At 38.4% G+C, this 271180-nt stretch overlaps 46 protein-coding genes, 1 long non-coding RNA gene, 1 other non-coding gene and 2 pseudogenes across 72 annotated transcripts in view; 24 read left to right on the top strand and 26 right to left on the bottom strand.

The window, feature by feature from the left end:
* Positions 1-2642: 2642 nt before the first annotated feature.
* Positions 2643-4115, bottom strand: LOC110765476 (E3 ubiquitin-protein ligase RHA2A-like). Its single transcript, XM_021968613.2, has one exon. It carries the CDS (start codon positions 3571-3573, stop codon positions 3019-3021), a length of 555 nt encoding a protein of 184 aa, XP_021824305.1. The 5' UTR covers positions 3574-4115; the 3' UTR covers positions 2643-3018.
* A 6378-nt stretch (positions 4116-10493) lies between these two features.
* On the bottom strand, positions 10494-11353 carry LOC148297883 (uncharacterized). The gene is made up of 2 exons (XM_088248783.1): positions 11220-11353; positions 10494-11150 (listed from the first exon to the last, which is right to left on the bottom strand). The coding sequence occupies exons 1-2, from the start codon at positions 11316-11318 to the stop codon at positions 10494-10496; spliced, it is 756 nt and encodes a 251-aa protein (XP_088104909.1). The 5' UTR covers positions 11319-11353.
* Positions 11354-21082: 9729 nt separating this feature from the next.
* Positions 21083-24601, bottom strand: LOC110765391 (2-oxoglutarate and iron-dependent oxygenase domain-containing protein CP2). 2 transcript variants are annotated; one of them, XM_088252261.1, is made up of 9 exons: positions 24124-24600; positions 23612-23659; positions 23213-23389; positions 22987-23137; positions 22791-22877; positions 22239-22363; positions 21892-22010; positions 21385-21496; positions 21083-21292 (listed from the first exon to the last, which is right to left on the bottom strand). In XM_088252261.1, exons 1-9 carry the CDS (start codon positions 24424-24426, stop codon positions 21257-21259), a joined length of 1158 nt encoding a protein of 385 aa, XP_088108387.1. In that variant the 5' UTR covers positions 24427-24600; the 3' UTR covers positions 21083-21256. The 2 variants fall into 2 exon arrangements, with proteins under 2 accessions (XP_088108387.1, XP_088108411.1); XM_088252285.1 differs by lacking the exon at positions 22791-22877 and having other exon boundaries at positions 24124-24601.
* A 997-nt stretch (positions 24602-25598) lies between these two features.
* On the bottom strand, positions 25599-32403 carry LOC110765377 (protein PHYTOCHROME-DEPENDENT LATE-FLOWERING-like). 2 transcript variants are annotated; one of them, XM_021968492.2, is made up of 12 exons: positions 31967-32403; positions 31221-31302; positions 31074-31138; positions 30901-30963; positions 30512-30592; positions 30077-30235; positions 29900-29998; positions 28389-29545; positions 28067-28293; positions 27761-27915; positions 27113-27151; positions 25599-26998 (listed from the first exon to the last, which is right to left on the bottom strand). In XM_021968492.2, the coding sequence occupies exons 1-12, from the start codon at positions 32087-32089 to the stop codon at positions 25925-25927; spliced, it is 3324 nt and encodes a 1107-aa protein (XP_021824184.2). In that variant the 5' UTR covers positions 32090-32403; the 3' UTR covers positions 25599-25924. The 2 variants fall into 2 exon arrangements, with proteins under 2 accessions (XP_021824184.2, XP_088103614.1); XM_088247488.1 differs by lacking the exon at positions 31967-32403 and adding an exon at positions 31622-31956 and having other exon boundaries at positions 31221-31511.
* Positions 32404-35667: 3264 nt separating this feature from the next.
* On the top strand, positions 35668-38630 carry PDE345 (Aldolase superfamily protein). Its single transcript, XM_021968539.2, has 6 exons — positions 35668-36014; positions 36599-36868; positions 36977-37086; positions 37205-37295; positions 37515-37784; positions 38115-38630. Exons 1-6 carry the CDS (start codon positions 35853-35855, stop codon positions 38391-38393), a joined length of 1182 nt encoding a protein of 393 aa, XP_021824231.1. The 5' UTR covers positions 35668-35852; the 3' UTR covers positions 38394-38630.
* Positions 38631-40506: 1876 nt separating this feature from the next.
* LOC110765437 (DEA(D/H)-box RNA helicase family protein) lies at positions 40507-48968 on the top strand. Its single transcript, XM_021968562.2, has 19 exons — positions 40507-41204; positions 41652-41812; positions 41887-41974; positions 42245-42490; positions 42605-42700; positions 43020-43208; positions 43305-43464; positions 43540-43670; positions 43896-44063; positions 44146-44418; positions 44698-44892; positions 45460-45663; positions 45861-45930; positions 46057-46205; positions 46420-46725; positions 46992-47051; positions 47141-47293; positions 47488-47598; positions 47799-48968. Exons 1-19 carry the CDS (start codon positions 40788-40790, stop codon positions 48264-48266), a joined length of 3645 nt encoding a protein of 1214 aa, XP_021824254.2. The 5' UTR covers positions 40507-40787; the 3' UTR covers positions 48267-48968.
* Positions 48969-52332: 3364 nt separating this feature from the next.
* PSS1 (phosphatidyl serine synthase family protein) lies at positions 52333-59911 on the top strand. 3 transcript variants are annotated; one of them, XM_021968593.2, is made up of 13 exons: positions 52333-52870; positions 55058-55252; positions 55910-55975; positions 56073-56132; positions 56541-56631; positions 56931-56985; positions 57250-57329; positions 57456-57572; positions 57658-57742; positions 58375-58466; positions 58852-59105; positions 59225-59313; positions 59397-59911. In XM_021968593.2, exons 2-13 carry the CDS (start codon positions 55089-55091, stop codon positions 59522-59524), a joined length of 1281 nt encoding a protein of 426 aa, XP_021824285.1. In that variant the 5' UTR covers positions 52333-52870; positions 55058-55088; the 3' UTR covers positions 59525-59911. The 3 variants fall into 3 exon arrangements, with proteins under 3 accessions (XP_021824285.1, XP_088102931.1, XP_021824283.1); XM_021968591.2 differs by lacking the exon at positions 52333-52870 and adding an exon at positions 53114-54260; XM_088246805.1 differs by lacking the exons at positions 52333-52870; positions 56073-56132 and adding an exon at positions 53112-54260.
* Positions 59771-62065, bottom strand: LOC110765381 (palmitoyl-acyl carrier protein thioesterase, chloroplastic-like). The gene is made up of 6 exons (XM_021968498.2): positions 61643-62065; positions 61430-61563; positions 61201-61314; positions 60923-61091; positions 60769-60837; positions 59771-60688 (listed from the first exon to the last, which is right to left on the bottom strand). Exons 1-6 carry the CDS (start codon positions 62009-62011, stop codon positions 60341-60343), a joined length of 1203 nt encoding a protein of 400 aa, XP_021824190.1. The 5' UTR covers positions 62012-62065; the 3' UTR covers positions 59771-60340.
* A 3893-nt stretch (positions 62066-65958) lies between these two features.
* ORC4 (origin recognition complex subunit 4) lies at positions 65959-70067 on the bottom strand. 2 transcript variants are annotated; one of them, XM_021968541.2, is made up of 16 exons: positions 69738-70067; positions 69527-69617; positions 69375-69431; positions 69217-69264; positions 69003-69053; positions 68870-68913; positions 68728-68791; positions 68017-68061; positions 67761-67852; positions 67572-67653; positions 67356-67441; positions 67142-67251; positions 66856-66948; positions 66719-66783; positions 66482-66625; positions 65959-66145 (listed from the first exon to the last, which is right to left on the bottom strand). In XM_021968541.2, the coding sequence occupies exons 1-16, from the start codon at positions 69845-69847 to the stop codon at positions 66110-66112; spliced, it is 1218 nt and encodes a 405-aa protein (XP_021824233.1). In that variant the 5' UTR covers positions 69848-70067; the 3' UTR covers positions 65959-66109. The 2 variants fall into 2 exon arrangements, with proteins under 2 accessions (XP_021824233.1, XP_021824232.1); XM_021968540.2 differs by having other exon boundaries at positions 68017-68103.
* An 18-nt stretch (positions 70068-70085) lies between these two features.
* Positions 70086-72527, top strand: APG2 (Sec-independent periplasmic protein translocase). The gene is made up of 4 exons (XM_021968544.2): positions 70086-70491; positions 71057-71337; positions 71635-71925; positions 72123-72527. Exons 1-4 carry the CDS (start codon positions 70212-70214, stop codon positions 72330-72332), a joined length of 1062 nt encoding a protein of 353 aa, XP_021824236.1. The 5' UTR covers positions 70086-70211; the 3' UTR covers positions 72333-72527.
* A 9-nt stretch (positions 72528-72536) lies between these two features.
* On the bottom strand, positions 72537-74697 carry LOC110765419 (uncharacterized). Its single transcript, XM_021968543.2, has 4 exons — positions 74487-74697; positions 74257-74350; positions 73672-73881; positions 72537-73353 (listed from the first exon to the last, which is right to left on the bottom strand). The coding sequence occupies exons 1-4, from the start codon at positions 74559-74561 to the stop codon at positions 72638-72640; spliced, it is 1095 nt and encodes a 364-aa protein (XP_021824235.2). The 5' UTR covers positions 74562-74697; the 3' UTR covers positions 72537-72637.
* Positions 74698-75635: 938 nt separating this feature from the next.
* On the bottom strand, positions 75636-78529 carry LOC110765452 (protein DETOXIFICATION 14-like). The gene is made up of 7 exons (XM_021968586.2): positions 78152-78529; positions 77263-77807; positions 77081-77167; positions 76940-76996; positions 76598-76836; positions 76294-76499; positions 75636-75995 (listed from the first exon to the last, which is right to left on the bottom strand). Exons 1-7 carry the CDS (start codon positions 78389-78391, stop codon positions 75945-75947), a joined length of 1425 nt encoding a protein of 474 aa, XP_021824278.1. The 5' UTR covers positions 78392-78529; the 3' UTR covers positions 75636-75944.
* A 2841-nt stretch (positions 78530-81370) lies between these two features.
* On the bottom strand, positions 81371-89334 carry LOC110765408 (protein DETOXIFICATION 12-like). Its single transcript, XM_088248793.1, has 9 exons — positions 89099-89334; positions 88666-88949; positions 82788-83048; positions 82612-82698; positions 82427-82483; positions 82053-82291; positions 81750-81955; positions 81549-81617; positions 81371-81400 (listed from the first exon to the last, which is right to left on the bottom strand). The coding sequence occupies exons 1-9, from the start codon at positions 89312-89314 to the stop codon at positions 81371-81373; spliced, it is 1449 nt and encodes a 482-aa protein (XP_088104919.1). The 5' UTR covers positions 89315-89334.
* Positions 89335-90465: 1131 nt separating this feature from the next.
* Positions 90466-94779, bottom strand: LOC110765460 (protein DETOXIFICATION 12-like). Its single transcript, XM_021968595.2, has 7 exons — positions 94367-94779; positions 92678-93222; positions 92468-92554; positions 92248-92304; positions 91453-91691; positions 91159-91364; positions 90466-90844 (listed from the first exon to the last, which is right to left on the bottom strand). The coding sequence occupies exons 1-7, from the start codon at positions 94754-94756 to the stop codon at positions 90758-90760; spliced, it is 1611 nt and encodes a 536-aa protein (XP_021824287.2). The 5' UTR covers positions 94757-94779; the 3' UTR covers positions 90466-90757.
* An 88-nt stretch (positions 94780-94867) lies between these two features.
* LOC110765428 (protein DETOXIFICATION 16-like) lies at positions 94868-98246 on the top strand. Of its 7 annotated transcripts, none has more exons than XR_015826369.1 (9): positions 94870-95684; positions 95843-96387; positions 96484-96570; positions 96744-96800; positions 96887-97125; positions 97249-97362; positions 97447-97533; positions 97652-97711; positions 98017-98246. XR_015826369.1 is itself a non-coding variant. In XM_021968550.2 (9 exons), the coding sequence occupies exons 1-8, from the start codon at positions 95400-95402 to the stop codon at positions 97709-97711; spliced, it is 1479 nt and encodes a 492-aa protein (XP_021824242.2). In that variant the 5' UTR covers positions 94872-95399; the 3' UTR covers positions 97712-97728; positions 98017-98246. The 7 variants fall into 7 exon arrangements, 4 of the variants coding, with proteins under 4 accessions (XP_088102017.1, XP_021824242.2, XP_021824241.2 ...); XM_021968550.2 differs by having other exon boundaries at positions 94872-95684; positions 97249-97367; positions 97652-97728; XM_021968549.2 differs by having other exon boundaries at positions 94872-95684; positions 97249-97367.
* A 95-nt stretch (positions 98247-98341) lies between these two features.
* On the bottom strand, positions 98342-100298 carry LOC110765429 (putative histone chaperone ASF1A). Its single transcript, XM_021968551.2, has 3 exons — positions 100029-100298; positions 99169-99284; positions 98342-99025 (listed from the first exon to the last, which is right to left on the bottom strand). The coding sequence occupies exons 1-3, from the start codon at positions 100135-100137 to the stop codon at positions 98633-98635; spliced, it is 618 nt and encodes a 205-aa protein (XP_021824243.1). The 5' UTR covers positions 100138-100298; the 3' UTR covers positions 98342-98632.
* Positions 100299-104912: 4614 nt separating this feature from the next.
* On the top strand, positions 104913-108733 carry LOC110765430 (ATP synthase subunit beta, mitochondrial). The gene is made up of 9 exons (XM_021968552.2): positions 104913-105463; positions 105996-106071; positions 106197-106285; positions 106418-106535; positions 106621-106724; positions 106834-106992; positions 107088-107312; positions 107396-107707; positions 108273-108733. Exons 1-9 carry the CDS (start codon positions 104978-104980, stop codon positions 108384-108386), a joined length of 1683 nt encoding a protein of 560 aa, XP_021824244.1. The 5' UTR covers positions 104913-104977; the 3' UTR covers positions 108387-108733.
* Positions 108734-108903: 170 nt separating this feature from the next.
* On the top strand, positions 108904-111637 carry LOC110765431 (FAD/NAD(P)-binding oxidoreductase). The gene is made up of 5 exons (XM_021968553.2): positions 108904-109879; positions 109978-110077; positions 110177-110272; positions 110371-110451; positions 111446-111637. Exons 1-5 carry the CDS (start codon positions 109323-109325, stop codon positions 111506-111508), a joined length of 897 nt encoding a protein of 298 aa, XP_021824245.1. The 5' UTR covers positions 108904-109322; the 3' UTR covers positions 111509-111637.
* A 359-nt stretch (positions 111638-111996) lies between these two features.
* Positions 111997-114368, bottom strand: LOC110765463 (FAM133-like protein). Of its 2 annotated transcripts, none has more exons than XM_021968601.2 (3): positions 114209-114368; positions 113760-113840; positions 111997-113159 (listed from the first exon to the last, which is right to left on the bottom strand). In XM_021968601.2, exon 3 carries the CDS (start codon positions 113132-113134, stop codon positions 112151-112153), a length of 984 nt encoding a protein of 327 aa, XP_021824293.1. In that variant the 5' UTR covers positions 113135-113159; positions 113760-113840; positions 114209-114368; the 3' UTR covers positions 111997-112150. The 2 variants fall into 2 exon arrangements, with proteins under 2 accessions (XP_021824293.1, XP_021824291.1); XM_021968599.2 differs by having other exon boundaries at positions 111997-113190.
* Positions 114369-114578: 210 nt separating this feature from the next.
* Positions 114579-121285, top strand: LOC110765385 (Endosomal targeting BRO1-like domain-containing protein). The gene is made up of 8 exons (XM_021968501.2): positions 114579-115438; positions 116008-116958; positions 117110-117199; positions 117738-117806; positions 118135-118275; positions 118719-118767; positions 120042-120145; positions 120382-121285. Exons 1-8 carry the CDS (start codon positions 114758-114760, stop codon positions 120955-120957), a joined length of 2661 nt encoding a protein of 886 aa, XP_021824193.1. The 5' UTR covers positions 114579-114757; the 3' UTR covers positions 120958-121285.
* A 16-nt stretch (positions 121286-121301) lies between these two features.
* On the bottom strand, positions 121302-122939 carry LOC110765410 (beta-amyrin 28-monooxygenase-like; annotated as a pseudogene).
* A 3326-nt stretch (positions 122940-126265) lies between these two features.
* LOC110765475 (S-adenosyl-L-methionine-dependent methyltransferases superfamily protein) lies at positions 126266-128128 on the bottom strand. Its single transcript, XM_021968612.2, has 3 exons — positions 127712-128128; positions 126897-127568; positions 126266-126679 (listed from the first exon to the last, which is right to left on the bottom strand). The coding sequence occupies exons 1-3, from the start codon at positions 127778-127780 to the stop codon at positions 126320-126322; spliced, it is 1101 nt and encodes a 366-aa protein (XP_021824304.1). The 5' UTR covers positions 127781-128128; the 3' UTR covers positions 126266-126319.
* A 375-nt stretch (positions 128129-128503) lies between these two features.
* LOC110765379 (uncharacterized) lies at positions 128504-132250 on the bottom strand. Its single transcript, XM_088252511.1, has 13 exons — positions 131934-132250; positions 131471-131580; positions 131265-131375; positions 131109-131166; positions 130930-131019; positions 130501-130595; positions 130269-130322; positions 130041-130178; positions 129847-129904; positions 129609-129723; positions 129317-129386; positions 129080-129151; positions 128504-128891 (listed from the first exon to the last, which is right to left on the bottom strand). The coding sequence occupies exons 1-13, from the start codon at positions 132100-132102 to the stop codon at positions 128775-128777; spliced, it is 1257 nt and encodes a 418-aa protein (XP_088108637.1). The 5' UTR covers positions 132103-132250; the 3' UTR covers positions 128504-128774.
* A 4659-nt stretch (positions 132251-136909) lies between these two features.
* Positions 136910-137839, top strand: LOC110765411 (uncharacterized; annotated as a pseudogene).
* Positions 137840-138720: 881 nt separating this feature from the next.
* On the top strand, positions 138721-140411 carry GLIP6 (GDSL-motif lipase/hydrolase 6). Its single transcript, XM_021968618.2, has 4 exons — positions 138721-139182; positions 139305-139450; positions 139560-140025; positions 140121-140411. Exons 1-4 carry the CDS (start codon positions 138909-138911, stop codon positions 140357-140359), a joined length of 1125 nt encoding a protein of 374 aa, XP_021824310.1. The 5' UTR covers positions 138721-138908; the 3' UTR covers positions 140360-140411.
* Positions 140412-141879: 1468 nt separating this feature from the next.
* LOC110765388 (uncharacterized) lies at positions 141880-142821 on the top strand. Its single transcript, XM_021968505.2, has one exon. It carries the CDS (start codon positions 141948-141950, stop codon positions 142518-142520), a length of 573 nt encoding a protein of 190 aa, XP_021824197.2. The 5' UTR covers positions 141880-141947; the 3' UTR covers positions 142521-142821.
* A 767-nt stretch (positions 142822-143588) lies between these two features.
* On the bottom strand, positions 143589-146506 carry LOC110765375 (transcription regulator). 6 transcript variants are annotated; one of them, XM_021968489.2, is made up of 11 exons: positions 146372-146506; positions 146065-146119; positions 145902-145972; positions 145753-145802; positions 145409-145482; positions 145260-145322; positions 144804-144891; positions 144345-144407; positions 144192-144271; positions 143986-144057; positions 143589-143895 (listed from the first exon to the last, which is right to left on the bottom strand). In XM_021968489.2, the coding sequence occupies exons 2-11, from the start codon at positions 146094-146096 to the stop codon at positions 143829-143831; spliced, it is 660 nt and encodes a 219-aa protein (XP_021824181.1). In that variant the 5' UTR covers positions 146097-146119; positions 146372-146506; the 3' UTR covers positions 143589-143828. The 6 variants fall into 6 exon arrangements, with proteins under 6 accessions (XP_021824181.1, XP_021824180.1, XP_088108497.1 ...); XM_021968488.2 differs by having other exon boundaries at positions 146065-146144; XM_088252371.1 differs by having other exon boundaries at positions 146065-146144; positions 146357-146481.
* A 970-nt stretch (positions 146507-147476) lies between these two features.
* On the top strand, positions 147477-151716 carry QSOX2 (quiescin-sulfhydryl oxidase 2). 3 transcript variants are annotated; one of them, XR_002528040.2, is made up of 12 exons: positions 147477-148035; positions 148244-148268; positions 148352-148444; positions 148938-149119; positions 149317-149386; positions 149488-149556; positions 149678-149751; positions 149837-149987; positions 150179-150219; positions 150531-150677; positions 150753-151275; positions 151366-151716. XR_002528040.2 is itself a non-coding variant. In XM_021968583.2 (12 exons), the coding sequence occupies exons 1-12, from the start codon at positions 147815-147817 to the stop codon at positions 151385-151387; spliced, it is 1530 nt and encodes a 509-aa protein (XP_021824275.1). In that variant the 5' UTR covers positions 147477-147814; the 3' UTR covers positions 151388-151716. The 3 variants fall into 3 exon arrangements, 2 of the variants coding, with proteins under 2 accessions (XP_021824275.1, XP_021824274.1); XM_021968583.2 differs by having other exon boundaries at positions 150753-151187; XM_021968582.2 differs by having other exon boundaries at positions 150753-151716.
* A 459-nt stretch (positions 151717-152175) lies between these two features.
* LOC110765402 (RING/FYVE/PHD zinc finger superfamily protein) lies at positions 152176-154958 on the bottom strand. Of its 4 annotated transcripts, none has more exons than XM_021968521.2 (8): positions 154590-154958; positions 153681-154006; positions 153458-153529; positions 153263-153330; positions 153009-153159; positions 152833-152913; positions 152640-152729; positions 152176-152508 (listed from the first exon to the last, which is right to left on the bottom strand). In XM_021968521.2, exons 2-8 carry the CDS (start codon positions 153939-153941, stop codon positions 152419-152421), a joined length of 813 nt encoding a protein of 270 aa, XP_021824213.1. In that variant the 5' UTR covers positions 153942-154006; positions 154590-154958; the 3' UTR covers positions 152176-152418. The 4 variants fall into 4 exon arrangements, with proteins under 4 accessions (XP_021824213.1, XP_021824211.1, XP_021824214.1 ...); XM_021968519.2 differs by having other exon boundaries at positions 153681-153991; positions 154590-154954; XM_021968522.2 differs by lacking the exon at positions 154590-154958 and adding an exon at positions 154493-154556 and having other exon boundaries at positions 153681-153991.
* A 1514-nt stretch (positions 154959-156472) lies between these two features.
* LOC110765390 (putative fasciclin-like arabinogalactan protein 20) lies at positions 156473-157813 on the top strand. Its single transcript, XM_021968506.2, has one exon. It carries the CDS (start codon positions 156645-156647, stop codon positions 157671-157673), a length of 1029 nt encoding a protein of 342 aa, XP_021824198.1. The 5' UTR covers positions 156473-156644; the 3' UTR covers positions 157674-157813.
* A 686-nt stretch (positions 157814-158499) lies between these two features.
* On the bottom strand, positions 158500-162916 carry LOC110765442 (uncharacterized). The gene is made up of 10 exons (XM_021968571.2): positions 162787-162916; positions 162286-162735; positions 161721-161908; positions 160986-161164; positions 160339-160623; positions 160185-160243; positions 160044-160080; positions 159861-159932; positions 159355-159676; positions 158500-159164 (listed from the first exon to the last, which is right to left on the bottom strand). Exons 2-10 carry the CDS (start codon positions 162416-162418, stop codon positions 158733-158735), a joined length of 1707 nt encoding a protein of 568 aa, XP_021824263.1. The 5' UTR covers positions 162419-162735; positions 162787-162916; the 3' UTR covers positions 158500-158732.
* Positions 162917-166660: 3744 nt separating this feature from the next.
* LOC110765440 (uncharacterized) lies at positions 166661-167524 on the bottom strand. Its single transcript, XR_015832890.1, has 2 exons — positions 167286-167524; positions 166661-167188 (listed from the first exon to the last, which is right to left on the bottom strand). It is a non-coding gene; the product is annotated as an uncharacterized LOC110765440 (long non-coding RNA).
* Positions 167525-167981: 457 nt separating this feature from the next.
* Positions 167982-169686, bottom strand: LOC148297884 (putative ribose-5-phosphate isomerase 2). The gene has a single exon (XM_088246942.1). The coding sequence runs from the start codon at positions 169268-169270 to the stop codon at positions 168491-168493; it is 780 nt and encodes a 259-aa protein (XP_088103068.1). The 5' UTR covers positions 169271-169686; the 3' UTR covers positions 167982-168490.
* A 2097-nt stretch (positions 169687-171783) lies between these two features.
* Positions 171784-174092, bottom strand: LOC110765464 (Auxin efflux carrier family protein). The gene is made up of 2 exons (XM_021968602.2): positions 173902-174092; positions 171784-173592 (listed from the first exon to the last, which is right to left on the bottom strand). The coding sequence occupies exon 2, from the start codon at positions 173557-173559 to the stop codon at positions 172210-172212; it is 1350 nt and encodes a 449-aa protein (XP_021824294.1). The 5' UTR covers positions 173560-173592; positions 173902-174092; the 3' UTR covers positions 171784-172209.
* A 267-nt stretch (positions 174093-174359) lies between these two features.
* TRNAL-UAA (transfer RNA leucine (anticodon UAA)) lies at positions 174360-174442 on the bottom strand. Its single transcript has one exon. It is a non-coding gene; the product is annotated as a tRNA-Leu (tRNA).
* Positions 174443-177512: 3070 nt separating this feature from the next.
* On the bottom strand, positions 177513-178186 carry LOC110765396 (mediator of RNA polymerase II transcription subunit). The gene has a single exon (XM_021968511.2). It carries the CDS (start codon positions 178092-178094, stop codon positions 177624-177626), a length of 471 nt encoding a protein of 156 aa, XP_021824203.1. The 5' UTR covers positions 178095-178186; the 3' UTR covers positions 177513-177623.
* A 1393-nt stretch (positions 178187-179579) lies between these two features.
* LOC110765412 (uncharacterized) lies at positions 179580-180213 on the bottom strand. Its single transcript, XM_021968534.2, has one exon. The coding sequence runs from the start codon at positions 180139-180141 to the stop codon at positions 179665-179667; it is 477 nt and encodes a 158-aa protein (XP_021824226.2). The 5' UTR covers positions 180142-180213; the 3' UTR covers positions 179580-179664.
* Positions 180214-180997: 784 nt separating this feature from the next.
* On the bottom strand, positions 180998-185976 carry ABCG7 (ABC-2 type transporter family protein). 2 transcript variants are annotated; one of them, XM_021968499.2, is made up of 12 exons: positions 185608-185975; positions 185307-185497; positions 185052-185202; positions 184747-184879; positions 184434-184635; positions 184058-184334; positions 183537-183668; positions 182998-183218; positions 182228-182440; positions 182034-182118; positions 181327-181633; positions 180998-181255 (listed from the first exon to the last, which is right to left on the bottom strand). In XM_021968499.2, the coding sequence occupies exons 1-12, from the start codon at positions 185878-185880 to the stop codon at positions 181245-181247; spliced, it is 2196 nt and encodes a 731-aa protein (XP_021824191.1). In that variant the 5' UTR covers positions 185881-185975; the 3' UTR covers positions 180998-181244. The 2 variants fall into 2 exon arrangements, with proteins under 2 accessions (XP_021824191.1, XP_088102508.1); XM_088246382.1 differs by having other exon boundaries at positions 180998-181633; positions 185608-185976.
* A 203-nt stretch (positions 185977-186179) lies between these two features.
* Positions 186180-188926, top strand: LOC110765383 (RNA polymerase II transcription elongation factor). The gene is made up of 4 exons (XM_021968500.2): positions 186180-186523; positions 186604-186959; positions 187141-187183; positions 188246-188926. Exons 1-4 carry the CDS (start codon positions 186406-186408, stop codon positions 188686-188688), a joined length of 960 nt encoding a protein of 319 aa, XP_021824192.1. The 5' UTR covers positions 186180-186405; the 3' UTR covers positions 188689-188926.
* A 700-nt stretch (positions 188927-189626) lies between these two features.
* LOC110765453 (Core-2/I-branching beta-1,6-N-acetylglucosaminyltransferase family protein) lies at positions 189627-193373 on the top strand. The gene is made up of 4 exons (XM_021968587.2): positions 189627-190580; positions 192075-192150; positions 192264-192379; positions 192478-193373. The coding sequence occupies exons 1-4, from the start codon at positions 190097-190099 to the stop codon at positions 192990-192992; spliced, it is 1191 nt and encodes a 396-aa protein (XP_021824279.1). The 5' UTR covers positions 189627-190096; the 3' UTR covers positions 192993-193373.
* Positions 193374-193503: 130 nt separating this feature from the next.
* LOC110765456 (Tetratricopeptide repeat (TPR)-like superfamily protein) lies at positions 193504-195523 on the top strand. The gene has a single exon (XM_021968589.2). The coding sequence runs from the start codon at positions 193683-193685 to the stop codon at positions 195360-195362; it is 1680 nt and encodes a 559-aa protein (XP_021824281.1). The 5' UTR covers positions 193504-193682; the 3' UTR covers positions 195363-195523.
* Positions 195524-195633: 110 nt separating this feature from the next.
* LOC110765462 (putative fasciclin-like arabinogalactan protein 20) lies at positions 195634-197074 on the bottom strand. Its single transcript, XM_021968598.2, has one exon. The coding sequence runs from the start codon at positions 196976-196978 to the stop codon at positions 195902-195904; it is 1077 nt and encodes a 358-aa protein (XP_021824290.1). The 5' UTR covers positions 196979-197074; the 3' UTR covers positions 195634-195901.
* Positions 197075-200893: 3819 nt separating this feature from the next.
* HIPP20 (Heavy metal transport/detoxification superfamily protein) lies at positions 200894-202650 on the top strand. The gene is made up of 3 exons (XM_021968509.2): positions 200894-201110; positions 201284-201359; positions 202147-202650. Exons 1-3 carry the CDS (start codon positions 201039-201041, stop codon positions 202437-202439), a joined length of 441 nt encoding a protein of 146 aa, XP_021824201.1. The 5' UTR covers positions 200894-201038; the 3' UTR covers positions 202440-202650.
* Positions 202651-210920: 8270 nt separating this feature from the next.
* LOC110765386 (Heavy metal transport/detoxification superfamily protein) lies at positions 210921-213094 on the top strand. Its single transcript, XM_021968502.2, has 3 exons — positions 210921-211178; positions 211305-211380; positions 211803-213094. The coding sequence occupies exons 1-3, from the start codon at positions 211140-211142 to the stop codon at positions 212858-212860; spliced, it is 1173 nt and encodes a 390-aa protein (XP_021824194.2). The 5' UTR covers positions 210921-211139; the 3' UTR covers positions 212861-213094.
* Positions 213095-216379: 3285 nt separating this feature from the next.
* LOC110765433 (multicopper oxidase LPR1) lies at positions 216380-220961 on the top strand. Its single transcript, XM_021968554.2, has 3 exons — positions 216380-216817; positions 217361-218815; positions 220374-220961. The coding sequence occupies exons 1-3, from the start codon at positions 216587-216589 to the stop codon at positions 220425-220427; spliced, it is 1740 nt and encodes a 579-aa protein (XP_021824246.1). The 5' UTR covers positions 216380-216586; the 3' UTR covers positions 220428-220961.
* A 1206-nt stretch (positions 220962-222167) lies between these two features.
* On the top strand, positions 222168-228553 carry LOC110765465 (uncharacterized). Of its 2 annotated transcripts, XM_088246900.1 has the most exons (10): positions 222168-222393; positions 222512-222640; positions 222731-222847; positions 222914-223042; positions 223496-223675; positions 223982-224122; positions 224397-224579; positions 224690-224761; positions 225124-225289; positions 226088-228553. In XM_088246900.1, the coding sequence occupies exons 1-9, from the start codon at positions 222274-222276 to the stop codon at positions 225286-225288; spliced, it is 1236 nt and encodes a 411-aa protein (XP_088103026.1). In that variant the 5' UTR covers positions 222168-222273; the 3' UTR covers position 225289; positions 226088-228553. The 2 variants fall into 2 exon arrangements, with proteins under 2 accessions (XP_088103026.1, XP_021824295.1); XM_021968603.2 differs by lacking the exon at positions 226088-228553 and having other exon boundaries at positions 225124-225316.
* A 14098-nt stretch (positions 228554-242651) lies between these two features.
* Positions 242652-243236, top strand: LOC148297885 (uncharacterized). The gene has a single exon (XM_088248803.1). It carries the CDS (start codon positions 242652-242654, stop codon positions 243234-243236), a length of 585 nt encoding a protein of 194 aa, XP_088104929.1.
* A 2743-nt stretch (positions 243237-245979) lies between these two features.
* LOC148297886 (uncharacterized) lies at positions 245980-250350 on the top strand. Its single transcript, XM_088254478.1, has 3 exons — positions 245980-246398; positions 248677-249530; positions 249626-250350. The coding sequence occupies exons 2-3, from the start codon at positions 248687-248689 to the stop codon at positions 249640-249642; spliced, it is 861 nt and encodes a 286-aa protein (XP_088110604.1). The 5' UTR covers positions 245980-246398; positions 248677-248686; the 3' UTR covers positions 249643-250350.
* Positions 250351-262378: 12028 nt separating this feature from the next.
* On the top strand, positions 262379-264253 carry LOC110765485 (transcription repressor MYB4-like). The gene is made up of 3 exons (XM_021968620.2): positions 262379-262704; positions 263014-263143; positions 263349-264253. The coding sequence occupies exons 1-3, from the start codon at positions 262575-262577 to the stop codon at positions 263731-263733; spliced, it is 645 nt and encodes a 214-aa protein (XP_021824312.1). The 5' UTR covers positions 262379-262574; the 3' UTR covers positions 263734-264253.
* Positions 264254-271106: 6853 nt separating this feature from the next.
* LOC110765457 (ARM repeat superfamily protein) overlaps positions 271107-271180 on the top strand; it is a 2877-nt gene continuing 2803 nt past the window's right edge. Inside the window, exon 1 of the mRNA XM_021968590.2 lies at positions 271107-271180. This exon is cut by the window's right edge and continues 586 nt beyond it. The gene's annotated coding sequence lies outside the window, so the exon portion shown is untranslated.

Below are 271180 nucleotides of genomic sequence, written 5' to 3' on the forward strand. Positions count from 1 at the left end.
TTATAATTACATGATTTTAATGTAATGGATTTCAGCCGAATTTGTAATTATATGATTTTACTAGATTGCAATTACATGATTTTACTTATGATTTTAATTCACTTAGGATTTTACTTATGATTTTAATAGATTGCAATTATATGATTTTACTTATATTTCTATACAAGCTTGAACACATGGTCAGAACGAATACGTTAAAAATACTGAGAGCCTAGACATAACATGCAAGAACACCACTCATCACCTGAGCACTCAACTACAAATGCAAAACTACCATTAACTCTCACAAGCAAAATAATACAACAAAAAACTGCAACTACAATGAAAAAAAAATCCGCATAGCTAGCTTGTCGACTCCAAGAACCACAAAAGTTCCAGCAAGACCACCCAAGTCGACCAAACCAATTGACTGTCCCGGGAAATGTATGGATTCAGGATAGAACTAAGGAACACCCAAATATGCAAAATCAAAGAAGAAAAAAACAAACCAAATCCAAGCCAAAGTACCCACCACACAGCTTCAGCCACCACTCAAGTCGAACACTTGGTGGGCATGATACCTCACTCTCTCAGATACCCAAATCACCCTCTTCGTCTTCTTCCATAGGAGGTTCACTTTTTTCTCTATGCTCCACAAAGTAATTCAATAATTATTCTTATTTCTTATTGTTGTTTTCATTCAAGTAATGTAATCAAGGTTCTCACAGGGTTTGGTAGTGGATTGCTGGGGGGTGGCAGCCACGCAAAGGTTGCAAGGTCTCACATAAAAGAAAAACAGAGAAGAGATAGGAAAATAGAAAAATAGAAAGAAGTGAGAATCAGGCATAGAATGATGAGATTTTTTATGGGGCTTGGTATTTATATCACCTACTTAAAAGTCTCATAGAATACACCATTTAATGAAATACTTCAAAATCAATAAGCTTTTCAATACCACCAGACTTGTATTTAGTACTTAAAAATCCTAATTGAATACCACTAGATTTTTAAGCTTCAAAACAATCCATTTTAAAATCTTAATTGAATACCACCAGACTTTTATTCATTACTTAAAAATCTGAATTGAATACACCCTCCTTATTCTCTCAGGCTGGATTCTAAGGTTCAGTGGAGATCCAAACCAAATGGCAGCGGTCCAAGGGCATAGGAGAAACAATTGCTCAACAGATTCATTTTCCAACTCACAAATAGGACATAGGGGGTATACACAGATTTTACGCATAATGATTATTATAAATAAACCCAATCCTAGACATGTATTTATAAAAAAACCCAAGCACTATTTAAACATAGAAACACACCCAAAATCAACAATTGTATATTTTTTGGGTGTGTTTATAAATGGGTTTTAAGTGTGTGTAATGATGGGTTTTGGGTGTGTTTATAAAGTGTTTTTGGGTGTTGGGTTTTTTTATAATTTCAGCCCCCATTTTGGGTGTTTTAGTGAAACTCCCTAAAAAGATTTACCTTTGTCGCCAAAGCATTTGAGAGGGTGCGCCAGCAAAAGAGTTTGATTTTTGGGAGAGTTTTGAACTGCCACATACTTGTCCAAATCTGCTTTGAGATGGTGTGAGAAGGTTGTGGCAAAACATTGTTTCCCCTTCTATTAGCGGAATGAATTACACGATAGCCAGACTTCACACTACAGTTTCCATCAGAACTCCATGGCCAAACCCAATGGTCCAACTCAGTGGTGGCCCCAATAGGAATAGATTGTATGCATCTGATAGTGTCCCGATCTAAATAGTCTCTCAGCACATCAAGCTTCCAGGAATGAGTGACAGGGTCCATAATCTCAGCCACAGTGGAAGGGGCATCTCTTGGAACTAAACTCCTAGGAACAATGTGGCCAGGATGAGGAGGATGGGGCCATTTATCCTTCCAAATATCAGTTGCAGCCCCATTAAAGATTTGCACACGGGCATGATTAAAGTGAACACAGAGAAACACTTTCCCATTATTTTCTTATGGGAAAAGTTTTGGGCTTTGCAATATATTGTGAGCGGCTTTGGGGATGTTTTGGGCTTTACATGATTTGTTCATCAATCACAGAGAAACGTTTCTTCACTTTGAGTATGTCCCACGTATCTTTTCACCAATGTTCTTAGTTAATGCTTTTTTTTTTTGCCCTTTTTAAACCTTTTCCTTCGTCTTCCCTCTGCTCCGTTGAGTTCTTTTTACTGCATCAAACCAAAAGAAAAGGAAGGGCTCGTTTGGGATTGTTTTTTTAGGAAGCACTTCTCCTCATAAGCATTTCTAATAAAAACGTTTTTATTATAAAATTGTTGAAAATTTCATGAAAAATCGAAGTGCTTCTTGAAAAAGTAATTGGGAGAGCTTCTTGAAGAAGCACATGATAGGTGCTTCTCCAAAAAGCGCTTCTATAACTCAGAAGCACTTCTAAACTTTTCTGCCAAACGCCATTATAAGCTTTTTCGGTTGTCAGAAAGTGTTTTTAGCCATTCCAAAAGCACTCCCAAACGAGCCCGAAATATATTTCATTTCATTTTATTTTTTATATATTAAACATTGGAAAGTAATTAAATCCTTTAAAACAGACATTTGGTTCCATAACATAAATACTTGAATCCTTCATTTCTCGAAATAATCTAGTAGCCATTGTAATCTCAACATTAATAGACTTGTACACAACTAAAAATTGGAGATCCCTCTTTCCTTATTTAAGATTAGAAACACCAAGAATTTACATCAGTAAATTAAAAAAAAAAACTCAGAGAGTTTTTTTCAAAAAATAAAATAAAAAAGATTGAAGAGGGAGATAGTTATGGAAGGAAAATAAAGAAAGGAGAAATTTGAAGGACCAAACAATAAAAAGGAAAGTCTCTGGTCAAAAACTGCCAACAACTCTCTAGAATATCAAAAATGAAAAGGCGAAGAAGAACGAGAAAGGAACCACCAGCAATCGATGGATTCGCCGTTATCATCATCATCATCATGGGTAGGTGGATATAGCAGATAGCGGATGAGACCCATTTGATCATATTGTAACATGCATCATCATCTTCGTCCAATCGATTCAGCGGAGAGAAAACCCGTGGAGGAGGGAGGCGGCAAGGCGGCAAGGCGGCGGCGCGTGTGGCCGATGAGGTCACGGTGGACGAGGGGAGAGCGGCAAATAGGGCAATTGAAGTTGAGGTGGTCGAGCCATCCGTCGAAGCAGCTCTTGTGGAACACGTGGCGGCAGTTGAGCATACGGACATGGTCCCCATCCCCTAAGGTGGACAAGCACACCACGCAATCGCAATCCCGTGACCTCGCGACGGCGTCGTTCTGTTGGTCATGGCGGTTGCGGTCGTAGCGGTAGGACAAGTGACGGTTGAGGGCGAGCTGGTCGGCGAGGAGGGCGAGGCCGGCGAGGCCCGAGCCCACGGAGGAGCCCGCGAGAAGGCCATCGTCGTAGTCTGGGCCTGGGCCGGGGTTGCTGAGGCCCAGGAAATGGAGGAGGTGGAAGAGGGAGGAGCGGAGGTGGTTGATGAAGCTGGCGATGAGTGCGATGAGTAAGAGTGGGATTGAGTCCGACGACACGTCGTTCAGCTGGTTCTGTAACCCCATGATTTCCTCTCTCTACTTTAAAAAACAGCACTTTTTATACATACATATAATTTATAAGTTTAATTATATGATCTCAACTCTAAAGATCATAAATTTTCTGTTTTTGTTTTGTTGGGTCTCTTTAAAACAAATGGTGGATGAAAGAGAGATGTGAGGTAGAACTGAGAGGAGAAGTGGGTTCTGAATTAGCTAGAGAGATGTGTATATATATATAGATATATACACAGAGAGAGAGAGAGAGAGAGAGAGAGAGAATATATTCGATGTTAGGGAGGAAGAGAGGGGAAAAAGACCAGATGACGAGAGTGTGTGATTTGGTAAATAAATAAAGGGGGAGGGAAGGCTAGGAGCGCTCGTCGGCGGGCAATATTATACGTGGGCTAGAGAGAGGAAGGACAGGGAGGCAGACGCACAGGGGTTGGGTGTCTGCCAAAGGCTGATGTTACGACTTCACTTGCCTCTCAACCTCTCAATTCTCAACCTTCTTTTCTCTCTCTATTTTTCATTCCTTTTGCTTTTGGGGGATTGGTTAGTGTTGTGGAGGGGGGACTACTTAGAGCATTTCCAAGCGAGTATGTAAAAAAAAGTATGCAAAACTATCACAATTATTTATCTCATAAAAAAAGTTGGTCATTCTGATGAACTAAATAATGTAATTATATTTTCTCCTTCATAAATGACTCACTAATATAGTGATTTGAAGCAATTGCTCTCTAGAAAGGTATTGAGTTGGAGTTATAGTATTCATGTAGTGTGTGAGTTTAATATATTATCGTTCCTTTTAATAAGAAAAATCTTAAAAAATAATAATGAAATTATACAAACCATTATTATAATTCTCTGTAAAAGAAAAAAAAATTATAATATTTACTTTTATCGTGTACATTTATTTTTATCTTTTATAAAAAGTAAGTGAGATATATGAAATGAGATGATATTTTATTATAAAAATGTAAGTGGAGTTCAATATACCTATTCATTTGAAAGTAAAAAATAATAATCATATTAAAGAGAGTGTATATTTTGCATATTGGGATGCCTACTTCCTTGGAAATGCTCTCAACGGAGAAAACACTTCAGTAGTAAGCTCGTGTTTCTCATAACGTGGTTAAGACACTCAGATGTATATATATACGTTGTGAGATGTTATTGGAACACAAAGTTATGCTCTGGACTGGAACAGCTGAATTTTTCTTCTTTCACATGAAAATGAGACCCACATATCTTTGTATATATGTGATTCTCGCTATCCTGTGAAAAATCACTCAGGAAATGGCAAAGAGAGTAGGAAATTTCGGGTGCCGTCGTCACTAGACTCTACCATGTGAGGATGGGTCCCCCCTCATATTTGTTTTTCTTCTTTATTCCTCACATAAGCACTTTTCAGTTTTTTAAGTGCTCTTTTTCTCTCATTTTCTTCTTGGATTTTTCCATTTTTAAAATACTCTTAAAAATAAAAAAATTAAAATAACCTTTAAAATGGATGGAAAATTGGATGATGTTAAAGTTAGATGACAAATCATGAATTTTGAAAAATTAAGATGATATTTCTCTTTAAAAAAATTTAAGGTGACAAATTGAGACGAAGGTATAAGTTTATGTGACATTTCTACAAAAATCCATATAGTATATTATATTGCGTTAAATGGCATTTTAGATACGTTTTATGTGTTTAATTTAGGGAGTTGATTTTCATACTTCCTTTTGGAGAAAGTGAAGTAAAAAGAAATTAATGTAGGGTAAAAGTAGAATAGAAAATAGATAGAAAATAAACAAAATTGATTAAAAAGTATTATAAAGCAAAAGGAGTGTAAGTGGAAAAAATGGAAGTGGGAAAATCAACTCCCTTAATTTATTGTTCTTTCCTTTGCTTCGTTATGTTGCGTTGCTTGCTATTTAAACAAACGACATCGGCATAAAGATAAACTGCATATACATTTTAAAAGTTAGCTTGATTAACTAATTATGATTTTCATAATTTCATCCAAGCGATCCCATTTTAATTAGCAAATTTTAAAATAAAAAAAAGTAATGAGGGAATTCTTTACTATCTTAAGAGCATCCACAGTGGGAGGGTGTATAAGGGGGTGTATGTTAAATATACACCCGTTGTGATCGGAATCACCCGCAATTGGGGGGGGGGGGGTGTATATGAATGTATAATTAAATCACCACCTTGAGATGTATATTTAGATGCAATTGTACATCTTTTTTTACATCTCTTGCAAGTGGGACCCAGCTGCAAAAAGGAGAGGAAAATGGAGAAAAGTGGCTTTACACCCTCGAAAATACACCCTCACATTGGAGCAAAAAGCGTATTTACACCCCCCGGAGGTGTAAGAGCAAGTCCACCCATAAAGGCTAAGGCAAGGGCTAGCACTATTCATGTTGTTTGTACCATATCTGAGCCTCCACTCGTACAACGACACATGGATCTTATAAACTCGCCCAAGTACCCAAGGCCTCGGACAATCGGCATCGGCCATCGATGGCATTGTCTCAAAGCTGCGAACAGCCATTACAGGCCAAGCTCGTCTACAATCGGCATCCCTTACCGATTGTAGAGAATCAACCTAGAAGTATCCGCCCAAAATATCTAAGGACTCGTGTCGACCTCAGAAGGCCCTCCCACGAGTCCCACATCGAAAATGAGTACTAAGAGCATACAAAATGCCCTATATAAATAGGCCCCTCCACTACAATACAGGGGTAAGACTTTTAAGCTTGACTTCTATACTTTTATATGGTCAACAACAAGAGCTCTTAAAAAACAATCTTACTTGAGCATCGGATGGTCTTAGGCTGGTTCCACACCGGTTCCACAGACCTCACGAGCTTTGCTTATCTTCTATTCAGGATCTGCATCCAAGGACAAGAAGAATCTGCATCTATCATTCAATCGATCTGCTTGATCGTCCTCATCGCTTGTAAGTTGCACTCATCTCTATTTGTTCAGATTTAGCACCAACAGATTGGCTTCCGTTTGCGGTTGGCACCATTCCCAGACGAACGATCATCTACACTCACTTTTTGGTGGTCGATTGCCCAATAGCATATAATGCCATCATTGGCAGGACGACGCTCACCAAAATGAAGGCCATGCTGTCACCACACATGCTCCTCCTCAAGTTCCCCACCCACGCTGGCGTAGGCCAAGTGCGAGGGGATCAGTTGAGTGCACGGACATGTAACGTTTCAGCAACCAAGGGTTCGGCACGAGCCACGCCTCGCGCAGAATACTCGGTAGCTGCCAACGCTACTGTGCCGAACGGCAGAGGGGCGGACAAACCGGATGACCCCAGGGATGAAGCTGTCACCCCACAAGCACAACCCGTTGAAGATTTGGAATCGGTCGTCCTCTCCGAAACAGAGCCCGATCGACAGGTTTGAATCGGTACCACCTTGAGTCCGGCACTGCGTACCGACTTCATTGCCTTCTTGCGCGCTAATGCAGAAGTCTTCGCTTGGTCGTACAATGACATGCCCGGCATCGCCCCGAGCGTCATCAGTCACAAGCTCAGCATCTGCCCCACTTTCAAACCCATCAGACAGAAATGACGGGCGTATGATACCGAACGGTATGAAGCAATGAGAACCGAGGTGGAGAAACTGCGAACAATCGGCTTCATCCAGGAAGTCACTTACCCAATTTGGCTGGCCAATTCGGTGCTGGTCAAGAAGTCGAGCGGTGCCTGGCGAATGTGTCAGGACTATACCGATTTGAACAAGGCTTGCCCCAAGGACAGCTTTCCTCTGCCACGGATCGATTAGATGGTAGACGCAACGGCAGGCCATGAACTTCTTAGTTTTATGGACGCATACTCTGGCTACAACCAGATATTCATGCACTCTGCCGATCGCGAACATACGGCATTCATCATCGACAAAGGACTTTACTGCTACAAAGTCATGCCATTCGGCTTGAAGAACGCTGGGGTAACCTACCAACGCTTGGTCAACAAAATATTCTCTGAACTAATCGGCACCTCGATGGAGGTTTATGTGGATGACATGCTGGTCAAAAGCAAAACAGCCGATTCTCACCTCCACAACCTCTCCCTCATGTTCAGCGTCCTAAAAAAGTACAACATGCGGCTCAACCCAAGTAAATGTGCCTTCGGCGTCTCTTCGGGCAAATTCCTTGGCTTCATGATCAGCCAACGAGGCATCGAAGCCAATCCAGAAAAAATTCAGGCCCTGCTCGACATGCAGATTCCGAAGACTCAGAAGGACATCCAGAGCCTCACGGGGCGTGTCGCCGCTCTTGCTCGATTTATATCCAAGGCTACCGATCGGTGTGCCCCTTTCTTTAAAGCCCTCAAAGGAAGCAAACGGCAGATTGTCTGGACCGCCGAATGCGATCGCGCTTTCCAGGACCTCAAGGCCTATATGAGCAGGGCGCCCCTGTTGTCCACCCCTCTTCCTGGCGAAGAGTTAATTCTCTACTTATCAGTATCAGCAACGGCACTAAGCTCCGTGCTCATTCGCAAGCCGAATGGCATCGAGCTTCCAATTTTCTATACCAGTCACGCCTTGCAAGATGCCGAGATTCGGTACCCTGAGCTGGAAAAGCTTGCCTATGCTCTTGTTCTCTCAGCACGCAAGCTTCGACCGTACTTCCAGGCTCACAGCATTACCGTTCTTACCAATCAGCCACTACGCCAGATACTACAAAGACCGGAGACATCAGGTCGGCTAGTGAAGTGGGCAATTGAACTCAGCGAATTCGACATCCAATATCACCCTCGGCCTGCCGAGAAGGGACAAGCCGTGGCTGATTTCATCTCCGAAATGACTACCTCTACAGGATCCAATCCAGACCATACCGTTTCGGAATCAGCAGCATCATTCGCCCATCCAACCGAGGGAACATTCATTTCATCACTCCCTCTATGGACTCTCTACGTAGACGGGTCATCCAACCGACAAGGCAGCGGGGCCGGCTTAGTTCTCAAAGCCCCTGACCAAACTACCATCGAATACGCCATTCGATTCCAATTCCAAGCTTCCAACAACGAAGCTGAATATGAAGCTCTCTTAGCAGGCCTTCGGCTCGCCAAGGGAATGGGCGCTCGACAGCTGAAAATATGCAGCGACTCGCAACTTGTCGTGAATCAGGTGTTGACTGAATTCGAAGCCAAAGACCCTTCGATGGCTGCCTACTTGACACATGCCCGCCGATTGCTGCATCACTTTGACGCGTTCCAGGTTCAACAGATCCCAAGATCTGAGAACAGCCACGCTGATGCCCTATCACGCCTAGCATGAGCAATTGACGACAACGTCGGTCGCCACGTACCGATCGAAATCCTCGCTCGGCGCAGCACCACGGAAAGCGAAGTACATGCCGTTCGGCATGACCCAAGCTGGATGGATCCAATATATGCTTATCTTTCAATCGGAACTTTGCCAGACGACAAAACGGAGGCCAAAACTATCCGCCCCTGATCGGCACGTTACTTAATCTTGAATCAGACTCTCTATCGGCATGGCCTTTCCTTACCATTGCTTCGGTGCCTGACCCCGCAGCAAGGAGACTACGTCTTACGAGAGATTCACGAAGGAGCCTGCGGAGACCATTCTGGGGCCCGATCTCTGGCATTCAAGACCATTCGGCAGGGGTATTACTGGCCGACCCTTCATACCGATGCCACCACACTCGTCCAGAAGTGCGATCAATGCCAGCGTTTCGGCTCAGTTTCGAAACTGCCTTCCGAACCGCTCACCCCGATTGTTAGCCCGTGGCCCTTCGCTCAATGGGGTTTAGACCTCATCGGCCCCATGCCCCAAGGGAAGGGACAGCTCAAGTACGCCATCGTCGCTGTCGACTACTTTACGAAGTGGACCAAGGCCGAAGCTTTGGCAACAATCACCGCAGCCAGAGTCGAACATTTCGTATGGAAGAATATTATTTGTCGATTCGGCCTCCCGAACGCGATCATCACCGACAACGGAAAACAATTCGACTCCTCTCAGTTCTGGCACCTATGCCACCGGTTCGGCATCAACTTGTTCTTCGCTTCTCCGGCACACCCACAATCGAACGGCCAGGTAGAAGCCATCAACAAGATCATCAAGCGGACACTAAAGAGGAAGCTTGGGGCAGCTAAAGGAGCCTGGCCCGATCTCCTTCCGGAGGCACTATGGGCCATCAACACCTCCTACCGACGATCGACTAGAGAAACACCATTTTCCCTTGCTTTCGGTACCGAAGCTGTTGTCCCAGTCAAGATCAACGCACCCTCGTGCCGAACGGCATCTTACAAATCAGAGCAAAACGAAGCCTTGCTCACTCTCAACCTGGACCTCATTGATGAACACTGTTCCCAGGCTCAGCTTCGGAACGTTGCTTACAAACAGCGGACCTCTCGCTACTACGACTCGCGCGTCAGACGCCGATCGTTCAAAGTGGGAGACTGAGTTTTACGCAAAGTTTCTCTCGCCACCAAAGACTCGAACGACGGCACCCTTGGTCCATCCTGGTAAGGTCCTTATGAGGTCGTCACTGTCTGCCGACCAGGAACTTACCGACTGCGTGATACCGATGGTCAGACCCTCGGCCATCCTTGGAATATCGAGCACCTCAAATATTACTACAAGTAACGTGACCTTCGGTCCTCACCCCATGTACAGGTGCTCACACCTTGTGTTGTCACCTTCGGTCGTTACCTTTGTAATCGGTTTATTTCAACATAATCCATATTCTATACATATGGCATTACCAAACAGCAATATTATATCAACAATATTCTACATTCGGCATGCACACATACAGGATTACGGATATCAGCAAATTCAACCAAAACAAAGTTAACATAGATATAAAAGGCCACAGAAGGGCCATCTGTCTTTACAACATGCCATTCGGCATATTCAAAACTGTTATACATTTCCAAAAATGATACTTGAATTAACGAAGTCTAAGAGGAGGGTGGATCGGCTTCGGTCGTTACAATATCGGCATCAGCTGACGCAGGCACAGGACCAGTCGACGGCTTGGCAGTAGACACATTGGCGGTAGGCACAGGACTGGGATGACTTTCTTCCTCCCCACTGCTTGAATCGGTGTCATCGGTTTCCTCGGGCTCGGCATCCTCACTCTTGTACGCCTCCACCATCTCTTCGGTCACCCCTTCCGGTAGTGGCTGCGGATCCCGAAGAAAGTTCAGATTCAGCTTCTTCTCCGCATTGTACCGTTTGAATCGGTAGACAAAGTCATCACATTGCTCCATGACTTCTCTGTCTACCAGAAGAGTGAACTCCTCCGACGCTCGGTAGTCAGCAACGGCTTTCGCCTTCGCCTCTTCGACCTCATTGGCATGTGACCGTTCGGCCGCATCCATAGCCACCTCCACCACGGCCTTCGCCTCCTGCGCCGTCACCAAATCCAGCTCCGTTGCCGCCAATTTCGACGTTAGCTCCGCTATCTTCGCAGCATTTTCCTCGGCACGCCGGTCGGCCTCCTGAATGAGCTTTCCGGCATCAGCGATCTTCGAACGGCCCTCTTCAAACTTCTTTTGGTACCGTTCGGCAGCATTGATGGCTCGCTTCACGCAGAGCCACATCTCCATATCAGCCTGTAACACATACAAACTCAGTATGCCGACCGCATAACCACTTTGAAAAGCAACAAATTAAACACTTACTGCAGCCTGAAGCCGGAAGGCTCGCCCGGTCTGCTCGCGCAACGTCTTCATTGACAGTTGCTCGATCTCTGACAGCTCCATTTGAGCGCCATCGATCATACTGTTGATAAACGGCACAGCCTTCCGAGGGCAAGCAATGTTCCCCGGCCCCTCCTCTCCCTCTCCTTCATCATCGGGAATCACCACCGATGTCCCTTCATTCGGCCCCCTTGGCTGCTTCGGCAACGGCGTTGCGTCGAGGGCACCCTCAATCATCCTTTTTCCTGTTACTTGGAGGTGCACCTCCCGAACAGCCTCAGCCTCGGCCGCCTGCTTCTCCCGGCGGCGATCCGCCACCGTCTGCTCATCCCCAGAGGCTCCTGCCGCCTTCTTCTTCGGCCTGGGGGACTGCCCTTTTTTCGGCTTCGGCGCCCCACGCCCCTCCAGTCGCCTCCTGGTCGCCTCGTGTTGCGTAGATTCAGCTGCACCAAAATGGGTTCAACTGCATCCTCAACTTGTGATACTCGCAAGTGCACGAACCGTTGATAGTTTAGCGTATGTAAGTGCGAGGTCGATTCCACAGGGATTGGTGATTGAATGATCCAATTCAGTTTTCCTACACAAAACATAAATAAAAACAAAAGAAACAAAACAAGAAGAAAGAATGTACATTACAAGAAAAATAAATTACAACTACGAAAACATTAAGGAAATTAAGAGAACTTTGAGGAAGAGAAGAAAGTGTTGAGAACTTTGAGAGGGAGAAGAAAGTATTGAGAACTTGGAGGATTTTGGAAGAACATGTGTTTGAGAGCTTTGAGGATTTTGGAAAGGTTGAGACATGTGTTTGAGAGATTTGGAGACTTTTGGAAGAGAGGAGAGATGTGTTTGAGAAAGAGAAGGGAGGAGTGTTTGGGAACATTGAGAATTTGATGAAGGAATGGGAGAAGTGTTTGGAGAGTGTTTGAGAATATGTAGGCTTTTTGGAGAAGAAAGGAAAGTGGTGTTTGGGAACTTTGTGGATTTTGGAAACTTGGAAAATTTGAGAACGTAGAGACGGGAGGAGAAAGTGTTTGAGAAGTTTGGAGAATGTTTATGAACTTGGAGAATTTGAGAACTTAGGGAAGGGAGAGAAGGGTGTTTGAGAAGTTTAGAGAATTTGATGAAGGAATGGGAGAAGTGTTTGAGAACATGGGGAATTTGGAAGAGAATGGGAATTGTGTTTGGGAACTTTGTGGATTTTGGAAGAGAGAGTGTTTGGAAAATTGGAGAACTTTGAGAACTTTGGAAGGGAAGAGACATGTGTTTGAGGAATTGGAGAATGCTTGGAAGAGAATAGAGAAGTGTTTGGGAAGTTGGAAAACTTTGAGAACTTTGGAAGGGAAGAGACATGTGTTTGAGGAATTGGAGAATGCTTGGAAGAGAATAGAGAAGTGTTTGGGAAGTGTTTGAAGATTTAGTAAAAGGATCATATTACAACAATTGAGAACTACAAAGGGAAATTAAGAGAATTTGAGGGAGATAAGGGAAGGGAGCTCTAGAGAAGTGCTTGAGAGCTCCCCCCCTTGGGGTGTTATTACAAGCTTAGAGAACTTCCCTATTTATAGGCCTAGGGGAAGTGAAAATCAGAATTCAATAAGACTAATGCATACAACACTTGAATTATAAAATCTGAAATGGTTGATGCACTTGTATTAGAAAATCTGAAATGGGTGATGCACTTGTATTAGAAAATCTTGAATTGGTTGATGCACTTCACCACTAAATCCCACCAGCAGCCCTAGATCATCTTCATGTCACCATGACCAAGCTTCCAACCAGAAATGATAGCTCATACCTAGCTCACCATGACCAAGCATCCAACCAGCACATGCTGAGGTCAGCATGACCAGCAACTTCAAGGGCTTACAACTTGGGCTTCTCTTAATCAAATTAGGACTTTAAGCACTCTAAATTGAAGTTCAGAATGTCTTCTTTCCAGCCATATGTTATTTGGGCCAATCCAAGGTCGGAGGAAGAAGTTAAGGCCGAAACAAATTGCTAACTCATTTTCCGCGCTGATAAGATCCATCCTGAGCATGGTTCTGTGTTTGCTAGGTAACGGACTCCAGATTTATCCAATGGGGCTGAATTTTGGATATGTTATAGTACACACCAATTGGAGCAACTTTCATGAAGAATGTGGCCTCATCCGAGCTATGTAGGTTGCTGAAACAAAGCTTGCAATATGACCTACGGAACTGGACTGGCAGGGGGCTGTAGCCATAATGAATTTGTCTTTAAGCTCTTCATCAATTCATCCAAATTAGGTCTTAACATGCTTGAATTGCATGAATTATGTTCTCCAAAGCCATCATTGTTACCTAAAGCTCAATTAACTGAAAGATAAACACAAAAAAGGATTAAAAGCACAAGTTTAACTCAAAAACATAACCAAATCATAAGCTAGAATGGTAAGAAATAATATACAATTATGAACCGATCACCTCGCTCATTGGACGCCCACCTGCCACTGCAAAAACACAAGCTATATCGGAAACGGTAGATATGGAAAGGAAGAAGCTCACGACACCTGCCGAACGGCATCACTCACTCTGTCTTTTCTCCTCTTCCTCTTCCTCCTTTATCCTTCGGTCGTGTTCTGCTTTGCCGATCAAGCCTGCCTTGTAAAGGTTCCGGAAGTATAGCAACTCATTGAAGAAGCGATCTTCTTCGGCAATCTTCGTCCTCACCCTCTCGATTGCTTCCACCTCTCTGATCGGTGCAGATGGCCGTTTCAAGGACACTGAAACACAAACACCCAACGGTCAACCAAAAAAAAAAAAAAAAAAAAAAAAAAAAAAAAAAAAAACCCTAAACCAACTGCCGAACGACAGGCTCTACCTTACCGACTGTCTGGAAAGACGTAGGAATCCTCCTCTCCACGATCACTCCCGGTGCCGATTCCCAATCACCGGACACAATTACTCGACGCTTACGCCACGTCTTCTGGGAGCTCGGCACCCCAACCACAAAGTGTCCACGCTGCCCTGCCGATAGACAGTTGGACTGCACCCACCCCCCATTATCAGCACTCTTTGCCCTCGTCACACTATACAGTTGGGCAAACTGTTCGTAGCTCGGCTCCCCATCGCCAGCCAAGCTGAACGCTGTGATCATCCCGAGCAACGTAATCCAAAAGTTTGGATTGTACTGCCCTGGTGCATACCCGATCGCAGCCAAGATCTTCTGCACCGAATGTCTCAACGATAGCCGAAGCCCATGCTTAAACACGTCGGTGAAGAAGACTACACCCTTGTCATTATCACTGAGCGACTCTAAGGGCCCCGGAATTCGCATCCCTACCGATTCCGGAATATTGAACTCCGCCCGAATCTTCGCCAACTTAGCCTCAGTCAGCGTGTTCGGCTCTAAATCATCTACTCCGAACAAAGGTTCCGTGGGCTTCGCCATCGGAATCCGTTGCCTCCCCCTAACAACCCTCAACACCCATTCCCCTGGGACGGCAACAGACACGCCACCCCCATCGGCCTCACGACCCGAAGTCGAAGGCTCACCATCTTCAGGCACTCTCGTCGAAGTGCCCCCAGCCTCGGCACGCACTCTTGCCCCCTCCACTATCTCACAGCTTGAAGAGCTCCCAGAATCGGTACTCTCACCCCCCTCGGACGAACTCCCCGAGGACGATTCGTCCTCATAGGCCCTCGGACTACGCCTACCCTCGGATTCGGTATCTGACATCTACAAACACAAACGAAGGGAAACTAAGTGCTATGCTAGAATCAAAATCTTGTTATACCTCCTAAACACTCATGTTCATACTTGTTCATGCATGTTCATACTTGTTCATGCTTGTTCATGCTTGTTCATACCTTGTTCAAACAAACAATCAACGAATTCAACACTTTGATTCATACAAATGCCAAAACACGGCAACATACCTTGTTTGCACGGTGGTTCAAGTTCGCCGGAAATCGCCTCCGCCTTGTTCACGCTCGCCGGAAATCGCCTGCTCAGCCTTCGCACGGTTGCCGGAAATCGCCTCTCACAAGCTCTCTTCGCTCTCAAAAATTCCAAGTATTTGAACTCTCGTCCCCTCCTCACATTTATAAAGCCGATCTAGCATCGGGACGCGAAGCGACGCATCGGGATACGAAACGACGCGGCTCTTCACAGCCATGCCGACACGTGTCACGCATGCATGGGGGAGACCAAACGTTGTCAGTTGCAACGCTTCCAATCCTCAGAGACGCTTCAACTTCCCGAACGTGGCAGATCTAGCCACCTTTGAGCACAACTCCACTTGCAAACGGCAGGCGCACATTGATGAGTTTTCACTCACCTCTCGTGCCCAACGGCAGGCGCACATCGATGAGTTTTCACTCACCTATCGTGCCGAACGGCAGGCGCACATCGATGAGTTTTCACTCAACTCTCGTGCCAAACGGCAGGCACACATTGATGAGTTTTCACTCACCTTTCGTGCCGAACGGCAGCCGCATAGTGATGAGTTTTCACTCACCCCTTGCAACAATCGGCACATCATGCCGTCTCTTATCCAAGCTTACTCGCTTGGGCACTTGGGGGACTACATACCACCATCGGCAACTATGAGACCATTGCGTCCGGGTCAGAATGCCGAATACATATTCAAGTCCCCAACCGAGAAGCTTCTCAATCGGCAACTTGGGGGACTACTGTTTGTACCATATCTGACCCTCCACTCGTACAACGACACGTGGATCTTATAGACTCGCCCAAGTACCCAAGGCCTCGGACAATCGGCATCGGCCACCGATGGCATTGTCTCAAAGCTGCGAACAGCCATTACAGGCCAAGCTCGTCTACAATCGGCATCCCTTACCGATTGTAGAGAATCAATCTCGAAGTATCCGCCCAAAATATCTAAGGACTCGTGTCGACCTCAAAAGGCCCTCCCACGAGTCCCACATCGAAAATGAGTACTAAGAGCATACAAAATGCCCTCTATAAATAGGCCCCTCCACTACAATACAGGGGTAAGACTTTTAAGCTTGAATTCTATACTTTTATATGGTCAACAACAAGAGCTCTTAAAAAACAATCTTACTTGAGCATCGGAGGGTCTTAGGCTGGTTCCACACCGGTTCCACAGACCTCACGAGCTTCGCTTATCTTCTATTCAGGATCTGCATCCAAGGACAAGAAGAATCTGCATCTATGATTCAATCGATCTGCTTGATCGTCCTCACCGCTTGTAAGTTGCACTCATCTCTATCTGTTCAAATTTAGCGCCAACACATGTGAATAGTGGCAGCCTTGCCTTTTTTGGTTCCACCCCAAAAGGCTAGGGCAAGGGCAAATATTATTCACATGAGATATAAGAAGATGAATTTGTATAGAGTTTTTGGTATGGGAAGTAAAGAATATGCCTAGGTATTTATTTTTTAAAAATTTGGAATTTTTTTTTCAAATTTTTTTGGTTGCTGACGTCATTATGACGTCAGCATTGCATCATTCTGCCCAGGCAGCAGCTCAGGTTGAATTTGCCCATTGGCTTACCTAGGCTTGTGGGACCCAGCTCTTGCCAAGGCAGGACCTTGCGCGTTGGAGGCATTTTGGGCTAGCCTGAGGGGCCTTTAGCCCGGTTTGGTAGTAAGGCTGGACTTGTTCTAAAGGGGATGTAAAAGTGATTTTACACCCCCAAAAATACACCCCCCCACTGTTGATGCTCTAATAAGTAATACTACATACCGAGCCCCCCATATTCATATGCATTGTGGAGCTAGCTACGTACCAATATATCCAAAACCCCAAGTACAAGTATATGGATACGTAATCTTTTGGAGCAAATTTTAGTGGAGGATTGAGTCATGTGCTCAAACAATTTCTCTGGTCTCTAGATATACATATGCATGCATCAACATCCATCGCCCTATTGTGTACACGACAATGCATATGGGTTATTAAGCAAAGAGAGAAAAGGGCTACAAACCCTCTGCATAATTTGCTCACGGTTTAGATCGATATACAGATGCAGCATTATGCATGCGTTCTTTCAACATAAAAACCAATCAAACTCGTAATAATTCTTGCACGCATTCTCTACCAGCTTACTACTTACCATTAACATCATCAATTATCCATCTCCGTCGTGTTTGGTCGTCGTTGCTACCATAATTATATATAGTTAGTTGTAAATTAAACACAAATCAACAAGACCTAGTCGTCAATTGATGTCATCCCAAGCAAGCAAGCAAACATGCATGTTCTTCCATGTATTTCTCATTGTCATAAATATATACTCAATATTTGGTTTTCTTTTTTACTTCTTAGCTTTCCTTTTTTTTTTTTTTCCTCAGTATTTTATTTCAAAAAGTTAACCTGACAATTACGTTTGGTTTCTTATTATAAGTAGTTCGGCAAAGGGTCCAAAACTAATACATCTAAGCTTGTACGAAATTGCAAATGGCCGTCCATATTCCAAAATTTAAAGTCCTAATTGAATACCAGTTTTTCTTTGAACTTTCCAAAGCTTCGAAGGAGTACTTAAGTTAACTACTGGCAGCTAACCTGTCTTAATCTGAATATGGCCCGTCCCATCTCCACTAGCTAAGCTGGGTTTGCATTATTTAATTGGTTTAAGAAACACTATTTCCGGTGGCGGTTTATTAGATGATTAAATATCTTTTTCCTTTTTTTTTTTCTTTTTTAAGAAAAAAAGTGCTCCTTTTTTTGGGGGGGGGGGGGTGGTCAAAACCATTGGCTTGGTTGGTTTCATTAAAAGGAGTTGCTTTGCTGATAAAGCATGCTGCATTATGGGTGGTAATCAATATAATAATATTATTAAACAGGTGTATGTCACATTCCATATGCCATATATCTATATATATATATATATATATATATATGGGGGTATTACTACTAGTGTGGTGATCACATTATACTAATTCGGCCTACTAATTCTGATAAAAAGATGATAAAACAAAGTCAAATCTTTTTCTTTCGTTGTTGAAATAAGCCACATTATAGTTAGTGACCAAAACTCTGAATTAATTAATTAAAATGATAGGACCTTATTCATTAATACACCACTAAAAGGCATCCACATTCAAACATGAGTACTTACATAATAATATTAGCTTTTTTTAAAATAAAAAATATATAAAAAAATTCATCGTCAACCACAAGAAAAAAAATGTTTTTGAATAGGTAGCTAGACAATGAGAATAGGAGAGAGAGAAATTAAAGAGGTATCGTGTGGTGGGAAAATGCAAATTGTTGTGAGCAGGATACTTCCAACATAAATACAGACATGTTTGATTAATAATGATGGACTAATAACAAGCATTCGGCGGTGGGATTGGACAATTATCAAAGACAGAGAGAGAGAGAGATTTTCCGTGATCTCCGCTGACTAACTTAATCTATATATATATCTCCAAATTAAGGGAGTAAAATTTATATAAATAGAGTTAATAGGAGACTCAAAAGATAAATTATTAATAATTAAGAGATGGATAAATATATAATTAAGAGATGCATGATGCAATATCCACCGTCCACAAAGATCCGCGTATCCGCCGACAGTCGACCTTTGTTTAATTTTTGGTCCTAGATACAAACCACAAACAAAGCAAGCTGTTGTGTTGTTGATAAAGGAATTATAAAGCAAATGAGGACTTGAACAAATTTCATGATGATTTTTGGGTTTGTCAGCTTCCCTCTTTTGATATCTAACCCTATATGGAATGTGGTCTCAACTCGGTCGCCTTTGCCATTTGCCTTGTCATAGGACCACAAGATTGATCACCATCCGTTCTTTTTTAACAAAATTTTGTCCTTTCAACGTAATATCTTCGCAAGCAAGGTGATTAAGAACAGTTACTCCTCTATCACGTGTATTAAAAACAAAATCTTTATATGAAAACGTTATCATGAACATAAGGTGCTTGGAGCTGCCGAGTCTATCGTCTAATTGGTGAAAAAAATGCAAATAATACACGTATTAAGTTGAGTCAAAAGCGTTCTTAGAGGGAAGGATCGAGATGATATGTTGATTGATCGATGATAATGATATTGAGGGAGGGTGGTGGTGACAATGACAACGATGGTTAGGAGTCGGTTGGACCACACACAACAAAAGCAATGAATTACAAAATAATCACTGATGTGAAGTTCAAGAGAGGATTTGAGATAATATTATATATATGTCTTATAGTCGCGACGATATTTAAATTATTAAAAGAAATCCCATTCGGATGCATTTTAGGTCTTGCAGAGTCCAGAAGATCCCCAAAGAAATTTAGTGGGTAAGGAAACTTGGAAAATGATGCCCATTCATTGTACTTGAGAGGTCACTAAAAGGGGAAAGTTTGTTTATTAATTAAAAAGAAAAAGACGAAGACGAAGAAGAAGAAGAAATGAAGGAATGCGTCACTAGTTTTGCTAAGAGCATCCGCAATGATGCTCTCTATTTCTTAGCTAAAATTTAGTTAAAAATATAAGAAAGCTATTTTAGGAGCTCTCTAAAAAATTTCAACTCCAACCATACTCCCTAATTTGGAGAGTCATAAATGCTATAACTCTTTTTTGATTGGTCAATCTCTATTAAAAAATAAAAATAAAAATAATTAGCATTAAATAAAGGTTTGAAATACTCATTAAATTATAAGGAGCCACTAGGAGTCCTTTCTCTCTCCTCAGATTTAGGAGCTCCTAGAGGACTCCCTATTTTAAGAGGTAGATAGAGAGCATGGTTGGAGTTGCATTTTTACAATGCCTCCCTAAAATTTGTCTAAGGAGGTGGTTTAGGGAGCCCATTGCGGATGCTCTAAGTAAAGAAATCATCCTAATCTGTCACCTCAAAAGTGTAGGCAGACAACCTTGCCGATCGATCAACATTTAGGACTAAAAAACGTGTGCCCGCTACCCACCATCAGAACAATACAACAATAGGGTTTTATTCAACCTATAAATAACACCATTGACACGTATATGTTCATACAATTCATTATGAAAAGGGCACTTTTACCTTTACCCATCAAGGTGTGACTCAAGTTTATGTCCTTCCAAGAGTTTGAACACCAATTTTACCTATTACTAGGCTACGAGGAATCCTATCCTAGCATTTTACGCGTTCAAGGATTATTGTGAGTCGTTAATGTATGTGAGTTTGTTTTTAAAATTTTGTGAAGAATCTAAACGGCTAATCGATAGGTTCATGCACTCACTCTCATCCTCTGGGATGTGGCTTTAGCCTTAGGCAAAAATATACATATAGTGTTTATTCTCCAGTAAATATTTAAATTAAGGATTTGTTATATATTTCTAATCTCAATTGTTAAATTGCATTCATTAGATGTGTTAGTAGATTTAATATGTAATACACATGAAATCCAACAATTGAAAATCTCGAGATTAGAAATATGAAATCAATCTTTAACATAAAATACTTATTGGAGAATTTTCCCACTACCAATGTGTTGTGTGGTAGTGTTGTGGGGATCTCATCTGAGTAGACCTACTGAGAAGTCTGAGGTGAGTTGTCTGGGATACTTTGATTAAGGTGGGTGGGCAGAGACCGGGTCAAACTGACGAATTAAGATCCAAAGGCTGGTCATATTGTCGTCCATTTCCTAAATTTTGAATTTGGTGAGATTTGTATGTCGATGGTGGTGGGCGCATAATGAAGAGGCAAAGACAAGCAAGCAAACTACATGGATTCCACTGGCAAAATGATTTAACGAAAAAGGACAAACCTCGCTCTTTATAGTTCTATCAACAACTTAAAAGCACACTGTATGCAACTACCAAAAAAGAAAAAAGAAAAAAAAAGGAACAGCATAACATCAAAGTCAACTTGCAGAAGCACTAAAACATTGTAAAGAACACCACGTTGGGTATGACAGTGAATCTCCCTTCATATTACTAGCCTAACTGTAGTTTGTAGTCTATATTAATGAAATAAATAAGGATGAGATTTTTGTAAATTTACAACTTCACAAGCAAAAGTTACATGATGAACTGCTCGAGAAGAGTATTGGCAGAAAAGATAAAAAACCATTACAAAGAACATCTCAAGAAGTGGGTTTTCCATCTCTCTTGAGCAATTCCTGAAAAGAAAAAAAATCAGATGCAGTAAGCGAGCCAAGCATAAAAACACTGATTTTTTTTCTTTCTCTTTTTCATATCAAATTTTCACTACCAGTTTGGTGGCAGTAATTGATTGACGTTGCCTTTCTTTCTTCTCACGCTGGCACTCTCCACACCAGTTAGAAGAATCTTTCTGATACTTCTTCAGCTCTCTAAAGACCGAACTACAAAAAGATTGGGGATACACACTGAGAAAATTGATAAACAGAAATGCATAATTAAAGATAATCCTTGCAGTCAAGCCCCATGATTGACATTTACTGTAAGAAATGCTTAGAAAGCTTCTACAAAACTGATTGTCATTTACTCAAACAGCCGGCAAGCAGAAAATTCCTAGAGTCCTAATGACAACCAATATCCTTGACCCCAAAAAGAAAAACTCAGTATGACCTGATACCAAACCATGAACAAATTGGTACGTTGCATTAATTGGATACCTATTCCACATAGAGCAGATACATGAAGTACTAAAAGTCAGGGAGATTGTGAAATCCTTAAAAATGCTTCAGTTAGGTTTCTTGAATTTCTTTTAAGGGGGCCTCAAAGAGGAGAAAGGTACCTTCTGCACCACAGTAGTAAGTTGACTCGACACCCCGATGTTGTGGCTCTAGCACCATGCCGATGGCGACCACGATGAAGAACCGCATGCCCCGGAACATGAGAATAATCAAAGATTTCCTATGAGTACAATTACAAAAATTCCAAGAAAAAAGTTCAATAATTACACAGTAAACTGTAAAAAAAATATTAAATATAAAAATAAACATGCAACTTGCTAGTTACCATTTATCATGAACTAAAATGATATCAAATACGAGACTCTAAAGAATTTGTATTACTGCAGGCTGAAAAGTGTGACCCAGCATAAAAAACTGTACTAAAAAATATCTTAAAAGACTAGCGTACCTCCGATTGTGTCTCTGAATTTACATGTTTATCACATCGAATACCTCGAAAGAACAATTCTCCGCCAGAAAATTGCTTGCCCAAGCAAACATTCAAGGTGACTTCTGAGTCATCCACATGAAAACCTACAATATAAAGCTACCGTGGGTTCATAAAAACTTAAAAAGCCGTAAATTTAGAGCCCAGGGCTTCAAGATGAAGACAGACAGAGGAAGTAACAGACATACATTACTGAACAAATTGAACGCAATTATGAAATATAAATAAGGAGAAATCATATCAGCTAAACCAAGATTCAAAACTGTTGTAAGAAAAAAAAATGATAGTAAGTAGAAATAACTCAAGATGCAACATAGTACATTATTGTGTCTTTAGATATTAAAGCCTCAGTGTTATGCTGCAGTCTAGAGCATAACTCCCTGGAGTAAGAAAATAGAAAGAGTGGAAATGGTATAAAGAAAGAGAGAGAGAGAGAGAGAGAGAGAGAGAGGGGCTTCAAATACAAATTTCATTTTAAAAAACTAAATCCAAAACTTTCAGATGGATATATACCAAGCTCTGCATCCTTATCAGTTCCATATTCAACAACAAAACCATGATGAGAATCCAGCGTGGATCCACCAACTTCGGGGAAGAAAACTACATAAATACCAACCAAAAAAATGAGGTGTAACATTAGTCCTAATGTTTCATATGTAGTGTTTTTTCGTTTTCTAATTATGATTTTACAATATTAGAGATGAAATACCTCTAGACATAGGGCGTATAAAGTCCTCCATCAACTTGTCAAGCATGGTTTCTAGGCCAAAGTCATCAAGAACACAACCGTATCTATTCATTGTGTTTGGTCGCATGATTCTGAAATTTGTCTCAATGACCCACCTTTCAAAAGTTTCCACCTAAGCAATCAGAATATGATAAGAAAACAGAAAAGATAGTATACAGGAAAAATTCATTTACATAAAAAATGATACCTCGGATAATAACAATTCACAGAAGTACGGCTGAAGCATTTCAAATGTATAAATTCCAGGAGCGGGTTCAGCCATTATACTTCTAAAGCTATCCTCTGTATTCTCATTGATTGCTTTGAGAAATGAGGGGACAAAGAACTGTGCAGCTTGCATAGTGTATAACTCCTTGTGTACAGGCTACAAAGAGGAAGGAACAATAAAGAAGGAAATTTATGTATGTATGCATGGAAGTCAATGCATGCAATATTATGTCTTATGCAGAAAACTCAAGCTCACATTTCCAGAAGTACAAAGAGAAGAGACTGAACTTTAATCACTGCAACACTCAAACATAAAGGTGTTGTTTACATATTATAGCATGTTTCAAAAAGTCAACAGCATGTTAGCCATTAAACGCACCTGATAGTGTGAGATGATCTTCTGCCTGTATTCTCTATGTCGTTGAACCTGTTTATTCGAACAGAGAAAAAGTATGAGCCTCTCAGGAACATAATGACGTTACTTTGATCAATTAGCCAGAGCACATTGCCCCTGGTGTTCAGAACTATATATTATTTATAGAGCTTATCTCCTTCAGCTACACACAGAAATAAAATCCCCATCAAAAACCAAAATTTAAGACAAGAATGGAGCTTCATATACTCACAAATCCCCAAAATCCCATGTCTATCAAAATCTTCATTTCGTATTCTTATCTTTTCTCCCAATTTCTCATCGTTTCTGAAGAATTAAAAAAGAGGGCACATTCTGTCGTGATTGCAAGTGCAGCCCGCTCATTTCACACACTAAACATATCCACACAATTAAAAATGAAAGAACACGGAATCCGAAACTTCCACAATTCACGTTCAATTTCAGTTTCCAGCATTTACCAAACAGAGAGAGAGAGAAGAGAATTGCCATTTTCTTACACGAGTGCGCTCACTCTCGGACGAGTAGCGTAGGAGAATGTCTCTCATGTACTGGAGCTTGAGGTCACGTGACCCATTGAGCATGGTGGGAGGCAAGTAGCGCTCCAGCGAGCTGAAGAGCAAGGGACTAAACTCCAATTGATGAAGGTCGTCGTAGCTGTCAGGCTTGTGCTCCTTATTAGGGTTCAGTCTCAGCCTGTTCGTCAAGCTCATCGAAGAAATGCCGCAGTTCCCGTTGCCTGTGCTCGGCGTCTGAGTCTGAGGCGGTTGCTTTCTTCGCTCGGCTGAGCCGTCTATAGACATGGTCTTGGACACTTAGAGAGAGATTGTGGATTTCCAAAGAGGTAGGGCGAGTGAATTGGTGGAATTTGTTAGGGTTTTGAAGAATTGAAAATGAAGAAGAAGAAGTTTGAGCAGCAGGTTAGGGTTTGGGTTCCTGTGGTTCTTTTTTTTTTTTTTTTTTGGGCCTGATTCCTGTGGTTCGTTGGTTAACACTTAACAGTGGACGTGTGAGCTGGATCTGGATGTAGGGTCCACCCAGCTCCGAGGGCTATGACGTGGACGGATTTTATTAGAGTGTGGGGACGCTTTATCCACATATTTTCCACATATTTTCAAGTAGTCGGATTAATTCATTCTACAATTTTCTAAAGATATAAAGATATATAATTCTGCGCAACTGTGAGTTATGTTAGTTGACTAAGAGTATTTCCAAAGGAGATGTCAAATACCAAACATCAAATTTAAATTTGATGGCTGATGTGGCAATTTGACATCTTACATAGCTTTACACTCCACCCGATATGTCAAATTAAATTATTATTTTATTATATTTTAGTGTTAATTTATTTTTAATTAAAAAGAATAGAAAAGAAAAAATAATAAAATATTCATTTGACATCTTGCTTTTGGAATGTCAAAAATAACATCTCAATCTTCAGCCTTCATTCCACATCAGTTTTGACACATCGGTTAGAGTGTGTGAGATGTTATTTCTAGCTGTTAAATGTCTATGTGGCACTTTTGACAAATCGATTGGAGATGCTCTAAAGTATTGAGCAGTCCCTTTATTTGAAATTTGAACCTGACCCTGCGCGTTAGAATGATTTAAAATATTGCTCTTGTTAATAAACAAAAAAAGATATATAAGTTTACAAGGAGTTTGTAGCTTTAACTATATTAAGATAAGACTGGTTACTGCTGCATTGATGCCACTTATTCGATTTTTCTCCCCCTCAATATCATTTTATATATTAAGAAGTACAATATTCTTTTATCAACTTGAAATATATGTAATTACAATGTTTTGATTCAATTTTTAGATTAATGCAATACAAAATGGGTGCTCCGACAAAAAAAAAAGTGTAGCATGGATCATGCATCAAATTCATTTTGTGTTAAGGGTTATTAGGAAACTTTACAGATAAAGCCAACTCGTTAAAAAAAATCATTGGCTAAAACCTTAAAGCGAACAGTTAATTAATGGACGGTTAATTTTGTTTTGGCAAACAACACACTTTCATTATATAAGAAAACAATGAAGACTGGAACATGAGGCTGATTTTCTTTTCTTCCCATTTCTTTCTCCTAAAAGGTAAAAGGGAAACAAAAACGACGACAAAATGGTATACCTTCTATGTTGGTAATTACACGATTGCACAAGCCCGGCCTATGTACATCGCCTTGTTCTCCCTGAATCTCACCTGCTCTGTTGACTCATGACTGAACTACTGACCAAAAGAAAAAGACTCATGACTGAACTACACCACTACACTACCCTCCCTAGCTAGAAAAACAACACTCATGGAGCTTCAGTTTTGATACTTTCCACAGACCCATGAGTCTGAGAGCTCATCTCTGGACTTCCATGACCCACAGTTCCATTCACCTGATGTGGTGCTGGCGCTGGGCTCAGTTGCTGGCTCACCTGAGACTCTTGGTCAAATTGTTGAGGAAGGCTAACCTGACTCTGAGATGAACTTACATGCTGGAGCAATGGCTGCACCATATCTTTTTGTAGTTGCTGGATTGGTTGATGCACCTGTGGTTGTAGCTGCTGCTCCTTGCTTAATTTACTAGCCAGGTTTGGAATATTTGATATGTCCATTGGAACCCCATGACCTGTCTTTTTTTGAACTGGAGCCCCACTCATCAAGGCTTTCGTCCCTTGGCCTTCTGCCGCCCTCAACTTACTCAAAAGCCCCGTTGAACGATCAGACATCAGACTGGGAAGCGGCTTGCTGTCATTTAAACCAGATGTTCCACAACCAAGATTGTTAAACTGGCCTAAATTTCCAGCCCGGGGCATCCGTCCTCCCAATGCCCTAGGGGGAGTGGAGGACCTCATGCCTGTGACATTACCAAATGAACCAAGACCAGCATTTCCAAGCCCCTGGACTCTACCACCCTGCTCAGTCATACCACCACCTGCACTTGTACCCAATCCTCCAAGTTCCAATCTGCTCTGTCTGATTTCATTTTGTTGTAGTTTTCTTTGTCGCATCTGATACACTAAATAGGCACGCCTATTCAGAAGCTCCTGGACTTGCGGCATCATGCAATTGGTTTGTGCGGCAATGGTGAGCGGTAGTTTGGATACACAACTATTTGCAAATTGTGGAGCTGCCCATATGTTTTCAGAATGGAGCGATTGGCCCCCAGAGAAAATGTTCAGTGATGGGAGTTGCATGGATATGGGACTGAGTCTTGAAGGTGATATCCCTGGGGTTAGAGTTGAAGAAGGTAGCTCGAATGTTTGAGCTGATGGAGTGCCAATTCTAATACTAGCACTACGCTGATTGCTCAAGCCACCATCAGCCTTGAGAGTTGTAGGCTCTACGTGATCACTAGATATGTAGTATCCCTCACGCTTCATCTGTACAAAAGAAAGAAAGAAAGAAAAAAAAAAGGGAGTAAATAGCTAAGTATCACTTAATGCTGTGAGAACCAAACCTAATTCATAAAAATTCCCCAACAGTTACAAACCTACCAATGTAGTGAACTCAGTAGCCAAAAGGTCTGCAGAATTCTGAAAAGCACATATACACAAAGGTCAGAACAATATATTTAACTCAGATACACGATAATGTAAATTGAGTTCCTTTTGCTTTTCTTATTATTTATAGTTCTCTGACGGAGGCTGGATATATTTATTGTTTGTTTCACAATATACAAAAGTTTGTATAAACTATTAGGCCCCTGTGATTCCCCTTTTCCTAGTTATTAAGTTTTGAAATTACAAGAGTAATAGCAGAATAAACTAAGAGTTGAAAGCCACTTTGCCGCATGAAAAATTTGGAATAAGGAAAGTGTGACATTAATGTGAGCAATCCAAGGGACGAAAGCCAGTGGTAAGAATGTCGAAAAGTAGAGAACAAATAAAGACAAGGGACACCACAATTCAGAAGTTGTCCATAAAATATATGAGAAACAGCTCAGTAGTTACTTGCAATAAAGAAATGATCAGTAAATCACTGGCTTTACAATATAAAATAGACCACAGTGTAATTTAATTTTTATAAGCACAAAATAGATGTGAAGGGAATGAAAGAGATTTATTGCATTCCAGAATCCAAAAGGAATATCACAATCATATATCAGAAGAAGAAACTCTCAATAATCGCAAATGGCAACTCACAGTGCTAGTAAAGGCTGGTAGGAGAGGATAATCGATTGAAAACATCTCTTTTTTGATTCCATAAAACACGCTTGCTTCGACACTTCCCTCATTAAGCTTCTCTGATATGACCAGTCTGACCTGAGCCTTTCTATCAACGATGGGAATCCCATTTTCTAGGATGGCATAGAATTACTCAGAAAGAGCAGAAAGGTAGCAATGAGGAGTGAAAAATTACATACGATGTCTGTGCATATATATGCACATATATGTGTATAAAACACACACACACTAACACATAGGATACAAAAATTAGCAGTTCCTCACCTTGACAGATGTGAGACTGACGTAGAAAAGTCAATACCCTCCTATTCATACTGAGTCCCCAGTCCATGGAGCATTCTGTGAGAGAATTTTTATCTGTGGAAGTATTATCCCAGTTCTGATTATCTTTTGAAGATAAGAGTTGGAAAGCAACCAATTTAGTAATGGGAAAAGAGGGTCTCCTTTGCATAGTTGTGTCCAATTTACACTTCCTGTTATGTAGTCCATACCTGAATGCATTAAAAGCATTACACATCATAACAAGCAAGACTGTAGAAATAGAAGCATTGCAGTATAACTCACATGACTTTAACTATGATATTACCTCTCAGTTACCGCTTGAATCTTCAAAAACCTCTCAAGGACAGATTCAACTTTAAGTTCTGATGGTTGTGAGATATTGCTCGTGCTAGCACTAGAATCAACAGCCTTTTTTCTAGAGCGTTTAGGACCAGGGTTTGTTTTTTGCTTTGCAGGAATAGATACCTCTTTGGGCAGAGAAATGTTTGGTGAACTTGCAGATCCACATCTTCCATGAGTCGTAACCTGACATTTCTCCAAATCCTTCCTCATGTGAGTGACACTTCTGTTTTGTATATTTTTGTCAACAGGTTGAACCATGTACTTCCATGATGTATCAGCAGGTATATTGTCTCCAAATTGAGTTGGTGACTGTTGATTCTGTGATTGCGCGAGACTAGAATGAACAAGCATCCTGTCCATCACAAAGTGTTCATCTTTAATCTTTCCAAAATATGAACTGAGGAAATTATTTTTGTCAGGCTCTAACTTAACATTAGAAGTAGCCATTCCAGCCTGCAGCTCTGAGATTCCTTGAAACCTTCTTGTCTGGTCATTATTTATCACCCGCGAGGGACGCACTTTCTCCTGAGATCTTTCATGTGGAACTTTTCCATCCCCTATCCGCTGAGGCAACAGCTTGCTCTTCCACTGTAGATAAGGTAGAAGACTGTTTCCAGTTTGGCTTCCAGTAAGCTGTTCATAAGATGAGTCGATAGGCTCTTGCTTGGGTTTCTTAAGAAGCGGTCCTTGAACTGCTTGTGAATCACATCTAACTATCTCACCAAGAACCGATGCACTGGGTTTATTCAAATCATTACTAGAGTCATTAAGGCTGCGTTTGGGTAAAGAGACAAAATTAGATGTGGTCATCACTGTTAAAGAAGACTGGTTGCAACTGTCTGCTACTTTAGATATAGGCTTCGATGTCAAAGGATTGGATACTGAGTTCTCCAGTAGAACGTTGTTTTCTTGTGGATTGACAGCAGAGGTTGATACATTGTGCTCCGAAAATGTAACTCCTTTTTCTTGATACGATAGACCAAATAGAGAGCTGCAACTCTGAGTTGCACAATTAACAGGAATGCCTGTTAAATGAGATGAGTTGCTGAAATCTAGGTCAGTGTTTGATGCGTTACTCAGCTTTCGCTTTTTCCAGCTCCACATAATTCCAAGATCAACCTACCACAAAATGTTAAGAATTAGCTAACCTGCAAGTCAACTACAATCATGCATGCTCAACAAAAGATAGATATATTTCCCAATTGGAATCATAACTTGAAATTTAGATGGAGTTTATCAAATGCACAAAAAGATCCAAAGGTTAACTAAACATGTGCTTGGGGCATGAAAAAACACACAAACGATCTAAAACTGGCACGCTACTAAAGCCTAAAAAGTCAAATACAAATTTAACTAGTATAGAAAATAAAATAAGCATTATAACAAATAAGCAGAACCCAATCTGTCAATTTGGAACCATCTTTAATCCTTATGATTTGGCAGAAGTTACACGAATTCTATCACTTCTAGTACCTTCTTGCTTAAGGGTTGTCCAGAGTGTATGCCTTGCAATGGCTGTGGATTTAGATGAAGATCAGGTTGCAGAGCCTTGAGAATGTGAGATTCAACTTCCTGAACAAGAACAAGGAATTGAATATGAGAATGAAGCAATATGCTTGAGTTGAAAGCTGAGGATTAAAATTTACCAACCAAAAAATCACTGTAGGTCCAAGAAGCATCCGAGATCGACAAGATGTCCTTGACAACATTTTCCATGCGCATATGTAGAAGAACCTTGTGAACAGTTGGAATCTTTTTTGTAGAATTGGCAGCTCTTCCTTGGATAAAACAACCGCGATAGTCTTGAATCTGCAAGGAAAACATCTCTATCAGTTCATGTAAATTTTATAGTCCAAGTAAGAACACTCCAATCATTCAAAATTGCATAAATTTTTTTGTAGGCATTTGAATAACCTATGGAAGAGTAGTAGTAAATGTATCTTCTGATGGAAACCTCATGGTTCCTTTAAAGAAGACAAACTTATATACCTACTGCCAATGAACAAACAAACATTGTAACAAGGATCACTAAATCAATGATAGTTAAAATACAAATATAAACACAGACTTATAGCTTTTCCTCACCTCACAAAGGATGGCTCCATTGACATATTTGCAGGGTAAACCATCAAACATATCTCCAGGTAACCAACCACACTCAATCGCCTGATGCAAAAAAAAAACGCAGAAAAGAAATTATGACTGTTAAATAGACAGTTAAGAACATGAAGCCACGCAAGTGGAATATCCAATCAACCACGGGAATCCAAAAAAGCCACTGGACATGACATAACCCTCCAAGATCTAAGTAGAACAACAAGATAGCATGGCTTGGTACAATTTTTTCTGCTTTTTTACTAGTCAAATATGAGCAGGAAGGAGAATGACTGAGCCATATCCTAGTTAACATCATATGGTTCACAAAAACTAAAGTCACTACTTCGACATTTCGGCAAATAATGTATCATACTTACAGAAAAAAGTGTCTCTGATACTCTATCATATGGATGCAAGTGCTCTGGTATATCATTGAGAAACTGCCAAAGCATTAAGGTTTGTGTTAACAGCCAGTGGAAGGATTACATGTGATACAATAGTTTAATAAATGCCAAGTAATTTCTGTAAGCGTCTATTAATGATTGCTAACCTCGGCAGCTTTTCCCACATAAAAACCATTCTGAAACAACTTCAGTGAAAAGGATACCTCAAAGTCTGCACAAAAATCGACTATCAACAAAAAGAAGATTTCTCAGTCAGCACATGATACGATTGCAAGATCAAAGTGGTACATTACCGTCTAAAACTGAATGCTGTCGAAAATTGACTAATACAGTTGAAGGATCAGCAACCTTAGCTTCCATTCCAGTAGATTGAACCTTCACCACAATTACATGCTAAGACTTCATGCAGACTAGTTTCTGGAATAATAAAATGATAAAAGGGTGGGGAGAGAAGAGGAGGGAGTGAACGTGGTATAGTTGAATAGCTCAACTTTTGATGAGAGCCACCGGATTCATCCTGCCTTAACATGTTAAAAATTTAAAATGTTCAGGTCTACTAGAGAAATTGTTGACTTAATAAGCACCTGAAAGACCAACCTTACCCATCACCAACCATTAGAAGATTTAATAATTTAAAAACCTTACAAGCAATTGATAATGTATTTCAGGGGCACCAAGTTATCAAACCACTTACAGACTTATCTATTGCCCTCCAAAATCCCAGAGATAGTTCCCAAACGCAAAATTAAGTGGAAAATAAGTAGACTGACTCAAGAGACAGGGGACCAAAAAACCCAAAAAAGAAGAAGACGAAAGTCCACACTTTTCAGCTTCATCCATGCAGTGCAGACAACGAATATCAATTACAGAAAAACATAAACCCATTGTAAATAAAAACCTGAAATCACCAAAATCAGAAAACCCAAAATCCAACTGAGACACTCACTGAGAGAACAATGAAGAAAAACAAATCAATCAGAGAAAATGAAACAGACTGAATAAGGGGTTGGCTGTTGAAAAAATCATATCATCCACAAACCTCATCATCTCTCTCTCGAGAGTCAGAAACGGAGTCATCTTCATCGTTGCCTTTGTCCTCCTCCGGAAGCACCTTTGGTTTGTACCTCGTACCCGTCTTTGCAACCTGGAAAGACACGCCCATGTCTGACAAGTCACTTTCACTGAGCAATTTCCTCAAACACCTTTTGGTTACAGAGCTAGAGGGTGAAATCTAGTGCATATATATATAAGTATGAGATGAGAGAAATGGGGGCAATGCCCTAGAGTTGACGCGAGAACTTCCCAGTACGTTCTGGTTTTTGGAAGGTCTCGACTTATAGGTTGCCAGCTTAGCCATGAACACCAACACGTAGTAAATATACAGGTCGTAATTGATATAAAGGAAACTTAGTTTTGGCCCCCGTCCATTGATTAATTTACAGCTTATGATATGCTGCCGTAATCCAATTTTGTTTTTATCTTATGTTTATTGTTCGGTGGATGTGGGGCTGTTTTAATTTATTTCACTTTTGGGGCTTTTTAAGACTTTGGTGTAAAGGCAACGGCCACTTTGGCCCGTTATGGTTGCATGAATGCAATGTGTTGGTCAAGTGGGATATTTGCTGGAAAATATATTTGGTATTATCTTATTTGCATCTTAATCTTAAATGTGCTTACTAATACACCTGAGGAATGGTGTGGTGTAGTTGGGCCGCATTATTGTCTGTGGATGCTAGTTGTGTGGCAATAGCTGATTGTGACACATATACCAAATTAAGAGAACAAGGAAGTTGAGAGTTGAATTTACTAGACATATAAATCCTCGCAATGGTACTAACATGTAATAATGCTCTGTTTGCTTATATTACTATAACTTAATAAACTACATGTTTGTAGACTCGTAGTAATAAGGACCACAAGATGAACAATAATTGGGGGCGTTTTGGATCCTTGGGAATGGATGAGATGAGAGTTAAAGAATCATTTAAACTCCAAAGAGGGAACTATTTCTCCAAGGAATAACATTTCATGTGTAAAAAGAAAAACACAGACCAACTTATGATATGCAATTAAATAGGTAGTAATGTTATGGTTACGAGACATGAGAGGAAAAAATCATGTATAAATAAAAAAACATATGGCAACGTATGATGCAACCAAATAGATAGAAACATTACGATTGCGATATATAAAAGGAAAAAACAATGTGTAAATAGGAAAACACTATGGTGCAACCAAATTGGTAGCAACATTACCGTCATCAGACATGAAAGGAAAAAACAATAACGTGTAAACAAAAAACAACGTGGCAACGTAGGATGTAACCAAATAGGTAGCAACATTATGGTCGCAAGACACGAAAGAAAAATACAACTACGTGTAAATCATATGGCAATGTATGATGCAACCAAATAAGTAGCAACATTACGGTTGCATTACATGAAAGGAAAGAAAAACGTGTAAACGAAAACCACCTACCAACGTTACTGTTGTGATACATTAAAGGAAAAAATAATAAGGTGTACAGGCGAACCACCTACCAACGTTACAGTTGCGAATATAAAAGGAAATAATTACAAGGTGTAAACGAAAACCATCTACCAACGTTATAGTTGCGATACATTAAAGGGAAAACTAACAATGTGTAAACGAAAACCACCTAACAACGTTACAGTTGCGAACATGAAAGGAAAGAATAACAACGTGTAAACAGAAGTCACCTACCAATGTTACAGTTGTGAACATGAAAGGAAAGAATAATGGGTTCTTAGATCTAGGTCCAAAACGATTAGTTGTCATTGGGTATAGTCCTCGTGTTTTTGGTTTTAGATGTAGGTCCTTTGACATTTATTACTTTTTTGTTGTGTCGATTTTATCCTTTAAGGTAAATAAGGAAAACACATTGAAAATCTAAATTTAATGCATTATTTCCTTGAAATTGAATTCCAAATTTTGAATTTTGAATTTTGAATTTTTTTTCCTTTATAATATTCCTAATATATAGATAAAATACAATTTAATCAATAAAAAGTAAAGACTCACATATCATACCAATTGATCAAACAAGCACTCACATTAAATTATGTACATAACACACAGGTAAATAATGTTAATACATACAAGTATATATATGTACCTGTCTTACAGGTAAGTGTTTTTTTCTTGAGTTGTCTTAAGCATTTTTTTCTGGAGGTTCATATTTATATACATATGTACATGTCTTCCATGTAATAGTGTTTTTTTTTTTCCAATAAATTTTGTATGGATTTTTATCTCAGTTAAGTTTAAGGATCCATACCAAGATATTATATGAGTTCAATTAGCTGGACTAGAGGGTATAACTACCTAGACTAGAGGTAATTTATGGATTTAATTACCTGGACCAGAGGTAATTTATGGGTTTAATTACCTGCATACTGCATACGAGGTGTATGCATAGGTACCTTACCTATTGTTAAGGTATGAAGTTTTTATGAACTCTTATTACAAATTTTGATGTCGGTATACCTTGGGAAAATTTCAGAATTCAATAAATAGATTTGAATTAAATTCAAATCAAATATGATAATTAATATCCTACAAATCAATAACTTACCAGTTTTAGGATTTCATAATTTACCTTATTTATGTTTTAGGTGCATAACTGGAACAAAAAATAAAAAATAAAAAAAAGTAAATATCAATAAATTGAAATAGGCATGTAATCTTATGTGGCGCAAAAGTCAAAGGACTTGGATCAACAACAATTTCTGCATGGATTGCACCCAAAATCTCTCCTCATAATTGGACTTATGCCAAATTTTCTAAAAGAATAACAACGTGTAAACAAAAGCCACCTACCAACGTTATGGTTGCAAACATGAAAGGAAATAATAACAAGGTGTAAACGAAAACCATCTACCAAAGTTACGGTTGCGATACATTAAAGGAAAAAATAACAACGTGTAAACGAAAATCACCTAATAACGTTATAATTGCGAACATGAAAGGAAAGAATAACAATGTGTAAACGAAAGTCACCTACCAACGTTATGGTTGCGAATAAAAGAAAAGAATAACAACATGTAAATGAAAATCACCTACCAATGTTACTATAGCGAACACGAAAGGAAAAAAAACAAAAACATGTAAGCAGAAAAAATAAGAAAAAAAACATGTCAACATGTTATGCAACTAAATAGGTAGCGACGTTAAGGTTGAATAACATGAAAGGAATATACAACATTTTCCAACAAGTTACCGAAAAATATTGTGTTATGATAAAAAAAAAATATCACATCATTTTTTGTTTTTAATCTTCTGATAAATGCTAATTCATTATATTTTACAAGAAAATTCTCCTTGGCCTTTACCAAAAAGGAAATAAATCCTCCTTGGCCTAAGTTGTATTTTTCCATGCAAGCGTCCAATCGTGAATCACGAAGGAGATGGTCTTTGTTGTTCTATTTCAATTTTTGGTGTTACAATCGGAGTTATTTTTTTCCTTTTTTTTCCCTCCTCCACCTAATCAAGAAGCATTGCAAGTTGTCAATTGTTAGGTGAGGCCCGTGATGGCCCAACCCAAAATATATCCCAAATTCATTTTCCTTGGCGTTTGCAAACTTGTAAGGGTACCACTCCCGATTTCAACGAAGAAGGATTTGTAGTGCGTCCGAAAAAATACCAAGGATAATACAGTCACTCGGCAGAGGGCAATCTGGTAAATCAAAAATTGATACAATAAGGACCGTTTGCTAGTGTCGCATGATACTTGTCCCATTACAACTCCTAAAGGCAGCTGCGGACTCTCCAAGAATAACGTCGTCTTATTATATCACTCTCTCTCCCGCAGCCACCAACCCAAGAGTCAGACTTAACCAAACCACCAAACACTTTCTCCGGAAAAATAATCAGTCGACGCCTCCAAGTAAACTCTCGAAGAAGCCATGGCCTGTTCGAGCCTCGTGAAGCTTAATGCGGCGTCGTCTCAGTGGATCGGTCAGCAGTCCTTCACTCAGCGCCACGGATCGTCCACCAGCCTCTCTACTCGCCGAGTCGCCGTCCCGATCCGAGCTAAGGCCTACACCGACGAACTCATCTTAACCGCTGTGCGTCCTCTCTTACCAATATTTCTATTTTGTTGTTGATTTCATTGCTGGCTGAAAGTTTGAATCTGATCATCACTTTTTATTAATATGTTTCTTTTTGATGTTTTGATTTGATGTTTTGATTTGATTTTGCGTGTGGATATGCATGTGTTTTTCAAGTTTATAAGTTTGAGATTTCACTGCTTGATCGAATTAAACTGTTTCTAACTCTAAGGTTGGATTAAAGTGTTTCTCTCCACTATGATTTGCTCAATTCAATTGATTAATATGGTGGTTTGATCTTCAGACAACTTGTATTTTATTTTTATTGTTTTCTCCGTCACAGCTTTAAAAGTTCTTAGCTCTAAGCCCATGTGACAGCATACTAAAACTGCAATTTTGTATAAATAACAACGGATATTTCTATGATAAAAAAAAAGGAACTGTGTGTTTCCATAGGAGGTTCTAGGTTCAAGTCATCAGTGGCAAATTGTACTTTGTTTTAGTAAGCAATATATGTACACATACAATATGTATTTATGTCCGTGAAAAGCTTTAATATCTTATTTTATTTTCTTTAACTGGTTTGTTTTTGGATGTTATAGAAAACTATTGCATCTCCTGGTCGTGGTATACTTGCCATCGATGAATCAAATGCAACTTGTGGAAAGAGGTTAGACTCTATTGGCTTGGACAATACCGAGGTTAACCGACAGGCTTACAGGCAACTTCTGTTGACCACTCCTGGCCTAGGCGAATACATTTCAGGTGCCATTCTTTTTGAGGAAACACTTTACCAGTCAACAACAGATGGGAAGAAATTTGTGGACGTGTTGCGCGAGCAGAAAATTGTACCCGGAATCAAAGTTGATAAGGTATGGTGCCGCTAGACCATATGTGTTCTATAGCTTGAGAAATTTCTGTAAGTACTTTGGGTGAGATCCCTAATTGTCATTGACGTGCTTCTTTGGTTGACCTTGCAGGGTTTGGTTCCCCTACCAGGATCCAACAATGAATCTTGGTGCCAAGGCTTAGATGGATTGGCTTCACGATCTGCTGAGTACTACAAGCAAGGTGCTCGTTTTGCTAAATGGTAAGTCAATTAATATTTCTTGTGGACTACTGCTGTATAGAGTTTGTATTTCTGTCCAGTTGATCTATTCTATTTGACAGATAAATTTATCTGAGTGTCCTCTCCTTGAAACGTGCAGGCGCACAGTTGTTAGCATTCCTTGTGGTCCTTCTGCTCTGGCTGTTAAGGAAGCTGCATGGGGACTTGCACGTTATGCTGCCATTTCTCAGGTATGTTCAACATTAGACAGCTATGTTAATTGGATTTCCAATCACTGCCTACGGAGTACGAGTGTGATAATTATATCGCTATCCTGAAAATAAAAGTAGTATTTTGCCTTTTTGTTTTGCAAGTAGTTTAACAATGAATTTGTAGGTATTTTTAAATTCTTTACCCGTTGGTCATTGTTATAAAACATACATGATTCATTGCTATTGCATTATGTGCAGGACAATGGTCTTGTGCCCATTGTAGAGCCTGAGATTCTTCTTGACGGGGACCACCCAATAGAAAGGACACTTGAAGTGGCAGAGAAGGTCTGGGCAGAAGTCTTCTATTACTTGGCTGAAAACAATGTGGTGTTCGAAGGAATCCTTCTTAAGCCTAGCATGGTAACCCCAGGGGCTGAACACAAGGAAAAGGCTTCTCCAGAGACCATTGCCAAACATACACTCACAGTGCTTAAAAGGAGAGTTCCTCCTGCAGTACCAGGAATCATGGTAAGATTACCTATCACTTTGTAGTAATTTTAAATATACTATTCTTCTCTTATTATATAGAAGACTAATAGACACTTCTATAAAACCGACTGAGATTTGTGGGAAAAATACTTTTAAGTAGCTATTTGTTCAGTCTCTACAGAAAGCCTGTGCTCAGGTTGTTTTATAGAATACAAATATTTGTGGTCATTTATAGTTGCGAACAATACAACAATGTACTACTATTTATTCACTTTCTCTCCCCCATTAAAATATATCATAAGAACGTAGTACTCAAGATATTTGTTCCCCTCCATGGGCTGATTTATATTTGCTCTCTTTGCTTCTCAGTTCTTGTCAGGAGGACAATCCGAAGCAGAAGCAACCCTGAACCTCAATGCAATGAACCAAAGCCCCAACCCATGGCATGTTTCCTTCTCGTATGCACGTGCTCTGCAGAACTCTGTGCTTAAGGCATGGCAAGGACATCCTGAGAACGTGGAAGCTGCACAAAGGGCACTATTGGTCCGAGCAAAGGCGAACTCCTTGGCTCAGCTAGGAAGGTACTCTGCTGAGGGTGAGGATGAGGAAGCCAAGAAAGGAATGTTCGTCAAGGGCTATACATACTAAGCCAGAGTCTGAGGCAGTTCATTCCTTCGGGAACTTGAAAAGGATGTAATTTACAGCATTTTTTTTGGTGTTAGCTATGTATGCTGAGTAAAAGCTTTTTCATTTCTTTTCCTCCACTAGAAAGACTTGAGAGCTTGAATAAGACCGGTGAGAAAGGATATGTTTTTCAAACTGTAACTTATGAAGGTGGGAGTAGTGGTAAAATTATTCCTATTTATCAAAGTTAATTTTCATAAAGCACCTTGTGATTCTTGAGATTGTTTCTTGCTTACCGTCTGTGTTTTTTTTCGAGACATGCTTCCTACTTCCTTTATTTTGTGTTTACCGAAGTTATGTTTAATTCATTGCTAGATTTCAGTTTTCAAGGCCGTAACTTATTTGAAGTCATCTCATAATTCTCTCCTTTTTTTTTTCTTTTCATTTTTGGTCAAATATCAGTCTAGTTTGAGACAGTTCCACAACCATATCCATTTCTTAAGCGCCCGCTCTCTCTCTCTCTCTCTCTCTCTCTCTCTCTCTCTCTCTCTCTCTCTCTCTCTCTCTGGCTTAGTTTGGTATTGCTTAACTTAAAAAATAAGCAGCTTAAAAAAAAAGTTTTGGAGATTTGGGTGTTTGGTAAAACAAAAATAAGCTGCTTATTTAATAAGTTGCTGTCATTCAAAGCTGAAAAACAGAAGCAGGTGGGGAGCTGCTTCTGAAAACTGCTGCGAGGAGAAGCATGCGGAGGTTTAAATGAAAATTTCAAATTGCCCATATTGCCCTTATTTGTTTCACACAATTACATGTTATATCCTCATCATCCCGAGTTCGAACCTCCCAAGTGTCGTTCCTTTTTTATTTTCTGGATTGCTCGCCTCATCCTCTCCTCTCTCTGCAACTTGCTCCCCTTCCTCAATCCGTCAAAGCTACCATCTCAACCCAAAACCTCACCAACCCACCTCCCTATTTTACAGACCCAGAATATCATCCTCTCTCTGCAACTTTTTCCCTTCCTCAATCCCTCAAAGCTACCAACTCAACCCAAAACCCCACCAACCCAGCTTCCTATTTTACAAACCTAGAAGATCTCCTTCAGCACCCAGATTACCAACCAATTATCTCTACGGCAACAAAAAATTCAACACCCAGATTACCAACCAATTATCTCATTCAGCAAAAGAAAATCAAATCCCCAAGAGGTGGGCATGTAGAAGAAAAGACGAAGAAATTTATAAAATTAAAAAAAAAGAGGGCGGGGGTTGCTGGGAAGGTAGAAGTAAAGAGGAAGAAATAAAAAAAAAACATGGGAAGGGAAGAAGTCTTGGAAGGAAGAAGAAAAGAGAAAGGAGGAGAAGAGGAAAGGTAAAAAGGTTGAGAGATGGGGGGCCTGGGAAGGAAGAGGAAAAGAGGAAGAAAAGAAAAAAACTGGGACGGGTGTCTTTATAACAAGAATTTGTATGAAATCACAACAAAAACAAGTTTTGTCTTGAAGATTTTGGATGAGGAAGATGACGAAAGAAAAAAACAGAGGAAGAAGAAAGGAGGAAGGAGAGAAGAGGGAGAGGAAAAAAAAAATTGGGGCCCCTGAAGGAAGAAGAAAAGAGAAAGCAGACGAGGGAGAAAGAAAAAAAAAGGGAATGGGGCCTGGAAAGGAAGAAGAAAGGAGGAAACAAAAGGGAGAAAAAAGTATACATTTTTTATTTCTTATGATAATTTTAGGTTTTTAAAAAAAATTCATCATGGTGCTCTTTATTGTCATTATACACTCTCACAGCACTTCTATAAAAAAGTTTACCAAACATTATAAGACTGCTTTTTATACTCACAGCACTTTTACAAATATAGATTACCAAACACTTTGCTGCTTCACTTCATAGCTGTTTATTTTCACAGCACAGCAGAAGCAGTTTTTTTTAAAAGCACAACAATACCAAACTAAGCCTCTGTCTGCCGAAGGTTAACCTAGAACCATCCTTCAAGTTGATATACTTTTTCTATTTTACATTTGTTTGAACTTTGAAAATAAATGAAAAGATAATATAATATAGAGCTTACAGTATTTTGCTTTTTAGGGAGAGTGGAGATATATAGGTACTTTTTAAAAACTAAATCTAAAATAAAAATTTCTCCCACTTCACCAAAATAAAATTCAAATTCGCTCAATCTAAAATTATTTAAAAATGTCGGAAAGCTGGAAAAGCAATGGCATCAGTTCAGTTCGTATATGCCAGAGGCCCAGAGCATAAGATCCAGTTCGTAGCCCAAACGGAAGCGCTGGCGTGCGCACTCAAAGTAAAATACTAAACAAGCTCTCTTTTTGTCTTCTCTTCCGGAGTTCATCATTTCTTCCGGGAAACAAACACAAAGCTCATATTCCTCTGATCTCCAGACGACGCCATTCTGCTCTCACTTTGCATGCCCTCACCATCTCTAGCTTTTCTCTTTCTTCCATCTCCTTCTCTCCAATTCGCCGCCGCACCTTCACATCCCAAACCCATTGCCTTCAAAACCTCACCCTCACCCTCTCCCTCACTCCTCGCGATGAAGGACCGGCCTCCTTCTTCGTACGGCGCCGTTTACGTTCCTCCGCACCATCGCCTCCGGTCAGTCATCACTAGCCCTAATTACACCTCTGCTGCTTCAATTGGCTCCAAACTCCGCGAGAACCAGAGTGCTGCTCTGAACCGTAGGAGCACCAATGGTACTCTGACTTACTACCAGACTCAGCAGCAGGAGCAGCTGCAGAAGCCCAAGTTGCAGCACAATTCTGCTTACGACGACGGCGTTTCCGAGGAAGGGTCCGATCGCGAAGTTGAGTTGCCATCGCGTCCGGTGAGGTTTTATACGTATATGTGCATGCGGAGGGTTTTTAATCGGGGAATTCGTGGTGTGTTTACTCAGTGTGAAATGCTGATTAGGTTTTAGTTAGGGCTCAGCTTCTGAAGTTTGAAGTGCAAGTTGGGCGTTTCACTTTAAGCTCTTAACTTGTTTGTTAATTGAGTCGGGCTCAGTTTACTAAGTATTATGTGAAATGCTATGTCGATTTTTGATATGCGTTGCTTGTAATTGTTCGAAGTGGGTTTTATAATCGTTGAGGAATTAACCCGCTTACCTGGGACGTTTTAGGTGTTTGACTTGTGTGGTGTTTAACTTCTCTTTGCGAGCTTAGTAGAGAATCTTCATTTACTTTCTTCTGTGTTGCTGTGAATTCATGCCTATCCATTTTGAGAGTCTTGCATATGTAAATGTTAATGGTATTTGTTTTTCTTAATAATGCAGACTCAGGGTGCTTCCCCGTCTGATAACATTGATGATTGGAAACGGAAACTAACAATGCTGTTACGCGATAAGGAGAAGCAAGAGTTGGTTTCAAGGGAGAAAAGAGATAGACGTGATTTTGAGAAAATAGCTGCTTTGGCAAGCAGAATGGGGCTTTATAGGTATCTTTTGTTTTTGTGAGCATGTAAGTGTTTCAATAACTTCTCAAAAGTCTGATTGTGAGAATTTTTGACAGCCATCTATATGCAAAGGTTGCTGTATTTAGTAAGGTCCCACTGCCAAACTACAGATTTGACCTCGATGACAGGCGCCCTCAGAGAGAGGTAATTCCTTATTGATTTGTTTCCTTGCATATGATGTTTCTGTTTAACATAATCTTAATTCATGCAAGACATACTGCCTTTGTTTCACTTTGAGTTCTAGTGCTAACAGTGCTTTTGTTGACAACACTCATTTCTTGCCTCCATGTGCTTTACCATCTCACTTGCTGTTTCTTAGAACTGATGATTTTTTTCAAATGCCCAAGTTCTTTTTAATTCATACTTGACGGTTCTTAAGTGATATGTATATATATTTTTTTAATAAATTGAAAGGTGACCTTGCCTCTTGGGTTGCTGAGGAGAGTTGAGGGCTATCTTGGAGAATTCCTTTCTCAGAAGTCTAGGACGAAGGAAGGGCTTCCAGATGCTTCCTTTTCTAGATCAAACAGTAGTGGCAGCATTGCTACTGATGAAGGGCTTTTTGAGCAACCAGAATCATTGGCGTCTAGTAAGGTTGTAATGGAAAAAATTCTTTGGCGGAGAAGCTTGCAGCTGCGTGATAAGCAACAAGCTTGGCAGGTTTGTCTTACCTTGGCAGATTCGGCAGCATGATTGGCATTCAGTTATCACTTATAAGATGAATCATGTTCTTTATTCTACGTATATGTAATATTTTTCTAATTCATTCTATAGGAATCTCCTGAAGGTAGAAAAATGCTGGAACTTCGGAGAAGTCTCCCTGCCTATAAAGAGAAGGATGCATTGTTAACTGCAATTTCACGGAATCAGGTTAGTCATTATTTATCATGAGAATTCATTTCCCCAAGTTATGCAAGATGTTATATCTGACTTTGGTCCTTGTTTTACAATTTGGTTTGGTGTGTGTTGAGGAGGGTCAGCTCTTTTTCTCATGAGTGGCATAATCATTTTTGTTTTGTTTTCCACATTGTCGTTTTCAAAGTTAAGGTAGTAGATGTTGATACATGCTAATCATGCAATTATTTTTAATTCAAATATGCTAGCATGCCACTCGACAATAATTATTTTGGCACGTAGTGTTGAAAGCATGAGATGATAGCATTTGATGAGCATAATTTTGTATGTGTAGGTTGTTATCATATCAGGTGAAACTGGCTGTGGCAAGACCACTCAAATTCCACAATTCATTCTAGAATCTGAGATAGAAGCTGTTCGTGGAGCTGTTTGTAGTATTATATGTACACAGCCTAGACGAATATCTGCTATGTCTGTTTCTGAAAGAGTTGCTTCAGAGAGAGGGGAGAAATTGGGTGAATCAGTGAGTTTTCCTCAATTTTCTTGGGATACTTGATCAAATTATTACCTTCTAAGGTTATTTAAAAAAGACCTTTTCCTTGCATTTCTTTGTTCTTAGGTTGGGTATAAGGTTCGGTTAGAGGGTATGAAAGGGAGGGACACCCGCCTTCTCTTTTGCACCACTGGCATTTTGTTGAGAAGATTACTGGTTGATAGAAATTTGAAAGGTGTAACTCATGTGATTGTGGATGAAATTCATGAACGTGGAATGAATGAAGGTAATTTAGCACTAGATTGAGGCTTTAATTTTGGATGATAGAGTGTGATATCTCACTGTAATCATGTGATGCCAGATTTTCTGCTTATTGTTCTCAAGGATCTCCTACCTCGTCGACCAGAACTGAGGCTGATTCTGATGAGCGCAACCCTAGATTCTGAGCTTTTCTCATCCTACTTTGGTAGGGCTCAGATAATTCATGTTCCAGTAAGTTAAAAAAAATGTCATAAGTAGCAATTTCTCCATCCAGAGATGTGTATTTCTGTTAAGAATTTGTGTGTTTTCTCTTGTATTGGAGGGATGTTATGTATTGATGTGTATTTCCTTCTGTTTCCTGAGGGAATTATGTATAACTTATTAATGCAAGTTGCAGAGGATAGGTAATAATGGTCTGAGATGGTTTTCTACTTTTGTTTTTCCCCTCCAATTTAGGGTTTTACATATCCAGTTCGAACTCATTTTCTGGAGGATGTTCTGGAAATTACGGGCTGCAGATTAACTCCATACAATCAGATTGATGATTATGGTCAAGAAAAGATGTGGAAAATGAGCAAACAGGCACCGAGAAAGAGGAAAAGCCAAATTGCATCTGTTGTTGAGGTATACAAGCTATTGCATAAACGCTTTTGTCCTTTTCCATTTCCTGGATCTTATCATTTTTGCCCTCTTGGAATGTATTCAGGATGCACTTAAAGCAGCCGATTTTAATGGGTATGGTCCCCAGACTCAGGAATCTCTAGCATGTTGGAATCCTGATTGTATCGGTTTTAATCTCATAGAGTATCTTTTGTGCAATATCTGTGAGAGTGAAAGGCCTGGTGCTATTCTAGTTTTTATGACTGGATGGGATGACATCAACTCTCTGAAGGAAAAGTTATATGCCAATCCTCTCTTAGGTGATTCAAGCCGAGTCTTGTTGCTAGCATGCCATGGTTCTATGGCAAGTTCTGAGCAGGTAAGTTTTTAATGCCCTGATTATTGTACAATGGATAGCATAATTTGTTTGCATACGAGTATAGGATGCTGTTCTGCATATAATTGTGGTTAATGGTCAATCCATTGTTTGATGCTGCCATAATTTGTCTTCACCCGAAGTCATCCATCCTTCATAGATGCTGCCATAGTTCTTTGTTATCTATGGTGAATGAAGGAGTTACTACTGAACCTACTTTCTAGCCAATTTTTATATCGTGGTTTCTCCTATTTTAATTGTTTCCATGTTGACTACATGCAGAGGTTAATATTTGATGAGCCTGAGGATGGAGTGAGGAAAATAGTGCTGGCTACTAATATTGCTGAGACAAGCATCACAATTAATGACGTTGTTTTTGTTCTTGATTGTGGAAAGGCAAAAGAGACTTCATATGACGCACTGAATAATACTCCTTGTTTGCTTCCTTCCTGGATTTCCAAGGTGTCTGCTCAACAAGTAAGAATGTGTTCTGGCTGAAGATTTTGGTCTCTTAGATGAAAACTATCATGAACTGGCAGTATATAAGTTATCTTTGTTCAACTCAAGTTGTAGACCTACATTGTTGGGTGCATGCATGTGTGGTAGAATGAGTAGCAGAAAAAAAGTTCCTGAGGGCAACCCCATTTTTCTGGTATAAGAATATATCCATTAGAATTAGCATTTAGCCTTTTCAATTCTTTTCAGAACTTTAGGGTTTGCTGTATAAACACCCAACAGAGATTTTCCCTTTGTTTCCCTTTAAGAGACTAAGGAACGTGGGCTTTGACACTAGTCGTACTATGCCTGCAGCTGATACTGCTCCCAATTGCTCATTCCATGCCTTCTTTTCAGAACATACCAAGATGATGTGCCTGCTTAGTGTTCTCTAATTAGTGAAATAAAAACATGAATATAGAGAGGATTTACTAACATTTGTGTATGTTTTTGAGTTTTGATATTGCTGGTGCTTAATGTTCAGCTCATGTTAAGTTTCAGTCTGTTATGCTAATTGATTACATTTCTTTGTGCTTATCTATATTGTAGAGAAGAGGAAGAGCTGGACGTGTCCAGCCTGGGGAATGTTATCATCTCTATCCTAGATGTGTATATGATGCATTTGCAGAGTATCAATTGCCAGAAATTTTGAGAACGCCTCTGCAGTCTCTCTGTCTGCAAATAAAAAGTTTAAACCTAGGAAGCATTTCTGAGTTCTTATCTAGGGCTCTGCAGTCACCAGAGTTACTCGCGGTAACAGTCATTTTCACATTTCTCAGCCCAATGTTATTAACTTAAATCTTCAATTGGACATTTTTTTATTGCTGAAAGGAACTGAGATTTCCATCAGGCTGATTTCGCCCCATATTGTTCCTGAAACTGTTGTGATTTATAAGCAAATTTTGCTTTTTGGCTGCAATTCATGCTTTGTTTCCTAATATCTTTCATAGGTGCAAAATGCCATAGAGTATTTAAAGATCATTGGGGCCTTAGATGAGAACGAGAATCTGACTGTTTTAGGTGGGAAGAGATATATTATTCTTTTAATATTTCAATTATGCATTGTGATGCTTGCAACTCTTTGTAATGGCTGAGATGTTATCTTCTTAGAGCAATAAGCCTCATGCAATCTAAGTCGCTTGGCAGGACGCTATCTAACTATGCTTCCTGTGGAGCCAAAACTTGGAAAGATGCTCTTGGTGGGCGCCATCTTCAACTGCCTGGATCCAGTTTTAACTATTGTTTCTGGCCTTAGTGTCAGAGATCCTTTCCTAACACCATTTGACAAGAAAGACGTAAGTCAGCTCTCCGATTCTATTACATATTGGACTTATCATGCTCCTTGTTTCTTGGTTAGAACTTGAGGCAAAGAGTTGGACTGTTATTATTCCCGCAGATTTTGTGAGGGAGGAGCGAGTTTTGGAATTAAGATATTTGTACTGTGGCCTTGTTGTATCATTATTGTTAAATGCAATTTATGGTTATTATTTTATTTGTTTATCTTTGTAGCTTGCTGAGGCTGCAAAGTCACAGTTTTCACGAGATTATAGTGATCACCTTGCTCTTGTGCGGGCCTATGAGGGCTGGAAGGTTGCTGAAAGAGACTTTGCTGGATATGACTACTGCTGGAAGAACTTTCTTTCAGCACAATCGATGAAAGCCATTGATTCTCTTAGGAAGGAATTCTTCTCTTTGCTCAGAGATACTGATCTTGTTGATGCCAACACCACCACCCATAATGCATGGAGTTATGATGAGCATCTCATCCGTGCAGTTATTTGCTATGGCCTGTATCCTGGGATTTGCTCTGTTGTGGTAAGCATTAATTTGCTCTGGTGTTAATTAAGCTAAATATTTTCTGATTGCTTTTCTAAATTCTTGATGCCGTCAATCTCCTCCATCTGTTGGATTCATGATTGTTATCTCATGATGAATACATGCCTTTTTAATCAAATTGGGAAGTAAAGTTAGCCATAAGGATGTAATTAAAAATGCTTTTGGCTAAAAATTGTGTCAGTGTTTGTTAGTGAGTTTGTTGTATATATATGCAGAACATGATTCATTTCTCTTTTATAATGCAGCACAATGAGAAGTCATTTCTGCTGAAAACTATGGAGGACGGTCAGGTGCTGCTATACTCGGTAAGCATTCTTGTTCATCACATTGAAGAAAAGATGTCCTTGCTTCTGTTTTAGTTTAATCTCATCTCATGTTCTTTTCATTTGTCTAGAACTCTGTCAATGCTCGGGAACCTAAAATTCCATATCCATGGCTGGTTTTCAATGAGAAGATAAAAGTGAACTCTGTTTTCCTACGGGATTCAACAGCTGTGTCTGACTCAGTGCTCCTCCTATTTGGTGGAAGTTTTTCAAAAGGGGCTATAGTAAGTATTTCATTTCTGGTATTTGCTGACTGTGCCGTGTTTTTTATTTGGGATTGCGGGAGTGGGCATACTGCTCTCTTATGTTGTTAGTGTTGTTTTTGTTTTCTGTTATTGCTGCTGTTCCTTATTTTTTTTCTTCTTATTTATTTGTTATGTACGAGTGATATAATGGGATTGAATTCCTGTTCTGGCAGGATGGACACTTGAAAATGCTGGGAGGATATCTGGAGTTCTTCATGAAACCTCCTATAGCAGAAATGTATCAATGTTTAAAAGGGGAACTTGATGAGTTAATTCAAACCAAAGTAAGTTAAACTACCAATGAACTTAGTTTCTTTTAAGACTTAACCTGTTGGAACCCTGTAGTTTTTGTTCTTATAGTTTCTTTTTTATTTCTGGGCTCCTTTCTACTTTACTTTCCCAGTTGCCTCTTTAAGTGAGTTTTGAATATATGTTCTCCTCTTGTTACCTCTAGCTAATGTCAATTCTGGTGAACACTGAACAGCTACTGAACCCCAGGATGGACACACACGCATTTCATGAACTCCTTTCTGCAGTGCGGTTGCTGCTCTCAGAGGATCAAGGAGAGGGTAGATTTGTATTTGGCCGCCAGGTCCTTACATCCTCAAAGCCATCTGTGTTGGCAGCACAGCCAGCCTCAGCCTTGGTTTCAAGAACTGACAGTGGACCTGGGGGTGATAATTCTAAGAGTCAGCTCCAGACATTGCTCACAAGAGCAGGATATGCTGCACCCACCTACAAAACTAAGCAACTGAAGAACAGCCAGTTCCGAGCTACAGTAGAGTTCAACGGAATGGAAATTATGGGCCAGCCTTGTAATAACAAGAAGAGTGCAGAAAAAGATGCAGCAGCTGAGGCCATCCAGTGGCTGGTGAGTGGAACACAAATGGGCCATGGTTACATCAATCACATGTCAATGATGTTGAAGAAAAGCAAAAGGGACCATAATTAAATCCCTATTTGCCAATCCTCCCTCCCAAAAAGGACTTGATGAGAGGGCAGTGAACACAACTGGTGGTGCTTGGGAGAGTTCCTTTGAGAATCAATGTGGTCACAATGTCCAACTTTATTACCTGCCTCAGGAAACAGTGAAAGGTCGGGCAGCATTATCGCCTAAAAAGCCAGCATATGTGGCCTGATTTCTACATAATTTTACACCCATAATTGATCAGACATCACCAGCAAATAGTATTCAAGATGCCAAAGTTGTGGTTGATTTTGGCATATTGGATCGTCTGCTTCGGGACACAGGGTACATCCGAGCTAAAGTTGAGGGGACTGGAATTGACATATTTTGGCCATTTCAGTAGTCGCATTTGGATCACAGCACTGAATGATGGTGACCAAGAGAGTTTGTTAAGGACAGGTGAAATTCTAGTTATCAGCACTTAGAAAGAGTGGAGGAGAAATATACACGAACACATTTGCAAATGCAAAACGGGTGATTTCTTAAGCAATTGTGAGCTTGGATTTTCACTTTGATGTAACATATTATTCTTTGGGATAGTTCGTAGGCCAGTGTAGTGAAAACATGTTACCCTTTTCACTTTTTGTTAATAACTAGCTCCTTGTAAATTCCAGAATGACGCTGATTATTTTGGTAATATAGTCGCGGTGAAATGGTCGTATCCCAGGAAGAATTGTTCCTGGAATCTGAGTCCTTGTATTTTCGATTTTGACGAGAAGATGCAAAACTCTCAAGGTACAACTTTAAAACAAACGCCAAATGACAGAGTCTGATGTAAAGTAAAAATAATATTGTAAAAAGAAAAATAGAAAAACCCACTCGCGGAAGCAGTACATATTTGCATTGCATGTGGTGGCAGTGGCAATTCGATTGCCCATGACGAGACGACGACACGAGTAGACTTGTTGCATGTGACTCAAACTTTAAAAATATGGGAGATAAAACCGCTGATGGGTCTTTGATTTTCTCTTATTAAAACAAAATTTATTTTCTTTTCCAAGGGAAAAGGGACCACAATCCGTTTCATGTTTCAATTAAATAACGCCTCTGCATCTCACAGGCACAGCAATCTTGACCCGACAAAAACAAGACCGCCTTTCCTTTTCTTCCTTGAGTTTTATAATTGGGTTAAATCGGAGCCACAAGCAAATGAAGCCATCATTTGCTATTTGTGATGTTAAGATTAATTCCATTTTCTTTTTCTTTTTCTTTTTTTTTTTAAAGAAAAAGAAAAAGAAAAAGAAAAACAAATTTGGAACCCACTTCCTCGAAAGGCGACGTCGATATGGCTGTCGGGGGTAGGCTTATTGATTAGGTAAATAATGTGGAAAATTATGGAATCTGAAGCATATGATACGAGTATGGGACAGGCTGGGAAGGTCTTGCCCCTTTCATGTCCAATTGTCCATGATGCTGCTCCTCCTCCTTCTCCTAAGCAAAATGAAAACTTTGTGGGCACATTAACAAAACAAGAGCAAATATTAATTAATAAAATGCGCTGAAAATGACGGCTTCTTAATGAAAGCTCCCCCAGCGTCCAAACCATGTGAGGATGCGCATTCGTCGTCACGCTGTGTGCTTGTTGGAGCTTCTAGTGAACTGAAATTGACCAAAGTAAGTAAGGTCGGCGGACCCCCTTTGAGCCTTTAGCCTTTTGGTCTGGTTTGGCCCTCTCGTCTCCCTGTTTTTCTAAGTGCTTTTTTTTTTTTTATAATGTTTCTAAAATTAGAAATCAAAATTCAAAAAGTAAGTGCAAGTGTGTGTGTGGATAATGGATTATGTGCGAGGGGAGCACAACTTTGGGCCACTTTTAGTCCGATCGCGCACATCGCAGGTTTGTGAATCCCGTGACATTAATTAACAAAGAAAGAAACCCAAAACTCTGGAAATACAAAACAAACAAACTGGGGTCTCTCTCTCAACTCTTGTCTACTTACACACTTTTTATTTTATCCCATGGGGCATGTGGGGGGAAGCTTGTCAGTCCAATACACCACACATTTACAATTCAATATCCTTCTATCAATCTCATTAAACATATTGGGTTCCTTGTCACATAGATCTATCTGTAATTTACTTGTGGGTTAAAATAAGTGCTAGCATCAATTGTTCATGCGGCGCGTTCTAAATTAAAGCAAGTATTAGCATCAGTTGTTCAAACGCACGCACGTACGCGAGTGACTATAATGATAACCCTTCCTCTTTTTTCCTTTTTGATCAAAATATATGTACGATGATGGAGGCGTGTACAACAAAGGAAGGAATGGGCTGGGTTCAAGTGACAAGTGGAGCCCTCTATTGAAAATGATTGGTGAAGAGTGGAGTGGAGAGTAGTATTTTTCATATTTGATGTGGAACAACTCAAAACAATATTCCCAAACCCAGTAGAGTAGCCCAGCTGGATTATTCTAGCCTGCCTGCCTGCCTGCCTGCGTTTGATCAATTTTTGTTTCTCATTCAAAATATTTATTTTATTCTCCCCCAACCCCCCATCATCCCCAATCCACCCAATTCATTTATTCTGTAAGGTAGGGAAAAAGTCCCAAACCCTACACGCACGGATCATCATCATCATCATTAAACCAACGGACACGGACCACTGCCCCTCACTCTCACTCTCACTCTACACTGTTCCAACCCGCACTCAGCTGTACCTTATTGTTAACATCATCATGTCCTTTACTACTTTATTTAATTAATTTTCTGTTGTCTCTCATTGATTTCAATTTAATTAACTAATTGATTGATTAACATTAACATTAATTAGTCAATCAATTAATTGAAACCTGCATCAGGTGACACCAGTTGAGTTGACGAATTATTTCAGCACCTCAGAAAAAATAAAAAAGAAAAAAGAAAAGCAGTCAGCTTGCTCTTCCTCTCAGCTGGTACTGTACCAACGAAAGTACCAAACTTTAAAGTCTTAATAATGCAGCTTTCTGCATAACACATTATGGATTTGGAAATTACATGCGCCAAACGCTGTTTTCATCTTGGAATTGTTGCGCATAGCCTTGTCTCTTGTTTTTTCTTTTCTTCCCCCCAACTCTTCCTTTTGGGTTGAGTTGGGTTGGATTTGATATTTCATCATCAAATTTCTGTCCCTTTCTTCTTCTTCTTTTTCGTCATTGTAAATCTGAATTGTTAGCTCATGAGTCATAACTGTTGTGTCTGCTTGCCATCGATGACCCTCTTGTAAAAGTCATCATGGCCGGCCCTTTTGATCACATGAGCGATTAATAAACAAATCCAAAAGGCAACCCGTGTGTGCTGTGTGCTCTGGTTCAACGGCAATGAGTGCAAATTGAGTGCACTTCGTCTTATCATTTGTTTTGGTCAAATCTGCAATCCAACTTTCTTTCTTTTCTTTTTTCTTTTTAATATGTAGCAATCAAATACTGAGATTATACACAACCACCAATGTCATAAATCTCTCCATTCACAATATACGAATCCCCCTGCCACCCTGTTTCACAAATCATTAGTTGAATTCACATGTCAAAATAAATGTTCTCATTTTGCAAGTCATGATTTTCATATCTATTTATTTATTAGAAAAGCATTCGTACCATATAGCCCAAAAAGATGGGAAAAAAGACAATCAAGTGCTCTAATTCCAAGTGGTGAGAGTAGGTAGGAAAATGAATTCGGGATTAAAATTGGTCCAACAAATTGAAGAAATTTGAACATTTAGACTGTAAAATTAGAAAATCTTAACCGTTACCGTTACAAGCCCCTGATAAAGTGACAGATAATATGAAACCGACTCATATGCATTTTCTCATTTTTAATATATTAGTTGACAACAGTTTCTCCAATGTCAAATTATAAAAACATAAAATATCATGAAATAAAGTCACATTAAAAAAAGAAGCATTATGAAAGAAAAGAAGGGAGAAAGGGAATCAATGAATCATCAATGATAATATACCGCAATTAAAGAAGATCCCCAGGGCCAATTCCGGTATAAAAGTCCCATCCTTTTTCATTTAATTTTCCTATTTATTTGTACCTCTGGAGCTCTCCAGTCTCTCAACCCAACCGCATCTGAGAAAACCAAAAAATAAAAACATCTTCAAATCTCATCCTTTTTCTGCTGACACATCTTCAAATCTCTCTTTGACCGTCGTACTACTATACACACACGTCTCTCTCTCTCTCCTCTCTGTAAAATGGAAATATTATAAATAAATAAAAAATATGTTTATAAGGCGTCTAAGTTGGTTTTTGTGAGTTTCTTTTGGGTTTTCTCCCATCATCATCCCTCGCCTTTTCGCCGCTGCTGCAGAGAAAAAACTATCTGTGTGAGAAAAGAGAGAGAGAGACTGAGATAGAGTCATCCTTTTCTCTCTCACTTTTTTCTCTGCCACTGCAAAAGCCTATTCATTTCATTTCGTGGATTGATTAATACAAAACCTTTTTCTATCTAAGTGTCTCATTTATCTTCTTCTTCTTCTTCTTGTTATAATTAAACACTCTCTCTCTCTCTCGCACGCACTACCTGTTTGTGCAAATTTCCAAAAGCTCTGATCCGACGGCCACGATCTTCTCGTCCTCCATTCGTACGGCTATCTCTCCTTTATTTCTACGTAAGTATCTCTCCCTCAAATACATGCCTTTTTATTTTTATCAACCTTTCTCTCTCTTTTCAGTCTTTCGGTCCTACGGTACCCATTTATCTTTGTATACTCTATATACACACACACTAACACTCATATACGTATACTGAGATACGTACTTGGGTATTTATATATATCACTGTATATATACTGTTTCTGTGTTGTTTTCATTTATGTATATATATAAATCTTGTCCCGCTCGGCATATTGGTTTTTGTTTGTGATTCGTTTCATTTCATTTCATTCATTCAAAATTACGAATTTTTGTTTCTTTTAGAAAACAAAATTTAAAAATACGCCAATTTTCAGATTTTTGCTTTTGTTTCAAAATCTGACACAATCTTTGATTATTTCCAACATGCAATGATTTTAACTTCGAATTATATGACTTCTTGCACTGGTATGGGGGCGCTCGATTTCAAGCACTGATATCCGATTTACTTTTACTATAGAAATGTATTCATGGTATTTGTTTTTTACATTTGGCTTACTGAGTGTGTTTACTGCTTGGTAAGCACATGATCAGCGTGTGTTTTTATAGATGTTAAAGCCTTAACTTCGAAATTTCTTGATGGGAACTTTTGGCTACTGTTGTCCGCAGCTAAATTTGATTTTGTATACATGTGTGCTGGTATATACCTGATTAGATTTTATGTTTGGTCTTGGTGGTATGGGTTTTGGTTAAGTATTGAGTTTTGTCTTTTCATTGGGTATAGTATACTGTTAATTCCTTTCACAGTGTGCATAATTATGAATGCGTTTCTGTTCTATGATATGTAGAAGCTTCTTTTGTTTACTGGGGGTACAAAACTAGGTTAAGAATTTTGAGTATAGGGATTAGGTTTAAGAGTCTTGGACCCTAAGCACATACAGGTTAAGTGTGGGAAATAATTTTTAATGGGCTTGTTTTAGTTTGAATTATTAGAGCAAAACAGATGCTTGCTTACTTAACTCACATACCCTTTGACTATGGGCAAATCAGGCTACGGATGGTTGGTCATTAGGGATTATTGTATATTTTGATTTTTCAAGGTTTCCACTGTGTACATTACTTTCTGAATTTCCAATAAGATAGTAAAAATTTTATGTGGAAGGAGATAGTTACTTTATACAGGATGATGGTGTTGGATGTTTATAACCTGTAAGACAACCTATAGGACAACCTGTAGGGACTGTACCTTTATGTAGGGCGAGATGCATCAAATTGTGGCTGACTAGATTTTCCATTTCTTTATGAAATCTATGTCTCAAACATGTAGGACTCAGTGGTTTTGTTTTGTGGGAATCGAATATGTGCTTTGTAACATTGACAGCGTTGCAAGGAATAAAATTATCTGGAATGGGGCCGTTATGAAATGGGGTATTAAAACTTTCTGTATTGGTCTTTACTTTTCAGATTTTCATTAACCACCGCTAAATTTTTCTCTCTTGTAAACTTATGTTACATCAATGGCGGTCATCTTATGTGAGGACCATATTTTTGAGGATGCAGATTCCACATGATACTACCTTTTTAAAGATAACTTGTTAACTTGATGATCATGGAACTAGTTCATGCATACATGTTATGAGTTGGTCATGAATGATATACTTTTTGGTAACATTATGAAAAGCTTATGTTGGTGTTCTTATCATGTTAGTTGGCTTTTAGTAGTTTGCTGATTGTCTTTCATTTTATGATGCAAATCATTTCCTGTTAACAATATATTTGAACTTTTGCAATTTGTATCACTTAGTTTTTCTGATTTGATTATGTATTTTCAGCATCATTATTGGGTTCTTTCTTATAAGAACGATATTTTAGGGACGTGGTAGGAAAATGAGGTTTTGTTAAATTAACTGCATGCAATGGACTTCTTTTCCATGCTTTAACCTTATGCTAAGTTTTCTCCATCCTGGTCTTAGATTTTTCTGGCAGGCTTAAGAAAACTGACTCATTATTTGGTATTTATAATCATGAGAATTATATGCCGCACTATTGGATATATTTGTGTCTACCTTTGACACGCTTTTGACACACTGTTATTTTCCCTATTACATTTCAGTGGTCTCATTTTCTTTTTGTTTCTTTAATTTGTAATTAATATAAGGTGGAAAATCAGGGATGATCTTGCCAAAACAATAACCTTACCTTATCTTTTGTTTTATTATCTGTAGCGAGCAAATATCGTCCTTGTACTGGAGGCCGATGGAAACTAATGGTCATAGGAGAGTGAGGAGAAAGGATAATTGTGTTCAAGAAAATGGGGACACAAGTCAGTCAAATGCCGCTGATGAACTAGATCCATGGACTGCATGGGCATACAGGCCTCGGACCATTTCAATGTTACTTATTGGCGCATGTTTTCTTATGTGAGTGCTCCTTCCACTAAGTAGATCCTCCCTATCAATAGTTGGCTTACCATTGATTTTAGGCTCCCTGCCAAGCCATTGGCATCAGATGGTTTTTGTGAATGTCACACCATATTCCCATGGCTTTCGATTCTCGACTTCTTTCAGTTGTTGTATAAACTACAAAGGCGGTTGAATTGTTAGATATCATGTTTGTGTGGTTGCATTAACATACCAAAGTGTCAGTTCAATGACTTAGGTGATGCAATTATGCTGTTAGTTCCTTCTATTAGGCCTTACAGGATTTATTTTTCAAAGCAAATGGGATATTTTATGATTTTGTAATCTCATTTTCAGGTTTAACAACAAATTTTTCTAGTTATTTGGTGAATTTTCTGTTATGCACAACAGATGACTGTAGCAACTGTTCAAAATGAACATGCCTTACCCCTATGTGGAGGCTTGTAGCCTCCAGTGGTAGAGCATTTACCCTCACCTCTCAGACCTTAGGTCTCCTTTGAACCCGAAAAAGGGGTAGCATGCCTTAGATGAGCTTATACTCTACTGCTGCAGTGTTGACACAATGATGATCTATGTTTGTATTTTTTTAAAATCTTGAAGTATTAAGAGATAACCAATTACTGCCATGTCTTGTTGTTTGTTTGAATTTCCTTCCAGTTGGGTAAGTGGAGCCCTAGATCCAGAAAGCAGTGCATCTGGAGATCTTGTTACATCTGTAAAAAGGTTTGCTCTTCGTTTCTAAATTTGTTGATTAGTTTGACAGTATACTCTTATTGGTTTTTCGGAATTCGTTAATCACCATGCCTACCCTTTCCCGCAGGGGTGTATGGGCAATGATTGCAGTTTTTCTTGCTTATTGCTTGCTGCAAGCCCCATCTACGTAAGTGAGGATTGAGTTAGTTGTGAATTTTGTTTTCATCTCTTTTTTGGACTCTTGTCAGTAGGCTGTAATCTTTATATTAGTGGTTCAACACTTTAATAATCGGAATGGGATATTGACATTTTTCTCTAGTCAGTGAATATAACTGTTACTATTAGTTTTAGTTCCTTTTGTCACTTCAACTTGGGAGTCCACTGACTGATACATGGTAGATTGGAACATCTTTAGGGGAAAGATTTTGGGGGATTGTGGGAAACCCAGATGTCTTGTTTTTCTTGGTGACTAGATATCTTTACCTTTTCTTCTTCGTTTTTCTTATATGCAAGTACTTCTTTTGCTACTAGCATTTACACTACAGTAATACTGGTGTGAGATTGTTAGCTTTATGCTCTATTATATTTCATGCAGGGTTCTTATCAGACCTCATCCGGCAATTTGGCGCTTGGTTCATGGGATGGCTGTTGTTTACCTTGTTGCTCTCACATTTTTGCTTTTCCAGGTCGGTTTTTTTTCTCTTCTTTTCTCTTCTTTTAGTATTATTTTTGTGAATTTTCTGCGTGTCTGTGTATGCATATATTTATGTTTGTTCTGTTTGTTGGAAGTTCATTTGCTCTGCCTATATGTTTTGTTATTTTGTTCCCTTAACAAATTCAAGTTTCTCCACTGCTGCTAGTTTTTTTCTTTCCTCTAAAAGACTAATTTTATTCTCTAGGAAACTTTTCTTTTGAACTCTACGTTATGAATTGTTCTAATGTCTAAATTCTTGTGATAGCTAATGTTTAGTTTCTCACTTAACAGAAGCGTGATGATGCTCGGCAGTTTATGAAGTTTCTCCATCCTGATCTTGGTGTTGGTAATGCAATTCATTTTTTCTTTCAAATTTTTTCTTTCAAATTTTTTTTTGAAATTTTTTAATATTAAAATATAGCTGATAAGTGTCCTTTCTGAAGTGGGTGTGGGTAATGCAATTCCTTTTTCCAAATGTTTAATTTGGAATTTAGCTGATTAGGGAAATTTTATCATGAAGTTTGTTAAGCTTAGATTTGCGAAACTTTTTATACTCAAATAGCATAATCAAGGTATTCATTTTTTGTTTGTATTTCTTGATTTCATACAGAACTTCCAGAAAGATCTTATGGTGCTGATTGTCGCATATATTTGCCTGAAAATCCTAAAAGCAGGTTTAAGAATGTTTATGTATGATTTCTTCTTTCACACTATCTATTTTAATTGTTTCTGATATACTGTATTGTTCTAAATCTACATCAGTAGAGTATCACGGGTTACACAGTCTTCTGATATTTCTTTCTCCTCTCTCCCTAGGAAACACTTTTTGATGAATTTGTTGTAGCTCATATAGTTGGGTGGTGGGGAAAGGCTATACTGATCCGTAATCAGCCCCTTCTGTGGGTGCTTTCCATTGGATTTGAGTTGATGGAGGTTAGTTGCTTGACTTTATACCTAATTTTATGTATGCTTAAGTGGTTGCCTTGAGTGTAATATAAAGCTTATTTGGCATGTTCAGCTTACCTTCCGCCACATGTTACCAAATTTCAATGAATGCTGGTGGGACAGTATTATTCTTGACATTTTGATCTGCAACTGGTTTGGTGAGAGCTCTCTTTACATTATCAATATTGGCCTTCTCTTGCTAAGTTATAGCATAATATCTTGGCATAGGAGTTCTTTTGTCTCTCCCATTTTATTTGTCATTTATTTTTATTTATCTTTTTGGTATCATTATTGTCCTTCCAAAAACTTTTGCTGACAACTCAGACTGTCCTTGGGATTCAACAAGTTGAATTGCTTTATCTTTTTGGTATCATTAATTACCTTCCAAAAACTTTTGCTGGCAATTCAGACTGTTCTTGGGATTCAACAAGTTGAATTGCTGGGCTGGAACTCTTTTGGATTTTATTTCTATAACTTGATCGCGTATTCCAATCAGAGACAGAGGTTGTTGTATTCTCTGTTTCTTATTGAATTTGTTAAGAACTTTGAGAGCACAAGTTGCTTATTACGCAAACATTTGCATGATGGGATCTTGTGTTTGTATTCATGATTTGCCACCATGAGTTTTGCATGATGGGATCTTGTGTTTGTATTCATGATTTGCCACCATGAGTGTAACAATATAGTCTGTGGTTACTGTTATTAGTTCTAACAGTTTTGTGTGCAAGTTAATATCTACAAATAATTGTTGTGGCCTCCTGTGATTAGTTCTGTTTGGTGTTCTCGGCAGGTATCTGGGCAGGAATGCATACAGTTAGATACTTTGATGGAAAAACATACAAGTGGGTTGGTCTAAGCCGACAGCCTAATATTATTGGAAAAGTAAGTTTTGAAATTGAATTACACATTTTGGTTGACCAAGGATGCACTCTTTTTGCCAATTGGCTTAAGGAAAAATTTCACTTTTTAACTTGTAATAAATTGAAAGTAATAGTAAGTGTCTCTGTTGCAATTTATGCAGTCGGTAACATGTTCCCTCTTTTTTAGATACTGCAATCATAATAAATAGTTACCATGGTCTTTAATAAAATAGTGGGAATTGTTTACTGTAATATTGTGGAGTAACAACCACTTAATTGTCTTTATGAGGTAAGCAGGAACTCATATGATTCCTGTCCTTTCTGTAGAAGGATATTATCCTTGTTGGTGTTCTGGACGTTTTTATTCACAAGTTGTGATTTGGGAGATGCGATCTTTATGGTTTCAGGTCAAACGAACACTGGGACAATTTACACCAGCTCAGTGGGACAAAGATGAATGGCATCCCTTGCTTGGTCCATGGCGTTTCATTCAAGTCCTCACTCTTTGCATTGTATTCATGACTGTAGAGCTCAATACTTTCTTTCTTAAGTTCTGTCTATGGATTCCGCCGCGGAACCCCTTGATTGTGTATAGGTTGATCTTGTGGTGGCTAATTGCAATTCCAACAATTCGCGAGTACAATTCATACCTTCAAGATCGGTACTCTCTCTCTCTCTCTCTCTCTCTCACACACACGCACGCCTGTATTTCAATGGAAATTTATTTGCGGTGACATGTAGTTGACTGCTTACCCTTTGGTTTGATTACTGTATTTGCAGAACACCAGTGAAGAAGGTTGGGGCATTTTGTTGGCTTTCCGTAGCTATTTGCATTATTGAACTTCTGATTTGCATAAAGTTTGGACATGGTATGTTGTCTTTTTTCTTGGTACATACTTGGTTTTAGTCACAATAAGTACCTCATCTTTTTCTTCTTATTAATTTTGCTCAGGATTGTATCCTAAACCAATGCCACTATGGATGGTAACGTTTTGGATGTCTGCTGGAGTGGCCCTTGTATTATTTTTGATTGTTTGGTCGTGGCAACTGCATCGAAGTTTAGGGAGAAAGAGGCGATGATTTTACTATAGTGGTACATCATTCTTTGATTGCTTCCTTGCCCTGGTCTCAAGGTTATCGATCCATGTTGTAAATATTTATCACCCTTTATTAATTGTACATCCTGATTCTCTTTTAGATTAGCGGATCACAGTTCCTTGAGTAGAGAATATTTATTCTTTCTTGCTAGCCAGGCTGTTGCAAATACTTTTAAGGCTCGGAAATTACTGGTTTGCCACTATTACTGGCAGGTTTTTTCCGAGTCTGAGGATGAGCCATTTTGAACTACAAATTCCTTTATGTTGTAATGTTTAGATTTTTTATTTTATGGGTTATAACTTATAAAATTGTCAGTAAAAGATTTCATATATGTAATAATGTACCAAATGACAATGGAAGCTTTCATTCTACACTTTTAAATGATGGAATTACTATTAACTTTTACCAAATAATATGACAACAATGGCTATACAGTTCCATACCAAACGACTAATTTTAATAATTCCCTGTTTGGTCCCTTTACCTATGAAGCTAAGCTAATGTTCATTTTTCACATTCATCATCTCCGCACATTACACTTATTTCACTCTGTAGAATACACGATGCTTCTTGTGTTCTTCTGTTACCCTTTTCTGGGAACTTGCCATTTACACCTCTGGCTCGTTTATTAGGATCTTCAGTCAGCTTCCCAACAATGAAAGATCCTTGGGGGTTTAGAGCGTGCCCACAGCATGCCTTTTTACCATTCAAACCCTAAATCCTTTTAGGCAGAGGACGAGTCAATGATGTTCACAGATTGGACAAGCTTCTAAACCCCTTTGTATTATACAATATTTGCTACATAGAAGAAAATGGGGTGGTTGGTGATTTTTTCTTCCATGTAGTTCGTCCTCTAACTATCTCTTCATTTTTAGTCTCCCCATTGATTTGGAGGAGATGTGTATACCTCAATGGCTGCTTCTCAAACCCTAGGAACCCACCACCCTCGAGAATTCCAGCTGCCAAAGAAAACCCATTCATTAAATTCATGTCACGGTTCTCTTGTTGTTTCAGTCCCTCTATAAGCATTCCTTCTTCATCTGGATCACAAAGTGATTGAACTATATCTGAATTCCCACATTCCCTTCTGTATTCTAGTATGATGCCAGACAGTTGGTGGGACTCCAAAATATGGTCCGGAACGGTCTGTCCAAAACAGAGATGAACCTAAATTAATTAATAATGAAAAAAAAGAACTTGATCAGGCTGATATTGGTTATATGTACCTCAAGCATCCATCTAACATACTTCACATTGTTGACATGCTGGTTCATGTCCAAATCACTTCTCTTGGGCTACACAAATTAATAAGAAAAATAGCATATTCAGCATATGCTTAAATTCTTTTAACTGTACATATGGATGTGCTTGATATGTTACCTTCAAGTCTCTGTTCACATACTTAGCCTTGTTGTCCAACTTGACAATTTTCTCAGGGACATCATCTGCGATGGCCTGTTTCCCTATAAACCAAGGTGCAATCTCAGCCCTCACCTCTTCTGGCATTTTCGAGAGGCGCCTTGTTTTCCGGTTCATCATCACCCAAGTGCTGTTCCATGTTTTGGACAAGCATAATATCAATGATGAGACTGAGATATAATCATTCATAAGGTAAAGGAGATGGAAGTGATGTCAAGTTTGAAGAAATTATTTGATACCTGGTTGCCCGAGCAAAAACTTGGCCTGTGGCTTGGCTTCGGATTAACCAGTCACGCTTCATACCATTCTTCCCTGATGCTCTTACCCAAGTGTCAATTTCCAGTACCTCTCCCCTGCATATTTTACTTCAAATTAGTTTCATGCTATAAAGTTGGTAGCAAATTAATAGAGATCAACTTCAGTATTGCTTCAGTTTTTTTCATAAATTTGATGGTTAGTTGGAGTTACCAGATTCCATACTGATCAATTTGAACTTGCATTCTGGAGACAACCCAAATAAGATCATTCTTCATCATTCCATGGGTTGCTCCAAATCCATCACTGAGGAGTCCAGACATCCACACATGATTCAAAGCTGTTTCCTGCGTACCCAAAGTTATGTAATTCTAGCTAATTCTGAGAAATATGAAACCGGACTTGAAAGTTGGTTTAATTTATCACCTGAAGAAGATTGAGGATGCTCTCCAATGTTGCAGTTTTATCAGGACCGACCTCATAGGACCGAACAACAACCCTCTGTCTGTACCCTATGCCCCCTTCAATGGTGATCCCTTGTCGAAAATGATCGACAGACTGCTTCGTTGTCGGGATGTTTTGTCGAACTTTCTGTTCAGTCATGTAGCCATTTGCAGTAACAGAAGCAACAGAAGTGAAAGTGGTTGTCACTCCAGCCTCAACCTGCTTGGTTGTGGACTTGGTAGAAGTTCCATTAATCTTGATGTTATTCAGCTTTTGCTTATTCGGGTCGTAGCTATCCCTATTGGAAGAGCACCTTACAGGAAAGTAGGCCAGATATGAGAAGGTGGCCATTTCTATTTTCCTTTTAGTTGGGTAGAAAGGTTGAAACTGAGAAATGGGGAATGAGATGTTTAAATAGTTTCCAAACGACGGAGCTGTCGAAAGATAAGTTAAAAAAGTTAAGGGGACAAAAAGAGGGAACCTTGTTATAGGAGTTGTATATCTCGAAGATTGCCTTGTGTCCATTGAAAGAGAGTGAGTTTTGGAGCTCTAAATTTGAGTTGTGATAACATAGTTATGATCGATTGACAAAGCAGACAAAAGGGTAAGTATTATTTTGTCACATATTATATATGTTTTTTTTTTCTGTCATATGTTGGTAGAGTGAAATGAAATTACAAAGTAAAGCTGGATGTGGTGGTTTTATGGCATGACAGCGGCGTGTTCTTGCAGTATGATCAATAAAAACAAATGTTTCATTCCAAACTTTCTCTAAAAAGACATTAGGCAACCAATAGGCTGGGACTTTGACTGCATGCGTGCTAGAGAACCCAAGTCTTCCTTCCTTCTCAGGAGAGAGAGTGGTTTGGTTTGATTCTTATTTTTGAAAGTTACCTTTGTTTTTTGTCAATGAAAATAGATAACTATTAAAAAGTAAGATGCTGTTGCTGTAATGCGGTAATACAGTAAACTACCACAAGACAAGCAGTAGTTTTCTTCGCCTCCAGAAGTTGATTCTTGGGTCTATTTATGCAGTCATGAAATTGGTTTGTTTCTTTATGCCCAAGCAAACAAAACCCATAAAATATATTGGTTCAGTTTGACTTGTAACGATGACATCATTGTTATTAGTTACCCTAGCAAGAGAGATATACATATAGAAATTCTCCTAAGCGGTGATCCAGACGTTATTATAGTGCGGATGCAATGTATTTTCTACTATCCCTTCATGTTTTCCTCATTGTTTACAATGACTCTCGCACGATAATAACGTACAGACATTCGGATGAGAGAATAACTGATATAACTACATATATACATATATATATAAGGTTGGGAATGCTTGTCTATGGAAGAGAACAAGAAAGCAAAGCTAAGGGAGGATTATGTTTGTCCATGAAAATGAAAGGGTATCAGAATAAACATATATAATGAGACATAATGAGACATACATCATTTCTCTACCTTCGATTTTCTGCTCAACCAATTAGCAAATCTAAGCCCCACCGGTGATTTCCATGTTGATAATGCAAGCATTTTCCTCTGGTCTCATTACACATGCATTGGAGTGAACGATTTCAAATTGGAATTTTTGCACTTTACTTTTCAACATTACGTGGTTAGTTAATTACTAATCACCATTGCTGCAAATGTTTGTACTTTCCATTTACTTTTGGAATAGAGAACGACTGTCTGTCATAATTCCTACTAAACAACAACAAAACTTACACTGCTTTTAAAGTATCGTCTCCCGTACAAAATAATAAAAGACGAAGTGTTAATAAGGTGTAGCTTAGTGGAAAACGACCTTAACTTGCAGGCTAGTGAAAAAGACCTTGATTTGCAAATTAATGATCTCAGGTTTGAACTCATAACACCTTAGTGACAGTGTGAGAAACCACCTCCCTTTATAGTTTAAACTATCACTTCTACTATAAAAGAAAAAAATAAAGAAGGAAGAAGTTTGGGGTTTTGGGGGTAATCTTTCAAAACCCTATGCCCATTTGTTGAAAGAGAGTTGTTGTGAAGATTTCATTTAACAATGGTAAAAAGAAAAATAGAAAAGTTGATATAGATCCAAATTCCCATTGAGAAGTTGGGTTTAATCCTCGGATTTCGTGACTTTGATACAAGTCCTTTGACTTTTGTGCCACATAGGATTACATTCATTTTTAAATATTTTCTGATGTAATTTAAAAAAAAAATCATTTTTTGTTCCGATGTTGCCCCTTATGCCTTGAATTGGGTAATCATAATTTACGTGATAATCTGAAGCCATTTAACACGGTTGTCATTGAATAGAAAAGGAAAATATCGCAAACATATCCCAAAAGTCACGTTGTTACAAACAGTCATTCTCCTTTGAACCCAATCTCTGTAGATTCTTTGCTTCTTCAATGCAGAATTGTTGGGGTTTCAAATTAGGGTTGAATATTACAAATATTATGATAGTTCAATAGTTCACAATTTAACACCAGTTGCAGAACCTGTCTTCCAGGTATTTTTATTGTTTGTAGTTATGGTTGTTATTTTCAATTGGTTTCTGTTATCGTACAAGGTGCGATGTATACCTGATATATAGGTAAAGGGTGGGGGAAGGATGCATGTGGTGAAGGTAGTCGCCATTTTACTTATACGGGCAATGTTTCTGTGAAACTGTTGTTTGAAGGATCTTCATGGCTGGGAAAGAGTTTGCAGAAATCATGTCTAATTTTGCTCCATTTTCAAAATCAAGGATGGCAAAAGCAAGTGGAAAAGAACCTGTCAAATTTAAATGCAAATGTAATTGCTACAAATATATTACATAAACCATTACTGAACAAATACATTTACTACAAACACATAAACGTTTGGTATGTATACTTATTCTACAGGTAATGTTTGTGATACAAAACTGTTGTATAGGTATAGTTGGACATTCTACCTGTTCTATAGACTTAGTTTGGTTCATAATCTTTTTCACTGCAACAGCAAGTAATCTTGAAAAATAAACCTTATAAGCCTAAGGTACAGGTACATCAACCAATACTAATAAACAGGAAGAAAAAAACACAATCAAATTTTACGTACAAACAACAAACATAAAAAATAAACCTTTCCTTGCAAACCTTCACTGTAGGTATGTGCCAAGTCAACTATTTTCCACCCCATATTGAACACTCAAACTACCTCCATTATAGACACATGAATCTAACCGAAAAAAAAAAAGTTGAATACTTCATAGCAAACCTAACGGAAAAAAAGAGACTGTAACACAAGTAATTCAATCCTAATTTGGAATTTGTGAAAATCTTCATTAAGGAAGTAAAAAATCAGCAGAGATTGGGATGGAATGACCATGATTATAGGAGACAAGCAGATCTTTGGAAGGGGTCGGTTTAATTTGCCTTTTCTATTTAATGGCACTAGAAGTAAATATCATAAAAAGGGATGGACAAAGGCATTCCTTACGTGTCCATTGGATTGTTTGGTGGACTGCTATTGAGGAGCCAAAATTGATGTCCTTCATCCATTGTATCTGAATGAAAATGGACCTATATCAAATAACCCCAAAGAAAAAAGGACAATAATGGTGAAGTTCAATTACCGGGCACGCACATGCGCAAGCCAAGGAGATGCAGACCAACAAACCGGAGTAAATGTTGTACCAGCACAGACTGACACAGACAGCTGTTGGGTCTGCATCAAATCCTGTAATCATTTTCTCCCTGGAAGTGAAAGGTAATGAAAATGGTGCTTGTTGCACTTCCCCTTCCTTACCCATGGGAAAAACCTTAAAGCAATTCTGGGTCTGGTCCTAATCTCAACAAGGACTCGTACAAACAACCCAGGGTCAATAAATAACAGCTTGGAAATGATCAGAGGAGTGCTTGATGTTACAAAAAGCTCAGGATTTTTCTTCAATGGTGTAAAAAATAAGGAATGGATTTCAGAGAGAGTTTTGGTGGCTAGTGAAGTAGTTGAAGGGAAGTTGTGGAAAGAACCAGAGAGGGGAAAAAGAAGGCGTACCTTGAGAGAGCAAGAGGATGGCAGCTAAAGCTTTTGAAGCTGTGGCGCAGAGTGCCATTGCATTTGAGTGGAGAGGGGTTTGGTAAATAGTGGAAGCTCAGAGATGGGTTGTGGGTTGTGGGTTTTAGGTTTTGGGTTTTGAGAGACAGAGAGTGGAAGCAGCCGTTTCTGTTGCCTCTCTATATTCCAGACCCAAGCCCAAACTCAAACTCAAACGCAAACCCAAACCCAAACCCAAACCCCTTAAATCTATACCCACCAAAACATGGTGGATTTTTGTGAGACATGTGTGGACTGTATTAATTTATTTATCGGCCAGAAAAGTGTAAAAATTTGTTTTTACATCATTAAAAATTGATAACAATAATGAATCACTAATGAAACAAATTCTAGAAATCACACGAAGCAGCTAACCAGCCATCAATCCCGTCTCTTCAGCCACTATTTTTGACGATCCATTAATTGTTGAAGAATGGCCTGTCAACACAAACAAAATGATGCCCCCCAATCACTCGACTAGTATAAGATTAATTCAAAGATAATGAAAGAACGAAAAGAAAAAAGAAAAAAAAGACTTTAGGTTCGTTAAGTATTTCAAGAACTTCAGTTCGTTTACAGAATTTTTTTTTTCATCATTAAGATCAAAGGATGATGACATATCATCTAACATGCATATGTCCGAGTTTTGAAGCTACGAACCAAAAAAAAAGCGTTGATAAGTTGAATTATGACCGGATAGTTTTTCTTATTAAATTACTAAGTTGCAAGCACATCCAGACAAGAACTCAAAATTTTCTAGTACTAGTAACTTACGGGACAGGAACCATATGATTTCAGGCCCTGGTGCAGTTCGTGGAATGAGACTAAAAGCTTCACAGGAGTAAACTCAACAGAGTGGTTTTGTCCTCTATTGTCTGTAAAGCCAATCAGTTCACGTTGTAGAAGGTGTTCAAATGCCTGCAGAAGTGAGAAATGAAGTATTGTACAAAAACTGAAACAGCACACTAAGATTTTTTATAAAAACAAATTTTAGCAAGGAGCTATGCATACCCGTAAGCAAACATTTCTTGCAAAATAGTCAGATGTCTTGACCGAATCATGTATGCTTTTGTACTCTGCGACGTATGCCAAACATGTAAGCGAAAACTTAACGACAGCACTTAGAAAAATAAGAATCAGACATTCACCTTTCATTACAGAATTGAAATTGTACGAGTTCTGCTCTTTAATTTCCAACCTCTTCATGCATACCAGAATGTAAAGTTCCAATATGGAGCAATCTGCTTGAAATCATTGATTTTCATAAGAAGAAGAAAAAGAAAAAGAGAGAAGAAGAAGAAGAAGACAGGAACCAGAGATCATTGCTTTGCTTTGCGTCATTTTTAGATACACAAGTTTTCGGCAGGCAGAAACTATGGGTGGAAAAGAAAGCAGATAATGAAGTCCAACAAAGCAAGATATAAATTCTCCGACCTTTTATGCATTCCAACTTTGGATGCCTCTGGATATTTGAAAGTGCAGCTTTAAAGTTTTCTAGTGACAACATTCCAGACTCCAAATCCATATAAGAAACTGCACGGAATCTAGTGTCATGGTCCATGACCAGTATGTTTAGTATATGATGAATGATCGATAGTAAAAGCAAGACCTTCATTCAATTCTTTCAGATTCAAGAAGTGAAACTTACAGATATCTCAACAAATGTTTGACAGTTGAATCAAAATTCAGATATGTACTAATAATCTCTTTAAATCTTTCATCTGCCAATATATTCTGCAAAAAAGTCAGGGACTTTACAATCTCAACGTTCTTATCTGCTAGAATACTTTAAAATGAAATACATATTTCTAAATGACAATATTTCCATGTTATGTCATCAAAAAACATAGTCAGGAAAGGATACTTGAAGTTTTGTGTTGAAAGCAACAGCATAGTCTGGAGGAAAGCTTGAGTCTGTTGGCAATGATAAAATGTGCTCCAACAATCTTCCTCATTTGGAAATTAAGAAAATTAAAAGCAATTACTACACTGGAAGTGCCAATGTTTGGGGCAGAAACAATAATAACACCTGAGCAGTAGTTAGCAATTTTACCGCTGTATGTCTTCGTTAGCAGGAGGAAGAAACAAAAGCTTTCTATGTGAAAAACGAGATCTTACTCTTTTGTCCAAAAGCATGTCAGCATCCTGCATGACAAAGTCCATATTCCTGCTAACATTAGCATTTTCATCACTACTTGGTCTGAGTTGAAGTTTATTAACAATTAATCGGACTAAGGCTATCATTCCACATCTCATTTAGAATTTTATCATTTACAGCTTAAGATCACAGAAATTAAAAAGCAACATACCAGTCGGCAGCTCACACCAATGACGACAGCTTGAGATGTTACTGACTGCATTGCATCAAGCAAACTATAAAGTAACTTCTGTTTTCCCTATAAAGAACCATAAATGAAGAACAACATTACAGTCAGTGTGTTTTACTTTTTATTCTATAATGACAGCCAGAATTCAATTCTTTTGCATGGTCTAGACTTAAAAAATGCATTTGTACGTCATGAATATATGCATTGATGCAAAGTGGGTCAAAATTTATATCAGGCCAGAATCATAACATATTTTGGTAGGTGTCCCAGAAGATCCTCATTAAGTCATACACTTATTACGCCTTAGATGTATATGTTTAGCTTGTAAGTCAGACACGTCTTAACCTGCAATTTCTAGTGTAACTTTCCAACCCCAAATGAGATTTACAAGTTATCTAAAATTTCCATCTCTTCGTAATGCTGTTTCTGCAGTGCCAGACTTTTCTTACTGTTAACTACACAATGTTCTCAACAAGACTACCAGAATCTTCAAAACTTGTTCATTAATAGCTTTTCACACATCTTCACTTTTAGGCATAAAAGTTCTGAGAAACTAGCCCTGTAAAGGAAAGCTTTTAAATGGCCCACTGTCGCTTTTAAACAAATGAAGCGGCCAAAAATACAAAAATGAATGTCAAACTGCAAGACTTCAGCAATGAAAAAACAAGTGGGCACAGGATGATGAGGTCTTACCAGAGCAAACAGGTCAAACTCATCCAAAATAAAAATAATTGTTTTATGTGCTAATCCACACTCCCTAATTATCAGAGAAACAAATCTGTCAGAACTTCTAAACCATTCGACAAGAATCACATCAAGAAAATTTTATACACACCTTAACATGGCTATCATAAACTGGGAGTTATCATCAAATGATGCCTACAAAAGTCAACACAAAATTAAGAAACCATAAATTGTTGGAAGTAAAATCCTTCAAAAGTGGTTTCCGATAAAATTATGCACGTTACCATTCTGGAGAAAACCAACTGATGCTCCATGCATAGCTGTCTAGCAATTTCCTGAATAACCAACAACCATCTTAAACAAAGAAAATAACATTACTGTCTAGAATATCCCGAATGATTTCACAGTTTAAAATCACCATTTATAGTACGATCACTAATATAAAACCGCCACTCCCAGAACATTATTACTTTGGAAAAAGAAGGCTAGATCATCAACCTTAAATGCGCAGTTGTCACTGCTATGCAACAGGCCACTCAACCTAATCTGTAGAACAATGTACATAGAAAATCAAATTACATGTACATTAAACAGAAAAAAAAAACTGAAAAATTCAAAGAAATTATAGAGAAGAAAAGTGAAAAATATAAGCATACCACTGAAATCATATCAGGATATTCCTGTAATAAATCACTGAGCACAAGCTCCAACACCTAGAAGTCGATAAAATAAAATAAAAAGATTAACAGAATGTTACGATTATAATAGGAATTGAAAATAAAAGCCGCAGTTGAAAATTTGGGCATACGGCGATTTTTCCAGAACCACGGGGACCGAGAAGCAGAATGGAGTTGTTACATGCTTCGGTAATGGAACTTGAGACTAAGAATTTCAACTTGCTGCAACAAGAATAAAAACCCTTTATCTTAATTCTTCTATAAAAATAAAAAATAAAAAGTAGAAGAAAATGAAATTAGGGTCACAGAGTATGCTACGAAAGAAAGAGAGGGATCGGAGACCTGTAGTTTGAATCGTCGGAGTGAGAGAGAGCTTTGAAGGCGAAATTAGGGTCACATAGTCTGCTTCGGAGCAGACCTAGGGCTTTCTCTGCCGGAATTTCTCGCGCCATTTCTCAAAGCAAACTCACAGTGAGAAGAAATGAGATGGGAGAAAGGGCGGGAAGGAAAAGCGTTGCCGACATATATGGTAACAAAGGCCGAAGGCCCAAAAAAAGCAGGAGGCCCAAGTCACCATGGGCCCATTCTATAGCCCATTCTACTTCATAGACTACGTCATCGGCTCATAATAGAAATCTAGTTAAGATCCTGCTACAATGCGCCACGGGCTGCAAATCCAAAAATATCGTCCGCCGAGCTGAAGAAAGAAGCACCAGTCATTCATATTGGCTGAGATTTTGATATAAAACGAAAGCTAATACAAACAAGAGGTAGAAGAAGAAGAAGAAGCGAACTTGGAGTGGTATTCTAGGAGAGATGGGAAGCACGAGCTGTGCTTCCATTTCGAACTTGAACTTCATTCGGAGTCGCAGCCACAATTGCTTCCAGCGGATTGGGCCAATCAGAAACCAGCTGGGTTCTGTTCGAGTCCACCATTCGAGGAGACCAAGACTAGAGGTCAATGGTTTGCGGAGCCGGAAGAGCTTACGAAACGACGTAGTCTGCTTCGCTGTTGATGACGATTTGAGAGAGAAGCAGCAAGAGTTTGGCGCTGGGTCTGGGATTGGCTCCGCCGTCGAGGATAGGCCTGCTACTGGTAACAACCAAAATTTCTTAAATTTTCACTAAAAATTATGGTTGAGTTGCTTTATATTCCACAAATTATATAAAGAAATCAAAAAAACATGGTCACTAACTTGCTACTTTGAGAACCCAATATATGTGAAAAAAGGTAAAAACTTAACATGGCTTTTCTTACTAGTTTAGAATAATTTAGTGCTTTCTTTAGGTTTTTTTTTTTCTACTCTCAGAATTTGTGTATATTTAGAAGCAAAACATGCCTTAAATCAGGCTCAGGAGCTTTGTAATACCAGTTAATTTAGCATTATTGGCTGTTTCATGATTCAAGAAGTAATTGGAAATTGAGTGGAAGAAAGTGCTTTCGTAACTACTATAGTGAAGTTTGAGTGGTGATGTTGTCGAATAAATATGAAGTCAATCATAAGGGAACAAAAAAAGTAAATACAGCAAAGAAGCTGATTTTCTCATAGCTTCTTATAGAGTATAATTTGGCCCGTTTTCTAAAACAGTTTGTTTGTACAGGAAGTAGATGTTAATGTCTTTAGTTTGAAGTTGACTTCACCTTTTGCTGTACAATATAGATGTGGTTGATGGCTCGAAAGAAGAGAATGGAAGTGCTATTTACAATTTTCTATATCCTAGTCAAGAGCTCCTCCCGGACGATAAAGAGATGAGTATATTTGATCATCTGGAAGAGCTGCGTCAGAGAATTTTTATATCAGTTCTAGCAGTTGGAGTTTCTATGTTGGGATGCTTTGCATATTCAAAGGAACTTATAATATTTCTCGAAGCTCCTGTTAAAGACCAAGGTGTAAAATTCTTGCAGCTAGCTCCTGGCGAGTTTTTCTTTACTACCTTAAAGGTTAGATTGAGTGAATATCTTTCCTGTCCATGATATATTTAACATGATTGCCGCATGTAAGGTTTTGTTTTTGGAAAGTTAGCCACTGTTGGTTGGGTGCAAATTTGTCTGGCTAACTAGCGCGGAAGTGCAATGGAGTGTTGTAGGAACTTTATGATTTATACTTCCCATCATAATCTCAATGGGAAATGAGAATAACATTTTCTGTATTGCTCCTCTTTTGTTTCCGCTGTTTTCATTTCATTATTTCGGGAGTAAATCAATTAACAAGACAATTCTTTTGACTGTCCACTGCAGGTATCAGGATATTGTGGCCTTCTCTTGGGGAGCCCCATCATTCTGTATGAGCTTATAGCCTTTGTTCTTCCAGGATTAACGAGAGAAGAGAGAAAATTTCTGGGGCCAATTGTTTTGGGCTCATCAGTACTTTTCTACGCTGGTATCAGCTTCTCCTATTTTGTTTTGACACCAGCAGCCTTGAACTTTTTTGTTACATATGCGGAAGGTGTTGTGGAATCGTTGTGGTCAATTGATCAATACTTTGAGTTTGTACTGGTGCTCATGTTCAGCACAGGCTTGTCTTTCCAGGTAATTAGTCAATGACTCTCTCCTCTTAAGTTCATACTGTCTTTAGGGATGACATTTCTTCATTCTAATCAGCACTTATATTCGTGAGCAATTTATCTTTCAGCCAGAAACATGCCTCTCTCATAAAACTGTGCATAGGTCGACGTGGATATCTCAGAAAACTTTTTTTACAAATGACCTTTCATCTTATTCTACAGGTTCCGGTTATACAATTTCTCCTGGGACAAGTTGGTCTAGTATCAGGAGATCAAATGCTGTCAATTTGGAGGTATGTTGTGGTTGGTGCTGTTGTGGCAGCTGCTGTGGTTACACCATCAACCGATCCACTCACTCAAGTTCTTCTAGCAGCGCCCCTCCTTGCTCTTTACTTTGGGGGTGCCTGGGTTGTTAAGCTTACCAGCCGATGAACCCAGCTTCTTCGATGCATGAAATTTGTTCGCAGTATGGCGCATACTCAAGAGTTTGCAAGGATCTTGTACATTTGCAACATTATGTAACATAAATGTGTTGTCATATGGAACAAGGGTGAATAACCCCGTATTATTGTACAAGAGGTTTATACTGCAAGCGTATAACAGAAACTACCTTTTATCAGTTCACAACTAGGTTGATTTAAATTTTAAAATTCTATAAAGCAAAATAATATTATACTGACAAGAAAATCATTCCGACTTACGAAGCTCTGCAAAATGGATTTCACTCTCTCACTCTACTAATTGTTCAAATCAATTTTCTGCACTCTAGTTTCTAAATCGACAGTACTGGGACAGCCCACTGCAGATTCAAGCTGTCCCAAAGAACTCTTTAAACAATTGCACGCCTGACAAAAAGATTCCAAATTTCCTTTAAGATTCTGTAATTCAGCTTGCATATCATCCACAAAGCTGTAGATTTTCTCTAATGCTGCCTTCATGGTGGGAACCTCTTGAGGGGGATAAAGAGAAGCTCCAAGCTCGTCTATTTGTATTCCGATTCCTTGACACATTCTCAACAATTTCTCCAAGGAATCCACAAGATTACTGCTGTCATTTGGATTTTCACGTTTAAGAAAACTTGTGATCGTGCGAATTAGTTCCTTTATCACTACAAGAGTCTCAGACACAACTGCAATTGCAAACTGAGCAACTCTCATCTCTTCAGGTGACAAATCATTGCCCAGATCACCATCACTTGAAATTTCATCATCCTGGGGTTCAATCTCTGCTTCGATAGAAGACTCATTAGAGGCTTCATCTGTCGGGTCAGAGGAACCTGGCTTAAGCTCCTTCATCTCACGAAGAACATCTTTCATGGAAACTGCAACCTGCGTCATTGCTCGCCCAATTGCTGTGACATTGGTGGCAGGTGTCTTTTTAAGAGCAGAACACGCTTCCCATACTGCACCAGCCAACTGTGGCATTGAGAGTTTCCCATCTTTATTCCGTGCACCTGCAGGTGTGTATTCAAAGTGAAGATAAAACAAGAAGACAAGATTGCCATATTTGTTAAATATTTTAGTGAAGACAACTACACTACCAACTACTATAACATCTAGTCGAGTAGAGCTTAAGACCCTAAAAGTTACAAATTTCGGTCTCATACACAAAACCAAACTCTAGGACCTCAGGTTCATGTACATGAGTGCAGGTGAAAAAGAAAATAGAGATCTGAAGGGATCAAGAAGAAGAAATGCTGCAGAAATATGTCTGGTGGTGAATACAAATCAAATTGCTTCTATCTTCAACCAGAGAGAGAGAGAGAGATTACCATACAACGAGACAGATTCCTTCAACAACTTAAAACTGGAGTCAACAACTTGCTTTACAGATGCATGGACACAGGAAGACAGGGTAGGCCCTGCACCCACTATACTCCCATGTGAAAGCAGAAGAAAACCTTGTAGAATATTGACGTATGAAGCCATGTTTTCTTCAAGGGCTCTAACTTCTGGTGTTTCTCCGCTCCAAAGCATTCCAGCTGCATTATGAAGTCGCAGTTAGTCACTTGAGCATGAGGCACTATGCCACACGGGAGAACTATGCAACTAAATCGCAAATTGAAGCATAGATAGACAAAAACCATAAAAATCAGATCTCCAACAAGGCACTAGATAGTTCCATTGCTCCACTTTTATCATTTTCTTTTATTAATATGGAAAATTTGTTAAGTTGAAGAAACGTATTTCCAAAGTCCAGAAACCTGCCACTGATTGTGTTTATCACTACAACCAGATAAGTCAAAAAGCTCAAATCAAAATTCCTTCAATAATTTTCCTAGATTTAGCCATTCCAAGCTCAAGTTTCCAAATTAACATACTAAGATCATACCAAGCAAAAAAAGATAAAGAAATACCAATGGTAGCTTGTTTGGAGACTTGGTCACCAATCTGCATGACCTTCTCCCAGCTCACCTTCTCGAGTGTAGAAGGTGGAGTTTGATCTAACAACTGTTTTCATTGATTTCAACAAACAAAAGCCACATCACCATCATCACCATCACCAAAATCAAAAAGCAAAAGACTATATTTTCAAACAAAAAACAAAAAAGAATTCCAGGGAGTTGTAAACAGAGAGATCTTAAACCTGAAAGGTCTCGTGGATGGTGTTCAGGTGCTGGTTCAGAGTTCGAGTCAATTGCTCTCTCTCGGCTCTTCCCATCTCTCTGTGTTCGAAGGAATGAATTGCAGAGCTGAACGGCGAGTTCTCACTTCTCAGAGGTTTTTGAGGGCTTTTTTTGGGTTTGGGGTTTTGTAAAGGGGAAAATCTTTGTCACTCGCCGCCGCCAAGTGCCATCGAAATTTGTTTTTTTCTTTTGCTAACTTATCAAAAAAAAATACCCGGAACCCGATTAACGGGCCGCGGCCCGTTTCCGTAAACTGATGCAGATGACGTCACCATTTAACTGGGCTAAATGACTTCTGGCCCGTTATTGGTAAATGGGCCGCTTGGTACACCATGTCTCTCTCTCTCTTTTCTTTTTGGACAAGACAACATTCTAAATTACTCTAATAGTGTGTTTACTAATCAAAAATTGGAATTCGAATCAGGAATTAAATTCTAATTATGGAGGATTCATGTGTTTACTTCACATAAAGAAATTAAAAAGTAAGTAGGGTCTACACAAAATTAGGAATTGAATTCCTCCAAAATCATGAATTCAATTCTTGAGTGAGATGTGGTATTCTAATTCTTGGAGAACTAACCCATTAGGAATTTATCTTTTTTACCCATTATATCCTCACACAATTTTGAAATTTCCAATTTTTCCATATACTCTAACCCAACAACAAGGACATTTTAGTAATTAGCATCATTCATACCCCAATTCCATATAGTTTAGTAAACAACTTCAATAAGAATCTGGAATCTAATTATCTTCAATCCAACTTCTCCTCAATTCAATTCCTCCTAATCCGATTATAGATTAGTAAACATGCCAACCTAATCCATCAATAATGAGGAATTTGGGCGTAAGGAAGCAAATACACTACCCTAGTCAACTAGCCTAATCCATATTTACATATCATAATCAATATTTACATATCATAATCAGTTTTTAACATGTAAGATATCAACATGTGATCGACACAAATGGAAGTTATTTGCCAGACGGGTAATTGATTCCAACTCAAGAGGATTTGTAAGGTAACAAAAGTCATTTACATGCCAATGCAAGTTATACCTTGAGAGGATTTTACTCTGCAAAACTTGGTCATTTGATTGATGTTGAAATTTATTCTAAAGTCCTTGAGAGGTTTTTACTCATCGAGAAATCCCGTGTTTGAAGCATTTTTCATAGTGTCATCAAATCATCAAAAGTAAAAGTTCCAGAGTTGGTAAATGTCTATAGAGGTGCCAAGAAAATATATTTCATGCTTCAATCATACCTACATGTAAACTGGTAACATTTAGCATGCTTCTCTCACAAACCCTAGAGGTATAATAAGCCTATAAAAATCACCTAAAGCATCATTTCAAATGATCCATCTGAATGATTGCATTGCACCAGAGAACCTTGCTTCAAAAAGAATGGAACGGCTGCTATCTTACTAGAGATTTTTCCACAAATATCCTCTCCCTTGTCTTTCTTGCCTGCAACATCAAGACACCCAAGAGAAAGAGAAGTCTCATTAGAAAAAGTATGACATAAATTGCTGCCTAATCTCAAAGAGGTTTCACAGTTCATGCTGTTAAAGGAATGACTCTTTCTAAAGATAGCATTTCTGGTTAGCTGCTAAAGAAATGATTGACTAACAGGCTTGTGAATTCTGAACTGAAATATTCGATATCAATACTGTCTTTTTAAGTTCCTTTCTCTTTTAGCTTCTCCACAACTGAGCAGCACAGATTCAAATTTTCATCTTGAAAGATTAAAAGATGGAGAGTTTACCTTTTCTTCCCAATTTGTACAACTTGTTATCACAGAGTAAAGAAATGCTTGCAGAAAAGAACCGACTTGTATCCCAATCCAAAGCCCCCTTCCTCTAAAGTCTAACCAGAAACACAATGTGGCAGCAACCGGAATCCCAACTAGATAATATGCTCCGAGGTTGACATACACTCCCAAGTCCTGCCATCCACATCCCCTAGCAATTCCTGTTTTGAATTATATATAAAATAAAAGGCTTTGAGTTTCACAGAATTACTGCATTGAAAATGCATTAACAGAAATGTGGAAGGAATAGAATCATAACCAGAAAGAACCCCGTGTAAGTTGTCAGATATAACTGATAGACAAATCAGAGGGGCCATGGAAGTGACATAATCCACAACTTCCTTGTCATTGCTGAAAATGTAACCAAAAACAGATCGGCTGGCGAAAACGGTTGAGCTTATAATAACTACCCCTGAGACTGTAAGAAACATAACAGCACCAACAGCTAATCGAGCTGCTTGGGGATTTCCAGCACCTAATTCATTTGAAACCCTAGTGCTAAAACCCAATAAAAAAACAAATCATTAGTACACAAAGCTAAGAAGATTCGTCATATAAGAAATCAATTTTATGTTACATTCATATGTGCCTTGATACAAACCTTCCTGCTGCACCAAGTCCTTCTGGTATTGTATACAGTGATGAGATGGTTGACAAGCTGTTCAGAAAAGTAAAACATTTTATTGATTTGAAGAATATAACTCGCTAGTTATCAGGGACGTCACTTAAAATTGCAGCATACCATATAGATAAAACTGAAGTTTCAAGCTCCGGATTTGGTAGAAAACCAGCCAGCAAGATAAGGAGCTCAAATGACCACCATTCAAGGCTATAAGCATCACATCAGATGGGAAATCACAATATTAGTACTAATGCTAGAAAAGAAAACTAGGAGATTTTAAAAGCTAGCAAGAAGAAGGTTACCAAATCATTACGGCAGAAGGAATTGCAAAACGCAAGAATTCTTTAATTCCTTGAAACAGCTCCAAAGAAATTGGAACCCGGGTACGTGCACAGGCAGTGGAGTACGTCACGTATAGTATGAGTAGAATCACATTTAACCAATACGACATACCAATGGCTAATGCTGCTCCAAGGTGTCCTAGTCCAGACTTGAATACCATAGCCCAACAAAAAGGTATGTGGAAGCACAGAGAAGCACAACCGCATACGAGCAAGGGAATGATCAAGCTTTGTGTCTGAAGATATTTACAAAGTGGCTGAAGAGTTGCATAAGCAAAGAGTGCAGGTAAGAGCATCCTTGCAAACTTACCAGCTTCAAGTGAAATTAGAGGGTCTTGGCCCATGAAAATTAGTATTTCTCCCATGTAGATCCACACGAGAGACAGAGGGAGACAAACTAGGAGTAAAGAGAAAATAGCAGTGTTGATTTGGAGTCCTAGTTGTTTATATTGCTGAGCTCCATAAGCTTGCCCTGACAGAGTTTCCAGTGCACAAGCCATTCCAAACTGTTTGACATGTACAAATTAGAAAACCCATTAAGTTCTTAAGGACTGGTACCCAAGATCCTTTTCTGCTTGAAGGCAAAACTCCAAATGATGAAATTTATCCTTTTCAATAGTTACAACATTTGGTTCACTCATCTTAATCCTACATTGCCTGTTCTCTCTTATGGTAAGAACAACAAGTAACAACTAACACAAACAAAAAGGAAAATGAAAAAAGCAAACAGTAACACGAGGGGTTGGGATTTTAAACCAGATTTATCTATATTATTTATCATAAACCTCGGTTGCCCAAAATTTATTACAAAAATAAAATAAACTGATACAGAAACAGGGAAAGCACTTACAAGAAGACTGAAGCCGGAGACAGCACAGAAAGAGATGGCAATAGCAGTGCTGGATAGAGAGAGCTGACCCAGATGACCCACCATCATGATCGAAATGATTTGCAAGAAGTACTGAGACAAATTCACAGCCACCATAGGCCCTGCTATGTATCCCAACCTCTTCACTTCTGCAACAAACAAACCGCATCTTTCAACACCTCCCCTGTCCTCTCCCTCTTCTATTAACAAACTCTTGTCCATTCTCTCTCTATCTATCTACTATCTACCATCTCAGACTGTTATCAACCTCTTCTCACTCGTATATACACATCTCCTTTGTGACAATGGAATGCGTGGATTAAGAAAGAGACGTAAAAGTTTTGGCCTTTCATATGATTGCATTATTTTGTTGTTGTTATTATTGGTGATTATTATTACCTTAATGAATTTCCTTTATAGATTTGGAAGTTTTCAAGAGGCACGTGGAAATTTTGGCAACATGGTCAGAACCCACGCGCCCTCTTCGGCCATGACCTCTCTCTAGGATGTTGAACTTGTACATACATAGTATGCAACAGATTCTACGTTATTTGTGGTATTTTAGTAAATACGCTTGCAAAAGGTTGATTATCTTGCTCTGTTTTGCACAGGTACAGGGCAGGGCCGCAAAAAACATGTGAGAGAGAGACAGCAAACTTTTTTTGAGAATGATTTGTTAATTCCATCAGAATCTCATTCTTCTCATCGCGTTGGCATGTATCAGTTCATATGTATAATTTATGATGTTTGGGTTTGTGCCTGTTTGAGCCTAAATAAATCCACCCAACGGAGCAAGAGCTCTTGGTGGGCTTGTAACTGGTGCAAGTGCGTGAAGCTCCAAAGCCGGGTTGATAAGCCCAAGTGTTCAGCTGAAGGGTGGTGTCCAAAGTGAAATTCAAAGGTGGGATAGTGTAGTAGCAAGGATGAGGCCTCATAGTCTCGTAGGGGTTTGGTTTTTTTTTTTTTTGGGGTATGAATGGTCTCATAGTCAATGGCGGATTCAGGAATTATGAAAGGCTAAAAACTTTTTGTGAATTGAACATCTAAGGTTTTTTTCACCTAAATTGACCTTAGGTCCTTTCATGCATTCATATCATACATGAAAAATTGTTTTATGTAAAAATATTGACTAAGTATGAAAAATGGTTTTTCAGAATAATCATTTTCTCAAGATAATTTTTGGCTGCTTTTATTCCTTACACATCAAATAAGAAAACTTGATTTTATGGGATTTTAGTATCATGTATATATTGACTTTACGAGCCATCATTTTTAAGCCTAAATCGTATTTTGAAACCGATTTTTCATATTTTGATTTGGTGGGAATTTGATTTTCTAGCTGGAATTACACATTCTGGTGGGATTAAATCAATAATCTCATTTTGTACTCTTGTTCTTAAAAGGGGAAGAATTTGATTTTGGCACTGTTTCCTCTTTTTGGCCAAGTAGGCCAAAAGAAAGATTTTTGGTCCATCTTCTCTCGAGATGCGTATGTGTGCCAGCACCAAGCCACTTGATGTCTTAGATGGAAAGAGTGTGTGAGTGTGTTTGCACTTTTGACTTCTAATCAAATAATTGATCAGCCAAGCAAAGAACCTCATCTTGGCCTAGGTTCTTTCACTTCCTCGGGATCAAGGATGACTAAGTTTTGTCTGACTAGTTTTAGGATTTTGGAGATAAGTGCAATGAATGTAAATGCACGAAACGAAATGACAAAAATGTAAATGCGATAAAATATATTAAAGCGATAAATAATTGAATTAAACTTGAATTTAAAGATTAAATTCTAAGAAAGTAAGCTTACACTAGGAAAATAAAGAACTTGGATAATCTAAAGTTCTTGAAAAATAAAATCCTAGACTAAGAATTGAAAGGTGCAGGATAAAAAGATAGGTTTTGTGTGTTGAGTCGAAACTCCTTGCCTCTTCTTTTGAGGAGCTATTTATAGAGCTTTCTTCAGCTCATGGATTTGACCATTAAATGGCCTCAACTAGCTTTCACTGAAAATCCTTCCAAGATTAATGCATTCCGGAGCTCTAGGCATTTAATGAGAACTTCCCAACTACCACCAACCCATATAGTTGGTCAATAAAATAGAATTGGGATTGTGAAACTCTTCTCTTGACTTGAGATGCAATAAGTCCTGGTAAGTTGGCTACGAGTCTTCCCATCTTTGAATTCCACCACTTACAAGGAGACTTCTGAGTGTATGATCCGATCTCTGGTGAGACATCGTGCACTTGGAGTTTCTGACTTGGTTGAGAATCCCATCAATGTTGGGTTGACATGAGAACCCAATGCTCTGGTCAAGAAATTACTATATCCTTTATAATAACCAAGCATGATAGCATTTTCATAATAATAATAATAATAATAATAATAATAATAATAATAATAATAATAATAATAATAATAATAATAATAATAATAGTAATAATAATTATATATATATATATATATATATATGTATGCCATTTAATGGAAATCTCATCCTTGATTTGGAGATATATTTCCATCTTAAATCAATAAAAATTTCCCTAATTAAATAAGGGTAATCAGTTGATTTAAGGAATATTCATTTTCCAAATGTCGCCCATCTATTAGTTGCTGAAATATGTATTCCCACGTATATGTAGGCTATTTCTTGGCCTTTACTAACGTCCAAGCCATTATATATAAATATAAATAATCATTTATCAACTTTGATTATTTAACAAGAGCTAAAACATAGCTGACCAACCAAGGTGGTTGGTGTGAGTGGTTCGGCACTCTCATTCCTTAAGAGAGGTCAGGGGTTCGATCCCTGCTCTCGTACGGAGTCACCACTTTGGCCAACACTTTACCCCTTACGGGCCGACCCGGTGTGAGTGGGGATTAGTCTGGGTTGTGGTTAAGGCTTAAAGGTGCCACCCATAGTTGGGGCCCATCCAGGACCACCTCATGGTTCATACCCAAAAAAAAAAAAAAAACATAGCTGACCAAACAAAGTAGCTTTGTTGCTAATAGTTTAGCCATTTTTGGCTGTTAGTAATCACTCATGATCACATACATATATATTATAATAATATCATAATTTGACAACATGTATGTTTAGATGTTTAACCATATGAGCAGTGGCGGACCTATTAAGGTGCAAGGAGGTGCAGCTGCACCTTCCCTCGCTGGAAAAACCATTGTAAGTGCTTCAAATTGCCCCTTTACTCAGATGATGTACGGATTACCTTTGCTCAGCTGGTGTACAGATTACCTTATTTCCATTTTCAACATTGAAGCAAATGTCTTTGTCCTTTTACTTTTATTTATTTTTATATTAATCCATTTACTTAAGTTTACAATATAAATAAGGAAGTACCCCCCATTTGAATTCAAATAAAAATACTAAGCTCATCAGCCTCTGCTTTAGTGGCACAATCCTTCCCCTCAATATCCTCTCCCTTGCCTTTCTTGCCTGGAACAACAAAAACCCAACATAAACATCCTCTTAACAAGGTAGAATGAGGCCATGTTTAAGTAAAAAGGATTAGAATGGTAATCATAAGAGAGATCGGGATTATCAAGAGATTATAGTTAGAAAGTAGACCTGCTTTTCCCAATTTGTACTAGTTGTTACAAAAGAGGGCAAGATGGTTTGCACCAAAGAACCAACTTGTATTCCAATCCAGAGTCCCCTTCCTCTAAAATGCACCCAGAAAGCCAATATTGCAGCAACTGGAATTCCACAAAGATAAAATGCTCCAAGGTTTATGTAAGCCCCTATATGCTGCCACTCAGTTCCTCTAGCAACACCTGATTTTACCGTTGACAAAAGTATATAACACAAGATTGAAAACTTTATTCCTAAGCAAGATGCTTATCTGCAGAAAAGATTGAGCATTTAACTTACCTGTAAGGACCCCTTGAAAGCTGTCTAGTACAAGAGATAGGCAAACTAGAGGAGCCATGGTTACGACATAATCAATGACGTCTTTCTCATTGCTATAAATGTAACCAAATACATGCCGGCAGGCATAGAGGGTTGTGGTTTCTATACTTGTCTCTGTGACTGCTAGAAACATCGCAGCACGAGTAGCTAAACGAGCACCTTCTGGGTTACCAGCTCCTAGTTCATTTGCAACTCTAGTACTATACAATTCCCAAGAATAAAGAAAGAAGATCAAGTTACTACTTTACTTATTATTTATGCAAATTTAACTGCTTTGACATGATTAGTATTATAGTATACAAATATGAAATCTGATGGCATGTGTTTGAACAAACCTTGCTGCAGCACCAAACCCGTATGGTATTGCATAGAGTGTCGAAATGGTTTGGAGACTGTCCACCAACAGTAACTAGTATTACAAAGAGACCAATTCCAAATTGAGAAACTGGTTTTAAAATTTGTACTAATTTTTAGAAGATCTTCCTCGGTATCTGAAGGTGAACAAAAACAGAAAACTTACCATACAGACAGAACTGAAGTTTCAAGAGCTGGATTTGGTAAAAGCCCAGACAGCAAGATAAGCAGCTCGAATGACCACCACTCAAGGCTACAATCATCAAGAAGAATCAATAAGAAAGGACATTGGAGATGGAATATTTTATGAAAGCATAAGGAAAACTTTTCTAAAATAGCTACCATGGCATGAGTGCAGAAGGGATTGCAAAGTGAAAGAACTCTCCCATTCCATGAAATAGCTCCTTAGAAATTGGAGCTCGGGTTTTTGAACAGGCAGAAGAAAACTTCATGTATAATCCAAGTAAAATCACATTCAGCCAATAGGAAATACTGATTGCTAATGCCCCTCCAAGGTGATCCAGCCCAGACTTGAAGACTAGAACCCAACAGAGGGGAATATGGAACAAAAGGGTCGTGACAGAGCTTATGAGCATAGGTTGTTGATTATTGGCTCAAATTGCACCCACGTGTGTTGATAGTTTCTTCATGATGGCTGCCACACTAGCCATCACATGGCCAAAGGAAGAATTGTGTCAGCCGACCAAATATTGTGGGTGGATGCTGTCAAGTGGTGGCAGCAGCTTTGTAGGAGAATAACAACCTTGCAGAGCCTTTGCAGAGGAATATTGAAGCTTTGGCAGAAGATGGGAGCACGTGGGAGACAAAAGCCATGCAAACTTGGCTGGCTTTCTGACTTCATAGTTGGCCTCATAATTTGACTAGCTGGCCTTCACCCGTTGGCTTCTCTATAAATTGAGAAGCATGGCAGCAGCTGAAGGAGGGAAGTAGAGGGAGAGAAACAGCAAGAAGCCATTCGGCAGAGAGAAGAAAATTCTCTCAAGTTGTCTTTGCTTTGTATTTTCAGTTTCTCTTCCTATTGTAAATGTGTGAGCTTGGGTTATTTGGGTCTTTGGGAAATTGAGTGATAAACACTGTTGTATGTTCTCATTGATTATAGTGGAATACTCCGTCGTCTCCAAACTGGATGTAGGCATTGCCGAACCAGTATAAATCTTGGTGTTCTTGTTGGTGTTGTTTGTGTTCATTTTATCTCCTGCTAGTTGTGTTTATTTTTCACTCGCACTCGATTGACGCTTCCGCACAACAAGTGGTATCAGAGCTCCAGTTTCGACTGGGGAAATTGGCGTGCTACAGTACTGTGAACAGTACCGGTTCTACAGTGCCGTGAACAGTAGCTGCGCTACAGTAGCCGTGAATAGTGATTGCTACAGTAGCCGTGAATAGTGCCGAGTGGATTTGATGGCTGGAGATAAAGATGAATCTGTGAAGGAGAAGGAGTCGGCATCATCTTCGTCGGCACCTACATCCAATAGACATCCAATCGCCACTACAAGGTTAGAGGTTGAGAAATTCAATGGCTCTAATAGTTTTGGTATGTGGCAATGTGAAGTTATGGATGTGTTGTATCAACAAGAATTGGATATAGTTCTGGAGGATAAACCAGAAGATATTGATAACAAGCAGTGGACGCGAATTAATCTTCATGCTTGTGCCACTATTCGATCGTTCCTTGATAAGGAGTTGAAATACCCATATATGAAGGAAACTTCTGCTAAGGAGTTTTGGACGAAATTGGAGGAGAAGTATATGACCAAGAGTGCAGAAAATCGGCTCTTCTTGAAGAAGCGACTCTTCCGATTTCAGTATCGTCCAGGTATTTCTATGCATGAACACCTCAATGATTATAATAAAATACTTGCTGATTTAGCAAACCTTGATGTGAAAATTCCTGACGAGGACAAGGCACTATGTTTGTTAAATTCATTACCTGATGATTATGATCATTTGACAACTACTTTGTTGTATGGAAAATCCGAGGTGAAACTTGAGGAGGTGTCTGCGGCATTGGTGAATCATGAGTGTCGTAAAAGGGATCAGAAGACTCACAATTCACAAACCGAGGCACTTGTTGCAAGGAGTCGAACAGAGGAAAGAAAATCTGGGGAGTGGGGAAAATCTCGTTCAAAGTCACGAGGGAAGTTTCCTGCTAAAGATGAATGTGCCTTTTGTCGCCAAAAGGGTCATTGGAAGAAAGACTGCCCCAAATTGAAGAACAAAGAGAAGGAGAAAGCGGGTTCTGAAGCAAATGTTGCAAAATCTGGAGATGATGATTTCGAGTTTGCTTTGGCTAGTTCATCTGCTGATGGTCACTCCGAGGAGTGGATTTTGGATTCAGGTTGCACCTATCATATGTGTCCCATTCGGGAATGGTTTTCTAGCTTCGAGGAGCTGGATGGTGGAGTTGTTTTGATGGGCAATAATAATGCTTGCAAAACACAAGGGATAGGCAAAATCTGTTTGAAGATGCATGATGGAACAGTAAGAGAATTGAGTGATGTTCGGTATGTACCGGATATGAAGAAAAATCTTATCTCATTGGGCGCTTTGGAATCCAAGGGTCTCAAGATCACCATGGAGGGTGGAGTTCTTAAAGCTGTGTACGGGGCACTGGTGGTGATGAAAGGTACAAGACGAAATAACTTGTATTTCTTGCAGGGGAGTACAGTTATTGGTAGAGCAGCTGTCACCGAAGCTGCTGACGCAGATAGCACAGACACCACGAGGTTATGGCATATGCGTCTTGGGCATGCTGGGGAAAAAGCGTTGCAAGGATTGGTGAAGCAAAGCTTATTGAAAGGTGCAAAGGCATGCAAATTGGAATTCTGTGAACACTGTGTGTTGGGTAAGCAAACTAGAGTAAAATTTGGCACCGCTATTCACAACACTAAAGGCATTCTTGATTATGTTCACACTGATGTTTGGGGACCTTCCAAGAATGCATCTTGGGGAGGTAGCCATTATTTTGTCTCCTTTGTTGATGACTTCTCTAGAAGAATATGGGTGTATACCATGAAGCGTAAAGATGAAGTCTTAAAGATATTCCTGAAGTGGAAAAAGATGATTGAAACGCAAAGCGGTCGAAAGATCAAGACTCTCAGATCAGACAATGGAGGTGAATATAAGTCTGATCCTTTCTTGAAAGTTTGTCAAGATGAGGGTATTGTGAGGCACTTCACGGTTAGGGAGACACCGCAACAGAATGGGGTGGCAGAGCGCATGAACCGTACTTTGCTTGAGAAAGTCCGGTGTATGTTGTCTAATGCTGGTTTAGGCAAGGCGTTTTGGGCTGAGGCGATTGCTTATGCAGGCCACCTTATTAATCGGTTGCCGGCTGCTGCGAACGAGGGCAAAACGCCCATGGAGGTATGGTCTGGTAAACCTTGTACTGATTACAAGCTTTTACACATATTTGGTTGTCCTGCTTACTACCATGTCAGGGAAAGCAAGTTGGATCCAAGAGCAAAGAAAGCTCTATTTATGGGCTTTAGCACTGGCGTGAAGGGATACCGACTTTGGTGTCCAGATGAGAAGAAATTTGTTGTAAGCAGAGATGTGACCTTTGATGAGGCTGCTATGGTTAATCAGAACAAGCATGAAGGTGAAATTGAAGCGACCAAGACCATGAGTAGTTCAAAGCAGGTGGAGTTACTGAAGACTCCAGTTGTTCCAGTAAGGTCTGATGTTACAGACACTAGTCCTACAGTTGATTCTGATGATGAGGACGAGGATGATGAAGAGGAGGCACCTACCCAAGAGCCTCCACAGCAACAGGATTTTATTGCAATCAGAAGACAGAGAAGGGAAATTCGGAAGCCCGCTCGGTTTACTGATATTGTGGCATATGCACTTCCCGTTATTGAAGATGATATTCCATCCGCCTTCAAAGAAGCTGTCAGAAGTTCAGAGAACGTGGAGTGGAAGAAATCTATGGATGAGGAGATGAAATCTCTTCATAAAAATGAGACTTGGAAGCTGGTTCAGTTACCAAAGGGGAAGAAAGCAATTGGTTGCAAATGGGTTTATGCCAAGAAGATGGAATCTTTGGGAAAAGACAATGTAAGATTCAAAGCCAGATTGGTAGCTAAAGGCTACGCTCAGAAGGAAGGCATTGACTACAACGAGGTATTTTCTCCTGTAGTAAAACATTCTTCTATTCGTATTTTGTTGGCTTTGGTTGTGCAGTTTGACCTCGAGTTAGCTCAACTTGATGTCAAGACGGCGTTCTTACACGGTGATTTGGAGGAAGAGATTTATATGTCTCAGCCAGAAGGTTTTAAGATTGCTGGCAAGGAAAATTGGGTTTGCAAATTGCAAAAATCATTGTATGGCTTGAAGCAGTCTCCAAGACAATGGTACAAGCGATTTGATAGGTTTATGATCGGGCATGAGTACACAAGAAGTCATTATGACCATTGTGTATACTTTCGCAAGCTACAAGATGGATCCTTCATTTATCTGCTTTTATATGTTGATGATATGTTGATAGCATGTAAAAGCAAAGTGGAGATTGAAAGGTTGAAGACTCAACTCAGTAATGAATTTGAGATGAAGGACTTGGGAGAAGCTCGGAAGATACTGGGTATGGAAATTGAAAGAGATAGAGCGAAAGGCAAGATTAGTCTGTGTCAGAAGCAGTATTTGAAGAAGGTACTACAACGTTTCGGGATGAATGAAAATTCAAAACCGGTTAGTACACCTCTTGCCCCTCATTTCAAACTTAGTGCTTCTATGTCTCCTAATACTGATGAGGAGAGTCATTACATGGCTCAAATTCCATATGCAAGTGCTGTTGGTAGTTTGATGTATGCTATGGTGTGTACTAGGCCTGATATTTCACAAGCTGTTAGTATTGTCAGTAGATATATGCATAATCCAGGAAAAGGGCACTGGCAAGCTGTGAAATGGATTCTACGGTATATTCTGGGTACTGTGGATGTTGGTTTATTGTTTCAGCAGGATAAAGTTAATGGTCAATGTGTTGTTGGATACGTAGATTCTGATTACGCAGGTGATTTGGACAAGCGTAGGTCCACTACAGGTTTTGTATTCACTATTGCTGGAGGTCCAGTAAGTTGGAGGTCGATTCTGCAATCTACTGTTGCTTTGTCGACTACTGAGGCTGAATACATGGCGGTAACAGAAGCTATAAAGGAAGCCATCTGGCTTCAAGGGTTGCTTGATGACTTAGGGGTTCAACAGGACCATGTGGATGTGTATTGCGACAGTCAGAGTGCTATTTATTTAGCAAAGAATCAAGTTCATCATGCACGTACGAAACACATTGACGTGAGGTTCCATTTTGTTCGTGAGATTATTGAAGAGGGAGATATTCTTCTTGAGAAGATTGGAACCACCAACAATCCTGCAGATATGTTGACGAAACCAGTTTCGTTGCTCAAGTTTAAGCATTGCTTAGACTTGATTGGAATTTGTAAAATTTGTTGATTGCCCCGTGGGGGATTGGGAGACGACCATTGGGAGTATTACGAGTTTGGTACAATTTGAGCCAAGGTGGAGATTGTTGATTATTGGCTCAAATTGCACCCACGTGTGTTGATAGTTTCTTCATGATGGCTGCCACACTAGCCATCACATGGCCAAAGGAAGAATTGTGTCAGCCGACCAAATATTGTGGGTGGATGCTGTCAAGTGGTGGCAGCAGCTTTGTAGGAGAATAACAACCTTGCAGAGCCTTTGCAGAGGAATATTGAAGCTTTGGCAGAAGATGGGAGCACGTGGGAGACAAAAGCCATGCAAACTTGGCTGGCTTTCTGACTTCATAGTTGGCCTCATAATTTGACTAGCTGGCCTTCACCCGTTGGCTTCTCTATAAATTGAGAAGCATGGCAGCAGCTGAAGGAGGGAAGTAGAGGGAGAGAAACAGCAAGAAGCCATTCGGCAGAGAGAAGAAAATTCTCTCAAGTTGTCTTTGCTTTGTATTTTCAGTTTCTCTTCCTATTGTAAATGTGTGAGCTTGGGTTATTTGGGTCTTTGGGAAATTGAGTGATAAACACTGTTGTATGTTCTCATTGATTATAGTGGAATACTCCGTCGTCTCCAAACTGGATGTAGGCATTGCCGAACCAGTATAAATCTTGGTGTTCTTGTTGGTGTTGTTTGTGTTCATTTTATCTCCTGCTAGTTGTGTTTATTTTTCACTCGCACTCGATTGACGCTTCCGCACAACATAGGTATTATCAAACTTTGTGCCTGAAAGTATCTAATGAGTGGTTGAAGGGAGGCGAAGGCGAACAGAGCTGGAAGAAGCCAGATTGTGAATTTGGCAACTTCACGAGAAATTACAGGGTCTTGACCAATGAGAATCAGTAACTCCTCCATATATATCCATACCAAAGATAAAGGAAGACAAACTAAGGTGAGAGAAAATATAGCAGTGTAGGTATGAAGTCCAAGTTTCTGATATTGCTCAGCTCCATATGCTTGCCCACATAAAGTTTCCAGTGCACTAGCCATTCCTAGCTGTTAGCACGTTACAAAATGTACTTAAGTTTCTAACTTTCTACGAACAAACAAACAGTTGGACATCAAAAAAACAAATCCAAAATGCAGATAATATAAGAAGAAAGAATGAATGTAAAGAACAGATGAGGATGCGGACGAAGACTTACAAAAAGACTAAAGCCGGTGACCCCGGAGAGGGAGAGGGCTAGGGAGGAGCTTGAGAGAGCAAGCTCACCCAGGTGACCAACCATCATCATTGAACTGACCCGCAACAAGTTCTGAGATAGAATCACAGCAATCATGGGTCCTGCTATGTAACACAACCTCTTCACTTCTTGGAAGAAAGAACCCCAAGTTAGAATCTTCGCGTCCACTTCGGCCATGTCCTTTGTCTCTAGGACGTTGTAGTAGCAGCATAGATTCTCCAAATTTCCATTAGGTTTGATATATTATTAAATTAAACGCACTTGCCAAATGTTCATGCAATCTATTGCTCTGTTTGCACAGGGTACAAGAAAGATAGGAGAGCAATCTCTTATCGTAAATGATTGGTTAACTCGATCAGAAACTCATTCTAATGGTGCTGAATGATCAAGATTAACATAACCAATTATATGCATACCAGTTCATATGTATTGATGATGTGTAATTTTGAAAGGCTAAAAACTATGTGGATTGAACATCTAAGGTTTTTTTTACCTAGATTGACCTTAGGTCCCTTCATACATTCATATCATACATGAAAAATTGTTTTATGTAAAAATATTGACTGAGTATGAAAAAAAGTTTTTCGGAATAATCATTTTCTCAAGATAATTTTTGGCGGGGTTTGCGTTCCTTTAAGAACAAGTCTACAAAGTGAGATTATTGATTTAAGAACAAGACTACAAAGTGAGATTATTGATTTAATCCCCAGCACCGTCTTGTGTAGAATAAATCCAACTGAGCATATTTTTTAGCTAAAAAAGAATGGATACAACTGATACTCTTGTGGCACAATCCATTATCCACCAGATGCCGTCCCCTCAAATATCCTCTTCCTTGCTTTACTTGCCTGAATGTAGAAAACCCAACATAGAGGCAAGTTACAACCTTGATGAAACGTTGTGTCTATGATTGACTGCAAGTTACAGCCTTGAATTTCACAGTCCAGCCGAATGTTCCAATGACGGAATCATATTATACCCTTTTGTCTTTTTCAGGGTGCCGCTTAGTTTACAAGAAGATATAAGGAAGTACCAAACCAAAGGGGAAGTCTGAAGAAAATTATCACATCTTGGGATAGTCTTAGTAAATGTACACACCAGCTTCTTGGCAACCAGAGGAGATTGGAAATCAAGGTACAGAACATCAAAATTATATAGAGAGATTAAAAGTTAGAAAAATACCTCATTTTCCCAATTTGTTCTAGCTGTTGCTGATTATTACAGAATTGCCAAGGAAAATAAACCAAATGTGAATTTTGGCTTGCTTTGCTTATGTGAATTATATCATTTATTAAGGATAAATTGCAGAAAAATCTAACTCAACAGAGTTTCTGTTAACTTTCCACATTTTATCATGATAAAATTTGCTGATTGAGAACTTTCAGTACTTCAAAGGAGATGGCTCTTTCTTGCCAGATATTTCAGTAGCCTAGACTTGCCACCTACGTTCTACTTCACACATTGTGCAGCGACTGCAATGCTATCTGGGCACTGTGTTGCAGTCAGGGACGTCTCTCTCTCTCTCTCTTGCACATAGTCATGACTAAATGGCTTAAGCTAATACTCTCATTACTTTAAGTAAGTTTCTTGTTAATATCACGATAGAAAGAACTATGCTAATCAAAACTCATTACTTTCTGCCTTGTCGCACAATCCATTAACTTCTGGAGGCCTTCCCTCAAATATCCTCTCCCTTGCCTTACTTGCCTGAAACATCAAAAGCCCATGATCAACTTAACAAGGCAAAATGAGGCCATGTTTAATGAAATGATGTGTCTTTCGGATAGGTGCTCTGTTTAATTGCCAAGAAGAAAGAAGGAAATACCAATGCAGTGGGGGAGTTTGAAGAAAAAAAAACTCATTTTGGGATATAGTTTATGTAAATGGATTAGAATAGCACTCATAAGATACAAAATATTCTTCATCTTCACTCCCAACTTCTTGGCAACCAAACAGAGAATTTTGGAAATGAAGGTGGAGAAGATCGACGTTATCAAGAGACTAGAGGTTGAGGAACAGACCTGCTTTTCCCAATTTGTACAACTTGTTACAAAAGATAGCAGTATGGTTTGCACAAAAGAACCAACTTGTATTCCAATCCAAAGGCCCCTTCCTCTTAACTGTACCCAGAAAGCCAATGTGGCAGCAACTGGAATTCCACAAAGATAAAATGCTCCAAGGTTTATGTAAGCCCCTATATGCTGCCACCCAGTTCCTCTAGCAATACCTGATTAAAAATTTACAGAAAATATAACACTAGATGAAATTGTTTCTTAGGTAGATGGAAAATTGCTTATTGCTATAGAGCAACCAACCTGAAAGGACCCCTTGCAAGCTGTCTAGTATAACAGACAGGCAAACTAGAGGAGCCATGGTTGTGACGTAATCGATGACTTCTTTCTCATTGCTAAAGGTGTAACCGAATACATTCCGGCAGGCAAAGAGAGTTGTGGTTATTATACTCGTCTCAGTAACTGCAAGAAACATCGCAGCACAAGTAGCTATACGGGCACCTTGCGGATTACCAGCTCCTAGTTCATTTGACACTCTAGTACTGTATAACACCCAACAAAAACAGAAGAAGATACTTTATTACTTGTTAGATATCTGTTTATGCAAATTTAACTGCATTGACATTAGTAGTTGATGTAGTACAGCCTGTAGGTATTAGATTAAGCACTTAAACAATCGAATAGAGAAGAATATAAGAGATCGAGGAGAAGTAATATAAATCAAAAAGACGAGATAAAGGGCAAAAACAGTAGAACAAAGAAGAATATTGGAGATCGAGGAGAAGAAAATCAGAGAGTTCTAGGAAAAGGTTTACTCAACATTCAAATCTGAATTTTAAAGAACTACATGGGGTTATTTGTAGCAAACTAAAACCTAAAAATAATAGGATAAAAATCTCTTGCTTAAACAGAAATATGGAAACTTAAAACTAGAAATATGGAAATCTGGAAAAGTAGAAATCCTACTAGTAATTGGAAAACCAGAGAATCTAGGAAACAAACAAATACATTAGGAAACTAATAAATTTAGGTCCTGCGTGTCCTGCATCAGTAGTATACAAATATGCAATCTGATGCTATATAAGTGTTTGAACGTACCTTGCTGCAGCACCAAACCCATATGGTATTGCATATAGTGTTGAAATCGTCTGAAGACTGTCCACATCAATCGATTAGAATGATCAGATTTTTTATGGAATTGATGTATCTCTTGCTAGTATTACATGGTGATCAAATTGACAAATTGATTTTATCATTCCTACATAATTGTTAAAATATCTGCTCTGTTTCTGAACTGGAACACAAACAGAATATTTACCATACAGACAGAACTGAAGTTTCAAGAGCCGGATTTGGTAAAAGGCCAGACAGTAAGATGAGCAGCTCAAATGACCACCACTCAAGGCTACAACCATCAACAAGAATAAGTAAGCAAGAAAGGACGTTTGAACTCTAAGATAAAATATTGTAAGAAACTAAGCATATTGAAATCTCTTCTTGAAATAATACAGGGAGATAAACTGGTTACCATATCATTATTGCAGAAGGGACAGCAAAGCGAAAGAACTCTCCAATTCCTTGGAATATCTCCTTAGAAATTGGAGCTCGGGTTTTTGAACAGGCAGAGGAAAACTTCATGTATAACCCCAGCAAAATCACATTTAACCAATAGGAAATACTGATTGCTAATGCTCCTCCAAGGTTATCTAATCCAGACTTGAATACTAGAATCCAACAGAGAGGAATGTGGAACAATAGGGTGGCGAAAGAGCTTATAAGCATGGGAATTATCAAACTTTGTGTCTGAAAGTACCTAATGAGTGGTTGAAGAGTGGCATAAGCAAACAGAGCAGGAAGAAGCCAGGTTGTGAATTTGCCAGCTTCATGAGAAATTACAGGGTCTTGACCCATGAAAATCAGTATCTTCTCCATATATATCCATATCAAAGATAAAGGTAGGCAAACTAAGTTGAGAGAAAATATAGCAGTGTAAGTTTGAAGTCCAAGTTTCTGATATTGCTTTGCTCCATATGCTTGCCCACATAAAGTTTCCAGGGCACTAGCCATTCCTAACTGTTCAAATAGCAAAGTTAGACAATGTACTTAGTTATTGGAGATAGATTATATATAGCCAGTAGAAAATCTATCTGGTAAACCCCATAGAATGTTGCTTAACTCACAATCATGCTCTATTTTCTTTTAGCAGTATCCATGCATGGCTACTGGCTTCAATCTTGCTTTACTACAATAAAGCTCGTCATTCTTTCGCTATTAAAACTACATCTACATTGAAAAGAGTCTTAACTTGCAAACAGGGGTCTAAGTTCCGAACCCCATGGCAATGTGGTTGTGTGTGTGAGAAAACCCCCCTCCCCCAATATAGCTGGTACCAAAAAAAAACAACAAAACTACATGTATGCTGAAATTCGTACTTAATTATTCTTAAGTTTTTTTCTGCAGTACAAAATCCATAGAGTTTTTTTTTTCGTACAGGAAGCATATTAGCTGACAAAGTATGTATGAAAAGACAAAATGATCTGAATGTGCATTGTTGTCTGCAGTGAATATGGAAACATGCCCTGCAGCCCAGCTGCCCTAGGGTCCAGTGAAACTCACATTACTTTTTATAATCCGTGATTGGGCGCCATTATAGTGGCAAAGTCCTAATGAACCTCTTATAATATAATTAATCAAATAAAACCTTTGGGCAGCAAACAAACAATACTGAAAAGAACTTAAAACGACACACAGGTCAAGGGACCAAAAGCTGTGGGCCTAAACGCTAAAATACTGAAAAGAACTAAAAACGACACACAGGTCCCCCATCTCCAGTCCAGTGGAATTGAGTCATTTATTTTAGCACGTCTTTAATATAGTTCAGTAAAACCGCTTCCCTATAGAATCCAAGAAGCAGTCTTGGGTGTCGTATGTATTGGACAAGACCAGAGGAAGTGATTAAATTTAAAAAAATAAAAAATAAAAACTACCCAGATGCAACTGGCTGAAGATCAGAACAAATTCAAGTGCAACCATTTTTAGTCACAAGAGCTCAAAAAAGGGAAGTACTTTTATGCCGTCTAATTTGCATTTCCACAAACAGAGACCAAACAAGAACAGCTGTGGTGGACTGGACCTTCAAAACCATAATTCCAATATATATATATATGTATGTATAATTAAATGCAGAAAAAGAAAATCAAGAAGATGGAAAACTTACAAAAAGGCTAAAGCCGGTGACCCCAGAGAGGGAGATGGCTATGGCGGTGCTAGAGAGAGCAAGCTCGCCCAGGTGACCAACCATCATCATTGAAATGACCTGCAACAAGTACTGAGATAGAATCACAGCAACCATAGGCCCTGCTATGCAACCCAGCCTCTTCACTTCTTCAAAGAAAGAACCCCATGTCATTAGAGTAGAAGCACTTGAATCGCTACTGCTTTTATTCCTTTGTTGTTCATCTTCTCTATATTTTGGCAATAACAAGCTCTCTTCCATGTTTGAGTCTGCCAGGAAATCAATCGTCGCCGCCTCCTCACTAGCTGAACAGCCTATTGACGTTGGAGCTTTGGAAAATATATGAAGAGAGAAAGCAAAAAGTAATGACATTTCGCGAGCATTATATACGCAGAGGTCAAAAAATTTGCATTTTTAACCAAGTGGTTGGTATGAGTGGTTCGGCACTTTCATTCCTTAAGAGAGGTCAGGGGTTCGATCCTGCTCTCGTAAGGAGTCACCAATTTGACCAACACTTTACCCCTTACGGGCCGATCCGGTGTGAGTAGGGATTAGTCTGGTTTGTGGTTAAGGCTTAAAAGTGCCACCCATAATTGGAGCCCATCCAGGACCACCTCATGATTTAAGACCAAAAAAAAAAAAAAAAAAATTTGCATTTTGTATGGCTCCTGCCTGCGTAGAGTAATGATTACAGGCAATACTTAAAAATCTTATCTTTTTCTTTTTCAATTCAAAAATCGGTTCATTTTTTACTAAGGTTTTATTTTCTATTGGTGAAAGTACTTTGGGCTTAGTCCACCATACAGCTTGTTGGGCTTTAAAAGGGATTTTGGACTAATCGCTAAAATGACACATTTGGACGTTCTAGCATTATTATTATATTCTATACATTTTATATTTGACGTTTGACCTGTCTTTGTCTTTGTATTTTTTGTTTTTTGGATGGAATGTCCTGTGATTACCAATAAACAATCATTCAGTTTCAAGTGGCAAAGATGCTATTTTTTTTCTCAGAATGGCAGAAGTGAGCTCAAGTGTTAAGAGTCCTCTAATTCCAAACCAAGAAAGAAGCCATGAATTAGAGGGTGCAACAATATCCCAACAAGGATTTAGAAGAGGGGCTTTTGTTGAAGAAGCAAAATTGCAACTGTGGCTAGCCGGGCCTCTTATTGCGGTTAGCTTGTTGCAGTACAGTTTACAAGTCACATCAGTCATGTATGTTGGTCATCTTGGAGAGTTGGCACTTTCCAGTGCTTCCATGGCCTCTTCCTTTGCTTCAGTCACAGGATTCAGTGTCTTGGTAACTGGTTTTCTCTTCAACTTCACTTGTTTGAATTTTGTCCCTTTTTTTTGTCTCTGTTGGTCATTTGTTTAAGTGATCAGCCTAAGTAAACTTTCTTATATTTTCTTATATTGATGATTTTCCTTTCTCTCAAAAATATCAAACATGTCTCACAGTTGGGAATGGGAAGTGCATTAGAGACACTATGTGGACAAGCCTATGGAGCCAAACAGTACAACATGCTTGGAGTTCACATGCAAAGAGCAATGCTAACATTATTAGCAGTAAGCTTTCCCCTAGCGCTCATTTGGTTTTACACAAGCACCATTCTCATGGCTCTAGGCCAAGACCACGATATATCCACTGAAGCAGGAACTTTCAACCAGTGGATGATTCCAAGCCTCTTTGCCTTTAGCCTCCTTCAATGCCTCAATAGATTTTTACAGACACAGAACAATGTGTTTCCAATGATGATAAGCTCTGGCGTCACAGCTTTTCTTCACATTATGGTTTGTTGGGCACTTTGTTTTAAATTTGGACTAGGAAACAAAGGCGCAGCGTTGGCGATTAGCATTTCGAATTGGGTTAATGTGATGTTATTGGCAAGTTATGTGAAGTTCTCGTCGGCCTGCAAGAACACTTGGACAGGATTTTCGGAAGAGGCATTGCATGACATATTCAGCTTTATCAAGCTTGCCATTCCATCAGCCATAATGATATGGCAAGTTTCTTCTTCTTTCCATTAACTATTCTTAGTTACTACGTATGTTTCTTTTTCCCCTTAATTACTAACTTACTATACTCTTCTGAATTGCAGCTTCGAATATTGGTCCTTCGAAATGGTTGTTCTCTTATCTGGTCTTCTACCAAACCCAAAACTAGAAACATCTGTGTTATCAATAAGGTACCTTATCAAACTTAACAGAAGAATAATAGAAGAAAAAAAATGTGAGTTTACATTTTCGTAATAGTATTTTATCAATATATATCTATTGGTGGCAAATATGTTAAACTCCTTATATGTTCCTTGTTAGTTTGAAAGTTCAAATTAGTTCTCATTTTTTATTCTGCTCGCAGCCTTAACACATGTTGGATGGTCTATATGATATCAGTTGGTCTTGGCAGTGCAATAAGGTCAGTAATGTCATATGTTAACAATCTCCTTGAAGATAATGCTGCTTTTCTTTTCTCCTAAAAACAATCCTCTGTTATCGTAATAGCACAAGAGTGTCGAATGAATTGGGTGCTGGACGACCACAAGGTGCCCAATTAGCCCTAAGAGTCATGACCATAATGGCTTTATCAGAGGGTGCTGCCATAGCAACAGCTACAGTTTTGGTACGCTATGTTTGGGGAAAGCTCTACAGCAACGAGAATGAAGTGATCATATATGTTGCTAAAATGATGCCACTGCTTGCACTATCTGACTTCTTGGATGGATTTCAATGTGTGCTTTCAGGTCCTGACATATTACTGAATCCAAAGGCTTCGTGATAGTTGAAACTTCCACATTTAAAGTACTTTATTATCTTTTCTAAGTTCTCAGTTCTAGCTGCTAAAAAGAATATAATTGACTATCTAGGAGCTGCCAGAGGCTGTGGATGGCAAAATCTTTGTGTACTCATAAACCTTGGGGCTTACTATGTTGTGGGAATTCCTACTGCTGTGCTGTTTGCTTTCATCCTCCATATTGGAGGTATGGTGAGTCTCTCTCTCTCTCTCTCTCTCTCTCTCTCTCTCTCTCTCTCTCTGCCATTGAAGTTTAGATTTGTGTGAATAGGGGCTTTGGATGGGAATCATTTGTGGACTTCTTGTTCAAGTTACAGCCCTTGTTGCGGTAAATGTGTGCACTGATTGGTATGAGGAGGTAAGTTTGATAAAACATTTCGCCTGGCTAAAGACGGTCTTTATTCTCCCTTGCTAAAACAGTTTGTCTATGTTTAATACAAGCTTTTTATCTAATTTCTTTTCATTTCACATTTCAGGCAACGAAAGCTGCGAATAGAGTTCAAAATACAGTCTTAGTCATTGACAAGGCAACATAGGTTTGTTTATGAAACAGGTCAAAACAACTTCTTTTTTTTTTTTTTTGCTTCTGTTTATGATAGAAAGGTATTGTCATGACAAACCAGTTAAAATAGAAAGAACTTACATTTGAATGAGAGCAAAGTTTTACATATGTGAGAGAGAATGAAAATATTGGTGTTTTGATAACTTGACATCTAGATGAACAAGATTGATTTGCAATATAGAAATCTCTTGTGCCATTTTATTTCATGAATCTGGGTACTTTGATAGTTGTTTGTAAGCGTTTACTCAGCTCAGTCCGCTTGTGCTTGCCTTTCTTCAGTAAGATCAGTAAATCACGGTTCATTGGGAAAACGGTTCTGCATGGAGTCAAACTCTGCCATTGGCCTACAATTGGTGAGCTCCAACCAACGTGACTCCTACCCGGATTCCCTTATTCAGGGTTGCAAGGATTTTCTCAAAGGATCGTGAAGTTATTTGCAAGCACGTCTACCACCAGAGTATAGTTTGTGCGGGTTAGGTGGCTAGTATTAGAGAGAAAAACATGTCACTGCACACATGTTTCCAGGACTGCCAATATTTGCATTCCATTTTCTATTCCATTTCCAGAGCCCTCATTCCATGCCACCCAATACATGATTATATCATTTCCGTAAGACAGATGTGCACTAGGATTATGAATAATGAAGTTCCAGAATTTCAAATATGAGACAATGTATACAAACATTGTTAACCCCACGTACCACATCTTATCAACCCAAAAATAAAAGGATGACACAAAAAATTCCAATCAACACTCTAGTGACTATGTTACAAAAACTTTTAAAAAATGGGGGTGTTTGAAATCTAATAAAGTTATGTCACCTGAAATGATCACCATGCCAAAATTTAAAGTAGATATATGACGATTTGTTGTTATACAGCTACTTCAAATTTTATTACTGCACACGGACCGATGATACAGGTGATAGGGGTCGTTCTTCTCCCTTAATGTTTGCTTCAGTTGCACGATCAGGCGAAGGAGGGGGCTGCTTTGTTTCAGTTCCATGATCAGGTGAATGAGGGGCCTGCTCCTCATGTTCGTTGTTCTCGGGTTGAAAATTAATAGGGAACTTTGTGACTCTAGGCTTGTCAGCCAAAATGTTTCTCTGAACCCTATCAACCAACACCTTAGACGGAGGTTCCTCCCTTAGCTGTTCATCATCATAATCATTGTTCACATAGTACCCCACTCTAACAAACTCCTGCCCCAGATAAGAACATGTCAATAGCAGTACAGTGACACCAATGATATCTTCCTCGCGTATTTTTGACGGATCTGGAGGGTCTGCCTGCCAGGAGACCAAAACATACACACACAAACAGGAAAGGATTTAGCTTTACATCCATATAAGAAAGGATTTAGCTTCACATCCATATAATATTGGAGCCAAAAAACAAACTTTAACTCGGAAAAAGGAATCAGTATAATTACCTGAAAGACAAAACGGTAGTTTCCAACATTGACAGGACCAACAAGCACACTCTCCAATAGTTGGTCATAAGTCTCATCTTCAGCAGATCCCACATATATGAGCTTCCATTCCAAGTCTGTAATAAATTGGATGGTATAACATGTCAAACAAAGAGATCACAGTTTCATTTACTCCAATTTCACAGGAAGTTTCCTACCATCCTATGCACACATGCTGGCCCCGTTATTTAAGATAAGGCGGATATAATTCATAAACCAGCAAACTGTGGCATTTGGCCATTAACTTGAAAAAACAGAACCACCTCACAATAAATTTCTCAGCCAGTGGGGTTACAACAAATAACATACATTAATCCTCTTTCAATCGTCACTTTAGAACCACACATTCCTACCAATATAGGATGCAACACCGTGCTCTGTAAGTATAAAATTTGCCTAAAACTAGTTAAGCCATCAAGAAAACTATCCTAAAGATTAGAAATGGGGGTTTTCCTCTATTTTATTATGCTTTGAAGCACCCCCATCAAGAAATCAATAGGAACCACGAGGGTCTTCCATTTAGGTAGCAACTTGTTCACCTTATGTAACATCCTAACTTTTAACTCCTCAATAAATCAGGTCCAAGTTTTCATTTTTCTCTACAATGTAAGTTATCAAGGACTTATATGTGAAAAGCCCTAATTTTAAATCCTATTTTTATCAAATAAAAAAGCCAAAGTTTAGAAATCCCGATATAAATCAAATTGAACTGTTGGAGCAACTTGTTTTAAGAACCCTAGCTTAACCTCAAGCAAACCAAAATCCGTCTGATGCAGACTAAACAAAATTAAATTGAAGAAGCATGGGTTTGATAAAATTACCGTCTTTGAGGGGAGTCAAGCACTCGTATGAGATTTCGAACTGAAAAGGGCTGAGGAAAGCGGCCGGGTTGTCCAGAACGGCGACGTTTGTAAGGTTGACGGCGCTCATATTCTCAGATCGAGATAAGACTCTAGTGCTTCCTCGAATAGACCAATCCTAGCCCTGGATTGGATATCCTTCCTCCACGAACAAGAAAACCCTAGAACGGATTTTGGGCGGTAGCTGGAGGTGAAAGCAGGAGAATATAAGTAAGAAGAAATGGGTGGAAATTGCAATTCCCATTTTCGAATAAATATGTATAGCTGATGTGGAGGGAAAATACACAGTTTGGCGGGAGTTTTAAACTTTTGTTGATATTTCGTCCATGGAAATTCAGTTGTGGCCTCGTTGTTCGGCCCGCAGTCTTTCGACCCGTTAATTTAGACCCGACCGATATCAGATGATGAAGCCCAATCCTACCAGTGGGCTCGCACCTAATTATTCGGCCTACAGTCAATACGTGGACCGCCTAACAAGTCACAACCTCAAAATGGTGTGTTGACCGGTAGCTCATTACTCATCAAGACATTTTCAGGGTTAATGATGTTTAGCTTCAATTTAACTATCAAACCAACTAGGTTTATACTTTTAACTCAATATGTCTTGATGATCGTCCATGCAACCCAAAACACCTAGCAATTCTACTTACATCAAAGGATCGCCAAACTACACTTTAATTTAAGGGACAACAATTAAAAATGAACTCGCATTCAAATTGTAGCTCAATGAATTTCGACTCATTGAGAAATATTAGGGTCTATTAGGATTAGGCTTATTATAAGGCTAAACTGTGTTTTTTTGATGATTTTGAGACAACTGAAACCCATGTATGCTAAGATATGATTAAAAATGAAATGAATAAAACAAGTGGATTTCAAATGATTCAATGCATACAATTATTTCAAATGTGTTTCAAGTGTACTACATCTAGTTATTTCAATCACATTCAATCTAATATCTTAATAACTTAAACAATTACTAACCTAAAAGCTAAAGCATGCAACCTTTTGCACCGCTTAAATTAAACCTATTATATTTCAAGTGTTCGTTTTTATCAATCATTTTTATAAAAAAAAATTTATCTCCGACTTTAAAGTTAATTCTCTACATGAATTCAATTTTGTTTCACTGAATTGTGACGATCAACCTAGTAAGTCTTTAACCCTAACAATGTAATTTTTTATATGGTTTATTATATTTTGTGGGATGTTAATTAGTGATTTCTTTATTATCTAAAATCAAGAATAATAATGTTTATATGATTTCTTTATTATCTGATTTATGAAATTTACTTTTAAAATAGTTATGGAGAATTATTTTAAAAGAAAAGCGACAGATCAATTGTCACCTCCTCTAAGAAAAGATGCACTAAATCATGGTACTACAAAACGTCAATGTGAGGAAATCAATCTGGCTAATCTTCCTTCATATCGTAGCCAACTTAAACCCTCAACATAGTAAGGTGTGGGGCGAAAGGCCTAACTCCACGATTATCGATATACTGTTGGTGAGGACCAAGGGGCGTCAAAGGGATATCCATATGCCATTGGATACCGCCGAGGCTAAGAAGCATAATGAGAAGGGTGAGAAGACGAAGGAAAATGGCACTAGCTAACCTACGCATAGAGATAAAACAAGAACTCCACTAGTATCGCACGAGTAAGCTGTATTTTTTTATGAACCTTAATTTCGACTCCATGTACTCTTTTTACATGAATTTGACAAAAAAGAAAGAAAATAAGTTCATAACAAAGTTGTAAGAACATAGCATTTGCATGACTTTTGAAAAAACTTTTTTCCTCAATGACCAAATTGAAAGTTTATATAAAACTCAATGACAAAAAAGGTATTTAACGCATAAACTTAACGAAAACTAACAACAAATCTATAAATTATAAACTCTAGGTAATATAATGACCAATTTAGCAAAAAAAATATTATAAGTAACCAAATTGAAAGTTTGTGAAAAACGTAGTGACAAAAAAATGTATTTAACAATGGAAAAAAAATCTACATGACTACACTACCTTGCACACAATTTGTTATTATCTCATGTTTTACATGGCTATCAGTACATTCAATATCGAAATCTTTTGCTCTTGCTTTTATTTTGTTCACACGTCAAATCTTTATGTTGTTTATTCAATTCCAATGATTTGTCTACTTGATTATTTTAATAAATAAGGGATTTTTCTTCTATATATATAAAAGCAAAAGGCAGAGAATGGTGAAACATTCAAAATACCAGAAAATGCCCTTGGTTAATGCAAACATTAAGAATTGAAATTATTAATTAAATGAGGATAATATGGTAAATTCACACCTTTTCATATTTAAAAAATATATAATTAAAAGAAAAATCAGATAATGGCCTATTTTTATGGAACACAACTACCCATTATCTTTTTTAATTCTAAATAAATTTTTTTTTTTTAAAAGCCTCTCGCAGGCGCGGAAGCGCGTGCAGAGGCTAGTTTGTCAATAATAAAAAATGTGATTATAACATAAGAATTATGTGATTCCTTTATATTTACAGGGTGTATTCAATTTAGATATTAAATAATTTTAAAAGAGTTATAAAGTTGATGGAGTTTAATTGAGTTTGACTGAATTCTACAAACTCCACATAGATTTTGATTGAATTCGTGTATATATTTTAATTGAGTTTGTTATAATTTTATTGGTTTGTATGGAATTTATAGCCCTAAAAAAAACAAAGGGTTTAGGGGTGATGGCGATGGTGGTTTATGGGTGACGGTGGAGGTGGTGGAGGTGGTGGAGGTGGTGGTGGAGGTGGTGGCGGTGGTGGTGGTGACGATTTGGGTGATGGTGGGGCTGATAGTGGGGGTGGTAGTGGCGGCAGTGGTGACAGTGGAGCTGGTAATGGGGGTGGCAGTGGTAGTGCTGGGGCAGTGATGATTGCGCTGGTTGTCGTGGTAGGGGCGGCAACGGCGATGATGGTGGCGACAATAGTGATGATAGCCATGATAAGATGATGGTAGTAGAAGTGGTGAAATCATATATTGAGAATAAAAATAGTATATTTATCAAAATCTATGGGGGGAAGCAAAAATTTGTCATGCCCTAAAGAGTAATGCTACTCTTACCACATTTTTATACTACATTCTCATACCACATTCTGTGACAGCTTAGGTGGACAACCACATTAATAAATAAATAAATAGTGGAATAAAAATACAAATAATTTTAATTTATATGGATGTTCACCTCATTTGCCACATAAGGGGGTATGAGAATGTGGTATACAAATGTGGTAAGAGTAGCATTATTAAGGCCTAAAATAGTCTAAAATAAAAGGAAATCCACCAATTTTTGTATTTCCTTTAAAAAATTAATAAGGTTTTGAATACACTCAAACTTTTATAAAGTCTTTTAAAGTCGTAATTGAATACATCCAAATTTGAATGGAGTTTAAAAAATCTGAATTGAATACACCCAAAATAGTTTAGATTTCTATAAAATCGTGATTGAATACACTTTTTAAATTCGTTAAAATCTTTTAAAATCTCAATTGAATACACCCTTTGTTGATGGTTCAAATCATCACTGTAAGTCGAGCCTATCAGAGAGCACTACATGGCCACAAGGGACTAGGTCGCCTTCGTACCGACCTAACCAGATTGACCACCTAGGGTGTCAATAAAAGGCCTCCTAACTGAACCTGTCGAGAGATACTATGTGAACCTGTGGTCGGGCATTCGAACACCAACCCAACCACTGAGATGCCGTGTGACCAAAGACACACATTGATATTCTAACATGACCAAACCCTTGTCGAGTCAATCACTCCATGCACCTGATGCCAGCCTAGTGATGGAAAAGGATCATTTAATGTGCTTCACATCCAAAGCCAGGTGTCACTTTGCTACTTAATCTATAGTAACCAGCATGGTGATGAGTGCCCACAGTGGCTCTCCGGTCCGACCATTGGGTAAGAAAAAGCCCTCTTTCCTTGGAAAGATTGGAGGATATTTGCCCCTCATTTTCCCCTTATAAAAACTATTCACCTGTATTAGGACAAAAGTAATAAATATTCTCATATGCAAACTCTTCATCCCTCTCTTCATACTTAAGCTACTTCTAACTTAGCCATCGGAGGGAGTTCAACTGGGATACACCCAGTCTGCTCCTATTATGATAATTGCTTGAAGTGTGCAAATCATGTCCAGAGAGCAACTTAAACCACGTGATTAGGTATAAGCCATAATCTTGACCCAGGTTAGGGCCACTAGCATCACAAGAAAGAAGCCTGATTTACACCCCTTTAGTTTGGTAACAATATATTTTTTTATTTTCGCATTTTAATCAATAATACTATCAAACTTGAATCGACAATGGTGTCTAAAAACATTTTGACTTTCTTGTAGTTTTTTTTTTTTTTTTTTTTGGTCATAACTTTCTTGTAGTTTGTTACCTAGTTTAGTGGAAGTGTGGAATGAGCACACGAGGGGAGGGGGTCATGCGATTAAGCTGCAAATAGTAAAATGTGTAATTATTAGACCAAACGCGACCTGAACCTGATAGCGCCGATGTGGGAGACGTAGCGTTTTACTGGTATACACCATACATTTCACGACATCAAATCAAATTAAAGAGCGTTATCAGGGAATAAATAAAATCAAATAAAATCAAATAAAATCAAGTGAAACATAGGGAGTGTTTGGCAACGACCTTATAACCTCCACCACCCATCCTCACGGAGATGCCGAAAAGGTCAAAATGAAAAATGAAATCATAGGAAAATAGAAAAAATGAAAAAAAGGGAAAAAATGAAAATAGAATATTCCCATTTTGGGGCTCAGTAGCTGTACATATAGCATTTGCACCTGGCTTCACAAACCCTAGTCTCTTCTTTACTCTCTCATTGTCTACCTGAAGCCCTAGCAGAATGGCTTCGCGAAGGCTCTTATCTTCTCTCGCCCGGTCCTCCGTACGCCGAGCACCTTCTAAATCTCCGATCTCAAGCCCTAACCCTAGAATCGCATCCCCATCGCCATCGTCTCGATGCGCTTCTCCTTATGGCTACATCCTCAACCGTGTGGCCCAATACGCCACCGCCGCCGCTGCCGAAACAACGACGGCGTCATCATCCCCTAAAAGTAAGGACGCCGGGAAGGGAAAAATTACCGACGAATTCACCGGGAAGGGCTCGATCGGGCAGGTGTGCCAGGTGATCGGAGCCGTTGTCGATGTGAGGTTTGAGGAGGGCTTGCCCCCGATCTTGACTGCACTTGAAGTGCTGGACAACTCGATCCGATTGGTGCTTGAGGTGGCTCAGCACTTGGGCGAGAACATGGTCAGGACCATTGCTATGGATGGTACTGAAGGGCTTGTAAGAGGACAGCGCGTGCTCAACACTGGTTCTCCTATCACTGTAAGCTATATATACGATTGTTTCCCGGTCCGCGCTTACTGATTTTACTTCCTAGGCCATGGTTGTCACTAGATTTGATGAGAAATGTTAGGGTTTCGTTATGTTTGATGGTAAACTGTTGACTTTGATGGATGGGAATGTGTTGGGTTTTGATTGACTTTTGAATTGGTGCTGGGGTTTTCAGATCTGGATGTTATTATTGTTTTTCTCTCTGGTACATTTTCTCTTAGTAGAATCGTTGCTGAGTGATTTACATTTCTGGCTTCTGCTGTTCAAAGCTTTAATATTTTAGGTCCTTTTTAGGGTTCAAGTAATACATTGACCGTTAGCTATTAAATTTAAACATGTCTTCATTGGCTAGATTTTCTTCAGATTTTGTGGTAAAATTGTGAACTTTTCTTTCCATTTTTCGTCTATAATCTTGACATTCAGCACTCTTTTTTGTTGTAGTTGATGTGTTTATTTTTTTGAATTTAGTTTCAGTTTTTCCTTGAACTCTGACTTATACTTTGGTATTTATTTGCTTTTTTAGGTGCCTGTTGGTAGGGCTACCCTTGGTCGAATCATGAACGTCATCGGAGAGCCCATTGATGAGAGAGGCGATATGAGTAAGAAATTTAGAAACCTTTTAAAACAAATCACTTGGTTAAGTAGTTGTGTGAATATTTTACTGCAACATGTCAAATACATGCCACGCAAGTTTCTGACAATTTCTTTGTGAATACTCCAACAGAAACCGATCACTTTCTGCCCATTCATAGAGAAGCTCCTGCCTTTGTTGAGCAAGCAACTGAACAGCAGATCCTTGTTACCGGAATCAAGGTATATTGGTTTTAACCTTTACTATCTTTACTTGTAATAGCATTTGATCCTCTAATTGCTGTATTCCCTTCCTTTAATGTATATGTTATGTGCTCTAGATTCAGTTTACTAAATTACTGGCTTCATATACAGGTTGTAGACCTTCTTGCTCCCTACCAAAGAGGAGGAAAGATTGGGTTGTTTGGTGGTGCCGGTGTAGGAAAAACTGTGCTTATTATGGAACTTATCAACAATGTTGCAAAGGCTCATGGTCAGTATTTTTTTGGAAATATATACATGTTAGTACACTGGTATGTCAGTGTTATTGTTTGTTTACATCTCTTTTCATTGATCAGGTGGTTTCTCCGTGTTTGCCGGTGTTGGAGAACGTACTCGTGAGGGTAATGACTTGTACAGGGAAATGATTGAGAGTGGTGTCATTAAGCTAGGTGAAAAGCAGGTAAAGACACTGCATTTCACTTGCCACCCTCTCTCTACGCATTCATTACTGTGTCTGTTTTCTGGAAAGTTATTGCTTACTTGCTCTTCTTCCTTTTCTTTTTCATCAGGCTGACAGCAAATGTGCTCTAGTGTACGGTCAAATGAATGAGCCCCCTGGTGCTCGTGCTCGTGTTGGTTTGACTGGGCTGACTGTGGCAGAACACTTTCGTGATGCTGAAGGGCAAGATGTGCTTCTCTTTATTGACAACATTTTCCGCTTTACCCAAGTAAGCGTGATTGCTGAGGAACTATGGAAGATTGTTTGTCCTCAGACATTGAATATTGTTAGTGACGCTATGTTTCTTTCTGGCCCATCCTGCAGGCAAACTCTGAGGTGTCTGCTTTGCTTGGTCGTATCCCATCTGCTGTCGGATACCAACCTACTTTAGCTACTGATCTTGGAGGTCTTCAAGAGCGCATTACTACCACCAAGAAGGGTTCCATCACTTCTGTCCAAGCTATTTATGTACCTGCTGATGACTTGACAGATCCAGCTCCTGCCACCACCTTTGCTCACTTGGATGCCACCACTGTGCTGTCACGACAGGTCTGGCATCTACATGGATTAATTGTAGTTTATCTTGCCATGCTATATTTTTAGTAACCTTGTTGACATTTTGAATTGAACAGATCTCTGAGCTTGGTATCTATCCTGCTGTCGATCCCCTTGATTCCACATCTCGTATGCTCTCCCCTCATATTTTGGGTGAGGAACACTACAACACTGCTCGTGGTGTCCAGAAGCTTCTTCAAGATTACAAGAATTTGCAAGATATTATTGCTATTTTGGGGATGGATGAGCTTAGTGAAGATGATAAGTTGACAGTCGCCCGTGCCCGTAAAATTCAACGTTTCTTGAGCCAGCCGTTCCATGTTGCAGAGGTTTTCACTGGTGCCCCTGGAAAATACGTGGAGTTGAAAGAAAGCATTACCAGCTTCCAGGTATCCCTTCCTCCTCTCTCCCTCTCTGTTCTGACTGCATGTTTCCTCATTTCTGATATTGAAGTTTTGTTTATTATTTTCCCAATTACCGGTGGAATTCCTCTCTTGGAGAAACTATAAATTATATAGTTCTGGTTTTCCATGATATTTTACTATAACATTTAATTATGTATGTTTTGAAATGATGGAGTCGTTAAAGTATTAACAGGAGAATTAACGTTTGCCAAATTCAGGATGATAGAGGATGGGGTTGTTTATGTCCATCAAAGTCTGCTATAATCTTTGTTATCTTTTGATAATCATTTTATTCAGGATAAGGACAACTTTTGTTTTTGGTTGACCTTTCGGTATCTGTTAATCATTTAATTCTATGCTTGATGCTATCTCAGTTTATTTCTCTCTTTCTCCACAAGAATAAAGGCCATGAGTTAACAATGTTACTTACCACCGAGTCACCCTCTTAAGTTACACCCATCTATTTTGTGCATGCATGAATAGTACCAATGATGATATTAGGACTAGTGAGCTTGATTCATACTTTGCTTTTGTTATTTTATTTTGACAGGGAGTGTTGGATGGAAAGTATGATGACCTTTCAGAACAATCGTTCTACATGGTTGGAGGTATCGAGGAGGTCATTGCTAAGGCAGAGAAGATTGCCAAGGAGTCTGCTGCCTAATCTTCTTCCCCCATCTCACCTGTTCCTTTTGTCTTGATAATTGCGAAAAACCCAAATAATTTAGATGCAGCTGGCATTGCTAGCGGACAGGATTTTCATTTTTGAGAAACAAAGTGTATGAGCATTTTCTATTTCAGATTTAAGCATACCGCAGAGTGTGAGAGAAATGGAGCCAATGGGCCTAACCCCTTTTTTCTTGTTGTTCAATAAGGGGAAAAAGAAAGAGGACGTGTATATTTTTTTATCTCCTTTTCTATTTTGAAAAATTGGATGCGATTGATGTCAAGTTAAACCCGTGTTCATGTGAATTATTTGAGAGTTGCAGGCTATGCCTAGCTGTTATCCAATTTGCTCCTTGTGTACTTCATATGCATAATCCCTTGTTTTGTTCTACTACGTGGAGTTGTGAGAGTGGCTGGTTAGGTTGGCTGCGATATGCAAATAATTTCGACTTCGATTGTGTTATTAATTGCAGACCTAGCCTTGTTCAATTTTGGTTGTGTGGACTCCAACCCAGCTAAACGGTCTTTTAACTTCAATATCTTCATCCACACACCCAACAATTGATGGCCTCGTTCGTTTGATGGTTTGGCTTGGATGGTTTGGTGGTCTAGATCATGGATCCGGATCCTCTGCATCCTCTGCTCAAGACTCTTGCCCACTTTAATTGAAATCAAGTAGTCTAGTCCAGTGTCTACGTCACAACCAATTCCATTATCAGTTATCCTCCATAAGCCCAGGATCTCCCAAAACCAGTGCCACGTGGACACGCGACTATCCAAGTCTAACCTCAACCCGATCCAACCACGTTGTTCATCACTTGACCTTTGAGATTCTCGACCGTTTGTTGTGTCATCACCTGCTTTGGCGCCGGCCTTTTCCCACCGTAGCCCCCCGACACAAACATAAAATCCTCCCAACCCAAACCCAACAGCCATGTCATTTACAATTTTCCAACCCGCTTCGGTGCCCCTCCTCCACTCCCATGCGCACCTTAGCTCACCCCTCCCTCCCATGTCTATCTTACGCCGCCTCTACCCCAACCACCTAAAACTAAAACTACGCCGCCACCGCTTCGCCAGTGTCGCCGCCGCAGTACGCCAGGACACCGCGCTCTGGACCCAAGCCCCACTCTCCGAGATTGAACCAGCGGCCGAGTCGCTCTTCCACGTCCGCATCGACCTGTCCGACGCGCCCGACCTCGCTTCGTCCCACACGCGCGCTGGCCAGTATCTCCAGCTTCGCGTCCCGGACGAGTCCAAGCCCTCGTTTCTGGCCATCGCGTCGCCGCCTTCGTTGGCGGCGACAAAGGGCGTGTTCGAGTTCTTGGTGAAGAGCGTGGCGGGGTCCACAGCGGAGCTTCTGTGCAGCCTCAAGAGAGGGGACGTCGTGGAGCTAAGCCAGGCTATGGGGAAAGGCTTCGAGATTGATCGGATCGACCCGCCCGAGAAATACCCAACGGTTCTAATATTCGCCACGGGATCTGGAATAAGGTCAGCAAAATAAAATTATTTGATTTTAGAGCATTAGGGTGGATTTATTTGCCTATTTACAAGCGATTTGACATGCCACAGCCCTTGAATATGTGCAGTCCAATCCGTTCTCTGATTGAATCGGGGTTTAGCGCCGATACAAGATCTGACGTCAAGCTCTTCTATGGGGCTAGAAACCTCGACAGAATGGCTTATCAGGTTTCTAAACATGAAATTCTATTTATTTGTTTTCATATCCTCAATTTCAATTTATGACTTTTGCGTGATTGTGGTTCTTGTTCCTCCCAAATCTTATAGGATAGATTTAAGGACTGGGAATCTTCAGGTGTTGAGATTGTGCCAGTATTATCACAGCCGCATGATGGTTGGACGGGACAAAGCGGTTATGTGCAGGTAGACCTGTGCTCATGCGCTTCAGTGGGTTGTAAGCTTATTTTGAGTCGTCTCACTTTGAACTGCCCAAATAATGCATTCTATGGTTACATTTTCAGGCTGCTTTTTCCAGAGCCAAGCAAATTTATAACCCTCTTTCTACAGCTGCTGTTTTATGCGGGCAGAAGCAGATGACTGAGGTACCTTAATGTTCTATTTTGCATTTGTAAATTTTATGGTTTGTGTCTCCATGTTTGTTTGAATCTTTCTGAGCATCCTCTGGGTTGATATTTGATATTGTGGCCGCTACATTGGTAATTAAAAAGTTATAATCGACTGAATGTCTTGTGTTTGTCATGTTCACACTCATACATGGACTTAAAGATAGATATTGTTCTGTGACCTATATAATTTTGAAATCTTACAAGGAGCTAGTCTCAGTCATGATCTGCGCCAAACAATGTGCTACCATTGTCTTGTTTACTAGTTTGTCCCACAACTTAGGTGTAAATAATTTATTGCATTACCACTTATTTGGTTAAACAAAAGTACAAAGATCAGTTTGTCCTCAAGCTATATCTTGTTCCTTATCTTATATGTTTAGAAGGATTGGTAAATAGACGAATCTGTTGATTTTGAAATCAAAGTTTTATGATCATGGTCCTAGTTTTTGTGGTTTCCCATGATATCTTTATTTCACACGGCTTGCTGCTATCATTTAAACTTGATCACATTTCGTTGGCATCTGCATAGTAACTTGCGCCAATGTATCTGTCTTTTGCTTTCGTTACAGATATGATGTTTGTCTTTTGGGATTGGTTGATATAGTCATGATTGTTCATATAAACCAGTTCCACCCTTAGCAGTCAACCAACTGAATTTGCTTACTTTAGTGGATTACACAATTATTGTTAGTCAGAAAAATAGAACTACGTGATTCATGTAAAGAGAAATGTAGATAAAAGGAATTTGGGCGATGACCAACTCCAGTGAGTGAGGTGTCTTTTGTTTAAAATAGTTGATGCCTCATTTAGTTCTCATGTCTGTCCATGTAGCAAGTACTGCAAGCTAAGCCACTCTCCATGTGCTGCTATAGACTTAATTCTGGTGTTAGCTTCAGCATTGTCACTTTGATCTCTATCACGATCAAGTTTCAAAGCAGACGTTACAATTTGAAATGTTTGCTCATTGCAGGAGGTTACCTCAATTCTTATAGCAGATGGAGTCTCCAGTGAAAAAATACTGAAGAATTTCTGACTAAACCATCAAAATAGATTGTTGTATCATTAGTACTGAGCGACAGTGTATTGATTTGTTCCCCACTGCTGAGGATAGATTATCCTAAGCTTGGAAAAAGAAAATAAATACAATTTTGGGATTCTAACATGTAAGCATCTTTGTAGTTTGTATGTTAAAATTGTTAATGATCCTCCCAGAAGATAGAATTATAAAATTTTAGCTTCGACATGGAAGGAAATTGCAAGTCAACTTGTTCTGAACTTTTAAATGATATTAGCCAATTTTTGTTAGCCAATGTTTGTATCGATATCAGAAAGTCCGGTAAACTGATAATAAAGGCTGCAACGTCACATAGATGATTTAGATACGCGTCTAGACATCAATCTACAAGTTTTCTTTGGTGTAGTTACATTTCTAAAACACTTAATAAGATTTAAATCTCCTTTTGGAGGAAAAAGAATTCCATTGCGACAATTTCAAATAAAATCCAACTTGTTATTGGAATATGTTAAGAAAGAACAGGCATCTCAATTCAAGTAACAAGTTAGGGTACAAATTCGGGCAACGTTACACAATTTGGTTTTCTGCAATCAAGAATTGAAGCAAAGTAAACAAGACCAATACAGTGAAGTGCTAACCCGCATTTTAAAAGATACTAATTTAATCCTCGTGGGCATCATTGTAGTTGTTATCAGTTGCATTTCCTCTAGCATCTTCTTTGCGCTTTCCATTTGGCTCAGGATCTCTGTCCTCTTCTAAGTGATGGTGACGATGTTTGTGGTGATGATGGCAATGGTGGCCACTTTTCTTGTGCCTCAACTGTTTACCTGCTTCGTCATGGTTGTCATCTGATGACTTTCCTAAAGATCTGCTCCTTCGGTCGCGTAAGTGGGAATCAGAGTCTGCTGACCTAGAATCAACACTATGTGATCTTGATCGCCTATGACGTTTACGGTGTTTTGCATGCCTTTTCCTTCTAACATCACCATCCTCATAACTTGAAGAATCAGGAGAACGGGATCTCAACTGTCGGTGGCGTCTGTGGTGCTTAGAATGACCCCTTCGGATTCTTCTCTCATCCTCATCACTGTAAGAACCAGAAGAAACTGAATCTGACCTCTGATGGTGCCTGTGGTGCTTTGAATGACTTCTCTTGACTGTCTCAATATCATCATCACTGGAAGAATTGGAAGCACCGGAGTCTGATCTAGAATCATGATGTCTGTGCCTTTTGTGGTTTCGCTTCTTCCTCTTCCTATTTCCTTCGTAATCACTCTCATATTCATCACTGCCTTCATCACTTGAGCTTGAAGAATGTCTCCTTGGCTTTCTCTTGGATTTCTTCTCCTTCCTCTTCTCACTGTCACTTGTATCAGAGTGAGCGTGCTTCTTGTGCTTTTTGTGAGTTCTTTTACTTGACTTTCTTCTCCCATCACTGCTGTCAGTGTCACTATCGTTATCAGAAACAGACACAGATCTTCTCTTATGCTTTGAAGATTTCAGCTTCCTCTCTTTGGCTTCAGCATCAGCTTTTGCCTTGGCAGCAGCTTCTAGTTTCTGCTCCCATTTCAAAGGGGCTTCTTTCTTCTCCAAAGCTCTTTTCTTCTTCTCCTCAACCAGTTGCATGAACCTCCTGGTATCCATTTAGATATAAAAACCAGCACAATATCTGCATGTTTGTATGATGACCGGAAGTACATCTCACAGAAGAGAAAAAAAAATGTTAGTTCCTTAACCATAGAGTATGTTCAATAACAATCACAAACTTGTTTTAGAATCCCAAATACAAAGATGAATACTAATGCCAAGTCAATGAGTGATTGCTTGATACTCAATGTCATTCAAAATGAGCAAACAGAAAAGAACCTTAATAATAATGTTCTCTTTCCCCATAAAATACCAGGCATCACACTAGAGTCATAGCCCTCCTTCACATCTTAACATTCATCGTTTTAAAGCCATGCAGAAATTCAGAATAACAAAGATCCAACCAACATATGAACAGTGACTAGTTACTCCAGAAAACCTGGTACATTATCCACTATGAATCATTCCTATTCTAGGTTAATCTACAAATCAGTATCCACCAAAATACCTAACAATAACAATTGTTACCAACTGAAAGGTTATGGCACTGACACAAGTTTACAATGAAAACGAAAGAATGCAAATCCATTCCACCAAGAATAATACACACGTAAAGAATGAAACTTCTCACATTAGAAAACAAATGGAACGGTAGTTCAGAAATTCAATTCGGCTTTCTTACCTTATCCGGAGAAAACCCACAGCTCAAAAGACCAAAGTCCAGCCTCAACAGCCCAAAGCTGCAAGTCTACTTCCAAACTGCCTGCAAGGTAATGACGTAATTTTTTTGTCAGATATCAAAAACCCATTCTTTAATCTTTAAATTATCAAACAGTGACAGAATATAGCTGAAGATACATTTTTCACTAAATATATTTTCTTTCTTTGCATCGCAGTGAATTGAAATTTACTTTCGCCACTATAGTTCTTTTTCTCAGTAACCGAGTCAAACCCCAGAATGAACATACATATAATCCCGTAATTTTAATTAATTAGACGATCAGATTAACGATATCAAAAACCCCAAATTTTACAACAGATCTTATCACTAAGACACAGAATTATAAACCCCTAAACTGTCAATGAATTGGTGACTGGAACGAGGTCATAGGATTAGCAGAAGAAACTTACCTGCAAGATGAGAGAGAGAGAGAGAGAGAGAGAGAAGAAGATCGAGGGACGTAATTCGTGGCCTCGGAAGAGAGTTAGGGCTTGACTTTTGGCCTTCCAGAAACGTCTACGCGTTGGCCGTTGGGGACTTGGGGGGTGTATAAATACAGGGACGCGCACGGCACACCAACTCTTAATTTTTTGCAAATATATAATTTTGATTTTATAAAATTAAAGGACTATAATGCCCCGCTAGTAAAGGAAATTTCCCTTTATGTTTTTAAATAAAAAAGAAAAAGAAAGTTTGTTTAAAATATTTTTTTTTACCAAAGTAAAATTGCGTTATAAAACGAATGTAGAAATCAAAATCACAGAAATTTCCATTTTTAAGTTTCCTTTGTGGAGAAGGAAAAGAAAAACAACCCGCACAAAGCAGAGTGGCAGACTGACTTGGTCAATTTCACTCGTTAAAACTCCCAAGTCTATATTCTTCACCATCTTCTTCTTCATCTTTTTCATTTGTTTTTTCCTTGAATTTATCAAATCTCAGCAAACTCCCAAGTCCCAATAATGGCGTCTTCAGCCTCCACATCAGGCACCGCCACAAACGTCATGCTCGCCATCTTCGAGAAGAAGACGACCCAAATCGATCTCTACCGCCCACTCCGCAACTACATCGCCTTCAACTACTCCGAACGCGAAGCCCAGAACCTCGAAGACGATCTCCAAACAGTGAAACAGCTCCGCTCCGACCTCGAGCGCCAACCCGACCCGTCACTCACGACCCGCCGCGACCTCCTCCAAAATTACTACAAAGCCCTCTGCCTCGTCGAGACCCGCTTCCCCATCTCACCCGATAAGGATCACATCAATAACATCACTTTCGTTTGGCACGACGCCTTCAAAAACAAGCAAAAGGCTTCCCAGCAGAACATCCACTTGGAAAAGGCTGCCGTTTTGTTCAATTTGGGCGCTGTGTATAGTCAGATTGGGCTTTCATACGATCGCGCCACCGTTGACGGTCGGCGGCTGGCGTCTCACGCGTTTATTGCCTCGGCCGGGGCGTTCGCGATTTTGCGAGACAATGCGGCGACCAAGGCATCGATTGGGAGCTCGACGACGGTCGATTTGTCAGTGGAGTGTGCTGGGATGTTGGAGAGGTTGATGCTGGCACAGGCGCAGGAGTGCGTCTTTGAGAATACCATAGCCAAAGGGAGCACGCCGGGTGTATGCGCGAAGATCTCGAGGCAGGTGAGGGTTCTATTGTATCTATTTGATTGATTTCAAAGTGGGGTTTTTGAGTGATTGGTGAAAACGATTGAATTGGGTTTTGATAGACTAGGAAGAACTTAGAAGTGTGTTGGTAAATATTGTGTGATTGGTTGAATTGCAGCGGGTTTGTTTGAATAGGTGATTCTGCTATGAAATGTTAATTTTCATTTATTTCACAAGTTATGTGCAGTGGGGATTACAGACGTTATTTATTGTAGAAAAAAGTGTACTTTAACTAAAACAATAGCAGGTATGAAATGGGTCTTATGGCTGTGGCAAAACCGATTGCTTCCTGTATTCTGTTTGCCGGTAGTGGATTTTAGCTGACTTTTAGCAAATATCATATTGACAACATTGCATTGAAGACTATATACTTCATTGATATTCTTGGAATTGTAACTTTTAGTTTCTTCTGAACTACTATGTTTTGGGTCTCTCCAACGTGATTAAATCATACGATGGTAGAGAAATTAAGTTTCATATTTCTATCATTTTTAATGATCCGCGTGGTTTTGCTTTAAATTGATTTGACATGGATGTGGTTATAGGTTGGGCTGTATTATGAGGAAGCTTTAGCGGCATGCAATGTTCCGCCTTTAAACCAGCATTTTGACAGGGCCTGGATCTCACACATGCAGTTAAAGGCAGCTCTCTTTTATGCAGAAGCTTGCTATAGGTATGGTCTAGAGCTGCATGAGAAAGAAGAGATTGCAGAAGAAATTGCACGGTTAAAGAGTGGGATCAGTGCTTTATCTGAGGCTAAGAAATCCACAAAGGGGGCTGCTGCACAGATTCTGGATGCAATTAGCAAGTTAGAGGCCAATCTTAACCGTAATCTGGAGAGGGCTGTGAAGGAGAATGATAGAGTTTACCTCATGAGGGTTCCTTCCCTTAGTTCCTTACCACCCCTTCCAGCATTTTCCATGGTGAAGCCTTTGGCGATGAATGAGGTCTTGGATGCGAGCAAGGAGAAGATGTTTGCCAGTCTTGTTCCAGATAGTAGTGCTAAAGCTCTTTCCAGATACACTGAAATGGTTGATGACATTATCAGAACACAAGCAGAAAAGTTGCAACAAGCGAGTGAACTGACCAGAGTGAGGCTCAAGGAAATGGACCTTCCAGAGTCTATTCTTGCATTGGAAGGGAATTTTACTCTTCCTACAGATCTTAAAGAAGATGTGGAGGCAGTGCAGATAAGTGGGGGCCCTGCTGGTTTGGAAGCTGAGTTACAGCAGCTTAGGGATTTGAGAAGGGTGAACCAGGAGATTCTGATACACATTGAGGAGCTCTTGCAGAAAGAGGCAAGAGAAGATGCTCAGTTTAAAAGCCAATTTGGAGCCCGATGGACGAGGCCTCAGTCAAGCACTCTTACAAAGAACTTACAGGATAGGCTAAACAGGTTCGCAGCTAACTTGAAGCAAGCTGCAGATAGTGATGCTCGGATTGAGCGCTCAGTCAGAGAGCATTCAGCTCTCATGGCAATCCTTGATCGTCGTCCGGTAATTCTCATTCTTTTTCTTATGTATCACTTCTTTTCTCTCTCTCTCTCTCTCTCTCTCTCTCTCTCTCTGTGTCCAGTGGAATTGAACTTTTTTATCTACTGTTAGTGCCATGTATTTGTAAATTATTTTATGTTGTTTTTGCTCCCAGATTGAATCTGCCCTCCCAACTCTGGCAAGGCCAATAATGTCGTTGGATGCCAATGAAGATGCTATTTTGGGGGCCCTGAAGCAGAGCTTGGTAAGTCTTCCCCCCTTTGTAGTTCATCTCTATAAGGGTTACATGAGTTGACTTATATGGTTATTCCGTATGTTTTAACATATTTCTGTCTTATGATGCTCATTCTTTTCTTGCTCGTGGTCCATTCCTAGTTTCTTTAGATACTTGCCTAGTTGTGGTAATTTTTGTAATAATTTAGTGGATGCAAGTGCTAGTATTTTTGTAAGTTACTGTTTTCAATCCTCTTACTTGCTTTCAAATCATTATAATGTTTAAAAGAAAATGATTATAACCTCTTGACAGTTTAGTGGTTGATCTCATACTAACGAGAGTATAGTTCTAATGTATTATTAGTTTAAATATCTGTTAAACTGTGTATGTGTTTGTGTATGCACTCATGGGTGTCCCATATATCTATTTGTATGTATAACCTTATATGAAGTTGATCCTGTTGTATTGTATTGGAAAATAGGTTAACCTTGTGCAACCTTAGTTGGTTTGATCATTGTTAGTTTTGTAATGAATGCTTTTACATTTTAAATTTTTGTGCTCAATGCAGAGGCAATTGGAAACTCTTGGTGCTCAACGAGCAGGTCTTGAAGACATGCTTAAAGAGATGAAAAGAAAGGTGCATTGATTAGTTGATTATATTCGTTTTGCTTGTTAATGCCTTTATTTTTCTTTCCTCCCCTCATTTTGTGTTTTAATTTTCTTTTCTTGAGATGCTTTCCCTTTTTCTTTCCTTATTCTGTTATTAACTAGCTGGATTGATTTCCTGAAATCATAAATAATTCCTTGATTGGTAGATTTATTCTTACTATGATGTTGGATGCAACTTTTTGGGAAAAGTTTCTTTGGTACTGTAGCACTTCATGGATGAGCTTTTTCAATCGTTAATGATGCCTTGGTTCTTAAGTTTAGTACTTTGTTGGACTTATATTTATATATGTCCTCAGGATGATATACTTCCTAAGTTGATGACATCAACTGGCTCCTATGAGGATCTGTTCAGGAAGGAGATATCAAAATATGATCATATATGCGAAGACATTGCCCAAAATATTGAGGCTCAAGAACAATTATTGCTGCAAATCCAGGTCTATTTCTTATTTAATCTTAGTTGGACTTTCATTTACATGTTTCTTCAATATCATTTTTTCTACCCATTTTGAATTTTCAAAAGAGCAAGGTTCAAGGTTCAATTCCCTTTAACATCTTGGAGGAGGTCTTATGAGAGAACACACACACACACCCACCCACCCAACCACACACACACACACACACACACATTATCTTTCTGGATAGTTGAGACGGATGTGTCAGATTAAGCTACGTGCTATGGAAACTTCTGATTACATGTGACCTGTCTGTCATTCTATAGTTCAAAAAGTCATGTATAGTATTCCTTTGAGTGTGACTTTTACAGATATATGTAGGGTCTCTAAATATCAGGGGACAAACTTCATTTTCTTATATAATATTCCTAAATAAGTTAGTTCTCTACCCATCTCATGATCAAAATGATTGTTGTCATCTGCAGGCCCAAAATGATGAGTTTGCTGCCATCTTCAACCTTGAAGATTACAAAGGTGGGCTTAAATAATAATTAAAAAAAACTTGTTTGTTATGGTTTATATGCTTTAAGGTTCATTGATGCATTATTGAATGAGAGTCATTCAAGTATGGTAGTACAATCAAAGCTAGTTTTGAACTGGAAGTCTGGATACTTTTATTTTACAAGAATGATCATAACATGAATTCCAATGAGGTTAGCTGGTCAACAAAGTTAATTCATTTCACCTGAGGCTTGAGACAAGCACAAGTACTAGATGTCCTGTTTCTTGACTATGTTCAATGAACTATGGTTATCTGCCTTCTTGTTTGTTTACATGCTAGTATTAGCCTACCCCTTATTGACCATGATGTGCTTGGGCCTGTGAGGGTGCGTCTCTAGCTGTTAAGGTTCTCACTGATTTCTCAACCTGGAAACTTTCTTTTCCTTTAGGGGGGAGAGAGTGACTATCCAAAAGTCTCCGCATTGAGATCTCAATCATTTTTCATATAATTCTTTGGGAGATTCACTATTATACCCAATATAGGGGCCCAAATTATATAAAAAAAACCCTCTATGAAATGGACTTTAGAAACTCACCCAAAGCCCATTTACAACTAAAAAAAGAGGCTTTTAACTTCTTATAAATTACAAAACTGCCATTGATTTCTTAAAACAAGCCCAACCCTAAAACTTCATAAAAAACCCAAAACACTCAATAGGGCATCAAAGTAATTTAATAATTATAATTAAATTCAATAGGGCCAGCTGTCATTTTTTGGGTTTGTTTATAGAAATTGAATGGTGTAGGGTTTATCTATATCTTTAGTGCTAAGAATGGGTATATGACTAAATTTCTCTAATTTTCTTAAGCTGATTATCATATTAACTAGTACAGGAATATATGGCAACTCAGGAATGCTTCCTCCTCTTCACTTTGTTGGAAGGTTGCATCATTTATTCACAATCTGGAATGTTGCATCATTTATTCACAATCTGGAATGTTGCATATTCAAACGAACTCATGTCTTGTCACGTCCAACATGGGTGTTTTACATGCTTATAAGATGTTGTTTCTCAAATTTGCATCTGTTCTTCTTACCTGTTCTGCTGTCCGTGTTGATATCGCAAAATCTATCATTATAAAAGCGTTCTTCTATGTTGGGTCTTTTTCTTTACTCTATGTTTGGATGTGTTTGTAAGAAGGTCCTCCAGCTTTGTTACAGCCTAAAGTTTTACTTGTTTAATTTAAATGGATTGCGTTCTTATTCATGCTTGTTTTGTTTTTGATTCCTTCTCAATTTGTCACAGCATCTCGTGAGAAATGTTACAAGCAGATTCAAGCTGCCATAGCAAAGTTCCGTGAAATTAAGGACAATGTAAGCGAGGGATTAAAGTTTTATGTTACTCTCCAGGTAATTTTCAACAGTGTGCTGTGCGCTTTACTTTATAGCTATTCGAATACACTATTTTTGTAGTTATGGTTTGATCTCTTCTGGTGTCTTCTGTGAGAGCATGCTATCATCTTCACATGATTGTATTTTAGAATTGTCTCTCTGACTTCATGTTCCGATGGTGTGCAAAAAGAGTCATTATCTGAGGCACGATAAGCGTTGGTGGGTGGTTAATTTGATTTTTCTGTTTTCAACAGGATGCAATAACGAATGTAAAGCAGCAGTGCAGTGATTTTGTGATGACTAGAAACATCCAGTGCCAGGAAATGATTGAAGATGTGCACAAACAAATGGCAGGCCTCAATTTCCAAGATGCTAAAAGCACTGGCGCATACAACAACAGCTATCCTTCTGTGGGACATCAAGCTCAGAGACCTGTTTCACAACAGCAAACAGATCCTCGTCCTCAAACACCATACTACCATCCTCCTGAGCAGCCAGCAATGGCTGGGTATGCTCACCCTCCCCCCTATAGCTCAACGCAGCAGATGCCATCTCCTTATGTTCTGCCACCTCAAACTGGTAGTCCATATGCATCTCCTCAAGCCGGTAGTCCATACCCACCTCCTCAAGCCGGTAGTCCATACCCACCTCCACAGGCCCAGCAACAGCCACCCGCAAACCATGACTATGGTCAACCTGCTTATCCAGGGTGGCGAGGTCCATACTACAATTCCCATGCACAACAAGCTGGATCTCATCCTCGACCTCCTTACACCATTCCAGGTCAATACCGTCCTCCTCAACAGGGTGGATACTATAAGCAACAATAGTGTAGGTGCCCATACCATGCACTATATAATCTGATTGTTTATGAAGTGTTGTTAATTTTGCCGTTTGGATGATTTCCCAGTAGAATGAAGATGTAGTCATCTGAGATTGTATAGTCTATATAAGTCTGGAATATTTCAGGGTGACTGACTGGTGGTTTGCTTGATGCCTTCATGTGAAGTGCATATCTCTCGTTCAGACATTTTTCAGTGTATAGCTTAAGCATTTTTAAATACATGTTGTAGACGTATAGAAATAATGAATTCACGTATTTGAACTATTATGGCCAGATTTTATCATTTTATCTAGAAATACATTCAGTTTTGTGGACTTCGGAAAGCATGACATGAAATCATATTCTGGTATTAAAAATATGCAAGGTTGGAGGCAGGGGATTATTGTGAAAACGACTCAATTGCCCTCACGCCATATATAAGGTTGGAGGCGAATGTGAAACCCTTCTTCTGGTACAGGGTTCATGCCTCCTGCAATCTTGGCGCATGGATTCAACACTTGCCATTTGTACCTAGTAACGAGGCGATGCAAGAAACAGAGAAGCTGGAGTCTCGCATATTCTTTTCCAGGACAAATTCGAGGACTGCTGCCAAATGGGATGTTAGAGTAAGCCTGTGGAGCTTTTCCATTCTCAAACCTGCTCGGGTCAAACACTTCGGTGCACCGAAATTCTCGGGATTTTTGTTTGTGGTGCTTGCGGACCAATACACCTTCCACCCTTGTGAAATTGTATAGCCTTCATAGGTGAAGTCAGTAATGACCTCTCTGAATGTTCCTTGAAGAGGTGGTACCAGCCTCATCACGTCAAGTGCCACGCTCCATGAATATTTCATCTTCTTGATGTCATCCCAATTAAGTGCCTCCCCAGATTCTTTTGACCTTGCACTCTCCAATTGTTCTGCATGGTTAATTCCAAATCTTTAGTAATTAATGAATTAATTTAAGTTATCAATATTAACTAATATAAATACCTGCTCGGACTTTGTCACAAATGTCAGGTCTTTCACCAAGATATTTGACAAGGAAACTTGTAGCCATGGAAGGCGAGTGAAATCCACCCATCATCAAGCCCATAACTTTATCAGCAACTTCATTCTCTGGCATGAACCGCCCAGTGGGATCCGGATTAAACAGCAAATGAGACATGATGTCATTTATTTTGATCTCATTGGCACCACTGGACATACCTGCTTTCTTCTCCTTAATCAGCAGCATAACCTCCTTCCTCATCGCATTCGCGGCTTTCATTGCCCGATAAAACGTGGTTCCTGGAACATTCAGAGGAATAGTATGCAGCCCTGAAGTGATGACACTGGTCAATCTGGTCAGCTTTGCATTGCGCTCTTGATTGTCTTGGGAGTCCAGTAAAGAAGCGAGAAGTAGCTGAGCCAGGTGATATACCTCAACTCTGCTTTTTCCGTCCCAGTGGAGCTTCAAATGTTCCTGAACCATACAATCCATACTCTCTGTGTTTCGAACCACAGCTTCAGTTTTGAGAAAACCCGGTGAAGTTCTGATATGAACAGCTTCTGCTCGTGATGTGGGCGCCGAAGCAACTTTTTGATAGGAAGAGCGGAAGAGCTTCTGCATGGACTGTGGTTTCCATGACAGAAACAGCTTTTCCTCGTTGGAAGAGATGAATTTGTGACCGGCATTGCCACAAAACACCACAGTTGGCTCCCCCAATATGTTGGTTTTGAAGAGTTTCGGAGAGTGCTTTTTCATTCTGTTCCCTACAAACTTTTCCTGCCTCTATGAAGCATTGGATAATTTGAACTTGAAAGGCAAAGGTTTCGCCGATAATCGGCCATCCAAAACTTCCTGGAGGAAGATTGGCTTTGGAAGAAGCATTGGATAATTTGAAATTGAAAGCATGAAAAATGAGAGCCACGATGAATAATGTGGGAACGATTATGGATAAAGGAAGGAGGATATTCTCCATGGTTGATGTGATTATAACTCGAGAACAAGTTTAACCAGTAGCAAATTAAACCTAAACAAATACATTAATCATGCAGAGAGATGCACTGCAAGGCCTGTCATGCTACTTCTTTCGATATATAATCGCAAACCGTTTAAGCATATACTCATATTTTTACAGCTAATTAAGAAACAAAGAAAATGGATCATAGGCTGGAACTTGGCAGTGCTTTCTAGCCTGCATTAGAAATTGGAATTATATATGAGTCTCCAAAATAAGCAAGCATACTCTGTAGAAACTGATCAATATGTAAAACAAAATATAATCTCCAAACTAAGCAAGCATACTCTGTAGAAACTGATCAATATGTAAAACAAAATATAATCTCCAAAATTAGCCAATGGTATGATCGTAATTGATACATATATGTAATTATCTTTTAATAATACACCTAATTACCTGCACCAGAAGAGTTAATCCTTGTTCTTAGTACCACAACTAATATGGTTAATTGATTCCCAACAGCTCACTAGCGCCAAAGTCACTCTCTAACCTTATTCGCAGGAGTGCGTTGACATAAGCTTCTTATATCATCTATTCTACTCTATTATATATTTTCAATCCTATGTTTATTGTCTTATATTTTCTGGCTGATCATGCAAAACAAAATTATTGTTGCTTGCTGGTGAAGCCAACTTCAAGTTGTCATCAATCTCCCAGTTTTTGTTTTTTTGGGTGGATAAATCTCCCAGTTTTTACACCTCATGATCAACGAGTCATTCTATGATCAACGAGTTACACCTCGACAAATTTTCAAATTTTCCCCCGTCTTTGAAAACCTTATCTCTCATTAACAAGCTTCGTCTTTTAAAACACACTAAAAAAAGGCCGCTTAAGTGAATTCGCACTCGACAAATTTTCAGATTTTCCCCCGTCTCTGAAAATCTTATCTCTTCCTCCTTGAAACCCTCCTGAGCTCTCTAAAACACCCTCATGAAACTCTCTACAAAATCATCAAAAAATCGATATCAATGAAGGAGTTGAGAGATTGAGGTCTTCGCAGATCCATAAGATGGAGAGGGAGGTTCTGTATTTGAGAATCAAAGCTGGTTGAAAGGTTTGATTTGAAAGTCACCTAATCTCTCAATACCCTCCTATATCTTGCTAGTGAATTCTGGATTAGTCTCTTTGCGTTTCTGGTATGTTCTTTGTCTCCCTGATTTCAGATTTTCTGTCTCTCTTGATTTGTCTAGTTTGTTTACATATATTTTTTTTTTTTTCAGGTTTCTTTTTAGATTTTCTGATTTGGTTCTCAGGAGATGAGGAGGAAGCTTGCAGATTTATAACTTTTTCTTTTGCAGGTTTCTATGTGAGTCGTATGTTTTTTTGTTGTTGAAAATTTGTTACATTCTCTTTTCACCATCATTTTATTTATATATTTTTCCTTTTGCAGGTTCTCGATGGTCTTTTTTATGCTCATTTTACAAGTTTTCTATGGAAATATGGTCTAATGGTTAAATTTCTCTTCCACCTAATTTTATATGTTTATAATCTTAGCTTTTTTTCTCTTTCTGTCATTTTGATTTATTTACAAGGATGATGGAGGAGACTTCAGTTGTGCATCATTTGTATGTTTGGATGAGGAAGGCTTGGATTAGGAGTACGTAGGTCTTGTTAGGAAAAGATTGTACTATTTAATTACCATATGTATCAATTGAATATTTATATTTAATTGGTAGGAATTATGTTTGTTGTAGAATAAAGATTGGTTAACTATGTAATAACTATTGAATCTTCAAGTTTTATGAAAGAAACTATTTTTGAGTGTATATATTCATTAATAAAGCATTATGGTTGGTTTTCCAGTTAAAATCGTTATATAGCACCATATGAAATCAAAAAGAACTAAAATGTAGCAGTTTGTGAACTTATTAAACGACGGTTTTCATAATAAATCATGGTCTTTACAGATAATTAATGACGGTTTTTATAAACTAACCGTTGGCTTTATAGATAATTAACGACGGTTTTTATAAAACAACTGTCGTCTTAACCTACAATCCACGACAGTTTTCATAAAAAACCGTCATCTTAACCTACAATCCATGACGGTTTTATTAAAAACCGTCGTCTTTCCTCCTATAATTAACAATCTTTACCTCTAAACAACGACAATTTTCTTTAAAAACCGTCGTCTTTACAGATAAACAACGACGGTGAAAAGCCGTCATAGTTTGACACCCAAAAAGATGGCGGTCGATTTAACGACGGTTTTCAAAGTATTACAACGACGGTGGATCCCCGTCGTCTATTTCGTTTTTTGTAGTAGTGCAGGGAAATCCTCCATAAATAAGGAAAGGCAATATCTAATTAGGAAGTAGAGGAATGATAGGAATATTGAGAAAGCCAAAACCCACTTCGATAAAGGAGAAAATGTGCTGTTGTTATTTGGAAATAATTAACTCCAACTCAAAGAAGGAATTAGGAAATTGAGCTTGGGTAGAAAAATAGGAACAGTTGCCTACAAAATCTTCACTAAACACATTAAACTAACTAATTTCACACAAAAACAATGCAAATAGAGATAGATCTTATATGCAATATATGAATCTATCATTTGCCTTGTGATAGGTCCAAATGGTGAGTGAGGTATACTGGGCAAAGAACCACACTAGCTCAACGTCGATGAGGAAAGAGAATGAGTTCTTTGAGATGGGAATTAGGAGAGAGAGACTAACAAAGTGAATTTAAGTGAATTAATAATTAAAGGGTGTTTTAGGAATAATGGTGGGTGGAAAGAAAGAATTGTGTTTTTTTTCAAATTAACATGGTGAGTGAGAAAATATGACAGGGGAGTGGAAATTGCAACACTTTTTTTTTCTTTTTTTGATGATCTTTTTTAGTGAGAGGGGCGATAATATACTAAACTCACACATACTACACAAATGCAAGGACTTGAACCCATAACCTTGCCTGATAGAGTAATTAATCCAAATTACTACACTAGTGGATCCTTTGCAGTAGCACTCTTAAACAATCACATTTTGGGATTAGATACGCCAATAATTAATATATAAAAATAGATGCCACCCACCTCAGCCCTATTGGCCCTTAAACCTCAATTGCTTTATGGGTTGTAAATAATGTTTGTTTAGACAAGCATGCAACATTTTATGGGTCTTGTTCTCTCACCTACCTCCTCTGTCACATATCACAGTGTTAACAGCTGCTGATCAGTTCACTTGATGGACAGGACAGGGCTTTTATTTTATTTTTATACAGGGGATATTAAAAGGGAAATCGAGAACCTTTTCAAGAATAATTTCTTTTATCTACTCAACCTATAAGCCCCTTGAGACAGGACAAAGCATCTTAGCTTATGCTTATATTCAGATTTAACAAACAAAATAAATTACTTTTACAGCAGACTAATTGCGCTTAACAAGGACAAACAAATTTGCCAAGTTCTTAATGTGAGCAAACCGAGGTGACTTGGAGAATTCTTCAAGCTTGTCCGAATATCTCTTGAAAAGTTCATCAACATTGAGGTCGGATCCGAAATGCTTGCACAGGATGTCTTCCATTGCAGCTCTTGCATGAAGGCAGGAAACTCGAACCTCTTCAGCACTAGAAAGCTTTGCCGGGAAGCGCATTTCCTCCAACCTCTCAATACTAAAACCAAGGTTTTTGTTTTTCGTACCCAACAATATCACTACTTCAACTTCACTGGCACTTGGAACGTAAATGGGTAGATTGAACGAGTCCACAGCAGCCTCACTTAACAAGCCCTGCAATCAATTACCAAATATACGGCCATTAACTAAAAACACAAGTAAATTACAGAAATGGACGTAGACGTGGGTTGAGCCAGTTAGTCACAGTAGTGAGCCCATCTCCTGGCACCAAGTTTGGATCGCTTGTATAAAAAAGAAAAGGACAGAAACGGGAAGATAAAAAATTATGTAGCAAATTGATATTAGTACTTAATTTGAGCCTGGCCCTTACCTCTTTGACCATATCTGCAAGTGCATCTCCCAAACACTCCAAGATATTCATGAGCGTTGACTCTGAAGGGAGGCTTGGCTCTGGCCTGCAGGGCATGAGAATGGCCAGCAACCCATCATCCGCCAGTTCTGCTGACCTTGCAGTGAAGAAAGCCTCCATGTCCCTCGCAAACTGAGCAGCATAAGCCTCTTCAACTTTACTGGATTCACTCCTCGCGTACGTAATTCTTCCCTTGTTCCAAGCTGGAGATACTTCTTTAGTGACTTCTTGAGGAACCCTAGTGAGCCATTGAACTGCAAAAGAGGAGTGCATTAAGTTCATTGAGGCCTTAGGAAATAGCCGGCCATGGAAAGAACCTGGAACTCCGGCTGCCATGTAAGTCCTGTCAACTGGGAAGGCTTTAAACAGAGTGTTGAAGTCGTTGGCAACATGATCGTTGAAGAAGACTTGGAATTCTGGCAATTGGGTTTCAAAGCCCTGAGCTTTGAACTCAAGCTTCACAGCTTCTATGAGGGCCCGGACACAAGCAAAGGTGTTGGGTCCAACTGAACATCCAAGGTCTGCAATTTTAAATACTGGTGTGACAGTGGTGGCATTGGAATTTTTATGAATTGTGAGCTTTTCTCGGATGCTATTTCTCAACAAGACCTTTGCTTCATCAAACCCCTCTCCCTACCATCAAAGTCAGTTATATATTTTCATCATCACAAATTCATACTTCATCTCGACATTTCAAGGAAAAAAAACAATATATGAGTCTCTTGGAATATAAACAGTTAGCTAGCCTGGTTTTAGTGGGAGAGACATATATAAACCTGGTACTTGGAATTCTGCTTGTAGCTGTTGAGGCCATCGCCACCATTCATTGCAAAGGAGTCCGCCATGTCCTGATACTTAAGCTTGACTCTGCCTCTTCTATGTTACAAAGTCAGGTTGTTTCATTTTTATGTAGATTCTCAAATATATAAATGGTTGGGCATCAATCATGCCAAACTGATTAAATCGGTGGATTTGGACCGTAATGGCTGGTTTGATTTGGTTTTGATCAAGAAAAGAGTCAAATGGTTTAAGCTAAACCTAATGACTTTACAAGAATAACCTTAGTCATTATCACCTTACAAAATAAAATTACTTGAGCACAACTTGAGAGAAGTCCTCCATCAAAGTTCAAACCCATGTAACCCCATCCATTGATCTCATTTTCTTAATTCCAACCATTTTCTTGCTAAACAAGCCACATGCAAGAGACACAGTCAAATGTAAAAGTCAAATGACATTGGCTCTTTTGGACTCTTTGGAGCGCGCATATAATTGTTCTACGCCCTCAAGTATCAGCCCACAAAATTGATAATCTCATCCAAAAATATGTTAGGATTAAAATGTCCCCAAATAGAATTGCAATAGGATTAAATGGAAACAATTATTTTCTTTAATTTTCTATTTTTAATTTTCTGTGCTATAAAACAATTTTTTTAAAAAAATTACAGAACCGTGGCTGGAATGGCATTAAGTTGGATCTGAATTGGGATTAGTTTCACACTTCACAGCGTGTGGGGAGATAAATCGAACGTTCACCTGTCTGATATGCTCAAATTGACACAAATAAATAATAGAGAAACGCATTTTGTATATAGATTCTCTTCCATGTGCAATCCAAACATGAGCAAGCTCCATCCAAATGCAAGGCCGACCGAAAAACCCATCAAAATATACTATTTTTCTATTCTCTCCACTTGGGCGACAACTTTTACCCATGTACCTTTTCCTTCTTCATCCCCTAATCTATTCACAAACATTACAGCAAAAAAAATCAAAGAGCAGGCAAACAAAACCTCAACAGAAGTACGCAACTCACAAAAACTTCACTCGAGACCATTATCATGGTTTGTGTTGTGCATAAATTGAGGTATGGACTGCTTGGTGAGGAGTCGGAGCCTTTCCATTTACAAGCAATTGTTCTATGAAATCCACACGAAATGATTTGAACTGGTACAACTGACAATAGCATTGGAACAAGAACAGAATGGTTATGTACGAGGGTAAATAATTAATACCGTTGTTAATGAAAATCAACAATCTTAAATTCCACAAATAAGACTGCATTCAAATTAGCATCTATTTTATTACTCAATCTTTTAATCAAACAAAAACGAAACAACGTCCAAATTAGTTAAATTAAGAACCTTTTCTTTCCAAGAAAAATTGACATGCCGATGAAAGGGGTCCAATATTGTCAGCTGATCTCCTTCTTTGATCTGTGAGAGCAAGGTTCAATTTGACTCTTAAATCACTTAAACTGATGAAAGACAAAGCATGTTTGCTGAATACATAAAAAGGTCAGACAAATCCATATTTGGAATGTAAAGAAAGTACCATGTACTTTCTATTTCTCATTTAATTCTTAAGCCACTAACTCTTACCAAATCATACTGAATGCCATAAACTGACACAACGAAGCATATTTGATTTGCATCACATGCCAAATAATACCTAAAAAGGAGAAAGAGAGGATAAAATGGTCAAGAACAACGCTAAAAACCTAAAAATACAGATGCACTCAGCACCCGGCAATCTCTCTCACACACACAGAGCAAGTTCATATTATCAAGCACTTTAATTACACTGCATCACAGTTCCACATATTAGCAATAGAATGAAAGAGATAAATTTAGGCATTCAAGTAGATATGCAAGGTGCTTCCAGAGGACTTACAGCGGAGCAACATTCTCATGCTTAATGAAGAATAACACTTTTCCTACTAGTGCTACTGCTTTGTTCAGACCCTCTGACAGAAGATCTACAGTAGCTCTTCTGTATGAGGAGTTCACTTATAGAAGATGCAAACAAGGAAAATCAGTATATCCCCACGATAAAAATGGACAATGGAGCAGGTTCAGTCAAATTCACAAATCACCATAAACTACAAACATGAAAGATTAAGGAAGCATACAGTTCACAGCAGCCAGAGATGATGCTAAAGACGCAAGCCGTTTAGATCTAGCATGTCCCTGTGAAACAGAACAGAATCTATAAGAACAAGTACATGTTGTAGAATGGTGTCTTTCAACCAGTAAACTACTTAAAAAGGGAGGAAAACGCATTGAAGACCCCAAAATACAAAATTTGCGACAAGAAATGCATTACCCTTAACAAATTATCTAACTTGTCGAGAAGGTTAACAATCTTTTGAACCTCCTCCATAGCATTGAGACCAGGATCCTTCAAAGCAGCAGCTTCAAATCCCGTAAGGGCCCTTTCATAGTTTTCTAGATATTTGTTTACCTAAAATCAGAAACTCAATGTTATATTTGTTTTGAATAGAGGAACTTGTGAGTAATCGCAGACATAAATCAGAAGGAAAAATAAACTTACAGTGGCAGAGTTAAAATATAGGTCTGGATTGGACTTCATTCTTTCATCTTTTTCCTGATATGTAATATTAAAAATCAGAACATCTTCCATGCTTATAGAAAGAAAAAGCCTAAATTGCAGCATATGGATAAATGAATAATTCCCCTAATCATGATTACTGTGACACCCATAACTGCAGATGGTCATTAACAGGAACCAGATCTCTAAGGAAGCTCTTACTTTACACACTTACAGCATTTTGGTATGCCTTCAAAGACTTCAGAAGTTTGGCGTGGTCCCAAGCTCCAGTTACAAAGAAACTTGTAAGACATGCATTTCCAAGATTATCTGTGAATAGGGTTAGACAATGTTAGGTAGAAAGAATAAACACTAATCTCAAACAATAAGCGTACAAGCAAAACAAGGGCTTAATTTAATCACTTGAAAATATTTTTATCATGCATGTACAAGATGTTAATGTACACCAATATGCAACCCAAAGAGAAATGATCAACTTATCATCTATCAATCAAACTAAGCGAACCAAAAGGAGACTAGCAAGCATCCAAGGTAAATGGCAAAGCAAACTAAGCGTAAAGTGCCATACGATATATCCAGTATAAATCTTACTCAAAGTTGAAGAATATAGAACTTTTTGAGATGGTCGAATATGAGATCTTACACCAAGAATTCCCATCCTTGACATCCAAAGTTATGGCTTCCTTGGCATGTTGAATGCTTTCATCAACAAGTTCTGCCTGATTTTCAGTACCTAGAGACAGGGATGAGATTTAGATAAGCACAATGACGCACAAGCCATGAAAGACAACAGGAAAAATGAGTTGAGAAACAAAAGGTTGCCTTGAGCCATTTTCCTTTCGAGCATGGACAGTTGACAAAGTATCTGTTTGTTGGGACCCTGTACAAGACCGAAAATAAGTGTCTATCATAAAACTTACAGTAAAATGAATTGAGAGGTCACTGTGATGAAAACACAGAAATCAAATCAATGATAACCTTGCTTAGTGCAAGAGTAAAGCAGTTCTTGGCTGAAGATAGATCTCCTTTCTTCCAAATGCAGTTACCTAAACATAGCCAAGCATCTGCAAGAGATGGATTCAACTTAACCTGCAGCGTTGATTAATCTATTTCAGGAAGTGAACTTCAGCTTGAGCATTGCAAACATGCTGAAATACTGGAAAATACAACGCATTGTTGCTTACAGCTTTTGAGAGATGATCCTCTGCTTCTTTTCTATAGTCCGGTAAGACATCCAATATCTTTCCTCTCAGATATTCGTATTTTGCACGCTGTGCTGGAAGTTTCCTTTGCTCTGGTAAAGGACATAATGTTTGACAATTAAACTGAATGACATGCAAACATTACAAATATAACCAAATAACAAAGAAATTAGCGGTGCAACAATTTAAACAACCAAAGAACCAAATAAGACCAACCATAAACTAGTTTTGTCAGTATCCCAGACTTATAGGCATTATCATTGAAACGAAAAACACTTCTATTTCAACCAATGTAGCCCAAATTTGGTCCTCCAAAGTTCAAACAAGCATATCAAGGAAAACCCATCAAAGATAAAGGCACAAATAAGCTTGAAAACACAAAAAGGACAGCCTTTCAAATGGTTTTCACAAAAGGTAAAATGAAATGGGCACATGGAAATATTACCAGGAGGAATGGAATCGAGGAGGCTGATTGCTAGATCGGATTCGGCATTCAATTTGGCGATTTTGTCATCTGGGTTGGGCGGAAAGTAGGCGTCTCGAACTAGGTAAAGCGCTTCGGTAACTCTGGTGGCTTTGACCAAAGCATCGTCTTCCACTGCTTGACTGCTCATCGCTCAGGCACGCACAACAGAGCCAACTGTGAGAACGCAAGAAGACGGGTTCGAAACGCGCCGTTTTGGCCTGCCCGAAAGAAAAAATGGTGACCCGAGGGAGTGAATGTGGAGCCTATTGTTGACTAGTGTTCTCGTGGATGTGGGACAGAGAGAGAGAGCCCAGGTCGATGATGACTTGACTGTCTGTTTGTATCTGTTGCCTGCTGGATATTACAAACGACGTGCAATATTTACCGGTTAAACGCATGTCGTTTCTTTTTGGGCCTCCTTTGTCAAACGTGCGTATCGCGAGAGAATGTGTTGCGGATAAAATGGCCGGCATAGGCCATAGGCCTGTCTGTGGAGTTGGGCTACACTATTAGCTTAAGTGGGCTACCCTCTAATTTTTAATCGGAAAGGCTAGAATGAGGAGGTTGAGTGAGGAGGTTATTTGAGGAGGTGAAATCTCACCATCAACAACAAAAAACAAAGCACAAGGGGGGGGGGGGGTGCATTGGGGGGTCCACACCCCTTTTGATGGTAAGATGGGCCTCTTCAAATAAACTCCTCAAATAGCATCCTCATTATAGAAGCTCCCCTAATTTAATTGAAGTTTAAGAAAATAAAGATGACTGCTGAAATAAGAAAAAGAGACAACAAATAGAAGTTACATCAAGAATTTAGATTTTTTTTAAATACAAATGATAATGTAAATTACTCTAAATTAATCTAATTTATACAAAGGGAATTAAAACTTTAGTACAACGGGATGGACCTATTGCCTTAGCCAACTCGCATATCCCACGTTTCCAAAATTGAGCATTTTTAGATTTAAAAAGAATTTTTTTGCTAAGTTAATGTTGAAAATAGAGCAGATTATGTCTTTTCTTTTTTGTTTGTTTCTAAATCTCCTCCATTTAAACAGAAGTAAATGCAACATTTTATTTGTTTCGCTAAAATAAATATTGCTTTGCAAAGGACTCACTAGTTAAGTGGTTTAGAGCAGTTGCTCATCTAGGCAAAGTCCCCAGTTTGAGTCATAGCATCAATTTAGTATGTATGAGTTTAGTATAGGCTTAATTACACCAATACCCCTCTGAAACTATGGTTAAATCTCACATTGCCCATTCAAACTTAAAGTGGCCCACTTACCCCGCTTGACCGTGGTTTGGTAACCCACTTTGCCCTCTGCCATCAACTTCATCCAAAAGTCTGTTAATTTTGATGACATGGCATGGGTGTTTTTGTAATTTCATACACATGGATCATTATCCACCATTTGAGGGGTGACGTGGAAAGTGGAGCCCACTTCCACATAGATAAAAATATAATTAAATATTCTAATGATTTAAAACTAATTAAAAATAAATAAAATATTAAAAAAAGGCTTATTTACACCAATGCCCCCTAAAATTATGATCAAATCTCACATTGCCTCCCAAAACTTAAAGTGACCCATTTACCTCGCTTGATCGTAGTTTAGTGACCCACTTTGCCCATGCCGTCAACTCCATCCAAAACTCTGTTAAAATCAATGAAGTGGCAGGGGTATTTTTGTAGTTTCATACATATAGATCATTACCCACCAATTAAGGGGTGACGTGACAAGTGGAGCCCACCTCCACATAGATTAAAATATAATTAGATGTTCTAATTATTAAAACTAATTAAAATAATTAAAATAAAAAACACAAAATAAAATTAGATCCCATCTCAGCCTCCCTTGCTCTCATCCTTATCTCAACCTCAACACCCAACTTCGAATTTGGGTTGTTTGAAACCCAGCCCCCCTTCCCCAACACCCCTCATCTCTCTCTCTCGCACAGATTAGCAGCTTCAAGCCCATCCCCATCATCTTTACCCGCCACTCTAACAACTCCTTCCGAGTACGACACACTCAACGAGTGGTGGCGCGGCGACCTCATCTTCGACGGTGATGACGTGGAAAGTTGAGCCCACTTCCACATAGATAAAAATATAATAAAATATTCTAATGATTTAAAACTAATTAAAAATAAATAAAATATTAAAAAAAGGCTTATTTACACCAATGCCCCCTAAAATTATGATCAAATCTCACATTGCCTCCTAAAACTTAAAGTGACCCATTTACCCCGCTTGATCATAGTTTAGTGACCCACTTTGCCCATGCCGTCAACTCCATCCAAAACTCTGTTAAAATCAATGACGTGGCAGGGGTATTTTTGTAGTTTCATACATATAGATCATTACCCACCAATTAAGGGGTGACGTGACAAGTGGAGCCCACCTCCACATAGATTAAAATATAATTAGATGTTCTAATTATTAAAACTAATTAAAATAATTAAAATAAAAAACACAAAATAAAATTAGATCCCATCTCAGCCTCCCTTGCTCTCATCCTTATCTCAACCTCAACACCCAACTTCGAATTTGGGTTGTTTGAAACCCAGCCCCCCTTCCCCAACACCCCTCATCTCTCTCTCTCGCACAGATTAGCAGCTTCAAGCCCATCCCCATCATCTTTACCCGCCACTCTAACAACTCCTTCCGAGTACGACACACTCAACGAGTGGTGGCGCGGCGACCTCATCTTCGACGGTGATGAAGGAGAAGTACCCATCTCTTACCCACCGGAAACTGAAGCCCTACTTTGTGAGACCTCGTTACAAACTTGGAGGCTTTTGGTTTCCCCTGCTTGCCTCCCTTCATCAAACCACCTTCTGGGCATTCATGGGTTTTGATCCATTTTTGTTGTGTGGAAAATTGGTTGTGTTAGGGTATGAGCTGTGAATGATTGGATCTATTGAGGGAAAAGAGAAATGGTGGCTGTAGGGAGAGAAGGTTGGGGCTGTGAGGTGGGAACCTGTGGGGAAAAGGGGATGCGAGCTCTCTTTTTTCTTACTAATAATTTAATTTTTATTTTCTTATACTTTTTTCTTTTGGCTTTTTGAATTTTTATTGTTGTTTTTATTTTTTTGAATTTGTTTGATTAGTTTATTGTTTATGTGGATGAGTCTGTATAAAAATAACTCACGTGTACAAAATTACTTAAACATCCTTGCCACGTCATCAATTTTAACAGAAGTTTGGATTGAGTTGACAGCATGAGGCAAAGTGGGTCACCAAACCACAGTCAAGTGGGGTAAATGAGCCACTTTAAGTTTAGGGGAGCAATGTGAGATTTGACCTTTGTTTCAGGGGCATTGGTGTAATTAAGCCTTAAAAAAATTAGAACTAAAAAAAATCTCTCCCTCCCTCTCTCTCTCTCTCTCTTTACTCAACCCCCTCATGGCAGCCATAACCGTCCCTCCTCAAGCCACCCCTCCCTGCCCAAACAACTACCAACCTAGATGGTGGGGAAAATTGTTCCCCTTTTCTGACTAATATTCCAATCACTCCCATCAGTTTAATCTCTTACCCACAAACCAAACCTCTCTCTCTGCCTTTGTCTTTCCCATGCTTCCTACATCATGGTTGTACTCTCAACCGAATCACCACCACCACCGTTGAAAAATAAAAAAGCCTAAAAACCAAGAAATCAACATTCTTCTTCAATTAAATTTCCAGAAAAACTCATGAGAATATAACACCAACCCAAACAATATACACAATCTCACCCCCTACCCCTCCCTCAATTCATGAAAATAATATAAGAAAAATAAACAAAAATACAAAAAATTACAACAATAAAAAAACACAACTGCGGCCAAGCCATCCCTTTCATGATAACACAATCACCCCACCCCATCTCACGTCCCCATCCTCAACCCTAGCCACCCCACCTCCACTCATTTCCCTAGTCACATGCACCCAACAAACCCCTCAACCCACCCATCATCCCCTACTCCTCGACCCACACACACTCTCTCTCTCTCTCTCTCCCTAGATTTGAACCCCACCATCATCACAACCCAATTTGTTGCACCAGTCCGCCCTTCTTTTCTTCAAGCTCTCGATGTAGTCCGTGAGCGCCACGAAGAACAGAGACGTGTCATCCGTCTTCGTCCTCATCACGCCATCCAGATCTAAGAAAGAAAGATAGGGGGAGAGAGGAAGAGAATGATGAAGAGAGTGGGAGAGAATGAAAGATCAGGATGAGGGTGGGTTTTTTTGGTTACTTTTTAAATTTTATTTTGTTTAAATGTAGTTGTTTATGTTTTTATTTTTATTTTTAAGTATTTGAATATTTAATTATATTTTATCTATGCGGAGGTGGGCTCCATTTGCCACATCACTCAATTGGTAGATAATGATCTATGTGTTTGAAATTACAAAAACATCATGCTACGTCATCATAGTTAACAAATTTTTAGATGGAATTAACGATATGGGGCAAAGTAGGTCACTAAACCACGGTCAAACGGGGTAAGTGAGTCACTTTAAGTTTGAGGGTGCAATGTGAGATTTGACCGTAGTTTTAGAGATTAGTGTAAATAAGTCCTTGGGTTATTCGCAGCAATGGTCCCTCAACTATACCCGTAGTTACACTTTGGTCCATCAATTCAATTATTAGTTGCGGGGGTCACTCAACTAGGTGATATGTTGCACCAGTAGTCCCTCCGTCAAACTCTATTAAATTTTCTGTCAAAAATGAAGGTAAATTCGGAAATTCATCCACAACCCTCCATTGTCGCAACCCAATCCTTGCTTCTCCTCTCTTGTACCAAAATCTGGGCAGAAAAAAGAAAAGAGAAAGACAACTCAATTGCTTCTCCTCCCTTGTACCAAACTCGCCACCCAATCCTTCCTCCCACCCCAACCCAGCACTCACTGTAAACCATCAACCATAAACATCCATCAATTTCTCTGTTTTTATATTTTGATTTTTCTATTCGTTTTTAGGAAGGTGTAAGCATCTATAAAGCCATCCATGGCAAATACTTGCACCACAAACGCAAACGAAAATTGTTCTCAATTTCTTTAGCTGCCACGACGCCATTGATGGAAGCAGACGAAGTAATGGAGCTATATGATTCTTACTGGTTTCAGCTCGGAATCTTCGAAAAGCAACCAAATTCATCAAACCCATCAAGGATTGAAGCAGACCCGGTTCTTGAAATTGAAGAAGAACCATCAAAACCAGAGATTTTACGCATCCCGACCCTCCTCCGTACCAGGTCCATGAGCGACAAATTGAGCTCCAAAACAAGCTTCAACTTCAGCTCCACTCCCTCACCAGACTCAGTCCTCCACAGACCAAAGCTCTTCACCATTCTCTCTGGCAAGGAAGCCACAGAAGTTGAAACCCCAATACAGAGACATGTCGAAGAGCCGCCAAAGAAGATTACGAGACGGAGGAGGAAGAAGAAGAAGGGTGAGAGCAAGAGCTTGACAGACCTTGAATTTGAAGAGCTAAATGGGTTTATGGATCTTGGTTTTGTTTTCTTAGAGGAAGACAAAGAAGATTCAAACTTGGCTTCGATCATTCCTGGGCTGTAAAGATTGGGGAAGAAGGACGGCCAAGATGAGGTCTTTGACGAGTCTACAATTCCAAGGTCTTACCTTTCTGAAGCTTGGAAGGTGAGGGATCAAAGACAGAGAGAGAAGCCATTGATGAATTGGAGGTTTCCTGCGTTGGGCAATGAAATTGACATGAAAGACAATCTCAGATGGTGGGCTCACACAGTTGCTTCCACAGCTGCTAATCGTGAATTTAGCCCGCCTAGCCGCTAGGCGTGCAGAGGGTTTCTTTTGTTCTACACCAATGAGGTTGCAAATTTTAAGTTCGCTCAGAGAGAGAAAGAGAGAGAGAAAGGGATTGTTGTGGAGGAGAGGGAGGGGTTGTGGATGAATTTCCAAACTTACCCTCACTTTTGACAGAAAATTTAATAGAGTTTGACGGAGGGACTACTGGTGCAACATAGCACCTAGTTGAGTGACCCCCGCAATTAATAATTGAATTGATGGACCAAAGTGTAACTACGGGTATAGTTGAGGGACCATTGCTACAAATAACCCTTAATATATTATCGTCCATTTCAATAGGATAGGTCCTAAAAAAAACTTGCTTTGAAAAGGGAAGGACGAAAGAACTCTCATCTATCGGTTAAACGTATGTCGTTTATTTTTGGGACTGCCTTATCAAATGTGCTTATCGGGAGACGAAACTGTGTTACCGACATAAAATGGCCGGCAGAGCCCATTGGCCTGTCTGCAGAGTTTGGACTGCACTATTACTTGAAGTGGGCCACCCTGCAATCGGCATATCCCACGTTTTCAGAATTGTGCATGTTGAGGTTTAAAAAGAATCTTCTTGCTAAGTTGACGTTGAAAATAGAGCTGGATTCTCTCTTTTCTTTTTATGCTTGTTTCTAAAATCTTAACCATTTAAACATAAGTATATGCAACATTTTATTTGCTTTGAAAGTGGAAGGACGAAAGAAGTCCCATCTACAAAAGAATAGAAACTACAAAACCCAATCCAGAGAGAGAGAGAGAGAGAGAGAGAGAGAGAGAGAGGCACACAGAAATTGGATAATTTGTTTAGATTATATGAATGGAGCAACTAATGTTGTATAATTGATAATTAATTAATTATAAAATCAATGAGAAACGAATGTCTAACAAAAACAGCTTTGTTTTGTGGCGGCTAGCTAGCTACCTACTGATAAAGGTACTGAATAATACTGATGAAAAATGAGGCCCTTGATGCACACCACACCATGCTCGTGTATTCTGTTTCATAATTTGTCTCCACTTCTATACACTCTCGTCACCTTTCTTTCTTTCTTTTTCGCCTTTTTCATGGCCTGCATAGCTTTCCCTTCTCTAATTCAAGTATTCATATGTTCTTTATATATATATAGCACTAGCTAGCACTTGAGACTTTGAAGTCACACATGGAGAAAGTGCAGGTGGTCTTGATCATGATGGTTAGACTAGTTTTCTTTCTTGTATCTATATTCTTATCTGTTTCCTTGGCAAAACATTCTCCGTCCAGTGTTAACGTTGTTTCTGGGATCTTCATCTTCGGAGACTCAATCTTCGACGCCGGAAACAACCACTTCAACAAGAACAGCACCGCTCAAGCAGATTTTCCCCCCTACGGCTCAACCTTCTTCCACTACCCCACTGGCAGGTTCACTAACGGCAGAACTGTTGCTGACTTCATTTGTGAGACCTACCTTACCTATAAATAATTATTACTAATTTTTATCATCAAATATATTAATCAAGTTATTTTCTTAAATTATTTGAAAATAGTTTTATATTATTGTATGTATATATGTGTGCAGCACAATTCATGGGCATTGATCTTCAAAAACCATATCTTGAGGCACAGATTGAAGTTCTCAATGGAAGCCTCAAGGATTATCCCTCCAATGGCATTAACTTTGCCAGTGCTGGCAGTGGTGTTTTGCAGGCAACAAATCGCGATTTGGTAATAAAAATCATACTCTTTCCACAGAATTTGGAGTAATACACAATTTTGACAATTTTGACAACATAAACATATTATGTAATCACGTCTATACATATGTGGATGCTAGGGCGTGACCTCACTCCAGGAACAATTACGACAATTCCAAACACTGGTGGAGCAAAAGCAGATTAACAAAACCCTAGTCCAAAACTCCATCTTCTTGTTCGAGTCTGGTTCCAACGACATCTTCAACTACTTTATCCCAATTGACCCTCCAAAACTTGACCCCGATGTCTATGTGCAAGCCATGCTAACCCAAGTCTCAAAATTCTTGGACCAAATCTACAAACTCGGCGCTCGCCGAGTCTCCATATTTTCACTGGGACCTGTTGGGTGTGTCCCAGCCAGGGCCCTCTTGCCAGGCAAACCCATTGATCGATGTTACGGGAAGATGAATGTGATGGTCAACAAATTCAACAAGGGTCTAGAAAGCTTGGTCAACGATTTGCCTTCTAAGCACCGCGGTGTGCTCAGTGTTTTCGGTGCAGTCTATGACATTGTTCAACACTTTCGAGCCACTCCTACACGTTACCGTATGGAATGTTCTTTAAATCAATTAATCACACTCTGTATACTAAACTAAGACGACATTGATTAATTAATATGCTAATTATGATTATATGTGTAGGGTTTTCGGACGTATCGAGTGCATGTTGCGGGGAAGGTACTCTAGGGGGAATGATACAGTGCGGCAAGGAGGGCTACAGGCTTTGTCCAAATCCCAATGAGTTTTTGTTCTGGGATTATTTCCATCCGTCGGAGCATGCTTACAAGCTCATATCCAAGGCCTTGTGGGCTGGCAAGAAATCTCGAATTAGACCTCTTAATTTGAAGACTCTAGTCAACATTAGCCTCCCTCATGTTTGACCAAAACATTTGATGAGTAAAATGGCATGTTATTGTTGAGAGTTTTTTTAAAGTCCGACTCATTTTACACCTCTAAATATATCCTATTAAGATTGAATACGAAATAATAGAATAATCCCACGTCTTATCAAAGAAAATAACAAGAGCAATATCAATTTTTTTTATTGTATTTATTACTTTTGTTTTTGTAATTATATTCTTCTGTCCTAGCCCAGAGCAACATTACAACAATCAAATTTAAAGATAAATTTGATGTGGACATGCTACCAAATATATGCTACCAATTTAAAAGTATGTACTAGCTAGCTAGGGTACCACATGTTTGGTTGGTTAAATATCGTTAACTCATTGAACATAAATGAGTAAATTGAGGGAAAAAAATCTCTCTCTGAGTGGGTGCAGCTTAATTATTGTTTGGGATAGGATTAGAATAGGCTGTCCGATGTCGATAAAGAAATGACAACTTGCATTCTTTGTTTCATTAACTTATATGCGGTCTTCATCTGCAGTCCTATATCCGTATGCCCCGTATACTGTGCGATCCCATCCAATATAGATATATCATTCATCACAAAAACACTTTCTCAACTGTTAGGCATGGCTTGTGTGAACGCCCACCGACAAACAATACGAAATGGCAGACATTCCAACCTAATTTGTTCGTGTATAAACTACTACGTATTTGATGTTTTAAGTTACCGTTTCAGTTTTTATAATCAAACCTAAGAGATTATGGTGGAGTGAAAACTAGTCTACTAAACTTCAAACTCTTGAATCGTCTAAACTGTTAAAATTGTCAAATCTAAAACGATCAGTGCCACAAAATTATGAAGATTATGGAACAATAACACTTGTTTGGAACCAAAAAACACCAATTTAAAAATAAAAAAATAAAAAAATTCATCCATGGAAGAAACTTGAACAGTGGGATGTAGAAGAAATTAAAGCGCAAGTTCTTCAATCAGAAAAAATAAACTGCAAAGGACAAGAGTAGACAAAATGGAAGAGCCATTAAACTCTCTTGTTTCCTATGGTTAGGGTGTACTTTTGGTGCGTGTTGACACCTCCAGTTGGATTTGCGCCCGAAGTAAACCCCTGAAAAGACATTATTAAATGAAATAATTACTTAAATGAATTGCTAGAAAATTTCCAAGCTTCTAGTAAACAATTGGGGGCAGTGAGTCACCACCAACAGCTGGAAACTCTCAAAGCGTGGAAGGTAATTTTTGGGCCCCACACGCATTCACAGCGAAAAATCGCATGACAAGGAGGAAGAGGCATGAGACATCAAAGTTTGAAACACATGCTCTTTCGCCTCCTTTTCCCAAACGCGCATTTTTCTTTCCTCTTTTTTATTTTCAATTTTAAACTTTTTTGGTAAAATACCAAACAAGTTACAACTTCCACAACTCCTATTTTTAAAAGCACATGATTTTATTTTTATTTTTATTTTTATTAATTTTATAATATGAAATATTCCGACTTTGATTGACTCCCTCTTTCCCTATATATACCCCCTCCCAACGTTTTTCCTCCCAAACCAACCAAACCAACCTTCTAACCAATTTTAATTCGTCACAAGTCTATAATGGGAAACTACATCTCATGTACTTTGGCCACGCCTCTGATCAAGAGCTACAAATCAGCAAGAGTGATCTTCCCAAACAGCGCCGTTCGACAGTTCCGGGAACCGATCAAAGCGGCGGAGCTCATGCTCGAGTGTCCGGGCACCTTCTTAGCAAACTCACAGTCTCTCCACATAGGCCGCAGATTCTCCGCTCTCGGCGCCGACGAGGAGTTGGAGTTTGGCAATGTTTACATCATGTTCCCGATGAGGAGGCTCAGCTCTATAGTCACGGCCGCCGACATGGCAGTGTTCTTCATGGCGGCCAACTCCGCGGCCAAGCGCATATCCGGCGGCAAGGTCAGGATCTTGCCCGAAAACGGCCGCGAAGGAGGAGAAATGGTAGGAGCGGAGAGCGGGAAAGAAAGTCTTGATGATCAAGATCAAGATGGTAAAGGTGATCAAGGTCCACTGAGATTGAGTTTGGATGGAGTTGAGGGGTTGCAGGTGGCAGAGTTTCAGTATAGGTTAGCTGCCTGTAGGTCAAGGAAGCCGGTATTGGAAACCATCAAAGAAGAGCCGATTTCTTCAAGATAATTATGATTTTTCTTCTTCTTTTTCCTTTTTTTTATAAATTAGATAAGGGAATTAATATCTTATTAATTTGGCTTGTAACTGTAATGGTGGCAGTAGCTCTCTGAGGTTATTTTTTTCAAAGAGAAGGGTGAACGGGAGAGGTAGATTTGGTGTAATTTGGGGGAAATGGAATATAGTTAATATGCGTGACTTTGGTTGGTGGATAATTAATCACCAACTTACTATAATTACTATTGTAAAGATTTACACGTGTTTGGTGGAGAAAATAAAAGTCAGATCGTAGATGGATGCTTTCATTTCACATTATAGTTTTTACTTTAGTCAACAAAATATCAATCCAGATCGTGATTAAAGTAGCAGATTAACAAGATAACTATGCCAGTTTATTATTAAAAAATGAGGTAAAGAAGACTGGTGCAATTCCACTCGTCTCTCATCCACCACCTTATCCCTTTTTAAAAAATTTAGTTACAACTTAAGCTTGTCAATGTTGTGATTATGAGTTTTGTTAAAATATGTTTTGTCGTTATGTTTGATCCAAAAAAGTGTGTGTGTTCCATGAGATCATCACGGCAGCCACCGTTACAAAAACTGAGTGTTGTTGCCATCCAAAAACAGGAGTTGCTTGCAAGCTGAAACGCTCATACCCAATCTATGCCGCTTATGCAGCTGATTGACATGCAGGAGATTAAAACAAATACAATTAAAGAAAGAAACAACCACAAAATCTGGCAACTTAGGTTACCTATTTCTTTTCAACTAAAAGGAGTTAAAGAAAAGTTATTTTCGAGAGTAATTCTCTACAGATCCTTACAGATTTTCAGAGTTGGGAAAGTTTTACCCATATATGTCATATTGTTATTGAGATATGTGTCCTTTGTGCTCTTTATTCTCATTGATCTAATAAAATTCTATCGCATTTTTATCCCAAATGAAAAAAAGTTAAACTGTTTCTTTTAGAGAGCTGCTTAACTTAAAAATAGCAGTTAGTTTCTGACTAGAGCATTTAAGCGAACATAGTTATATTACATATAAACCGGTTTACAGAAGGAATATCTTGTACACGAGTTGTCCGAATGCATTGTACACACATGCCTGACATTCAATTTATTGAATTTGACACAGATTTACATATAGCATTAGTCTTACGCACATACGATACAAGTTACAACAACATCCATGTTGGCGAGAAACAGATAAACCTAATTCTCACGCCTCCGAGTATGGGCCCTAAAGCTTTTACATAACTACATAAAGGTTGTCAACTATCTTTGACATATTAACCAACGGACCAGCAGCAGATTGCGCTCAAATGTCCATGCCATCAAAAATTTCTCCATCTTCCTCGTAGCACAGCCCATCAGCCACCAAGTTACTGCCAAAAACAGCGAGTAAAACATAAAACCCCTTAGCCAATTGGTAATTTTTGGGAACATTGTTAAATTTTAATATGACTGTGACCCACCTTTCACAGCTGAGACGGAAACTCACAACACGTTTAAGTTTTCTATTATAGAAAAAGAAGTTGAATGACCATCTGAAGGAAGCAAACGAAGCACAATGTCAACGAAACATACACATGGGTAAGAGGTTAAGAGTAATGATGATACATCAACATCATGATCCGTGCAGCATGTGTAAATTTCTCAAGCAACCAAAAGGATAACTCACACAGCTCCTCTCTCAAGAAATGGATCAGCATCAGAGTCGGGAATGTAACTGTAAACTTCACATTCAGCTAATCTAACGACCTGCAGTACAATGCATCAGACAATTGACTCCTGGAACAGTTTGCATTCCAACTTCTTTTGAAAATATGCTTACCTCATCCAAAGCCTTGTACAAAGCTTCCAGCAAGGAACTGCCCTCATTGGTCTCTGTCCATTCCTGAATTCAATGGTCCCAAGAAACCAGAGAAAATGATCAACAAAGTCTTTGGCATAATAAAGCCTTCAGAATTCTAAAAAAACTAAATGTCATGACAAATGACAATGCACAAGACTCGGCATCTAGTCACCAACAGAACCGAAAGCGAGAGAAATTAGAAACCAACTCTTCAGCTAATGCAACAAACAATGAAATACCGTGCATTCATGAAATGTCCAAAACAAGTCAAGGTATCAAAGAGTATCAACACAAGTTAATATCAAGTAGGAACCAATCGACACATCAGTCAGACAAAGTTACCTTTGTGCAAAAAGAGAAAATGCAAGTAGGTGACATGGTATTCTATCGTTCATTACTAACACAACAAAGTAAGCACAACTGTTAGCATAGCAATACCTTTGATGCTTCAAACATATAGGTATCAAACATTTGCTTAAAACTGTCCCAGCTTTCCTCTGTGAAGAACTGGTGAGCATTTACTGCACTGGAAAACCGCAAAGATGTAGGCAATACCACAATACAAAGATACTATTTTTAAAAATCCACGTAAATGCATCAGAGTTCAATACGATCCATAGTGATAAGGTGCAGAATCAAAAACAAAATCCACCACATAAATGTTCAACATTTGAGACTTGGGAAATGGAGAGACTTGAACTCTCAGCTCCATGTAGAGCGACAGTTCGAACTGTCTGTCAAACCTCTTGACAACACTCCCAATGCAAACAGAAGAGGATTATAAAGTGGGTTGCCATGTCGCCCAATAAGCTGACAGTGGCATTACCCATAATCCTCTCATTCAGGCCTCCATGAAACACAAGATGTTTAATACAGTACAAGATACAGGGATACCTGAAGTCATAGTCCGGATACAGGTGATAGAGTGTCAAAACCAGGTAAATCAATGTCTTCCGGCTGGAATGAACATAAAGTATTAAAAATTAAACACCCATGAGAAACAACCTGCAACTTTCCAGATCTATCTAGTTAACATTGGTCACCTGGATCTGGTCAGCAGGAATTCAGCAGGTGAGGAAGAGTCAGTGTCCGAAGATTTCCCAAGATAATCAAGAATCTGATATTTAAACATAAAAATAATAAAGATCAAGATGTGTTACAAGAAAACCTTCAGTTGTTGTTTAAAAACAGATATTCGGAAAACAAGGATCACTTACTAATATACACAAACATACAGATGATACATATACATATTATCCATGTCTGTGTATTTGGAGCAAAAACTGAGAGGAAAGGAAACACAAAATAACAAATGTATAGAGAATGATAATAATAATAATAAAGGAAAAATAAAACATATTAATTGTTATATGTAACCTGATCTTACCTCATTCTCCAAACTGAGAGACAATTTCTTATCCGATCCCGTGTGTTTACCTAGTAATTAAAACATAACAGAAACTAAATCCTTCTGCAACAATCCACAAACACATTTTCAGAAAAAGAAAAAAAGAAACCGAATAATTTTGTACTTACAAGAGTAAGCTTCAAGACAACCATTAATGGTTCGCCCTCCGAGATTCAAATGACTAAAGAAATCATTTAATCTGCAAACGTAAAGCCCAAAACGTTATTATATTCACACAAAAACGCAGAGAATAAATGGGTCTAAATTAAGCGGGTGTTACAGTAAATCTACCGTTCCAACGGGGTGTATTCCAGGAACTTCATACTCAGTGAATGTCGAAGGCACCCTATGATTACAGAAAATTGGAAATCCTGTCAAATAAACAAATAATTCAATCACATACGAAGAACTCACAGCACACACAGGCAGACATCCAAATACGAAAATGAAAAGAAAAAAAAAAGCATACTTAAGCACAGAAACTACAAGCAAGCATTTACTGAGAATTGGATAAAACTATAAATATCACAAATAAGCAAAAGAAAAGTAGATTAAGAGGAGAAAAATGACGAACCGGAAGCACCTTAGAGGAAATTACCAGAATTAGGGGAAGGTCCCAAATTGGCCGATTTAGGGTTGGGCAGAACGGGATCCAGAGGTTTCAGACAGCCCGAAAAATCGAATATTCCAAAATTTGAAAGATAGCTCTCAAAGTCAAGCCTACCACAATATCAACGTGTGAGTCAATTGTTGGACAAGGGCCACGTGTTTATTGTTCGGATATTGACCAGAAAAGAAGGCCCGGCCCATTTTCTCATCTCGTCAACTGGGCCAATGGCCTTGACCGTTAATGTTACAAATTTTTTGGGACCCAAAGGACTATATGTTACAAATGCAACCTTTCCAAGCTTCAAGGACTTGTTTTTTTTTTTTTTTTTTTTTTGTTCTTATTGTTTTGATTGGAGGAAAAGCTTCCAAATAGGTTGGCTTCCGACGAACTAACACCATCATCAACTTTGTTATAAAATGTTACAAGCAAAATATGATAATATAATATTGAAATATAATTAGAATAAATGGATTTTTGTAGAAATGTCACATGAACTTATACATCAGTTTCAATTTGTCACCTTAAAGAAAAATTTAAGCAAAATGTCACCTTAAATTTTCAAAATCCATGATTTGTCACCTAACTTTAACATCATCCAATTTTCCATTCATTTTGAAGGGTATTTTAGTCTTTCCAATATGTAAACCCTCTTTTTTATATAATTTAAATATAAAGCTATGTAAACCCTCTTGTTTGGAAAGTCTAAAATACCTTTCAAAATATATGGAAAATTGGATGATGTTAAAGTCATATGACAAATCATGAATTTTGAAAACTTAAGGTGACATTTTGCTAAATTTTTTTTTAAGGTGACAAATTGAAACTAATGTATAAGTTCAGGTGACATTTCTACAAATATCCATAGAATAAGATTTTTGTTAAAATTGATCTAGTATTTATCATAAATGTCAGAATTCGACTCTCATCCTCATTTATATCAAATAAAGAAATGAAATGGTCGTAATGACTGAATGAATTGACAACATAGAAATAAAAAAAAAAACGTATATTATGCCACCTTAAATTTCTTTTATAATCTTTACCAAATAAAAAATAAAAAATTCTTTTAATAATAATAAAATCTTACAAATCAACCTAACATGGAATGGAAGAAACAGGATGATCCAAAAACTTGAAAATTGAGTAAAACCCTCGCGAGCACTTGCATTCGCCGAGCCCGGCAGCTGTGGTAGCAATAGCAAAGAATACGTAAAGCGCACCCATTTCCAGTGCCCACCACAGCACATGACAAAACCTTGAACCTCCTCCTCCTCCTCTGCTAATTTTTTAACACAGACACAATCTCGCTCTCTCAGTCGCAGATCTCTTCTAGAAAACTCATAACTCTCGCAAAAGCCTTGCGCTTTTTGTCCCAACGGGTTTTATTTTGATTTCTTCATTTTTGGCTGCTAATAGTCGATCCAATTTCTCATGTCTCGAGCACTTTGGCTTCTGATTCTGAGCCTCTTTTCGTTGACCTTCACACTCTCCGCTTCTTCTTCCTCGTGGGGATCGCGCTCGATCCTCCGTGCCGTCAATACAGACAACGCTGATGTTCACGACTACGCCGTCGAATTGAATGCCACGAATTTCGATGAAGTCCTCAGAGACACCCCTGCCTCCTTTGCCGTAGTCGAATTCTTCGCTCACTGGTCAGCTATTCTGAATTTTCAATAAACCATTCATTTCCAGGCTCGATTTTCTCTTTGGTTTGAAGTGTTCATTTTTTCACTGTTACTGGAGATTAGATCTATTAGAGACTAGACACTTATTCTTTTCACTAAATTTTTATTTTTTACTCGCTTATTATAGCTGTTGTTATGAGAAGTTTAATCCTTTTGTTGTTATTTGACCCCACAGGTGTCCGGCTTGCAGAAACTATAAGGTATGCTATAAAATACCCGACCTTTTTGTTTAACAATTTCTGAAGGATGTTGTTTGTCTTATTGTTTATACTTCAATTTGCAGCCCCATTATGAAAAGGTTGCGAGGCTTTTCAATGGGCCTGATGCTGTGCATCCAGGGATCATATTAATGACAAGGGTGGACTGTGCCTCAAAGGTTTATATCTCGTGTTGTGTCTCTTAAGTTTTCTTTTCCAACGTTCTTCTTCCCATGTGGTGGGGTTACGTGATTTCATAAAGTTACTTTCTTTTGCTGTGAAAGATGGCCTATTTTCTGAGCAGTGTTTAGTGAAGGCCGGGGTTGCCTTTCTGTAGGGCGGTTGGGGCAGATAGGATTGCAATTATTTGCTCATAGAATGATCTGTAAGAATTTCAGGTTGAAGTGAAGAAATAAATAGATTCTTTAGAGAGCATCTAGTAATGTGAATACACCATTAGAAGAGAGAGCTCATCTTCCATAGCATGACCTAAAGCTTCATTCATGTTTAACTTTCTAGTCTCCATTCGTGTCATTATTCTGATGTTTGAGACTGGTATTTTGCCATCTCTTTTGAATTCGCATATTACTTCTTTTCTGTTTGGTTATTAAATTATCAAAATACATTGCTTGGTCCTTAGACCCTACCATTTAAACTTGTTTGGCAGTACAGATAAATACCAAACTCTGTGATAACTTTTCTGTGGGTCATTATCCTATGCTCTTTTGGGGACCTCCATCTAAATTTGTATCTGCTGGTTCGGAACCTACACAAACCAAAAGTGATGTACGTGTCATTGACGATGGCCGCACAGCTGATCGATTGCTTAGTTGGATCAACAAGCAAACAGGCAGGTATGAGGTATTTGCATCCATTGTCAATTTGACCGAAATTCTTGTTTAGTAATTCATATTTTATCCAAAGAAAACGTCCTCAATATTTAGCACTTCATTAGAATCAGTGCGACTTCATTGAATTTGCCATGCATTTCATTTCATTGGTTGTAGTGTCCATTTGAGCTTCACGTTCCTAACACTCCTTAAGGTTTCAGCTCATTCGCCTTGGATGATCAGAAATTTGAAAATGAGCATCTTTTTTCAAATGTGTCAGACCCTGGGCAGGTTAGCATTGCTATAAAGTTGTCTTACTTCTAAGTTCTAACAATTACTGTAGATTTCTTTAATTCAAAGTATTAACTTTTGCAATGCATGACTTGTGTAAGATTGCTCGGGCTGTCTATGACGTTGAGGAAGCAACGTCAACTGCTTTTGAAATCATCTTAGGACACAAGGTATACCTTTTTCCCCCCTCTTCCCACCCACCTGGTGAGGATTTGTTGTTTATTTTTTTGGTCACTTATCCACTTTATTATTTACAGATTTCACTATTCTTGTGTATGCATGTTCTTCCAGATGATCAAATCAAATACACGGGCTTCATTAGTGAAATTTCTTCAACTTTTGGTGGCTCATCATCCTTCTAGGAGGTAAAAAGGTCCAATTATTTTGTCATTCCTCTTTAACTTTGTAATATTTATTGTTTCATTATTTCACTCTAGATAATTGTATTAGGTGCCGAAAGGGAAGTGCAGAGGTACTAGTGAATTTTGATGACTTGTGCCCACTAGATATGTGGTCAGCTGACAGACAGGAAGACCAAGATGTACAGGCTGCTCTGGGGAATTTTCAGATTTGTGGTAGAGATGTTCCTCGAGGATATTGGGTAGGTACATAAAAACGCTGTATTTGACAGGAAAAGATCAATTAATAATAATACACTGTCTTCTCAATCTTTGTTTCTTGTAACTTCTTATCCATAGTTCCCTTTTCTCTTTTTTCATAATTCTGTTCTTATTTTTATGGATATGGAATGGATTACTTATTGTCTTTGCTTTCTTTGGGTATTCTTCACAGATGTTTTGCCGTGGCAGCAAAAATGATACCAGGGGCTTTAGGTAATGGTTCATTACCAATATTACCAAAAATTTGTTAAGTGGTTTTATCTAGGTTGTTCTTTTGTATGCCTCTAAATATATTAGAATTTTTAAATTTTTTAAGGTCAGTTTGTGCATCAGGCTATTAGGTTGTGAGACCATGAATATGATCCAGGAAACGTACATGACCTTTTAAAGTTAATTCATTAAATATTTGTTAAACTAATGTCGTTCCAATAACATGTATATTACAAAAGCATCATTTCAGAAATTGGTTGGTGGCATGCATTTAAGTAGTTTTTCTTTTTTCCTCCTTTATCTTTTGGGTGCAGCTGCGGATTATGGGTTCTTCTACATTCACTTTCAGTTAGAATTGAGGATGGAGAGAGCAATTTTGCATTCACCACTATGTGTGATTTTGTGCATAACTTCTTCATCTGTGAGGAATGTCGCCGACATTTTTACGATATGTGTTCAAGGTAAAGTCAACTGGAAATAATGCATTTTTAAAATTTTAAAATCTCTTTTATCTAACTCAATAATTTAAATTTCAGTGTTTCTACTCCTTTCAACAAGTCTCGTGACTTTGCCCTTTGGCTGTGGAGTGCTCACAATAAAGTAAATGAGAGATTGATTAAAGAGGAAGCCTCTTTAGGAACTGCTGATCCCAAATTCCCAAAAATGATTTGGCCTCTGAGGCAGTTCTGCCCATCTTGTTACCTCTCTCGTAACCAGAAAAACGACGGAATTGAATGGGACCAGGATGAGGTGTTCAAATTTCTGAAAGAATATTATGGGAAAACGCTTGTTTCTCTTTACAAAGACAAGGGTATTAATGGGAATGACGGGACAAATAGGGCTCTTGAAGATTTGGTGCCCTCAACAAATGCAATTGTGGTGCCTCTGGGGGCTGCATTGGCTGTTGCTGTTGCTAGTTGTGCATTTGGAGCGCTTGCTTGCTACTGGCGTTCGCAGCAGAAGAGTCGGAAGTATTTCCACCACCTTCGCTCTTTAAAGAACATTTGATAAACTCTTTCAAAAAAGGGATAAAAGAACCAGAACTCAGTGGGAGAAAGGGTAAAAAAAAAATCAAAGAAAAAGGGAGAGTGAGAGATTGTCTGGAGGTTTTTCGATTTTCTTATTTGTTTTTCTTCCACCAAATTTCAGGCCAAGGAGAAGCTGGAGCTAGTTTTGTTGCAAGGGCAAACCTGCGCACAGACAATAAGGTGCGCAGCAGAGGGAAGTCAGACTCCTAGTAGGAAAGCAGATACCGACTTGTACGAGATGGCCTGCCGAGGTCCTCTTCTGTACTCTATTTGATAGCTTTTCTTCTTTCTACATATAATGAGGACTGTACAGATTTATACAATCATAAAATTTTGGAAGAGATCGTTCTAGATCCTATGCGGCTTTGTTTTTATCGGTTTTCTGCATGGATCTAGTCAAAAGATTGGGGAAATCATTGTCTTGATGAAGATGAATTGTACGCATTTCAATATGAGTGTTACTTTGTGCCAATGATTTGTTGCAAAAGCTCTTTTTGAATGTGTGCACCAAACGTATGCTAAATTGTATCGTAGTGAGACTCTCTCCATTCAAACGGCAGTGTTACGAACAAGATTAAAGTATGCGAAATTATGAGCAGAAATTCCATGAATGCATAAAACATAAGATGGAATTCTCTTTTCATCAGTCAATTTATGCTGAAATAATATAAACGTATACGGAAGTTTAATTCTCTTTTCTGGATGTGAGAAATGGATTCATTTGAAAATAATGGAAGTAAAGTCAGTTTATGTGGGTTAGACCAATTAGCCAAGGCAATGTGCCCGCCCCTTGCGAGTTCAAACCCGTGCCCCCATTAGAGTAGTTTAAAATTACAATGGAAGTAAGCAACTCACATCGTAGCCGGTTTAGGCATATCAAGTCATTAAATGATGCCATTATCAACCTTCTATATACTGAATGCTCGTAGTCTGGGACTTAATTGAGGATTGAGTAGTATTATCTACATTTTGGCATACATTTGTGTCAGCTCTGGTTGCTTGACTGGGTATTTTTCTCAGTATAATTTCTCTATATATGTATATATACCGTAGGATTCTTCCCTAACTGTACATATGATGACGAGACACGCCCACAATATGGAAACTCACAATTTTACAACAGTTTCCACTATACCAACAAAGAGCTGATGAGACCAAACTTCCATTGTTGAACTTAGTGAACACGAATGACATGGGGTTGGGGCTCAAGCTCAGGATGAAGGATTGAAGGTTCTGTTTCTTCATCAGAGGAAGTGGAAAGATCCTAATTAACATATGCAGAGAGTGAGAGAGATGAATTAGCTCAGCATTATACTTAAAAGATCAGATGAGAATTAATATGATCATTAAACACAAACTTATTTAGGAAGGGATTAAGGAAACATGCATACTTACTTGATGGCCTCGGCGGCGCTGAATAGCAGTTACTGTCCTCACAATTACATAGATTGGCAGCACAATCCCAAGAGTTCGTAGAAGCAACAACTACACACAAACACACAAGATTCAGATGTTGCAGCTTTACCTTACTGATAAGGTCTTGATGAGAAGAATTATAGAATAGAAACTAAGCCATGAAAAGGTTTACCATAACAAGTGGGAAAGAGTATTCTTTGTTTCCATTGATTATGAGAGGAAGCGTATGCCGTAGAATCAGCAGGACCATGAACTGCACACAGGAAACGAACAAACTTAATAAATTTGTTCATATATGATCACCAAGACAAGAACATGTAGAATTTCTGAGGGAGAGAGAGAGATTACGATGAAGGCGAGTGAACGACAGCATAACACATTTCTTGCAGTAGAAGCTGAATACTCATCATAGTCAGGATTAGTATTCAGGAAAGCACGGTCAGTCGAAACCATTGCTATAATGCGCGGGCTGTCCCTTTGCGAAATCTCCCAGTTTCCCCTGTTAGATTTTTGAAACATGATTTGTTAAAATCAGAAATTTAATAAGAAAGAAAGCTACTTATGAGCCCTACTGCACAGAGATTATTATATAATTTATTTACCTGAAGTTCATAGGTATACGCCCGAATTGAAACAGTGGAGGAGGAGCTGTATAACCAGGTTTGAATTGCTGAAAGTTAAAAGAACGTAATGTCAGTGAAGGCTAAGTCTGATGCAAGGTTATTTTCCAGATGATCAAATAAAATTACTAATTTGGAAGGAAAATGGAATTAGAAAAATCAGATTAATGAACCCACCTGGTGGCATATCTCACACACTGTGTCACCTTTCTCATTGCACCACCGCTGTACACATCTGCGGTGCGCATACTGCAACATCAAGAACCAAATTTTCATTTTTAGGCCATGGAACACACCGAAGTCATTAATTTTTTTTAAATTGTTTTTCTAATTTCTAAAAGTCATTAAGCCTAGAACCAAAATTAGATGTACAAACAGGCACAAACATTTGAAAACTAACCTTTAAGCTTCCACAGCAAGAGCAGGGTGTCTCCATGTTTGAATCTTGATCCTCGTCTTGGCATATTCTGCATTCTACTAGCTTCCCAGTTAAGGATGATATATCCTTAACATCTATTATTTTCTGGCAACAGCCATCAATTTTCGCACTGTCGACTGCTGAGGATGTGGCTTGCATCGACCGGTTCCTGCTCTCAATTGCAGCTTCTAACGTGGATTCGGTGATTAATCGATCCACCAACAATACAAAGTGTTCCCCCATCCTCAAAATCTCTACAACCAAAGGAGTTCAGAGTGTTTGATGGAAACCCCCTGGAAAACAATAGCCTGTTGTAGTTAATACATAACAAATTTTTGAGCTACATATTTGAATATAGGAAATATAATTCAACAACTCTCACCACTCAATTGTTGAAAACATGAAATGAAAAATAAATGGGTGATTTAGGAAAGTGGATTACCCTTTGATAGAGGAAGGGAAAACTGAGAAGAAACGGCATGGAATGGAAATCAACACAAGCACACAAGGTTGCATGGAAATATTAAAAACTCAACCAAAATGGATCATTTAGGAAAGTGGAGGTTCCTTTATGAAACAACAAATTAAAGAGGCTTTAAAGGAACTTCCAACACATAACTACAGAAATCTCAATCATCACACAGCAACAGAAAAAAAAAGAAAACTAAAAAAGAAAAAAGAAAAAAGAAACATGCCATGACATAGAAAAGCAAGAAGAAGAAAGTACCCAGAAAAGGAAACAGAGAGGGAAAGATGAAAAGAGACTGCTCTCTCTGAAGCCAAAAAATAGATACCTTTTTTCAAACCAAGGCCTAAAAGGGGTTGAAAGCAAAAGCATGCATCAAGAAAAGAAGGAAGAATATGAGAAACGGAAATGGAGAAGAGACTTACAAGAAGAGGTTATTATATTCTTGAAGCTGAGAAGAAAGCTCTGTTTCTCTCTCTGAGAAATCTCTCTGTTTTGGAATTAAGCAAGGGGATTGAGTGACTTGTTTGTGGGAACTCAATTCACAAGCCACAATTACATCTAAATACAATTAATTAACATGTATGTTCTAAGTTTGTGGCATAAAATAAACACATCTCTCTCTCTCTCTCTCTCTCTCTCTCTCTCTCTGTGCAAGATGTTTATGTTGGTCTCTTCTATTTATATGGATTAATTGTAAGCTTAGAGAGAGAGAGAGATTCTAACGGGAAGCTCAAGCCTCTGCGACTTCCACGATTCCTTTTACTTTACCGTTATTTTCGTTTAGACTGCCTCAACTTAACTTCCACGGGAATTTCATTTTCTCGTCTCCTCAGGCAGCACACCATCATTATTTTTTGCTGCTCATGACATGATGTCATAAACCCGCAATACGAGTTTAATGAAATTAACCCATCTCAACCCTTAATTAAGCAAGTCTTAACCGTGATTAAGATTGCATTAAACCCAAATCATGCAAAAACTTGGAACAAATATGAAGTTATATTAATTTTGTGTGACCGATTTAAGATGTATTTTCACAATAAAATGAGTGGGGAAGAGATCATGTAGGCAAAGAAAGTCAAAGATTATTTCTAGCTACCTTCCTAAGCTTTTGACGTTGATCTCCGAATTTGAAGACATTTGACTTATTGAACAAACGTAGGCTCTTTGAGAAGTTTTATCGGTTTGACACGTGTTTGGTTGACCCTCTTGGGAGGAGCTCTAGTAAGTTCCTCTAGTTGTGGTGTTTGGTTGACAATGATCAAATTAATTTCATAATCTCTTTGATTGATCAATTAAGTATGAAATAATCCCATTTTTAAAAATAACTAATATGGTTCTCATAATCTTTCCCTTTTCCATGCATGATGCATGGAGGTAGGAGGTAGGAGGTAGGAGGTAGGAGAAACACTAAACATGCAACCTCCTCAAAAGTGATTAGTTAAATATATACATATATAAAAGTTTGGGAGTGAATTTAGAGAGGCCAATAATTACTTTTGTACAAAATTATTTCTCCAAATAATCACGTTAAGTGATTTGTGCTTCTCTCCAAAATCATCTAAAATCACTAAAAGGGATTATATGAAAAACCACGTGAAAGATGCTTCTTTTCATAAGCAATTCTGGTCTATCAAAAATCACTTCCAAACGAGATGCTTTATCCCAACTTTTTGTTGATTATTGATCAATAATTTAACATAAAGGTTTTGTCCATAAGTTGGATGAGGGCCACCGAGATTTAAGTCCCATCACCAAACCAAATCTTTTTTTCTTTATTTCTTATTTTCGTGACCTAAACCAAAATTAATAGAAACTTAAGACTAATACTCTAATATTATATCATACTTTTATCTTTTTCTAGGTATAGTTTAAGCAGGTAAAAGGTGTGGTTGATCAACAAACATGTTTAGAATCTGCAGGACGTATGACTACAAGAGCATGCTTATAAAATTAGCATGATTATGTGGATTGATTTTGACTAGTGGAAATAATTTATTTTTGTAGAAAATTGACGTACGTCTAATATACAATTGGTGCATGTTCTTCTATAATGGAGTTCGGTAGGTGAGCTGATTTTTCACTTTCTTATATTTTAATTGGTGATCATGGAAGCCATGTAAGCTTTTCAATTTAATTACTTGGATTTTTACCTTCGGATGAATGTTAATTTATCTTCCAGAATTACTTAGATGAAAACGAGTGTGTAAAACTGTAATTCTATTTCTACAAACGACGGTCCTTCTCGTCGTTTCAAATCCAACCGCCTAACCGACTCCTTGTAACGAACACCTGAACATCAACAAACCACGTACCGCCACCTGTCTACGATTTCCCGCTAAAACGAAAACCAGCCCTCTCTAAATTTACATCCAGTGCCACTTTCACTTTCTCACTCGCATTCTGCAACCAACTGAATCACTCACTCAAAGAAAAAGACCTCCTTTGATTCTTGAAGCTCTCCATACCCTCTATCAATGGCCGCACCGCTGCTCGTCTCCCTCATCCTCCTCTCACTCCTCTCTCTCTCCTCTTCCCTCCCCAACCAAGCCGTCCTCGACGCCGCCGAAATCCTCTCGGATTCAGGCTTCGTCTCTATGGCTCTGACTCTCGAGCTCGTCTCCCAGTCCCTCGTCCCACAGTCCCCTTCTCTCACCATCTTCGCTCCACCAGACACCGCCTTCACCCGATCGGGTCAGCCCTCCCTCTCTCTGCTCCAAATCCACTTCTGCCCTCTCCCTCTACCCCTCCAGACCCTCAAAGCCCTCCCCGCCGGCACCAAGATTCCAACTTTGCTATCTGGGCACTCTCTCATCGTCACCACACCGTCCTCCGGTGCCCCAATTTCACTCAACAACGTCAAGATTACATCCGCAGCGCCCCTTTACGATGATGGGTTTTTGATCATTTTCGGAGTTGATAAATTTTTCGACGCCAATTTTCAGCTTCCCATCCCAATTCGGAGCCCCGTTCCAGATCCGCTGTGTGGGTCTTCCACATCGTCATCGTCAGCGAACGTTACAACCACAATTGGGTTTCCGGGTGCTTCTTGGTTTGAAGGAGCGAGTGCGGTTCTGAGGTCAAATGGGTACAATGTCATGGCCTCGTTTCTTGATTTACAGCTTGTGGGGTTCAAGAACCCGAATTCGATGACTGTCTTTGCTCCTCTTGACCAAGCAATTGAGAACCCTCTGCAATACCCTTCAATCTTTCTCCGACATGTCGTTCCATGCCGGCTTTTGTGGAACGATTTGGTGCGTTTCAACGACGGGACTGTTTTGCCGACGTATATGGAGGGGTTTACTATCACCATCTCCAGGTCTGGTGACGTGTTGTTGCTCAACGGAGTTCCGGTTTTCTTTGCGAACATGTACTACAGCGACTCCTTGGTTGTTCATGGTATCCGCGAGAGTCTTGTAATGCCAGAGACTCCAGAAGTTGCAGATGAGTCTTCACCTGAGAGTGGAACCAACGATGAGGTGCCTTTTGATAATACTGAGTTTTAAGAGACTCTGACAATTTGCTGTGGTGAAGATGAAGACCTTCAGAAAGTGTTGTTTCTTACAAACAAGTGTCTGTTTTCTGAAGAATTTTCTTTTGTCAATAGCTTTTCTTGTAATAAGATGGAAAGTTGGTTCTTTTTGAAGTTTGATTTTGTGGATAGGCCGTCTCTTTTCCTGTGTATCTGATTGTGATTCAAGGGAGCCCTTCAGAAATGTAGAGATAGGCATTCAGTGAAGAATTAAAGCCTTCAGAATTTTACAAAGAAGAAGAGTACTTGTTCTAGATTTAAAAATTAAAGCTTTGAGTATTTTGAGTCTTGCACGCATTAGTGTGTGCTTGTTCTGTAGTAGTTGTCTGCTCTGCTCACGCCACTGAATGACCACATATACTAAATGTTGGATAAGCCCTAAGTTGCTTGGATCAGACGGATCTTTGTTGTATCTTTTACTAAATGGAATGACTTCTGGAAGCCAAGCCAAGTGCTAAAGCATCATTTTGCGTCATTTCTTTTGGGCCAAAAAGTCATCTTTGTGATGCAATATGTCTCATGATTTCGACTTTATGGACCCAAAAGTACTTCAGACAGCATTTCTTTCTCAGAGCTTCTTTAATTTTGCAAAACATCTTGACAGATAAGTTTCAGGCACTAACCAAACACCGCAACCATAAACTTCTAATCCAGACATTGCCTTGTCTAGGCAGGCACCATTTAAGCATAAGTGATGCGTGAAGGGATCAATTTTAGCCATAATTAAAGCGTAATGATCGTCTTCTTTGATCACTGCATAATAATCAAGGGATGAGCATCATTGGTTTCAAGCATTAAACTGGATTAAAATACTTCCTCAAAATACTTCTCAGAACCAAAGGCATTACAAACATCAACAATGTTTAGATTCCTTTAACTATACATAAGAAACGCGATACAGTATAAAAACGGGGTATTAGCCCCCAACTCGGAATGGAGCTTCGCTCCACTCGGTTTTTCTTTTTAATATTCACTTTAAAAGATAATGACAATAGTAAATCCTAGTTGTATAACTGATTTCTACTCTTAAGACCTAGACTTCATTTGATGACGATACATCAATGCTGCTGCTATTATTGGTATTATTGTTGGAACTGCTCTTTTTTCTCCTGCCTTTTATCGGTAAGGATAGTTTCACAAACACTAGCTCCCTTCTTCCGGGGCGGTTTGCAGAGAGTACCCAGAGAACAAGGCAAAGCAAGACTCCAACTGATATCAGGGCCAACCCTGCATTCACAATTTTCAGATAATGGTCCAATGGAGGGCAATAACTTGACGTGATTGTTCGAAATGTGTCTCGAACAAAATTACAATCCTGGAGGCTCAATAAGGGCGGAGTATAGTGCTGAAGTGCATAGCTCTCATTAACTGCTGCAACCAGCTGAGTGTAGATGTCTGGGCTTATCCTTCCAACTGTGGTGCACATCCCAGATGCCGAGACTTCACATGTATACTTCTGCCAAACCTGAAGAATTCACACGAACCAAATATGGATTTAAGCAAGCCATCATACATACTGCCTTATCTCGTAATATCAAGATGTTGTATTTTCATCCCCTCAATGCATGTTACACAAATCAAGCAGCTTCCAGCAGCATATATAAAGACACCAAATTATCCAAATGACTAAAATAGTCAAAGTCAATGATTCTTACCAAAGAAGCATTTGAAATAGACACCTCTTGATCCCCACACTGACTATCTCTCAACTGAGAATCATATGGATAACAGAGAGGTGGCATCAGAGGCCCGGACTGATTGTAATAATAAGGATCAGCATGGGATGGATACGTATTGGCATATGTATAGATGAACTGGTTGACAACATTTACAATATCGTTGATAACTTGTTTACTCTGGCTAAGTGTCTTATTTGTGGTTCTCTGGTCAACACATGGAAGGATGTTGCTAAGTGCTGTTTCAGCATGAGGATGTTCTACCCACTCTTCCATGGCCACGCAGGTGTCAGACACAGTACTGAAACACAAAAGATAAAAACAAAATAGATTTCAGGTGAGGGCATTAGCATAATCCCACCTGGATAAGGAGGCATAATAAAATCACAATCACCACAGTACTTTGTTGAGTTTCTGATTCACCAGACAATCCAGTAAAATGAACATAAATCTAAACATTTCTATCGAAGATAACACATTCTTACTTGTTAAGGATCACAAAGACTCCAGAAAGAATGAATGTAATTGCTACAAGTAACCATCCACTAACAATAAATCTGCAAAAATATGACGGCTTTGTCAGACGGAGATATGAAACCCCTCCAGAATGTGAAGAGTAGAAGAATTAATACAAATGTAACAAATTGACAAATACAAGGACAACTTACATGTGGATCGCATGTTGGTGCCCAAGGATGGACAGAACTGCAACAAGATACATTAATGAGTTACAAAGAGACAAAAAGTGCAATATACAAGAAGACCAAATAATAGATTTCATTCATCAAGTTGTTTAGGGTGATACATACAAAGACCAATCACAGCTAGGAGAAGCATCACTGCTGCCACGGTGATTAAAGCTGAACGCCTGCAACATTTAACTCGAAATTAGTCCATTAAAAACACAGGGGTTCAGTATAACCCCTTGATTAGATTGTACTACCGAAGTTTAAGAAGACGTACACAGCACCGAAGACTCTTTTTATTTTAACAGAATTTTCACTTGTCTTCTCTGTCAGGGTATTTGCTGCAGCGTTCAGATCTAGATTCAGCTTGTCAATACCATCCATGACATCAGAAGGTAAGAAAACCTGGGCCACACTAATAGCTTTTGCAAGGGACAGATACTCTGTGACATTTCTCAGGGTCTGCACAGTGTAGTCGGACTGGTTTACAACATAATTTAGAGTACGCATCGCTTCGTCATGAAATTCATCTTGCCCAACAGAAAGAAGAATACATCCAATCCTGTGTGATTGAGAAGATATAGCATATCATGTTAGACCAGGGTCACCTGAGAGATGCATAAGGTAACAAAACTGCCTTCCTAGCACAACAGATGGCCAATACCATCACGTGTGGACCTAAGTAAGTATATGATGAAAACTTCCCCATACCAAAAAGAAAGAAAAAAGAATGTTACCATATACAATCCTAAGCCAGAAAGATGAATTTCCTGAACGATTTTGGTTTGTTTGTGTGTAAGTCTAAATATGAACCAAAATAATTGTATGCATCAAAGAAGGAGGACAGGAAAATGGGCAAAAGAAACATAAATAATAGTTCAGAACATATATCCATATATATTCATATGAAGTTCAGAGCATTACGCGGCAGCACATGTGAAGACTAGTAGCAGAATCAGACATATCCTCTGTGAGCGGTGTGATTCTTCCTCTTTAATGTTTATTCTCCATCCACAGCAATGATGAACCACAAGAACCATGCCAAAAACAACAAACCATAGGACAGAAATAATGAAACCAGCAGCACCTGTAAATCCAACCGACTGCAGAAAAGAGATCATATTACTAAGGAATACATGAGAAACTTAAATGTACAAGTAATAATATGGGCATCACAATTCCTATTATTACTACTACTAAATATTTATCTAACAGCAGTTCAAAGAGGCAGAACAAAACGAGTAGGTACAGAGAAAAAATTAACTTTAATTGGAAATTTTGATGTATCATCACATAACAAAATTGCATTCTAGTGGTCTGCCTCATGTTAGATATTAATTAAATAAAATTATGTTTCCCCATAGAAAAAAATAATAATAATAATTTCAGCCAATGAAAGATAGATCTCACTATTTCTTGATTATTTAAAATCTTCACACTTTTCATCACAAACAAACAAGCATCATATATTTTATATGATATCATATCCAACAAGTTAACAAAAGGGCCGCGAATTATGCTATAACAATCAAATTCTACAGCCTAAACCAATACTCGAGCTAGATTGACAGCAAGTATGCACACATTTCATAAATCACAATCAACAAATTAAATGACAGGTGGTCCACCATAATAAAGCAAGAAGGAACCAAGACTTACTGCCCAGTAGTGCCGATTAGCAATGTCCCAGCCTCCTCGATAACGCTTAAACCGACTGAGAATATCTGGCCTGTTGGTCCTTTTAGCCGCCAAAACAAGCGTGCCTTGAGGTGCATCGCTTGCAGGCCCTGGGGATTGTGCAGTCTCTTCTGAGATTCCATTTCTCCACGACCCTAGATTTTCATCCACTGAAAAAACAACAAGAAGCAATGTTACAAGGTTAGAAAGCTGCATAATTTCAGCTGCTGAGCTATTTAGACTTGAAAACTCTCAAAGTAATTTTGGAAGTAAAAGAAATGTTATTGGTTTGGAACAGAAAAGCGTTTGGCTTGTTTGGTTGCTGAGTAATAGTGGAGAAAAGATTCGATCTTTCATCAAAATAAGAATAAGGATGAAATGAAAAACTGGCAATGAATTGGGATAAAGGCTATGTATTGTTACGTTGTCTTGAAACCCAAAAACAACAATGACTCCAAAAATCTCATTTTCCATTTCTTCTCCTCCTCAGCAACCAAAGAAGCATACAAGATAAAACCCATTTAAACAATCGAATTAAGAAACGTACCTAGACTAAATTTGAGAGTATCTCTGGTGCGTCGGAGTCCATTTCGAGTTAGAGCTGAAACGCAGCTCCCAGAACCCAAAACCAGAAAGAAGAAGAAGAAGCAAAGAGAGGTGGCAACCAGCAAGCGCGTCATTTGCAGAGTCTTTCCACTCTCTGTTCACAAAACTCTCAGGACAGAAGCCAGATACGAATCAAGCCCATTTCCAAGATTTGGTTTAGTTACAAAACCCAAATCTTGAAAAAGAAGTATAATTAAAATGGCGAAATGAGTGAGTTGTGTGTCAGTGTTCTAATCTGGTCACATTCTTGGTGGTAAGGGATTTATAAGAAGGCAAAAATGGAGTCTCCAAAGTCACATGGGGGGGGGTGGGAGGTGGGGTAAGAAAAAGGCGGGTGTGAAATGAATAAAGGATTTGCTTAGCGCCTCAAAGCCAAAGCCAAAGCCAAAGCCTCTTTTCATCCAAAAAAAAAAAAAAAAAAAAAAAAAAAAAAAACCAAAGCCTCAGCTCCCTCACTCTGTCTCTCTGTCTCTGTCTCTCTTTCTCTCTCCCCTTGTTGAAATATGAGTGCACTAAGCAAACCAGCACGGTTCCATAAAACCCACAACTGTTTGTTTGCTCCCCCTACTTAATAATTTATACCACTTTTCTTTATTTGTCCTTTCTGCTTTTCTTCTTCTTTTTCTTTATTTTATTCGGTTTACCTTTAACGCTTTTTGTTTTTTAATTTGTAGGGGCTGCTCACATTTTCCATTTTCATTTAGTGTCCCATTCGGTTTACCAAGTTGCCATTGTCAATGATATAAATGCTTTACATTCTCTGCCTTCTTTGTAGCTACTTCAATTATAAACTTAATTGGAAATTACTTTTAATATGAAGGCACTGAATGGAATCTGTTTCGGATTTCTAGTGAAAGAGAACAAAACGGAAGTATCTTTGGAGGGACGGAATGGATTGGAACGGAACGGCATGTTGACAATAGACGTTGCTTTTATACTTATCTTCTGAACTATATGGAATATTCTCCAATTACTATTTTAAATTAAATCTCGAATTGTTATGTTATCCTTCTGTTAACGGATTTCATTATTTTGATTTGAGCTAGTGCGTTTAGTTTCGGTGCACCACAAACGTCATATTTTTGTTTTAATATTATTTCTGAATCGAGATCAGTCAAAGATTGCGACTCAACGAAAGCTTTTCAATCTGTTTTTCCATCTAATCTTACGACATCCATGGCATATAAAACGCATCCACTTCCTCCATGCAAAAATTTTCCATAATATAAAAATGTTTACATTTATATAATATTCAGAAAAATAAAAAAGAAAAAGAAGGGCATGCACCAAAAGTAAACCAAAATTGATCCAATGAAGAAATTAAGTAAAAAGATTAAGAAAAAATAAAACCCAATTGACTCACAAAATCGTGGTGCTCAACAGGTAATTTAGGGAAGGACATGTGGGACCCAGCCGACACTAACACGGAATTTGGCAGCGACCAACAACGTCAAAAGCAGCGCGCTTATTGCCGTGTGTGAAACGCCCGACCTCATCTCTCTACAATATATTTGCTCTTTTTTTTTTTGGTAAAATATATTACGCGCATAAGGTTTTTTATTCTTCTTTTTATTATTATTCATACAAATAAAAATGGAAAATGAATATATTTATTGCTTTTAAAAGGACTAAAAGTACAAAAAAAAACCCATTAGTGTAGTGATTTGGAGCAATTGCTCCTCCAGAAAAAGTCTTAGGTTCGAGTTCTAACACCTGTCTAGTGTATGTGTGAGTTTAGTATATTATCATTATTCTCATAAGAAAAATTTATATTAAAAAAAAAGGTTAAAAGCAGATTTTGACAACTAAAAATCATCAAAGAATTTTTTACCGAAAGAAATGAAGACCTGTTTGCTTTCTAATAATGTGGCGTCAAATGAATGACATACCAACTTTCTTTACCTATATGTAAATTAATTAAAGGCATTCCGATCATTTTGACAAAAATAAATAATCTCCAGTAATGTCATTCCAATTCCGGGATAATAGATGTTCGTAATTTCCATAAAAAACGACAATAATTAAGACTAACTAGACGACTATTCAAATGACAGACTTCAATTTAGTCTTTTTCCTACGTCAGGAAAATTCAAGTTTTTGTCAGTCTAGCGAATCACTTGCATAACAGTACAATTCTTTTGTCAAATTGAAAAAATAAATCACAGAAATATAATTTAATTAAAAAAATTCACACGCATAGAAATAAATATTTTAAAAATTGGGGGGGCGTCTTCTTCTTCCAAATCGAAGGTATTAATAAATATACCGCTTCTTAACGGTATTAATTAAATTGAGGCACATGATCCAATACAGAAGTCCTTGACATGATTTTTAGTTTTATAAATAATAAGAAATGTTCAATATTAACGTGTTAAAAAATTGAAGTTTGGGTAAGTATTATATCTTAAAAATAAGGAGATTATGTAAAAAGTTTGTACTTCAAGTGGTTAAGAGCATTTACCCATATATCTGATGTTCTAGATTCGATTTCTTCCCCCAATATCGCTTGTATAACAAAAAAATAAAAATAAAAATAAAATATTGTAACTCAAGTAGTTAAGAGTATTTGCTTATGCGCACCGGATAGCTTATGTTTGAATTCATCGTCCTCAATTAGCTTGTATAAAAAAACAAAAGTGGTTATTCATGGATCCAAGGGAGAGAGACATACAGACAGCGTCTGAATCCAAGTCCAACCACCAACTAAACGAAGCGAATCCAAACCTTTTGTTAAAGGTTGTGTAAAATGGAGTGGTTTGAAGTCTACATCAAAAGTAGCTTGTCTAAATAAAACATCTTAATATATACGTGAACAAGACAATCGGATTATGACCAAAGCACAAGACAAAGCACGTATGCATGTATGTGTCATATATAATGTAAGTTAACTTCTGGAAAACAACTTCTTTTTTTATATTTATCAGAATAATCTTCACACACAGCTGCATGCATTTGTATTTGTGAATTAAAAGGGAGGGATGATGTGAGAATTAAAAGTGGTGGCTGAAAAGGTATGCATGCATGTGAATGTGATCATCAATGGTGGGATCTATCTACATCTACTACACTAGAGTCTCCCTCCATCCCCACCAAACCTAGAACAAAAAAAGAAGAAGAAAATTATGCATTTCTTGAATGTTACATAAAGGAAGCGAATTGAATTTGTCCGTACATATGACTCGTGGTGAAGGTGGAGGTGTTGGTTTTTAGATCCAAAGTCTAACTAGAGTGACACCTAACATTTCTTACGCTACACACTTTGTGACCAAAAAAATAATTATAGATTTGCAAAGTGTTTCATTTTTATCGTATCTGCCATCATAATTTTGGGTACCTTTTTTTCAATTTAAAAAAATGGTATTATTGGTAGGGGCAATAATAGTCCGGCAAAAACAGTTGGGTCCTCTTCCTCCTCATGCTCTCATGCTCTCATGCTCATAAACAACATAATACCAATCAATTCAATCTCGATATCGTAATGCGCAAGTATGAAAAGGACAGGCCCAAAATGCGGACTTTTATAATTTTGTCTTGTGTGCGGTGATAGGCCTGAGCTAGGAATTTAGTTAGTAGTGGAAAACGCTTGGCTGGTGCTTGAAATCATCAGCTTTCACTTTTTTGATGCGAAGGAAATGACAATAATTGGTGCATCCTGCCTACCAATTTTCTATCAATCCATCTTTCTTTGTCGATTTTATTCAACTAATCTATCAATCCATATCTGCTCTTCACCCTTAAAAATAAGAAGAAAAACAATACTTCTGGCCCAATCACAATATTTTCCCATCGTGACTGATGGACGTAGCAAAAATGGGCCTGCTCCCTTGCCATCTATTCTAAATTCTCATTTGAGTTCTGAATATGGGTTTGGCTCAGAATCTTCATTGTTATCAAAGCCCAAATACAGGGCCAGGAATAGAAGACGATGCTGCATAATTCAGGCAGCCCAAAAAATATGAGATAATATATGAGGAGAAGTTGGGAGCAAGCAAACATCAGTCACACAATAATAATATACAAATTTTTACATCAAACAAACAGGTTCAGAAGATAATGGCAATGATCTCCATGCATTCACAACGTCAACTTGAACCGGTAAAACAGCCATACACGTATTTTGTTTATGCAGAAAATGGGGCAATCATTCAGGAGGCATGAACCTAGGCAGCTGACTAAGGTCAACTTCATCCACAATAGGGGTCATGTTCAACTCCCCTTGTCAAATATGTTCAGACAAAGACATTAAATGAGAATAACATCACATTACTTCTCTCTCTCTCTCTCTCTCTCTCTCTCTCTCTCTGCATTTTACAAACTTGCAATGGGAGCTGCAAATTATATTGATTACTTGAAAGTATGGCCTCAGCCAAACACAACAAATCGACTACAACCTTCTTGCAGGCACCCTCAACCAGCAAACTGAGGCGGGTCTCTGCAATCAGGCATAGGTCAAGAATGAAATAACACAATGAATTGACAATTGTCCATTCCATAATCTCAAAACCATTTCCAGTTGTGTTCGTTTTGTTTTGTGGCGAAAGCATTGCTTGGCAGATCAAAATTTTTCTTACTCTGATGATAACCAAACCTCTAAAGAAGTACGGCCTATGAGACAAGAATGAACGTGAGCAAAGCTGTCTACAAACTAAGAATGAGCATATACCAGAGATCTTGTTTACTTTGCAGACAGGCTCCTCGAAAGAATCCCCAAGTCGAGTCGTGTTAAAAGTTAGAAAGCAATGAAGATGACATCTTGACATTAACTACCATGGAAAGAATCAAATGCTCCCTCCCCACCATTCCAAAGGAGAGGAACATTATGAGCATATCTTGGGTGAATTTGTCTGCATACCAGAATGCAGACATCAAGCGAATTACAAAATGCGCCATAAATGTCAATAAGGCAGTGGTTAAGACAATTGAAAACAAATCAGATAGTACCTGGCCAATAACTTCCATAGCATCACGAGGCTGCCACCATCAATTCTCATAGTAAAAACCGGGATAAAGCTCGGGACTCTGTAGAATTTCCTTATTATAATTTCACTTGGAAATATTGCTCATCAACACCTGGACACTGTTGTGCAACTGATCAATGAATACTTTCATAGAGTCACTGCGAAACTATTTCACTACAAACCCAAGAAAGAACCGGGAAACTGAAGGGTGAATTAAAAAAACCCTACCCCGCTTCTGCACAACAAACAATCTCTTCAGATTTGCCAACCATAATCTTGAAAGAAATGTTTCTTTCCTCTTTCACCGTGTCCCCTGCCATTTGAGGTTCAATACATGTTCCTTGATCAAGATTTTCATTCGTCGTATTCTTCTGGTCTATGCTATATCAGAGTATCTGTCAGAGATGTGTTTGGTACTAATGAGCACATAAGAAAATCCAAAAATATTTGACGAGAAACCAAACAAATGCTAAAGTTCAAAAATATTTGGAACAAGTTAACACAACAATTACCTCGTCAACTCCCACATTGATAGTCATCTCCTAAATAGTATTTGCATCCATTTCACAAAGCTGCATACCAATGAGAACATCTCCCTGTCCATGGGTTCTCCGCACTGATAAAGAACACCTATGTAATGGCCAAATCACTTATTTGGGGGCCAAGAATTACTGCACAATTTCAATGGAAAAATTTATAACACTAGGTACCCTTTTCTGATCTTGAATTCATTTACAAGGTGAAAGATAGTCCTGTTGAGAATACAAAGATTATGCATTTCAATGATAGTAACTACACATAGTGCAACTGCAATTGAAAATCTGAACCATTCCATTCGAATTCATGGATGTCTACTTGTAAAAAGTGAGAACATTCCATTACTAATGCGGTCGAGTTTATATCGAAGCAACATGACAGCCATCATCAAACATAAACTGCCAGTCATTCAGCTACCCAAAAATCCAAACTTTGTAAAATTTCTTGCTCAATGGATCAAAGAAAATATCAAAATGTTAGGAGACCCTCCCAAAAAAATAGTATAAATTAATTCTAGGAGAAAAAACTTCCCTCGTTACAATAAAGACCCAGTCTTCGACAGTTCGATTGGAAACCAAGTCCATATAAATTGCTCCTACATGTAATAAGTTAGATGCCCATCTCGAACTAGCTCCGAAATTTCATGACCTACTACTTATTCTTCACCGTGATACCAAGCTCGCTTGCGACAATCACAGTGGTCGCCATGTCCAGGAACATTCCATGCTCAACAACTCCAGCAAGCTGCAAAATTGCGTCACTGGCTGCCTTCAAATCCCCAATATCTTTCTTGAAATACAAGTCCACAATGTAATTCCCATTGTCTGTCACAAAAGGCTCACCATTTTCACCAAAAGTCCTGAGCTTTCCAACACAACCCGCGTCCTCAAACAAGTCTTGCAGCCTTTTGGCAGTGAATTTCCAGCAAAAGGGCACAATCTCAACCGGCATAGCGAGCCCACTGCCCCCCAAATGCTTAACAAGCTTGGACTCATCAACGATAACCACAAATTTCCTACAAGCACCCTCAACCATCTTCTCCCTCAATAGCGACCCACCTCGGCCTTTGACCAAATTGAGGTGGGGATCGACCTCATCGGCGCCGTCGATCGCGAGATCAAGAACAGGGTGCGAATCGAGGTCCGACAATGGAATTCCCACGGACAGAGCTTGTTCATGGGTCTTCTTAGAAGTGGGTATTCCGACGATGTTCTGGAGCTTTCCTTGGTGCAAAAGCTCGCCGATTCGGTCCACGGCGTGCTTAGCGGTGGAGCCGGTGCCAAGGCCGAGGACCATGCCGGACTCGACATACTCCACGGCTTTGTAGGCCGCGATTTTCTTCAACTCGTCCTGGGTTAGAATCACAGAGGGAATGGGAGTAGATAGAGGCGAGGAAGAGGTTGGGGAAGACACCAAAATCCCAGCTTCCATGGCCTGATTGTAAGACCCAATAACAAAATGGGGGCAACAAGAAGGATGCTATTCAAAACCCAGAATTGGGTTAGCCTAAAAATGAGAAAGAATCAAAACCCAGAAAAAATGAATGAATTGAAAAAGTGTCCTCTAGAGTTATTCAAGCATGGCAGACAAAAAAAACAGCAGGGTTTTGAAGGAAGAAGAAGGCCCAGACAAAAGAAGGAGTAAAGTGATTATCTATCTATCTATCTAGAAATGTGTGGCTGTCAGCATTGGGGAAAAAGAAAGAGAGGAGATAGGGTTTGTGAGGAGGCGGGTTTGGGAAGGAGATGTATTTATAGGGGAGAAGGGTCACGACTCATGAAGGTGGTGGGAACTGGGAAATAGGAGGGTTGGTTTAAAAAAGAAGGGAAATTCTGAGGTTGCATTGAAAATTTAAATTGGGGAAGATTTGGGCATATTTCGTGGTGGGGAAAATATTCAATATCACCTATGTCTCTATATGGCAATGGCATGGAATTATAGAACCCTATCCTGTGGGGCTCTAATATACATATAAAAAAAATACTATTTATATATTGAAAATTGATTTTTTTAGTTTATTTTAAATGTTATTCTTTTCTTTTCTTTTCTTTTTTGGTGAAAACATAATTAAAACACATAAAAGGGAATTTTATTTATTTTGCAAATTCATCAACTATTACATATTCAAACAGTTGAAAAAAAAAACAAAACAAAACAAACAAACAAAAGAAGTTGCATTTGGCTAAATGTCAGCCATGCAACTTCAGTTCCAAGTCCGGATAGGCTCTTCGATGTTTTGTTGGATTTGTTTTGAAAAATCAGAAGTAACAATTTCACGACTTTTTCTAAGCTTTTTTACAGCTTTGAGTGGAACTGCTCTCAGGTAGAATATCATGGTAACCACCCACTAATTTTTATATTTATAATGTTTGAGGTTTCTAGTTTTTTATTATTATTATTATTTTAAATAACAGTTTTGAGTATTTAGTTTCATTGCCAAAAAAAAAATGGTTTTTTTATTTTTATTTTGAGTAGAAACAAGAGTATTTAGTCTGTCCTCAATGCAACATGAGATTTTAAAGTTCGAATAAAACTCGCACACACTACATGGATGCTAATAATTCAACCCAAGACATTTCTTAAAAGAGCAATTGTTCCAAATCAGTACTGCGGATCCTTTGTGTAAATCAAACCCTACTCTTTGGATGTTGAAATCAAAGTTTGAATAAAATGGATGCTGAAATCAAAGTTTGAATAAAACCATGTCAAGCCTTTATAAGAATAAGAAAGACGGTTAATATCATCCATCCAGTATGCTATTGTCTATTTGTTGAGAACTTTTTAGGAATAGGACATCCATTATCAATGGTCTTCAATTGAGTGGAGCGTTTTGATATAGAATAATAGAAATATATCATATATGAATGGAATCAGTTTAACACTTTTTAATGTTTTCTTTTTCATTTTAAAGAAGCATGGTGTGAAACAACGCATGCCATCCGTGGAGATTGTTTTCTCTTATCTTATAACAATTCTCCGCATAATATTCTCATCACTCAGATTCCTTTCTTTCGGCACCCAATCACCGGATTTAATAAATAATTCTCTACTTAACTAATATACAAAATTTGCAAGATTTTCAACCAAGTTTTGTTTATTCTGACCATTTTATTATTTATTATTAAGCAGCGGTGGTATGTTATTTTATTTTCGTTTATTTTGTTTGGTTTTCTTTTTTGGGAGCTTAGAAAGAAACTACAAAGACTGGTGCAGAAGAAAGCCTGTTTCTTGCAGTTTTTGATGATGACATTTTAACATGTGATGTCCATGAAAAAGACACAAGTCATTGGCAGGGTATCTTCTAGGGAACTCAATTACTTGGAATTGGCTTCGACCTCTGACCTTGTTCATCAGTCTCTGGGCCATTAGCCTTTTTTTTTTTCTCTGTTTTTGGTTATTTATGTGGAAAAATAAGAAACCGACAGGAGTATCAGTTTTTTACTCAATCCGTCTGTAATTGAATGGCCATGTTTCATTTCTTATGAATGCATTCCAAAACAAAATATACTCCACCGTTACTCACGTAATTTCGAATAAATTAGTTGCTTCAGAAACAAAAATCCCAAATCTGATCGGAGGCCATTACCTAGTAGCAAGTTTTTGACAAAGTGATATTATAAACTATTCTAACCTACGGAGAGGGGATCAAACTCGGCCGTAAGAGTTGGTAACAAATTTCCAATTGACCATGCAAAAACATGTTCTTCGTGTGCAATTCAGCAATGGTCAATGTTCAACCTAGACTTTAAATGAAGGCTTTTGCTTCGATGTTCCATTCTCAGTTAGAAAGTTGGGTCCAGTCAAAGTGCACCAAGATGGGAGTTACATGTTTTTGGCATGAAAGTTCTTCGCAAGTGAAGCCATCTAAATCCCACAGAATCTTCACAAATATGGGTCAATCTTTTTTAGGGAGCCGTGGAGATGCTTCTTACCAATAAACCATGTAAAGACGAACATATCTGAATTAAATAATAATGGGTTTCTATCATAAATGAAAAGTTCAAACAAATATGTTTAGAAACAAAACTTGCTGTGAAATAAGTTCAAAGAAAGTTATGTCAAGTAGAATATATTCTTCTTGCACCACCTCAAACACTATTATGCTGTAGCATGTAGACAATTAAGGATGCATCTGCTTTTTGTGATGATCTTACACCGATAACACATAGTTCTGCAACTTATGGTGCTAATCTTCTTGTTCACAGCTCTGATTTTTGTTTTAAGAAGCTCCACTCATGTAATCTAGAATAAACTTTTGACAATTAAGCATCACTGACTTTTAAGAAAGTGAAAGAACAAAGCACAATCCACTTCCATCGCCAGTTCCGGAGTAGTTTGTTTAAAAACAAATCCCAGATTGAAGCCAAATCTCAGACATATGTTACTAATTTAAAGTAGATAACAATATACAAAGAAAGGGAGAAGAGGGCAAACACATGCTGCCAGAAGAGAAGTGCTGAGGCCTCGCTTACTGCATAACCCCTCAAGCTTGCAATTGCTCCCAATAAAATTGCGCTTGGTGTCGTGTACTGCATCAAAAGCACAAACCTGTACATTGCATCGCCATCAACCAGAAAATTGAGCTTATCAGCCAACGCCACAATACCAATTCCCAACAGAGGAAGCAATAAAAGCCTTGCCACACTTATACCCACAGTAGTTCGGAGCCCTAGAGTAGAATCATTTGGCCCCTCTGCGAGCATACCCCCAAGAATAAGCATCACAGAAGGCACCATTGCACCAGCTAAAATCTCTAAGCTGTCTGTGAGGAAGGATAGTGGAGCATCATCTCCGAAGAAAAAAGCTTTTAACAGAGGCACTGTCCCAATAACGATAGCCAATAGAGAAGCAATTGTTGGGGGTTGCAGTATGTGCCGTATTGGAGTTTGTTCAGCAACAATTCTCATCCTCCTGACCACCCTAGGTTCAGCCAAACACCTAATCGACCTGGGACTGTTTCCACCACCTTCTCCTGAGGAATCAACATCTTGCAAAGTGTTCTGCGAAACACTTGAGATGCTTTTGAAAACTCTAGCAATAAAGGGTGTCTTGGAATGCTCAGTTTCTTTTTCTTCAATACCCGGCCATTCAGCTTCTACAAGTAGAGGCCTACTCATATCGTTAGTTTGTGTTTCGTCAATCTCAACCCCTTCTTCAACAATCTCATAATACTCCAATGGGGGTTCCATCATGTGGTAAACAAGGGTATAAACTAGAATTACAGCAACCCATTGGGCGAAAGAGACATAAGCCACCCCTCTGGAGTGACAATGGGGTCCAAATGGGTTTTTCGGAGTATGACAGACAGATCCAACAACGGCAAGTGGAAGATTTCCAGTATTCCCAAATGCAGTCATGATAATGGTAAATCTGTTTAACTCTGCGGGCGGACGACATATGATCACCACTAAGTACCCAAGCAAACAACCAATAAGTGTACTCACTAGCACATTAACTGGGATAAACCACCACTGAACAAAGTTTTTGAGTGTAATGGATTCGCCTAGTTCAGTAAAGATTAGACATGGCAAGAACAAGGCAAAAACAAGCTTGCTGAGTAGCTTAAAAGTAGCTCTTGGAATGATTTGAGATTTTGGGTGTGAAAGAACCAGTCCAATGACCGTGAGTGACAAAAGTTTCATCAAAGGTACTATTGCACTCATCACATCCCCACTATACTCCAAATTATCTTGATACAATTCCATAAGATACCGAGACATCTTTTCTTTAATTACTCAAAGATGAAGTTCTTTCTGCAATTAGTCCAACAAGAATTCAAATGAATAATCAACAATTCAACATAAATGGTACCCGTAGAAAAATGTCTAAATAAATTTGCGAGCGCACAAGATGGATTCAGCACAACTTCAACGAAAACAATGAGATACAACGAGGGTTTAACATAATATCACAAACCCAACAAAAATTCTATGAGGATTTAACATGGGTTTGCAGGATTTTCACAAACCTTAACTAACCCAAGAAGAAAAGTGGGCGATTCAGTACTGAAATTAAACAAAAATATCAACAAAATTGCGGTGCTCGGAGAGAGTGAGACTTACAATTACAGATAGAGGATTGAAGAAAGACAAAGAAAAGCTTCACGGGCCAGGAATTGGAATTTATTGTTGAAGCTACCGGAAACAGACTCGCCAGTACAATGCCTTAGCAAACAATTTTAAGCCAAATACTCGACAAAGAGTAGGGTCCTTTTCAGAACACTAAAAGAAACAATGGGAACGGGTCGTGTTTTATTTTGTGAAGTCAAGAGGAAGATAAGTTGGTTTTTTTGTTCGTTTCTTTCTAGCCAGGTGGCATATGTGGTTCTGAGTCTTTCGGTTCTTCTCATCAACAGATTAGTGGGCTGGGAATTGAGATTTTTTCTTGTGGGTGGGTTTACACAAATTAGGCATAGCCTCTGGGCTTATCGTTGTGGGCTGTATCGTTCGTTTGGTCTCATGAAGAAAAAAAGAGTACAAACAAATTTCGGAATAAAAGAGAAAAAAAGAAACAGGTTTGTTGCTGGCTATGGGGTTCGAACCCATGCGCACTTATGTGCAGAAGATCTTAAGTCTTCCCCCTTAACCTCTCGGGCAAACCAGCTGTTGATGTTTTCTTCAACTCGAGTATTAATAAGTACGTACGAAACAAACTTGTATTTTAGATTTCAACTCCCAAGCCAAATCTTACAATTCTAGCTCTATCCTGGGAGGGGAGCATTTTTGCACACCACTTTAATCCAAGGTGTACCCCTAACCACCATTTTCAACATTTGACACATGTTTATTGACATAACTATGGTTGCATAAAAATAAAATAAAAAGTTAACTATGGTTATGCCAAGAGACACGTGTTAAGTGATGAAAAGGATGATAAGAGTACACATTGGGTTAAAGTGGTGAGCAAAAATATTCCCCCTGAAAGATATTATTATAATAACACTGTAATAAACAAGTCCTAATTTTTGGGGTCAAGTCTATGATAAAGAAGTGAGGGTGGATGGAAAAGAATAGGGCTGAATAAAAGTAAGAAAAGGAAGAGGTGAAAAGACAAGACGTAGTACAACATGTCATATATATGGAATGAGATTCCCTGATTCTTAGTTTTGTTGTATAATAATTTGATAAAGAAGAGCACAGTAAGAGAGCGTGAATGAGACTGAGAGAACGGTACTAGTACTGGCAGACACTACAAGTCATCAAAGACATCAATAACTCCACAGAACAAAGCTTCGCCAATCTGCCAAAGGGTACACCCTCATTTTGGGGAAGCTCCATCTTACGTAACAGTTGCTGTTTCCCAATATTCTCTGTTTTCGACACAAAACCAAACCCCTTTGTGTAACCAAATTCTGTTCATGTAGGGGAGGAACCCCAGGGAATGAGATGGTTGGAAGGTAACTAGATTGGTTGGGATTGGAGAGAGAACCAGCTATTCCTTTTGAAAATTAGCTACAAGAGAACCAGCCTTTTTGAGCAGACCCTCTTCTTTTAACGGTTGTGATTATGCCAGCCAGGAGGGGATTGACATTGAGACCACAAGGAAATCAATCATATTCATCTACACAGTACATGCATGTACGAAAAGGCATATATACTATTACCACGTTGGCCATTCATCATCAGCTTTGCTTTTTCAAAATTAAACATACATAATTAAGAATTCACATAAGAAGGTTTTGAATTAATGGTACAATATGCTGTTAAGATTTCAAAGGAACAACGTCGTGCATTTTAGTTCCAAACTTATTAATCACTAATTACATATAGTCAGATGGTTGTGAAGGATTATACGTACACATTGTATTGATGCGCGGAACCATTCATTATAGTTTGTATATTTCATTTTGTCAAAGTTTCCAACGTGGTACTTCATATTCTTCAACGCATAAATGGTGGTGTTTTGTAAGATGAATCTGAGTTGTACATGTGTGTATATGGGGTGGCAGCTTTAGAGCCATTAGATATGTGAGAGTAGATCAGACAATAAGTTGTGGTGAGTGATCCAGCTGTCTGACAAGATATATATTAGGGCAGCATAGATGGTACGAAATTAAGAGAGATGTCTGTTTGAGTTGAAAGGGCCTTGAAAATTTTCAAACAGGATATGAATGTGATGCCTGCCCTAAATCTCCATCCCAGCCTGCATTTAGATCTGCATGTTGGCGTTTTCACCTAAACATTTCTATATATACCCCTCAACCTCCTCTTCCTTCCTCGTACCTTCCCCTTTCTTGGCTATGCCCTCTATTTCTCTCTTTCTTTCTTTTCCATCAATGGTGCTGCTCATTCATTATTAAACTAGCTAGCATGCATGCAAAACTATATTTGCATTTCGGTGAAAGGCCAGCTAGCTAGCTCAAGCTCAAGATATCTATTTATGTTTCTCTTACATATATATATAGACTATTGGAAAAGGGAGAAGAAAAAAACACAACAGCAAAGCTAAAAAAGGAGAGCTAGTTAACGATTATGGAATTAAGGAGCTCTTCTTCAGTCCAGTCCGAGGCAGTTCGAAGGCCGACACTCAGCTGCTGACTCGTTGGTTCAAGAACTCATCAACTAAGCCATACAGTTTAAGTGTGCTGAAAACAGTGGTGTGGTGTGTTTCTGATCCAACGAAGCAGGAGCCGATAGGTTGGTTATTGCTGTCACGTCTTGGACTGAAGGGAGCTCCTTAAACCCTTATTTCATTTCCTTTCTGTCAAATATTTGATTAATTATATATCTACGTAGCTTTAACTTGCATGTAATATGTTATTTTCTCTTCATATTCGTGGTAATGATTTTCTGACTCATTATTATTTATCCGTACTCTTTCCAGTAGCTTGGTCTTCATGCAGAAAAGGCCATGTTTTTGAGAGATGATCAGGAGCTGCAACCGCCTGCTGCTTACAGATAACAGACTCACTAATTCATCGAAAGAAAATGTTAATTACTTGTTATTAAGTCTACCCCAAATTATTTCTCATGTGCCTTCAATTTATAGTTACGAATGTAAACTTATTAAATTGATAATTTGGTTAGTTACAACTTATAATTATTGAAACTGCATCATCTGTTCTCTAAATTGATTCCTTAATTAACCAAACATTAGAACACATGCTAAGCAAAGGAATACTCCGGCAATCATAGAATTGTTAGGTTTGTCTAGGAAGCATTTAGTTAATTCAGTTTTCTTTTATATGATTCTCTCTCTCTCTCTCTCTAAATAAAAGAAGTATTTTTCTTTTTAATTATGTACACCCTTTGGCAATTTCTTAAATATTTGAATATAATAAAAGGTACAAATAAGTTAAGGTTGTGGAGTTGCAGTGGCCGTCGATCTTGTTAATACCCCAATCATTTGCAAAATGTGCCTTTTTTTTATAAATAATAAATAAAAAACGAGTGGGCCACGGGAATAATGGACCAAGTCTGGTTGATAATGATAACAAAGCTAATTCCAGCTAAGCCCAACTTAGAGGGTCCAATATAGGTCAACTGTTATTACTTTATAATGGGCAACTCTAAAAATGAAGTGGGTTGTGTTGGATCCAAACTCAACGCGTGAGAATGATTCTTCGATATCCTAGCTAGTTCACATTTTAACGTTGCATATATTAGTTTGTTTTTATAGAGGTAAACATCTTGTAACATGGATGCGAAAGGATGGACACGCTGATTCGGCCAACTGATCAGATTATATATATATATATATATATATATGAGGATCGCTCAAGAAGAAAATAACTCGAAAAAAGGCAATACATAATTAATTCTATGTATTGGTATAATTATGGAAGCTAGTTAAGAGTTAGGACCCCCTTTGTGAGATCGAGTAAATGGAAGAAAAGCAAAAGTGTTGAGGTGGGCAGGCTCAAGATGATCAAAGCCAAGGTTGCCAAAGCGAAGCTCGGTCTGGTGTTCATCAACTGAGACTGCAAGAGACCCATGAGTTGGCATATAAAAGAATCGTAGGTGGTGTAATAGCGCTTCTCCCAGTCCAGCCAATCAGAGGGAGGCTCGTAGTTCCTCTCCACCATCTTCATCTCATGAACCCTCTTCCTCAGAACAATCATGTTCTCATCCACCAGTCTGCTCCTATAGAAGTTTTGCCGGTACGGCTCGTGATCCGCTTCTTTTCTGCTTGACGCAAACACCCTTGTAGCAGACCGTGCAGCTCGCTTTCGGTGTCGATCTATGCCTGAAAATGGGTTAAACGAAACAATGGAAGAAGAAGAAGAAGAAGAAGAAAGGAGTGAAGTTGATGCCATTGCTAATTTGCTATATTGGATTTGGAAATATTGAGTTTAATGGGGTATTTGGTGGTTCTAGGCGCTTATATTTATAGGCTTAACAATAATAATTGAGTAAGTTTGTAGATTAGGAAAAATGAAAGGTGGTGGGGGCATGTGACATGTGACATGTTACATGTGTTTGAGAGGCATTGTACGTACAAGGCACTTGTTTGCCTTAATAGCTAAGAAAGAAAGAATCTGGGAAAAGGAATTGGGGCTGCTAAACCGTGTTTTTTTATATTACTTTAAGAAGCACTTGCACTTTTTTAACGCGTAAATTATGTGGGAGATTCGGAGAAGGTTAGCCGAATTTGATCCGTGCCAGAATTTGATCATGCACTTGATTTGATTTGAGGGCTCTGATTCAATCAAGCCAGCCATCATAGTTTATCATGAATTAAAATGTTTGGATTGGAAGGGAACGAGTCGTTACGTTTGCATAACATGCAGCCAGTATCACAGAATCCCTCCTTCCTCAATATAAAACATGGAATGGGGAGTAAATGTAAATTATTGGGGGAGGTTCTTGGGACTTTGGGAGGAGGAGCTAGCTGCGTGTGCGTGATTGGATCGACTTGGACGGCGTTTATATAGTTTTATATTTGATGATTGCTTGCTCATGAACAGAATTAGAAAAAGAAAGACGCAAAATCCGGAGCAATAAAAAATAAAAGAATTACGATTGATGGAATATTATTGCATGATTCATCTACACTCCTGCTAATTATGTTTTTATATGAAACAACTACAAAAATCAAACTATATTCTAGAAGATTATGCGAGTTTCTCTATAATTACACTCATGCTAATTATAAATCGTATATAATGTAGGCTATATAAGTTAACTAAGTTTCAAATTATAAAAGAATAAAAACGAAGGTCTTCCGGTTGACCTTGTGAGTTAACTACCCATATCTCCCAACCCCCTCCTCCTCTCTTCACCGGTGACAGAGAAAGAAGTCAATATTGTGAAATAAATTAAATGATTAATTAGAGAAAACCATTATATATAATATATAATTGAGAGAAAGCTTTCTATTCCATCACATAATCTTAAAGAGCCAAGCCATGCTGTTCTAGAAGGAAAAAGTTTGGCTCTTTAAGATTGAAAAGAAGCTCATTCTTACATAAAATGTGGTTTTTACACTTGTCAAATTATTTTAATATTTTTTTTGTTTTTCGTTCAAACTTTGTCAATATTGCTAGAATTTGACAAGTGTCAAAACTCCATTAATTTTAAGACGAAGCTCCTCCTTAATCTTAAATAGCCAACCCATGCTCATTCTAGAATCTAATTATTTGTGTTTTGCTTTTATTTCCTCATAAAATGAAACTTATGATGTTATGGGGGATCAGTCACCTCACGGTAAAGTTGGAAAACACGTTGAAGACAAAGTAAATGACCAAAGATCAAAATGTCACAAATAATAATTAAATTTTCAACCTAAAAAAAACAAATAATAATTAAATTAAATATTGTTTATATTGCATGTGAATTGATAAAAAATTGTCACACATACAAGAGTTGTCACTATAATTACACAAGCTAATGAGCTAATAAGATCCCCTTGAAAATGTCCAACAAAGCAGCCGTAGAAATTGGGACGCTGAGTGTAATGAGAGCAAGCATTCCCAGAGCCACGCAAGGCCTTGTGTTCATCAAATGGGTTTGCAATAACCCCACGGCTTCAAAGATGTCCGAATTGTAATTACCATAATATTCCTTCTCCCATTGCATCCAATTTGCTGGGGGTTTATGATCATCATCTTGCATCTCCACCGCCATCTTCATGTCGTGAATTCGCATTCGAAGAACAATCATGTCTTCGTCAACAAGTTTACCATCGTAGTTATCACGACCGCATGATGCGAAAATCTTCAGAGGATGCCTCCTCCTCCTCCTCTGCATCTCAAATAACCCCCCCGTCTTCAGGTGCAGTAGATGAATGCGGGAATTGGAACATGGCGGTGTTGGTGGTGGCAGAGCCGAGTGAAGAGAAGAGATTAGCATTGTGCTAGACATTAATTATAAGCTTGCAAGCCTTCAAATGTCGGATTAAGGATGTGGTGTTGTTTTTGTTTGCGAACAAGGTACGTACATGGTACAGATATATATAGGGGTTGTGTTGTGTGTCCAATTGAAAGAGAGAGACCGCGTAGGAATGACATGTGGCATTTTGGCGCGTGACTTTTTAATGTTAGATTCCTAGAACTAGAAAGCGTTTGGCACATAGCTGCCAGGAGAGTGAACCCCCAAAGAAGTTTCTTCCTTTTGAAGTTATCTCTGATGGGGGCGGCAAATCTTATTGTTAATTAGATTTTGTAAATCTGGGGAAACAGTTGTTTTTCCGCGTGAGCAACAGGCGTTTGATTATTCAGGTATTGTTTCTCCTCTTTTCTTTGGACACATGCAGTTCAGGCATGATTTGAATTTGAAGCATCCCAACTCATTTTCATGTATATCAGTTATTATTATATCTTATGAGGGTATTTTGGTCCCTCTAGAAAGACATCTTCTCAGCAAATCTTATAAGCTACAGAGATGGATGCTAACGTGACACTATTACAAAATTGTCCTACGCGTTTTAGGTTGCGTTGATGTGCTACTCTTCTACAATCGGAAAAAGGAACACAACAATAATATAACAAATTATCAAAACGGGTAACCATTTTTTGGGCCCCATTCCTTCGTATATTATTTACTATATGATGTATTTACATCGAAGTCAATTCTGAACTTAAATGCGTACATGTAATAATGTGCTCACCTCTTAATACCCGAGTTTGATCCTTTTCCCCCCTACATTAGAATAGTTTACAATAAATTTTTGTAAAATGAATTTATGATTTCAAATTATATTAGCAATGGATACCCAAGCAGTAGAACTGTAAATATTAACATATTAGTATTCAAAGTGTTTATATGAGAACAAACTTCGTGGTCTTTGCAAACTGGACCGACCTGTTTACTATGACCAACCATATAAGAAAATCATCTTCACTCTGGTACAGCATAACATCCATTAAACGTACATTCTACATCAGACTTTTATGTCATGTCGCATAGAAATGGCTCATTTGGTCAGAAAATGGCACGAGGCTTCTTTATTGCTTAACATATCTCCTTTACTTAGCACCTGTATGAAACAAATCAATAAATAGTGGCACATGCGATAACAACACTACTAATGCCCAAGTAATTACAAACCTTCTAGGACAAACTCTGGGGCTTGGTCAATTGGGGGAGATGATTCAAGTGGCTGGTTTAATTCAACTTGATTGAGTGTTACAGGTGGTTCCTTTGGCTGGTTTTGTTCATCTTGTTCAGTATTTAAAGGCTCAAGCTGCACCTCTGGTTGGATTTCGTCAAGAGGTGCGGCCTCCAGCTGCTGGTATTTCGGTTTGTTTTTCTGAAGGAGAAGGTAAGTGGTGCAATACAAAAACAACAGTATTCTACTTTGAGCAATCATTGTATCCCTAATGTGACTTCCTCCAAAGGATATGCGTTCAAGTGCCTGCAGAAAAAGAAAGAAACAGAGTAGAAGGTATTAGATATAAAACTTCCTCGAGGACAAAATTGTCCACCTCATGAGTCAAATGCATGTATCTTGTTTGGCCATTTCATAGGTTCTTCCAGAATTGGTTCTTGTAATTAGTTTCTTTTAAGTAGAAGGTTTAGAAATGAATATATTAAGAAACAATCTCTTAGGAGGGACAAAAGGAATGGTAAATTGAAAATCATATACAAAATTGATTGGATCGTTTCTACCTCTATTTTAGGAACACACAATGAGTAGTATAACAACGTTCATACGAGATATAATACTGATCACCAAATAACGACACCTAGAGCTAGATATGGTTAGAGGAAGTATTTATTTTGATTCCGTTTCTTGAAAGTTTCCCTGTACCTACCTGTTCTCCATTTTGAATATCGTAAGAATGCTGATGATCAAATTGAAGACCCCTAAACTCATTGATGCAAAGACCTTGAAAAGCCCTGAAAGTGTACAAGGCAATATACATTCGTAAGGTAACGAAAACAATACTTAATTGTATAGTATCAACAAAATGTCTGTTTCTTACTGGCAAGTAACCTTTGATCTTACCATCTAATTAGAGAAATACGAGGAATCCAACGAAAGATAATTGGTGTATTCTCTGCATTGACATAATAGCCTCCAAATACAATAAAAACTGTCATAAGTGAGGGTCCGACTGCCATAGCTGCTTCAGTGGTTGGAACCATAGCACCAACAGTAAGACCCATAGCAGATGCAGCAAAAGATTCCACTGTCACAATACCACAAAACTTCCCGAATCTGAAAGACCAAAAAAATTGCAAGTAAACCTTGTGATCTGAACCAGCCCACTTTTCACAGAGTTAAAAATGATAAGGTTTGCAAAATGATATAACGAGGAAATGAACCAGCTATACAAGTATAAACAGACAATAGTCAATTCCATCTTCACCTTTCCCACTCCCCATATAGCATAATACTGATCTCTACTAAAAGGAAGAGTGCTAGGGACAGATGATTCTTTTTAAAGGTTTTTGTATTTTCCCTGCATCCCTTGTATATGTCTGGATTTTTGCAAAGAAAAACCACTCTGCTTATTCAGTGTCCAGTCTAAAATCCGATATATAGACATATATCAGTTTGCACAGGTCTATTGAGGAAATTATTGCCTCTTTTATAGGGAGTTATGCAGCTCCCATATATATTGAGCTGGCAAGTGTGATTATGTGGTTACCAGATCTGTTAGTGCATCTCATACAGCTATTTACACAATTCACTTTTTACAATTGCTTCAACAAAATTAGGAGGTTTCAGAATATCAACTCATGTTAAACATTCTTAACAATGACTTCAAAAACCTGGATAAAGCAGGATGAAGACGAGCCATGGGGTACAAAACGGCGCCAAACATTAATGGAAACGCTGCTCCAACAGGAATCTCAGCCAACAACTTAGAAAGAAGATAGGGTCCTAATGTATAAGACCCTTTTGCATGCTCTCTATTTACTATCGCACGCTCCTTCGGGAACACACCCACTGTCTTTGTGAGAGCAGCCATTGCTGTGTTTATCGCAGCAACCTGAGAGGAAATATCCATAAATAGGACCAAGAAACTTAAAAACTTATATTAGAGACACTAGTATTCAATAATTATGTTTTGAATATTCAACTTATTGAAAAACTGTCTTTCTTTCGCACATAAAGGTCATATAATCAAATTTGTAGAAAGCGTCGTCATTGCATGAAATGAGGAGTGTCTCTACGGGAGTTGATCAGGAACTTAATAACCATACCAGAATGCTTAAAGCTTGGTTTTCCAAATCACAAAATTGATAGAAAAATATAATAAGCAAAGACCTCTAAAATCAAAGTCCTTTAAAAAGAAGTATTTTCACACCTGAAGCAATCCCATTCTGTCTTGTATTGATGTCTGAGATCTTCCCATTCTCCAAAAAACCGATCCAAATATTATAGCTGATGCAATTGACATTCTTGCCCGAACTTTATTTGTTGGTCCGTCACGGGAAGCCTAGTCATTTGTTCAGAGATGTTGATCAGATAGAATTAACTGGAGTTAACATTCATAAAACAATCCAATTCATCATCCAAACCCACCTAAATACATGCATATCACCCTCACTGTTGACTACTCAAATGTTACTTAAAAAGTGCAGATGTTATGTTGATAACGAGTTATATTGTTATAAAGCTTTGTATGACATGGGAAGAGGAAGTGGCTAAAACAATCTTTCAATCAAAATGAATTAATATATTTTTACCATTGAAATTCATGTCTTGCACAATTTTTCAAACTGAGTTAATCTTGTTTTCGTCACATCAATATGCACATGAACATAAGGCATAAGTTATCCTTCATTCCATTTTAATAAGACTAAGCACGCAAGTAAAAGAACTTACCTGCATCCATGCACGCCTTAGGAGCAACCGGAATTGCATCCACCAACCTCCCTTCTTCTGAACTCTACTTTTCTTGCTGAACTTTGTTCTGTTGTTAAAGACTTCCCTTCTTGTAATCGGAGTTGCATACAGAACTAGTGATGATTGTTGTGAAAATGACTCAACAAGAGCATCTACTCTTTTCTGAGAAGAGAAAACACTTTCAGCAGAACTGTAGTCGATAGAAATAAGATCAGCTAAAAACTCAGCAGGGTTCTCATGAGCTGGGCAATGGTACCTGTTGAATAAATCATTGATTAGTCAATAATTTCACAACTTGACAGCTGCAGCTTGGCACAAGTACAGACATCATTTGGTACAAGTTATGGTCACGGACCCGAATTTAGAAAAGTATGCAAGTGGTTCATCATGTGCAGGACCAGCATAGACAAGTGCACCCTCTGTTAGCAACACGATGTCATCAAATTTATTATACACAGATCCTCTAGGCTGATGTATGGAGCAAATTACAGTATGTCCATCCTGTGCAAGCTGTCGAAGGGTTTCCATTACTTTCTCAGCCTGGAAAGCATCAAGCCCTAGAAGAATCACAAGTATATATTAGATGAAAACAAAAGGTGTTATAAAAAAACAAATGCCTGCTACAATAGTCATCCACCAGTACAATATAGATGCAGGGGATTGCTTACCAGTAGTGGGTTCGTCAGCAAATATAACAGAGGGGCTTGCAATCAGCTCGCATGCCAGAGACAAACGTTTCTTTTCACCCCCACTAACTCCTCGGACTTTCGCATCACCAACAATCGTATCAGCACAACTGACCTTTTGCAGCAAAGAAAACAAAGCAGCAACCCCAAAATTAAAAACGAACTAAATAAGCTCATAATCACAATCCTATCATTTTCCAAAAGTATGACATCTTCACAAATTATCAATTACCAACTCAGTAGATGAAACAACACTGAACTTCATCAATGCCATTAGCCAATCTTACCAATCCCAATTTGAACAACAGACTGTTCACATACTCGAGTCTCGCTTCTGCGGAAGATATATCCGGAAGCTGGAGCTCGGCAGCAAGAGACAACGTCTCTCGCACCGTCAGCTGCGAGAAAAACAGGTCCTCCTGTCTCACATAAGCAAACCTTAACCCCCCAAAAGAAAAAATTAAACAAATGAGAACCATAGAATAAGCAGAAATTCTAAATGAACCATAGAATAAGCTCTGAAACATAAACGAAAAGCTTACTTATAGGCTTTGTTAGGACTAGAATTTCCATTGACCTCCAATAGACCTGATAAATGTAACCGAGGTGACGCAGTTAGCTGACCCGCAAGTACATTTAGCAGCGTCGTCTTTCCTGATCCTGACGGCCCCATAATCGCTAACAGTCTCCCTGGTTTCGCTTCCCCGCTAACGTTCTTAAGCAGAAACCGTATCTAAGCATTCAAAATTAAGTTAATTAAACATTTGATCCTGAAAATTTTCTCTGCAACCAAACGTACATTACGATAAATTTCGTTTGAAAATTGAACAAATGAAAACTTACTGCTGCTGAGGACTTGTCAGAGAGAGAGCAGTTGATGTTGCGCCACCGGATTGTAACCGGAACCAATTTCCCGGAAATCGGAGTTTCACCTTTGTCGTCTGTCGCGTCATTATCATCGTCGCCGCCCTCGGTTTCCGGCGAGAGCGCTGGGCCTGGGCCGGATAAGAGCCGGAGCAAAAGCGCTGCGGCCACGGCAGCTAGAGCCTGGCCCACGCCGCTGCCTCCGAAGCCCAACACCATCTGGCCAACTTTTTTCCCGCCTAATTGAACCATTTCAGCGATAACCACTTCTCCTTTTCTTTTGCTACAGGCGGAGAGCTTGAGGCCTGACTGCTGAGCTCTGAGCTCTGAGAAGCTAGTAGCTTTCAGTAAAGAGATAATTCGGAGTAAGAATGTAGCGACGCCGTTTTAAGGGAGTAAGTTTCGCATGAGCGACACGTGTCCCTTTTGAGGATAAGAGGGATTTGCTCTCGTGTAGGCGGCCCACCATAGCCCAACCGGTCAAATGGGCCTTTTTTGACTACTGGCCTATAAAAGGCTCGGGTTAGCTCCCGTAAATCCAATCCAAACCCATCCGAATCGGGTTGGTGCGAATCGAAACAGATATCAGTTCTCTCAGTAAAGACATCCCGCTGTCGTTGAGACCATGTCGTCATCCGTCTTCTCCTTCGCCTGACCGCTTTGGTTCCTCTGAGCTAAAAGATATATGCGCTCAGATCATCTTGCCATGTTAGCAAGGCGTGGACCCCACCTGCGTCGTTCGGTCTTCGCTTGAGCCTCCTGAACATTCTCGAAACCATGGCGAATAACTCCAAGGAAGAGCCCAAGACCGGTCCTCAGCCCGATCTCTGGTACAACCTAACCCTTGGCCCTTCCTTCAAAGACGACTCATCCAACAAGTACTGCACTCTGCGATGTAAGTTTCATCCCTAACGCCTTGTTTGGTTGCATAGAAAATCTCCCTAATTTTTTTTTCGATTTTGAAATTGATTGCAGACGAATTTAAACCGGCGTCGATTGACAAGACGAAGCCGGGGACGCTCAAGAAAACAAAGGAAAATAGGGTTACGGTGGAATTTCAAAACAACCAATTGGGGAAACCGAATGTGACCTTCAAGGGGAGCAGCGAGGACTACAAGGATAACGACGCCGTATTGTTCTTCGACGGCCAGACGTTTCGGTTGGAGAGGCTTCACCGGGCCGTGAAGCAGCTCCGGCATGATCGTCAGCCCGGTGAATCGGCGGCTGGTGCCGCTCAATCGGGGTCCGCCGTGGAGCCGCAGCTGTCTCCGGTCGGCAAGGCCCCGAAGCCAATACATCATCCTAGTAGAACTGCATTCCCTGCTGTGCCGGTGAGTTTCTGTTAATGTAAATTATGATGATTCAATATTGGCCCTTGGGGAGTTTTAATTCAGTTCTGCAATGTAAAGCTATTTAACAACTTAAATCTATTTAAAGCAACTGAAATTTAAAACTATGGTTTCTTTTCTCTTTCCTCATGATGTTTAAAGTTTTTGCCTTGTGTGGATACAGGTTGAGGTGGAACGAATAGATGTTGGAATACCTGGGAATTCAGGTTTGTTTATATGCTTCTTTGTTTTGTTGTTGTTTTTGAAGTAAGCATATCCATTGAATCTTTTGTTTCTCAAAGTTTCTGTTTTCTTGATCTCTTAAGAGGATCGGAGTCGAATTGGATTCATTAGTAGACATTGCTTGTTTTTTAGTTGCAATGCACTGCATGAAGCTCTATGTGCTAGTGAGAACAGTACGGTGTATCTTGGGGTAATTACATTCTCTGATGATATATTGATCAAGATGTGCTATTGTACTGAATTTGCTCCGACAAAACCGAATTCTAACATTTTTGTATAATGAAACTGACTTGGAAGATTTTAAATGCATAAGCTCTGAAACCATTTGAAAGTGTCAGTTTAACTGTGAAGTGGTTTAAAGTGCAAGTGTGTGATCCTTAGTCAAATTGAAACCACATTTTGAAGTTATTGTTGAACTGTCTTTTTACGCGACTGAATTAATTCTTTCCTAGTGGAGAAGGAGTCCATTTTGCCTGATTGTGGGCGTACCTTCCTGTCAAATGTTTTCTTCGTAAATGATCTGTTGTTTGCATCGTATAGACCATGGTGCCTGCTTCGTCACCCAGTTGCAATACCTTACGCTACATGTTTGTGACAATTGAAACCCAATTCAAATTCAATGGGGCCCCAATGGTCTATCTTATATGTTACCTAGTATGTGATTACTAAAGTTGTACTATGGCAACCCCCATCTAAATGTTAAGAACTTGCAAGAGCTGTTCATGGGCCTAGTTATTTCTCAAAATCATGAATGACTTCAGAAGTATTAAGTAGGTAGTTTGTTGTGGACTCTAGGAAGCAGTTGAGTGGCGGGATTCATGTTCATGTAAGGACCAGTGGCCACTTGTCTACCTTGCTACTTTGTTGGGCTAACTTGACCTTCCTCTCGACTTTTTGAAGTCTATTGGAAACAATTAAGGATAAGATTTCCATCTTGCAGATGGCTTTATTCCTCTATGCATTGTCTTGTCCAAATACTAATGCTTTATTCCCCTATGCTTGACCGGTTATCATATATCCTAATGCTTTATTTGTTATACAAACAGGTGCAAAAAGTGCCAATAAAGGTGTGGTTGATTACTCATCTGATAAACTGAATGTCTCTGCTGCCTCGCCAGACCCTAAGAATGAGGAGGTCGAGGAACATCAAGATATAGATATTGAAGAACTTTTTGGCAGTGTATCGCCTGAAAACGGGAATGCTGCGGAAGATGGAGCTAATGCTGGGTTTGATATGAGTATGCGAAATCAAAATGAAAGTGATAATGAGATTGCTGATGTGGATGATAGTGGTGATGAAGTTGATAAGGGGCCAAATGCTGCAGAAGCCCTTCGAGCCCAGGTGAACGCAGAGGGGAGGGAAAAGCAGACTTCTACTTCCGGTAGTAGCAGTGGAAGTGGGAGCAGCAGCAGTGGAAGTGGCAGTGGTAGCAGCAGCAGCAGCAGCGATAATGAAGGCAGTGATGATGATTCAGTCAACTCCATCTGAGAAATCGGGCAACCTTGATCTTCCACGTAGGTTGTCCAAGACAGTCCAGCGGATGTTTACGGTGGTAAACCGAGGCTTGAAGAAGAAAAGAAGATAATATATACACCCTGTTATTTACACATCCTATTATTTTGTGCGATCGTGAATGATGCCACTTAAATTTGTTATAAGCTTGCCCTGTTTGCGTCACAATGTTTCACTTGAAAATTTTGACAATAAAAAGAACCAAGTTTTGCTAGTTGCTACCTTTGTGATGGTAAACAAATCAATAACGAAGTGGTTTGCTGGGGTAGGCACATGATGTCGGCTGTCGGCATCTTAAACTTGAGATTCATATAATATTACTAATAATAATACTTATGGTATGGAATATGGTCCATGACTCTTTATGGCTCGTGACATTCCTTAATTATGTATCATATTAAGAGACTAGCAAGCAGTCATTATAATATATGAACAATAATTACATGGCACCTAATTATTGCTTATAAATACAGTTATCCCTTTCGTCATCGTAAGGTAAGCCTACCAATCTTGAATCTACCAAGGCTTTAAAAACCCAATGCCATTACATCATCACAGACGTCACAATTGACACCTGTATTAGTGGGATGCAGATCTCCATTTCCACCCACAAAATTTGCTATTTGCAGCAGCTTTCGTGAGTGGAATTAGCAAATGCTATGAACGAAAAGGCAAACCCAAGCAAGTCCCGGATAGTGGCGGCCGCAATTGCTTGTCGTATATTATTCTCTTAGCCCGAGAGCAAAAGAACGTAAGCGCCGCCCCGTAATCCAATCGCCCAAAACACGGGCCAAATCAAATCCCCAGGAAGAAGAAGCAGAGAAGATGGAACGTGTGTTCACGCGTATTTACGGGCGTGGAGGTTTTCTTATTTATTTAAAAGTTTTTAAACACACCAAAAAAATTAAATTAAATTAAAAGTTTGTGTGTGTGTGTGTAACTTATACTTTTATCATTATGAGATCAAAGAAATCAAAACTCCCACAGGGAAAATCGATGAACTCCATTTTCTTCTTCATCACAACAATTCTTAACCTGAAAATCCTAACCCTAGCACTGTTACAGAGCCAGAGAAAGCAATTATTTTAGAGAGAGAAAGCCAAAATTTGACAGTTTTTGATCTAACATTTAACGAAAACAATTACTTCTGTAGCTCAATCTGTAAACACCCACATGCTCATTTGCTTTGCCATTCAAACAACAACCACCCTTTAGCTTCAAACCTACAAAGACCAAGATCCTCACTGACCCATTACCTAAACCCGTCTGAAAACCTAAACTTCACTATACCCACATCCCCAATTTCATTGATTTGACTCAGCAACGCATATGCCCCAACTCCACCAACAACAAGCAGCTGAAGAACCAACAAAACCGACCCATTATGGGAGCTGAGAAGAAATGGCTCCTAACGCTCTTCTCGGCCACATTCCTCTCTCTCCTCCTCCTCTTGCTCTCCTCCATCTCTGCCTTCAGCTCACCCAAACCCTTCCTTTCAATTGTCCAGCACGGCTCTCACTACCCGCCCGCTTTCGCTTACTACATATGGGGCGGCCGGGGCGATAGGGGTCGGATCCTCCGGCTATTGCTCGCCGTCTATCATCCGCGAAATCGCTACTTGTTGCATCTCTCGGCTGATGAATCTGAAGATGAACGGCGCCGCCTTGCCGCGGCCATCAAGGCGGTGCCAGCAATTCGAGCATTTGGAAATGTGGATGTGGTGGGCAAGCCTGATCGAATCACCTACATGGGCTCTTCGAATATTGCCACCACGTTGCGCGCTGCGGCGATTTTGTTGAAGGTTGACAGTGGGTGGGATTGGTTCGTCACTTTGAGTGCTATGGATTACCCACTTATCACTCAGGACGGTATGCCAATTTTTTCAATTTCTTTTTATTTTATTGGGATTTCGTTTTCCCTCCTTGCCAAAGCTAATTTATTTACCTGTTTGGGAAATTAAATATGGTCTAAAAGAGTTTTGATTTCGTTTATTTTATTGAATTTTGTCTGAATTGACTGAAAGAATATGGCTCTTTGAGTTAGTGTAAGTGTGTATCTAAGGAAGCATTTATGTGCGTTTCCTTCCTTCATTATTAGTTTAAAGTATTTATATACAAGAGCGAGGCTGGCATAGACCAGTTTGGAGCCACAGATCTCCTCCCATAAAGAGAAGTCCTACCTCGAATTTCCCTTCTCTAAATGTCCTCACCGATTCATGTATAGGAGCAAATGAAATTAATCTTTGTGTACAATGGGGAATGTGTTGTGACATTTGTAGAAGAACTTGATGTATTGGTAGTTAAGTTTTGTGAAACGAGATTGGCCTAGGCTGCTGTTTCTCTGACCTGGTAACTCCAGTTCTAGTGAACTTAATGTTGTCATGTCAGCTCCTTATGCTGAACTTAATTACTTTAGTAATTTTGGTCTGGAGTTTACTTTTGAATCAAATTCCTTTTAAGAGTTGGATGGTTCCCTTGAATCCTCCCTTGTTACATGTGGCAAGGGGCACAACCCTCAAGCATGGGATAACACATAACTCTTGTTGCTGGATTGGGTTCTGACAGTCCTAGCGTTCAATATAGGCTTCGGATTGTATAGGCCAAGGGATTCTAGGTGCTTGTCTGTATATGCAATTACCCAGGAACCAAATCCCTAAGAAAAAAAATGGCAGAAACTTATCAGGATAGAGGAAGATATTTAGCTGCTGGGATTAGTATTTTCATCAAAATCTAGTCAATTTCACTTGGGACGTTTTATTTGTCTGTTATCCGTTCAAAAGCAGCTTTTGTACTTACCTGAATTTTAACTCTGATTCAGGCGACCAACTTGGTTCCCACTTTTATGCCTTCTTGGTGTATATATAAATTTTGAGTACCGGCATATCCCAACTTACAGAAGTTTTTCGTGGATCCTAATGCAAGTGATGGGCCTCTGGCAATTCTTTGAAGCTTATCTGTCCAAGGGAGACAATAATTCACTTATTTCATCCTTGGATGTGATGATCTATTTGCCTCTTTTTCTTTTCTTTTTTTCTTCTTTTTGATCAATCAATTTGCCTTGTTTGGTGCAAGTTTTCTTTCCCAAGGCTTATTGAGGATATCATGGCCCATTTTCTTGTTATGTAGTCATTGACTTTGGTAACCCGCCACCCTTTTTTTCTTGATTCTATATTGTTGTTACTGTTATAGCTTTATTTATTTCTCTTTAAGGTAAGGGTGAAATGCTCTAAAATGTCTCAGGCGTTTGTTTCAATTCTTTTGGTGATTCTTCTAACATCATCTATGTACTCTAATTACATTCTGCTGTTTTCCTTGATAAATTGTGCCAACTTATTTATTTCTGCTTCTGTTTTGTTCTTTCAGACCTGTCTCATGTGTTCTCCTCTGTTAGAAGAGATCTCAATTTCATTGATCACACCAGTGACCTTGGATGGAAAGAGTAGGCAAACCCTTTTCGCTAATTTTAGCTGTAGTGTTCTGGCACGTATGTCTAATTGAACTTGAACCCATTTATTTATTTTTATTTTTATTTTTATTTTTATTTTTATGTAGGTTGCATAGGGTCCAGCCAATTGTAGTTGATCCAGGGTTATACCTAGCCCGGAGGAGCCAAATTTTCCATGCTACAGAGAAGCGGAAAACTCCTGATGCTTTTAAAATATTCACAGGCAAATTTTTACACACTTCTTATGTAAGGATTACCCTTATGGGTATGCTTCCCACATGTGGAACTGCTAATTAGAAACAATTCTCTCTTGATTTGCAGGTTCCCCATGGGTCATCCTGAGCAGATCCTTTCTGGAATTTTGCATTCTTGGTTGGGATAACCTTCCCCGGACCATGCTCATGTACTTTACGAATGTGATGTTGTCCCAGGAAGGATATTTTCATTCTGTTATATGCAATTCACCAGAGTTTAAGAACACTACTGTGAACAGTGATTTAAGATACATGATCTGGGACACTCCCCCCAAAATGGAACCCCACTTCCTCAATATCTCGGATTATGATCAAATGGTTCAAGGTGGAGCTGCTTTTGCCCGACAATTCCAGAAAGATGACCCTGTGCTGGACATGGTTGATGAAAAGATCCTCAAGCGTGGGCGAAATCGAGCTGCCCCAGGGGCATGGTGCTCAGGCTGGAAAAGCTGGTGGATGGATCCATGCTCTCAATGGGGTGATGCCAATATCTTGAAGCCGGGCCCCCAAGCGAAGAAATTTGAAGAGTCGATTACTAACCTTCTTGATGACTGGACTGCGCAATCAAATCAATGCCAATGAAGATGTGTGAATTGAAAAAAAGGATCTTCAGTTCAGATACTTGGTGCGGTTTCCTATGATCTAAACTTGATGATTAGTTTGGAAGACTGCCAACAGCAGAGATACATTCTTTTGGCCCCCTGAAGCGCACTTTTTTTGGGGTTCCTCCAGTCTCATGCTTGACTATTGTTTATAACGGGGGCAGAGTAGAAGGGAGAAACATAGTGAGTTCGCTTGAGGTATATTGGGCTGTACTGTGGCATAGTAAGAGGGTCTCCCTCTTTTGTGCTGCCACTGCATGCTGTTGTATGTTCTACTTCCGATTAAATTAGGGACTGTTTGAATGTTGGATCCAAAATTCATTCTTTAAATTCTAACGTCTTGTATCTTTTTCACAGTGAATGTCTCTCTCTTGTTTTTTTAGATCTGATTTCGTTGCCAATTTCACCAATAAAGAGAGGCCATGGAAAACAATTAAACTCACCCCTTTTTTCCTATTTCGATATAAGCGATATCGGTGGGTAAATGTTCTTAACCATTTAAAACCGCCAACAAACTCACCTATTTTTCAGTTCAAAGAAAATAAAAATAAAAATAAGCTATCCAACATCCCGCCAAAGTTAAACCCCCAAATGCGAATACCCTTAACCAAAGCTTACTCAGTTCTCAGAATTCGCACCTTCGGTTGAACCCAATCTCCTTGGCTCTCAAATGGGTCTCTCTCGATTTTTCAATCTTGTATCAAAACCATCCAAAAAGCCCATCAATTCCTTCCTTCCGTTCCCCAATCTTCGTTCAACGCCAACCAGTCAAACTGGTTCTCACAGATCACTTACGACTTCACTACGAAGCATCAAATTCACAAACTTCACTCGTAATCGAACACTACATACTGAAAATCCATCTGGGTTCCTCAGCAATCGCACTGGTGGTTTTTATAGAGCAATTCACGATGGCCTAGGAAAAACCCAAGTGCCTGATGAGGCCAGTGACAAAATCCCAGGTGCAAATAACCGCGAAATCACCGAAGATGCTGAAAAAATCTGTAGAATACTATCCACCAGCAACTCTAAATCCCCCATCGATAGCTTTCTCGATGGTACTTCAGTTGAGGTGTCGCCGGCACTTGTAGTCGAGGTCTTGAAAAAGCTCAGCAATGCCGGCGTTCTTGCGCTTTCGTTTTTCCGGTGGGCAGAGAAGCAAAAAGGGTTTAAGCATACTATGGAGAGCTACAATGCTTTGATTGAAGCTCTGGGTAAGATCAAACAGTTCAAGATGATATGGGAATTGGTGAATGACATGAAGAGTAAAGGGCTGTTGAGTAAGGAGACTTTTGCTTTGATTTCGCGAAGATATTCGAGGGCCAAAAAGGTTAAGGAAGCGATAGAGACGTTCGAAAAGATGGAGAAGTTTGGAATGAAGGTAGAAGTGTCGGATTTCAATAGACTGATTGATACTTTAAGCAAGTCGAGGCAGGTTGAGAAAGCACAGGAGGTGTTTGATAAAATGAAGCACGCAAGGTTTAAACCCGATATTAAGTCGTACACTATTTTGTTAGAAGGATGGGGTCAAGAACAGAACTTTTTGAGGTTGAATGAAGTTTATAGAGAAATGAAGGACGAGGGGTTCAACCCGGATGTTGTGACTAGTGGTATTCTGATCAATGCGCATTGTAAAGCTAAGAAGTATGATGAAGCCATTGATTTGTTTCGTGAGATGGAAGCAAAGAATGTCAAGGCTACACCTCATATTTTCTGTATTTTGATTAATGGGTTGGGTTCTGAAAGGAGGTTGAGTGAAGCCCTTGAGTTTTTTGAACTAAACAAAGCAAGTGGTTTCAAGCCGGAGGCACCCACATATAATGCTCTTGTTGGGGCTTACTGCTGGTCAATGCGGATGCATGATGCGTTCAGGGTGGTGGAGGAGATGAGGAAATGTGGGATTGGTCCCAATCCTCGAACTTATGATATAATCTTACATCACTTGGTAAAGGCTCGAAGAACAGAACAAGCTTACTCCGTTTTCCAGCAAATCAGTAGGGAGCCTGGCTGTGAGCCAACAGTAAGTACGTATGAAATCCTAGTGAGGATGTTTTGTAACGAGGATCAAGTGGATATGGCATTACGGGTTTGGGATCAGATGAAGACTAAAGGCGTCCTGCCGGGAATGCACATGTTCTCCACATTGATCAACAGCTTGTGCCATGAGAATAAGTTAGATGACGCTTGCAAGTACTTTCAAGAGATGTTGGACGTGGGCATTCGACCTCCAGCGCAGATGTTTAGTAATTTGAAACAAGCCCTTCTCGATGAGGGGAGAAAGGATGATGTAATAAGTTTTGGTCTGAAAATTGACAGACTGAGAAAAACTCCATTAGTTGGTTTGCGCTAAAGAGATACGTCCAAGTATTTTTGGAAGCCTTCTATGCACAGTTCAGCAGGCCTTAAGGGCTCGGCTATGCTGATGTATTACTATAATTACAACTTGTTATAACTATTGCCACCAGAGGATTTTAGAGCTTATTTTTGCTAAAGTCAATGTTCAAATTGTTTATAAGTTGCACAAAATGTAGGGAAAAGCCTCTGCTGGTGATAAGGCCCTTGCGCATTACTTGAAGAAGAAAATGAAAAAGAAAACAGAAAAGAAAAGTGCAAAAATCAAAGAGTCTAAAACATGAACTAGAATGAAGTTCATTGAATCCACAAATATACATGAATTCCAAGCAATCTGAATACAGCCCTCTTATATCTCCTGTAATTCTGACTAGTTTAATGTACCAAATTTAAGGATCATGGCAACAGCTTTTCTACAATAACTCCTCATAGATGCAGAACTTGTTCTTCAGAGAGATGCGTAACAAAATTGACAATTCTTGCATGCTACTGAATACTAATATAACCAGAGAGCAAAAGGCTACCAAGATTGCTATGTTATGTAGGCCTTACAACAAAAAAATGGCTGTGACTAATGGTACTCTCTTCCTCGGGGTAGCTGTTACCAAATTCAGACGGAGCCACAGTCACTTGCTCTGTTTGCTCTGTTCTATGTGGCACCTCAAGAACCTCACTGATTCCGTGAACCGCAAGCCAGCCATTGTGATACACTTCCGGAAAAATGACCGACACACCATTGAGCATCAACACGTCTTGGGATCGAGTGATATTGATGGTAAACCCCATCAGATTAGTCCTCAACACCGTCCCATCATTGAAACTCACCAAATCGCTCCACAAAAGCCTGCAGGGCACCACATGGCGATGAAAGATGGAGGATTGCTCACTCAAGTTCCCAACTCGGTTCATCAAGACTTGGTCAAATGGAGCAAACACAGTCATCATGGTCTGGTACTTGAAGAAAAACCCACGAAATTGCATTTCAAGAAACGAAGCCATAACAGAGCACCCTTTCGACCTCAGCGCATTAGAAGCTTCACTAAATGGATAATAAGCACCCCTTACCTCCATCGCCTCGTTCGGGCTCTTCGGGGCCAAGCATCCAAGATTCTTGGGGGTGTAGCTCCGAAGAGGACCCAAAATCCGGAAATGCGGGTCCAAGAACCTCTCAATTCCGAAAATTATCAACGACCCGTCATCGAAAATTGGGGAAACAGTGATGGGGACGTTGTTGAGTGAGACTCTGGGGTCGTTGGCCAAAGTGGTGACGGAGAGAGAGTGGTCAGAGAGTAAAGTTGAGATCTTGGCGCCGAAAGGCAGGGACTTGAGGGATCGGAGAGAGAAATAAAGGGGAATGATGTGGAATTGCAGGAGGTTCAGCGGTGGCTGACCGGAGTGAGAGAAGGCAGCGTCTGTGGGGGCGAATATGGTGAGAGAAGGAGACTGGGAGAGGAGGAGGGTTTGAGAGGCGAGGTCGAGGGTCAGAGCCATGGAGGTGTAGCCGAAATCTGAGAGGATTTCGGCGGCGTTGACGAGGGTTTGGGTGGGGAGGGCGGAGGAGAGAGAGAGAACTGAGAGGACAATGAGAGAGAGAAGGATTTGGGCTGCCGCCATTGTTGGGGGGTGTTCTTCGTTTCCTGGAGTTTGGAGAGGGGTTTGGTTTTGCAAATGAGTCTGGGTGTAGTTGCAGATTCAGAGAGTATAATGTAAGGGGAAGGTTGTTTTTGGCGGGTTAAGATTTGACACGTGGACGTGTGGGATTTGCTCTGGTGGAAGGGAATTGAAAAGTTAGTTAAGGGAGTTAAGGAGTTTGTTTGTTTAGTTCAGATCGCCAAGGCCCATGATGGCACTAAGTAATAAGGAGAATAAAAAAAAGATGAGCTGGGCTCATAAGAAAAAAAGGCCAAGGCCCATGATGATTTTAATTAAGATCGACCTTAAATAGCCTTTCCGGCCTATCCAAACGAAGATGAGCTGGGCTCACAAACCTTGAACACAAATGAATATGTGACAAAGAAACTTAGTCAATCCAACTAACTAGTCCAGTAGAAAAGGACCTTGATTTACAGACAAGAGGTTTTAGGTTTGAATCCATACGGCATGTTAGTTGTATGTGTGTGAAATCCCCCTCTCTAGTTTAGACTATCGCTTGTCCTAAAAACCAAAAAACAAACCTAGTCAAATAAGAGCAATTGGAGGAAAATTTTGTCCTTGTGGAATTATGCAAATTGCTTTGAGGCCACTCGAAAGAGAATGATAAATTGGCCAACGTTATTAGTGTTTATATATTGTAGTTAATGAGCTGTTTTAGAAGGTCGCACAAGCAACAAATTATAGTATTCCAGTCGCTATGCTTTGCTTTGACTTCCCCACGTAGGGTTTCTTGTAGCGATATTTTCTACTAAATAATATAAATTAATTCATGCAATTTTCTTTCTTAATTGATTATGAGATTTGCAGTGCATCTCACGGTTAGTAATCCACGTCATGCATGTAGTGTATCTTTTTTCTTTTTTTAATGGATTGAAATGTAGTGTATGTGTTACAACTTACATGCGTGTCTGGCAAATAAAAAAGGTGTTACATGCATCTACTTATTTGGTGACTAATTCAACGCAATCTTAAATTATGTCATTTCAATTTTCAAAATTTCAAATTGGACTTTTAAAATTACATTAATTGTATAGGCAAATATGTGTATGGTTTTTTGAGTGAGCCTAGTATCATGCTGAGATCAGGTGGAGCTTGTGATAATCTCATCGAATCATATGAAAACAAATGGTGATCAAGGTAAAGTTTCTTACACGAATTAAAGATTGATGTTACTGAGAACCATATTTTTTTAAACACATTTCTTGTAAGATTATATTTTTAGTGACAGTAACATGGATGTGCCTACAACGACGTTTACCAAAACCCCCAACAAAATCGCCTACACATATATCATCACTTCCGATTTGCATGACCTTCCAGTAAATTTCCAAAATTATGTGGCCTTCTATACTTCACTTCGATTTTGCTCTTGACCAGTCAAACTGTTGATTATTAAAACCAGCACTCAACGATATATCTATTTCATCAATACAATTAAACGCACAAACCAGCACGCAAATATATATATATATATATATATATATATGTAAGTAAGTATAATATACAATTGAATGTATATATTTAATCATAGGCTCATCAATCAAGAATCTGAAAACAGTTGGCTGGAATGGAATGATTGGATAGTTTTTTTATTTTTATTTTTTAGGAAGATCCCAAGTTGCTGAAAGATTCATGAAAGCCAACTCATTTTAGTAGTACGTACTTGGTTTTGTTGCTGTCATGATGATGATGACCGGTGGTTCAAATCAAACAGCGGGGTAATTTGCTCAAATTAATATCTTTTTCCCGGGAGTAGAAAATCTGTAAAGTTGGTGCAACTTGTGGTGGGTTTCTAGTTAGCTATTTAGACTTTCTCTTCGTTTACACATATGGTGACTTTTAGTTGTCTTTCATTTAAGGGTTTGAGGAGCCCTACATGCAAAGTTATGATCCTAAGAAGTCCCGGGTGGGGAGGGCCGACCACATCATGATCACTCTCACAATGATAAGGGACCCATACATTTGGGGTGGGACCGGTGCACGGCCGAGAAAACTCTTATTATAATGGTGCACACAAATGATGTGGTTAAACGGCCTCACTTAAGACTCCATGATCATATGAAAAATATCACGATTATTGGGCCAAGTCTAGCAAGCATCTAGCCTCTTAAGTAATAATTGAGCAGCTTTTTTCCTGCCGTTCCAAATTTATTTGTTCTCATGCTTGTATCTATTAAATTTATGTTCTTTGTTGTTCCTAAATTTTTGTTCTAATTCAAAAGAGGAGTAAAAGACAAACTGATGAATGAAATATTTCCGGAATAGTACATTTCCTTTTGGAAATTTGAAAGAAGCCCATGTTTGGTGGGGTGCCAATAATTATCAATGCATGTTGACTCATGCCACAACATAATTGTAGAAAATGACATGCAAATCACAGATGAATTATGGAGCTAGAGCTAGCTAGGTGTCAAGGCATGCAAACCATGAAAATTTCCCCGAGTGGATTCTATATAGCTAGCTAAAGGAGATGTAGACCAGAACTTGATATGGGCTCAGACCGAAAAAGTAGCTTTCTTCTAGCGATGTTTCACCTAATCCCTTGAATAATTGGACCCAAAACATAAATTCTGTTGTTTTTTCTGCTCAACCTCAAGAACCATACAAACTTCAGATTTTTGCATGACATATTTATTGCGCCCTGTTTTCTCATCCCTTATTGACTTGCAATGGGTTTGTGATTCACGAGTCATTACAAAATACTACAATAATATGATCACGTAGTATATTTTATACACATGTTATAATAATATAAGTAGATATTGTTGATGCTATTTCCTAAAAGAGAAAAAAATAAAACTCAGTTGGCCACCCATATATTAAAGTACATAAAATGTACTGCATTACCGGATTACTATAGTATTATATAAATTTTCGTGATTCGCGGATGAGAATGAGATGAAAATATCTGTGTTTAGTGGATGTATTAAATGAAATTTTGACATTTTCAACTCATGATTCAGTTCAGACAATGAGGTAGTGTTTCATACCGCGTAGATTGGGAAAAAGGTGGGCTGGAGCAACACTTTCATTTCATCCTAGCAAATGATGCAAGACAGATGGGCTCAGATCATTCAATTTTTTATTCCTTCAAAACATGTGTCAGTGAGAACCATCACCGTCATACAGCAAATATTTGAAACAAGTTCATCACCGGAGGCTGCTCAAAAAAATCAAATATATTCATCACCAGAGTGGAAAATAAAAATAAAATAAAGAAAGCACCACGAAAGAAGTATATATATATGTGAACTTGATTTCAAGAAAATTAACTAAACTAATATTACTTGGTTTTGATTAATGATTTGGATGCACGTAAACCAAGGTGCATGTTGGGTATACACATAACTAAAAAAATGATTGCTACAGTTATTTTTTTTTCTTTTCTTTTTTTGTGTGGCAACATTTGTGCATGATTTGTTTCTTACTTTCTTTTAGGTGGCAAAAACTGATAGTCGGCCATTGAACAGAACAGCGCCCTTTTCTATGGGCTCAAGAAAGCAGCAAGATGACAGCTTCCCACTAAGCTGTCAAATGCACATAACCAATGAGGCCAGAGCAGATTCTGGAAACTCCCTTTTGATTTATAATTTTTTTTTTCCTTTTAACAGGAAAAAATTCTTATTACTGGTTTAATTTTTGGGCCCTAAGCAGAAGCCAACAAAATAATGCCAAGTTGTTGGGCATGATGATTAGCATGAATTGGGGACACACGTCATTATCTGGTGCATACAAGATTAAATTTTAAACACGACTTTGCACCCAAAGTTAATTTCTCTTAATTATTACCCACCGTATACAATTAGCATCTCATAAACAGTAGGCATAGGACCAAGCCACACCACACTTATATATATCTCTGTTGTCACCCCAAAATACTGTCTTGCTCTTGCAGCAAACACTATCTTTCCTTCTCTCTCTCTCTCTCTCTCTCTCTCTCTCTCTCTCTCTCTCTCTCTCTCATTCTAAAACACAAAAACACAAAGAAACTTCACTGCTGCTTTGCCTTTGCTGATCAAATATGGGTGCTCTGGACGCTCTTTCAGACTATTTCACAATCTCCAAACCAAAAAAGAAACGAAAGCCAATGCAGGTATATCATCAAAAGATTCAAAACCAAAACCAAATCTATGTGTTTGGTTCTTGCTGTTCTGCTTTAGTTGCTATGTCTTCCTTTAGACTAGAGGCTTTAGTTAGTTCTGTCTGTCTTTAGTGGCTATAAATACGTAACTCACTTCTCTTTCTGTTCTTGTTCAATTTGTTCAGACAGTTGAAATCAAGGTGAAAATGGACTGTGATGGCTGTGAAAGGAAAGTTAAAAATGCTGTCTCTAGCATGAAAGGTTCAAAGCTTAAGCTCTCTCTCTCTCTCTCTCTCTCTATATATATATATATATGTCATTTGCTCATAATCATACATAACTTCTCTAAGATTGGGTCCCCAAAAAAGAAAGAAAAGAAAAATGAAGCAGAAATGCATGTTATGGTTATCAGAGCCCATCAGTCTGGACAGGACAACTCATTAATAAGTTTTACCAAGACTTTTACTTTTGGTCCTCCTCCTCCTCCTCCTCCACTAGAAAAACAGGGAAAATCTAGAGAGACAGAGAGCAAACAAAACAACACTGATACAGAGTTTCTGAGCTTCCTCGTAAAGGGAAACTACTAAGTCTCTGGAACAGACAGATATTACTTTGACTCTCTTCTCTTTCTTCCCAGTACTCAATAGTAGTGGTACAAATAAATATTTGGCATCGTTAGCTTTTTCTGTTTGAAACCATACATCTTTAGAGCCTCATACAGTATATGCCGTGACTCAATAATAAATGCAATGCAAAACTCTGAAAATTCAAATAGACCCTTACCAATATATAATTATATATCATGTAATGACGTTGATGTTGAAGGTCACAGTTACCAGCATTATTTTCTGTTTACTTAATTATTCACAAAGGGTAGCCTAATTTCAGATTTTGATGTAATCACACAACATTTTTTAATACCAGAAACAAATGTAGTGTCCTTTTTTATCACGGTATAATATAAGTTCATAACTATTACATAGGGGACAAGGGACCCCTGTTAATTAACTATTAGCGAGACTAATTCTTGTTAACTTAATTAATTCAGGTGCTAAACAAGTTGAGGTCAACAGAAAGCAGAGCCGGGTGACGGTGACGGGATATGTGGAACCAAACAAGGTGTTAAAGAAAGTGAAGAGCACAGGAAAGAAAGCTGAACTTTGGCCCTATGTCCCTTACAACTTGGTAGCTTATCCTTATGTGGCCGGAGCTTATGACAAGAAGGCTCCCTCTGGTTATGTGAGGAAAGTGGATCAGGCACTTCCTAGCCCAGGTGCACCAGACGACAAGTACACCACTATGTTTAGCGATGAAAACCCAAATGCTTGTTCCATCATGTGATATGACGTAATTAATTAAGCTTGTGTTTGTTAGTAATGAAATTATGTACTTAATTAAAAGGGTTGGAGTTGACTAGCAAACTAGATTATGCGCGGATTAAGATAGATCTACTGCCATTTGTGCTTTGAGTTTGTGTTTAGGTTGTTCTCTTTCTTTTCTCCTTAATGTTAATTAGGTTTGTAATGAATGAAATGATCTTCTGTTGTCGTAATTAGCTTGTCTGCTTGCTAGAATTTTAGGATCTGTTTTTGTCTGTCCTTTATTGGATTTTAGATTAGATATGTTTTGGGAAGATTAAAAGGGCAAGGAAGCACAGTACTGATATCAAATTAAAATAATACCCAACTACATAAAAATTAAAACCAAATCAATCGAGCACCACCATGTATGTTTGTGACTAAAAACAATTAAACAATCAAATCATTGTCGCTTAGATATGGCCTTGTGATCTTAGCTATGTGGGAGAATAATTTGTTGGGTTTCTGAAGAGAAGTTTCTTCCAAAAGCACAAAGCCTTTTTCGAATTATTTTATAAGGGGACTCTGATACTTGTTTATTATTTATTTGATTATTTTATACATTGATTTTGTATTTGTGCCCCACCAGCACAGCACCAATCAACCATGCACTTCCATTTAGCATGAATGGAAAGATATGTCCAAAATGAGAGGAAAGGAAACGACCATCGTCCTCTTCGTTGGGAAGTTGAGAGATAAGGTACGAATTGAGAGACTGCCAACACGTCCGTCCATACGCAAAAACAAAACTTCTGTTTCAGTTTGGTTATAATTAGACTATTAATCATATATATATTCAGTGGCTTGGCAGTACATGTTGAATGGATCATCTGGGTAGTTGCCACGTGTAACAAGGCCAAAAGTGGACATGAAAATTCAAAGGCCCCTCAATATCCACAATTATTGGAGTCATTTTTTGTTAAACTTTCGGTATGAAGAGTTGCCACTTGCTAATATCATATTTCACAAACAGAAATATATTAGCATTAATTCAAAAGATAAGCTCCATGTAACTTTCACCACCCCACCTGCTACGAGTGTATGACTATATGACTATATATATATATATATAACTCATAGATAGCATTAATTGATAAGATAGGCCTCATGTAACTTTCATTCAACCCCTTGACAGTTAATTTTAGGTGCATTTTTGCTCACCACTTTAACCTAAGATATACTTTTTCATCACTCTTCGTATCTATTAACATGACCATTTAGATTCTACCTCCAGTTCATCAAACCCAAATTGAAACTGTTGGAAGATGATGAGTTTTCCAAAATAATACGAAAACATCATAGCCAAGTCCAAGATGATAATTTCACCCCCAAAACAAAAAGTCCAAGATGATAAAGATCAACTTTTTCTGGCGCAAAAGATCTTACCATTTTTTAAGAAATGGAAAAACTGACAAAAGTCTCCATCTTTCGTGCATTGTTTAAGGGCACTTCCAATAGTGAAACCCTTGCCATGGTAAGGGGGCTAGGGCAACCACTATTCACGTGAATAGTGGCTGCCCTTGCAAAAAGCAATGTTGGTTTCCAGCAGTTGCCATGGCAAAGGGCAAATACTATTCATTTTTTTGTTTTTTTCACAAATTTGTTTACCTAAATAATTAATTTGGACAATATTTTCGGATAAGAGTTTTGGATTCCTACGCACTGACAGACCCATAAATTTTTTAGCGGAGGTGCAATATTGACTAAGTATGAAAAATGATTTTTCGGAATAATCATTTTCTCAAGATAATTTTTGGTGGTTTTTGTTCCTTACACATCAAATAAGAAAACTTGATTGTATGGGATTTTAGTATGAAGTATATATTGACTTATCTAAATGGAGGGTACTTCCTTATTTACATTGTAAACTTAAGTAAATGGAGTAATATAAAAATAAATAAAAGTAAAAGGACAACAACATTTACTCAAATGTTGAAAATGAAAATAAGGTAATATGTACACCAGTTGAAAGTGAAGAGTTTTTGGTAGGTATTGATAGAAAAAAAAAATCAGAATTTTTGGGTAATTTTTTTTTAAAATTTCGATTTTTTTTTCCATATTTTTATTGCACAAAAATTGACTGCCGTTGGATTGGAGGAAACATTTTGATCGGAGAGCCCAGAACGTGACACTTGGCAGAGAGCCTAGAATGCGGCACTGTAGCATGCTGATGTCAGCCTTGCCCTCGGGCTGGAGCTCGGGCTCCCCCTGCCTTCGGGCCAGCCCAGACTCATGGACCACACCTCCTGCCCGGGCCAGCCTTTGTTGCTGGAACTTGGTTTTGGGCTCTTCACCCCAGCCCGAGCCCTAGGGGGCTGCTGGAACTGCCCTACTGAGTTTACTTTCCTCACCCATCTTTTGTGACTGTACAAAAAAGTGTACCAATATCATTTGTAGGTATCAAACTTTCTAATAGAAGTGGAGCAAGGAGTTAAGGAATAATGCTTGCTTCTTTGAAACACATTGGTCGGTTTATGAGCAAAGTCTTGCAAAGAAAGGAGGGGGACATATACTTACTGATTGATCATCAATGAGTCCCTTTTAAAAGTTTAAACGATGTTTTCCAACCAAAAAAGAAAAGAAAAAATAAAAGAGTTTCTTTTAAACTATGTTTATGGTGGGTACGTGATGAAGATGCATGTTCTTTGGCATGCTATTTTCGGTGGAAAAAGGATGTAACAGAATATATTTGGCGTTGGTCGGTTTCGTCTTTGGATTTTTTTGGAAGTCAGAATTCGAATATGGCGCAAGCAAGATGCTCATTTCATTTGGGTTGTTGGAAAATAATGCAGGCCCAGAATGTAACGTTACTGCTCGTGGAAAAGGCCCAATGCAGTTTGGTCCCAAAATCTGAATTACTTATCAGACAGTGTCATCTTCTTTCTTAACCTATAATTTTGTTTTTTTTTGGACGAAATCTTAACCTATAATTTTAAATTGGACTTTTTGCTATTTTTCTACAGCAATCAACTACACACATTCACTCTCACTTATCCCAAAAGGCCCAAAACAGGATTTTGATGGACAAATATGCTAATTTTGAGGACGTGTGTTTTTAAATGCGTGAAAAAATGGATAGCAACAAGCACAGCAAGCTAGCACAGTCACCTAACATTCACCCCCACACACACAAACGTGCTTTCAATTTGCTGGCCACTGGCACTCACCATTTGTTTTGTTTTTTGCTTCCATTCCACATGTGTATATGGATGTGTGGGTTTGACAAAAGCTTCATCAACATCCAATACAAATTGCTTGCCACAGTCTCCAACAACTCCTAAAAATGTATAAAGAAGTAAATGGGAAAACAAAATAGGGTTGGTTCTACAAATAGTTGTCAACTTGTCATTGAAATCTAAGATGAAGAAGACCACCTCTTAGAGCAACTCCACCCATTTGCCCCTTGCCATGGCAAGGGGGGCTAGGGCAGCCACTATTCACGTGAATAGTAGTTGCCCTTGCAAATAGTAAATTTTGTGTTTCCACCCATTGCCATGGCTAAGGGCAATTACTATTCATTTTTTTGTTTTTTTCACAATTTTTTTTACCTCAATAATTAATTTGGATAATATTTTCGGATAAGATTTCCGGGTTCCTACGTGTCATGACTATTCATAATCGGATAAAATTTCGGGATAAGATTTTTGGGTTCAATTTTCGGATGAATTTCAAAATTCAAATTTTAGATAAAAATTTGGGTTCAAATTTCGGATGAATTTCAAAATTCAAATTTCGAATAAATTTGGGTTCAAATTTCGGATGAATTTCAAAATTCAAAATTCAGCTAAATTTGGGTTCAAATTTCAGATAAGATTTTCATCCAATCAAATCAAGCCATGTGGCATCTCTATCTTGCCAAAATATTCTATAAAATCAGAGGCTCAGCTCATACCTCTCACACCACATCTTTCTATATTTTCATTTCTCACACCGATGTCATTGAACCACGGAGTGGCGTCTCATTTAACACAACGGGGGGACCCGTGGGAATAATTATGAAGCGTTTGCAATATTTCACCACATCCCAACATTCATGATGGTTGAAACTTTTTTTGCCACCCCCGGTTGCACCGAACCACATCTGTGCTTGAATCATCTATTTAACAAAAAAAAATGGAAGTGCGAGAAATATTTAAAATATATTGGATATGCAAGTAACCAAAAAATAAACAAATGGAAATGCAATTAACCTTACAAATAAATTGGAAGTGCAAGAAATATTAAGAAACAATTGGAAATGCAAGAAATATTAACAACATATTGAAAATGCAAGAAATATTAACAAATATTTAAAATGCAAGAAATATGAACAAAATAATTAATTTGCAAGAAATATTAACAAAATATTGAAAGGCCAATAAATATTAACAAAATATATAAATTAGGACATTAAACTTAATGAAACGAAAATTACAAAATACTTACCTCGTTAGTACGATTTTCCCCGCTTCTACAGTTTTCCATCGCTTTTGACAACGCATCTCTCCATTTTCCCAACTCTTTATTTAGAATTTTCCACCTACTAGATAATGTCATTTCCGTACGAGTAGACCCCGGAATTTTTTCACAAAATTCGGCATGAATTTTTTTCCACAGATGAAAAAATTTCATCTCATTGCCTGTCACGGGACAATGACAAACTTGGAGCCAAGCCTCAGACAAGGAAACATCTTCCATGGTGCTCCACGCCCCTCCGGTTTCGATAGAAGAAGCCATAAAAAGAAGAAGAAAAAAAATACAAGGTTAAAGAGAGGAAAATGTTGAATAAAGAGTGAATAATAGTAGAAGTAGAATAAAATGTATAAGGATTGGTGTTGAAAGTGAAGGGTATTAATAGGTATTTATAGAAAAAAAAAAGAAAAGAATTTTTTAGTATTTTTTTAAAAAAATTTTGATTTTTTTTCATAATTTTATTGCCAAAAAATCGCCAGCCATTGGATTGGAGGAGAGAAGCAGATCGGAGCGCCCAGGTTACGACACCTGTCTTCTAGCCGTTGGTGATCGCGCAGGGCTGACGTCAGCGCAAGCGAATTCAATTTTTTTTACCGTTGGCGCGTGCATTGCACGCGCCAACGTTAAAAAAAATTGACTGCGCTCGCTGACGTCACCCCAAACCGAGTTTTGGACCTCGGGCTGAACTGGCCTTCGGGCCAGCCCGACTTGCTGGGACCCGCACCTTGCCCGGGCTTGGGCTCACCGCTGGAAACTCATTTTTTTGCTTTTCTCCCCCCAGCCCAAGGCTGGGCTCATGGCTGCACTTGCTCTTAGAGCACCTCCAGTGCTGCTCTTTTGCCCGAGGCCTAGCATTTGGCTCTAGCGCGCAATGTCAAGATTGGGCAGTTGATGGGGTCCATACGCCTGGGCAGGCCCAAAGGCAAGTTTTGTTTGGGCTGCTAGCCGGGTTTGTTGACATCAACAACGAAAAAAAATTGGAAAAAATACCAAAATTTTCAGAATTTTTATATATATAAATATATAGTCATATTTTTCACTTCTCACGCCAAAATTAATTGTTTAAGTATAAAATAAATTAAAATAAATAGTAATTGCCCTTACTCTTGTCCTTTGGGATGGAATAAAAAAAAATAAGAGCTGCCACTATTCACGTAAATAGTGACAAATCTTGCCTTGCCTTTGCCTTTTAGGGTAGAGTTGCTCTTACTTAACCAATCAACTGGTTCACTTGGAAGCCTAGTTTGAAAGAACCAATTGGAGGCCTGGTTTGAAAGAAAATAGGGTCAAAATCCTGGTCCGGTTAAGAAATCTCTCTTTCTACAGAGGTAGAATCCAAAGCAGATTAACTGCGGGTTCCGATGACATTTTGATTAGATGGATCATGACTCCTATAGCATGGGATCCCAAATTTGTGGACCCTTTTTTTTCTGCTGACGTGTACCTTAAACCATCCCAGATCCTCATGATCCCAAACTGCCCACTCATCACCCTTCAATTTTTATTCAACTGCGCTGATCTCAGAGAATATCAACCCCACCTCAACAAGGAATTTTAAAACTCCAGGCTCTTAGCTAAACAAACAAGCCACAGATACAGTTAAGGCTGAATTATTGCACTGGAAAATCATACAGAATCGTGAACAAGAAGCAAAGCAATAAAAGAAGGACCGGTATTTTGGGTTGGAGCTTTGGGAAGGACAAGAATATATAGCATGCAGGTGCTATGGAACAAGTAATGATGCCCCTCTCCTTCTCTCCTAGGCTAGGCCTGACCTGAGCGCCTATCACTTTTACCTTTGTGTGATTGCGTGCTGCCTCTTGGCCTCATAAGCCCTTTCGCAGAATAGAAAATTGCTACAAATGGTTGAAATAAGAGCAAGCGTGTTTGGAAATTGTGAACCATAAAAGGGTTAAAAAAATTTGAACTTTCTCTTTGTCCTTTTAGTTTTTCCCATTTAAATTCAATTCCCAGATACAAGCAATAAACCAACCATCTGCTTTTTATTTCTTATCTTAAATTTTCTGCTATACCAAGTCTTTTGGCGAATTAAATTTTGAACCACTTGGGAAACAGTTGTTTTCTTCATATTAAACCATTACTTAATTACTTGATCATGAGAGTAACCAAACCAGCAAACACTTCAATGAACAGTAAAGTATCCAACTAACCCCACAATGGTAGCCACATCTATTTTTTGCTTTTTTTAATGACATTCCTTATTAAATTCACACACACTACACAATACTAAGACTTAAATCCATAACCTTTCCGAATAGAATAGCCACAACTAGCATTATATATTGCGTTTTATTGCATTTGCATTGGTAACTATTAACCACTCTTTTACATGCGTGTGTTGCAATTTATTTTTTAGATATTTATAAAAATACCCAATCCTAGACATGTATTTATAAAAATACCCAAGCACTATTTAAACATAGAAACATACCCAAAATGGGTTTTGGGTATGTGTGTAATGATGGGTTTTGGGTATGCTTATAAATGGGTTTTGAGTGTGTGTAATGATGAGTTTTGGGTATGTTTATAAAGTGTTTTGGGTGTTGGGTATTTTTATAATTTCAGCCCCCATTTTGGGTATTTTAGTGAAACTCCCTTTATTTTTCTGCTTCTTGGAAAGCTATTTTTGGTCATTGCAGCATTAAATAAGTCAGATTGGAATGTCTATTGGAGGCAAGTCCATGTGACACTTAATGCTGCGGCAGAAAACTGGTACACTTATACGAAAAAAATGTCAAGTTGGTCTCCTGTTGTTGGATAAGTGTTTTTCTTTTTGCCACCTGCCTGCATATTTTATCTCACGCTGTTCACCATTTGGACTATGATTTGACTATGCCTTCCCATCCAAGTACACTACATTTGACAACCTAAAAACGCATTCGATTTGAATATTAAGCATGCTGAGAAAACAAGATAGTAAATTAGAGAAGCCAGCGAATTGTGTTGTTATCGTTTTCTGTGTGTAAACCGCAAAAGCTCATTCGTTTATTTCATTTGTTTTTTCCCTTCGGAGTTGCATTATTTCACTTCGTTTTGTTTGCTTGTTCCACGGAATCAAATTGTACTTTTGGTTTGTGGCCACAACGCATGAACACAACACTTACCAGTTAAACCAATATTTATTTACTTTCATTTATATTTTATTATGTATAGGCAATCCCCGTATAAAATTACATGAACTGTAGACTGTATGTATGGGGTTAAAGCACAAAAGTAGAAAATGAGAGGGAAACTTTTGGAAATAATGGTAAATGTACGAGGGGGTAAAGTGAAAACCCACTGTCCTCGTAACTGAAACCCTATTTGTCTTGCACCCCACGGTTCAGCAACTCTGACCCCACCACTCACGGGGATATGTGACCAACGGTTCATTTTAATTATTGGTCCCATATTATTTTTTAATTATTTTTTACCTTTTTCTTTTTGCAGTTTCTTCAGTTAGATACTGAAAAAATGGGCCGCCAGGCCCAAATTAAGTTTTTTTTTTTGGTTTCAAATTTAAGCCCGTTGGGCTACGTCTTTAACCAACAATTAAAATAGAATACAGCTGTAGTGTTGTTTTAGGATGTAGATAATTCACAACGGTCATTCTCTGAATAAAAATAATAATATCACTAGAATGGACAAAGGGGAGTGGAATGGGGGACTGCCGAGTTGCTGTTCTTCTTTATTGTTTTTACTCTCCAGTATTTAACGTTAAATCACATCAGATCAGAATTCAGACTACCCTCAGGACCCATCTCTCTATCTCATAAATTAACTCCTCTGACTTTGATTTCCCTTTTCTCTCTGCCATTGTAATTTGTATCTCTTTGCTTTTCCCTTTGGTTTGTACTCTCATTGTCTTTTTTTCACTTAAATCAAATAGAATATGCATATTGAGGCACAGGCCTCAAGTGACAAGACCCATGTGCTTTTCTTTTGTTTGCTTTTGAGGAGAAACAGAAGAGGGAGAGAGAAAGAGAGAAAATTATAAACAAATAAATTAAGAAGCATCTATCTACTTCTACAACGAGTCTACAAGAAGTAGAAAAACTCACATACTCAGTACACCTCAAAAAATAGTTTAGTATACAACACTTTTATTACAACTCAACTCTCCCCCTCTCCTCCCAAGTTCCCAACACAGCTAAACTGGGCATTATTATCCTTTCACTTCTTTTATAGCAGAGAAAGAGAGAGAACTTTCACTCCAAACTGCTTTGAAGAGATGACTAAAGAAGAAGACTTTAAGCTCCTCAAGATCCAGGTCTTTTTCTCTTCCCTTTTATTTGTTTACATTATTTTTGTGCAGACAGCAAAGTTGGATGTTGGTCTTTTCCTGAAGAGTCTTTGTTGTTTTTGTTTCCTAATTCCTTTCCATTTTCATCTACAGACTTGTGTTCTCAAAGTGAACATACATTGTGATGGGTGTAAGCAGAAAGTGAAGAAACTCCTTCAGAGAATTGAAGGTGCTCACTTTCTTCTCATCTTTCTACTTGTTTATGTTCTTGTCTTCTAATTGGTGAATAACTTACTACCACTCTGCTCTGCTACCTTTTTCTCTGTATAACCATTATTGTAAGAATTTGATTAAATAGGCTACTTGTAAAAACATACCATTTTTTTAGCATTAACACTGAGTTTCTCAAATTTCGGTCATTTTTTTAGCATCCTTTTGAATATCAGACTTTTGATCTTGTTCTCTATCTCAATTTAGATTCAATATGGGAAATTTAGTCATATTGCTTGCACAATAATTTTACACAAGTTAGGAGTTCCATATGAGGACAGTATTTTCACTCTTGAGGCATGTAACTGCAAGTTTTGCAGAAATTTCTCACCCATGGCGCTTAAAAGTTAACCCTTTTAGTACATCACCCATTTTCTGCAGGGGTTTACCAAGTAAATATCGATGCTGATCAGCAGAAAGTCACGGTTTCTGGAAATGTCGATTCTGCAACTTTGATCAAGAAACTGACCAGAGCTGGCAAACATGCTGAGCTTTGGTCCCAGAAATCCAATCAAAGCCAGAAGCAAAAGAACAACTGCATCAAAGATGACAAGAACAAGGGTCAAAAACAGGGCATTATCAAGAACCTTGAAGCTTTCAAAAACCAGCAAAAGTTTCCTTCCTTCAGTTCTGAAGAAGATGATGAATACCTTGATGATGACGAAGAAGACGAAGAGGACGAGTTTCGGCTTTTCAAGGAGAGAATTAATCAGTTGGGTATGCTCAGGCAACAAGCAATTGATGCAAACAATGGAAAGAAAGGTGTTGGAGTCATTAATGCTGCAGCTGCCAACAATGTTGGAAATGTAAATGTTGGAAAGCAGGGGCACCCAAATCAGAACATGGGTATGAAGCCAAATCCAGGTGGGATTGATCCAAAAACAATGGCTGCTCTGAAGATGAGCAATGCCCATTTAGGTGGTGGAAACATCAATGCAGGGGAAGGCAAAAGGGGGAATATGAATGACCTGAGTACCATGATGAATTTGGCTGGTTTCCATGGAAATGGTGCTAATGTTGCTCCTAATGCTACTGCTGCCTTGGGGCCCAACTCCAATGGTCTGGGAGGATTTCAAGCTCCAGAAAACAGTGGGTACAGCCATCATCAGGCATCAAATGCAGAGTTTCCAAATGGTGCTGGTTACTCTACAGGGCAATATCCAGCATCTATGCTGATGAACTCAAATGGTTTCAGCCATCCGTCCCAGATGATGAACATGAACATGAACATGCAGGCCAGGCAAGCTATGCAGCAACAGCAGCCCCAGATGATGTATCACAGGTCCCCATTTGTTCCTCCTAGTACTGGCTATTACTATAATTACAGCCCTAGCCCTGCCCCATACCCTTACAGTGCTGAACCTAATTACAGTGGTAACAACAACACTGCAGCCCATATGTTCAGTGATGAGAACACAAGCAGCTGCTCAATTATGTAATGCTGTTCTCAGTTATGTTTGTAGAGATGTAGAAGAGAATGTTGTTTCAGATGAAATTCTCTGTTAGTGGGGGTTAGTGGCTTTTGTTGACACTGTTCTGTAGTGTGGTCAGGAGGAGGGAAATGTGGATTAGGATTAAGCGTTTGTTCAAGTGAATCTTATCACTTATCTGTGTATCTGTGTAGTTGTTGAAGATAATATTCCCTTTCTTATTTTAGTTATTTCTTTGTTTCAGGACTAACTATGCTATGCTAGTAAATAAGTAATCTTAGAATGGTTGATTTTCTTTTTCATTTTTTATATCATGGGGGTCTGGTTCTTTTGGTGCTATGTCAATTTTGGAATTGCATTAATTTATACCATGGCAGACAGCGTGGTATTGGATACCGCATCATGCTCTGGGGACATGATAGGATGATATTCGTGCAGAGTTAGGAACAGAACAGCTAGGTTGACAATTTCTTTCTAGTGCTGCAAATGTAAATATAGTATTTGCACATGAGGCAGATTTGCACGTTTATGTCGCGTGCGTCTTTACTTTTTGTGTACGTACAAAGTTGTCAACCGACAGGACCACACACACAGGCTTAGCCTTGTAGCTGGTGGTGCCAACTTGCAGCTTGTGAATTTGTTTATTCATACGTTTTGTGTGGTGCTGTGGTGGGATGTATGCAAAATAATACAACTTTCTGGCGACATGGGAGTGAAGGGAAAGTTTATAGGTATTTTTAAGCAAAGTTTTGAAAAAGTGGTCAACAGAAGTCAATGAGGAAAAGTGAGAACGAGGCTGCAAAATGGGAAGACCTATGACTCTGAATAGTGGAAGTGATGCTAAAGTGGATGCATGTACAGACTGACTTTGGCACTCTTGTCTGCCCACAAAAGGCTTCATTTCCACAACCCAAGGATTAAAATTGACACTACTTTCAGACCATTTGCTTAAAAAGTATCTCCTGCAGATTCAATTGCCTATATCAACAGGCTCTGCAACTATCTATCATAGCTATCGGTTCCAAGAATGAAAACAGAACGGAAAGCAAATACATTAAGATGAATTAACAACAAACCCATGAAGTGCTTTTGTTTTTTGGAGAGTCGGTTAGAAGCAGGGATGCAATCAAAGGTACACCCCTCCCCCAACCCCAAACCAGCCAAAGAGCAAATAGCCAAAAGGTCCTTGTTCAACTTAGGCCTGAGACCCTAGTTAGCCTATTGGCCTCTTTTTTTTTACATAAAGCCCAGACCAAAGGCCCAGTGCAGTGGTAGTTCTTTGTTTTTATTTTCTTCCGAGAAATTGAAAACAGATTGATATATTTTGTAATGTAGTGTTTGTTTTCATTGTCTTTCCCTGTTAATCATAAAGCTGTTAATCATTTATTAATTAGCTTACATCTTGGTTGATATTTGATAATGCTTCGCCCCATCATGCCCCATGACAGAAGTGCTTTACACTCTGGAGATCCATTAGGGTCGTCGCTTATTAATCTTGTATTCAATTCAAGCACTCATGAGTCATATCCTTCCTTCCCCACAAAAACAGATACTAATTTGTGATATAAATAGAAGGTAATGATGAGCCGCATATATGATTCTGAAGAATGCTCTGTTTGCAAGTAAAAAAATGAATGAAAACGGCAGAAGATACAGAAAACAACCGCTGCTCATGGGATCAACTTGTCTCTGGACTGGACCACAACAAAGCCAGTCTTACTAAAAGCCTTCATGTCTACCTTTTCTGCACATTTGCATCACAGTCAGCAGTATTAATTCCCATGCTAATTAATTTCCTAAACCATGTACTTTATTGGGCTTTATGAGTTGCCTTGCCGCATGCATAAGCAGCCTATAGCCGGCCTTGATATTTTCTTCTGCACTAATAACACTTGGAGAAAGTGGAAAGTCCAACTGTCTAAAATTAAGAAGAAGTGGGAAAGCTTTTTGTGGTGATGTGATGGCCTTCTACCATCTAGCTTTTGGCTGGAACTGGAAGGATCGAAAGTTTGAGTTTCTGTTCTGTGGACATAACATAAAGCTGGTTAAGTACACATATTATTACTCCGAAAGTGAAGCAGACAAAACTAAACTATCTGGCCTCATATTGATCTCTCCCTCAATAAGTCAATATCATGCGAGAAAAATCAAGCACCACCAGTTCTAGAAAGAATCAAGAAAAATCTCTGAGTTTTTAATCATCCGATGTGATCGATGTCAAACTTTCAGTTGGATATAGAAAATCCTAATTAATATCCTTAACAACATAAGACTAAATTCAAATTTTCACCATCTAAAATACAATTATTCATGTATTTTTAGGACTCAAATTGTTTTTCCTCCAATCTTGCAAACTCATAATTTGAGTCTGCAACTTTATTTAAATTGTTTAAAAATGATTCACTTTTATTTATTTTTTTTGTCGTTAATTTTTCTTGATATTATTTTTTTTTTCAACATTCGCGATTTAATTTTCTGAATATTTTAACCTAAAAAAATCCAAAATTCAAAATATAATATAATTTCACTTTTAAGTACAACAAAAGAAAAAAAAAACACATCAAATTTTTTTTTTCTTTTCCCGCAAAATAGATCAACTTTAGGCCATCTCAAAGTTTGAGTTTTGAGCCCAAAATTCATCTCCAACCTATGTATTTTAAGAGATGGAAATTTAAGATGGGTGGAATTCTGAGAGGAAATCGAATCTGGGTTTTGCCTGGACTGAAAATTTTTTGTGGACCCCAACTCATGCTGTACAGCTCACGTGAAGAGTAAAGATGAAGCCGGCCCCGCGTGGCAGAAAGTTGCTGGTCTTCCTTTACTTTCACATGACAAGTGGCAGCTCACCATTTGTCGTTGTTGTTTCTTTTTTTTTATATCTCTGTTTTGCGGAAAAAAATGATGTAATAAAAACGAGAAACGGTCATAAATAGTCATGCTTACGCCTGCCTCGTGCTAGCGCGTTGTAGTTGAGTGTGAACATGTGTATGTCAGTACTGCTCCTTTTCATTTTTTGCCTGAAATACCGAAAAGGAAGGATCACTTTATTCACACCAATGCTTCTCTTACGCTTTGTGCGTATAGACATAGAGTGTGTTCGTGGAGTGGATTGTAAGGAAATGGACACCCAAAACTATTTTCAATTAAGTTTTCCTTCGTTCCGTTAAGATTCTCTCAAAAAGCACATTTCCATCTTCCTAATTAAGATAAATTATTATTGTTATTGTTATTGTTATTGTTCTGATGTGAAATAAATAATTCTATTTTAAGATAAATTATACAAACGTTCAAGTAAATATTATTTTCTTCTCTAAAGAATAGACAGTGGGAGAATTTTGAAGTCAAATAAAAATAATAGACGTTTACATGTCTTCTCTAAAGAATAGACAGAGAGAGAATTTTCATTTTCATAATTTGGACACAACACAAAATCCAGACAAGGGGAGGACCTACCTACAAGGAAAATATATGCTGTGTAGGTTGTATTCGGTGCTTCACTATTTTTTCCTTGTAAATATATCCAAAACAATGCAAATTTTTTTCTCCATTATATTCCGTCGAATCCCACCCATCCAAACAAGAAAGAAAAAAACTCTCTCAACCTCTTCCCTTCCACAAAACACCGACTCAAAAGACCTCCCTGTCAAAACAGTCACCTCTTTCTCTCTCTTCGCTTCAAGTGCTTGTTTTTGCATGCACTCAAGCTAGAGACTTGAGAGAGAGAGAGAGAGAGAGATGGTGAGTGTGCAGAGAATTTTGGTGTGCAATTACTTGCTAATATCATTCGCTGTTGTTCTGGGGTTGCTCACAAATGGTTCATGGGCAGAAGATAAGCTTGTGAATCTGACGAGGTTGAAGATGTTCGTGGATGAGCTTCCTGATATGCCCAAAATCAAGGCCTTCCATCTTGTCAATGGTGTTCCCAAACCCAAGTCACTCAATATTGGCATGTACAACATTAAATGGGTAATTAAAACATATATCATCAATTCGCCTTTATTTCCCGTTCTATATATCTATTATTCTATTTTATTCCTTTTTAATTTGGCTTTTCCTAGTGTTTAAAGGTTTTTTAGATAACTTCTAGGATGCTAATGTATGAATGCAATGTCTGCTTCATTAGACTTCATCTTCCTATTAACAAAAATTAAAAAAATTAGACTTCATCTTCCCCCTAGAGGTTACTTCAATTAGACTCAGTCACTTATGTTGCTTCATGCATCTTAAAGTCTACTTCTCTGACATAATTCCCCACCATTTTACTTTACCTACAAATATAAATATATTTGATTTATTTTTAATACTTTTAAGGTTACCAACTCAGTTCCGTATCCACAGTTGTAAAGCAACCCCTAAATTAATTAATCAGACCGCAACATTTATTCCAATGTCACACTTTGGTCGTCTTGACCTTATTTTATCTAATTTTTTAACCCATTCGTTGCCCAAGCCTTTTTTTAATTTTTGCTTTTGTAATCAGAGGTTGTCATTTTCTCCGTCTCTTTGCAGAAATTCCACAGAGACCTTCCCCCAACGCCAGTGTTCGCCTATGGCACACGTTGGAGAACAGCAACAGTGCCTGGTCCAACAATTGAGGCCCTCCACGGAATTGATACCTACGTGACGTGGATCAATCGCCTCCCTTCAAAGCACATTCTGCCTTGGGACCCAACCATTCCAACGGCCCGAGCTGCCACTAACAAGGGCGTTCCTACTGTGGTGCACGTACACGGTGCCATCGATGAACCCGCGAGTGATGGAAACGCAAACGCATGGTTTACCGCTCGATTTGAAGCCCGTGGCTCACTTTGGTCCAACCGTAAATATCACTACCGCAATCAGCAACATCCTGGCAATCTATGGTACCATGATCATGCCATGGGCTTGACTCGAGTCAACCTCCTCGCTGGCTTGATTGGGGCCTACATTATTCGCCATCCTCAAGTTGAGGGCCCACTTGGTCTGCCCCGTGATGAATTCGATCGTTCGTTGATTGTGTTCGATCGTAGCTTTCGTACCGATGGTTCCATATACATGAATTCCACGGGAAACAATCCCTCCATACACCCACAATGGCAGCCCGAATATTTTGGGGATGCAATTATTGTGAATGGAAAGGCATGGCCCCGGCTTACGGTACGACGCCGTAAATACAGGTTTCGAATTATCAACGCTAGCAATGCGAGATTCTTCAGGTTCTTCTTCACCAACGGTTTGAGATTTACCCACGTGGGTTCTGATTCGGCTTATCTTGGGGAACCGGTTGAGAGCAATGACATTTTACTGGGGCCATCTGAGATCACAGACGTGGTGGTTGACTTTTCAAAGTCAAAGAACGACAATGCTATCCTAGCCAATGATGCACCGTATCCTTACCCGTCTGGTGACTCTGTCAACGACGCGAACAGTAAGGTCATGAAGTTTTTCATCGTTAGCCATTCAGCTGTTGACACGTCGCAGATTCCAAAGAGGTTAATTTCCTACCCTGTCCCTGATTTATCCAGTGTGTCGCGCACCCGATATATCGCTATGTACGAGTACACGAGCGACATTGATGAGCCGACACATCTTTATTTGAATGGGAAACCATATGAGGCGCCGGTGACTGAGATCGCAAAAGCAGGGACCAGCGAGGTGTGGAACGTGATCAATTTAACGGAGGACAATCATCCCTTACACATCCACTTGGGACTGTTTGTTGTATTGGAACAGAGGGAGTTGGTGGATGTGGAGAAGTTCAAAGACTGTATGAACAAAATAAACGACGCCGTCAAGTGCAATATAAGCAAGTATGCACGTGGCAAAAAGATAGACGTGCCAGCGTACGAGAAGGGGTGGAAGAACGTATTCAAGATGAGCAACGGGACAGTGACCAAGATTCTTTTGAGATTTGCTTACCTACATACAAATGCATCCTACGAATTTGATCCAACAGCGGAGCCTGGTTACGTGTACCACTGCCACGTAAGTATACCATCCCACTGTATTACTTTACCAACATAATTTGGTTACAATTATTTGTTCAAGTGTTTATATTTGTATAAAATATTTTACATTTTTAGGAAAAAAATAAGAAAGAAAATTGCATGATATGAGCCATATAACAATTAATATGACAAATTGGAATAAGGTTTTTGGGCTTGGATGGAGGGTCAGGGGATACCAAATACTAGAAATAGGTTAACGAGTCATTCTATAGTGGGGTATAACATATAGACCATAGATACGTACTTTCATATTAGTCATAAGATTCATCTAAATGGTAACTTCACTTAATTTTAATGAAATGATCATGTGGCGAATATGAAGGTTCATATATGACACACTCACTATAGAATTTCGCCAGGTTAACAAATAGGCTAATAGTTTTGTTTGTTTACGTTGTTGGGTAGCGTGCCTACTATCTGAGTCTGAGCGGTCTAGTCCAAGAGATTCCAAACTCACAAATCATGTATTATGATGTATGGCTTGGGAAGGGGTCTAGTACGAAGTGCTTGCTTCTATTTAATTTGTTGTAGCAATGTTATTAGCCGTCATAATTATATATGCTGAAAACGTCCTTAAGGTTTATGAAGCTATCAGATTGCATCTTTAATATTTTTTTTTTTTTGTCATTCATGATCCAAAAGGTTAGTATGTGTGATCACCAAATGGTCCATGCCGTTAGGTTCCATAAAAAACTTTGTTAGTTTGCTGACGTGGCATATATATATATATATATATATATATATATATATATATATATATATATATATATGTATATATATATCTCACAAAACATTCATGAGGTTCATGCACCTATCACAAATGGTCCATGCAAATTTTTTTTATTTTTTCATTTAAAATTCATAAAATTTTGGTTTTTCTTTTTTAAATTATTTAAAAATATATATTGTATTTTAAAAACACATGACACTATATTATTGCAGATGTAGGCTCCACATATATGCAACACCAACAAACTAATGGAGTTTTTTTATAAATAATTTAAAGTTTAAAAATGAAAAAACCAAGGGTTTAGGGTTCATAAATGGTCCTCAAGGTTAAAATCCTTCTATAAATGGTTTTTTCATTTTTAAATTTTATGAATTTAAAATTATTTTTTAAAAACTTCATTAGTTTGTTGATGTGACATATATGTGGAAAACACATCTTCAAAAATATAGTGTCACGTGTATTTAAAATACAATATATATTTTTAAATAATTTTAAAAAGAAAACCAAAATTTTATGAATTTGAAATGAAAAAATAAAAAAAATTCACAAGGACCATTTGTGATAGTATATATATATATGTCACGTCAGCAAACTAACAGAGTTTTTGACGGAACCTAACAGGGACCATTTGTGATCACACATACTAACCTTGAGGACCACGAATGACACAAAAAACATTAAGGATGCAATCTGATAGTTTCGTAAACCTTAAGGACGTTTTGTGATATTAAGCCATGCTGAAATTATCAATCTTGATATAGTTTGAGATGATGGAATTGAAACGTTGTTGTTTTATGTTGTGCAGATCTTGGATCATGAGGACAATGCGATGATGAGACCCTTAAAAGTCATCCGTTGAGAAAGAGAAAAACTTTCCTATCCCCATTTCATTGTCCCATTTTCTCTTCTTATGTTGTCTATTAAACGAGAGAGAAAGATAATGAAATGGGAATATGAAAGTATTTCTGGTTGAGAAGGCGGGCCGATTTCCATTACATTGGGTACTTTTATCATGTAGGTATGATAGAAGAATCAGTGATTACAGGTGGTTTTGTATCATTGTAGGCTTTGGAATAATCAGCAACTTCCGCTGCAAGGCAAGGTGGTTCTGTATCATTGTAGGTTCTGTATCATTGTTTGCAAATTGATCAGAAGTGTGATACTTTGGTTCAAAAGGAAGTATTATAATAATTAGTCCTGATCTCTTGGACCACAGGAGTCCAAGAAATTGTGGTCACTTACCGTTGGATATTAATCCAATAGTTCAAAAAAATTTCTTAAAATGAGTGCAAGAGTGAGTGAACCGTTGAATTTACATCCAACGGTGAGTGACTATAAATCTCTTGGACCTCTGTCGGGACTGTTATAATAATTATTGTTATTATTTTCACCACATCTAGCAACTTCACACGTTATTCCCCCTTTGTAAGGTTCTCCTCACGCAATCCTAAATCATGTGCGGGCGACTCGCTACTAACACGCTTTTTCTGTGAACGTTGGGCTATTTGTATCGTGTAGTTTTCTCTCACTTTGGACTGTTGGCCCATTGTATTTAAAAGAAAATCATTATTTAATTCATTATTGTATTGTCTTTCATCATCCACTTTTCAGTTTTTTTCTGAAAAGAAAAATATTTCAAATATGCTATGTAAAAGAAAATCTTTGTTAGTAAAAAATAAAAGGAAACATTTGCAAAGAATCCACTAGTATAGTGGTTTGGAGTAATTGTTCATTCGAGTTCTAGTATCCGTGTAGTATATATAAGTTTAGTATATTATCGTTTTTCTCAATAAAAAAATATCATAAAACAAAAAAAATAAAACATATACAATATAGCACATTTTGTAAAATTCGAAAGTCTTTGAGCACTATATTACTTTTTGCTTTAAAACAATGGAGATTCACTATTATACCCAATATAGAAGCCTAAATTATAATAAAAAAACTATATATGAAATGGATTTTAAAAACACATACAAAAACCATTTACAACATAACAAAAAGGTTTTTTTTAAACTTCTTTTAAATTACAATACTACCATTGATTTCTTAAAACAAACTTAAGCCCAAAACCTCATAAAAAAAGCCCAAAACACTCAATAGAGCATCAAAGCAATTTAATAATCAAAATTAAATTTAATAGGGCTAGCTGTCATATTTTGGATTTTTTTTTTGGTTTGTTTATAGAAATTATATGGTGTATGGTTTGTTTGTTTATATTATTAGTGCCAATAATTAGTATATGACTAAATATCTCTTAAAGTAATTTAAAAAATAATATGACATATATATTTGTTCGATATAAAAAAAAGTAAAGTGTTTTTAGTAAATTCAAAACGACTAGCAAAATAACTAAGGTGGTTGGTGTGAGTGGTTCGGCACTCTCATTCCTTAAGAGAGGTCAGGGATTCGATCCCTACTCTCATATGGAGTCATTACTTTGGCCAGTATTTTATCCCTTACGGGCCGACCAGGTGTGAGTGGAGATTAGTCCACCCATAATTGGGGCCCATCTAAGACCACCTTGTGGTTCAGAAACAAAAAAAAAACGACTAGCAAAATCCAAGATAACTAAAAATACCAAGCAGCAGGGTCAAAAAATTGAAGAGCTCGCGGATAAAATTGGAGAGCGCACAGCCAGTGAGGCACAGCGGGAATGGGATAATAAGACGGTCATCCGAGTTCCGTTGACGGCAGGAGATGAGATGACAGTCATTCTGAACCGTCCATTCCCCTCGTTGGCCGCCCAAAACCGACGCATCACCCAATCCAGACCGTCCACTCCACCAAGCATCTCATGCTTCAATCCCAGACACTCCTTCAAGGTCAGTTAGTAACCCCCACTAAACACTCTTCGTTTTCGTTGGATTATGTTGTGAGAAAGCAAAGCAAAGCATAGGATTAATTAAGTGTTGCTCTGTTTGTTTGGATACGGTGTTGAAGAGAGACTACACAAGCGTAATGATAGTCCCAACCGGGGTAGGAGCCGCCATTGGTGGCTACGCCGGCGACGCTTTGCCTGTGGCTCGCACTCTCTCCGCCGTCGTTGATTGCCTTATCACACACCCCAACGTATGCCTAATTCGATGTTTTTGCTTTCTTTTTGGAGTCTCTGAGTCTGCTGCCACTTCGAGCTTGACTCTCACTTTGATTGTTGAGCAGGTGCTGAATGCAGCAATGCTCTACTGGCCCATGCCTAATGCTTTATACGTTGAAGGTTATGCTCTTGACCGCTTTGCAGAAGGCTCATGGGGCCTCATGCCTGTTCACCAAAATAGGGTGCGTTCACAATATATATATTTTTGGTTTATTTATTTATTGTTGCTCACACAGATTATGATGCAGGTGGGTTTGGTTCTTGATGCTGGAATAGAAGAACAGCTTCGAGTTCGCCATTTACAGGTGGCCGATGCTGCAAGAGCTTCCCTTGGCTTGCCTGTGGTTGAATATGTTGTCACTGACACCCCTTTACAGGTATTACTTTTTGCTGTTCAATGTAGCAGTTGATTGTTTGTTTTCCATTTATCGTGTTGTTAAGTGTGTGTGTGTGTGATAGTTAATTGCATGATTTTATACTTTCTATCGCAATGCGACAATGGTCAAGCAACTCTAAACTGATCACCAGGCAGGCACATTGTTTTATCACATATCTGCCTTTCAATCTCATTTGAAGCTGGGGTTTGAAAAGCCTGCGATTCAAAAACTCATTCAAATTTGTAATTGAAACAAACTTTCTGTATTCAAAGCGTTTTTGACATTTGTTATTGAAAGAGCTTTAGTTGCTACCTTGTTTCACTGTTCTTTGCTGCTAAGCCTGCCCTTTTCATCTCAATCTTATGCTTCCGAATCCCCTTGGCCACATAAAAGGGAGGTCGAAACTTTCCTGCTAATGTGACTGCACGAGATTGAATGGAACAAATTTTACAGGTAGAGAAGTGGATTGATCCAAAAAGTGGGCAATCAACTGGGAGGATTAAGCACCCTGATTCACTATTGAGGGCTGTGCAGGCTTTACTTAAACGCTCTCAAGTAAATGCTGTTGCAGTTGTTGGACGCTTCCCAGACGATGATGATGTTCAAGACACAGATGATTATCGAAAAGGGATGGTATGTTAAACTTTTAACATTTGATTTTTTATATGATAAATTTCCAGATTGTTCAGATCTTAACTGCAACTTTACCATGCATCTAAGTAGTTTCAATCCCTACTGTAACACTTGGCTTTAAAATGGATATTTAGTATGTACTTCTTGATGTGATATAAAAGATTACATATGAAAGTTTTGGTTTCTTTGATATTATACTCTTGGATTCAGACAGTACCATCAGCAGAAAGACTAAAGTTTATTCTTAGTTCTTGGTTCTGATCAGTTCTATGAAACTTACATCTAATTCTACCTTGTACCTTCCAGGGAATTGATCTATTGGCAGGGGTTGAGGCAGTTATAAGCCATCTAGTGGTGAAGGAATTTCAAATTCCTTGTGCACATGCTCCTGCCTTATCATCTTTGCCCCTGAGCCCATCTCTATGCCCAAAATCCGCTGCTGAGGAGGTTGGTAAATTTTTACATAACCCAGAACTTATTGCCTTTGAGAGTTAGGACACAATATCTGATGGATCATTGGCAAAAGTAGAAAAGATAAAATACGTCAGTCGTCTTTGGAAAAATTAAGTGTGGCGTCTGTGGCACAAGGGTTTTTGGATAAAAGGTGTAACTAACTGATAAAATATCAATATCCGTGGCGTTTCGTCTTCAAATAGACTACAATGTCCAAATATCTGCTACTTGATGTTTTTATAGCTCTCTCTCTTTCTATGTGCAACAGTTGGGATACACATTCTTGCCATGTGTGCTTGCTGGGCTTAGTAATGCACCACAGTATTTGGTCAAGAACTCTGAGTCTGAGAATGGTTGCATACTGGCAAGTCATGTTGATAGCGTCATCCTTCCTGTAGATGCTTTTGGAGGAGACGGTGTTCTTGCTTTTGCACGAAGCAAAAGAAACACGGTATAAACTTGGAAACTATTCTAATTTTTCCTTTTGGTTGAATTTGGAAAGATCAGATTTGACTGATAGCATATAACTTGTTCCTGACACTAATTTCGATTTTGATACAGCCACTTATAATTGCTGTGGAGGAAAATGAAACAGTCCTTGATGATACACCAGATAAAGTTGGGGTTGAAGTGGTATGTATCCAAATGTTTACACATACCTTCTGTTTTGTCCCCGTCAGAAATGGAATCATTTTCATGGCTGTCGTAATTTTAAGTGACTTTATTCTGTTTTAGAACTGTCAGAACCTTGTTAGTATTGTTAGTAATTATTGGGTCCCTGAACTAATTAACACAAGGTAAAGATTATCAGTCAAGTACTTCCAAAACCCACTCTAGTTCACCTTCCACTCTAGTTCCCCATCTCCATAATCATTAATATCAAAATAACACTAGGAATAAATTCTTTCATTGGTTCTCAACATGCCCACTAGGAAATGGCATTGCTTCGACTCATATGCATTTGGTTTCTGAATTAAATGGAACCTTTCATGCAGGTCAAGGTCTCAAACTATTGGGAAGCAATTGGTGTTATTGCAGCTCACAAGGCCGGAGTAAATCCGCATTCTTTACGAAGAAATACAATTAAGAATATTCAATTCACTTCTCTGTTGCCTGCTAATGGTTATGCCATTAAAGTACCACATCAATTGGCTGATTAAAGTAGTGTGGAATTTTCTATTTTCTCAACTAGTTTTTAATGCTTTAAATATTCAAAATATCATCATTCTTTCATTCATGACACACAAGTTACAAGGTCTTTATTCCTTTTTTTTTTGTGGTAAAGAAATGCAATTTTGTGGTAATAAGTTCATTATATATTTCATGTTTTATAGAAAAATATGGCTTATCTATACTTGATAATTATATTACTTTGGGTTTATAGTAGGAGGTTCAACTTGCTGTAATCCAGTCATATGTTCTTGTAAAGATGTTGATGATTGTTGACCGGGTGGATGATCTCCCCGGTTAGCTACGGCCTTAACTCAGGTCAGGATCAGTAAATGGGTTAAACAAACCCGTAGCGTGTTAGCTAGTTTGTTAGCTAGTAGCATTAATGAGGTTGGCTGCATTAATGAGGTGGCTGCATTAATTAGGTTGGCCTGACTTTGGGAGGCTTCTACTGCAAATCTCTAGGTTTAGGAGCTCAAGACCAGCTACCATCTACATACTTGTAATTAATATTGAGCTTGAATAGCAAGCTTTCTCCTTATATAAATTCTGTTGTAAGTTATACAAAGAAATACAATGAAATTGAAACAAGAAATCTTTCTTCAGATACTATTTTAATACTCTGTTTAGCATGTTATCAGAGTAATAGTTTTTTGTTATCTCTGCATAACCTTGTTTTTTCCTTGTCTCTGCTTAACTTGCCCTTAACCTTGTCCTTGCTTTGCTTCTATATTGTCCCTACCTCTTGCTCTTGCTTTACTTTGTCTTTGCTTTGCCTTTTGTTCACAGGATATTTCTGTGTTCTTTGCCTTGCTGGTGCTATTTCCTTTGTCTTTGCCTTGGATTGCCTTTGTATTGCCCCTACTGGTGTTTGTGTTGCTGCTCCAATTGTGCATTTTTTGTTGGTGCTATGCTGCTGTGTTTTTCACTACAATCTGCTCATGCCGAGCACTCTTTGTTGGTGTTTTGCTGCTGCGTTTTTTTTTCTTCTGCTGCCATCTTTGCCTTACTTCTGTGTGCCTATTCGACTCATGGCTTCTAACAAGACATTCTTTGTGGATCATACTAGTTCTGGTAGGATGATACCACCTGCCTGCCTTTTTGTATATGATCCACCACCAGGTAAGTCTCATAATACATGGATAATTGATACATGCATTTCTGATCATATGACTTTTGACTCTACTTTGTTTATCTCATTATCCTCTGAATCTCGCCATCTATCACTAGTGCCAATGGTGTCCCTTCCCCAATCACTGATGAAGGATTTGTCCCCCTTTCCTCTGCATTATCTCTCACGAAAACCTTGTTCCTTCCATTAATTGCAACTTATTAACCGTTGGCAAGTTACTTGACTCACATAACTGTTATGCTACTTTCTATCCTACATATTGCAAATTTCAGGACCTCCAGACCCATGAGACGATTGGTTATGGTAAATAGGGAGGGGGCTTGTACTCATTGGCATTGCCCACACCACCACCACCTAGTTCCGCCAAGGCTCATTCCATTGCTCCGAGTACCTGTGAAACTGACCGCCAACAAATTCGGCCCCGGCATCCTTGCTTGAGACACCCATCCTTTGGTTATCTCAAGCCCTTGTTTCCCTCGTTGTTCTGCCATCATGATGATTCTACATTCAAGTGTGAAACATGTGTCCTAACGAAAAGTCACCATGCTACTTAATTCGTCAAGTACCCATCAAGCTACCTAACCATTTGACTTAATTTCATTCTGATGTTTGGGGCCTTGCTAAAGTATATTTCAATGGAAATAGATGGCTTGTTAACTTCATTGATGATTGCACTCGCATGACGTGGGTATACTTGCTCACCCATAAAAGTGATGTTACCTCTACTATCTGTGAATTTCATGCTATGATCACCACTCAGTTTCAGGCATCCATCAAGGTTTTCCGATCCGATAATGGTGAGGAATATGTGAACAATGTCTTGGCTTAATTCTTTTGGGATCATGGCATCATTCACCAGACTTCCACCCTGTTCACTCCACAACAAAATGGTGTCGCGGAACGAAAGAATCGACAATTGTTTTGAGGTTGCCCGTGCCTTCATGCTTGATAAATCAGTTCATCACTATTTATGAGGTCAAGCTATCCTATCTGCGGTCTATATGATTAATTGAGTGCCTAGTAGTGTTCTAGGCTTTCAGACTCCACTAAACACCTAGGCTCATTACATCTCTCTTTCTACTGTCCTCAAGATACCTTATTGCATGTTTGGTTGTGTAGTATATGCCCATGTTCCTTCTCATCAGTAGAGTAAGTTGGATCTTTGTGCCATTCGTTGTGTGTTTGTTGGTTATGGGTTAAATAAAAAAGGATACACATGTTACCACCCCTCTACCCAGAAGCTCTTAGTCATTATGGATGTCACCTTCCATAAAGACTTATCCTACTTTGTGGCTCATACAAGCCCTTCTCTTCAAGGGGAGAGGAGGAGTGAAGAGAAGAACTTGTGCTTTGAAGAAGGCAAGGAAAAATTACGACAGTCGATCGATCAACATGTTCCCGTCTACCGGTCATCTTCAAATAGAGAAGACCCCGATGAGGATTTGGTGCCAGAAGTGACTCATGATGTCTCCGAAGGGCAACTGGAAAATACAACCCCTCATGCCCTACCATCTTCTCAATCGTCTTGTGATGAAGAAGCTCTCGAGGTAGTTTTTGAACAACCCAATATTGTACCATATACATTTCCACCTAGCTCCACTAGGGTAAAACCTAATCTTCAATACTGTCCTGACCTTAATGCTAAATCAAAATATCCTATTAATAATCATGTGTCTACTTATAAATTGTCAAAGTCATATGCATCTTTTGTCAATCAATTGTCTATTGTATGTGTTCCAAGTAAGTGGCAGGATGTTGTGACAGAAGCTATGACAATTGAAATGGAAGCTCTAAATAAGAATTCCAGTTGGGAAATGATGTCTCTACCAAAAGGGAAGAAATCGGTTGGATGTCGCTGGATATTCACTGTTATATACAAATATGATGGCTCCATAGATCAATACAAAGCTAGATTAGTGGCTAAGGAATATATACAAACTTATGGGATCGACTACCAGGAGACGTTTGCACCTGTTGCCAAGATCAACACTATCCGTGTTCTCCTTTCTTTAGCTGTAAATATGGATTGGCCACTACTGTAGTATGATGTAAAGAATGCATTTCTTCATAGAGATTTACAGGAAGAAGTGTATATGGATCCACCATTAAGGATTCCTTTGACATCCACTTCCAATACAGTGTGCAAACTGAGAAAGTCATTATATGTGTTGAAGTAATCACCGCGAGCCTGGTTTGAGAGATTCACTAATTCCATGAAGCGTTTTGGATACACTCAGAGCAACTCAAACCACACCTTATTCTTGAAGCTTCGTGGTGGTAAATTTACAACTTTAATAATCTATATTGATGATATGGTTATTACCGGTGATGATAGTGAAGAGATGAATAATATACAAAAGCTCATTGCAAGTGAATTTGAGATGAAAGAATTAAGTGAGTTACAGTACTTTCTTGGCATAGAAGTTGCTAGATCAAAACATGGCATATTTCTATCTCAACGAAAATACGTGTTGGAATTGTTAACCGAAACTGGAATGTTGGATTGTACGTGAGCAGTGATCGGTTCATAATTGTATATTATTTCTTACCCTTCTAGCTTATGATTTGGTTATGTTTTTGAGTTAAACTTGTGCTTTTAATCCTTTTTGTGTTTATCTTTCAGTTAATTGAGCTTTAGGTAACAATGATGGCTTTGGAGAACATAATTCATGCAATTCAAGCATGTTAAGGCCTAATTTGGATGAATTGATGAAGAGCTTAAAGACAAATTCATTATGGCTACAGCCCCCTGCCAGTCCAGTTCCGTAGGTCATATTGCAAGCTTTGTTTCAGCAACCTACATAGCTCGGATGAGGCCACATTCTTCATGAAAGTTGCTCCAATTGGTGTGTACTATAACATATCCAAAATTCAGCCCCATTGGATAAATCTGGAGTCCGTTACCTAGCAAACACAGAACCATGCTCAGGATGGATCTTATCAGCGCGGAAAATGAGTTAGCAATTTGTTTCGGCCTTAACTTCTTCCTCCGACCTTGGATTGGCCCAAATAACATATGGCTGGAAAGAAGACATTCTGAACTTCAATTTAGAGTGCTTAAAGTCCTAATTTGATTAAGAGAAGCCCAAGTTGTAAGCCCTTGAAGTTGCTGGTCATGCTGACCTCAGCATGTGCTGGTTGGATGCTTGGTCATGGTGAGCTAGGTATGAGCTATCATTTCTGGTTGGAAGCTTGGTCATGGTGACATGAAGATGAGCTAGGGCTGCTGGTGGGATTTAGTGGTGAAGTGCATCAACCAATTCAAGATTTTCTAATACAAGTGCATCACCCATTTCAGATTTTATAAAACAAGTGTTGTATGCATTAGCCATATTGAATTCAGATTTTTCACTTCCTTAGGCCTATAAATAGGGAGGTTCTCTAAGCTTCTAAACACACCCCAAGGGGGGGGAGCTATCAAACACTTCTCTAGAGCTCCCTTCCCTTCTCTCCCTCAAATTCTCTTAGTTTCCCTTTGTAGTTCTCAATTGTTGTAATAAGATCATTCTATTAAATTTTCTTTGTACTAAATATCAAACACTTTTCCTTTCTCTTCTTCTAATTCTCTAAAGCTTTCAAACACATGTTCTTCCAAAATCCTCAAAGTTCTCAAACATCTCTCTACTTCCCTTCTCTTCCAAAAGTCTCCATGTCTCAAACACTTCACAAACACATTTCTCTTCCTTCCCTAAGTTCTCAAATTCTCCAAGTTCACAAACATCCTCCAAGTTCTCAACCACTTGATCGGTTCATAATTGTATATCATTTTGTACCCTTCTAGCTTATGATTTGGTTATGTTTTTGAGTTAAACTTGTGCTTTTAATCCTTTTTGTGTTTATCTTTCAGTTCATTGAGCTTTAGGTAATAATGAGGGCTTTGGATAGTAAATGATGCAATCCATGCATGTTAGGGCCTAATTTGGATGAATGGATGAAGAGCTTAAAGACAAACTCAATTTTGGCTACAGTCCCCTGCCAGCCCAGTTTCGTAGGTCATATTGCAAGCTTTGTTTCAGCAATCTACATAGCTCGGATGAGGCCACATTCTTCATGAAAGTTGTTCCAATGGGTGTATACTATAACATATCCGAAATTCAGCCCCATTGGATAATTGTGGAGTCTGTTACCTAGCAAACACAGAGCCATGCTCAGGATGGATTTTATCAGCGCGCAAAATGAGTTAGCAATTTGTTTTGGCCTTAACTTCCTCCTCCGACCTTGGATTGGCCCAAATGATATATGGCTGGAAAGAAGACATTCTGAACTTCAAGTTTGAGTGCTTAAAGTCTTAATTTGCTTAAGGGAAGCCCAATTCGTAAGCCCTTGAAGTTTCTGGTCATGCTGACATGAAGATGAGCTAGGGCTGCTGGTGGGATTTATTAGTGAAGTGCATCAACCATTTCAGATTTTATAATGCAAGTGTTGTATGCATTAGTGAAGTGCATCAACCATTTTAGATTTTATAAAACAAGTGTTGTATGCATTAGCCATACTTAATTCAGATTTTCAGCTTCCTTAGGCCTATATATAGTGAGGTTTCCCAAGCTTGTAAACACACCCCAAGGGGGGGAGCTCTCAAACACTTCTCTAGAGCTCCCTTCCCTTCTCTCCCTCAAATTCTCTTAGTTTCCTTTGTAGTTCTCAATTGTTGTAATAAGATCATTCTACTAAATTTTCTTCTCCAAATCTCTCAAACACTTCTCCCATCTCTAAAGTTCTCCAAACACTTCTCCTCCCTTCTCCAAATTTCCCAAACACATTTCCCTTCTCTTCCAAAAGTCTCCATGTCTCAAACACTTCACAAACACCTTTCTCTCCACTCCCTAAGTTCCCAAAGTCTCCAAGTTCACAAACATTCTCCATGTTCTCCAAACACTTTCTCAAACAACTCTCTACTTCTACTTTCTTCTCCAAAAAGCCTCCATGTCCTCAAACACTTTTCCCAAACACTTCTCCTTTCTTCCTCAAAGTTCTCTTAGTCTCTCTTTAATGTTTTCTTAGTTGTAATTTATTTTTCTTGTAATGTACATTCTTTCTTAAGTATTCAAGTTTGATAAGTTTCCAAGTTTCAATTATGGTTTTTGTTCTTATTCATTATGCTTATAAGTTAATATGCTAGTTTGAATGATTGATCACCATTTAGGCTTGCATGTTAGCTATCTTGGTTTGAATTAAGAGTAGACACCATGCTTTAATTCGAATTGAACTATGAATAGGAAGAGTATGTATGGACATTCGACAACAGGGATTAGATACATGCTTGGTTGTTTAAATTGTTCTTCTATGCTTAATGGGTTCCTAATGCTTAATTTTAGGTTAGACAACAAATGATCAAATTAGGGAATTAGGAACACAAGGTTATGACCACACACCATGGCTTAATCATACTTTAGCTAGAATCAATCCATTAATCTAATTGAACTTGGGAACTTATCTACTTGAGTTAGTTATTTTCTTTCTTCCTTGTTTTATTTATTTCCTTTCTTTTTCATTTCTGTTTTGTGTAGGGAAAATGAATTGGATCATTCAATCACCAATCCTCGTGGGATCGACCTCGCACTTACATATGCTATACTACCAAACGGCTCGTGCACTTGCGAGTATCACAAGTTGAGGATGCAACTGAATCCATTTTGGTGCAGCTGAAATCCACACAACAAGTTTTTGGCGCCGTTGCCGGGGATTGGCAACATAGTTTGGTTCTATTTCTTTTCCCTTGTTTTATTTTTATTTTTCAGTTTCATGTTTTTCTAGACAATTTCTTGTTTTAAAGTTAATGCCATTGATGGACAAGTTGTGTTTGTAGTCCAACAGAAAAGGACAATTGCCCAACAAGCAAGAGAACTGGGTTTAAGTCCCAGCTTACACAACCCATTGGTGCTTGTTACTTTGAAGCATGGAATTAGATGTTTGTGGCCAAGATCCCTAATCTTGATGTTTTAGTTTAGTTTATCCTTTTCATTTAAGTTATGGTTTCCTAATCCAATAAATCTAAAAATCTGTTTCAAGTTTCCTTGTCTTTCTTTAAGCATTTCTGAAGTAGCTCAATAAGAAAGAGGGAGAGAGAGGAGACAACCCAATCCATAGAGACATGGAGTATGGAGTAGCGGAGAAGTCGACCTCCAGCTGCTATGGCCAACCACTCTCCAGCTAATCGCTTCAAGGGGGAGCATTTCAATCCTTTCTCTTCTTTGAATTCTGTTTATTTTCGTAGTTGTTTTTGCCTTTTGGTCCGCGTGGAGTTCTTTGTTTTTCTATGCTGAATCCAACCATATAAAGAACGTAAAATTTGGACTTACGGTTGGAAAGTTATAGCCTAAAAACTGAACAGAGGTCGAAGCTGAAAAACATAGAAACGAATCTGTCCAAATGGTGATAAACGGGTGATAGAAAGTGCTGTTTGTTTTTTTTCTTTGGTTTCTTGGTTTGTTTCCTTTAGTACAACAATTTATGTTGTTTGTTTGAATTTGTTTACAGTACTTAGTTCATTTTTGTTTGTGGTTTGTTGTTTCATTTTATCTTAATGTGTTTTTGTTTCTTATCTTAAAAATTTTAAATTAAAAAAAAAAGATTTTTCATATGAGCCGACTTATGGTAACCCCAGTGAGCACTTCCGTTAATACAGTGTCTAGGAGTTCTTTAGGCGACACCTTCGGTGTCTAAGAAGTTTGGGTTTTAAGCGGGACCATTGTGACCCCTCCAACCTTCCCGGATCCCCTGGCTGTGTTTTCTGAGGCCCTTAACTGGTCATCCGTGAGTTGCTTGTATATTCGTGTGTTTTTAAATTAAGTTTTCTTTATTTTCTTTGTTTTCTTTTCTGTTGAGTCTTTGTTTTTGTTTTGTTTCTGTTTTTGTTTTGTTATGTTAGTTTATTTATTTACGTGGTATGGTTAGTTAGTTTATTTCTGAGTGTTAAAACATTTTTTTTATTTTTTATTTTTATATTTCAAACATTGCATAAAAAAAAAAAAAAAACACAAAAAAAAAACAAAAAAACTAAAAAAAAAAACTAAAAAAAATTTTTTTTTTAAAAAAAAAAAAAAAAAAAAAACATCATCATCATCATCTTCTTCATCATCTTCTTCATCTCCATCATCATCATGGCTTGCCTCTATTTTCTCGCACTTGTAGAATCTGCAGCAGCTCCACATGGTCCTCATTTTTTCTCTGCAGTACTTCCACGTGCTGATTGGCACAGTAGAGCCGCTTCTGCAAGTCCGCCACCATAGCCTTCAAGGAAGCTATTTCCTCGCTCATCGCGGCACACTCCCTTGTCCTCGCCAGTAATCGCATGCCCAAATTGGTAGCGGAGACCGCGTGGAGCACGGTTAAATTGTGGGACTCCTCTACCGCTGCCTTATCAGACCTCTGTGCCACATGCAGATGATCTGTCGGAGTGAGCTTGCTGCTAATCATGCCTCCTAGCAGCACTGCTCTGTTCGACAGTGCCTCAGAAAAGTGCGGTATTGCCTCAGCAAAGTTTGAGGCCGTGCCGTGATGATATGTGGAGTTTGGGAAGACAGGAGTTGGAGGAGCCCTTGTCTGGGCATTCGGTGGTGCAAGTGAGAGCTCAAGGTTGAGATCATCAAGGTGAGTGCATGAGGATGCCATTTGTTTTGCTTCTGAATTTTTTGATGTTTTTCCTTGAGTTTGCAGGAAGAAATGCTGGGTATCATCCGCTTGCAGAGGTGTGGTTTAAATAGACATATGCTGATGAGAGAGAGCCAACACCATTTCGGATTTCCCGGGCATGCTCGACCTAATCGCTTCAACGGGGAGCACCTTTACTTTCACTTTACTTTTCTTTTTTCCGTGTTTTCTGGTGTTTAATGTTTTTGCCCGTTACTTTCATTTTCTAGAGCTTTGTGTTTTTGCTTTTCCCTTTCGGCTATCATCTTTATCTTATTTTAGTTAGGGAAATGTGTTTTCTTTTCCGTTTGTCGTCTTTGTTTTCTTTTTCTTTTTCTTTTTCTTTCTGCAACCTTACTCTTTTATTTCCGAAACAAAATAACGAAAATACAAAAACAACAAAATAAAATAAAAACAACAATAATGCGGTAGGAAATCATTTCTTCTCGGTGCTTGGTGTCTCGACCATTGGAGCTTTGAGTTTGGCCCTCTGGCTGTCCTCTTCCGGGGCTTCACGCACAGCTTCTTGGGGCTCATCACTTGGGCTCCCAAAGATCGCAATCTTAGCTTGAGCGTAACTACTCTCGCGATCTGCTTGTTTGCGTTTACCCGGTCGGTCTAGGTCTTCCAGCTGCTTTCGCATGTCGCGAGAATACAACTCTACCATCTTTGATAGGTTTTTATTCTCGTCCCGCAATACTTCTAGCTGGTGTCGATTCACCTCCACTATCCTTGACCTCTCCCTTTTTAAGCTCTTTATAGCACTTTGACAATCTTCAACCATACTTCGCTCCGCCGCCAACTGAGCTTTCAGCACCTCTACCTCATGGGACTTCGCAAGTAGGCGATGACCCAAACTTGCGACTGTTGCCGTACTCTGCACGCTCAGTGCCAGGGCATCGCTCACGACCCGGTTGTCATCCCTTGTCCCCAGAACACGTATATCTTTAGGAGTCACCAGATTTCTGCCCACTCCAATGGCAACATCGTTGTCCAGGAGTATTGAGTCAGTTACTGTCACAGGCCCCCGTGCGGAAGCAAAGTAGGGCATCCATACTGGTGCCGCTGCTTGGCCTCGTGTCTGAGTCGGTGGAGCTAGGTTGAGATCCAACGAAAATGGGTAGGATGAGGCCATTTGATTTCTGATTTTTTTTTTCTTCTTTTCTCTTTTGTGTTTATGAGTTTGTGGTTTTGTTTTTATCCCCATCTTTTTCCTTCTTATATACATAGTCTTTGACAAACCCTAGCCATTGCAGCGTCTAAGCATTTCTGAATCTCCAGCATTCCTCGAGTCCCACAACCTTCTCGCTTTCCAACCATACCCAACTCATTTATCACGACATGTCTTTTCTGAACGGACGCGTTCAGTAAAGCCTTCGCGCCTTTCCATGAGCCCGTAATTTCTGCTTGTGAAATCTGCGGCGCTTCTATCTGTCAACACGTGTCTCGCTCAGTCTGCCCATGACTATCCATGAGACGACATCAGGGACCACATTCCCTCTTTTTAGAAATCCCGCTTTGCGCTCATAATTCACGTTTTATCTTTTTAAGAAAAAATTAAAATTAAAACGTGTGGGCTTTGGATTTCATTGTGGGTCGGGTTTTCACCATTGTTTTGGTTTCAAAGTGAGTTAACTTTCTTTGGGGTTGGGCTTTCAAACGTTTGGGTTTTAGTTTGCGTAAGACTGTCTGTTTAGGGCTTACTGTTTTGAGTGTTTTACTGTTTTGTTATTTATTTATTTGTTTGTTTGTTTGTTTTGTAATTTTTATTTTTATTTATTTTATTTTATTTTATTTGTGTATTTTAATTCAAGTGTGTTTTGTGATTTATATTTACTTTAGTACCTTTCATTTCTTGTTATGGCATTGTTTGTGGCTAACTTTTAAACATTGAGGACAATGCTCATTTCTAGGTTTGGGGGTATTGGAGTTTAGCAAGTAAACTTGGTTTTTCTTAAAATTTAAAAAAAAAAAAAAAAAAAAAATTCTTGTTTTGAATCTTGTTTTGTTTAGTCACTTTCCGAACACATTTGATGAGATTGTGATAAATGTTTGCATGGCTTAAATGAAAATTGATTTTTTTTTTTTTTTTTTTTTTTTTCCTTGTAAATTTTTATTGTAAAAAAAAATTAATTAATTAATTGATTAATTTGGCATCGTTCTAGCATGATATGTTCGAAACCTTCTTTGCACTTGCCATTTGTTTCATAATTCTCCAATTAAAGGATTTGCATGACCCAAAGAATTGTATCAAGCATAAATTAGACTTATATAACCATAAATGTGAGCTTTTGAGCCTTGTGCTTCATTTCATGAGTGTTATACACATACTCTTATTTTCTTGTCATCAAAGTTGTTGTTTGATCTCATTATTCATTGATTTGGTTGAATACTTAAAAGTCATTCATTCTTTTGCAATTCGATTTCATGACATTTAAGAAATGATATTAGGCCCTCTTTGGATCGTTTGTACCTTTCAAGCTAACCTTATGCATGCTTAAGCATGATTTTCCATTGTTAACCATTTTGAGCCTACATGTAAACCTTTTCTTTCATTTACCAATTATATTTCCTCGCCTTAGCCTGAAAAACAAATATTTACCTTTCTAAGGAACTCATGAGCTTTAATTGGGATGTGTTTTTCATACTAAGTTTAGGAATTGGTGTTACATTTTGAAGGAAAAAAAAAAATCACACAATTGGTGAAAGAAAAGAGAAAAGTTGTGATTAAGTGGTGGTTGAATGAAATTTCATTTTTGGGTTTCATTTTTGGGCCTTCAAAATAAATTGGTGTTTAAGGAAAGGAGTATGAATCATTGTAAATGAAGGTATAAGGAGTTTTGATCTCGTAAAAGAAAAAATCTAATCGTGATGATTCGAAGTCTTGTAAACAATTGTTTTATGCTCTTATATTTTGAGTTTCTTGGACTTTGTTTTATCCATACCCTTCATTTCTTACTCACCTTACACCCTTGGCCCCATTACAACCTATGCTAAAGACCTAAATTGATCTTAAATGTCATGTGGTTGAATTGCATTCATTTTTCTACTTTTAAGTGTTTGGCATCCTTCTTGAGATCATATTAATGCAAGTCCTTCATCTTTTTATTTCGAGTTAAGTCCTTATGGTTTAACTCTAACCTCATGTTTATAACTGAGTATTGCATTGTAGCCCTCTTCCGAATGATTCATTTGTGAGAGGACAACTTTGGTGAGATTTGAAGTTGCATTTGTGCTTGGTATGATTTTTGAAATTGTGTGGAAACTAAGATTGGGGAATTTGTTGCATTTGGCTATCACACTACTACACTTTGAGCATATTGTGTTTTGAACTTTGCCGCTTTGTGAATAATGTCTAAAATTGAGCTTTTATTGTCAAAACGTTTAAGTCATGTGCATGAGTCATTTCTCTTCACAAAATGTTCGGAAAGATTGTTTTGAGTTTTTATTTTGATTTTGTTTTTTTTGTTTTTTTGTGTTTTGTGTTTTGTTTTTATTTTTATGTTTGTTTTTGGTTTTGGTTTTGCTTAAGAACTAACAAATCTAATAAGTTTTCTAACCATTTTGTTTTGTAGAGTTAGAAAAACGTTTGTGGGTATCGTAACTGTTAAACCCTCAGGAGACACAACTCCTCCTACTAGGGATGCCTAGAGGTTTAAAGGCTTGTTGCATTCGCTCAATGCAATCGAGTTACCTACGAAAGTGGTCTAGTTAACTTCTTGTTTTGTTTTTAACTTTGTTTTGTGTTGTTTTGCTCGAGGACTAGCAAAATCTAGGTTTGGGGGTATTTGATCGGTTCATAATTGTATATCATTTTGTACCCTTCTAGCTTATGATTTGGTTATGTTTTTGAGTTAAACTTGTGCTTTTAATCCTTTTTGTGTTTATCTTTCAGTTCATTGAGCTTTAGGTAATAATGAGGGCTTTGGATAGTAAATGATGCAATCCATGCATGTTAGGGCCTAATTTGGATGAATGGATGAAGAGCTTAAAGACAAACTCAATTTTGGCTACAGTCCCCTGCCAGCCCAGTTTCGTAGGTCATATTGCAAGCTTTGTTTCAGCAATCTACATAGCTCGGATGAGGCCACATTCTTCATGAAAGTTGTTCCAATGGGTGTATACTATAACATATCCGAAATTCAGCCCCATTGGATAATTGTGGAGTCTGTTACCTAGCAAACACAGAGCCATGCTCAGGATGGATTTTATCAGCGCGCAAAATGAGTTAGCAATTTGTTTTGGCCTTAACTTCCTCCTCCGACCTTGGATTGGCCCAAATGATATATGGCTGGAAAGAAGACATTCTGAACTTCAAGTTTGAGTGCTTAAAGTCTTAATTTGCTTAAGGGAAGCCCAATTCGTAAGCCCTTGAAGTTTCTGGTCATGCTGACCTCAGGATGAGCTATTATTTCTGGTTGGAAGCTTGGTCATGGTGACATGAAGATGAGCTAGGGCTGCTGGTGGGATTTATTAGTGAAGTGCATCAACCATTTCAGATTTTATAATGCAAGTGTTGTATGCATTAGTGAAGTGCATCAACCATTTTAGATTTTATAAAACAAGTGTTGTATGCATTAGCCATACTTAATTCAGATTTTCAGCTTCCTTAGGCCTATATATAGTGAGGTTTCCCAAGCTTGTAAACACACCCCAAGGGGGGGAGCTCTCAAACACTTCTCTAGAGCTCCCTTCCCTTCTCTCCCTCAAATTCTCTTAGTTTCCTTTGTAGTTCTCAATTGTTGTAATAAGATCATTCTACTAAATTTTCTTCTCCAAATCTCTCAAACACTTCTCCCATCTCTAAAGTTCTCCAAACACTTCTCCTCCCTTCTCCAAATTTCCCAAACACATTTCCCTTCTCTTCCAAAAGTCTCCATGTCTCAAACACTTCACAAACACCTTTCTCTCCACTCCCTAAGTTCCCAAAGTCTCCAAGTTCACAAACATTCTCCATGTTCTCCAAACACTTTCTCAAACAACTCTCTACTTCTACTTTCTTCTCCAAAAAGCCTCCATGTCCTCAAACACTTTTCCCAAACACTTCTCCTTTCTTCCTCAAAGTTCTCTTAGTCTCTCTTTAATGTTTTCTTAGTTGTAATTTATTTTTCTTGTAATGTACATTCTTTCTTAAGTATTCAAGTTTGATAAGTTTCCAAGTTTCAATTATGGTTTTTGTTCTTATTCATTATGCTTATAAGTTAATATGCTAGTTTGAATGATTGATCACCATTTAGGCTTGCATGTTAGCTATCTTGGTTTGAATTAAGAGTAGACACCATGCTTTAATTCGAATTGAACTATGAATAGGAAGAGTATGTATGGACATTCGACAACAGGGATTAGATACATGCTTGGTTGTTTAAATTGTTCTTCTATGCTTAATGGGTTCCTAATGCTTAATTTTAGGTTAGACAACAAATGATCAAATTAGGGAATTAGGAACACAAGGTTATGACCACACACCATGGCTTAATCATACTTTAGCTAGAATCAATCCATTAATCTAATTGAACTTGGGAACTTATCTACTTGAGTTAGTTATTTTCTTTCTTCCTTGTTTTATTTATTTCCTTTCTTTTTCATTTCTGTTTTGTGTAGGGAAAATGAATTGGATCATTCAATCACCAATCCTCGTGGGATCGACCTCGCACTTACATATGCTATACTACCAAACGGCTCGTGCACTTGCGAGTATCACAAGTTGAGGATGCAACTGAATCCATTTTGGTGCAGCTGAAATCCACACAACACCACTCTCTTCCAAATTCTCAAAGTTCCTAAACACTCTCTTCCAAAATCCACAAAGCTCTCAAAACACCTCTCTACTTTCTTCTCCAAATCCTCCAAGTTCTCAAACACTCTCTTCCAAATTCCCCATGTCTTAAACACATTCCCTTCCAAAATCCTCAAAGCTCTCAAACACATGTTCTTCCAAAATTCTCTAAAGTTCCCAAACACTTTCTTCTCCCTCCTCAAAGTTCTCAAACACTTCCTTTCTTCCTCAAAGTTCTCTTAGTTTCCTTAATGTTTTCTTAGTTGTAATTTATTTTTCTTTGTTATGTAAATTCTTTTCTTAAGTTTTCAAGTTGAATTAGTTTCCAAGTTTCAATTATGGTTTTTGTTCTTATTCATTATGCTTATAAGTTAATATGCTAGTTTGAATGATTGATCACCATTTAGGCTTGCATGTTAGCTATCTTGGTTTGAATTAAGAGTATACACCATGCTTTAATTCGAATTGAACTATGAATAGGAAGAGTATGTATGGACATTCGACAACAGGGATTAGATACGTACTTGGTTGTTTAAAATGTTCTTCTATGCTTAATGGGTTCCTAATGCTTAATTTTAGGTTAGACAACAAATGATCAAATTAGGGAATTAGGAACACAAGGTTATGACCACACACCATGGCTTAATCATACTTTAGCTAGAATCAATCCATTAATCTAAATTGAACTTGGGAACTTATTTGCTTGAGTTACTTATTTCTTTCTTCCTTGTTTTATGTTCTTTGTTTTTGTTTCTATTTTGTGTAGGGAAACTAAATTGGATCATTCAATCACCAATCCCTGTGGAATCGACCTCGCACTTACATATGCTATACTACCAACGGTTCGTGCACTTGCGAGTATCACAAGTTGAGGATGCAGCTTAATCCATTTTGGTGGAGCTAAATCTACGCAACAAGCAGACACCCCCATCGAACAAAACCGCAAATTGGGGATGTATCCGAATCAGGTACCTACTGATAAAGAAAGGTATCAAAGATTAGTTGGATGACTAATTTATCTATCTCACACATGCCCGGACATAACCTATGCTGTAAATGTGGTAAGTCAATTCATGCATGAACCAAGTGAAGCACACATGAATGGAGTAATGCGAATAATGAGATACTTGAAGACTGCCCCTGACAAAAGGTTAATGTTCTCCAAACATACACACATGAATGTAAAATGATACACATATGCCGATTGGGCAGGTTCTATCACAGATAGATATTATACTTCTGGATATTTTACATTTGTGGGTGACAACTTAGTTACTTGGAGAAGTAAGAAACAAAAGGTTGTGGCTAGATCAAGTGCTGAAGCTGAGTTTAGGGGAATGACTCAAGGAGTGTGTGAATTGCTCTGCTTACGAAGATTACTGAAAGATCTTGGATTGAAATAGATGGAAACCATAAACCTGTATTGTGACAATAAAGCTGCTATTGAGATAGCACACAATCTGATACAACATTACTGTACTAAGCATGTTGAAGTTGACCGACACTTCATCAAAGAAAAATTGGAAAATGGTGTGATTAAATTTCCATTCATGAACTTAGAAAATCAACTTGCTGATATTCTGACAATGGTCATATCCAGTAAAGTTTGGTATTACTCACTTGACAAGTTGGGCATGCATGATATCTTTGCACCAACTTGAGAGGGAGTGTTAACTAGTTTGTTAGCTAGTAGCATTAATGAGGTTGGCTGCATTAATGAGGTGGCTACATTAATTAGGTTGGTCTTACTTAGGGAAGTTGTTACTGCAAATCTCCAGGATTAGGAGCTCAAGACCAGCTACCATCTACCTACTTGTAATTAATATTGAGCTTGAATAGCAAGCTTTCTCCTTGTATAAATTCTGTTGTAAGTTATACAAAGAAATACAATGAAATTGAAACCAGAAACCTTTCTTCATATACTATTTTGATATTATGTTTAGAATAACAGACGGCCCTCGACTAACTATCCAAGTGGGAAGGTCCTTCCTCTGCTTCTTCAAAACATGCACCCTCTAAACAACAAGAGACTATAAAAAAAAATAGGGGGACCGGTGTCGTACCAGCCAAATCCCCTCAAAGTCCTAAGTTAGGGGCTGAACTGATATTCTTGGGGAGTGAATGAGTAGAGTTTTTTTTTGGAAAGATGAAATTATTACATTTGTCTCAACGTAGGTGAAAGGTATTTATAGGGGAAGAAGGGGATCATATTTCCTTAAATCTAGTCTAGAAGAGATCTTCAACCACTCCTCATACTAGGATATGAGAGTGGTTGCTGTTAGCAGCTATCATAGCTATATTAGGTGTTAGTTAGGTAACCTGTCTTCTATTAGTTGTCTTCTAGTAAGACACAAAACCTTGTTTTATGGAGGACTTTCTCTCCTTGTCTCATGGAGACCTTGTTTCATGGAAGCCTTGTTTCGTAGTTTGTAGTTATAAATGTGTTGTAAGTAATACACAGTAGCTAAGTTGAAGAAATCAAAAAATGTTTGTGTTGTTCTCATTCTCTCTATATTTTCCAGATTTTGACATGGTATCAGAATAGTGATCTTGCTGACTCTAGCCTTGAATCTTTGTTGCTGTCATGGGGGAAGATGACTTCTTCCATCCTGGAAGTAGCACCACTGATCTTGCTACTCATTCTTAACCTACCTTCACCGAATTTGCTGCTCAAATGGCTAAGTTCATGAAGACACAAGTACCGACATCAACTTCGACTCCAACCCCGACTATTACCTATGAAACCTCTAGTGCACAAATTGGCATTAAGTTGGATGGCTCCAACTATGGCTTATGGTCTCAAGTTATTAAGATGTATGTTGCTGGCAAAGACAAGCTGGGATATCTCATTGGGGGAACTCTCAGCACCTTTTCAGACAGACTCGACATTCAACCGTTGGCGAACAGAGAATGCGATTGTGAAAGGATGGCTAATCAATTCTCTTGAACCAAGATTAATTGGCAACTTTATTCGACTTCCAATAGCAAAAGAAGCATGGGATGTGATTGCTACAACTTACTTTGATGGCACTGACACATCTCAGGTGTATGATCTCAAAAGGAAAATATGCCGTATGCAACAAACGGGTAGTTCGATTAAAACTTACTACAATGATCTCCAAGGCTTATGGAGAGAGATTGATTTTCGTCGTCCGAACATGATGGAGTATGTTTCTAATATCAAGAAATTCAATGATATCATCAAAGAAGATCGAGGTTACATCTTTTTGGATAACTTGGATGATCGATTGGATAAAGCTCGAAGTGACGTGCTCCAGATGAGTCTGCCTACAGTGGTGCAGGCTTATGCACATGTTCGACGAGAGGATATCCGACAAGCTGTGATGTTAAGAACCCTAATGCCAACTGGAGTAGGATTGGCAACAAAAGGAACACACTAACCATCTCGCCCATGTCCAACATTTAATTCCCCAGTTGCAGCTCCTCTTCAGATGCAGCCATTTGCCAACAGGACTACTCCACCTTCTCGACTGAAGGCTCTCACAGATGGAAGTAGTTGTACTCATTGCGGGAACTCGAAGCATACCCGAGAAACCTGTTTTAAATTGCATGGCTATCCAGACTAGTGGAAGGGTCTCAAGGCTCGTAAACTTGCTTGAGGATCAGGCTGTGTTGCCCTTGTCACTACGGATCCTCCGCTGACTTTAGTTCCTCATGTAGGATCTACCCCAACACCAGAAAATAGCTCCCAGACTCTCAGTGACTCAAGTAACTACGGATATGTGTTTCATACATCTTATACAAGTGACTCTACTGGTTGGATTATTGATTTAGGAGCAACTGACCATATGACGTTTGATCCAATTGATTTTCTGAGTACACCACAACGAACAGTATTGCCAACGCAAATAGTGTCACTTCCCCTATGATCGGCGCTAGAACCATTGCCCTTTCTCCATCTCTTTCTCTTCCAAATACTTTGCTTGTTCCATCATTGTCTAATAAATTGATGTATGTTAGCCAAGCTACTAAGCAACTAAATTGATGTGTACTCATTTATCCCAACTTCTGTTTATTTTAGGATATTCTCACCAAGGAGATCATTGGTCGTGGTACTAAAAGGGGGGGTTGTACTATGTGGATGACTTCAGCATAGAAAAAGCATATAGTGTGAAGCACTCATCAGCTCAGAAGGACCAGTAACTTTAGCTATGGCATCGACGTTTGGGGCATCCATCTTTTGGCTATATGCGACATTTATTTCTGGATTTGTTTTTGGGTTCTTGTACTATTGATTTCCAATATGATACTTGTATCTTAGCCAAGATCCATAGAGTCTCTTATCCCTTAAGTGTGAATACAAGTGTTACTCCATTTGCTTTGATCCATTCTGATGTTTGGGGCCATTCGCTTATCTCTACTACTTCTGGCTTCTGGTGGTTTGTCACGTTTGTAGATGATTGTACCCGCATGACTTGACCCTTAATGATGAAAAATAAAACTAATGTGTTTCCTATATTCCAGTCGTTTCATGAGCAAATTGAAACCCAATTCTCTACTAATATTCAGATCCTTCGCTCCGACAATGGGGGTGAATATACAAACCATGACTTTCAGACTTACTTCCAAATGCACGATATTATCCATGAGACCACTTGTCCTCAGACCCCCCCCCAATAGAATGGTGTTGCGGAATGAAAAAATTGACATCTTCTTGAAACAACATGTGCCCTTCTAATTGGAGCTCATGTCCCTCGCCACCATTGGGATGATGCTATAGTCATGGCAATCTACCTCATCAACCGAATGTCTTCCAAGGTTTTGGACTTCCGGACTCCATTGCAGGCACTTGCCCATCATGGGCCCTTGTCTTCGATTCAGATGCTTCCGCCACAAGTCTTTGGTTGCGTGGCGTTATTCTACCTCTATAAAAATCAACGTGGCAAACTTAATCAATGTGCGCTCCAATGTGTTTTTATGGGGCCATTCGCCTATCTCTACTACTTCTTGTTAGAAATGTGCCCTAAGAGCCAATACATTTGATGTAATCTCCTTAGAATACATTTCGTATATGATAAATAAAGGGCAATATTATTTTGTTATCTTTTATGTCGTGTAAAGAAACAAAAGTCCAGGGTGTACTAAATAAGAGATAAAGTAATCTAAAGAAGTTTAGATTCGGGAGACCTTTAATCTCTAACTGTAGTATCCCAAAATGTTCCTAATCATAAGGTTATCAAATGGGCATTGATAAACCGTCAAGATTGGCACATACTATGTATGCTCAATGATGAGGATGGTTGGTCTCAAACCATTTGTGTAGTTGACACTAATACAAGTATGTGGGTGCTCATTAGTGAATGAGTACACTGAACGCGATCAACCGGAGTTCTCGTATGGAGTATTTATCTATATGTCAAACGAGAACTCATAGTTGCAATAATGCAAATTAGTCCTTAGACCTGAGGCATCATGGTTGTCTTGTGATGCGTTATTGATCTTTGATAGCTCACAAAGGCAAGTCGTAAAAGATTTTCCTTATGTGTTATTGGGATCTCTTAATTCATCATAGAGGCATGTGAATGTACAATAAGGAATCTCTACCTTGATAAAGAAAGGAGAATGTTTCAAGATATGATTCAGTGAATCTTCGGCCGAAGTACTTGAACATGATTTAGAAAGTGGTTTTTAATTGTGTTCTATTGAATCATATGAGTTTAATCATATTAGGGGTTTGACATTATCAATCCGTACCCTAACAATATGATTGGAAACATTGTATAAGAGAAGGACCGTATTGCATTGCAATTCCAACTGAATAGGTTCTTCATCTATTCTAATTAGCTTGGGTAGCCATGATATATTGCTAGATGTCACTCTTGGCTTGTGGAAGTCCTAGGACTGATTGTGATCAATCCAAAATAAAGGAAGAATTAAAAAGGGGTTTTAATTCCAGTTGGTTAGAAAGAGTTCTAATGTTTTCCCACTGCCTTGCTAAATTAGAACCTAATGGATCGCACACCTTAAATGGTTAACTTTGAGTAATACAAATGAGAATGAGGAAATCAATTTGATTGATTTGATGTGGATAATTTACTACGTGTAAAAATATATTTGGGCCTCGATAATAGTTAGAGGGAAGCCCAAATGGTTGGGTATCAAGCCCAAGGGCTTAAGACACCTAAATATTATGGTTTAAGTGTCATAAGGCCCAATTTTGGAAGCCCAATGGGGTTTGGCCGAAAATGGTTAAGTGCATGTGTATGGGAATTGTTTCTATAAGCTCATTTGACACACAAACACAATCCAACATCAACCAAAGAGGTTTGGGAGATCAAAGAGAGATAGTTGTGAGTTTTTCAAGAGTGAAACACAATCTTCTTTCAAAGGGGTTTAGATTGAAACCAATCTTGAGAATCTTGTACTAGCATCCTTGTATTCTCAAGATACCTCTTCTCATCTCAAGGTTTCATTGGTGTGGAGACTTAGAGGCCATATACTTTTGTGGCTCACAAGGAGGAGAAAGATCAAGAGGAGATCAACAAAGGAAAATCATCAAGAGAAGACCAAAACACAACTTGGTTCATATAATTGCTTCAAGGGTAATTAGATCTTATCCTTTCTCTTGAATTTTCATTTATGAAAAACATATCAATGTTCATGGCTTAAGATACTTGGAAGAAGTTTTGTTTTTGAATTTAAACAACCACCATATTCTTCCGCTGCGATTAATTTGATTAAATGCATGTTTAATATTCAAATGAACTTCTTAAAAATATTTTAAAACCAACAATTGGTATCAGAGCCATAGGTCATGAACTTGATATGTTTCTAGGGTTTAGAGATGCATATGTGGGTTGTGAATTCATTTAAAAGTATAATAGTTATACTTGATTTATTTTGATTTGATTGAATAAAAATCAAATGGAGTGAAAGGGGTTGTTTGGGATTTTGAATTTCCGGATTTGTGTTTTGATGATTGATGCTCTCTTTGAATGCATATATGTATGTATGAACATTAGAGCATAGTTGCATTAAAACCCCCATGATTTTAACTTCATGAAATATATGATATTAAGAGCATGAGATGGTTAAAATGGAATATGGATTTTTCCGGAAATAGCATGAACATTCATATAAGTTCATATGCATGTTCTTGGTGTTCTTGATGTTCTTGTTATGGGATCTTTTTGATCCATAAGTTAGGTGGCTAATTTTGATGATTGTGTTTAGTGGAATTTTCCACCAAAATAGGTCAAAAGATGATGATGGTGTTTTATTATAAAATTAAAAGTTTTTCAAAAATGTTTCCACTTAATAAACTTTTACCCACCACTAAAATTAATAAGATTACTTTGGTGAGTGTGTGGGGCTTTCTAGGTATAAATGTTGGTGATTTGATATAAAATGCAAAAGTTGATCAATTTATTCATATCACTAATTATTTTCCTACCACACTAAAATTATTTTTGATTACTTTGGTGAGTGTGGTTGGCCTACCTAGTCACATTCATGATTATTCACCTTGTTGGAATAATCATGATCACCACTTTGTATTATACAAATGTATGCTTTAACCCCACTCCCTAGTGGATCAACTTTGGATCCATTATTAATTGTTGAATGGTTTTGGAACTAATTACTATATATGATAAGTGTAACTATGTCCAAAAGATTTACACAATTACTTTTGCTATTGTAGTAAAACGTTTTCACTCCATGGTAAATTTATTTTGAATATGGTTACCACTTGAATTAAACCCACATATGTATGCAACCCAAGAGCATGTATTTACATTGCTAGTTTAATTGTTTAAAGCGTTTAAATAATTAAAGGATGGTTATGGACTTAGACCAAACAATTGAGCTATGTGATTGGCCGCTTATTGGATATGTATTCATTTTTGATTGGCTATGTAATATTGAAATGGCTTTCATGCCTAATTTATTTGGCTATGTAATATTGAAATGGCTTTCATGCCTAATTTATTTTTATGCGCGCGTAATTAAAATGAATCACCTTCCAAGACCATGATCCAACATGGTGGCTCGTGTTGGATCAACAAGAAAGTCCATAATCATCCTATAAGCCCAATGCAATTTGAATGTTCGGTAATGACAATAATTAACCAATTAGTAGCACCATGTATTCTCGCTATCTTAAGCAAATGGTTTCTAAAATATTTAGTGGGAGTATTATGTGCTACTAATATGTTGCATTGGGAACCATTTAATGAGATTAGATAGGTAATTTTAACAGGATTAAAATTGGATTAAAATGAGACCAATTCAACTACCCTCAAAGCAATATTAAGTTGATAAGCGAAATGGCATTTTGAATGCTATTTTGTGGCCTTCCACCGTGGTAGTCTCTTATTGGGTGGCACATTTACACTTTGTTGTACCTCAGTGAGGCAACATCCAGTACTTGTAACCATCCAAGGGAAGCCTATTACACATACTTGATGTAGTGCGGATAGATAACGAGTGTGGCCAACAAATCGTTAGGTTGAGGTCATGCTTGAAACCCTATACCCACAAGCATGGTGGGAATAACTTAACTAAGACGAACGAAACCAACAAACTGTTAGGTTGAGGTCTAGTTCTCTAGAGGCCATAGTGATGGGTATTCACATGAATGATGTGATTGGATAAGAGTATCCTCTCATTAGTAAGATAGCAATCCAACAAACTGTTAGGTTGAGGAAAACTATATGAAAATGAGACTCCCATCCCCACTAAGAGTTTCAACGGAAACTCTCGGATTTCAAGAGGGATATGAAATTTGCCAAAAATAGTGGGAGCTACCATCATGACTTAAAGACCCTAAGTTTTTGGTAGAAGATTAATCTAAACTAAAATTTGTTTACGTTGTTGCAGAATTTTTCAAATGGCCGTTAAAAACCCAATCTCATCGATACTTAACAATTACATCCTTGATGGCACGAACTATCCGGGTTGGCTTCGCAAAATGAAACTTGTCCTTAAAATGGATGAGATTGATTATGTGTTGACACAAGCCCCACCACATATTGCTCCTGACGAAGAAGCTACTCAGGAAGAAATAACTGCTTATGAGAAGCATGTCAAGGATGATAGTAGAGGTAAATGTTACTTACTAGCATCCATGAATGATGAGCTACTAAAACAACATGAAGATATGGAAGATTGTGCTTCCATATTGCTTCACCTTAATGAGCTTTATGGTGAAGCTACTCGTAGCTTGCGATTCAATACAATATGTGAACTTGTCAACACAAAGATGACAAGAGGGACTCCGGTTAATCAGCATGGTCTCAAGATAATATCATTACTTGAGAAATTAGAAAAATTGGATTGTCCATTTAATGCTGAAGTTCAACAAGATTTTTTTCTTTCGTCCCTCTCATCAGATTTTTCCCAATTTGTTATGAACTATAATATGGGAAAGATGGAAAGTTCTTTATCTGAGCTACTCAATATGGCTATAGTAGCTGAAAAGAATATCTCAAAGGATAAAGGGCTGAAAGGGACAGTTGCGGTGTTTGAAAAGAGTTCTTCCTCCTCTTCCAAATCCAAACCGAAAGGTAAGGATAAGGGAAAGAAGAAGAAAGGTTTTCTAAAACCCAAGGAAAGAACAATAACAAAGAAAGGCAAGGAACCGAAAGGAACTTGCTTTCACTGTGGAAAGGATGGACATTGGAAGAGAAATTGCAAGGATTACCTCGCAAGCTTAAAGAACAAGCCTTCGGAAGGTAACACTCTTGTTCTTGAATCAGTTTTTACAGTTAATACTTCTACCTGGATAGTTGATTCAGGAGCTAGTCAACATATTTGCAATTGTGTGCAGGGACTAGTAGGAAGTAGAAGACTCGGAAAAGGAGAAATGGTGCTAACTGTGGGTAATGGCACTAAGGTAGCTGCCAAAGCTGTAGGCACCTATCGTCTCAATCTACCTTCCGGGGAGACCCTGAATTTGAATAATTGTTATTTCATTTCTGGTTGTGTAAAGAACTTAATATCTGTCTCTATGCTTTTAAGAGACGGATTTGTTGTTTTGTTTGACAAACTACTTTGTTCTATTTCACATAATAATCGAATTATTGCTTATGCAAATTTGATTGATGGTCTTTTTCATTTAGAAATGAATGGTAGTATTAACTGTATAGAAAAAGATGCACCTAGACCTAAAAGGCCTAGAGAAGTGGATAACTCAACTAAATTGTGGCACCTCAAACTTGGACACATTGGCCAAGATAGGATTCACCGGATGGCAAAAGATGGATGCCTTGGATCTTTAGACCCTGCTCCTATGCCTACTTGTGAATCTTGTCTACAAGGTAAAATGACCAAGTCTCCTTTTACAGGAAAAGGAGAAAGAGTTACAGAGTTGTTGGGGTTAATCCACACAGATGTTTGTGGACCTTTGTCTACAAACGCAAGGGGAGGTTATTCATACTTCATTACCTTTACTGATGATCATTCAAGGTTCGGGTACTTATACTTAATGAAGCATAAGTCTGAATCTTTTGAAAAGTTTCAGGAATTCAGAAATGAAGTTGAAAACCAAACAGGCAAGAGTATTAAAATCCTTAGATCTGATCGAGGAGGTGAAAACTTAAGCACAGAGTTTCTTGATTACCTCAAGGAACATGGCATCTTATCACAATGGACTCCACCAGGGACTCCACAACATAATGGGGTTTCTGAAAGGAGAAATCGAACCTTAATGGATATGGTTCGTTCCATGATGAGCTATACTGATTTACCTATATCCTTTTGGGGATATGCACTTGAAACAGCAATTCATTTGTTAAATAGAGTGCCTTCCAAATCTGTTCCACAAACTCCATACGAAATGTGGTTTGGGAAGAAACCAAGTCTTGGTTATATCAAGATTTGGGGTTGTCCAGTATATGTCAAAAGACAAGATGTGGATAAACTAGATGCAAGGTCAGTGAAGTGTAGATTTATCGGGTATCCCAAGGAAACTATGGGATATTACTTCTATCACATCGACGAGCAAAAGGTGTTCGTCGCAAGGTCAGCTACCTTCCTGGAAAGAGAATACGCTCTTGATGGGAAAGGGGGACATGAGATAGAACTCAAGGAATTGTCCAAAGAGCTAGAAATCAACACTGAACTGAATGCAATCCCAGATCCACAAACTGATATGACACAAACTCCGCGTAGTTCAAGTAGGGTTAGAAGAATGCCTGAGAGGTATTACGGTTTCCTTCATGAAAACGAAGGAGAGTTAAATCTCCTAAGTGATTGTAAGGATATTGAAGACCCTTCGAACTACAATGAGGCAATGTCAGACATTGACTCACAGAAATGGCTTGGAGCCATGAAATCCGAAATGGATTCTATGTATACCAACCAAGTCTGGACTCTAGTTGATCCGCCTTCTGGTATTGTACCAATAGGAAATAAATGGATCTTTAAGAGGAAGATAGGCTCAGATGGGAAAATAGAAACCTACAAGGCAAGGCTAGTAGCAAAGGGCTACAAGCAGAGAGAAGGGATTGACTATGAAGAAACCTTCTCTCCTGTTGCTATGACAAAGTCTATTCGGATTTTGCTTGCAATAGCTGCATACCATGATTATGAGATTTGGCAAATGGATGTGAAGACGGCTTTTCTTAATGGCCACCTTCAGGAAGAACTATACATGGATCAACCTGAAGGCTTCATTTCTACAGCTGATAAGCATAAGGTATGCAAGCTACATAAATCCATTTATGGGTTGAAGCAAGCTTCTAGGAGTTGGAACATCCGCTTTGATGAAGTTGTCAAATCGTTTGACTTCATGCAAAACATGGATGACCAATGTGTGTACAAAAAGGTCAGTGGGAGTTCGGTAGTATTCCTAGTGTTGTATGTAGATGACATACTGATTATTGGAAACGATATAGGAATGCTATCTTCAGTGAAGCTGTGGCTCACTAAATCATTCGCAATGAAAGATTTAGGGGAGGCATCTTATATACTTGGTATAAAGATTTATCGTGATAGATCTAAGAGAATAATTGGATTATCTCAATCATTGTATATAGATAAGGTGCTAAAGAGATTTCATATGGAACAATCTAAGAAAGGGTTACTTCCAGTTAGACATGGACTTCACCTTTCTAAGAACATGTGTCCGAAAACTCCTGAAGATATACAGCAGATGAGTAAAATCCCTTATGCATCAGCAATAGGGAGTCTCATGTATGCCATGGTTTGTACAAGACCGGATATTAGTTATGATGTTAGTATAACAAGTAGATATCAGTCAAACCCAGGATTAGATCATTGGGGAGCCGTTAAGTGTATCCTTAAATACTTACGAAGAACTAAGGATATGTTCCTTATTTATGGAGGAACATCAGAGTTACAAGTGGAAGCGTTTACCGATTCTGATTTCGCATCTGATGTTGATGATCGTAAATCCACATCTGGGTATGTCTTCATTCTGAATGGAGGCGCTGTTAGTTGGAGAAGCTATAAACAAAGTGTTACGGCTGACTCCACCATTGAAGCTGAGTACATTGCTGCCTCAGAAGCGGCAAAGGAAGCTGTTTGGATGAAAAAGTTCATTACCGAACTAAATGTGGTTCCAACCATAATGTCACCAGTGCCTTTGTACTGTGACAATAATGGGGCGATAGCTCAAGCCAAGGAACCAAGGTCTCATCAGAGATCCAAACACATTGAAAGAAAATTCCACAAGATTCGAGAACTCATTTCGAATGGTGATGTGTGCATCCTAAAGGTTGCATCAGCAGACAACGTAGCAGATCCACTCACTAAGCCTATGTCACAGTCACAACTGGATAGACATACAGAGAAAATGGGTATTAGATACATGGCTAAATGGCTCTAGTGCAAGTGGGAGATTGTTAGAAATGTGCCCTAAGAGCCAATACATTTGATGTAATCTCCTTAGAATACATTTCGTATATGATAAATAAAGGGCAATATTATTTTGTTATCTTTTATGTCGTGTAAAGAAACAAAAGTCCAGGGTGTACTAAATAAGAGATAAAGTAATCTAAAGAAGTTTAGATTCGGGAGACCTTTAATCTCTAACTGTAGTATCCCAAAATGTTCCTAATCATAAGGTTATCAAATGGGCATTGATAAACCGTCAAGATTGGCACATACTATGTATGCTCAATGATGAGGATGGTTGGTCTCAAACCATTTGTGTAGTTGACACTAATACAAGTATGTGGGTGCTCATTAGTGAATGAGTACACTGAACGCGATCAACCGGAGTTCTCGTATGGAGTATTTATCTATATGTCAAACGAGAACTCATAGTTGCAATAATGCAAATTAGTCCTTAGACCTGAGGCATCATGGTTGTCTTGTGATGCGTTATTGATCTTTGATAGCTCACAAAGGCAAGTCGTAAAAGATTTTCCTTATGTGTTATTGGGATCTCTTAATTCATCATAGAGGCATGTGAATGTACAATAAGGAATCTCTACCTTGATAAAGAAAGGAGAATGTTTCAAGATATGATTCAGTGAATCTTCGGCCGAAGTACTTGAACATGATTTAGAAAGTGGTTTTTAATTGTGTTCTATTGAATCATATGAGTTTAATCATATTAGGGGTTTGACATTATCAATCCGTACCCTAACAATATGATTGGAAACATTGTATAAGAGAAGGACCGTATTGCATTGCAATTCCAACTGAATAGGTTCTTCATCTATTCTAATTAGCTTGGGTAGCCATGATATATTGCTAGATGTCACTCTTGGCTTGTGGAAGTCCTAGGACTGATTGTGATCAATCCAAAATAAAGGAAGAATTAAAAAGGGGTTTTAATTCCAGTTGGTTAGAAAGAGTTCTAATGTTTTCCCACTGCCTTGCTAAATTAGAACCTAATGGATCGCACACCTTAAATGGTTAACTTTGAGTAATACAAATGAGAATGAGGAAATCAATTTGATTGATTTGATGTGGATAATTTACTACGTGTAAAAATATATTTGGGCCTCGATAATAGTTAGAGGGAAGCCCAAATGGTTGGGTATCAAGCCCAAGGGCTTAAGACACCTAAATATTATGGTTTAAGTGTCATAAGGCCCAATTTTGGAAGCCCAATGGGGTTTGGCCGAAAATGGTTAAGTGCATGTGTATGGGAATTGTTTCTATAAGCTCATTTGACACACAAACACAATCCAACATCAACCAAAGAGGTTTGGGAGATCAAAGAGAGATAGTTGTGAGTTTTTCAAGAGTGAAACACAATCTTCTTTCAAAGGGGTTTAGATTGAAACCAATCTTGAGAATCTTGTACTAGCATCCTTGTATTCTCAAGATACCTCTTCTCATCTCAAGGTTTCATTGGTGTGGAGACTTAGAGGCCATATACTTTTGTGGCTCACAAGGAGGAGAAAGATCAAGAGGAGATCAACAAAGGAAAATCATCAAGAGAAGACCAAAACACAACTTGGTTCATATAATTGCTTCAAGGGTAATTAGATCTTATCCTTTCTCTTGAATTTTCATTTATGAAAAACATATCAATGTTCATGGCTTAAGATACTTGGAAGAAGTTTTGTTTTTGAATTTAAACAACCACCATATTCTTCCGCTGCGATTAATTTGATTAAATGCATGTTTAATATTCAAATGAACTTCTTAAAAATATTTTAAAACCAACACTTCTGGCTTCTGGTGGTTTGTCACGTTTGTAGATGATTGTACCCGCATGACCTGACCCTTAATGATGAAAAATAAAACTAATGTGTTTCCTATATTCCAGTCGTTTCATGAGCAAATTGAAACCCAATTCTCTACTAATATTCAGATCCTTCGCTCCGACAATGGGGGTGAATATACAAACCATGACTTTCAGACTTACTTCCAAATGCACGATATTATCCATGAGACCACTTGTCCTCAGACCCCCCCCCAATAGAATGGTGTTGCGGAATGAAAAAATTGACATCTTCTTGAAACAACATGTGCCCTTCTAATTGGAGCTCATGTCCCTCGCCACCATTGGGATGATGCTATAGTCATGGCAATCTACCTCATCAACCGAATGTCTTACAAGGTTTTGGACTTCTGGACTCCATTGCAGGCACTTGCCCATGATGGGCCCTTGTCCTCGGTTCAGATGCTTCCGCCACAAGTCTTTGGTTGCGTGGCGTTCGTCTACCTCTACAAAAATCAACGTGGCAAACTTAATCAATGTGCACTCCAATGTGTTTTTATGGGTTATGCCGCTCATCAGAAGGGATATCGGTGTTATCACCCCTCTAGTCGTTATACCTATGTCACTTTGGATGTCATTTTTATGGAGTCTTAGATGTTCTTCCATGACCCAAAGTCCAACTCTCCACCTCAAAGGGAGAAACAAGGAGAAGTGGTGCGCAAGGAGACTCTCGGAATGCAAGAAATTCAAGACTAGAGCAAAACGACCGGTCGCATGGAGCCGAACGACCGGTTGTTTCTAAGCAGTGAGCAAACAAACATAACTTGCCCAAAAACGACCGGTCACACGGAGCCCAGCGACCAGTCGTTTCGAAGCAGTGAGCAAGGAAACGTAACCTGCCTAAAAACGACCAGTCATACGGAGTCCAGCAACTGGTCGCCTCTAAGCAGTGATCTAGAAGATATAACATGCCCAGAAACCACCGGTCGCGAGGAACCCAACGATCGGTAGCCTTGAAGCAGTGAACAAGATATTTTTTCCGACTACATCGATGATTGTGATGAAGACCCCTCTCACTTCACAGTACCCACTGATAAATCTCCTGAGAATAATCCTGAGGTAAGTACTTCGACTACAACTACTAATTTAGTTGATGATTTTGTTAGATACCAATTACCTATTAGACAGAACCATGGAAAACCGCCAACTCGGTATTCTCCAGATAATGGCAAAGCATCAAAGTATCCAATTGCAAACTATGTTTCTACTAAAAAACTGTATGAACCTCTCAAAGGCTTTGTACATCAGTTATCTGCTATTCACATTCCAATCAAAGTGACTTGACGTATTGAAGGATCCGAAATGGGTTCAAGCAATGAAAGAAGAGATGAAGGCTTTAGAGAAAAAATCAAACATGGACACTAGAAAAATTACCTCAAGGGAAGAGGACTGTCGGATGCAGATGGGTGTTCACTGTGAAACACAATGTCGATGGGTTTATTGAACGCTACAAAGCAAGACTTGTGGCAAATGGATACACACAGACTTATGATATAGATTATGAAGAAACCTTTGCCCATGTTGCAAAACTTAACACCGTTAGAGTGTTATTGTCCATTGCAACAAATCTTGACTAGACTCTCCACCAGTTTGATGTGAAGAATGTCTTTTTGCATGGAGGGCTCACAGAAGAATTATACATGGATATCCCACCTACATATGCTACATCTACTCATTCTAATGTGGTGTGCAGATTACGAAAGACATTGTATGAATTGAATTGAAGCAATCTCCCCGGGCATGGTTTGGGCAATTCACCTTGGCAATGAAGAACTATGGTTTTAAGCAAAGTAACTTCGACCATACTCTGTTCTTAAAACAACATAAATGAAAGGTAACGGCTCTAATAATCTATGTTGATGATATGATTATCACCGGGAATGATAAGCAGGAAATCTCACAACTATAAGACTATTTGACAAAAGAATTTGAGATGAAGGATCTCGGAGGACTCAAATTCTTCTTGGGCATTGAAGTTGCTCAATCGAATCAAGGCATATTTCTCTCTCAAAGAAAGTATTTTCTAGACTTATTGGCAGAAAATGGAATGCTAGATTGTAAACTCGTGGACACTCCAATTATCCAGAATCACCACCTTGGAGAATATTTTGATAAAGTACCCATTAACAAAGAAATATATCAAAGATTAGTACGACGATTGATCTACTTGTCACATACTCGACTTGACATTGCATATGCTATAAGTGTTGTTAGTCAGTTCATGCATTGTCCAAGTGAAGACTATATGGATGCAGTTCTATGAATTCTTAAATATTTAAAGTTGGCACCGAGAAAAGGACTTATGTTTTCCAAAAATGATCATCTAAATGTCAGTAGTTGTACGGATGCAGATTGGGCAGGAAATATCACTAATAGACGATCAACATCGAGTTACTTCACATTTGTATGAGGTAACTTGGTTACTTAGAGAAGAAAGAAACAGAATGTAGTTGCCTTATCCAGTGTAGAAGCCGAATTCAGAAGTATGACCAAAGCAATTTGCAAAATCCTTTGGTTAAAGAAATTGCTTATAGAAATTGGATATGCACTTACGTCACAAATACATCTGCATGTTGAAGTAGATCGACATTTCATTAAGCAGAAACTTGAGACCAAAGAAATTCAACTTCCGTTTGTCAAGTCAGAAGACCAGCTAGCTAACATATTAACAAAGGCAGTTTCTAGCAAAGTTTTTTACAATTAACTGGTCAAGTTGGGCATCGGCGACATCTATGCACCAACTTGAGCGGGAGTATTAGCATCTATAGCAGCTATATTAGGTGTTAGTTAGATAAACCTTGTCTTCTAGTAAGACACAAAACCTTGTTTTATGGAGGACTCTCTCCTTGTGTCATGGAGACCTTGTTTCATGAAAGCCTTGTTTCCTAGTTTGTAGTTATAAATGTGTTGTAAGTAATGCAAAGTAGCTAAGTTGAAGAAATCAGAAAAATGTTTGTGTTGTTCTCATTCTCTCTATATTTTCCACTTGTTCTATCCATATTTTCTAGATTTTGACAGTTGTAGGCGTCAGTCACTATGTTGATTTCCGGGGACCAGTAATTGGACGACACTTGGATTGGATTTGAAGTGCATTAAGTGCTCCCTTTTAGTCTTGTCCAGACACACACATTGTTTAACTTGTCCAAAGAAGCGAACTTCCCTAGATTCTCTAGTCAGCTTGATTTGCTCCTTAGGATCGACTAGGGAGGATCTTGGGAAATTCCACCCAAGTATAAGGGTCGGGTAGTTCTGACCGTGAGCATACACCATCTAGCTGACCTTGGTCTGGTAGGGCTTGCCATATGATCAAGTCGGTAGATTTTCTTTTGAGGTAGTGACATGTCATGGCGAATCGGGTCGGATTGGCATACGAGGGTGTCTACTTCACTAACCATGTGGCACCATGCTATAGGCTTGGCGATATGGCCTATTAACAGGGATATTTCAGTAGGTGAAGTAGTGGATGAAACTTGGTGACTTGTTGAATCTACTATTGACTTTTAAGCAGCTGACTATTTGAAATCTTCACAGGTGAGATCGGTTTTAAATGCTTTGTCGTCTTTGTTTTCTGGTCTAAGACAACAGCCTAAATCTTGATGGAACGTAAAACTACAAGTCAATGCTTGTCTCATTTTGGTTTCAGTACATTTTGTATTGATAAAACATCACTTGGGGCTATATTCAACTCCAAGTTTACAAACTACGTACATACATGATGGTGATGCTGATATTATATATATATATTTGAATTTTGAATTATGGCCATAGATTGGATTCCTTGTATAGTACTGTTGTTGTTCTTATCTTATCTGATATTTCATGTTTGTAGGGAGGGATTTAAGCTTTGGTTACCTATGAGAACACGGAAAGAATTGCTACAACAGGTTGAATACTGTTCTTTTTTCGTTGTGCCATTATTATATAAGGTAATTTAATTTGAGTGTCAGAAAAGCAAAGGACTTGGGTACAAATGCAGAAGCCGCCCAGACCGAGTCAATATTGCTGAGTCGAGGAAAAGAATTGTGTTATGCCAGTGTTGAGGCTCCTCTGTGTGCAAAAGGGCAGACAGCAAACATTTAATTTGAGGGTATGTTTAAGGGTAAGTTTAGTCATCCAATTTAGAGGAAAGCCGTAATTATTAATAAATTAAAGGAAGAAAATATAATAATCTAAAGTTGAAAGATAGAATCAGATGTTGAAGAAAAAGGTGCTAATCCGCAATTTAGGACTTGTTTGGCAGTGCTTTTGGAAGGGTTAAAAGCCCTATAGCGTTTGGCAGAAAAGTTATCCAGAAGCGTTTTCTGGCAAAGCGTTTGAATTTATTATGAAATTTCAAGACTATTTTTTTTTAAAAGCGCTTCTAACAGCAGAAATACTCCTTAGAGAAGTAGTCCCAAACGAGTCTTTATTCCAATGAATCATTGTTAAAACCATTAGTTGGTGTGGAGAAATTTGTAATTATTGAACGTAAGACCGTAAAAATACACCCTTTAACTTTTGTGTTGATACACACGGAGATGGAGAAGAAGAGGATGAGGATACTAATACTATAATAATAATTAAGGCCAACAAATAATTGTCTAAAGACTCTCATCTCATCTCCAATTTTGAATATGCAGCCTTTCCCCCTCCAGGTCCATCATTGTACGAGCAGCTCAATCAAGTGATCCAGTCAGATTGAATCTTTCTAAATCATCTCATCTAAGAATTCGCCCGTAATTGTAATTTGTATTGTCATATATACCAACCATATTTCTTTTGGACATTTAGGGGCGATTTCTTGCACGAGAGACACATGTTCATACTATTTTCTGTTGGGATTTATTTAATTTAAAAAAAAATTATGATACCATCTAATTAATTACTTTGCTAAATTCTACCGGAGAAGCGAAGGTTAAAAAGTATAACTCTTAACTTGAAGCTGGATAAAGAACACTAGCTATGCATTAACACTGCATGCTGCTAGCTTGTCCTGGGCTCATTGGTAAAATGTGCCTTATTAATTTCTTTGTTTTTTACGATGAGTAATTATTACAAACTTAATTAGCTCCAACCTAGCCATTCTAAGGCTACTGGCCGTCCTAATAACCAAGCTATAATATATTAGTTGACAATGTGACATAATCCTCTCTCTCTCTCTCTCTCTCTCTGTGTTGACCGGGGCCTCACCCATCTGTCCTCCATGAACCATTGCATGCACGAGAGACACATGCTCATCCAGAAGTCCAACTTCCTATATCTATATTATAATATTTTTACAAATATTATTTGTGCATATAGAATTAGTACGTATATATATATATTAATTGCTAGAAACGTACAAAGGTGGGCAGTATATGTATGGTCCCTCCCTCGCTCCTTGACCTTGAGCAAAGAAAGTAGTAGCTACTTGTCTCTTCTATGTAGACGCATCTTGTTGAATCCATGGTTTGTTTGTAAGATAGATAAACAGTCACATATGCTGCATGTGGGAGTAGCCAATCTTCCCTTATATAGATATATTAACAAACAAGACGTATATTCCACACCACACACCTGTGGTTGTAATTACTTTCCTCAATTACGTATTTGTGAAGAAATATTAATCTCCATATATAGATAGAATAAGAATACCAAATGTTACACACACCGAATCAAATCTGCAAAAAAGATTTGTCAAACCATTCGGTAAATAATTATTATTTGGATCACAGCTAATACAAAATTAATCTATTCATTTCCGTGTAGGAACTTTTTGTTGAGATCTACTGTTTTTTCAATCTAAAATAATCTATAAAATTTAACGTGCAAAGGAAGCAAATCATAAATCAAATTTGAAACGACAATACTTGTTTGAAAAGTAAAATAAAAGAAAATTGGGTTTACTGCAAAGCGTTAGGTATGTAATAAGGGAAAGAAAAAAAAACCGAGAGAGAAGATGAACATGCAGGTTTGTTTCAACTTTGATTAGCGAAATTATTGAGGAAAACATGCAAGTGAGATGGATTAAAAAAAAACGAGTAAGCAGGACGCCACCAACCTTTCCCTAACCCAAATGTCCTCACGTTGCTTTCTTACTTTTCATCTTTAATTTAATTCTAAGTTTTCTTTCGTACTATTGTTACAAAGAAAAACCCAAAAAGGTGGGTTGCTTTTCCTCGTACAAAAATAACTGGAACCTCAGCTCTGTCTTCTATTGGATCCCTCAGATTTATCGGTTTCAATAAAATAATAATAATAATAATAATATACAATAACAGCGAAGAAGCCCGTCTTACTCAACAATGGTGGGCAGTAGTACTGGAATAAATATATGTAGGTGAGGTGGCAAGTAGATGAACACAGACTGAAGATGACAAGGAAGCAGCCATATTTTCTTTCGTTAAATAATATATGTACGGAATGAATGTTGAGGTAAGGTTGTTGATTGAGGTGAGGTGACGAGGCTCAAGCTCAACCAATAATCGGGAAGGAAGCCAATATCCATGATTGCACTGGCGAAACATATATCACAACTTAACCCACACATCAGATCGATACAGACATATGATGTGTTGAGAGACAGCAAATAAATTACTATGTACTTTATTAGCAGGTTAATTGGTCCTTAATCCTTATCCGTATAGACTGACTGACTGACGGACTGGCAGGTGCGTGCATGCATGCTTCCCCTTTGAATTGATTCAGTTAAGCCAATGTTATGTGGCAACCATAAGCGATCGAAGAAGAACTATGTATATATGCATGCGCAGAAAAAGTTTACTGGTCGATGACCTAGATTTTATGTTTGGTAACTAGTGGTGCACCTAGATGCCTATAAAGGGAAGGGATGAACAAGACAAACTAATAATGCACGTAGCCAAGGCCCAAGCCTAGTAGGTAAAATAGGTACCACATATGGATAATGATCAACGAGTGGAGTAGTTATTTGTCAGATTTATATTGTTACACTTTTTGATGATGACTTTGACACAGACGAGGATGAAACAAATCGGAAACCCTAGCTATCAGTCAACGTGAGCATGTGGACACAATGCTCTTATGCTAGCCTACCCTCCGTCCTTGGTCCATCTTCTTCCCTATTTATCTACGCAACTGAAACGTATTTTTATCTTCAATCACTTCCACATCTACACAATTGATGATCTGCATTACAATATCAGTTTCGAATTTCATAATTAATATCGTTTTTGCAGCTCAATATTAATTAATATTTCTAGCTAATTAGGGTTAAAAAATTGAGATATTTAGTCATATACCCATTCTTAACACTAACACTATAAATAAACCATACACCATTTAATTTCTATAAACAAACCCAAAAAAAACCCAAAAAATGATAGCTGACCCTATTGAATTTAATTTTGATTATTAAATTACTTTGATGTCCTATTAAGTGTTTTGGGCTTTTTTAATGAGGTTTTGGGATCGGGTTTGTTTAAAGAAATCAATGGCAGTTTTATAATTTAAAAGAAGTTAAAAGTCTTTTTGTTATGTTGTAAATGAGCTTTGAGTGTGTTTCTAAAGTCTATTTCATATAAGATTTTTTTATAATTTGAGCTCCTATATTAAGTATAATAGTGAATCTCCCTAAAAAATTATAAACCTTTTTTACGGGCCGCAACTTTATATAGATATGATTAATGTCATGATATTCAAAATTCCTTTTTATATACAAAAACCAATGACATAATAATTATGTATGGCTTTTCTTGGCACAGAAGAACATTATCTTCAGTATTATTTAGTTACCAAAAAAAAACACTACATTTTTGACAAGACAAACTTAATATTTGCCAAAAAGTATATAAGTTGTCCACTCCCCACACAACGTGTTGAGACAAGTGTGTATATATATATATGTATATTTGTAATGTATGTATGATCACGCAGTAACACATTGGCGAACCACCGGTCCAAGTCAACCTTTCTTTTCCGGCCATCCTTTGCATGCACCTCTAGCTACCTACCTAAATATTATATACCTTCCATTTCCTCCTCCATTCTCAATCCAATCCGATCCCTTCTTGCAGTTGGAATTGGCCCTATTCTCCCTTCCTAGGTTAATTTCTTCAAAAGCTGAAATTACAATACAATGAGGAAACCCTGCTGTGATAAGCAAGACACAAACAGAGGAGCTTGGTCCAAGCAAGAAGACCTCAAGCTCATCGATTACATTCGCAAACATGGCGAGGGCTGTTGGCGTACCCTTCCTCAGGCTGCAGGTACATAAATACTTATTTATTTACACATATGCATGGATTAATAAGCCAAAACTTACACTCACATGAATGACAATATATGTATATATATATATATATATATATATTCATCACAATGGATAGAATGGAGTAAAAGAAAAATACAAAACTGTTGTTGGTCTTGTTCCTAGAATTTACCTGAACCAACAACATTGCTAATTTGGTCCTCTTCTTCTTCTGAAATCAAAGAAGTATAAGAGGTTATATATAGAATAGAACCACAATTGATTCAGGGGTATTGTCTCCCTTTTTATCTTTTTGACTTTGGATCAGGCCTACTTCGTTGCGGTAAAAGCTGTAGGCTGAGATGGATAAACTATCTACGGCCAGACCTTAAAAGAGGCAACTTTGCTGAAGATGAAGAAGATCTCATCATTAAACTTCATGCACTCCTAGGCAACCGGTACTTACTATACATTTGCTTCTTCACATTCTGCCTAGCTAAGCTAATTCTTTATTATGACAAATTATGCAATTGCAGCATGCACAAATAAGTAAGAAATTGATTGTCTTTACAGATTTCAAATCAAGCAAAATTTTTTTTTAAAAAAGCACTTGGTGTAATTACAGTTTTGATTGGTCTAAAATTAGTTAGTTATGTTTTTTAGGTGGTCGTTGATTGCTGGGAGATTGCCGGGACGTACAGACAATGAAGTGAAGAACTATTGGAACTCTCATTTGAGAAGAAAGCTTATAAGCATGGGAATAGATCCAAATAACCATCGACCGAACACCATTAATCTCCCTCGCCCTCATCATAAAAACTCACAAGCTGTTAGCAGCACTGCAAAATTGTCTGCAGGTTTGAAAACCCCAACGAATGATCAGCCAGCAAGATTCGGTGGCAATAATTGTGACCAAGTATCGGACGGTACAAGTTGCTTAGAGGATCAATCTTGTGGCCATCAGCTGCCTGATTTAAACCTTGACCTCACAATCACGGCTCCTTCGTCTAATTCAGAACCTGAAAATCTCAAGGAGGAGATCTTATGAGTCCAAATGTCATCGGAATTTGCCTCGTCCATCAATATCCTTCCTCTCTTCAGATAATTGAATATTCATCGTCCACCAACATTAATTTTAGATGGACAGGCTTATGAAATTAGTAATAATTGGATGGAGATAGATAGGGCCTATAATTTTGTGGGACCTAATTGTTTTGGGTAAAACTATGCAAGAGGCATCGATCCCATTTATGGAAAGTCGGCATGAGATGATGAAAAAGTTACAATGCAGTAGCTGAAAAGAGAGATCGACATGAGTCATGAGTGCATATCAAAAGAATCTCTCTTGCATTTGAAGATCCCGTGGGCTTGCAATTGCTCTTAGATTTCAAGATTCTATATTAGCTTTAAAACAAGGCTTTGCAACAGGTGATGAGGAAGGATTGCCTTGATTAGAAAGTTGGTTAAACATAGTAATTAATAAATGCATTTGATTAGCTATGTAAGTTTGTGAACGTGAACATCTGGATTCTGGATGGAGAATAATTTTCTGATTTTAATTTCATTTATTCTTGATTGTAATTGGGTTTCAGTTTCTTTTGTTGGAAGGCCCCTTATTGATACTTGAGCCGTTGGATTAGTTTATCCTCCAAACCGATATCCGATAGGCTTCCAAACACGTATCCAGTTTCGTGCAATTTAGAGAATAATCTTTGGGTCCTGGGCCGGAAGCTAGCTAGATAATATTGTATTGTATTGTATTTTGGTAATTCATGAATCGATGTACAGCTTTCTGCCAGGATCCAATTAAGTTGGAATGTGAAAGGAAAACACATAGAAAGAGATTGATGTAATTTGATGCCAAACATTCAAAGGAGGACATATATATCGAGAGGGGACTCAGGGAGGAAGATTATTGGATACGTACTGCGCTGGCTGAGGGTAAAATAATAAAAATGTGATAAGCATATGTATCTTCAAGTTCAACTGGTGGAAAAAAAATACCAAACATTCAAAGGAGACACATCGATAGGGGAGGGAGATTATTGGATGCGTACTGCGCTGGCTGAGGGTAACTTGTAACTTGTGTTGTGTTGTGGTCCTTTTAAGTTTAGTAGGTGGTTGCATGCGCTTTACGCTACGTGCCGACCACCGTACGAACCATCTAGCAATGTGATAGCTAGATTTCACGATCATCATCACATGTTAGATAATTAGATTAATTAGAGAGGGAAATATACATATATAATACAACACTTTTGACATATGCCTGATCCTGATGCATATCTACCATTCAATTTCAATACATGCATAATGCATGATATGCATGATATGCATGATGGGAGGAAGAAGAACTAACAGTCCGTCCGATTTTCTTCATCATCTTTCCATTTTGGTTTTATTTTTCTGGTATATACTAACATAACACTGTACCATATGTAATTTATGCCCAAGTCTCCGACTAGGTTAGAGATCTGTATATATGATGAGTCTGGAATTAAGTCTTTCCAAAATAATGCAGAGGTGAAACTTTTATAGCCACTCAGAGATCGATGATCGGTATAGCCATTTGTTGGAAGAACATATTCTAACCAATCTCCTGCTGCTTCATTGATTATTTCATAGGATTCGTCTCAAATTCTAACCAATCTCCTGCAGGCCAGCCTAGGCAGGAGGAGACCAAGGTTTGCGAAGACTTTTCAGAGCGCTCCAGCACCCCGGCCAAGATGTGGGGGCCACCAACTCAAGCAAGGCCCAAGGCAAATTCAGTTCGTTCTCGTTGCCAAAGGTTAAAAAAATTTAAAATTCCGTGCGCTGTGGTTTTATAGAGGGATTTAGAAGATAAAGATAACGCATGATGCAATTGTAGAAACTGAAAATCTTATCCGAAATCTAATATGTGAATTTTATCAAAAAATATATATACATGTGTCAACCAAAAATTTTATCTGAAATATGAGATGTGAATTTTCACTACTACAAAACTGGTCAAAAGGTACGGTCATAAGAGCACAAATACAAAATTGTGCTGTCTTTTCTAACATTAAACATAAATAAATTATATTTGTGCTCTTTTCATATAAAACACAAATAAATGTGCCAAATATGTTGATATAGAGCACAATTTTATATTGAACACAGTTAATCGTGCTCAATTGGTTGTGTAAATTGATTTGCGTGCTATCTGACAAGTTTTTAATAAAAATAAATGATTTAATTTTTATAGACACGAACAATTGTGTCTTAATCTGACAGATGTGACAACATGAGACACAAAACCAATATTTGTGCCCAATGTATATATTTTTGACATAAATCGTGCTGAATATATATTTTTGTTACTTATATCGTGCCCAATAATTTACATGTAATAAATTATTTTTTTATTCATTTAAAAACCCCACGCCTTTCATAAAGAAAAAGTAAATAAATAACCCCTAAACAAAAAAATACGATCCCTCATCTTTCCAACCCTATAAAATATCTCACCTTCTCCTTTTTTAATGCCTTCTCATCTGAAAACTTCTCAATAGCCCACCCTTCTCCTTTTTTGAAGTCCTTCCCACTTGAAAACCTCGTTATCTCTCTCTCTCTCTCAACCTCTCCTTTCGCTTCAAGCTCTCCCTCCCTTTATCTCTTTCTCTCAGTTCGACGCCGCTGCCATCCACGACCCCCACCTAAACCTAAACCTCCAGATTTTGAAAAGTTCTCTCCTTTCATTCTCTCATTCTTAAGTTTTGGTTTTTTTTGAGTTTCATAGTTATAATTTGAAGACATTTTGTCGAAATTTCTGTTTGGTAGCTAAGAGAAAGGGTATCGGAAATAAAATTTATATTTTTAGTGTTTTTTTGTTGTTGAAATTTTGTGTCTGGCTGCTGAGAATAGGGTGAGGAAGTTACAATTTGAATTTGTTTATTTGGTCATTTGTGCACTTGTGAACCTTTGTACTATGTTTTCCTTGATGTGAACAGTGTTTTGATTTTATGAAGAAAAAATAAAATTGGATTTTGTGTTTTGGTCAAAGAATTAAGGCGTTTTATGATTTTTCTTTATTTATTATTTTTTTAATTTAGACTATTGAGCACAATTCCAAAGTTGTGCTTATGTGATAGCTATATATAAAAAAAAAGTCTAATCAGCTTTTCTGAAGTCTAATCAGCTTGTTCGAACAAAAGCACAAATGAGCATTATTCGTGCTCAATACCTCTGTCATGAATCACAAAATTGTGCTTTAGTAGCAATGGAAACCCCTATAGAGGAAACCGACAACCAAATCATGGCTGCACTGTGGCTATTAGAAATAAACACAAATATTTGTGCCCTTAAACTCTATGAGCACAAAATAAAATAGTGTCCTATGCGCATTTTTTTAGTAGTGTTTATAATAAATATTGACACGTCGCAACCAAAAATCTTATCCAAATTAATCGTTCAAGTATAAAAAATAAAAATAATTTAAAGCGAATAGTAATTGCCTTTTGCCATGGCAATGAGTGGAAACACAACTTGCCTTTTGCAAGGGCTGGCACTATTTATGTGAATAGTAACAGCCCTTACCTCCCCTTGCTCTTTGTTAGGGATGGCAATGGGTTAAATCAGGGGTGGATATGCCATTCCCATCCCCATCCCCATTAAGCTTTTTTGCCCCATCCCCACCTTCATACCCACAATATTCATATCGGGGATTCCCTATCCACACTTTCGTTGGGGAATGGGTTCCATGACCCACCTCATTACAGAAGAAAAAACCAATATATAACTACTTTGTTGAAGAAAAAAAATCACTAAGACAAGATAATGAATATATATAATATATACTTGTAAGACAATATAAGAATGTTTATATATGTACTGGAAGTTAACTAAATAAATAAGTTGTGTGGTTTAGGATTTGTATAAATTATATAAGTATATAATATAATAATATAAAATATAAAACTTAGTCGGTACAATCACTTTAATAGCATATATAAATATATATTCTAAACGGGGAGGATTCGGGTTGGGGATTAAAATATCATCCCCGCCCCTCTCCGAACACCATGCCCAAAAAATTCCCTGTATCCATCACCATACCCGTTTTTTGTCCTTCATACTCGATCCATTAGGGTCGAATCCCCGCAAAGACCTTCGTGGGGAAAATTGTCATCCCTACTCTATGTCATGGAAAATAGGTGAAAATGCTCTTATATAGGCTGCATGGTATCTTCAAAATGGATATTGTAACCCAAGCCAATGTTGTCATGGATGGTGATCAGATATAAGAGCATTTTTATACTTTAATGAAAGAGAAATATAGAAACTCATATTTGCCATATATATATATGCGTTTGGGACCTGCGCACAGTCTAGTCTATGTGTGGGGGTTGGGTGATGTGATCATGTGATGATATATATATGTGTCCAATCTCTAGCTACCTTTCTATATATATGATATATCCACTGATTTAGGACCCTTCATGTTCATAGAAGTTTCCATACTATGTAATGTATAATCTACATTTATTCAAATAAAAAACATACATATATGGACAAAATTAAAACATTATTTAACAAATTATACTATATTCTGATGGGATCATATATATATACACAAAGATATCCTCTCATCATATATACCCATTTCCTGGAATTATTACATAACAAATTCAGCTTATTGTTTAAAAAAATGAATATATACCTAAATCTATATGATTAATCGTTCATAGAGCATTTCATCTCTCTCTCTCTCTCTCTCTCTCTCTCTCTCTTATTAAGCATAATTATCTATGTGTAGAGTAAATCAATATTATTGTAAAAGAGTAGTCCATACTTGTATTTATGGAGTGGTGTACGTTGTTGAGGCACAATCTTGGCATGCCCTTCTTCTTTACTTCACCTGTTCTTCTTAAGTCAAATAGAATTTTCATTAATTAATTAATTAATTAATTAATAAAAAGTTTTACCTGTACATGGTGGGATTGGAAAAGGAACCCAACTTCCATGCATTGCCGATCGATTCAATGTACACATTAATTTCATATTTCATACATACTTATAATAAATTATTGGAGACATTTGGTTGCTTGATTGAAGTGTTGAAACACAAGGAAACCATATTCTGCTATATATATTCAACTTGCTTGTCATCAAAGATATATTATTCATGTTGAGTTTCTATATTATTAGTTATATATATGATCAATACATTAAAGTATAAAAGTAGTGTATATCTAGGTTAAGTACTGTGTGATTGAAATGTTAACTCGAAGTAGGTGCATTGACTTTTGATACATATGTATATATATTATATAGGTTGAGTTGAGTGCATGTTAAATAAGCCTCCGAATCGATCTCAGGTTATGGTTGGGTGATTAGGACTCCACATTAATTAAGAGCAAAGATTCCCTTTTGAGGATGTCTATTAATTCACTCGATCGATCACTTGTATAGGTCTTATCAATTTCCAAACTCAAAATGGAAATGGTGATGAATGATGATGCTGTTCCTTAAAAGTTGTCCAACAATAAAACAATAAAAAAAAAAACAAAGGGTTGACGCGAACTTTGCGGATGATTCTTGCTTGTGTTTGTAACTTGTAAGTAAAGAAGAAGATAGTGCATTTTCTTTGGGCTCAATATCTTCAGAGATTGCTTGCTTTACTTGAATCTTGAATCTTGAATCTTGATGATGTAAAAGATAACAGAGCTGGTGAATATATATATATATATATATATATATATATATATATTATGAATATGGGCTCCTGGAATTGAGTCCACTCACTGATCCTGGCCTGGGTCGTCTACTATAATATTATCTTTGGTGGCCCAGACATATACCATTAAAAGAGGTGGAGCCCAAGTGTTTAAAATTCTTCTAACGTTACATAGTGTGTTTGTTGGTGTTGCAACTTACAACTTACAACTTACAAGAAAGAAGGGAAGGTGCATCCTAAATATTTCTTAACCAAATGAACAAGTCCTCCTCTGTCGTCCTCATCACTGTCACACATTTAAACAAAGTTAAATCTGCACCACCAATATTTGTTTTCTTCTGTCTCGTGAGTCGTGAATCGTGATATACTAACCAGGAAAAAAGGTGGCCAGTTAAATATTTTTACCATGTTCACTTGTTTTTCTGCTTTTTCGATATCTGCAGCAGCTAGCATATATATTATGTATATAATGTATAGTGATAAATAGACAGAAGAGAGTATCTGATCTCTAACATTTGTGACGTGGTTGTGGATAACCACACCAAGAACAAATCCTTATCTATCTGGGAGATATATGATGATATCACCAATGGCCGTCCACACAACACTAGCAAACAAACCGATGTTGGTTTGAACCAGTCTTGGTTAAAACCATTTCTAATAAATAAAACTGTAATATTTATTTTGGTTCTTGTTCCTCAGATTATTATTATGAAAATCACAGCGCTCCACCTTCTTGACCAAATTAAGAAAGAGATTAACTTTGGTAACAATGTGAATATAGTTGGCACTTGGCAGCATATACTTGTTCTCATGAAGCGGCTCATTTGGCTGCACGTCATTCTCTCATTAAAATATGGAATTCAAAAACCAAAAAAGAAAAAGAAAAACTCCCTTTGGTTACATTATTTATATAAGGTTCAGATTCGTTTCCGAACCAATGTATAAGTGTTTTATATTTTAAGCAAAGCTAATAAATCAGCCGGCAACAGCTCAATGTTGTCAAGGTCAAGCCAACTAGGATTTGACTTTTTTCCAATCTAAAAAACATTAAACAATATTACAAACACATGGAAAAATAAAAATTCCAATTAGTAAATGAACAATTTAGAGAAATGATTTCCTTTCAATTTGTAGTGTTGTCCAATTCCCATGGAAAATACCAATTAGTTTTTTTTATTTATCGAAAAATACCAACTAGTTATTCATAATATTCTTGGAAGAGATCCCCTCCCTTGTCATTTAAAATAATCCTACTTGAATGGATCTTTGTTTTTGTACAAGTAATATTAAAAAAAAGAGTATAAGTAATATTAAGAAAGAGGGGAATCAAATATAGAACCTCAGGTGAACAAGGTTAAATTGATTGAATAGAGACCATACCACTACCTGGCCCAAAACAATGTTGGTTTTTACCGTTGCTAGAAACGGTGTTACAATTATGAATAATAAAAAAGAAAACTTAGGACAAAAAGAAAAGGTCAACCTCGATTAGCATTAGCGGGATCGGATTGATAAGATAATGTCAAACAATAAAAATGAGAAAGAAAGAATAATTCCCACAGCCTTTACAGCCTTTTGCAAGTTGCAACCAAATACCAAAACATAAAAAACATAAAAAATATAAAACAAAGGTGACGAAAAAATTGTTTGCTAGAGAGAATAGAACAAGTTGAAAGAGTTGGTTTTCGTTTTAAAATTGATAAGCAAATAATAATAATATTATTATTCTAATAATTCCAGAGCTGCCTTCATCCAAATCCAACTGTCTGTATCCTTTTCATTGCCCTCCCATTTA

Source organism: Prunus avium, chromosome 1 (assembly GCF_965620075.1).
Source record: "Prunus avium chromosome 1, drPruAviu1.hap1.1, whole genome shotgun sequence".
Classification (NCBI taxonomy): Eukaryota; Viridiplantae; Streptophyta; class Magnoliopsida; order Rosales; family Rosaceae; genus Prunus; species Prunus avium.

Bases quoted from the DNA above. Each gene is read 5' to 3' on its own strand.
- LOC110765476 (XM_021968613.2), bottom strand. From the start codon at position 3,573: ATGGGGTTACAGAACCAGCTGAACGACGTGTCGTCGGACTCAATCCCA.
- LOC148297883 (XM_088248783.1), bottom strand. From the start codon at position 11,318: ATGATCGATGGCGCTCAAATGGAGCTGTCAGAGATCGAGCAACTGTCA. The intron at 11,151-11,219 runs GTAAGTGTTTAA...TATGTGTTACAG, and splicing joins CCTTCCGGCTTCAGGCTGCA to GCTGATATGGAGATGTGGCT.
- LOC110765391 (XM_088252261.1), bottom strand. From the start codon at position 24,426: ATGTCTATAGACGGCTCAGCCGAGCGAAGAAAGCAACCGCCTCAGACT. The intron at 23,390-23,611 runs GTGCGTTTAATG...TCCTCTTTGTAG, and splicing joins AGATCATCTCACACTATCAG to CCTGTACACAAGGAGTTATA. The intron at 21,497-21,891 runs GTACCTTTCTCC...ATCTTTTTGTAG, and splicing joins TTACTACTGTGGTGCAGAAG to TTCGGTCTTTAGAGAGCTGA.
- LOC110765377 (XM_021968492.2), bottom strand. From the start codon at position 32,089: ATGGGCGTGTCTTTCCAGGTTGCAAAGACGGGTACGAGGTACAAACCA. The intron at 30,236-30,511 runs GTGAGGAAAAGC...TTTTCCTTGCAG, and splicing joins ATGGAGCCATCCTTTGTGAG to ATTCAAGACTATCGCGGTTG. The intron at 27,152-27,760 runs GTGAGTTGCCAT...TGTGCTTTTCAG, and splicing joins TACCAGCCTTTACTAGCACT to AATTCTGCAGACCTTTTGGC.
- PDE345 (XM_021968539.2), top strand. From the start codon at position 35,853: ATGGCCTGTTCGAGCCTCGTGAAGCTTAATGCGGCGTCGTCTCAGTGG. The intron at 36,869-36,976 runs GTATGGTGCCGC...TTGACCTTGCAG, and splicing joins CCGGAATCAAAGTTGATAAG to GGTTTGGTTCCCCTACCAGG. The intron at 37,087-37,204 runs GTAAGTCAATTA...TGAAACGTGCAG, and splicing joins GGTGCTCGTTTTGCTAAATG to GCGCACAGTTGTTAGCATTC.
- LOC110765437 (XM_021968562.2), top strand. From the start codon at position 40,788: ATGCCCTCACCATCTCTAGCTTTTCTCTTTCTTCCATCTCCTTCTCTC. The intron at 44,893-45,459 runs GTAAGAATGTGT...TCTATATTGTAG, and splicing joins CCAAGGTGTCTGCTCAACAA to AGAAGAGGAAGAGCTGGACG. The intron at 45,664-45,860 runs GTAACAGTCATT...TATCTTTCATAG, and splicing joins AGTCACCAGAGTTACTCGCG to GTGCAAAATGCCATAGAGTA.
- PSS1 (XM_021968591.2), top strand. The intron at 55,253-55,909 runs GTGAGTGCTCCT...ATTTCCTTCCAG, and splicing joins ATTGGCGCATGTTTTCTTAT to TTGGGTAAGTGGAGCCCTAG. The intron at 59,314-59,396 runs GTATGTTGTCTT...AATTTTGCTCAG, and splicing joins TTGCATAAAGTTTGGACATG to GATTGTATCCTAAACCAATG.
- LOC110765381 (XM_021968498.2), bottom strand. From the start codon at position 62,011: ATGGCCACCTTCTCATATCTGGCCTACTTTCCTGTAAGGTGCTCTTCC. The intron at 61,564-61,642 runs GTGATAAATTAA...TTGGGTACGCAG, and splicing joins GCATCCTCAATCTTCTTCAG to GAAACAGCTTTGAATCATGT. The intron at 60,689-60,768 runs GTACATATAACC...TGTTTTGGACAG, and splicing joins ATGTTAGATGGATGCTTGAG to ACCGTTCCGGACCATATTTT.
- ORC4 (XM_021968540.2), bottom strand. From the start codon at position 69,847: ATGGCGCGAGAAATTCCGGCAGAGAAAGCCCTAGGTCTGCTCCGAAGC. The intron at 69,265-69,374 runs GTATGCTTATAT...ATTGTTCTACAG, and splicing joins ATCCTGATATGATTTCAGTG to ATTAGGTTGAGTGGCCTGTT. The intron at 68,104-68,727 runs GTAAGACCTCAT...GGTTCTTTATAG, and splicing joins AGTTTGACCTGTTTGCTCTG to GGAAAACAGAAGTTACTTTA.
- APG2 (XM_021968544.2), top strand. From the start codon at position 70,212: ATGGGAAGCACGAGCTGTGCTTCCATTTCGAACTTGAACTTCATTCGG. The intron at 70,492-71,056 runs GTAACAACCAAA...TGTACAATATAG, and splicing joins CGAGGATAGGCCTGCTACTG to ATGTGGTTGATGGCTCGAAA. The intron at 71,926-72,122 runs GTAATTAGTCAA...CTTATTCTACAG, and splicing joins GCACAGGCTTGTCTTTCCAG to GTTCCGGTTATACAATTTCT.
- LOC110765419 (XM_021968543.2), bottom strand. From the start codon at position 74,561: ATGGGAAGAGCCGAGAGAGAGCAATTGACTCGAACTCTGAACCAGCAC. The intron at 74,351-74,486 runs GTTTAAGATCTC...CAATGAAAACAG, and splicing joins CCATCCACGAGACCTTTCAG to TTGTTAGATCAAACTCCACC. The intron at 73,882-74,256 runs GTATTTCTTTAT...TTCATAATGCAG, and splicing joins CTCCAAACAAGCTACCATTG to CTGGAATGCTTTGGAGCGGA.
- LOC110765452 (XM_021968586.2), bottom strand. From the start codon at position 78,391: ATGGACAAGAGTTTGTTAATAGAAGAGGGAGAGGACAGGGGAGGTGTT. The intron at 77,168-77,262 runs GTAACCTTCTTC...TGATGCTTATAG, and splicing joins CCTTCTGCCGTAATGATTTG to CCTTGAATGGTGGTCATTTG. The intron at 76,837-76,939 runs GTTTGTATCAAG...ATTGGGTTTTAG, and splicing joins GGACTTGGTGCAGCAGGAAG to CACTAGGGTTTCAAATGAAT.
- LOC110765408 (XM_088248793.1), bottom strand. From the start codon at position 89,314: ATGGCCGAAGTGGACGCGAAGATTCTAACTTGGGGTTCTTTCTTCCAA. The intron at 88,950-89,098 runs GTAAGTCTTCGT...ACGTGCTAACAG, and splicing joins TCACCGGCTTTAGTCTTTTT to CTAGGAATGGCTAGTGCACT. The intron at 82,699-82,787 runs GTAGCTATTTTA...TGATGATTGTAG, and splicing joins CCTTCTGCACTCATGCCATG to CCTTGAGTGGTGGTCATTCG.
- LOC110765460 (XM_021968595.2), bottom strand. From the start codon at position 94,756: ATGTCATTACTTTTTGCTTTCTCTCTTCATATATTTTCCAAAGCTCCA. The intron at 91,365-91,452 runs GTTGGTTGCTCT...ATTTTTAATCAG, and splicing joins CTTGCAAGGGGTCCTTTCAG to GTATTGCTAGAGGAACTGGG. The intron at 90,845-91,158 runs GTCTGTTCCTCA...TTGATGTTTCAG, and splicing joins GTACAAATTGGGAAAAGCAG to GCAAGTAAGGCAAGGGAGAG.
- LOC110765428 (XM_021968550.2), top strand. From the start codon at position 95,400: ATGGCAGAAGTGAGCTCAAGTGTTAAGAGTCCTCTAATTCCAAACCAA. The intron at 96,388-96,483 runs GCAAGTTTCTTC...TCTGAATTGCAG, and splicing joins CCATCAGCCATAATGATATG to CTTCGAATATTGGTCCTTCG. The intron at 96,801-96,886 runs GTCAGTAATGTC...TTATCGTAATAG, and splicing joins GGTCTTGGCAGTGCAATAAG to CACAAGAGTGTCGAATGAAT.
- LOC110765429 (XM_021968551.2), bottom strand. From the start codon at position 100,137: ATGAGCGCCGTCAACCTTACAAACGTCGCCGTTCTGGACAACCCGGCC. The intron at 99,285-100,028 runs GTAATTTTATCA...AATTTATTACAG, and splicing joins CTTGACTCCCCTCAAAGACG to ACTTGGAATGGAAGCTCATA. The intron at 99,026-99,168 runs GTAATTATACTG...GTCTCCTGGCAG, and splicing joins ACTACCGTTTTGTCTTTCAG to GCAGACCCTCCAGATCCGTC.
- LOC110765430 (XM_021968552.2), top strand. From the start codon at position 104,978: ATGGCTTCGCGAAGGCTCTTATCTTCTCTCGCCCGGTCCTCCGTACGC. The intron at 105,464-105,995 runs GTAAGCTATATA...TTGCTTTTTTAG, and splicing joins ACACTGGTTCTCCTATCACT to GTGCCTGTTGGTAGGGCTAC. The intron at 107,708-108,272 runs GTATCCCTTCCT...TTATTTTGACAG, and splicing joins AAAGCATTACCAGCTTCCAG to GGAGTGTTGGATGGAAAGTA.
- LOC110765431 (XM_021968553.2), top strand. From the start codon at position 109,323: ATGTCATTTACAATTTTCCAACCCGCTTCGGTGCCCCTCCTCCACTCC. The intron at 110,078-110,176 runs GTTTCTAAACAT...CAAATCTTATAG, and splicing joins TCGACAGAATGGCTTATCAG to GATAGATTTAAGGACTGGGA. The intron at 110,273-110,370 runs GTAGACCTGTGC...TTACATTTTCAG, and splicing joins GACAAAGCGGTTATGTGCAG to GCTGCTTTTTCCAGAGCCAA.
- LOC110765463 (XM_021968601.2), bottom strand. From the start codon at position 113,134: ATGGATACCAGGAGGTTCATGCAACTGGTTGAGGAGAAGAAGAAAAGA.
- LOC110765385 (XM_021968501.2), top strand. From the start codon at position 114,758: ATGGCGTCTTCAGCCTCCACATCAGGCACCGCCACAAACGTCATGCTC. The intron at 115,439-116,007 runs GTGAGGGTTCTA...ATGTGGTTATAG, and splicing joins GCGCGAAGATCTCGAGGCAG to GTTGGGCTGTATTATGAGGA. The intron at 118,768-120,041 runs GTGGGCTTAAAT...AATTTGTCACAG, and splicing joins CAACCTTGAAGATTACAAAG to CATCTCGTGAGAAATGTTAC.
- LOC110765475 (XM_021968612.2), bottom strand. From the start codon at position 127,780: ATGGCGGACTCCTTTGCAATGAATGGTGGCGATGGCCTCAACAGCTAC. The intron at 127,569-127,711 runs GTTTATATATGT...CTTTGATGGTAG, and splicing joins AGCAGAATTCCAAGTACCAG to GGAGAGGGGTTTGATGAAGC. The intron at 126,680-126,896 runs GTAAGGGCCAGG...AATTGATTGCAG, and splicing joins TTGCAGATATGGTCAAAGAG to GGCTTGTTAAGTGAGGCTGC.
- LOC110765379 (XM_088252511.1), bottom strand. From the start codon at position 132,102: ATGAGCAGTCAAGCAGTGGAAGACGATGCTTTGGTCAAAGCCACCAGA. The intron at 131,020-131,108 runs GCAACCTTTTGT...CCCTGTCTCTAG, and splicing joins CGAAAGGAAAATGGCTCAAG to GTACTGAAAATCAGGCAGAA. The intron at 129,387-129,608 runs GTAAGTCCTCTG...TCTCCTTTTTAG, and splicing joins CATGAGAATGTTGCTCCGCT to GTATTATTTGGCATGTGATG.
- GLIP6 (XM_021968618.2), top strand. From the start codon at position 138,909: ATGGAGAAAGTGCAGGTGGTCTTGATCATGATGGTTAGACTAGTTTTC. The intron at 139,183-139,304 runs GTGAGACCTACC...ATATGTGTGCAG, and splicing joins AACTGTTGCTGACTTCATTT to CACAATTCATGGGCATTGAT. The intron at 139,451-139,559 runs GTAATAAAAATC...TGTGGATGCTAG, and splicing joins AGGCAACAAATCGCGATTTG to GGCGTGACCTCACTCCAGGA.
- LOC110765388 (XM_021968505.2), top strand. From the start codon at position 141,948: ATGGGAAACTACATCTCATGTACTTTGGCCACGCCTCTGATCAAGAGC.
- LOC110765375 (XM_021968489.2), bottom strand. From the start codon at position 146,096: ATGAAGTTCCTGGAATACACCCCGTTGGAACG. The intron at 145,803-145,901 runs GTAAGTACAAAA...TTTAATTACTAG, and splicing joins TTGTCTTGAAGCTTACTCTT to GTAAACACACGGGATCGGAT. The intron at 144,272-144,344 runs GTAAGCATATTT...ATTGTACTGCAG, and splicing joins TGTACAAGGCTTTGGATGAG to GTCGTTAGATTAGCTGAATG.
- QSOX2 (XM_021968582.2), top strand. From the start codon at position 147,815: ATGTCTCGAGCACTTTGGCTTCTGATTCTGAGCCTCTTTTCGTTGACC. The intron at 148,445-148,937 runs GTTTATATCTCG...TTGGCAGTACAG, and splicing joins GGGTGGACTGTGCCTCAAAG to ATAAATACCAAACTCTGTGA. The intron at 150,678-150,752 runs GTAAAGTCAACT...TTTAAATTTCAG, and splicing joins TTTTACGATATGTGTTCAAG to TGTTTCTACTCCTTTCAACA.
- LOC110765402 (XM_021968521.2), bottom strand. From the start codon at position 153,941: ATGGGGGAACACTTTGTATTGTTGGTGGATCGATTAATCACCGAATCC. The intron at 153,160-153,262 runs GTAAATAAATTA...AAAATCTAACAG, and splicing joins CGTATACCTATGAACTTCAG to GGGAAACTGGGAGATTTCGC. The intron at 152,914-153,008 runs GTAATCTCTCTC...TCCTGTGTGCAG, and splicing joins GTCGTTCACTCGCCTTCATC to TTCATGGTCCTGCTGATTCT.
- LOC110765390 (XM_021968506.2), top strand. From the start codon at position 156,645: ATGGCCGCACCGCTGCTCGTCTCCCTCATCCTCCTCTCACTCCTCTCT.
- LOC110765442 (XM_021968571.2), bottom strand. From the start codon at position 162,418: ATGACGCGCTTGCTGGTTGCCACCTCTCTTTGCTTCTTCTTCTTCTTT. The intron at 159,933-160,043 runs GTAAGTTGTCCT...ATATTTTTGCAG, and splicing joins CACCAACATGCGATCCACAT to ATTTATTGTTAGTGGATGGT. The intron at 159,165-159,354 runs GTAAGAATCATT...TGAATTCTTCAG, and splicing joins CTATTTCAAATGCTTCTTTG to GTTTGGCAGAAGTATACATG.
- LOC148297884 (XM_088246942.1), bottom strand. From the start codon at position 169,270: ATGGAAGCTGGGATTTTGGTGTCTTCCCCAACCTCTTCCTCGCCTCTA.
- LOC110765464 (XM_021968602.2), bottom strand. From the start codon at position 173,559: ATGTCTCGGTATCTTATGGAATTGTATCAAGATAATTTGGAGTATAGT.
- LOC110765396 (XM_021968511.2), bottom strand. From the start codon at position 178,094: ATGGCATCAACTTCACTCCTTTCTTCTTCTTCTTCTTCTTCTTCCATT.
- LOC110765412 (XM_021968534.2), bottom strand. From the start codon at position 180,141: ATGTCTAGCACAATGCTAATCTCTTCTCTTCACTCGGCTCTGCCACCA.
- ABCG7 (XM_021968499.2), bottom strand. From the start codon at position 185,880: ATGGTTCAATTAGGCGGGAAAAAAGTTGGCCAGATGGTGTTGGGCTTC. The intron at 183,669-184,057 runs GTAAGTTCTTTT...ACAAATGACTAG, and splicing joins TAAGGCGTGCATGGATGCAG to GCTTCCCGTGACGGACCAAC. The intron at 182,441-182,997 runs GTTTTTGAAGTC...TTGGTCTTTCAG, and splicing joins CTTCATCCTGCTTTATCCAG to ATTCGGGAAGTTTTGTGGTA.
- LOC110765383 (XM_021968500.2), top strand. From the start codon at position 186,406: ATGGCGAATAACTCCAAGGAAGAGCCCAAGACCGGTCCTCAGCCCGAT. The intron at 186,524-186,603 runs GTAAGTTTCATC...AATTGATTGCAG, and splicing joins CAAGTACTGCACTCTGCGAT to ACGAATTTAAACCGGCGTCG. The intron at 186,960-187,140 runs GTGAGTTTCTGT...GTGTGGATACAG, and splicing joins CTGCATTCCCTGCTGTGCCG to GTTGAGGTGGAACGAATAGA.
- LOC110765453 (XM_021968587.2), top strand. From the start codon at position 190,097: ATGGGAGCTGAGAAGAAATGGCTCCTAACGCTCTTCTCGGCCACATTC. The intron at 190,581-192,074 runs GTATGCCAATTT...TTGTTCTTTCAG, and splicing joins CCCACTTATCACTCAGGACG to ACCTGTCTCATGTGTTCTCC. The intron at 192,151-192,263 runs GTAGGCAAACCC...ATTTTTATGTAG, and splicing joins AGTGACCTTGGATGGAAAGA to GTTGCATAGGGTCCAGCCAA.
- LOC110765456 (XM_021968589.2), top strand. From the start codon at position 193,683: ATGGGTCTCTCTCGATTTTTCAATCTTGTATCAAAACCATCCAAAAAG.
- LOC110765462 (XM_021968598.2), bottom strand. From the start codon at position 196,978: ATGGCGGCAGCCCAAATCCTTCTCTCTCTCATTGTCCTCTCAGTTCTC.
- HIPP20 (XM_021968509.2), top strand. From the start codon at position 201,039: ATGGGTGCTCTGGACGCTCTTTCAGACTATTTCACAATCTCCAAACCA. The intron at 201,111-201,283 runs GTATATCATCAA...CAATTTGTTCAG, and splicing joins AGAAACGAAAGCCAATGCAG to ACAGTTGAAATCAAGGTGAA. The intron at 201,360-202,146 runs GTTCAAAGCTTA...TAATTAATTCAG, and splicing joins TGCTGTCTCTAGCATGAAAG to GTGCTAAACAAGTTGAGGTC.
- LOC110765386 (XM_021968502.2), top strand. From the start codon at position 211,140: ATGACTAAAGAAGAAGACTTTAAGCTCCTCAAGATCCAG. The intron at 211,179-211,304 runs GTCTTTTTCTCT...TTTCATCTACAG, and splicing joins TTAAGCTCCTCAAGATCCAG to ACTTGTGTTCTCAAAGTGAA. The intron at 211,381-211,802 runs GTGCTCACTTTC...CATTTTCTGCAG, and splicing joins ACTCCTTCAGAGAATTGAAG to GGGTTTACCAAGTAAATATC.
- LOC110765433 (XM_021968554.2), top strand. From the start codon at position 216,587: ATGGTGAGTGTGCAGAGAATTTTGGTGTGCAATTACTTGCTAATATCA. The intron at 216,818-217,360 runs GTAATTAAAACA...GTCTCTTTGCAG, and splicing joins GCATGTACAACATTAAATGG to AAATTCCACAGAGACCTTCC. The intron at 218,816-220,373 runs GTAAGTATACCA...TATGTTGTGCAG, and splicing joins GTTACGTGTACCACTGCCAC to ATCTTGGATCATGAGGACAA.
- LOC110765465 (XM_088246900.1), top strand. From the start codon at position 222,274: ATGACAGTCATTCTGAACCGTCCATTCCCCTCGTTGGCCGCCCAAAAC. The intron at 223,043-223,495 runs GTATTACTTTTT...CAAATTTTACAG, and splicing joins TCACTGACACCCCTTTACAG to GTAGAGAAGTGGATTGATCC. The intron at 223,676-223,981 runs GTATGTTAAACT...TGTACCTTCCAG, and splicing joins ATGATTATCGAAAAGGGATG to GGAATTGATCTATTGGCAGG.
- LOC148297885 (XM_088248803.1), top strand. From the start codon at position 242,652: ATGTTGCTGGCAAAGACAAGCTGGGATATCTCATTGGGGGAACTCTCA.
- LOC148297886 (XM_088254478.1), top strand. From the start codon at position 248,687: ATGGCCGTTAAAAACCCAATCTCATCGATACTTAACAATTACATCCTT.
- LOC110765485 (XM_021968620.2), top strand. From the start codon at position 262,575: ATGAGGAAACCCTGCTGTGATAAGCAAGACACAAACAGAGGAGCTTGG. The intron at 262,705-263,013 runs GTACATAAATAC...ACTTTGGATCAG, and splicing joins TACCCTTCCTCAGGCTGCAG to GCCTACTTCGTTGCGGTAAA. The intron at 263,144-263,348 runs GTACTTACTATA...TATGTTTTTTAG, and splicing joins CATGCACTCCTAGGCAACCG to GTGGTCGTTGATTGCTGGGA.